The 288358-nt window shown below is 42.1% G+C and overlaps 1 protein-coding gene across 1 annotated transcript; it reads right to left on the reverse strand.

Annotated features, from left to right (window-relative positions):
* Positions 1-10427: 10427 nt before the first annotated feature.
* Positions 10428-167332, reverse strand: SCD1 (stomatal cytokinesis defective / SCD1 protein (SCD1)). The gene is made up of 31 exons (XM_087671112.1): positions 166936-167332; positions 129219-129312; positions 128160-128361; positions 68893-69034; positions 68649-68749; positions 65875-65938; positions 65657-65770; positions 65300-65520; positions 64843-64897; positions 64659-64742; positions 62655-62850; positions 61595-61724; positions 60812-60869; positions 60660-60704; positions 60433-60508; positions 60241-60314; positions 60063-60113; positions 59785-59942; positions 59661-59708; positions 57525-57582; positions 57323-57406; positions 56964-57213; positions 55635-55825; positions 25164-25228; positions 24881-25004; positions 12263-12444; positions 12074-12145; positions 11824-11984; positions 11689-11730; positions 11409-11614; positions 10428-11057 (listed from the first exon to the last, which is right to left on the reverse strand). The coding sequence occupies exons 1-31, from the start codon at positions 167116-167118 to the stop codon at positions 10962-10964; spliced, it is 3627 nt and encodes a 1208-aa protein (XP_087527238.1). The 5' UTR covers positions 167119-167332; the 3' UTR covers positions 10428-10961.
* Between the last annotated feature and the right edge of the window lie 121026 nt (positions 167333-288358).

The raw sequence follows: 288358 nt of genomic DNA on the forward strand, positions 1-288358 counted from the left end.
GTGAATGTATTTCTTGCTGCATTTGGGCAAATGCCTTTACCATTTCTTCACCAATTTGTTGAGTAGCAGTTGTTGTGGGTGTTAGAGACTAAAGTAGCCATGATGCAGTTTTGGGTTGATGCATGCTTTCCAACTTGTGTGGCACGAACATGTTGGCTTGATTCTTGGTCTCCAGTCCCAATGTACCTGGTTTAGGGAAGTCATAAGGGTTAGCAAAAAATTATTGTCTAAGCTTATCCTTATGTTTCTTATTCTTGGAGGAGGATGTATCTATATCCAAATCATCTGTTAATTCAGAATAATCAATTTTCCTTTGTTTTCCTTTTGAATCTTTTTGGAAACCAGATCTGGGATAATAACTAAAGGCTTAAGCCATAAACTTTTGCTTCTTATCTCCTGGAAAATAAGATTTATGAGCATTGACATGATGAAAGCTTGAAGAAACAATTGTGTCTTTATCTGTGACTTCTGTTACATAAGAAGCATTGTCTTCTAATATGCAGTCTTCTGATTCTTCTACAGTATGCCAAGAGTGGGGAGAACTTGATTCAGCTTTTTGAATTAGTGGTTGACTCACTTTCTTCTGAAGTACTGGATTCCTCTTGAGTTTCAGTCATATCATCATATGAGTAACAATTTGCAGAATATTCTGATGAATCATCTAATGAATTTGAATCGTAGATGTGCAGATTGACTTTAGCAGAATTGTTCTGCTATTTTTCCTTTTTCGGACATTTTTTTGCCAAATGTGAAGGACTTCCATATATGAAACATCTTAGATCTTTCTTCTTTGATTCATTTGTGTACTCTTTATTTTTGTATTGTGATTCGCCTTTTGAGTGTCTGTATGACATTCTTGAATGTTTTGAGTGTTTGTGGCCAGTGTAATCCTGTTGTTGAAAAATGATTTAAAATGGGAATAATTTCTATGATACCTGGAGGAGTGGCGATGCCAATGGTGACGATGATTGTGTTTGGATGGATTGTCACAAAAACATTTTTCACATCCAAAATCCATATTAAACTTGTAAGCTTGCTTGCAGATTGACTGAGGAAACTTTTAGTTCAATTGGGTCATTTTTTGATGGTGGCAAACCTCTTTCACTATTTGTTCAATTGTTTGAATGTTGGCGAGCATTCATTTGTGCTCTAAGAGAGCTTGTAGGAGATTTGGACCTGTGAGGATTGATAGGTGTGAATTCTTCTTCTATTACACTCTCACCATCTTCATCTGAAGATGTAATGGCATGAACCATTCTTTCATTAAAATATGCTTGATCCTTGTAATACCATGCAGGTGTTTCTACATGTGGTAGATTTGGTGGAGTTTGTTGTATACTTTCACCCAAATATCTAGAGTTGATCCTATTATGAACATGGTGGGTAAAATCTTCATTATCTTGTTCTTCTGGGTTAGTACACAATGGCATTTGGTCAAGAACTTTGTTTTCTTCTCTTAACCTTCTGATTTTCTCTAGGTCAAGATCAATGTCATTAAAAGCCATTTTGTAATCAGATTCTGTCCAATCTGGAAATATAAATTCCAAATACTCTAATAAATCAAGTGCTATTGTTCCTGGCTGAATTCGGCTTTGGAACAGTGATGGTTCCTGTGTTTCCTATGATGTATGTAACCATGAACCAGTAGGTTGACAATAAATATCTTGAATTTGTTGCAAGATATCTTCTAGGTAGTTTGTGTCTTACAGATTTTCATAGCATAATATATCATTTTCATGAAGTATGGGTGTAGGGTCTTCAGTAGACTTGGAGATACCTTCTCCTGTGGGTATGATTTCTTTCTCTTTACCTTTGAGAGATGTATGCATGCTCAATGTACCAGTGGGAAGAGAAATGTGATGTCCATCCTTTATGTAGCCTTTTCTTTGAGAATGTGGACCAATCTGTCGCATTACTTGGTGTTGGCACTATTATTGAAGAAACATTGGCTGTGGTGGCTGGTTTTGCAATAGTATTTTTTTGTATTTGCTGGCAGAGGACAAGTAATTGATCTGTGATCTACTGTAAGGATTCCATTTTCTCAATGAGTCCTATTAGTGCAAGATGTGTCCAATTAATTGCTTGTATTTTTGCTGTCCAAGAATTATAATCCTGGGGTTGCAGATAAGGGGCTGCCTTGTAATGATTTTCTTCATACTCAAAATCCTAAAGAGCATTAATTACAAAAGATGTAGCCTTTTCAATGAGCTTCTTACAGTGTTGGCAGACTCCATGAATAACTTGGTCATGTGAGCACTGTTGAGTGTGAAAATTTTAAAGTGTTCTCTTTGAGAGGGAGAAACCCTCAACTATGGTTGTATCACTGCTTTTGAAGATGATTGTTTTGGAGGAGAATTTGTGATCATCTATTTTTGTGGAAGCAATAATGTTTTTCCTTTTATATTCTGAACCTTTATAATTTTTGGAGGAAGTAATTCCTTCTTTCTGATAGAGCTAATATCAAGTTGCTATTCAGTCGACAACTCTATCTCAAACCAATTTACAAAATTAGGCAAAAACCTTTGTGTAACCTCATCAGACTTCATGATGATGATTTGGCCTTTATCATTAGAAGAGTTTACTCCTATAACTCTAGGGATGGCTAAAGACATACAACGGAAAACCATTCTATATTGGATTGCATGGTGTGCAGATGATGCTTTCATTTGCAAGCCTATTGTTTTGATATGTAACATAAGAAGTTCTGGGAGATAAGGATCATCTACTGCTATAACATAATTTGGTCTTAGTTCAAAGAAGATGGGACCATTTGACAGTGGTGATACTACAACTCCGACTATCATATCATGCATGTTTAAATGGCGTGTATCTAATACTGCTGCCATACATGATGCATTTAAACATTTTCTAAACAATGGGATGATACCTATAGCAATATATCCAAGGTGTATGTAAGGGTATTCCTTTCTATTTTGTTGCTTTTGTATTTTTGGGTAAATAAGAGATAGTAAATTTACATGCTGATCTTCTGACAGAGAGTCTCCGACAGTTAAAATACCTTGATCTTCTATAAACATGGTAGAAGCCTTGAACTTGAAAATCTCATTTTCTCCATAGATTTGAGATGCACCAATCTCTGGTAAGATCCATTTAGAACTTGGTTGAGCTTCGTCAACGACGATAATGGTGGAGTTTCCCAACGATTTGTATCTTTCTGTGAGTTAGTATCATAGCAGAGTTTTCATTCATCTACTTGAGTGAAGTGAGGTTGTCAGTGACATTACAAGGCTTAGCTCATCTTTAGGCATTGAGGCTTTGTGTTGCCGTGTTGTTGCTTCAAGCACTTCCTTCCTCTTACGTCCCGTAAATTTCTCATGGCTTCCAAGCAAGTTGGGAATGCTTTCTCCTCTGCATTTAAGCATCTCATGATCTTGTAGCTTGATTTGTCCGTGGGTTATTTCAATTCTAAGGAATTCAATAGAAGTTTGAAACATTAGGGACTTTGTAGGCTCAATCAATCCTTTCTCTAACAAAGACTTCATTTCCTCTTTACACAGTACTAAGTCTTATTCTTTCATTCCTTGATGAATAGCCTTTCATAGGTACAACATTTGGCTAGATTGGCAGAGAGATAGCAAACTTTTCTCTTTTCTCCTTATAGACCAAAGGATCTTTATGCATGAACTGTTGAAGCCTTTTTTCCATGCTTTTATCTTATCCTCATATTTCTTGATTTCCTGCTTTATCCAATATTCCCTTGCTGTTGTTTTGTCAGGGCCAGTAGTTTCAGTTATTGAATAAACTCATCTACCAATCTTGGGGAGTAGAGGTAGTTCTGCCTTCTTGTCTTGGTAAGTGATACCAAAATGATTTGACCAAAAAGTGTATGGGACAAGATGTTGGATAATATCAGTCCCGATCAAAAGATAGTACCGCATTTGTCGCATGAGCTGATTTTCGATTTGCACTTTTATTTTGCCAAAATGGAGATAAGCCTGAGTCACATGAATAAGAGTGATTTTCTTATTGTTTGATAGCTCCACTATGATTGGAGTGGTAGCTTTTATGCATTTTCTAGGGAAGAGCTCAAAAGGGGCAATGGTTAAGCTTGAGCCTGTATCAAGCAAGGCATCCGCATACAAAGAAAATTGTGGCATGTTTTTGAGAAAAATTTGGACATGCTAGACAACCTAACCTTAGTCAAACAATTACAACAATTTTTAGATTTTTTAAATTGGGTAAAGTCATCCATTCCTAATATTGCCTTATATTCAAATGAATTATATCCTTTACTAAGAAAGGATAAGTTTCACTGGCAAAAAATCCATACTTTGCCGTTCAAAACATTAAAAAACTAATTAGCAATCTTCCCCCATTAAGATTGCCATCTGGCCATCCACTCATTCTCTATACGGATGCGTCCGACTCCGGTTGGGGAGCATGTCTCTGTGAAGAAGAAAAAGAGTCTACAGCATTATACCCTTGTAGATATGCATCCGGAATTTTGCTTGAACACTCAGAAGAATCGATTTTCCTTTGTTTTCCTTTTGAATCTTTTTGGAAACCAGATCTGGGATAATAACTAAAGGCTTAAGCCATAAAATTTTGCTTCTTATCTCTTGGAAAATAAGATTTATGAGCATTGACAGAATGAAAGCTTGAAGAAATAATTGTGTCTTCATCGGTGACTTTTGTTACATCAGAAGCAATGCCTTCTGATATGCAGTCTTCTGATTCTTCTACAGTATGCCAAGAGTGGAGAGAACTTGATGCAGCTTCTAAATTAGTGGCTAACTCACTTTTTTCTGAAGTACTAGATTCCTCTTGAGTTTTAGTTATATCATCATATGAGTAACAATCTGTAGAACATTTGGATGTAGAATATTCTAATGAATCATCTAATGAATTTGAATCATAGATGTGCAGATTGACTTTCGCAGATTTTTTCTACTCTTTTTCCTTTTTCGGACATTTGTTTGCCAAATGTGAAGGACTTCCACATATGAAACATTTTAGATCTTTCTTCTTTGATTCATTTGTGTACTCTTTATTTTTGTACTGTGATTTGCCTTTTGAGTGTCTGTATGACTTTCTCGAATGTTTTCAGTGTCTACAGAGCCAGTGTAATCCTGTTTATTGAAAAATGATTTAGAATGGGAATAATTTCTCTGATACTATCTCCAAGACTATTGAAGACTCTACTACACCCATACGTCCTGAAAATGATATATTATGCTATGAAAATCTGCAGAACATAGACTACCCAGAATATATCTTACAACAGATTCAAGATATTTATTGTCAACCTAATGGTTCATGTGTTTCCTGTGATGTATGTAACCATGAACCAGTAGGTTGACAAAAAATATCTTGAATATGTTGCAAGATATCTTCTGGGTAGTCTGTGTCCTGCAGATTTTCATAGCATAATATATCATTTTCAAGAAGTATGGGTGTAGTTGGGTCTTCAGTAGACTTGGAGGTACCTTCTCCTGTGGGTATGATTTCTTTCTCTTTACCTTTGAGAGACGTATGCATGTTCAATGTACCAATTGATGGAGAAGAGAAATGTGATGTTCATCCTTTATGTAGCCTCTTGTTTGAGAATGTGGACCAGTCTGTTGCATTGCTTGGTGCTAGCACTATTGTTGAAGAAACATTGGATGTGGCTGGTTTTGCAATAGTATTTTTTTGTATTTGCTGGCAAAGGACAAGTAATTGATCTGTGATTTGTTGTAAGGATTCCATTTTCTCAATGAGTCATGTTAGTGCAAGTTGTGTCCAATTAACTACTTGTATTTCTGATGTCCAAGAATTATTTCTTCTGGTGTTTTCCTTTCAATAGACCAGATAAGGAAATGACCCAACTTTCTTAGGAACTCTAATTTTCTTGTAGAACTCATTGTGAGAAGTTTTGGATGCTGGACTGGAAGTAGTAGCATTTAGTGGAACAGTTGGAGTAGCAAAATGCTGATGTTGGTGAGCATTCATCTATGCTCTAAGAATGCTTGTAGGGGATTTGGACCTGTGAGGATTGATAGGTGTGAATTCTTCTTCTATTACACTCTCAGCATCTTCATCTAAAGATGTGATGGCATGAGCCATTCTTTCCTCAAAATATGCTTGATCCCTGTAATACCATGTAGGTGTTTGATCCAATCAATGAACCCCAATCTAGAAGTGTTAGATTATGTTTACATTGCAAATTTAAAATGAAGAAAAAGGAGCCCTACTATGATTTTGATTGTTGTACAAAACAAATTTTCTATCTATATGAGAGTTGAATAAACTTGGATTAGATAAGAATCAATTTTCCAACAAAAGATACATTTACAAATGCAAGTAGCTTTCTTAGCTACTTGGAAAGTATTAGGTTTCACTCACACCTACGCTCATAAAGGAGAGTTGATGATCCATAGTAGGACACTAGGGCACTTTTCATTCTCCGTAATGAGATGTTTTTTCCTTCGACCACATTATTCTCTATTTTGTGTGTTTATATTACACACTTTGGTCACTTACTGTACTTTACACCTTTCGAGTTTGAATGCACCTTAACAACATTAAGGTCTAAGGATTGTCCTTTGTACTTTCAGTTATGCACTTGGGAATTGCATCATGTCGTGGTATGTCTTCACTCTCACTCTCTCTATTGTCTACTCTATCTCCAGGTAAGAATTGCCATCTCCTTTCTCACATTTGGTATTAGAGCTCAAGCTTAGCAATGTTCAATTAGCCTCTCCAAGCTCATTAAACACTATATTATAGAATTTGGTAATTTACATGCACTTTGGGAACCCCCAATACCATTATGATTTGACCACATGGTCAAATCTTGTTGTTGTCTTAAAGGTGGAGTCTACCCTAAATACCATATAAGCTATCTTCCCAAATCCTACTTTCAAATATAGATCAAGTTTTAGTCACATGGTTGAATATTTATTATTATTTGAAATTGAAACCTAAAAAATTCCCAAATTCTCTAATATGGTGTTATTAGCTCTCTTGTTGTCTAGTTTTGCACCAAACTTGTTTTCCACCTACAACTGATGCCAATAGCTTTGTCACCATCTCCAGCCCCCGACTAAGGCTCGCTAGGTCTGCCAAAGCTAGCACTACAAATGCTACTTCCCTTGGTCCAATCTCGCAGTCGCCACCACCCTATAGATTCGGCAGCCACAGTGCCCAGCGCTAGCCAGCAATGTTGTCTGCTCCACATCATCTACCTGCGCCACACATGTGGTCACAGCACCACCCTTGGTCATGCAGCACCGCCTACACTACCTGGGCTGCGCTACCCCTGCTCTACCACTTAACAGCTATGTTGTCATAATCTCTGTAGGGTCTGTCCTTCTCTCTATCTCTACCTGGTCATTCAGTACCATTTTGGTCAATTTAGGCATCCTCTCAACTCAACCTCAACTCACATTTCGAAGATAACATGTACATTTAATTATTTTTATTCAATCTAAGAGCTATAATAAGGGGCTTTTGCCTGAGGAGTGCATTTTTTCTCTTAGTACTTTTGGGCACATACATTGTAAAAATTTCTTGAGATATAGTTGTAATCAAGTGTGTCATAGATTTGCTAATTACAGCTTGGTATATGTATCATTTTTGGAAATTTGTAGATTTCCAAGGTGTTCAACTTTGGTTTTTGCTTTTGTCTTTTTTAAAACAGTGACATTTATCATGGAAAATCAAGGAGAGAGTGATGTATTCACTTATGTATCCAAAGAGGATAGATTTGATGGCAATAACTATTATCTGTGGTCCTTCTTTATGAAGAATGTACTAATTGCTAAAAATCATTAGGAGTATGTTAGTGGTGAAAAAGTCTGTCTTGGTGTTGTGGCTCCTGTAACTTCTTCCCAAAGAGGACGTGGTCAAAGGCCACCAGCTCAACCACTTCCCCAAAGAACAGCTGCATAGAAGGCTTCGGACACTCGCAATGCCCAAACATTGTCACTGATTGAATTGGTAGTTCAGCGGTCCATAATCCTACATATACGATCTGCTACATCTTCACGAGTAGCATGGCGGCTCACACTCGAGGAGATATTTGTTGGAAAAAATGAGACATACATTTCTTTCTTGAAAAAGGAGCTTGACAATGTGAAGATGAATAAAGATGACGCCATGCAAGATCATCTTAACAAAATTCAAAACTTGCGTAAACAATTGATGAATATAAATAAGTATTATTATAATGTATGAATAATCTCTACTACTTTGAATTCCTTGCTACCATCTTATTTGGCCTTTCACATGGCCTTAAATCTCACCATGAGAATTTCTCCGCAACCACTTACCTTTTTTCAATTGATTAGTTTGCTCCTAGAAGAAGAGCAAGCATAAAATAACAATGGGGTGGATATTGTAGCCTTTGAATAGGCTTTTATGGCAAGGTAGAAGGACAAGGGTAGTGAGTCTAAAAATGCTCCATGGAGTTTTGAAAGTACTTCACAAAGCAACAAGAAGCAAAGGGTATCCAAGCCAAGAAGGACAAGTGCCATTATTATACAAGCCAAGTCGTGACATCGCAAAATGTAAGAAGCGTATTAAAAAGGAGGAGTCAAGGAGATCTGTTTTCGATACACCTTCTATTACTATAAAGTCTGTGTCTTTTGTTATTGACTGTGACTACCGTTTTTACACTTGTTATGGTTCTTGAAAAAATAGAGCATTCAGCTCTACAAAGAATGCTAACACTTGATTTTTTGGCAATGGTGCGATGAACCTGAGTCAACATACCACACATCATTGCTTTCTTCTGCACTTGTCATAGAATTGATCATGTACTGCACCATAAACAAATGCTCATTTCTATCATCACCATGTCTACTAGAAGATGCATAATTCCGTTGTTGCAATTTTCCATTCATGATGTCATTCTACTTTTTATAGCAGTCTTTAGCCATATGACCCATTTTACCACAGTAGTAGCATTCAACGTTGTTTGTATTTTGGCCGCTTTGCCATCCACCATGACCTCTTTGGCTCCCCACGCCTCTAGAGTTACCACGTCCTCCTCCATAGGACTGGTTTTCTTGAGTTTGTTGCATATTCTGATTTCTACCACGGCCTTCAGATCGGCCTCCTCTACCTCTGCCACAGCATTTGAGTAGAAGACAGCTTCTTTTGAAGTTCCTCCTGAAGAAAATGCACCACCATTTCTTTGCTCCTCAGAAATTAGAAGAGCAATCAACTCCTCAAAATCAGAAAATCTTTCACGGACGAAAATGGATGTTCGGAACTATGCATAATCCTTTCCTAGACCATTCAAAGTCACAGAAACTAAATCATCATCTTCCACTGGCAACCGTCCTGCAAGGATTTATTTACCTTAGTTATCACAGCTCTTGTTGACAAATATGTGCAATGTGCCAACAACTCTTCATTTGCAATATGCATTTATGTGCAAGAGAGAAAAAAATTTGTTATTCATTTCTTCTTTAGCAAAGTATGGTATACAAGTCACATTTGATTATGACAAATGTATAATCAAGGATAATGAATTTTTGACTTTGATAGACTGGCACATTATACCATGGATGTCACAAGTAAAGTTATGGCATGCTTGTATGGAACATTTTAACTATGACAATTTGATACTTATGCAACGAACTTAGATGTTAGATGATTTACCTCTTAGAGAGACCTACTAAGCATATTTGTGAGAGATACATTTTGCAAAAAATGCATTGATTCTCTTTTGCTCGGGATATTGCTTTAAGGCAATAGCAAGGTTACAGATTGTGTATTCGAATATATGTGGACCTATACAAACAAAGTCATTGGATGGATATTATTATTTCGTCAACTTCATTGAAAACTTTACTCACTTTTATTGGGTCTATTCATTGGTGAAAAAGCCAAAGGTGTATGATACATTTTTAGCTTTTGTTACACGTGGAAAATCAATCTGGCTTTAGGATTAATACTCTCCGTTCGTACTGAGGGGGGAATATATATCTTCACTCTCGCTCTCTATTGTCTACTTTGTCTCCAACTAAGAGCTACCATCTTTCTCATAGAAAGCAAAGCCATTCGCCCTCTTTATGCAAATATGACCCAGCTCAAGATATAAGGCTTTAACTTATGGTACACTACATTTAGATAAGCAAAGCATAATTGTGGCAATGGGAGTGTAGCTCAATGGTTGGTGTACAAGTAGAGGTACATGGATGGGGGTGTTCAAAGACCACTAGTAATAATATATTATCTCTTCACATTACCCAAACAAAAGAAGGCTTAGCATAATTGTAAAGATAAGAACCATGCTTTGACATTCCAAGGTGTATGAGTGAAATTCGTGTTTGCAAGTTGAAGGGATACAATGAAGATGTTAGGGGGTGCATTGCAAAGAATTGTTGCTTTGAAGAGATCGCTGGAAATGTTAAAAAACCTGCAGTAATTCAAGTGTGTAGGAAGAAATTGATGCAACTAATTCGATGCTACCTTGAGATGCGATTAATACCGTAAAATTTTAAAGGAATTGTGGAACCAAATTACAAGTGTTTGCCACTTTTATAACTACAAAATCTGTGAGTTAAAGGTTTAAAACCTTTTAGAAATTTTACAACTCATTTTCATGACAAGCCATTTGAGCAGGTTCGCTTGTGAATATCTAAGATATACTTGCAAAATTTACCAGAATTGGAAGTCTGTCCTTGATGAAGGAATACGGACCGTGTTTGGTGAAAAAAGTGGGGCCTGAATAACCGCCAATTCTATTTTCTAGAAGGGTTATTTACTGTGTTACTATACATTATAAATAGCAGGCATGGGCAAGATCATTTCCATAAAAAATGTCTATCCTTGATCACCTAATCTCTGCTCGATCTTTGCCATCCTTTTATGGTACGATATGGGCACATTTTTGAATGCAGCTGTCGAATTGCCAAGAGGGTCCATCTGTAATTCGATGCTGGCCTCTACCTTCACAGCTAGAATGCTAGAAATTCACTGTAAAGATGGCAGATCACAATGGTAACATGCTAAACAGTAATGGCAGCATCCCAGAGTCTGAGAAGTCCATTCCTAGCTCCACTGCATACTCTACCTCGCTCAGGATCTGACACTGCACACCTTACCTGCACAAAAGAAAAAAAGAGACTTATCAGAGGGAGATGTCTGATTGCAAAATGTGGAAAAACTAGAGCAATGGAGGTCTGCAGGCGCCAGTCATGTCCCATAAGTGGTGGAGGCAAAGAAGGCTCTCCACTTAGTGTCACAAATCTACTGCTGTATGAGGGGTGTTTATGATGAATATTCTATTGTATCTGAGACTATCAAATGGAAGATAATTGCCTAGATGTTTTCGCCCTTTCTGTTAGGAATACCAAAAAGGGTCAGTGGAAAGCTTTGCTCAACGTTGAGAGGCAATGTCGTTACGATAAAAGTTAAAATGCTCATAGGGTTGAAGATTTTAGCATTGGAGTTACCACAGCTGCAGTCCGCTGTGGTGTTCTATATAGTTGCCAACCGGCTGGCCTAATGCTTGTACTCTGTGCACTGGCTTGCTGCTCCGATCGCTGGAAAAGAGACATTGAATTGTCCGCAGCACCTATTGCCAGCCATCTGCCCCCAGCCCGCAATGATAAAATGGCTGCTGAGTGGATTACTACATTTTTCATGCATCTCAATGATCCTGCAAAGAGTAATTACAGATTTCAGATGGGCTAAGAGATTTGAGAAGAAGCTTGCAGAAAGATGATGAGCAACCTTCTTCTCTTTCCCATGTTCGAACCATGCCATCGGCTGAGCCTGAAAAATATATCGTATCCAACAATTAGATCCTGTTGTGAAAAAATCTGGCTCATGTGCATTTACTTGATTTATTAAAAAAGCCTCTCGCACCTGTGACTATGCCTTTATCAGCTGCACAGTATTCAACTGATGTGATTGCACCAGCATGACAAGTTAAGACCGAGTCACAAGCTCCAGTTGAAAGAGACCAGACTCTTGCGGTCCAATCATCACTACCAGTAATAATAGTGTCTCCAACCATCCTTAGACACCTGTCATTATGGTGAAGAAATCAACTAGCAGTATAGCTAGGACAAAGTTATCAACTGTTAATAGTCAGACGAAGTAGTGTAATCCTCACCTTATCCACCTTGCATGCCCTGAAAGCTTGTGCCTTTGTTTGCCAGCTCTTGTATCCCAAACATTACCAACCCTTTGAAAAAATTATCATCATAAGGGCAATGTAGTACTAAGTGCATGTCAAGATAACAACCAACTTCTCTGAAGAGAGGACCTAAGAATACAGAAAAGTCAGTCAGCATAGATTTACCCATCCATTCCACCTGCTGCCAAGACCTTTGTTTCATAGTCATAATCCATACACAGAATAGCACTTCCAGATCGGCACACAGTCGCCACACTAGCATCAGTTCGAAGATCCCACAGTTTCACCGTTCCATCATGAGAAGCAGTCAAAACACGAAGATCTGATAACATTCTTACATAACTTATCTGCAGAAATAGAAAATACGATGATTTGTCAACTTCATTATGTGTCTATAAGAAAAATGCTGAAATTACATGCTATAGATTCCTTCCACTAAAATCCAAAAAAGGTAGCAACATGAAATCCCCTATATGGAGGTAGTAGCACTCTACAAGTGATCTCCATATTCCATGGTGAACCCTCACATGTTGTAATGTCCCCGCGCACCCACATGGGAACCACCACCACCCCTTTTTAAAGCTAATTCACATTTTTAAAATCTTCCCTCCCCCCCTCCCGCGGTCGTCACTGACGTGACGGGGGGGGGGGGGGGGGGGAAAGAAGAGGAAGTGGAGGATGACGTGACGACGGGAGGGAGAAAAAGATGACGTTGGAGAGGACGATGGCATCGGTGATGATGAGGAAGGAGACGATAACTCCAATGAGGGGAAGGCCGCGGGCCTACCACCCCTCCCAACTCCATCTCGATGTGTCTGCTGCACCACCGCCATGCAAAAGGAGTGGGTGGTGGAGCCACCACCACCACCACCACTCCGCCTCCTCTCCACATCCCCCCCCCACCATCGTAAGGAAAGGGGGCAACACTACTTCTCCCCCCCCCCCGCTGCCAGACTGAGAGAGAGAGAGAGAGAGAGAGAGACGCGATGTCGCCGCCTGCGCGTTCCGCCCTGCCATTGGTCGTTTGACCTGTCGGCCCTGCCCGCCATCGCTCCTGCCCACCATCGGCCGTCAGACCTGCGGGTCTTGCTCGCCGTCGGTGCCCGTCAGTCCTGCCCGCCATCAGACCTGCCCACCATCAGACCTGCTCGTCGGACCTGTTCGCCATCAGACCCGCCCGCTGTCCGACCTGCCTGCCATCGCCTGTCAGCCGACGTTCTGCTCGCCCCAGGTGTGTGTTTACAAGAGCAAGCCTCCGAGGATCAGTTCTTGCAGGAGCCAACTTGCAGAGTGCTAATCTACAAGACGTTTTTTCCTGCCCTGCGCCCTGCCTGAGTTCGCCCCTCAGACTCGTGCCAGGTCCATTCTGCTCACGCGTATCAGTGATCCCCGCTTCTGCCTACCTGTAAATACCCTGTCGACCCTGGGTGCTTGCTGGCCGTGACCTTCCGTCCACTGGTGCCCTGTTTCGTGCGAGAGGTGCTGGGTCTGTGCTGCCCACGCATATCAATGATCCCCGCCCCTGCCTACCTGTAAATACCCTGTTTCGTGAGAGAGAGAGAGAGAGAGAGAGAGAGAGAGAGATCTCTGTCTTCCGTGAGCTCCGGGCGTTGCATCTGACCTGCACAAGTAGTGATACAATATGTCTGGTCTGGATATGGCTTTTATCGACCAAACAGTGGCAGCCCTTGGTCCGGATTCTGATACAGAGGAACCACAGGATATGGTTCCTTGTACGGAGGAGGTGCCCCCTGGTCCGGACTTCCAGCCTGCGGGAAAACGCTCCAAGCATATGTCAGAAGAGACAATGGGTCATCAGGAACGTTCTTATGCTCAGGTTGCCTTTGACTCTGTTTCCAGCCTGCGGGAAAACGCTCCAAGCATATGTCAGAAGAGACAATGGGTCATCAGGAACGTTCTTATGCTCAGGTTGCCTTTGACTCTGTGGATTCTCAGGATATTGACTGGGAGCATTTACTGGAGTTTGCCAACACTCTGCTTGGCGAGTATGTCCAACATAATCATGAAGCTTTTTCTGACTCTGGAACTGAAGATGTTCTGGAAGCCACGGTGGACTCGAAAAATGTCTTGCGCTCTTTTTCGGTATTTAATGACCATGTTATCCTCTTCTTCACTGGCAAGATTCTAGTGCTTTCCCATATTCGCCAGTGGCTGCACCATTTACTACAGGGGGAGTGTGTTGAGGAGATTTTTGTTGGGCCCCGAGGCTTCTATGAGGTGCCGTTGAAATCTGAGAAGCATCGGGCTGATCTTCTGTCTAAACTGCCATTGTTCTTTGATCACTGTTTGGTCCATATTGTGCCATGGCGCCCTATGGCAGACTTTCAGCGCCTGCTTCAGCGTGAATGCCCGATGTGGGTTGAAGTGGAAAATTGCCCGGCTGTCTATTGGCCTTTGTTAAAGGATGCCATGGCCGTTGTGGGAACTGTTTTGGTCCCCCTGAGCCTAAGGGCCATGAATCGCAACCGTTTGTGTATGTTATGGGACACTGCTAGGAAAAGGCCTGCATGGCTTCGTATTTATTGCTCTGGCATGCATCCTTTGCACTTTCGTTTGAAATGGGGAAACTTTGCAGGACACTGCTTTTCATATGGAAAATTGGGGCATTTTATGGCCGAATGCCCAGAGAAGCAACCATCTTCAGATGATGAGCATGTTGTGCTGCCTATGGAAGACATGGTGCTTGATGCTTCAGCACAGGATGCAACCCAGTCACCTAAAGTTCTGGATAAAGGTAAACAACCTGTTTCGGGTTTGGATTCCCGTGGCAATGACTGGGTAGAGGCACGTCCCAAAAAAGGTAAAAAGGTTGATGCCGGCTTGGCGGCTACTGGGACTAATGTTTCACAAGATTCCATGCGCACGTATATGCGCAGGAAAGAAATGTTGTCTTTAGAGCACGCTGCGCGTACTATGGTTCCTTCTGCTCCCCGTAATCAGTCTACGCGGAAAGTATATACTGACGGTCCAAAGGGCCCACCCGCTAAGTTGGCTTTTGATACTCGAGGGAATGTGATTACACCATGGGACCGTCGTTATCCCCATTCCATCCCCAAGACAGTGGATATTCCGTCTACCTCTAAAGCTGGCCGTTAGAACTCTTTTGCCGTGTTGGCTGATTTTTTGGATGAGGGTGTCCTTGATATTCTAGCAGAAAAGGTTAAATCGAGACAAGTGGTGCCTCGTTCCTGATTTTCTTTATGAATACACATGAAGATAGCCACGTGGAATGTGCGAGGCATTTGTTCTCGCCATAAGCAACATGCCATGTGGACTGTATTGCATGAGAATCGGTGGGATGTCTTGTGTGCGGTAGAGCACAAGAGTCACGGAGAAGCAGGAAAAGTTGTGGATTGCCATGGGTTTCGCTTGTTTTATGCAGGGACACACACCGGGCATTATTCTGGTGTGCTTATGATTGTACATGAGAAATATTAGCCGGTTCTTATTAAAAATGATGTACATGGCCGCTTTGTGGTGGTGGAAGTTTTATTTGAAGGGGAGATCTTATGGTTGCTGGGCCTATATGCTCCGAATGACCCTTTATCCTGCCGGGATCTTTGGAATACCTTGAAGACCTCCTTGTCACTTGGCAGATGGGGGTTTTTTTATGGGGGATTTTAATATGTGTGTTGATTCTTCACAGTCCACTTCAGGGCATTCGGTGATGGATGCTCCGGAAAGTCGGGTGTGGAATGCGTTTGCTCTTGCTGTACTTGAGCAAGATCTATGGTCCTGGCTACACCCTTCTTCTACAGGGTTTACTTTCCATTCGGCGTAGTATGCAACTACATGGTCGCGGTTGGACCGAATGTACATCATGCAGGATGATGATTTTCTTCCTGAGATGCTGGAAATGACAGTCTTGCAGCAATATGCCTTGTCGGGCCATTTCCCTCTCCAGCTTGAGATACTTGCACAACCCATTGCACCTTTTATGCAATTGCTGGATAGACTCCCTTTACGTTTCAACTCCTCTTATTTGAAGCATTCACTCTTTCGAGGCTATATGCAGCAATTGATTGATAGATTTTTATTGGACTTTGCCTCTGAGGGTACTGCTTTCTTTGAACGATTGCTCTCTAATGTGCAGCGGATTGCTCGGCAGTATGGGATCCACCATGCCTCTCTTTGTCGGCGGCGTTGACACGCAGTGGAGGACTTACTGGCTTTGGTTCGTTCTCTGCTGGTGGACACTCCAGATGATGAATTTCTGCTGTCACTGGCGATACGTTTGGCTGATCTTATTAAAGAGGTTCAGTTGAAATCTTATCAACAAGCCAATTTGCAAAATTTGACTGAGAATTTGCAAGATAGTGCTTGTTAAACTCATAAGTTCTTTCGCGCTCTGCATGCCTCTCCTGCTCGAGAAAATATGACTAGACTCCAGAATTCAGAGGGTCAAATGGTCACTGACCCTCAGACTATTGTTAATACGTACAGGAATTATTTTCTAGATCTTCTTGGTTCTTCTCAAACACCTTCTGACCAGGTTACGCATGCACGTTCAGTCTTCTATGATCTGGTCCGACATCAGGTTCCACTTGATATGCAAACTACTTTGGAGATAGATATTTGTAAGGAGGAGGTTATGGATGTTTTGTTGCACCTGCCTAAGGATAAAAGTCCCGGTTGGGATGGTCTCACCAATGAATTCTTTGAGAGTTCTGCTACCCAACTGGTGAAGCCATTGACGGCTATGTTTCAGCAGGTTTGGGAAACAGGGTTCGTGCCTTCCTCATGGAAAGAAGGGCTTATCAAATTGCTTCCAAAGGTTCCTTCGCCGTCAATGTTGCAACATTGGAGACCAATCTCTTTGATGGGTTCGATGTATAAAATATTTTCCAAAGTGCTGGCGAATCGGCTCCACAAACATCTTCCGGCCATTGTGCATCCTCTTCAATATGGTTTCATTAAGGGCCGCAACATTCTGCATAATATCTTAAATGTGCAAATGGCTATTGACTATGCAAGGCACTCTAGTCAGGAAGTGGTATTGATCCAATTGGATCTGGAAAAGGCTTTTGACTATTTAGACTGGTCTTTCATTGCAGAACTTATGTCTACTATGGGCTTTGGCACTCGGATGTCCCGCTTGATCTACACCATTAGTGCGGCGGCTTCTTCGCGAGTTATGCTAAATGGTGGTGTTACAGAGCCCTTTGTCCTTACACGCTCTGTGAGACAGGGTTGTCCTTTGAGTCCTCTCTTCTTTGCCCTGGAGACTCATCCGGTTCTTTCGATGTTATCTTCCATGGCAGCTTCTGCTCAGTTGGCCGGATTGTCTATTCCTTTTGATCAGCACTTCATTAGTCAATCTTTGGCTGATGACAGCTTTATGATTTTACGTGCGGACAAGGACAATATTCGCAAGGCATTAGATGTTTGAACGCTCTTTGGTCATGCTTCTGGTCTTCGTATCAATACTTTCAAATCAGCCATTCTCAATTGCACGGAGTTCGATTTACAGTCATTGGGCTAGCAGGGACAGGTTATTCCCCGTGGTTCCATTGTCAGGCATCTTGGGTACCCTTTGGGTGTTGATGTTCCGCAAAAACAACTACTACAGTGGATTTCATAGAAACTGGCAACGAAGTTTCTGTATTGGAAGTCACAAGCTTGGCTCTTCCATGTTCGCCTCAAAGTGGCTCAAACAATTATGCTGCAAATGCTCACATATTTCTTGCCATTGCTGCCTTGGACTCCTATTACTTTGAATGCTCTCACTCGGCCCATTCGTTTCATGTTATGGAAGAAGGATTCATTGCATGCAGGTATTTCGTGGATTTCGTGGTCGCATACATGTACCCCCAAACGCCTGGGTGGTGGGGCTATTTTGGATGCCGAAACTTATATGTTGGCACTTCGTTGGTCTCTTTTTCGTGCCATGTGTGTGGAGCATCACCTGTGGGCCGTTATAGCCCGTTATTTTCTTGAGGACCGCGGGCTTCTGCATGGGAATACACAAATTCGAAGCTCCTGGTGGCATGTTCTTAATGTAGACTCTCGGTTTTCGAGTCCTTTCTCATCTCTGCTTGTTCATTTGGTCGGCTCCTGGCAATTGGTTCTCCAGAAGGCGCGTTGGTATCCAGCGGAGGACCGCTTACATACTAACTCTTTTCAACTGGAATTGTTGGCAGCCTCGAGATTACTTTCATGGGAAGGCAAACATGAGCTCAGACCAAAATTTAACCGCATGGCCCGTTTGGGCTTGACTTCAGTTGCAGATGTCACCCTTGCCATTCGTAATGCCTTCATATCGTTTCGTACTGCCAGGAGGCTTTTCCGAATCCCTCGTGGATACCATGATTTATGGGAACAGCCTTTGTTAGTGCTCCAGAGCAGGAAACCCTTTCTTGCCCTTGCCATGGATCGCCCTTGGCAGGACTGGGTCCTTGCAGATCGGTTGAATTTGGCAAAGGCCTCGGCTAACCAGGTGTACCATCTTCTAATTAAAGATCATCAATGGCTGGTTACTAAAGCTAATACTGTATGGGGGTTGCGGAAATCTCGGTCATGGTGGAAGGCAACTGTGATGGAGGGCTGGGTGAACAAGACACCTTTCAAATGCAAGGTCTTTCTTTGGAGGGTAATGATTGGTGGTCTTCCTCTTGCCTCGGCCCTTTCCAAGCGTCGAATCTCTAACCGCAATTGTTTCTTCTGCACCACTACTGTGGAATCGGCCCGTCATCGATTTATCTCTTGCCCTCTCGCTAAGAAAATCTGGTCGCTTTTATCAGCGGTTTGGCGAGCTGTGGTTGGTTTCTCGATGAGCCTTTTCGATTAGGTTTTTGTACACCCAAAATACCCCACACCGGCACAGTTGCATATGAAGATCTTGTTCCATTTTCTTAGATACTGGGGATGCTGGCACAATTGGACCACTCGGAATGCCTTTCTTTTTGATTCGGCCTCTAATGTTCCGGGACACATTGCCAGGCTTAAAGGCCTCTTGCTTTGGCAGATAGATCTCATTCGGCCTTTGACTTGCTCCCTCGGGAAGACTTACTTCCTTGGAATATGGCAATTTCCTCTGTGTCTTTGCCATGACTTGTGTATTTTTGTCCGCGTTTTGTACTGACAGTTTATACACGGTGGCTTAGAGCCATCATGTGTCTTGTAATCATGTAAACTTGTACCTTTTTTTTCGTAATTAATACAATTACCTTTTACGAAAAAAAAAAGAGAAGAAAGAAGAAGAAGAAGAAGAAGAAGAAGAAGAAGAGGGAGAGAGAGAGAGGGAGAGAGAAATGAAATGAAATGATATACGAACGTCTACAAAAGGCCAAAATGACCTATGAGACCATGAGTTACAATCATATGTATGATGGTACAACTGTCTAGAAAAAATATGTATGTAGTACAAAGCAAAATAAGAAAGGAAACTATGGCTATGTGTAAAACGTAGAGCTCTATCTAGTAACAATGAGCTCCAAATGGTACAATCTCAAAGAGAGAGGTGAGAAGAAGAAGAAGAGGAAGAGGGAGAGAGAGAGAGAGAGAGAGAGAGACTTTTTGAAGGATCTCCTTTTCTTCCCCTCCTTAGAGGATGGCCACACACATTATCTCTTTTTCCCGAGCTCACCCCCTAACCCGCAAGCCGATTTTCCCCACTTGCCCCTCTTCTCGAGCAAGTGGCTGTTGAAGTCTCATGAAAGTTGCGTCTAAAAGAGAAGAAGATCAAAGATGGCGCCCAAGCGGAAAATGTCACGCACAGATGGCAATCCCTCAACGAGCAACGAAGCCTTAGGCGAGGGCATCACTGCCAATCGTGGTACCGATCATAAGTAATGTATTCCTAAATTGATGGATGCTTGTTTGATTTCCGCATGAGATACGCTAGGGCCATACTATACAGTACGAGAATAGGACACTGAAAATGATAAATTTCATCTCAAGTATTCGAAGATGGAGTTTGCCAAGTGCATGTATCAAGAGAAGTAGATTGCTTCACGTTTCTATGCGCTAAAATCCATACATAGCATAAGTAGCATATAAGATTCTAAAGTATTAAGCATCGATAAGTCTTCGACTAGTCTTTACCTAGGACAATATTGTTTAAGATTCGCACATGTGCATAATCGGTACATGCATGGGGAAAGATTATATGAAACATACATCAATGGTACATTAAATGATTTTGCATTAAAGTCTTACATCCAATCCTATGAAAGGTTCGGATAAAATAATAGCCAAGGAGTTATCTTGTGCTGCCAAACCATGAGTTGATTACAAATAATTAAGGGAATTATTTTACATTGGAAGATAGTCTTGCATCGTTACAAATTTGTCTCGCATTCCTTGCCTTGGGAGAAAGGAAGATAAGGTCAAGTTAAAAGTTCCGCATAGTATTGTGCTAGGAAAAGACTAAAAGATAAAAGTCACTTAGAGAAGAGGCATAAAAGCTCTTGCCAGATTGATTATCTCGCATTAAAATGATAGGACTTACGTCTTGTACAATATTTGAAACCTTAGCATATGCCTTAGCCGAAAGAAGAAAGTGTTAAGTAAATTTTTGATAGAATCCCTCTTTGATCCCAAGGGGGAGAGCAAATATGCGATAAAAATGTTATCACAACTTTTATTGCATTGCTTGGAAGAGATACAATTGGTTGTTGATTGATCAAACAACACCCTAAATACTTTTACATTCAATTGATTGTTGCATTGTGGTTTGGATGATTATTCCAAGTGCTTGTGATTGTTGAAAAGTTCATGGCTGGGATCTGTGACGACAAGTTGTCATGGGGATAAAGGAATGTTTTCTTGGAAGATGATATTAGGCCGATTGCCTTAATCGTGCTTGATTCTTAACTGGATTAATTAAGGAAATGATATTTTGCGTGGATGGATCATCTCCAAGGTCACACCGCACTTCAACCCGAGAAGAGCACTGCTCGATTCACGTGCCAAAGATCGAGTGGTGAAAAGGCCAAACCCCAAATTGTGTCTCACTCTTAGGCCGCGACCAGATACTTTTGCAGGCCAGAAGGGAACATATAATTTCTCCTGTATGGGTAGGAGACAAAGATTAACTTGAAGATAAGTTAGGGAACTTGTTTATCAAAAGAATTGCTTGCTCTGTATTCATATATATGTCATAAATTACGCGAACGAGCCCTGTTCCCTAAAAGGCCTAATTAAGGAAGCTAGTTTTAAATGTCACACATAAATGTGATAGGACCTAATTAGATAACTAAAGAACGCCTATTAAGGGAAGCGGGTGGGCGGAACCCCTGATGGGTTCATCCTATGGGGCAGGGTGGTCCCAGAGAATTTGGAAGCTTCTCACAAGGTTTTACCGTCGTTTGACCTTTAGATATTGTTAGGTTAGAACCCGATTCATGCCGTTTTAGGAGACCGGAATGGTACTATATCCTACGGGTAAAGAGGTTGAGCGGTGCATCCCTCTCGTTTCCCATTCTCTTTGAAGCAAGTGCGGTATGGGTTTGCTTCAGTTTGGGTATCTCTACGTAAAGTAGGATGTCTAGGACCCGACGCTAGAATGCTCTCAGGAGACCTTGACTGCTAGAGACCCAAATTTCAGGTCGATCCTAGTGGATTCGACCGTGAATGTTCCGTTGCAAGGCGGACTCGAAAACCCTAGGCGACAAACCCCGTGACCTTCCATGGGAGTGTTGGGCGGTGCCGCTTAGACTCGTCTCTCAATGGACCGCTAAAAACATGCCTGGACAGCCGATAGATGGGCACGTTACACATGTGTTGTGTCATGAGGATTTACTCAAGAAATGTGCCAACATGTATGCTTTTACGACATCCCTTTTTGATACGTTTTGTCCCTTTCAGTTGTGCATTATTGTGTCATTTTATAGGCTTTAACTTGGTGTCAGAGACTTCCTTGTGAAGGTTCATAACACTTGGTATTAGAGCCACTCTATCTCAGAGCAGTCTTGCTCGATAAGGGAGGATGCTGGTAGTAGAGCAGATCCTAACAAAACACAAAGCTAAACCCTGATGTCCCCACCAAGGTGTGAGGAATCCAAAGCTCCATAGAGGAGAGAAGGTCGCACTTACCAAGATGCCAACCAACCTTAACAACCAACAACTATGGAAGGGCACCTCATTCGAAGAGGAAGATGAGCTATGTTGGTGGCTTGAAAATGCATACAAGAAGAAAGAGCCACCAAGTGGCTTTAACAAGCAAAGAAGACCCTGAAGGACAACAAAGGATCCTAGCGGTTGAAAGATTTGAAGGCCAAGGAGAGGCCAAGACTGGAAAAATAGAAGAGACGCTAGATGAGGTCAACTATTAATTGATCCTGCTGTGGGAGAGAGCCAAGCTGTGGCAAGTGAGGCAAGCCCATGACTTAGAAGCTGTGCTGCAGACAAATCAAGTGCCCTAAGCTGGGATCAGGACACTATCCTTGGGTCTAAAGATGTACAAAAGTTGACCAATTGAGTGAAGCCAACCAAAGAAGAGAAGACAACCAAAGAGAAGCTAACCAAAGAGATGCCAACCAAGGACAAAGGAAAGAAGAGGGTGACTGGAGACGAAGAGGACAAGGAAATAGAAGAAGAAGAATACCAGCAACAAGCAGCAAATTACTATCCAGAAGACTACTGCAAAGACGCCCACTGCCTATTAGAAGAGTACCTAGGAGAATACCCGTTATGACTACCACCAAGAAGAAGAGTTCTACAACAAGGCATACATTATCAACTACTACCTAGAAGGAGACTTCTATCCAGAAGACTCCTCCATTGATGACGCACCTAAAGGAGACTACTACCAAGGAGAAGAGGCTACTATCGAGGAAAGCCCTTAGGATGGTCTTATCTGGCACACCTGAGATTATGGTGGTGACTTGGGAGCCAGCAGGTTGGCTCACAGACATAAGCCCAACATGTGGATATGAGGATTTTCATGGGAACCACTCATTTCTCATCATTAGCCAACATTTGGATCAAGATTTCTACACCAGATTACTCAGAAACATAGTGGACTTATGGGCATTGTCACAGATGGGTGATTGCTAGCATCATTGCTTGGTTCATTTGGATTGCAAAGTGTTGTTCATCCATAGACCTTTAGGATCCCTCTACTATAAAGACTCTCTCTAAGATTTGGACGGAGACCATGCATACTGTCTGTGGCACATGGGAGAGATTGTAGGGCGACACTAAGCAGATGAGAACAGATGCTTTTATGTGGACATAGGACTCTGCCACCTTTCACTTAGCACCACACAGAGTCTAGCATTATGATTGGTTGTTCATTCAACCTTTGTATTTATGATATACATAGCAGTCCCTGACAGGACCTTTTTACATGGTATTTTCCCTCGAGGATTTCTTCTGACGTGTGTATAATTTTACATGCAGACAGTCGCAATTCATCAGTTTTCTCCAGATAGTAGCCACACACACTGCACCTACACAGAGAGGGGTGACAATCCAGAGAGGTGAGGAGATTAGAGCGGCATGCCGATTGAAGGTGCAGCGATTCCAGACACAGGCTATACCAGAGAGAGAAGGGAGTGGAAGAGCTGAGGTATCAGTCTAGATGCTACCAGGACACACTCTCATTGGGGATGCATGACATACTATACCCACCAATCCTAACCAAATGGAGCTACTCATTAGTGCATCACTACTTAGTCACACAGCTAGCCATGTATTGCTCCATACACCCCACCTTGCTGTATCCCTATATTAGCACCTATTAGCTGCCAAGTGACTGGAGCATGGGCAATTTTGAATCTTACCCTCATGTGTCCAAATAAGATACCACAAGATGTCAAGTGCCAATGACCAAATGGATAAATTCTGAATGTAGAACACATAACCCACTTTCATCATGGCCCAAGTATGTTTTGTTCATAGAAAGCTATAAGCTCTGTAGCTCTTATAAAACACATGAAAAGGATGTTCAGCACACAATCACCCATGCATACTAGGCAAGCACAAGTGATTCGCTTCTTGGTCCACACCAGCAAAGGCAAGTAAAACTCCACACATGGCATCACCGCAGATTGGACCATGCCCAGACACTCACATCCCATGGCGAAGTACATTTTAGCTTTATCATGTCCATGGCCCAGTCTTACCATCCTTTCAAGACAATACTCAAAGTAATGAAGTATATTGAGGACAATCTCTCCAGTCATAAAGTAAAGTTCCAATGTGCATCTATTAATGGCAGGAATTTGGCTGTCAAAAAATTACTACAAAGGACATCCACTATGCCAAACAAATCCATGAGAAAACGAGCATCTGCATGTGTATACATGTGAAGGTGCATTTAAAAGTTTCGGCTGTGCTGGTTTGGGTATAAACTTCAAAAGATACATGCAACATGCACTGCACACATATACACACATAACAATTCAAATCGACAGGCACATGCTTCAAAGAAAATTCTCTGTGAAAGACAGGGAATCTATTACTTTGGAGACGAGCCCCAACATGTGAGTTCCTTTTACACTTATAACAAAAAGATTCAAGAACTAAAATCTAATTGTTGCTGATCTATATGTGATCCTCACAGCTTAGGGATATAGAAACATACGTAAAACTTGATCTTGACAAGAATAAATATTCTCTAGCTTTGTAAGACAAGACACTGCTGTCTGATGGATTCTGGGTCCTGTCTTGTCAGACTCTTATCATTTTTGTAACTCATGAGATGAGAAGTTTTGTGCTCTTCAGGCACTGATAAAAGCATTTGTCTAGGCAACCATTAACTGAAGGGTTTCGAAGCCCCAATTAATACATTTACAAAGGGAAAGGAGGCATGCTGACTTTATCATTGTGACCCTTCAGCTCTTCCAACTGTTGTGATGTCGCCTTGTCCCACACAAGTACACGATGGTCATCTGAGCCAGACACAATGCGGACTTTGTCTGAAGCAATGGCACGAACAGCCCTGTAGTCAAATTGGTGATTAGAAAAAACAGAAGTGGTAGTTAGAAAACAAACAGAAAGACTGATCGCAACTAAAAACTCTCCCAACAAAACAAAGCAAGTGCACATCTCCAAATCAAAGGATGTATGTTCAAAGTTCATCATCTAACGAATTGCCTACCCAGTGTGCCCTTCCAGAGTTGCTTGCAGTTCTGATCCACGATGAGATGGATCCCATATCTTCACCTGCACAAAACAGTGAAAGGATGAAAATAGACCCGAGTGACAGTTCATAGCTCCTGCATCATAAATGCACAAAGGATAAATAAAGAAAAAGAGATAAGGATGGTTGTTAGACTTTGGTAGAACTATAAATTGTGCCATAAGATATGCTCACATTTTATCCACCTGTTCACTTGCTTGCGGCAGTTTTCAACACCTCTGTGGATGCAAGCAACTACCTTACGTGAACAGCAGCATAGCTCCACCTCAAAGACTCACATTGGAGATCATACATAATCTTAAGAGGGTAATAGGGTAGACTATGAGGAGTTTCAGAGCATATGAGGAAAAGATTGGATGCCTTCTTACACATTTGGCCTTTGGAATTCTGGCATCTTCTTTCACAGAAATTGTTTTTGTGAATGTCACAACTACCATTTGTTAAGCTAAAAAGGATCCATTACACATTTAATCTTCATTAGCTCATTAAAAGAGCCCCAAAACTCAAAGATTATCAAAGTTTCTGTGTCCCATAAGCCAAAACCCTATTTTTGGGAGAATCCACAGCCATAAAAAGGAGACTGACCAAGCAGTTGTCTCCATGGTCATCTCCAGCTATGGCCCTTCAGCTTGGGACTCCTACAAATTGTGTTTTGCCCCAGCTTGCTGACCCCATCTTCATCTACAGCAGGTCAATTTTATGTTTTCAGCACTTTTCTTCATCAGCCTTTGATCCAACTAGTCGTTAGAGCACTTAGGATCCATCTCCAGTGGATGACACACATCAACACCTCCCTTAGCCTGCTCCCACTACACCCATCGGCTGTTGGACGGCTCTCCCCTTGAGCATCTTTTACACTCTTTCATTCATTCACAACATGCATTCATTCACTTCAGAGTTCTTTTTCTTCTCTAATTGTGGTTTGCATTTTGCATTTTCGCATTTTTGTGTTTGCATTTGAGTTATTTGTGTTTTAATCATGGCTGTACACTAAGTGTTTTCTTTCTTAAGCCCTAGCATATCTCTACATGGTATCAAATCCGGTGCTCTTCAAAATAGTTTACCTAAGGCTATCTTAGACTCCATTTCCTTTAGTTTTATTCAAGACTAACATTGTAGATATTTAACCGTTCCTAACTAGGCTGAAGGTTTGTTTTTCAGACCTTGCCTTGGTAAGCATTGTCCCCATCAGCATAGATGTAGTGACTAAGAGGCATCAAGATCGAGAGAGTAGGTGTTCCTTAGGCGCGGAGAGACAGAGAGAGTGGGGGAGAGCAAAGCAGAGAGTACTGCTCATCATTATACCCAAAATCGTGCACACTCTCTGCTTTGCTCTCCCCCACTCTCTCTGTCTCTCCGCGCCTAAGGAACACCGATTGTCTGGGCTCGTCATTGTAACCAAAATCATGCACACTCTCTGCTTTGCTCTCCCCCACTCTCTCTATCTCTTCGCGCCTAAGGAACACCTACTGTTTCGATCTTCGTGCCTCCCGGTCACTACAAACTGGTATCAGAGCTGCGGTGGAGGCGTTCGTACCTCTTGGAATTCGAGTAGGGTAGGCGAGCAGGTCATGAGGTCGTTTTCTGACCTGACAAGCCGTCGTGTAGCATTCAGTCGTCAGGCAGTTGACGTGTTGCCAGTCAGACACTGACGGGAGCTGTAGCCTACATCAGGCGGCATTTTGTCACAAGCGACAAGTTGTGAGCTGCAGAGGGCTCCAACATGGAGAGTGTGCGCCTAGCCCCAGCGTGGAGATTTGGGAGCTGTAGCATGGCAGTGTGGCAGCGTTAACGACAGACGCTCCACGGCTCAGAGACGCGACTGGCGGGAGCTGCACACAACAATTGCAGGCAATGAGCGAGCTGCATGATGAAATCACTGACAGGCCTCCACACGCAACGCGACAGCAAGTACCAGGCAGTGACCTGCATGGTGAGTCCGTTGACCCATCGTTCAACTTTATTTTCCCTTCAAAATTCTTTTTTTCTTGAAGTTCCCCTACCGAGGGTTCGCGCGTGGAGGCGCACTTTCAAATTTTCGTGCAATCCAAGCCTAGAAATTTAGGGCTTTTCCTAAATTTGGGGATCTTAACGCAAAACTCGACAATCTGACTCAAAAATTGCAAAGTCGGTGCACATTTGACTGGGAATTTTGGGGCTTTTTTCACATTTTAGTGAAATTCTTTCAATTTCACTAAAATTAGCGCACGCAGGACTTGCAAAATTTGCGGATTTATCCAAATTTGCTGCAAGCAAGATGCAACATTGATATCTATCTCAGAAATTGCAGGAATTTGTGACATTTTGCCTCCGACATTTGGGGCTTTTAATGTACATGCACAAATTGGGCTGAAATTTACCCAATTTCTCGACATTGATGCACATTGGACCCTGTGCAATTTGGGGCTTTTGCAGTTTGGGCAAAATTTGTGCACCATTTGGTCATTTTATGTACATGCAAGTTCAATTCCATGTAATTTGGGCATCCAACACTTGGAGATTTTGGGGGTTTTGCTGAAATTGCTCTATTTTGGCAAAATTGGCCTGTTCTATGCATGACAGAGAAAATGCAGATGTGTGGTTAATGCTTTGAGCACAAAATTTTGGGGCTTTTGACCGTGCATGTCAAATTTTATGCCCGTGGGTAAATGTACAACAGAAATTGCAGCTAAAATTTGGGATTTCTCATGTAATGTGATGCATATGCCCTTGGAACAACTGTAATCAGTTGTAGAATGCTGTCACACATGGTTTGATGCTTCTGAAAATTTAATTACAGATCTGAAATCTATGCTTCTACGTGGTCATTTCTTGCTGGTTGGTACTTATTTGTACCTCAGTCACTTGGGTGACAGTTTGGGCCTGCATTTGCTAATTTTTTGGTCACATTTGGGTTGAAAATCTTGGCTGGCAGCAGTGACAACAGTAATCTCATGCACATAAAGAAGCTTGAAGGAGCACATAACTTTGCAGTTTAGCAAAAACAGTGCTACAATATCCTGTTGCAAAAGAAGTAGGCAAAGCCGATCAAAACCAAAGGGGCAAAGCCTACCGACATGAAACAGGAAGATTGGGATGAGTTAAATGAGCTTGCATGCTCAACTATCGAGCTATCGATTTCTAATGCCTTGTTGTTTAACATTGAAGGTTTGGATTCGGCATATACTATATGGACTAGACTGGAAGAACTGTATGCATAGAAGAGTACTGCAACAAGTAAAGTGTATTGGCTGAAAAAGCTTATGGATTTGCGTATGAAAGAGGGTACAGGAATGTCTACTCACTTGAGTGAGTTTAACTCTATTTTCAGCCAGCTAGTTGCCTTGAAGTTCTTGATTGATGAAGAATTTAAGGCTATGTTCTTGCTTTGCACTCTACCAGAGAGTTGAGATACATTCAGAGCTGCTATGAGCAACTCTAATGTGATCCTTTTGTATGCTGATGTAGAGAGTGCTCTACTCAAGGAAGAAAAGAATCGGCAGAACAATGCATCTAGTAAGTCTTCCAATGCTTGGCATACTAGGGGCAAATCACAACAGAAAGACAAATATGATAGCAAGAGACGCAATAAATCACGTGGCAAAGATGTTGAATGCTATCATTGAGGCAAGAAGGGTCACTTTAAACGTGATTGCTACAAATGGAAGAAATAGAAAGGAAAAGGCAAGAAGACAGATGATAGCAAAGAAGAGAAGAAAGAGGGTCAACCCAAGAAGAGCAGTGTCAAAATTGAAGAGGTGAATGTAGTCACTCATGACAGTGAGGACAGTGGGAATAACGATGCTACACGAAAGGTATGGGTTTATTCTATTCGTAGCAAGGATGAAGTGCTTAACAAGTTCAAAAAATTCTTGGCATTGGTTGAAAATCAAACTAATAAGACACTCGAGTGTCTTTGCTTTGATAATGGTGGAGAATATGTGTCCAAGGCCTTTCAGGCATTTTGTGACAGCAAAGGGATAAAGAGGGAGCTCACTGCGCCTCATAATACACCCCAAAATGGAGTTGTAGAGCGTATGAATCGGACCATACAGGATAAGGTCCGTACGATGCTATCTCATGCTGCATTACCCCATGGTTTTTGGGCAGAGGCTGTTATGAAAGCCGTACACTTAATTAATCGGTCACCAAACACGTCTTGTGGGAGGGGGGAGTTTCCCAAGAAGTGTGGTCGGGCAAGTCACCTCATATGCTCACCTGAAAGTATTTGGCTACGAGGCTTTTATGCACGATTTTGGGTACAATGATGAGTGTACCACTTTGGGTTTTTAGAATAGATATATATGTGTAAGTACAAGTGCTAAGGGTGTGTTCACACCCGAGCACATTTAAAGGCACGAGGGCCTTTATGCCCAACAATAGACACAAGGATAGTATCTTCTCTCTCAAGATTTCTCTCTTGGTATCCATCTTTCTTTCCTTTTAGTTGAGGTGTTATAATCATTTAACATCATTTCTTGCACTACTAGTTTGTTTATTTTTCATATTAGGTAGACTCATGCTTTGGTGGTCATGCCTACAACACTTGCTCAGCATTGGAGCCATCTCCTGAGATTAAGTGACTTGTTCTTCTCAGCCAGAATCTCTAGTGCATTTAAAGCTAGTTAAGAGACCTCTCATTGAGGCTTTAGTAAATATGGGGCAACAAAAGGATAAATCCAAGGTTGTGAGCTTAGGGAACTAGGTGAAACACTATTGACTTCACTCGCTCATGCACATATTCATGCCAAATTGGAATTCAAACTACTAAGGATGAGAAGCTCTAACATGGTCAAAGAAATCACAAATTTGTTGGTGTTATCCAACGATCGTGGAAGAAATCATGAAGAAAATGACCAAGACAAAGCAAGAGAAGCATCGCTTTGGCATTCTAGTCGAGGTTTCGCGCTGCAAGGTATGGCAGTCGTCTAATGACTTTTGCTAAGCAAACAAATGCACTTTGGACTTCCATGCATAATCCAACATATCTAGCACCTACATCTCTAAGAGTGCTTATGATTGTCCACATGGTGTCAACATTTCTAAACTTGTTAAACTAGATCCCTTATGTGACAGACTTCTTTTAGAGGAAGAGCTACACACATTGCAAGTCGATTGGGACAAAGCAACATGATGACTCATATCATTAGATATATTTTATACCTTACTTATGGCCCACAACTTCTTTATGGTTGTGCTTCATTATAGTACTATTACTGACATAGTGGCTAAAAGCAGTATGCTTGAAATTCCAAATCCTAAGGCCAAAACTACTAGCATTCCTACTAACCTACACCACCAATTCAACCAAATTGATCCAGCTGAACCCTAAGATGCTCTAGAGGAGGCTACTTAGACTCACATCTAGACCAGCCCTACTAAACCTATCCCTCCTTTTGGTCTCAAGCCTTTGCTTGTTTTTCAATCACTCAACATCATGGCTATTCATTTGGCCAAGAAATTCAATTCCTCTGAAATAGAATGGCTACTCCACTTTGATGCCATATTTAGTACTTATACCAAGATGTTTGCAATGATTGATTTAGGCCTCGTCAATGATGAGACGATACAAGTTGCTTCCAAATGGATTCCACTTGGGAAGAGAGCAAACACCTCTACCACAAATGCCTCTTGGTTCAAGACAAATATGCTAAAACTCTTCCTTAGAAGTAATTGCAATCATGCTGACTAATTCCCTCTTATGCTTCTGTGACCAAACTCCAAAATCAATTAGCACTTGATGAACTCGAGTAGAATTGCAATTCTTCAAGTCCACTCTTACATAAATGGTTTTCTCATTGGCTTGAGATTGCTTGTGCTGGCAGTTGTCTTATGACCATGACTGAGCAACGTCGTATAGTCAATATGCTTCAATATGATCCAATCTACTGTGAGACTACTTCCTTGAATTTTATCATCTTGGCTCAGTATCTGGACTTGCCACAAAAGTTGAAATGCCATCCATTGCCTAATAATATTTTGACTAAAGAGGAGTTGCATATTGCCAGTCCCTTTGCAAGACCATCATTTCTTGACAATCCGATTGCTTACATTTGTGGACTAGCTACAAAACTAATTGACTTGGATGCTTTTGCTGTGTTGGAGTACAATCCAAATTTCCATGATTTTTGGATTCCAAAAAATACATTATACTGACCCTTATGCATAACTAACCTTTTCTTCCTTGTATATATTTTTATTTTGTTGCACTGATAAGAACCAAAGACCCTCTAACTTTTGAAACAATGCTATATCTTCTGTCAGAGAAAGATCAAGGTATGAGATCACAACTTTTGCTCACAGTACATAGGTGAAATGCAAAAAAAAAAGTTTTTAATAACTATTTATATCTTTTGACTTTGAATTTATTGCATGGTATTCTCAAGGTTTCACAAAGTGAATGCAAGCAAATGATAGGTAATACAACAATGCAATGCACTTCATGTTTCAAGCCAACATCATCAATAGTAGAATCTTTCTTTGAAGATTCCAAGATATAACAACATCATGGCAACCAAATCATCTAAGAGACTCTCGCAAAGGCAAAGACATCTGAGCGCCATCAATACCGACATCCCAATTTCTTCATCCATTGCATCGCTTGACTACAACATACAATGGTCATCTACTTCTTGAGGGAAAGTCATGCTTGCTTCATCAATACTACAAGTCTTCATCACCTACTACTAGTTCATTGTCACTAACTTTGTATCAATAATGAGGCAAGTGCTTTCAAGGTTCAAGGCTCAATCTTCCGTTTCCATGTGTACACCGTGGTACACAACTCCATTCTTTGAGCCAAGTCTATTATTCTCAATCAGCATTTAGATCTCTCGTACTTCCACTTTGATTTGTAAGGGTGCTATCTGACATTATATTATTCTAGAAGGAGAGTAGAAAAAAACGAAAGAAACATACAAAAGGAGAAACGCATGAAGAAAAAAAAAAAGGCAAGTAAAAAAAGGAAAGGAAAATGATACATGCACTACACCACACCTAGAGGTCCTCAAGTTAGGTGTGTCTAGTGGCTTCAATTAGCTAGCTCCATGTCTAACCCCCTAGCCCCATTTCCATTTTCCCCCCGCATTTACTTAGGGCACATCAAGTTTACGATATATCTAGGGAGTCTCAGCTTGCTTTGGTATAGACATGTCCCCCTAGGTCATTTGCAGTTTTTTCATTTCACTTCATTTATCCTAGTGCTACCCACTCAACTTCAAAGCAAGAAGGAAAAGTTACTTCATGTAAAAAGGGACTAGTTTCATCCACTCCCCCTTGTGTTGATTCTGCAAAGAACCATGTGTTTCAAGAGTTTATGGGATTAGACTTCACCTTTTGTCCATCTATGGTGTCTCTTCGATAACTTTATTTCCCCTCAACAACAATGACACTTTCTGCATCTTCACTACTACAAGATTCCTTTGTCAACCCTTACCAAGAAAAGAATCCGTGGAGCACTCTTCTAACTATGTATTAGACTATGTATGCATGTACAATTCGACTCATCTCCCAATTCCACCTACATGTGCACAAGGCACCATATTCGTAAGTAGACACACCCCTTCAAGACAACATAAGTTGGCTTACAAGACTTTCGTATAGCCGATCATTTGAAGAACTAAAAACCCATCAACATCAGTGGCCTCTACATCCTCATCCTTTCATGCTTTATTTCTCTTCTTTTTCTATGCCATTAGTGATTCTTCATGCAAACATCATCTTCTAATAGTTACCACATCTTTTTGAATGTGATCTACAACATCTGCAGGAACATCATCTTCTTCAGTACTAGTTCTTCACATCAACAGCAGACATATCACACTCATCATCCATAGTTCTTCATTAGCAACCTTTGTTTCTCTCAATCCACATCTACCTTTGATGTGAGCACCATGGGACTAGCACTCTCTAGGAGGGGGCTTATATTAAAAGTATTTTGTGAAGGCTAAAGTCAAAGAAGGTCAAATTACAGTAAAAGTGCAAGTCTCAGCTACTATCTTTTGAAAGGATTATAACTTTTTGGAGATTCATTGTATTGTTTTGGGCACTTGTATATTATTGTTGTACTCATGGACATTAGATTATCATGGATACATTATTTTGTGAGAGCCATATACATTATATTTATCACTCACAATTGTATTTGTCGTACCCACAACTATTACATGGGTTGCACACATGTATTTGTGATTAGATTAGCATAGGCTTGGTCTATTTAGACTAAGGTACAATCATGCTATAATGGTTGACTGGCCTAGACCCCACAAAGGAGGTAGGATGCCCAAAAGAGGGTGCAAACCCTAATTCACAATGGCAGAGATCCTAAAACACAAGAAGGGGTGCAAACCCTAATTCATAAGGATGCAAATCCTAAAATGCAAAGTGGGGCACAAACCCTAACCCTAAAATGGTGTGCAGTCCTAGAGAGGTGACCCAACCCTAATTTGTGCCTATATAAGGGTAGAAGGTCGCAGTTGTATCGACCCTTTTGGTACATCTATGATTCGGAAGCTCTATCAGTGCAACTATTGAAGCTTTCTATTCTCTTCTTCTATTCTATCATCTTCTCTCCATTGTTGAGAGTGAATGAGAGAGAGTGAGTGAGAGGTGTATTGAGTGAGAGACTGAGAGGAGGTGAAGCTCTTCATCGTCTGCTCATTTTAGAATTTCCAATGGACCATATTGAGCCTGCTTGAAGGTATGAGATGTCATACTCTTCTAATTTTGTGCCATACTTCTTTCAACATTACTCCGTCACTTTCATAAGAATCCGACCTTGAAAACTTCTAAAGTCAAACCTCTTTTTACAATCATCAAGGCATGGCTATGTAGCTCATCACTATGCATACATGGCTAAGGTTGTGCAAGATATAGAGCCCACTAGTTTTAAGGATGCAATGGGAAATAAGCATTGGGATAATGCAATGGATGAAGACATGGTTGCACTTAAAGCAAATAACACATGGGATTTGGTGCCTTTATCAAAAGGCAAGAAAGCTATTATTTGAAAATGGGTTAATAGGGTGGTGAAGCATAAGTTTGATGGATTAGTTGAGCACTATATGGTAAGGCTTGTTGCTAAAGGGTAAGCACAAAACCATGGTATTAATTATGAGGATACTTTTACTCCAATGGTTAAAATGGCTATTATGATGAGAGTCGTAGTAGTGTGTGGCTACATCAAACTGTTGGCTCATTCATTAGATAGACATTAAAAATGTCTTCTTGCATGGAGAGTTGCAAAAAGAAGTTTATATTGAGCAGCCACCCAATTGTGAGGATAAAAATTATCTTGATTATGTATATAGGCTTGTAAGGCCTTATATGGGTTGAAGCAAGCATGCATAGCACGGCATGACAAGATTACAAAATATCTTGTTAGCATTGGATTCCATAGATCACAAACTAATCACTCACTTTATATATATGAGAGTAATGTGGTTATTATTATGTATGTAAATAACTTGACTATGGGTGACAGTGAGATAGAGACTAACCATGTGAAGAGTCTTCTAAAAGCTGCATTTGAAATGACGGATTTGGGAGAGCTTCACTATTTTATTGGTATAGAGATAATCAAGGATCCAAAGGGTCTATGGTTGTCATAGAGATAATATGCTTTGGATATCTTAAAAATGTACGATATGGTGATTGTAAGCCAATCTTGATACCTTTAGATGTCAATACTAAGCTTATTGCACATGAAGGAAATGTGATTGTGGATGTCACTCTATATAGAAAGATTGTGGGTAGTGTTGTTTATTTGACAATCATTAGGCTAGATCTAAACTACACAGTTAGTTTGGAAAATCGATCCATGTAGCTTCCACAAACGCCACATTTGGATATAGTGCAGGACACATTGCACTATGTGAGGTCTACGATTGAGTATACCTTGTTCTATGCAGCAAGTATACCCTTAGATTTGCATGGTTATGCAGCAGGTGTACCCTTGGACTTGCATGGTTACATAGATGCAAATTGGTATGATAGTATTTCAAATAGGAGGTCCATTAGTGGGTTTATATTTTTCTTTAGGAGTGGTGCTATCACTTGGAGTAAAAAACAACCTATAGTTGCACTATAGTACTAAGGTAGAGTGTAAGGGTGCTGTAGTTACATCGTGTGAGGCAGCTTGGCTACGCAAGCCACTTGGTGATTTGGGACTATAGGTGGATAGGAAGCTTATAATCTACTATGATAACCTTAATAGCATTCAACTAGCCAAGAACCCAGTGTAATATAGACCCATTACCATTTCATTTGAGAGCAGGTTCTATTAGGTGATATTTACTTGGTTTATGCCATTACACAATATCAAGAGCCCATGTAGACAAAATTTTTGCATAGGAACGACCTTCAAGAATAATAAAATTCTTCAAAATATTCTTAGAGAATTTTGCAAAGGAATAGGAGTTTTCTAACAATTTATTGATAAAGTTCTTGGCAAATAACTCTTCATGGTTGAACTCGAGTAAAAAAGGAAAAATATGCACAAGGACAACCTTCAAGATAGCCCATGGAACGAGATTCTTTGTGTGTGAGCATGACTCTGATTACTAGTTTTATCAACACTTTGCTACATGGAGACACGGGCTTCAAGGGATCTCTCAACATGCTGAAAAAGGCAATATCAATATTCCTTATAGGAACAGTTCTTAGGAAGTAATATGGTGGCCTTACATATATTTGATGAAGATTCCTCTAGTGTCAAAGGCTTTATGGATTGACTTTATTGGAATAGCATGAGCTACCTTAGTGAGCATATCCATTATTACCTTTAATGAAGATTCTTGTAATGTCAAAGGCTTTATGGATTGACTTTACTAGAATAGCATGAGCTACCTTAGTGATCATGTCCATTATTACTAGGATAGTATCATAACCTCCTTGAACTATGGGCAAGCTAACTATGAAATTCATGCTAATGTATCTCCATTTCATCTAGGAAATATCAAGAGGATGTAGTTCACCAGGAAGTTTGATTTTCTCGGCCTTGATCGAAGTTGGGATTCCCGCACGCTTGGATTCGTGGGGTCTCCGGCCTGTACAAACCAGCCACCAGTAGGGTTCTCATAGGCGGAAGGCGAGGGGAGGAGTTTCGGCTCGGGAGATCGGTTCGACAAGGCTGCCCCCTGGCCCCATACCTATTCCTACTCTTCAAAGAGGCGATGTCTCACTTCCTCAGGTCACGTGTGAGCAGATTATGCGGCCTCCGACTTCCAATGAGAGAGGAGACTGAGTTATTAGACTCAAAGTACGCAGATGATACAGGCCTCTACATAGAGGACAATGAGTTGATGCTGGAGAGAGTGAGGCTGGCTCTTGACGTGTTCTGCTTTGCAGCGGGAGCGAAAATCAACTGGCGAAAGTCGGTTGGTTTTCTCACAGACCTGGACTCCAGCACGGAGTGGGGCGTCCACCTAGAATTTAGATGGGTGAGCAAAGGGCAGACCGTCCGATACCTAGGGTCTACCCAGTAGTTTCTTCCTATCCTTGATTCTATTCAGAGGAAACTGACCTATTGGAGCACGGTTCGCCTCTCACTAGCCGGTCGAGCCCTGGTGGTTAACCAGGTCCTCCTAGCGACGGCCTGGTACATCGCCTCGTATTGGTGCTTCTCCTCATCGTGAGTAGTACAGCTTCGCCGCCTAGTGCGGAATTTCCTTTGGTCTGGGTCTAATGGCTCCAGGGATTCCAGGGCCAAGGTGATGTGGGCGACCATCATACGACATACGTCAGAGGGAGGGTTTGGGATCATAGACCCAAAGTATCAGAGTATGGCCCTCTTGGGCAAGCTAGTTGTCTGCGGTCTCACACCAGGCAAGCAGACCTGGAAGGTCTTATTGCATGAGGGCCTTCAGGATTGTAAACCGAGGCTTGGCGGTGAGTGGAGGTCGTCCCTAAGATGGATCTTCATATCAGCCCAGATCACCTTTCCTTCGCAGCCTACTCCGCGTGTGGTAGGGCCTCCGTAAGGCCCTAATCCAAAGTCCCCCAAGTTGCCAGGAGAAAATAGACTGTCAGCCGGTGATCTGGAACTTCCAGGTCAAAGATCGGGAAGGGGCATAGATAGGTGAGCACCCCCACATCCAGTGGGCTGGGTGGGAGGCCGGCTTGGCTCGTACCATCAGGACATGGCGGGAGGTGTACAGGATGGCGGACGAGGAGGTGTTGCAGCGAGTATCAGGCTTCCAGATAGGAGTGGAGTTGAGGGGAAGAGAGATAGACGCAGCAATACCACCGAAGTGGCTTGCTCTCCCAATACGAGAGCCGATAGAGCCCGGGGAGGCATGGGCAGCTAGGTTTTCACCAGCAGGCATCCCCCTTCAAGTGCCAGGTAGAGTGGGTGGCGCCCCGTAGGGGACTTTCTTCGCCGTTCAGGAGGAGGGACATCTGGCCCTTAACAATGGCGACTGGACCCCTATGTTTTCTAGAAGGAGCTCAGGGAGTGGCGCCTTTGGATCTGGGAGGGCAGACCACTTGATGAGCTGGAGTGGGATCCAGGAGAGTGGCTATGGCTGGCCTTTGCGGTTGCCAAAAAGCCACCTAGGTTCCTAGAGTACACTGCCAGGATTGGCAGACATGCACTGATGCAGTACGATATGGACTGGGTGCCGTCACGCAGCATGCACTGGGCGGAGCACAGCATCAAGGAGCCCTTCCGACGGACCTTCTGGCGCCGCCTATGAGATAGCTGGAGGCCGAGGAGGGTGTCATACTTTTTATGGCTGGTGGCACATGGAGGTTTGGCGGTGGGAAGTTGGCTTACCCAGATGCAGAAGGAGGGAGGTTGTAAGCGCTGCACACAGCAGCCTTTGGAAACCCCAAAGCATTGCCTTTGGTCGTGTGAGAAGGCGCAGCTCGTGTGGAGAGGAGCATGCCATATCTTTCGACGTATAGCACCCAGGCTTAGATGTATCTCGTGGGGAGCTTTCTATTGGCAGGCAGTGAGCCAGGGCCGTCACCTTTTGTATGAGGTCGGGATGCAGGACATGATATTCATGATCGAGGCAGAGTTGTGCGCAATGGTCGGTCTGGAGGCTCTACCCATTCGCCAGGTATTGAAGCCCATAGCAGACCACTCGGAGGTATGAGAGATCGTAGGGAGTCTTACTGGATGTTATATATGGAAGGCGCGATGCCAGAAGGCTTTCGGCGAAGAGAGACTTTCAGCATATGCAACCTTAGCAGAGCTCTGGACCTCCATCATCCACTCCCTCCGCGGCCGATGGGATCAGGTGCAGGGCGAGTCTAAGCTCGTCAGGAGCTCCGTGGTCACTTCATGCGTACTTGGGGCGGCCAGGGTCTGTTCTTTGTGATGCACGCAGGCAGCCCCAATTGGCGATATACCCCCCCTCCCCCCAAGGCCTCTTGCCCCCATCCCCCCTAGACCGCCTTGAGAGGCTTGTATACATGATGTATTGGAGACTTTGCATCAGCTCCAGCCAGTCTGTTAAGCATGAGCACTCTGTTGTAATCAGTCTTTTGAGTAATATAATCAGCCACATTTTACTTGCAAAAAAAAAAAAGAGTCAAGCTAGTCAATTATAAAACACATAATACATATACCATAAAACAATAAACAATGAACTAAGCTGAAAGAACATGCCAAAAAAGACAACAAATTTAGAGTCTAATATCTAGGCTAAAACAAAATACAGCATGCTAAAACAACCCAAAGGGCAACTGCAAGACTACAATTACAAATATAATGTCGGCATGGCACAACAACCCAAGTGTCACACTATTATCAAGATCATATGCATGTGTCATGATAAGCAAACTAAATCAAAGAGCATCGTGATCTAAGGCTGCTCCAGCTGCTCTTGAAGTGCCCACCTCATGATCATGCGTACCATGAACTACCTCATCTCCCTCAACATCAGCATGTGTCTCCTCTTCAAGTTGCATCTCCCACTCTATGAATCGATCAAGATTATTTGTCATACTATTACATAACATCCTTAAATTATCACTAACAAATACTAGATTGTTTGCCCTCTCCACATCAAGACTGTTCCTATTCTTTGAAGCAATGTGAGCACATGTACTCAATTGCTCCAAACAAAAGGAGCTAACTAATTGACTCAAAATACGATGGCTAGCTGCTGCAACTCAAGACCATCCAAACCAGTCCTCCTACCACAAAGCTGCCCCAATCTTGTAGCAATCCTCTCGTGCATCCCCACAATCAAAAGAACCCCGCAAGGTCCTATAACATGAAAGTTGATCTCTAACTGTTTGAGGTCACTGTTGTTGTGGTTGAACCATCATTTGAGGCACTATCATCTGTGGCCACTATGGATTAGATGCATTGTATTGTGGTACTGTTTGCATCTGGGGGTAGGGGTAGGGAACTGTCCCTGGGACTGCATTTGGTGGGTATACCATTCCTAGCATGGGTGGAGGTAAGACTCCTACTCCTGAGGTCCTTAAAGCCTTCCTTTAGAAGGTCTTTTACGCCCCTTGCTTCCCCCCTTTTTCCCGTGGGGTCCCATCTGAGCTTGTAAAATGCCATTAATCCCCCTTTCCATGGCTTTAATAAGCCTTACTCTCGAAATATTTTAAAACCCCCCTCCCCGAGATTTAAAACCCTCCCCGTGGGTTTTTTTCCCCACAAAATGCTTTAGGGTCCTTTAAGCCCCTTTCATATTGCAAGCCCAAAAAAATCATTTCTTCAAGGCATCACTGCATTCTCTTAATCTACCTAGAATTAAGAAGTTAAGGCAAACCTAGTGTCGGAGTCTTTTTAAAGCATCTTCTTCGACCTTAGAGAGAACTAGTGATTCAAAACAAAGCTAACCATTTAAGCTCCTTGCTCTATGCTAGGTGCTATCTATGAAAGGTTACCAATATCCATCATGAGAAGATATGAAATACATCTCTCCATGGGAATAAGCAACCATGCCATAAATGGATCGCCTCCGTGTATCACTCCAACCATTGGTAATCAATGAAACTCCATTTTTAGCCCATAGTCTCTTTCTAGTCACTATTGCTTACTCAACAAGGCACTTCTCCTTGTCAAGCAAAGTGGTGCATAAGGTCTCTGATGATGGAGGCACATATAAAGAACCATACTCACCAATCTTCTTGCACATCAATTTAAAAATACTCTAATCTGGCTGCACAAAACTGAATGTGATTGTGATTAAAAAAACGAGCCACTGATGTATCCACCTCTTTCTTCTTCCTTGGATCCCAACCAGCATCAAGTGTGGTCTGTCTACGTGCAACATGTGGCGTTGTTGATGCCATGACCAATGCAAAGCTTGCCCTAGGTGTGGATGTAGCACTTCCTCATATTAATCCTACTCTCGACACATCTGATGGGGGTGGTCTGACAAAAGTTGCAGGGTTAACTGCAACACGTCATGATCTAGACACAAGATAAGCTTCTTGACCTGCTCCACGGTCACAAAACTCCATTTGCTTCTCCAAGGCCACATTAGGAAAAAACCGCACCTTTGAATTTGGCTCATGTAGGAGATAACCTAGAACCTAATCATGCATAAGAGGAAACAAGCAACAATTGGTATTCTATATTCTAATATTTAAGAAACTTTGAAAAATTAAAATCGATGAAAATTCAAAATAGAAATGCTTAGTTTAATAGTTCACCTTGTTTGCTCCTCTAGTTCGCTTGTACGGGCAAAGGTTGCAAGTCCATGGTCGAGATTCTCCACTACTCAATGGGTGGTCAGCATTTATCTTTTCTCCTCAACTATTGTCACGACAAGTGGAAAAGCAAGATGACGCCATTTCAATGATGAAACCTGAAATAAAAATGGCTAAACAAAAGTACTAGCCCTTGTGGGGGAAGAGACTCGAGAGAGGAGAGAAGTTGAGAACTTAGAACAGAGAAGGGAGAAGAAAAAGAGGGACAAGTAAAGAAGAGAGAAGAGAAGAGAAGAAGAATGGAGAAGAGAAGTGGGAGAAGAAGAAAGAGAGAAGAGGAGAAGAATGGAGAAAAGTGGGAGAAGCTGGTAGCTGCATGCAACAAGTGGAAACAGAGACACTACGACAACGTGGCACTATGGGCAGAGTTGGGGCAAGCAATAGGCATGAGCCAAGCAGGCCACAAGCAATGTTGGCAGGAGACAAGCATGTGATTTGGTAGGTGGTAAACTGGGGCACTCAACTCGTCACTCTACAGGTAAGTTCCCTGCCACATGGCATGGCATTCCCTATAAAGAAATACTCTGACACAGAAACACAAATAACAATCGTATGACAAAGCACAGACTAATAAAAGAACATAGTTAGGGCTAGGGAAACTCAGAGACAATAAACACAGAAAATAAGTGAAGTGATATAACTGCTAAATATACAATGCTCATGCAGCAAACACACTATGCAATGAATGAATACTGAACCTCGAACTCCTGTATCTCAAGGATCAGCGCAAGGGTAATGAGTTGGAGAGTGTGTCGTACTCTGAACGGATCCCGAATCACAGCAAGGCAGCCTCCCGATATCGAACACCAGCAAACTCAATAGTGAGAAGCTAGATCTGATACAGACAGCAGTGAGGAGAGAGAAAGACTAAAAACGCAAGCAAGACAACCTGCAAGAGAGAGAAAGACTAAAAACGCAGGTAGGACAATCTATAGGAGAGAGAAAACTGCCAAGCATAGGTTGGACAGCCTGGCGACAGCCTGCAAAAGCTGTGGAGGAGAGAGAAAACTACCAAACACAAGCTACAGATGACGTGGCAGGCAATACGGTAGCAGGTCTGTGCAAGAACAGCAGTCGCCTGGCTGGGATCAGCTCCAAACTGCAAGAAGAGAGTTGGAAATCAAGCACCAACTAATGTAGACAGCAATGGACAGCTTTAGCTGAGATGTCCTCTGTGAATGGGATGTGGGCAGCAAGCTGAAACACCTGAAATCTACAAAAACAAGATTAAGGGCTGAATGGAGGGCACCATACTTATTTATAGAAAGTTTGGGCCCTCCCAAGTGGGTTTATGTTTATGGGACACAAAAACTCTCTAGGATCACGTTTCTTTTAAATAAACAAGGTTTCTTCATTAATTAAGCAAGTTTTGGGGTTGTTTAAGTAAAGCTAATGCATTTTTAGCTCAACATCCCCTCTTAGGCCCAACAATGGTGCCACAAGAAAGATCTTTTACCCGAAGGCATCCCACTCCAAAGGAGCCAGAGCATCAGACAAAGGGTGCACGTCGGCTGCCCAATGATCTACTAAGACTACAGAGCCGATGGTTATCTTACCAAGGGAGCCCAAGTGATCACCCTAGAGAGGACAAGGCATGGGACAAAGGGTGCACATCAGCTGCCCAATGGCCTACTAAGCCCTACAAAGGCGGATGGAATCAGCTATAAACTACTCTTTTTTTCTTTTTGAATTTGGTAGGTTTAGCATTAAGTGTGGGGTTCAAATCAGTTTTTGTCCTATCGAGTATTCGTGCCCCAAACAGAAGAATGATAAAGGATGGTTAGACCCAAGACCTTCACAAAACAAGCATACTATCCCTACAATTACTGGGTGTCAGCGGTGAAGAAGAATAAGGCTAAGGTGCGGATATAGCAAATATGTGAAGCAAGCAAGACAAGTAAAGCAAGCTAAGGAAAAACTGCCTTGAAGACTGCCATGTAAATAACGCAACACACGAAGACATGCAATCCAATGTGACATCCTAGGTGCTGTGAAAAACTGATAGAGTATACTTACTGAGTAAGCTAAATCTCGCCTAGTGTGAATTAACCAAAGAAGTTTTCCTACAACAAAACGATAGGTATGTGCATCAAAGGGCTGGCCTAGGATATCCTTCGACAAGTGGACAGTAGGATCAAGAGGCGTGGCCACTGGCCATGTCTAATCCGAAGTGTACTATTCCACTAGCTGAAGTGCATACTTCTGTTGTGACACAAAAATGCATCTCCCAGAACGAACTACCTCCATCCCCAAAAAATAAGACAACAAACCAAGGTCTGTCATCTCAAAAGTAGCACTAAGCTTTGCCTTGATGTCTGCTAAGGCAGCAAAATCTGAGCCTGTGATGAGTAAGTCGTTAACATATAGCAGGATATAGCTGACCCCCTCTACAGTAGATCGAACATATAAGTTCAGGTCATAAGGGGTAGAATGGTATCCATGAGTTCGTAAGAACTCATCCATCCTATAGAACCAAGATTGTGGTGCTTGCTTCAACCCAAAAAAGGGCTTTCTGCAAGCGGAATACATTATCCCTTGGGTTCCCTGAAGGAAAGCCCAGTGGCTGCTCCACATAGACTTCCTCCTCTAAATAACCATTCAGGAAAGCACTCTTGACATCCATCTGATATATCGGCCAACCATGATGAACGGCTAGCGCGAGAAGTAGCCGGAAAGATGTCAACCACGCAGTAGGAGCAAAAGTCTCTTCATAATCAATGCCATGCTTCTGTCGAAACCCTTGCATGACAAGGAGAGCATTGTACTTATCTAAAGTCCCATCAACTTTTAGCTTAATCTTGAAAATCCACTTTGTCCCGATGACTTTCTTGTGGCTTGGACGATCCACCAATGTCCAAGTCTCATTCCGATCAATACTCTCTAGCTCCTTCTCCATGGCCTCTCGCCATTGAGGGTGCTCAAGATCCTCTTGCCATGTATCCGGCTCAGAATGCGCTATGTAATCAGCTGTAAACAGCAATGTAAATGAAGCCTAACCCAGCGAGGTAACGGGTCTCGGGGAGGGGGCTTGGAAGATGAAGAATCTACAGGAATGTCAGGAGCAAGAAGTAGACCAAGCTCAGTAGGCACGATCTCCGATGATGTGGAAGGAGGAATAGAATCTGAATCCATGCAGAAGATTGCATGATATCCTTCTCATAAAAAACAACGTCCCTCCTAACAATCACCTTGTTCTATAGGCTTTCGCTTTAGAGAAATATCCAACAAAAATAAGAAGATAGGCTCTGAGAGTGAGCTTTCCTATCTTATCATCACGCATGTGTGTCTAGGCGCAACACGCGAAGAATTTGAAGTGGGAAATGACAAGCCAAGAGCCGAAAAATGCCTCATATGGGGTCTTCTGAAAAAGAACCACAGTCGGACACCGGTTAAGAATATACACCGAAGTGTTAACAACCTCGACCCAAAAGCGCTCAAGAAGCTCTGCTGTGAATAGCATAGAGCATGCCATTTCCATGACTGTCCGATTCCTACGCTCTACGACTCCATTCTGAGAGAGGGAATTAGTAGAGATGAGCTGGTGAGAGATGCCATGCTTCAGTAGCAACTCAAAAAATTCATGGGAGATAAACTCACAACCGCTATCACTCCTTATGTAACCAACAAGACGTCCAATCTGGTTATGAACCAGCAACACCCAAGTAGAAAAATATATCAAAGCATCAGACTTATGCTTAAGGAAGTATACCCACATGTATCTAGAATGATCATCCACTATCAAAAAGAAGTACAACGTGCCATTCAAGGCGGTAGTGGATGTCAGTCCGCAAAGATCAACATGAATCAATCTAAGAGGCTCCTCAACACGATGCGTGGACTGCTGAGAGAATGGGATATGGTGTTGCTTTCCGAGCTGACAAGCTTTACAGACATCGTGAGCTAGTTTTAGGCGAGGAAGTCCCTCAACCAATTGACGGCGGGATAACTCATAAAGAGAGTCATAACCAATATGTCCTAAGCAAAAGTGCCAAAGACACTCATTGTTCATAGGCTCCGGAGATATGGCTAATGCCTAGAAGCTATGGAACAATGGAACACGGAGCCCTCGGTTGTCGGCTCGGTCAAAAAGTGTATCATGTGGTAAAGGCCACTAGGTTGTGCCTCACCGCGAGCAATAAAAGAACCAGTCTGAGAGTCAAGGATCTCAACTGTGGTAGCTGTAAAGAAAACTGCTCGCCCCAACTAGCAAAGCTGCTGAACAGATAACAATTTCACCCGAAGTTGGGGGACATGGTAAACATTGTCCAACGAAGCCAGATCCATACCCTTGTCAATGGCAAAATTAACGCTACCTTGAGCCTAAATCTTAACTGAGGAGTTGTTTCCTACGCGGACCTATCCGGCTGCAGGGACTCGAGTACAGAAAATGTTCTCTGTAGAAGTCATGATGTGTAGCTCCATTGTCAACAATCCAAACATGAGATAAAGTACTCAACTATGACAAGTGGGCCTTTTCGGTAACCTTATCGAGAAGCAACTCACAGATGTGGACAAGACTTGCATCTGTTGTCTCTATGGAGACGATGTGGACCTCTGAAGACCAGTCAAACGAGTCCTCTGGAGTTGAGAACGTTGTCGACTGAGATGGCTGAGCGGTGGTAGCATGAGTCTGACCTTTAAATTGCCCCTTGCCCTCACCCTGCCTCTCCTACTCGGGGTTACCCGACTAAGGGACGAGGGTCTGAGACTTAGATTTGGGTGTTGTGCCTTTGGCCTTTGATCGACACTCGCCGTCAAAATGACCAGCCTTTTGGCAATGTTGACAATACCTATTCTTTTTAGGTACATTCTACCACCCTTGTTTGAGTTGTGACTAGGAATTTCCTTGGGATTCCCCGAATGTATTTTGTTTTTTATTTTCAGTGGAGGTTTGATTTTCTTTGCCCTTCCCTTGTTGCCCCTTCTGAGAATAAGCAACAAGGGCCCCCTCTGAGAAAGAGTTCATATGAAATTGATCAAGCAACCGTGCGTAATGCAATAGCTGACACTCAAATCATAGAAAGTAGGCATGGTAGGCTTTGAAACTATACCTTCCACAAAATTGAAGTATTTCTTAGGGAGTTTGTTCAGAAACAATGTGACTTGATCATCACAGGACTTGGGAGTCCCCGTAGTGGAGAATTCGGCAAGAAGTCGCCAATACTCAGCCAACTTGACTTTCAAGTCAACCCGGTCAGTAATTTTAAAGTGTTGGAGCTCATGGTCAAGTTTTATACCACGGGTCCTATCCGACCCGCATAGCGATCAGTCAAGTGTAGACAATAAGCCCTACTTCAGCTCAAGAATAGCGGAGGCATTCCTAGCCTTCCATGAGCGGACAACCTCGTATGGAACAAGTGCGGGATTGGATTGGGGTTTCGACCCCTGCACAAGATCCCATAGGTTCTAAGAGTCAAGGACATGTCTCATCAAGTTTAACCAAGTGTAAAGTTTGACCCGTTAAAACGAGTCTTATTATTGAAAGAATGCTTGGCAAAAGATGAGGTGAAACCATGAGGTGTCGGGAAAGTGGAATAAGATGGAGGTGGAAGGTAAAATGGTGGTTGTGGGTGTATCTGATAGGAAGAATGTGGAGAAAAAGGTGGGTAGGCAAAAATCGGTTGGGAGTATCCAATGAGTGTTGATTGATGCAGAGGCACTAGAACATGAATGTTTCCATAAGGTGCCAATGGAGATGGAGGAACTGGGACACAAAAGCCCTATCCAAAGCTTGGCTGGGGCACAGCAAAATGACCAAGAGATCCACTAGGTAATGCTATAGAGGCAAGCTGCAGTACCTTCTAATCCACATTCAGGAGAGACTGGGGGGGATACCCAAGCTGCAATGATCCCGAAAGTGTGTGAGAAGTAAGTGGAACACCACCCGATGGAGAAAAGGATGAGGTCCTAAAGGCGGTGCCTATGTTTCCATAACCCCCTGGTGAAGTGTGATGTGCAACATGAGGTGTTTGATGGGGGAATGTAAATGGTGTGAAGGGATGTGGGGAAGCAACAAAAGAATGTGGTGGGATGGGTGGGTTTTGAATTTGTGGTGTGAAAGATGCAGACGCATTTTGTTCATTTTTACCATTTAATGATTGAAAATGAAATGATGATGATGATGATACACCATACAATGTAGAAATAGAAATACCAAATTCATTCTGATTTTGAGAAGTAAACTTAAAAGAAGAAGATTAGAAAAAGAGGTACCTGAGTTTTTCTTATAATCCCCACGATGCGTGTTAACATACAAGAATTGGTCCTCAAGAGAACCTTTTCCGTAGTCAGCTGATTGTACTCTATTTTCCTCATGATTTCTACTAGTATATTGCAAAGCAGAAGAGGTAAAAGACACAGGAATAAAAGACAAAACTAAAGTACCTTGCACCGGAGTGAACGGAAGAGAATGAAAGAATGGAACATATTCCTAATCTCTTTCTCCAACAGGGAGGCCCATCCCTAAGGGAGGTCTTGATGGCCCTGTAATATCATCAAATTTATGCACAACATCTGAAGAGAGAAATTCATGCATACCTTCATTGAGTAGCTTCTCTTGAAGGGCAATCCTTCGATCGAGCTCCTCAATCTTTTTTCATCTACAGTCCATGATCACATGATATTCTTCACTGGAAAGCTTATATAGCCTTTCTTCCGTGTTGTTAAAAGTGTCTTTCACCATGTCGGAACTTTGTGGAGCAAGCTGTTCTGCCCACTCTCGATCGGTTCTCAGCATAGGTTGCTCTAGAGACTGAATTGGTGTTGATGTGTTCAAAGTCATTTGAGCTTCTTGCAGAGCGCTTTCACATCAAAGGCCTAGGTTTCTCAAAGAGTACCAAGCTCTGATACCATGTAAAGAAATACTCTGACACAGAAACACAAATAACAATTGTACGACAAAGCACAGACTGATAAAGGAACACAGTTAGGGTTAGGGTAACTCAGAGACAATGAACACAGAAAATAACTAAAGTGATTTAACTACTGAATATACAATGCTCATACAGCAAACACACTATGCAGTGAATGAATACTGAACCTGGAACTCCTGTATCTTAAGGATCAAGGCAGGGGTAATGAGCTGGAGAGTGTATCATACTCTGAACAGATCCCAAATCGCAGCAAGGCAACCTCTGGATGTCGAACAGCAACAGTGAGAAGCTGGATGTGATGCAAACAGCAATGAGGAGAGAGAAAAACTAAAAACGCACATAACATAGCCTGCAAGAGAGAGAAAACTGTCAAACGCAGGTTGACCAACTGTAACGTGTCCACTAGTATCATCCAGGACACGTCTTAGCAGTCCATCGGAAAGGATGTCTAGAAAGCTCCGCCCGGCACTCCCATGGAATGTTACGAGGTTTGCAATCTAGGGCTTTCCGCATCTGCCACGTTGCAGAAGTATTCTGGCCGTTCACATTTAGGATCGACCGGAATTAGGGTTTTCCTGATTGGTCATTTCCTAACAGCAACTAGCGTCGGACCCAAGCGAACTACTGTACGCAGAAACGCCAGGTCCGAAGCGGATTCACGCTGCACTTGGTTCAAAGAGAATGGGAAACGAGAGGGATGCAAAGCTCAACCTCTCTGCCATAAGGCATAGTCCCATTCCGTTCCCCTAAAACAGCGTAAATCGGTTAAGACATAACTCTAGGTCAACGCATTCGTTGTTCGTGTCCTTTGACAATCATCCCGCTGTTCTTCGAGATTTGAGAAAAGTTCCCGATCAACCGGGACCACCCAACCGTAGGACGGACCCATGGCCCATCCTCCACACTTTCCTCGGTTTGTTTTAGTTATGTAATTATCTAACACATTAGTTGGACATGTAACAACCAGCTTCTTTAATTAATCCGTTAAGCACTGGTTCCTTCACGTAATCTTATCACGTGACATAGAAAAACAATATCAGACAAGTTCTTTATTAACATATCATCATATTTATCTTTGAAATACAAGGAGTTCCACCCGTAGGCTTGTCCATAATCCGCCCGAAGGCTATCCAGTAATCCACAGGGATCACTATTTCAAGTTTCCGCCCGTAGACTAGTATACGGGCCTCGAGATCCAATCCCGAGTCACGTTAGCCTCTTGTGCACGACCCGGAAGGCGAGGGATTTACGGCCAGAGCCCCCCCTGGCACCCAAGCGTCCTCCTGCTCCAAGTAGTGCTCAACGGAGAGACCTCTCGCGGCAGGTTCGGTCCAGGTTCCCGGCACGGTCAACAACCCCCTTGGTTAGGGTCACGCAGACAGTCGGGGGTAACTGAAGCTGCCTCTCCCTTCAGGCCTTCAACCTGAAGTATAGATATTCATTTAATTTGTAATTAATAAATCAAACAGTGCTCTAAAATCTCTAGCAAGCACAAACATTTCCATTGATCGATCTTGTTGTTGGCAAACTGCTAAGGAAGAAATCCTTCCTTTTGAATGCATCTAGCACTCGATCCGGGGTGCCTTGCAACTTGGCAAGATCCTTTATATTCTGGGTTAGGGCATACCCTATTAACCCAACTTGGTCAATCCTAAAGTTCATTGGATACTTTAGTTTCCGGTTTTTAACCTTCCTTACTTAGAAGGATATCAACGAATACATCCTTTTGCAAGATAACTTGCGTAAGGATCCGCCATCCTTATTGAGAGTATTTAACATTTCTTCTTGTGAATCAATCACAAGACCATATGACTTCGTACTTACTGCGCAAGTCCTGTATCGTACTATGCGATGAAACAATCCGTTTCAGTTTCTTTAAGCTAACATTTGTCAGACCTAGGGTTTCCTAGCTTTTATTATTTCCTTTAAGAAACTCAGGAACAAACCCTAGTTCTTTTATGTTTACGATTTGCTGGCCCTACAATCAAGGAATGTGGACAAGTATTTAAGGTATAAACGTTTTTTGGATTTTAAATCATTCCCAATGAATATTTCGCAGCATAGGTATTTCTAAGTTTATATTAATTTGGTTAACTTTTAGAAGGTAATATCGAGATCACCTCCGCACGATTTGTTATCTATGTGTCAATTGATTTTTCAATCCTGAACTTTATTGATTTGAGGTTAGGTAAATTCAATTAATCTTCCTTTATCCTTGCGAACAAAACTCATGCCAAATAAGCAATCTTTTCCTTGCTAAGTTATGCAGTTAGCAATGATAACTTCCTAGAGTTTAAGCTACGTAAGAAACCTTTCATGATTCGCACCTTCCATGATGACTCGTTATAAAAAGAATAGGGGTTAATAGTGCAAGATGCAATTTTATATCTTCCAGACTTACCGAAGTATACTACTTTAGTGGGTAAATAATCTTGCTCATAATTCGTTTCAATGCATAATACTTTTTGAAGGAAAACTATCTTAATGCTTTATTTATTTTGCATGTTTAATTAAACTAAATTCCTTCATCGTAAATAACTAGGAAAAAATATATATCTTATCCCTAACAATTCATCTTGCACGATTGAATTAAAACCGGTATAAAATTAACAAGGAAAAACCTGGTTTTGGGGTGAGATATCCACATGGATACCGGGAGATGACCCTCCCATAGCTACTCCTTGGACTTTCTTAGGAGGCATCGCAGTTGTAGTCCTTCGAATGTGGAAGCAGCTTTACACTCCTTTACAGAATTCCACCTCACTCCCTTGCACGTCAATACTCTTCTTCACTTTTCCGAGCAGGGGAGAAACCAAGTCGCAAGGGTATTTTGGGAAGGCAAGGAACAGTTAAGGGTTTATCCACGAGAAGGGGTAATAAGACCTTTAAGGCCTTAGTTTCTTTTGGGGAAAAAGGTTTACAAAGCCTAAAGAAAAGGCCCTATAGGGTATATACACGGGAAAAAAGGGTGTGTGGATGTGGTTCCAGAAGGCGTAAGAAGAGGCCTTGGGAAAACTTTGGACACGGGAGTGAAAAGGACTTTAGGGGTTTTAAAACCCAGGGGGGAAAAGAACGAAGGCAACACAATGGGCGAAGGGATCATAAGGGGAATGAAGAGGGCTTAGGGGGATTTAGAAACCCCGGGGGAAAAAACATTAAAAGGGAATACAAGGGGGTGAAAGGGGCTTAGCGCACGGGGGGGGAAAAAAGGGTGTGTAAAAAGGGGACACGAGGGGGGTGAAAAAGGGGTTTCAAAAAAAAGCACAAGAAGGGGGCTTATAGGTTAAACACGGGGGTGAGAGGGGGGAAATTTTAACACCAGGGGGGAACGGGGGCTAAGAAAGCCCCTTTAGAAGTTTCCCCCCCAGGAAGCTTCTGAAGCTTCCACGGGGGGGGTGAGTATCCATCTAACGGCGGCGCAGCGCGGCAGCTCGACAGCTTGTTCGGCAAAGCGACGATGAGGGGGTCCTCCTTCCTTCTTATTGCTAGGCGGCAGCGTCATTGGCGTAACCTACTCTCTCCCTCAACGTTACAGACTGGCGGACCTCCTCCTCACCTATTCCCTCCGTCCTCGATGGCAACGTCTCCCCCTATTTAAATAGGGAAGGGGAGGGGGATCCTCCCTCTCCTCGTGTTGGCATGTATGGCCGTGCCATACCCGCGAGCTCCACTGAGGAGCTTCTGGTCTGTTACTATTCCCCTCCCCTTCCAGCGCAACAAACGGCTGGGGAGGGGTAAAAAAAATTTATATTATCCTTTAAAAAAATGTTTACTCAAACGTTACATTCTCTCCCCCTTAGAGAAATCGAGATGTCCTCATCTCGAGATAAACTAGGGATACTGATGGTTGAGAGTGCCTTCATCTATCCAAGTGGCATCCTCTTCGGGATAATCTTTCCACTGGACGAGGCATTCTCTCAGGGTTCTGGATCTTAATTGTCTCTCCCTAGCATCTAAGATCCTATCAGGCCTTAGTTCAAGGACTCTTTGACTAGGCATTACAACTTGTTGATCGTCAAGTACATGGTTAGGATTAGGTACATATTTTTTCAATAGGCTGATACGGAATACATTGTGAACCTTTAGGTTCTCAGGAAGTTGCAATTTATAAGCATTGGGTCCTAGGCATTTGAGGATTTTGTACGGCCCACAATACCTTGGACTTAGCTTCTTGCAATCTCCTAAGGATAGAGAACTCTTTTTAGGGCGTACGCGAATGAAGACCATGTCTCCTTCTTCGAAGACTCTTTCTTGATGCTTCAAATCCGCGTATGCCTTCTGTCTATCCTTGGCCACTTGGATATCCTGTCTTATTAACTTTATTTGGTCATCCATCTCTTCCAACATCTGCCTTGACGCTTCAACCCTTAAGGTTGGATCTGAGAAGTTTAGGGGACTTCTGCAATCATGACCATATAATGCTTGAAAAGGGGTCATCTGAATGCTCTGCTGGTAAGAAGCATTGTAGGCAAATTCAACCAAAGGCAAGTATTGAATCCACCTCTTCGGCTCTCGACAGCAGTATGCCCTAAGCATATCTACGATGACTTGATTTACTCGCTCTGTTTGGCCATCCGTTTGGGGATGGTAGGCTCTCGTATTGGGAGACCAAGCCACTTCGAAGGTATATGACAACCATCAATACCCCCACTTGGATAAATGAGAATGTCATCAAAGAAAACGAGCACTAACTTGAACAAGGAGGTGGAGGATTTTATTCATGAGGCTCTAAAATGTGGCAAAGACATCAATCAAACCAAAAGATATCACCAAAAAATGATAAACCCCACGATCAGTCCTAAAAGCTGTTTTAATCTCATTACCCTCTCTCATACATATCTGATGGTCACCAGAGTGCAAATCAATCTTCGTGAAGAATCGTACCTCTTTCAAATAATCCAACAAGTCATCAATCCGTGGGATGGGATACCAATTCTTAACTATAATCTTGTGATTTGCTGTAAATGAGGAGATTTTTTATTCAAATCAAAGAGGACAAAGTCCGCTTCAAGATGAGCTATAGAATTCACTCCTAGATGCACTATAGAATTTACTACAGCAAGCTTTCTGTGACTGTTCCCAAGTTCCTGCAACTAAAACATTGTTTGTCCCAATTCCCACATGCACTATATAAGTGGCTCATGGACTGAGAAGCTTAAGCATCATAATAAGCAACATCTTGAGCATACTAAGCATGATCCCAAGTACATTGACATATCCATTTGCTTTGCCATCACTGCATAAGTAGGCCTTAGTGTCATACATCTTACATTGACCGCATACATGTCAAGTGCCATACATGGGTGCCTTGATCACTGGGAGTGTGTCCAATTAGGGGCTACCTCATTGGGAATAGGGTGACCATGGAGTGTACCTGCACCTGCATACAAGTATCAGGCTCAAGATCACCGAGAGGTGGGCAAAGTTCCCCCCGAACTGGGTTGTACACCCCTTCAGGGTCTTAATTGTGGTTTACCACCTCACCTAGCATCGGCCTTTTTCCTCAACCAAAGTATACATGGCAAACATTTTTAACTAAGCACCCAGCATGAGATACATTGAAAAATAAACATTGAGTCTTTTCATAAGATGCAAGGATTGAACAAGAGCTTGGGTGGGGCTTCCATTAGCAATCCAGTGACTCACTGGTTGCTGCTACTTACCCTTTTACAATGGCTTATTATCCACTTGGGATCAATTCAAGACACACATGATCAGGTAAGTATTAAAGTCAGCAAGAACCAATGAGAAAGATGGACTCTACTAAAAAGGCAACATGCATCATTAATCTCTCCAACAAAGGAACTAAGCTCAACAAGTGGATTAGAATGAGAGACTAAGATTGAATTGACATACCTCTTCAGTGTTTGAAGTAGATGGATGAAGCATGATCCCATAATGATGCCAAGCTCTCCATTAAGTTAGCCTGGTTGAGTAAAGCACTTCCATAGGTACAATCTTAAAGGATTTGTTGCTTCCTCTAATGGTGGGGGATCCCGTGCTTGTTTCTGAGCTTGCTCTTCAAGAATAGAAAGCTTCAAATGGAGCTTTCATGGCTCGAGAAATCCCAGCATGCAAGAAATCCTTGCATGTTGAGCTCTATGTCTTCAATCCGGATAAGTGAGGTCAAGAATAGTTGAAAGAGCTCTTGAGGGCTGAGATTTCAGAGGTGGGGCAGCTTGCACTGAGCTTTGATGGCTTAACAAAGCAGAGTATAGAAGTGAACTGGGGTTTGCATGAGAGGGAAGCTCAAATGTTGGGGAACAAGGGCCAAGATCTGATCAAGAAGGTAAAGGATGATTGTCTAAGCCATAGAGAAGCACCAGAGGAGGTGACAAGTGCTGGAAATGGGGCAGGAAGGCCAGGGGACAGTAGCGCAAAATGCACCACAATTTGCGGGCTGTTCCTTGGGGCAATTCTTAGACAGCAACCCTTGACAAAGGTATTTAGCTTGGGCCTGGGGAAGAAGGGTAAACTCATGTGATCTCAACTAGGAGCATTGAGGGCCGCTCTAGAGAAGAGTTGGGTTTTTCTCTGCTGAGTAGCCATGGAAGCTTGCATGAGAAGAGAGAGAGGAAGGGTCTGAGCAAAAAGTAACTCAGATTTTTACCCTCCTCTAACTCCTCAGCCTCCAACTTTGTCCTAGAACCCCTAAAAGTTGCATGAATAGGAGTGATAATCTGCTAAGTTAGCCACTTTACCTCCGGATATGTCACAAGCTCTACCCATAGCTCTTGCTTAATTCAAAAAAGCTATCACTAACTGTAATCCTACCTGCTACACTTGTACCCGCAATCTGAGTTGAAAGGGGAAAAGGACCAAAGCCTGAAGCTTTGATACCACTTGTAATGAATGAGGCTGAGAGGAGAGAGGAGAATGAGTAGAAGAGAGAGAAACAAAGAAGAGAGGGAAAGACTAGAAGAGGAGAGAAAAATACAAGAAAAGGGGAAGGAGGAGGAAGGAGGAAGCCATGGAAGCTAAAGGAGAAGGTGAAGAGTCAATTCTTGATTATGTCTAGATGCCCTAAACTAGGTCTCTTACACCTTATATACCGTAGTCAATGTGACTGGGTATCTAACCCCTAGTTCTTCCCATGTATCCCACTCGTTTTTACATATGTGAAATCAGTCAATATCATCTATCAACTTTTAATTAATTCTGTAGCATACAGACATCCTTCAATGGTTCCTTGCAGTCCATGAGGAAGAAGTTTTGAACATTGAACCCTGCAAGGTTTAATTGTAGTTACCAAGAAGTTGCTTGAACATTCCATGTACCATTGGCCAAAATCACCCATGGTCTGTGCTGTTGCATACGTAATATGGACCATTGACCAAAATCATCAATGGTATGTGCTGTTGCATCCGTAATGCCCTTCACCACATTACATTTACATGGAAGACCAAGAAATGCCAGCTATTACATGATCGGCATAAGGTTGAAACTTAGGAACCCAGTTTAGGGGATGTCCCATCTTCCTAGTTCACCAGATGAACCAAGACTTTCTTCACAACATCCAATTGAGAAACACCCCATTTTTTGAAGGAACAACACACACGATATACCGCATTCTGGTTAATGGAACTGTTAATCCACAGCATAGACCAGACATTCAGTTGACCACCTAAAGACAACATCATGTACATGATCCATTATTAATGATCTTCCCACTGGAAGCAGTGATATTTCTTCTACACGCACAGCACCCTACTGGAGAGATCCCCATACTATAGAAACAGTTAGCAAGACTGTTGACATATGTGAACAACATACAGGTACTGCTGAAAAGGAAAGCTACACATCCCCTACTTGTTCAATACAACTAAATTGATGCACCAAGGTACTCTTCTTATGGACATAAAGATATTCAGCATCTCAGAAGTATAAAAGGCCTTACTGTACAATCAGCGGACCCACTGATAAAATGCCCAGTTTCATCACTATCCTCTCCAGTATCAGCTCTACTGGTGGCATGCAATGCAGTAACTGCACCTTTGTGACCTCTGAGAGTCCTCAAAGTTGAGGCTCCCCTCCTTTGGCCACTCGTTGCATCTGGATGTTGGATATTGTGTATGCTGTCATTGGAAGCTGAAACAACAGTACAGATCATCAAGCATTGGGAATGTGGTCTATAACATCTAAGTATAAAATCATTGAGAGTACAAGGGTTGACCACTTTTGAGAAACAATGAATCAACCACACTAATTTTGAAGAATAGTGGTTCATCATTTCTCTTGCAAAATGCCAGGAATCTATCATCAGCTACAAATAATTCAAATGCAAATTTACCTGGAGCACACGCAAATAAAAATTCCCCAACTTATGGCATGTAATGTCAAAGATAAAGAAAATCTAAACAATACAGCTTCAGATCATGCATCTATATATCAATAATACAGGGTAGCCATGCCTCCTCATCTAAAAATGAAAGGCAAAGTATATATCACTAATAATACAGTGAGTGTCTCCAGCATCTACAGACGAATAGAACAGGGTCATCATACCTACATAGGATTATAAATACTGTGACTGTCCCCTAGAATGGAGTAAGCACTTCAACTACAAATTCCTAGATGCAGCATCTGAACCCTTAATGAGGTGCATGGCATTTCAAGGAAGACTTCATGAGTTGATCGCGTTCCATTCAGGTAAAAACTGTGAAATTTGACTTCACAATCAAAGTGCTCACATATATCTAGATTCCAACACCTACTCCTACAAGATCAACTTTCACCAGAACATGATCATTTCCTTGTGACCTTGTGCTTTCAGCCCTGTAGCCTTCTTGATAACAGCTGCGCTGAACAGTTCGTAATAGTGGCCCTGCAGCAGCAGAGGATTGTCCTTTTCCCATCTTTGGATGCCATGCCCATTCCCATCTTCGGATACATAGGCATGGCTAACTCTCGGGGAAACTCTTGAATTCACTGCACTCTACTTTCATTCAACTAAGTCTTCAGCATTTGCTTGTTCATTTTCAGATTTGCACCAACTATACTAAAGGTGCAGCAGCACCAGAGCTTTACTATGCTACAAATATGACAACGTAACTGAAGTCGTCTTGCTTATATATCTTGCAACATCTACTATGTTAAATGTCAAATATGAGCTTTTGTCACTGGTTCCTTACTAAGTACTTGCATTGACTGATCAAAACCTCCTATCTGACATCATTTATCAAGGACTACAAATACTCCAACATTTAAACAAGGTGTGCTTGTGTACCCAATACAGCGCTGTCTCCTGTTCCACGGCGTGTCCGACCAGTAAGAGCAGCTTTGTCTCGGCTGAACATATTTTGCACCCAGCTTCGCCCTGCACCTGTGGCCTCAACAGGTTGTGGATTCGCATCTGTGTCTGACCTAGCTGGCATTGTCATTCCAGCAGTGAATGTTGGCTGTGATCGCACAGGAGAGAGACCCCAATATCCAAGCCGAGCTTGTTGCATATATGATAGCAATCCTCTGAGCTTGATCTGGTAATCACAGAACTCACTCGCCTTTGAATCACACCAAGAGATTACAAGAGATGTTTCAAACAATCAGGTGATCTCAACCTGTTCAAAAGAAAATATTTTCCCTTACAAGTTGCTTTGATCCAAGGTTATGCTTCCTTGCAAGAGACTCTAAGATAAACCAGGCTTCGGCATCTGGCAATCTCAAGCCAGCCTGTAACAAATATGGATTTATAAGATAAACTGCTCTTTACTGGCCAGATTCACTAAAACAGCCAGCCAGAACCTTCAGCCACAAATCCAAAAAGTATGGCTAAAGATCAAGTACTTACCATATGCTGCGCAACAAAGACCAACTGTTCTGCTACCAATGTAGCAAAATTGCCTGACCTGAACAAACAAAACATTAAATAATTTAAGGGTTCGAAATTGTAAATGATGCACACCTTATTCTTTTTGGGCCATATCATTGAATATTTTGTACCAAATTTAAATGCCACATAAACAGATGTCTTGTAAAACTTCCTACAAAGATGTCTCGCAATACTTCCATGTTATATGAAAATAGAGTGATGATTACTATGAAGATGGTTTGGAACCTGGCCCCTCATCTAGAAAGCATATATGACGGATATACAAAAGGAAACACAACTCTGTAAAAAGAATGTCCAGACTTAAAGCCATACGTTGCCCTGCAATATTCTGGTGATCAAAAGATCTGCCCATTCTAAATATCGTACTAGTTCTTATCGAAGGTTTCTAGGTTACCACAAACAGCCTGGCAGCAAGAAACATCAAGTCCCATGACCTAAACCTGTCACAGGGGACTCTTTGTATTATTTGTACTTATTGAACTAACAGAAGTGTCCTGTTCAGAGAATCCAGAAGCAGTGCCCAGCAGTGGTCAAAGTTGGCTGCCCCAAAAGGAAAAGCCATATGATGTTGTACCTTCTGCAAATCTTGTGTCAGGATTTACTTTAACTCAAGTTGAAAAAAGATCAGGGCATGGAAATGTACACTTTTATATGGTAGACCCCTGAGCATGTTTCCCTAGCAGAAGTACCCTTTCCAGGAAAACCTGAAGCATTTAACTAACAGAAATGTGCTCTCAGGACATGTAACTAACAATATTGTTTCAGGACATTTACCTTGTAAACAAATGCCCTAACACAGAAACACAAATATAATTGTATGACAAAGCACAAACTCATAACAAAACATGGTTAGGATTAGGGTAACCTAGAGACAATGAACACTGTGATTTGTGAATAATGTGAAGTGAATGTCTGCTGAATATACAATGCTGAATGCAGTAAACACACTATGCAGTATATGAATATTGAACCTCCAACTCTCATGTCTCAAGGACCGAGGCAGAGAGAATGAGTCGGAGAGTGTGTCATACTCTTAACGGATCCCGAAACGCAACAAGGCAGTCTTTGAAGATGTCTAGCAACAGCAAACACAGCTCAAGTGTGGCTAGTTTAGTGATAGACAAGCACAGGAGAGAGAAAAATCTGCAAACACAGTAGTAGATGATGACATGGCAACCAGACAGAGGGTGCCAACAGCAAAACACAGATTTTGATGATGGCAACAGCTGGCATGTGCAGGGCAGCAGACTAAAACAGCAACGCAGCCTTCTAGCAGGTCGCCAGCTAATGGCGTCACCTCTAGGGCACCTTTCATGGGTAGAAGAGTGGTCGCCAGCAGAAAACACAAAGTTTGGGCCAGGTTGACAGCAGGCAACAGCAGTTTGGAGCAGCAAACTGTGAAAAAGGGCTGGTAGACATGCACCAAATGGTGGGAGATGATGATGGGCAGCTCCGGCTAAGATGCTTTCCTAGAACAGGGTGTGGATAATGAATCTATGGAACCTACAATCTACAAAAAAAAGAATAGGCTGAGTGGGAGAGCAGCTTGTCTATTTATAGAAAGTTTGTGGCCTCCCAACTTAGGGTTTACCTGTGAGACACTGAAACTCTCTAGAACCGCTTCTGTTTAAGAGAAATGGTTTAAATTCACAGATTAACTTGAGTTTTGGGGCTGTTTAATTAAGGCTAATGATTTTTTAGTCCAACGTAACTAACAGAAGTACCTTCTACAAAACCTATATCAGGATTTACTTGAAGTCAGGCTGTAATACAATCTGCAAGAATCGCTATATTCTAAGTTTTGGGGCATGGAAATGGACACTTTAGTATGGCCATGGGTAGACCTCTGAAAATGTTTCTCTAAACTAGGGGTTGAGTAACCCTCACAAAAGGAGAGTTTTCTTCAAAATCTGATGTTCTCTGTAATCCAGAAAATAGGCAGGATGTTTTGAGTTGGGAATGTGGTTCTATCATGAATGCAAACTATGGATAACTTAGACATAAGAAAATACAAGCATACCAACTGCTGAACTTTTTTTTATGAAAGTTATCTAAATGTTAATCTAAATAAGCCTTACAAAGTAGAAGCCTTACTTATCTGCAACTTTATCTAACAGACCTTCAAAGTAACGATCCCAGAACCTACAAAAGAAAGACATCTATGAGTGCCAGCATACCAGTAATAATCTTCGTAACTATGTCATGAAACAATACTGACCTTAGCTCATCCCAAATTGGAAGCACACCAAGATGACGCTCAACAAAATCTGCAACAGAGCCCATGTCCTTGCGGTGAACAATTGCTGAAAATTCAAGTGCATCTCGTACAGTTACCATATCATTTCGAGATATAGCACGGCTGACAGCTGTCTTGATCTGATAGCAACAAGCAAGAGAAGAAAAGGGCCCATTTCCTTTATTTTTTGATACAATTACCACTGTAATATTTCTTAATGGCTATATTTCACTAAAATTGTCGAATTCTTGTATGCTTACTAGCTCTTTAACAGCAATGAACTGTTCTTCAGACAAATAGCAATTCCATCCCTGAAAACGCACCAAAAGGAACCATACACCAACAAGAACAGATAAATCAAGTCATTATCACAGTGAAAAATGGACACTAAATATATTTTGGAACTAGTTAGTGATAATTGAAGTGCATAATAATTACCGATTTTATGTGTTCTCCTATGCATTCAATGAAACCACTTCCACCAATCCCTTCTGCATCCGATTCGATCAAAGCTATACAAGCACACAAAACCGGTGTTCAACTTCCAGTATACTTGGAATAAAAGAATGCAAATCTGAAAATCCCAAACCAAGACATGGTCAAGATATACATGGAAGAGGGCTTAGTTACCAAGAATTGTGCCATATTCAGAAGAAGAAAGCGGGTCGTCATATATCTTAAGCTCAAGAAGACGCTGCCACAACCCCTGTCACCAAACAATGGTTTTACCTTAAACAGTAACAATCACTGATTTTGCATTGAACTTTCAAGACCCAGTTGTTTTTATGACAGGTCTACTCTAGGTACTATTAATGTTTTGATGTACAACATAGTTACAGCTTGAACTTTATACATACCTGCAGCTTCACCTTTATGTCAAGAACCATGCGCTCTCGCTCGGCCTGCACAAATGAATAATCAGTGACCTATGTACCTAGACCACATGACATACGTTTGGCATCACTTCAACAATGTTACTTATTTGTTAAAATCTTATCAGAAGCCATACAGTTCTCTCCCGTGGAGTAAGCCCATCCGTCTTCGGTGCAGTCTCTATCAGTCCTGGACTGAAGCATTCATAAACAAAGGGACCATAAGTTTAGGCGGCCTTACAAACAAAAATATCACAGATTTAACCTTATTCACTGCAGTTTTCTGCCAAAAGCTGCTGCAATGATGGATCAGTCAAAAAAAGCGAGACTTGCAACATTCAAGAAAACCATATATAAGGTCACATTACCTAATATGCAGAATACATCAGGGCTATGTATGTAGTCCACAAATTCATCCTGCAGCAGTCCTGAACACTAGAAAGACCTATGTGTGCACGTGCACATGTGCATACGTATGTACTTGTGTGTGTGATTGACCATCATATGTGTTCAGTTTTTCCTCAGTGTTTTTGACACATGTTGCGCCTGCACTGCACATAACACCTACTATTTTGAAATAAACACTCAACTTGTTTCACCCAAAAAAAAGTACATGTGAGAGAGAGACAGTCAGTAGAAGGCTGAAGCAGATTCAATCAGTAGCAGGGTGACAAAAAATAAGAGCTTAGGACTTGCACATGAGTATTATGCATGCACATAGCTACTGTATTAACAACCATTCAGGGTATTTCTTAAGGAATCCTCATATGTCAGATATACTACTGTGATGTGGCATACAATTCCATACAGTTACCACTAAGAAGCCATTAAGGAATCATTCAAAACTGAAGACAATGCCTCTATATGTTCAAACACATAGTTAACCATAACAAGCACATACATCCTTACATCAAACAAACCTTGAATTATGCCTGACAGGACGGTCAAGAGCAGTACTGGCAGCCATAAGAATTTTCTTTCTTTCCTCATCTTCCTCTTGACTCCTTACATTGGCAGGAAATCTGTCGTATCGATACCTAGACCTTGAAGCTACAGCCAGAGTAGTAAACCGTTAATCAGATTGTGTCTCATAATTTTGCATCTCATTATCACTCCTTCAGATCCGAACTCAAGTAAGTAAAGGAATAAAGACAATTACAGGATGTTCGCGTATAAGCAAACATGCAATGGGCCACAATCATAAATTACCAGTATGATTCCATTTCATCTTACACTTTTAACACATGATATTACAAAGAGAATAACAAGCCAAACTTTCTCTTCTTGAGAAGGAAAGGGAGAGACAGAGATGCCTGAAGCATTACTGTGGCAAGAAGCAGAATAGTGCCTAGAAGTTGAATTCACAGATTGCAACATCCTTTCCAACCTTTCATAATCAGCCTCATTATCACCTCCTCGTTTTCATCTTCCTTTTTTCTCCATCATTGTCTTCTTCCTTTCTTCTCTTTAATTTTGGCTGTCATGGTGGCTGCATAGGCAGGCTGGATAAACAGGCAAGCATGACATGGTTGCCCTAATCAGTATGACAACAGGCTCAGAGAGTGGACAGCACACTTGGAGAGGCAGGTCACAGTTTTAGAAAAACAAGAAGCATATCTGAAGGAAGTAGCATGGCCCCAGCATTAAGTAGACACAACAATCTTGAGTGAAATGAAGAAAGCGTGTGAAATTAAGTAGAGTAGTCTTTTGTGCATGAACCACACATTTGTGCCACCTTTTCTTACAGACATTTCGCTTTTTCCTTTTCAAAAATTGTATACACTCCTCTCATAGCTTGCTATCATCCACCCTCGATATCAGATTCTCTTCATGTATAAACATATGTCCTTATTCCAGCCCAGACAAAACAATAGCACTAATAATGTTTTGCATGCTTTCTAAATTACTGCATGTTTTCAGAACCCTGCAATTTCTCACAAAAACATTCAAGAAGTTTACCAAACCCCAAAGGTGTCCCACCTATTTCTTGACTTGAATGGTCAGCAATAGTTAAAATCTCTGGCTCAACAGCTGGAGTAGGAAGTATGAGAGAAGGATTTTGACCCTTTGACATTGCCTGCTGCAATTTATCTACAAGGTTCTGTCCCATTCTTGTGGACCCATAGCCTGTTTCCAAAAACTCGATAAACCCCTGAGAAGCTAAAAACTGCTCCATCTGCAAGAATCAAGTTCAACATTTTAGCCTGTGGAAGATTTTACAAATTATTTTACAACTGTCAATATTCATGCATAGACCTCAAACTCTTTTAACGTTCAGTTATGGAACAAACACGGATCTGATTCTACATTTAGTTGAGACTCGTGAAACCTAGGGCGTCAAAATGGCCTTTATAATTGTGAGATTAACATACTAATCGAGTATCTAAACATTGAAGCTGGTTTCATCTGCAAGGTCATGTGCATTTACTTTACAGATTGAGCTGAAGCAATACTAGTCTCTATAGATGTATTGAGAGTTCTGTGCCAGAAGAGCACTAGCTCGAGACAGTGAGCTGCTCATTTTTCAGGAGCTAAAAGGTTCAAAAAACAAAGAAAGAAGTGTCCTTTTCAAGTACAAAAAAAACTGGTCCTCACATACTTTGTCCAGAAAACATTTTCTTTAGTCCAAACATATGTCCTTTTCAGCCTCCAGATTAGACAAGGAGATTGAGACTTCATCATCCAGTCAAAGCAATAGTGAACAAGAGAGCCTTGCTTCCCCACCACGACACCCCCCCCCCCTTTTTTTTTCCTTCCTTTCATGCTTGGTGCCATGACAATTATCCAAGCCAATGTGAGGAAAGGGAAATAGAAGAATCTTGAAGGCCCTTTTTGAGGAGCGCCACATCTCAGCTTCTTCAATCAGCAGTTCCAAGCACGTGAGATATTTATTTAGAGAAGGTCGTGATAAATGGACTTGTAAGTTTTGAACAGTTGACTATATCTGGAGCTTGCATATCAGCAATTATGTGTCAGATTTCTACTGCTTATCCTAACTGTATGAAAAGGGGACAATCTCCTAATCTTGATGCTCAATTCACCACGGCACAAGTAGCTACAAGATCTACCACTAACATCATTGGTTTTTTCCCTGCCTTGATTTTCTGAGGTTGGAGAAACAAGGTTATTAAAACTGAAGAAGTATACAGTCTACACCTAAAACTGAAGGTCTCCAGCCTATAATCCCTTCTGTTAGGATTACTGAAAATAGTGTGCTTGGAGAAACAAGGCCCCTACCAATCAACCTTGAACAAAGCAGCCAAGAGTATTCAGAGTTTCCAAGGTTGGCTTTGTAGCAGCACACATGGTCAAGATCACCTAACAAGATCTGAGAGTTGAAGCTTGCAAAGTCAGTTCACAGTTCTTATCCTTTAACAATCTGCACACATTTTCCTGTGCTGTAGAGGAGGAGCTCTGCAAAGAAGAAATTTGTAGAATTTTTACAAAATGATGAAACTTTCATATAAACAGAGACTGAACATAGATAGCACATGGGAGAACTTTATTTTACTTCTCTCTTTTTAGGGTTCAAAAACTTTATCTCATATTTTGGACAGAAAAAGCGGAGAATCAATTGCCGATGGCTTCCCAGATCTACAATTTGCACGCCTTATTGATACTCTATTGGACCTTGGTCAATCGTTACTAACATAATCAATAGCCACTTATCCAGGTAAAACTCTGTAAAGGATATGAAAGTACTACCACACCATTCACAGACCCTGATGTACTACCAACATCCAAAACTGACGGCTTGAGATTGCAGTATTAGAACACATTGGCATGGTTAAAGTGAACTTTTAAGACATTAATAGCATCATTCAAAGCGATAGCTTAACTCATATGGGAGAAAACATTGATCGACTTGCAGGCATATGCCATTTATTAGGCAGATCATTGGTATAGGGACAACTTTACGTGCATGTCTTAATTTGAATGTGCTATCCAGCTCCATGGTAATCTCAAATCAACAAAATACTGTACCATGGGGTCAGGTGGAAGCCCTGTAATCCGAGATCTTTTCTTCAGAAAGGCTTCTTTGTTGAAAACATTTGCTGCAGTATTCTCCTGCAAATTGATTTTCAAAAAGATAGCTCAGGCATTGTTCATGTGCAACACCTGTTGAACTGTTAAACTTAGTACAAATGCAACTCTAACTGAGAATTACCACAAAATCGCCGTATCCAGACAAGATCGTGGCAAAAAACTTCAGGAAAATTAACCTGTGGAATAGAATACAATCGCCGTTATAGCAGAAGCAACAGTAGCTTACAACTGGTTGTAGACAGGAAAGGATGAAGAAACATAGGTTGAATCATTCTCAAAAGACAGCTTCATCACTGAAAAAAACTACATATGCCATAAACTTTTACATCATATGTACACGACACGAAGAAAAGCCAAGTGAATAATGCACAAAAATCAACAGTATCATTGAACTGGAGCTACTAGAAAAAAAAGATAAACTGAAGCATACAGAAATATAGATTCAAAGAAGCCCACGTGAGAAAAACCTTCATGATTCTATGAGAGATTTATCTCTACACACTAATGTTTGACCACTTACAATCGCAATTCTCAAACTGCAAACCTAAGAAAATGTCATGTACTACGGCCACTCATACCTCAATTCAGTGTCATGATTTGCACTCCAGAATTTATTGCCACGGAGAGTGCGAGAATCTCGAAGTGTCCCTGCACTGTCTTGCATTCGATCCAAGTCAACAAGATTAGGATACAGAAGTTCCATCAGATCAGCCCTCAGCTGTCCCAATTCAGGCTCAGGAATAAGGGGAACTTCTTCAGAAATCATCAAGCGGTTGTGATCAAGATCCACCACCAGAACCTACATTTCAGATCACCAAACTAAAAAGATAAATCCTGAAGCATCAATCAATCAGAGTGCATACTAATACTATCCACATAAACTAGAAGACACAACACCAATTGTGCATTCAACAATGCATACTACTTTGTTTTACCGCATCTAATTTGAGAAATGAGATATCAACACTTGAATGCAGACCCATAAGATATGGAGTTGGAGCATCAAGGTAGTCTACTCCTCCATAAAAAAGGACTGGGATATAAACATGCTGCAATAATATAACATCCACTGTCAGGCAATATTGCTGAAAGGTAGTCACATGATTTAGCACATCAGATTGCAAAACAGAGTAGTAAGGATGCTGCAGAATACCTGCCATTTGATTGGATAAATCAGATGACATATGGATTCAGCAACAATAGTTAAAAGTGAGTACCTGTTATTATCAACCAGACATGAAATGCGTCAAGTACTGTCCCATAAAGTTCAGAACAACAGCCAATGAGATGCTCAAAAAATTCATATCCGTTTTACTCGCAAGCAAATACAAATAGTGTCAAGGGCTTTGGAATATCCAATCATCTTGAGATGCTAAAGAAATGAGAAAAAATATGAAGTGGAATGCCATACAAGTGTGTGCCACTCTGAATTGTATGTCTTTTCAAACTAATGAAACCCACAAATACATCATGCAAAGGAGCAAAGTACTCCTAAAGATGTCATATTGGTCTCATGATATAATGTATTGAGCTTATAAGGCAGAATGTAAATCTCGCATGAAAGGATCATATCACACCACAATAATATTGCATACTCAGAACATCCCAATGCATTTCTCACATATACAAATATGAGTTCTAACAGAAAGTTATTTGCTTGAGACTGCAGCTCATTAAAATACAAATTCCAAGCTCACCAATGTTTCCAGTGTTGATAGACTAATGCCCGGGCACTTTTGCCCTTTCTTTTCCAACCCTGCCCCCCAAAAAAGGAACTCCAGGACTATGATTTCTATACAGTCTGCTCAAACTATACAATGTCCTAGATGCACTACTAGTTGACCCAGAAGCATCATATATTTGCACTCCAAATTCCAAGCAAGACCAAATACAGAATGATCTAATGATGCCTGCGCATGATCAATCCATAATGTGCAAGTGAGATCATCATACTACTCCCTATCTAATAATGTCAGCAGTCTAATTGTGCTCAAGTATGCCACTATGTAGTTTGAAGAAACTTGTAACCTGGCACATCAAGCTTGTGTATGCATTTGCAAATCCCATGCACCCAAGGTGTAAGCATTTTAGTCTATCTTTACTTCTCTAAGAATAACATATGCGATTGCCCTATTGTCCTATCTGTTCCAATTGTGACATGCAGTTCAGCTGTCAACCAGCACGTGAATTTATTCCGAAGTAACTCTGGACATACTGGGCATTATGGACATTGCATGAGTAATAGTGCAGGACATGGGGCGGTTTTTTTATATATTTATTTTTCAAAGGCTAGAATGTGAAATTTTCAATTAAGGGCCAAAAGAGTAGTTTTAAACCTTAAACGTGAAAGTTTTAACCAAAGTTTGGGTGGGGCCTTTAAATTTAAAGTCTGGACAGCAAATTAAATTTTCAAGTTGGGTAGCAAAAATGAAACTTTGGGAAAGTCGTTCATTATTTAGTTAATGAACTATCAGTGTGGGATTTTCATTGATCTTGTTCGCCAAGATGGACTTGCCGTTTTCATTCTCTGCCCCCCTCTAGGATCAGCCCTAGAACAGATTTCACCTATGGAGAATGGAAGGACAGCATTGTGAATGGTTGAAGCAGCCACGTGAACAACTGGACCAGCATTGTGACCATCAGCAAAAGCATGTGTGACTAGCAGGACAGCATTCTGACACAGTTAACAACATCATATTGCCATTTTTGAACAGCATTTGGCTGCATGTCAACTCCTCTAGCTTAGATTTGGTCATTGGATCATCTCTAAGCTGAGATCTTCTTCTTTGTCAGTTTTCTCTTCTTCTCGGAGCATTCTGGACAGTCTTGTCATGTAAAAGGTCATCCTTTATGAGAGGCACAATTGGCAAAAGCAATAGGGAAAAGCTGGATTAATTACAGCAGCATGCACTGAAGATTTAGGGGTAAAAATAGGGGCTGATTTGTTCCTGTGGTAATAAGCATTTGCTAACCAAAACCCTGATTGGCTAAGCACCCAGATTTCACTCTGATTTGAAGAGTTCTTGCGTAAAGAGTTACACTTTATCGCCCTATGATCATCATGACAGCTTTGTCACTAGCTCGATAGTACCATGGCACTAGGAACAGCATTGTGCTGCTGATTTGGATCAGCATTTGGATGTGTCAACTTCCCATTGATTTGTCTGTTTGGATCAAGGTGCTAAAAAGTTTGATTTAGATTCTCTAGGAAAATTTTGTGTTAACATCGTTGTTCATATGAGTTGCAATAAAAAAGTTAAAACATATGGTTAGGGCCTAGTATACCACTCTCGTACACAGGTTTGACTTTCATGGCCACTAGACTTTAATGTGCATTGAATCACCCGCTTTATAGCTCTTTTGCATTCGATCTGAAACATAATAAAATTTGGTGTTTATTAAAAACAGCTAAGGAACTGACTTTTTCTTTTTTGAGATGACATGAACTTTGAAAGATGCCTCAAGGGATGTATCTACAGTTTGAACCCATGTGCGTACCCACACACTCCAACCACTTGCACTACAACCCCATTAGCAATAAATTGGCATTTGTATTAAACACAAACCCAAGTGTGAGATGTTGAGTTCTATATTTTTATAATCTTCTGTAATTATTCCCACATTTCACAACTACTTCCAGGTTTGGGTTACACTACTAGACACCCACTTCTCTACTAAGTAACTCAAAAAAGACTGGTCAACGGGTTGCACAGAAAATCCCTTCACATCTGAATCCTCATATTCCAGCATCTCTTGCACAATTTTGCATGACTAGAAGTACATTGCTCAAGTGTGGATACAATTCTACATAAAAAAGCTGCAATAATAACACATGCACATGTGCTGTAAAACACTTTCTGGCTACCAATGCAAGGCTAACTATACACTACCAAAGCTCATAAGAGAGATACAAAATAGACTGCATACTTGTTTGCACGTAGTAAGATGTGTCTTTCAAGGAGTACCGCAGTAAACAGGCTGATCAAATTATCCACATCCAAGCACTGCACAAGTGCTTGAAAAGATAGCTGCAATAAAAGGAAATTATCATATTAAGAGCACACAGAACAAGATAAATCAGTTCACTATTCATAAGAAAAACATTTAAAAGCATACAAAATACACCTTCAACAATAAAATCAAACTAACGTTCTGCAATCAGGATTCCTACATCAGCATGAGGAAGTCCATTTTTTGGTGGCACTTCTATTGGTAGCAAATAATTCTCCAATGCAAAAAGAACAACAGTTCCTCCTGGACTTGGTAAAGGCACATTTAGCACTAAATGTGCAATTAAGTCCCATAATGGTTTGCTGCATTCAGAAGGTAAAAATATAAGCGCTCTAAAATTATTATTTTTTTAAACCTCTCTCTCTCTTTTTTCTTTGTGAAGATAATTGAATTAAGCAGTAAATATTTACATCAGACCATCAGGTCAACATTCTCTCTGTATCTCTTACTTTCTATTACATCAGACCATCAGGTCAGCATACTCTGTCTCTCACATTCTCTCTTCGTCTAATATTTACATGAGGCATGCAAGCTCTCAGAACAACCAGAACAACCTATTACATGAACAGCACTAATAAATCATACAGAAGGAACAGCTGGAGTAGAGTGAACAATCGCCAACCAAGGAGCACCAATATCCGGAAAAACCAAGTCAGCTGACATCATAGAAGAGATTTGCCATAACACTAATCCACGCACATGCGCCACATGCCCATGGATGCCCGATGTTGAATCAAAAATAAAGGCATTGCGAGTACGCCATATATGCCACAAGGCTATCCATCTAAGGAAATGGAATAGGCAGGAACAATCTAAACGCAAAGAGGGCATAGAGGACATGTTTCCCATAATCCACGAACGAACTAGTGCAGAGTTACTGAGGACCACACATGGGAAATGAAATTCCAAATCTGTCGCACAATAGGGCAAGAGACAAAAAGGTGAAGCAATCTCTCATCACATGTAGCACAGAAAACACAACCACCTGCAGAGATCTTTCGGGCACGGAGCACCTCTCCTGTTGGAAGACCCCCAATGAGCAGCCTCCACATGAACACTTTACCCTGATACGGAACCTTAGACTTCCAAAGCTGGATAAATCGTTCCCACCACTTCTTTTTGCTATCCCTAAGATGCCATAACTTATTAACTTTCCCCGTGATCCATCTCTTAGCTTCCACCATCTGATGATATATCTAATTAGCTGACCTTTTCTCAAAATCATCAAGAAGCATAAACATCCAGTCACGCCATGGATCCACTCACTGTAACGCAGGCAAAGGAAAGAACCTCTGAAGACCGTCCTGTATGGACGACCAATCCTCTGTGTGTATGTGTGTGTGTGTGTGTGCGCGCGCTCAAGATATTGGAGGCACATAAGGCGGGCAAGTATGTAGTGTATAGAGATGGTAGGGTGATTATTGCAAAACGTCAATTACAATGATGGTACACGGCCTATGAGACACTTCATCTGTGTGTGTGTGTGTGTGTGTGTGTGTGTGTGAGAGAGAGAGAGAGAGTAATCTTGAGAGAAGGAGCTCGTCGATGGCGCCCGCTCGTGACCTGCCGCCGGTGCAGATTCCACGTCATCCGTTGCCTGGTTCCTCGCGCGTGCAGACGGCATAGGTCGTCGCCCGTCCGTCGGTCGTTCTGGCGGTTGGGGTCCCGGCTGTTGTCCTTCCGCCTCGTCAGCCTTCGTTTTGCGCGTCCTGCTCCTGACGCCTTGTCCACGCAGCCCTTGACGCCCTGTCCCTGACGCCCTGTCCACGGTCACCTGCCCCTGACGCCCTGTCCACGGCCGCTGCGTCCCCCGCCCTATGTTTGGACGGCCCATCGCTTGCGCCCCACACCCACCTGAGCTGCGACCTCTGCGCCTGCCTCTCGCCCCTTCGCCTTGTCAGTTAGGGTTTCGCTACTGACGGATCCCTGCCCTGCGCCCCAGCCTGTCCCGTCCTGCCGTTGAGACCGCCAGGCCTTTGTTTCGCCCTTCTGCCCCTGCACGGTGACAGGTAAAGCTCCGCCTTCATTAGCTGTCCTTGCAGAGTACACCCCTGGACAGCGCCTCTGTACAGAAAAGAGGGAGAGAGAGAGAGCGGGAGAGAGAGAGGGTCAGTCCTCCTTCGAGATCAAATCGTCATACACGATGGCTGGTTTGGATCTGGATTTCATAGACCAAACAGTGGCAGCACTTGGCCCGGATTCTGATGCTAAGGAACCTGAGGATATGGTTCCGTGCAACGAAGAGATGCCCCCTGGTCCCGACATCCAGCCTACGGGTAAACGTACCAAGCATACTTCGGAAGAGATAGGTGTTCATCAGGATCGTTCCTATGCTCAGGTTGCTTCGGATTCTGTGGACTCTCAGGATGTTGACTGGGAGCATTTGCTGGAATTTGCCAACACTTTGCTTGGCGATTATGTTCAACATAATCAGGAAGTCTTTTCTGACTCTGCACCTGACGATATTCTGGAAGCCACCGTGGACCCAAAAACTGTCCTACGCTCCTTTTCAGTGTTTTATGATCGCGCTGTGCACTGGTCGAATCCCGCTGCTTTCCCGTATTCGCCAGTGGCTGCACAGTCTGCTACAAGGGGAATGTGTTGAAGAGATTTTTGTTGGCTCCCGAGGTTTTTTTGAGGTCCTTTTGAAATCGGAGACGCACCGTGCTGCTCTCCTGTCTAAACTGCCTTTGTTTTTTGATTGCCGGTTGGTTCATGTGGTTCCATGGCGCCCAATGGCAGATTTTCAGCGTCTGCTACAACGTGAATGCCCTGTGTGGGTAGAAGTGGAAAATTGTCCGGCTGTTTATTGGCCACTATTGAAGGATGCTATGGCCGCTGTGGGCACTGTTCTGGTCCCTCCCAGTATCAGGGCTGTGAATCGCAACCGCTTGTGTATGTTATGGGACACTGCAAGAAAAAGGCCTGCTTGGTTACGCCTCAATTGCTCTGGCATGCATCCGTTACACTTTCGTTTGAAATGGGGCAATTTTGCAGGGCATTGCTTTTCCTGTGGACAGTTGGGGCATTTTATGGCCGAATGCCCGGAACAACAACACACTTCAGATGTTGGCCATGTTGCGCCGCCCATGGAAGATATGGTGTGTGATGCCCCGTCGCTGGATACTATCCACCAGCCCCAAGTTCTGGCCAAAGGTAAACAACAGGTTTCGGGTCTGGATTCCCGTGCCACTGATTGGGTTGAAGTACGTGCAAAAAAAGGCAACAGGGTTGTTGCTGGCATGGAGAATACTGTGCCTACTACCTCACAAGATTCCATACGTATATATATGCGCAGGAAGGAAATGTTGTCTTCCGAGCGCTCTGCTCCTGCTATGGTTTCCTCTGCCCCCCGTCATCAGCCCACCAGGAAAATGTATTCGGATCGTCCAAAGGGTCCCCCTACTAAGCTGGCATTTGATACCAGAGGTAACGTCATTACCCCGTGGGACCGTCGTTATCCCCGTTCCAACCCCAAGCCAGCAGATATGCCGTCTACTTCCAAATCTGGTCCTCAGAACTCTTTTGCGGTGTTGGCGGATTTCTTGGACGAGGGAGTCCTGGACATTCTCGCCGACAAAGTCAAATCGAGGCAAGCTGTGCCTCGTACCTGATTTTGTTTTAAATACACATGAAAATAGCCACGTGGAATGTGCGAGGAATTTGTTCTCGACACAAGCAACATGCCATGTGGACTGTATTGTATGAAAATCAGTGGGATGTCCTGTGCGCTGTTGAGCACAAGAGTCACGGTGAAGCCGGAAAAGTGGTGGATTGCCATGGCTTTCGATTGTTTTATGCAGGGACACAGGCCATGCATTATTCGGGTGTGCTCATGATTGTACATGACAAATATCAACCTGTTCTTATTAAAAATGATGTTCATGGCCGCTTTTTGGTGATTGAAATTTTATTCGAAGGGGAAATCTTATGGTTACTTGGCCTCTATGCTCCGAATGATTCGTTATCTCGTCAAGAGCTTTGGCAGACTTTGCAGACCTCCTTGTCACTTGGCAGATGGGGCTTCTTCATGGGGGATTTCAATATGTGTGTTGATTCTTCCCAGTCCACATCGGAGCATTCGATAATGGATGCGCCGGAAAGTCGTATGTGGCATGAGTTGGCTCTTGCTGTTCTTAAGCAAGATCTCTGGTCCTGGCTATACCCGTCTTCTACAGGGTTTACTTTCCATTCTGCCCAGTATGCAACAACATGGTCGCGATTGGACCGTATATATATCATGCAGAATGATGATTTTCTTGCCGAGATGCTCGAAATAAAAGTGTTGCAGCAATATGCCTTGTCGGACCATTTCCCTCTGCAGCTCGAGCTGCTTGCACAACCCATTGCACCTTTCAAGCAATTTCTGGAGAGACTCCCTTTGCGTTTCAACTCGTCTTACTTGAAGCATGCAATCTTTCAGGGCTATATGCAGCAATTGATTGACAGATTCTTGGACTTCTCTTCTCAGGGCCCAGCGTCATTTGAAAGATTGCTCTCTAATGTGCAGCGGGTTGCTCGGCAGTATGGGATCTATCATGCCTCTCTTTGTCGGCAGCGTCGCCAGGCAGCAGAGGACCTGCTGGTTTTGGTTCGTTCTCTGCTGGTGGACACTCCGGATGATGCATTTCTGCTCGCACTGGCCATGCAGGTGGCTGATCTTATTAAAGAATTCCAATTGAAATCATATCAGCAGGCCAAACTGCAACATCTGACGGAGACTTTGCAAGATAATGCATGTCAGACCCATAAGTTCTTTCGAGCTCTCCATGCCTCTACTGCTCGAGAGAATATGACCAGACTCGAGGATGCAGAAGGCCACCTTATCCTGGATCCGCAGACTATTGTGCATATGTGCAGGAATTATTTCCGTGACCTTCTCGGTTCCACTTCTCCACCTTCAGCCCAAATTACTCAGGCCCGTTCGGTTTTTTATGACCTGGTCCGCAATCAGCTTCCGCAGGACATGCAAGCTACTATGGAGTCAGATATTTGTGAGGCAGAGGTTATGGACGTCTTATTACACTTGCCCAAGGATAAAAGTCCAGGTTGGGATGGTCTCACCAATGAGTTCTTTGAAGCTTTTGCTACCCAACTAGCGAAACCATTGCAGGCTTTGTTTCAGCAGGTGTGGGAAACGGGGATCATGCCTTCCTCATGGAAAGAAGGCCTTATTAAACTACTTCCAAAAGTTCCTTCGCCATCTAAGTTGACACAGTGGCGCCCAATTTCTTTGATGGGTTCAATGTACAAAATCTTTTCCAAAGTAATGGCGAATCGGCTCCATAAGCATCTCCCGGCCATTGTGCACCCTCTACAGTATGGTTTCATTAAGGGCCGAAATATTCTGCACAATGTATTGAATGCTCAACTGGCAATTGATTATGCAAGGCATTCTAATCAGGAGGTAGTACTGATTCAACTGGACCTGGAAAAGGCTTTTGACTATCTGGATTGGTCTTTCGTTGCTGAACTTATGTCTGCTATGGGCTTTGGTGCTCGGATGTCTCGTCTAATATACACCATTAGCGTTGCAGCGTCTTCGCAAGTCATGCTGAACGGAGGTGTTACTGAGCCATTTGTCCTTGCCCGCTCTGTCAGACAAGGGTGCCCTTTGAGCCCTCTATTCTTTGCCCTTGCGACACATCCAGTTCTTTCGATGTTATCTCATATGGCAGCCTCTTCTCAGTTTGGCCAGACTGTCGCTTCCTACAGGACAGCACTTCATTAGCCAATCCCTGGCCGATGATACTTTTATGATTTTGCGTGCGGACAAGGATAACCTTCGAAGAGCATTGGATGTTTGGGGCCTCTTTGGTCAGGCGTCCGGCCTTCGTATCAATGCGCTCAAATCAGCCATTCTCAACTGCACGGAGTCGGATTTGCAGTCCTTGGACTGGCAGGGTCTGGTTGTTCCTCATGGCTCCATTGTCAGGCACCTTGGGTACCCTTTGGGTGTTGTTCCCCCAAAGCAGCTTCTGCAGTGGATTTCTCAGAAAATGGTGGCTAAGTTTATGTATTGGAAATCTCAAGCCTGGCCCTTCCATGTTCGCCTCAAAGTAGCCCAGACAATTATGTTGCAAATGCTCACATATTTCTTGCCATTGTTGCCCTGGACTACTACGACTCTGAATGCTCTTACTCAGTCTATTCGTTTCATGCTATGGAAGAAGGACTCATTGCATGTAGGTATTTCCTGGGGATCTCTTGGTCGCATGCGTGCACCCCCAAACGCATGGGTGGCGGAGCTATTTTAGATGCCCAAACTCACATGCAGGCACTCCGTTGGTCTCTTTTCCGCGCCATGTGCTCGGATCATCATCCATGGGTCGATATAGCCCGTTATTTCCTTGAGGGCCATGGGCTTCTGCATGGCAATACCCAAATCCGGAGTTCTTGGTGGCATGTTCTTAATGCTGATTCGCGGTTCTCCAGTTCTTCTTCGTCGCTGCTTACTCATTTGGTATGTTCCTGGAAACAGGTCCTCCAGAAGGCTCAGTGGCATCCAGCGGAGGATCGCTTAGCTACTAACTCTTTTCAATTGGAATTGCTGGCAGTCTCACGTTTACTTGTATGGGAAGGTAAACATGAGCTTAGACCACAATTCAACCGAATGGCACGTTTGGGCTTGTCTTCAGTTGCGGATGCCACCCTTGCCAGTCGCAATGTGCTTATATCTTTTCGTACAGCTAGGAGGCTTTTCAGGATCCCTCGTGGATATAGGCCTTTATGGGAACAGCTTTTGAGGGTGCTCCAGAGCAGACAACCCTTTCCTGCCCTTGCTTCGGATCATCCCTGGCAGGATTGGGACCTACAAGGCCGGCTGACTTTAAGCAAAGCTTCTGCTAACCAAGTGTATCATATTCTGATTAAAGATCATCAATGGCTAGTTACCAAAGCGAATGCTTTATGGGGATTACGTAAATCCCGGTCGTGGTGGAGGGCAACTGTGATGGAGGGCTGGTTGAACAAGACACCCTTCAAATGTAAAGTCTTTCTTTGGAGAGTGATGATTGGTGGCCTTCCGCTTGCTTCGGCTCTTTCCAAGCGACGAATCTCCAATGGCAACTGTTTCTTTTGCACCACTGCTGTGGAATCCGTCCGCCACCGATTTATTTATTGCCCCATCGCAAAGAAAGTCTGGTTATTTTTGTCGGTTGTTTGGCAAGGATTGGTTGGTTTCACCCTGCACCCCTTTGATTGGGTTTTCGGGCAGCCCAAATACCCCACTCCTGCACAGCCACATATGAAGCTCATGTATCATTTTCTTCGATATTGGGGCTGTTGGCATAACTGGACCATTCGGGATGCTTTTCTTTTTGACTCCGCCTATAATGTTCAGCGGCATATTGCGAGGCTTAAGGGCCTCTTGTATTGGCAGTTGGATCTTCTCCAGCATTCTGATTTGCTCTCTAGGGAGGACTTACGTCCCTGGCATATGGCAATTTCCTCTGCATCTTTGCCATGACGTTGTAACTTGTAGTACTTAGAACCTCTTCACATGATGGCTTAGATTGTCATCATGCATCTTGTAATCAAGTAATCTTGTACTTTTTTTCGTAATTAATACAATTACCTTTTGCTGAAGTTCAACAACATGGATAAGAAAAAAGCCTTTCTCACAAAACGTGGGGCCCTCAAGGGAGAGAAAACATACCTTGATGAAGATTTGAGACCCCCTCAACTAGAACATAGAAAAGCCAACGTGCTGAAGATATTGGAGGCACATAAGGAGGGCAAGCACGTAGTGTATAGAGATGGTAGGATGATTATTCCAAAACGTCAATTACAATGATGGTACGCGGCCTATGAGACACTTCATCTCAAGTGTCAATTATGGAATTGCAATGGAGCATGCCGTTTATGGCATACAAAAACACACCAATGCAAAGGGAGCTAATTGCTAGATATTGGCCAATACAGATGGAAAACTGTATTCGCTCACAAGCTAGAAATCCTAGTGGCACTAGCGTCTCTGGGGGTGTGTTCCTACTTTTTCAAGAGGGTCTCAGAGATGTCGTGTAAGTTTTATTGAAAGATGAAAATGCACAATACATGTGGGTTAGGATACACAAGGAGACTACCTAGCATCCTCATTCAGTAATCACTATATGCTACTTCCCCCTTGCAAACTCAAGCTATATGTCATGAGACAGGTCATCCTTTGATGCATTATATGAGGATATCATGGAATATGCTAGCTTTGGAGATATACTATTGGTAGGGGATTTTAATTCACAAATTCGAGCTAGACTAAGTGCCTCTTACATGCAAGAGGATGTCATGTTCAAAAAAGATTGATGAAGATAAGGTGGATCTACATGGGATGGCCCAAGGCAAAGAAGTATACCTATGCAACAAACTTACTACCTCTAGAAGGTGCACATACATTAGCCATTTTCAATTGTCTCTCAAGCCGGCGAGAATCACATGCCTTAACATGTTGGAACCACAAGCATGGTGCAAGTCCAATGAACTACCTAATAGAATCACCATTCTTAATATGAGACATTAGAAACTTTGAAATCTCAAGGAGACCAATTGGGACAATAGAGGATCATGCCATCTTGACCTTTACAATCTTTTACGAGCACATGAGAGATACAATACAATACCACTTTGCATAGGAGACTTTACGTGTATATATAGTGGCTCTATGTGATAGATTATAGATGCTAGATTTAAGCAAATCACTAAAATAATACACATGTGTTGCCCCCAAGCAAGCATGCCAAAGATGTAGGAAAGTGAAAGTAGGAATGTGCAGTAGATTGTGAAGCTAGACTAGAGTAAGTCTTGCAAGAATCAAAAGATATACAGAAACCTGTGACTAACCGAACAGGCATCTGTTCGGTGTGGAGGCTGCTCATGAGGAGGAGAAATTATGAGGCATGCAAGTACGCTTTGCCGCCGGTATGGACGGAGAACTTCACTCCCCTATGGTGGCCCTCGGCCAAACTATAGGGGTGATAGATGCTCCAAGTGGTACTATCGATGAATCTATCAGCCATCCTAAGAGTCGTGACTCTATACACTGGTAGAAACGGGCCGCCTGTGCCAAGGGCCACTCAATCACATCCCTCGGAGCTCTTCACTGTGGAGGAGCTCGAAAGATAATGCTCAAGTATGGGACCTCGACACCAGCCCACCAGTTAATGTCCATCATGCAACCAGGCCACTGCTGTGCAAACAGTACTAATCCTTCTTCTCCCATCCACTGGGAGATGTGGTCCGCCACTTGGCTCTTCAACTTCTCCTCTATCAGTGTAGTCGTCCACTCCCCTGAGTGAGAGGACTGAAGAAAAAAGGCGTAGTTTGGTCAATCCGGTGGTGCTAGTAGATGAACCTTGCCCCTCCTTGACCTACGAACCACAAAGATCCCCACCTCTAGAGGTAGTGGAAACTCTCCGCGCTCCGTAACTCTCAAGTAGGACCATGGGCCACTGCAGAAGAACTCCTGTGGCAACAGCTCTGCCTATCTCGGGAAAGTATGACAAGCAGCAAGGGCAGATGAGCTGGTGGCTGTATGAGAGGGGGAAGACCGCTAGTGTGAAGAGGATGTAGGCGTGCGTGGCTCATCACCTCCTGTGGGAGGAGGGGGGGTGGGTCTGGGAGGGATCACCTGAACCGGGTGCGGATCAGAGGGGGTGCTCGGCAGGGGAGGTGGTGGTGGTGGTGGTGGGGGGGGGGGGGGGGGGGGGGGGGGGTGGGGGTGGGGAGGCGGGCGGGGGTGGTGGTTGGGGGTGAGGGGGTTGTGGAGTGCTCTGCCGAGGGAGCATCACTCGCCCACCTACTCCTTGCTGACGAGGCTGGATCTAAGGAGTTGGCTGCACCCCCCCTGTCGTCTCCCTCTCTATCCTCTCTGGACTCGTGTGAAGTCGTCAGCGTCCACCTGCGGGCCTGCCGACGGAGCCGCCTTGGCTTCGAAACGCGTGCAAACTACTGTCTAATGCCCAAAGCTGTGGCAGTGCAAGCACTGCCCTAGTTGCCCAACCACAATGACCTTCTGCCTAAAGGAGTGCCCGCCTACCTAAATCTCTAGGAGCTGTGGGATATTCTTGACCTCTTTCACTGCCACCCATACCTTTGGGACTCCTACTACTATCACTACATCCGCGAAAGATGTGAGAAGCCTGCGGGCCTGCCGACGGAGCTGCCTTGGCTCCGAAACACGTGCAAACTGTTGCGGGATGCCCAAAGTCGTGGCAGCGCAGGCACTGCCCTAGTTGCCTAGCCACAATGACCTGCTGCCTAAAGGAGTGCTTGCCTACCTCAATCTCTAGGAGCTGTGGGATATTCTTGACCTCTTTCACTGCCACCCATACCTTTGGGACTCCTATTGCTGTCACTACATCCGCGGGAGACACAAGAAGGACAGTGTCGAAGAGCTGTCCAAAGTCTTCCACCAACTTGCAATACTCTATCGTCAGGCCGGAGAAAAGAAGCGTGACCAGGTGCCGAAGAAACCTGTTGTGGAGTGCAAATACCTCCACAATAAAGCCACTGTACCAAGGGACCATGTATATGACCCCCTTCGTGGACGCATATGGTGAACTGGCAAGTAACTCGCGAGCTGCGTCTGCCGAACTGAGCCAGACCATGAAAATCCCTTGGCCCATTAGAACCGCCTCCACAATCTGCATTGTGCCGATGCGCAGCATGAAGTGTAGCTAGTCCTGAAGCTGGGAAATGTTCTACTACCTGACCATAAATCGTTGTTTCTTTTAGCTCCAGCTCCTTAGCTCAGACGGCTAAGAGCTGCTCCTCAGAGAGGACGATGCGCAAGGTGTTTGACTGGGGGGCACTCGCTGAGAGTGTCGGTGTCTAACTAGAGGTTTCCATTGCACGTCCCTTCTGAGAGAACTACCAATCACATCGCGGAGCTACCTGAGGGGGGGAAAGTTGCTCCAGATAGAGGAAACAACTGGAGGGTGGGGGAAACAATGGCGGGGGGGGGGGGGGGGGGGGGGGAGGGGCAATCCGTTGGAGCGGGGCCGAAACCATTGCAGCGGGACAGGGCGAATTGTCGAGGCAAGGGGGGAAGACGGCCGACAAGACAATCGCGAGACGTCGAGGTGGGGGGGAATTAGCGTTGGGGGGGGAGAGTTGACAAACCGAGCGTTGACAATGGCGCGGTCGATCTATGGCAGGCGCGATCAGACGGAGCGGGGGGTAGCTTGCGACGTGACAGGTTGAGCTTGCTTGATGTTTGTACTAGAACATGAGCTGAGTAAATTGAAAGAGATACCTTTTAGGATGGGGACTCATCAAATCTATCCTCCGAGAAGACAAGGAGTGCCTGAGGACCGAAGTCCATTGTAGTGGCATGGTATCTTCCCAAGCACCCTAGATACCACTTTGCATAGGAGACTTTGTTGGGAATAAAGGGTCATGGTGCCTTTTACGGTGTTCAGGTGTGCACGTACCCTTACACATGTACTATATATATATATATATATATATATATATATATATATAAAATCAAAAACCTAAAGTGGGTACTTGGAGATTGTACCCACATTGAGTCTTGTGCTCTCTCTCTCTCTCTCTCTCACTCTCTACTTTGCACTCACTCTCTCTCTCATTGTGCGAATCACAACATCACGTGTCTCGTTCCTCACACACTCTGCTCACAAACTTGTATCAAAGCTTAGGTTGCTAGAGCTATGTCAAGACAATCATCAGGACTGCGTCACAACAATCCATCAGGCTGCATCAAACAGTTCGTTAGACTGCGTTAGTCTATTAGCCTACATCAGTCTGTCAGACTGTGTCAATCCGTCAGATAGCTCAGACTACAGGCGGCAATTTGAGACTGTCCAATCAAGGTAACGGGACAGATTTTTCATTATTTTTCGGAATTTCAGAGGTTTTTTGAATTAAACCTTTGGCCCACTGACAGGCATTCGCATGCATAAGCATAGTGTGAAATTTTGAGCCAAAATTTTGGGGATTTTCCCGGATTTGAGGATTTTGATTTAAAAAAACAAAACAATTTGATTCAGAATTTGCAAATTTGGTGCACATTTGCCCGGGAAATTTGGGGCTCTTCACATTTTAGTGAAATTTTGTCAATGTCACTTAAATTTATGCACACCAGACTCATGAAAATGGGGGCTTTTGCAGAATTTCATCAAATTGTGCAAGAATTGCCCGGTATATGCACTCGGGTATATGTATTGCTGCAATTTGGGTGGATTTGCCTTTGAAAATTTGGGCCTTTTGACCGCAATTGTCAAAATTCTGCCCGAGAATGCATTTGGAGCAGAATTTTGGGGATTTCACATGCAATTGGTGCATTGGCCTAAAAAAATCTGGCTGAAATTAATTGTGGTGTGCAGTAGCAGCCATTCTCTAATTCTGGAAATCAATTTCCAGATCTGAAATTTCTGCAATTTCTTGATTTTTACTGATGGTTGGTACTTGCAACATATCGTGGTCATTTGTGTGACATTTGGGCTTGCATTTCCTGAGGTTTGAGTCAATTTAGTGCTACAAATCATTGCTGGAAACAGTGACAACAACAACCTCCTGCACATCAAGAAGCTTGAGGGTGCACACAATTTTGCAATATGGCAAAAACAATGCTACAATGTCTTGGTGCAAAAGAAACAGGTGAAGCCCATCAAAGCAAAGGGAATAAGACCAGCAAGTATGGAACAAGAAGAGAGGGATGATTTGGATGAGCTTGCACGCTCTACCATAGAGCTCTCAATGTCAAACAACTTGCTCTTTAACATTGAGAAGTTGTTCCACATATGAAATATGGCAAAGACTTCAGGAATTGTATGCTCAAAAAGTGCAGCTAACAAGGTTTATTGGCTGAAAAAGTTGGACCTTTGCATGAAGGAAGGTACAACCATGTTTGTACATTTGAATGAGTTTAACTCAATTTTCATTCTACTGATTGCTTTGGATTTCCACATTGATGATGAGTTCAAGGCTACTTTCTTGCTATGCACTTTGCTTAAAAGTTGGGATACTTTCTCGACAATTTTGAGTAACTCAAATGCTCAACTGTTATATTCTTATGTGGAGAGTTCTTTGCTGATGGAAGAACTCAACAAGCAAAATAATTCAGCAAAAAAGTCTTCTAATGCATTGCACACTAAGGGAAAATTTCAGCGAAAGGGCAGTTCTGAAAATAGAGCATGCAGCAAATCTCATGGCAAAAATGTGGAGTGTCATCATTGTGGCATGAAAGGGCACTACAAACGGGACTGTTTTCAATTGAAGAAAGAGAAAGGCAAAAGCAAAAACTTTGAAGAAGACAAGGCTGAGAAAAAGGACATACAACCTGCAAAGAAAAGCAGTGTGAAGATAGAGGAGGTAAATGTAGTCACTCATGAGAATGACAATGATGGTGATGTACTCCTTGCTTCTTCTTTGAGTGCACAAGCATTGATTGCAAAGATAATGACATACACACTTCGATACTTGACTCAGGTATGTCTTTTTATGTCACATCACATCATGAATGGTTTTCTGACTACAATGGTGGTGCACGTGGCGTTGTCCACTTGGGGGATAACTATGCATATCAAATTGCAAGTATTGGCAATGTGAAATTGGAATTTCAACATGGCTCCATATTTGTTTTACATAATGTGAGACATGTACCTCAACTCAAGAAGAGCATAATAAACATAGGGCAGCTAGATGACAAAGGCTATCATACCACCTTTAGGGATAGCAAATGGAAAATTTGTGCGAACCACAGCATTACGTGTCTCGATCCTCACGCACTCCGTTGACAGTCTTTACATATATATAGTAGCTGTGTATGTGATAGATTATGGATGCTAGATTTGAGCAGATCACTAGAACAATATACACACCTTGCCCCCACGCAAGCACACTAAAGATGTAGGAAAGTGCAACAGAATTGTGAAGCTAGACTAGAGCATACCCTGCAAGAATCAATAGATATGCAAGCAAAAGGTGTGATAGCTGACAAGTCTACGATCAGTTGCCAACATCTGAATATAAAGAAGAGTCCACAATCAACTGAATCAGAGGATCTCTAGGAAAAGTGGGCTAAACTACTTCTAAAGGAGCTCAGAAATAGATGGGGACTCATCAAATCTATCCTCCAGGGAGACGAGGATCACCATTCTTAATATGAATCATTAGAAACTTTGAGATCTCAAGGAGACCAATTGGGGATAATAGTAAATCATACCATCTTGACCTTTACAATCTTTTGTGGGCACATGAGAGACATAGTACAATATCTTCCCAAGCACCCTAGGGCCTAGATACCACTTTGCATAGGAGATTTTACATATATATAGTGGCTGAGTGTGTGATAGATCATAGATGCAAGATTTGAGAAGATCGCTAGAAGAACACACACACCTTGTTCCCAAGCAAGCACGTTAAAGAGGTAGAAAAGTGAGAATAGGAATATGCAACAGAATTGTGAAGCTAGACTAGAGCATGCCCTGCAAGATGTTGGGTTTGACTCACACCTACACTCACAAAGGAGCGTTGATGATCCTCAATAGGACATTCGGGCACTTTTTACTCTCCTTGCGAGAGATCTTTTCCCCCAGATTTATTTCCTTTTATTTTATGTGCCTATGTTACATAGTTTGGGCACTTACCATGTTTTACATCTTTTGGGTGTGAAATGCACTCTTGCAACCCTAAGGTTTAAAGGTTGTACTTTATACTTGCATCTCATTCTCTTTGATTATTGCATTGGGTGTCATGCTATCACATTCACACACTCTCTTCATTGTTGACTGTACTTGTAGCTAAGCTTGAGCTTCGATCTCCATGCATTCTCTCACCTCTCATATTTGGTATCAAAGTAGCCCTCTACTCAACCCAGCTCGTGGCCACCGCCAACTGAGCCACCACACTCCATCTCCTCGGTTTTCAATCCATCTCGTCCACCAACAACACTCCGCTCCGCCACTAGGCCTGCAACGACGCGCCAGATAGGGGCCCGCGGCCTCCACCTGGCATGTGCCCACCCGTCCTCTTGGTCAACTACACAGCCAGCCTGCTCGAGTCCACCCTCCCTACGCCAGGCTCTGCTAGCTCCTTGCATGCCACCTGAGCAAGCAAGCCTCTACCTGCAAAACTTCCAACTGCATTGCCCCTGCTCTAGTCCGCCCCCCCGGCCTATCCACCACTACAAGCACCTGCTCCTACGCCAGACCTAGCAAATCCCTGCGGCTCACTACACAGCAACTCCAGCTACGCTACCCGCCTTGCTACTGATCTATTCATCTACGCAGTCCCCCCGCCTCGAGCTCGAGCTCCACTAGCGCTCGCCAAATCTGCCCCAAGTCTCGATTATCAGAGGTAAATAGGAAAAATCTTTCAATTTTTCAATTTTTTAATTCAGTGTTCATCTCGTGGAAGGGGCTTGTGCCCGGGCAGCATCTCTCTGCTTTTGCAAGTGTCTAGGACACATTTCACGCAAAGATTTTGTGAAATTTTGGGTCAAAATTTTGGGGCTTTTGTTGTCAGCTTAGAGATTGGCAAATGTATATTAGTGACAGTCTAAAATAGACTGATTTCATGCATTTTGGGACAGTAAATTTTAAGCCTTTTGCATTTTTACTACTGGCAAGCACTATTTACACCTTGGACAGCATGTACTTCAAACAGATTTTGACAGTGTGTGATTACATTTGCTAAATACAGCCAAGTGCTTGCTGTAATTTCTGGATATTCTGAGATTTTCAGGTTGGTCCAGCTTAAAGTATTGCTCTTTTGCTCCTTGATCAGTGACATTTATCATGGCCAATCAGGGAGGTGATGTATTTAAATATGTGTCCAAGGAGAATAGGTCGGATGACAACAACTATTCTCTATGGTCTTTTATGATGATACTGATTGCAAAGAATCTTTGGGATTATGTCAATGGTGAAGAAGTTAGGCTTGGAGTTGTGGCTCCTACTACACCTCCCCTAGGAGGACAAGGACAACGGGCAACTCAACCTACTCAAACTATTCAGCTTGCCCCAGCTCACTCACTTCCCCAAAGATCAGCAGCACAAAAGGCATGGCACATACGGGAAGCACAAGCTTTGTTGTTGATTGCATTGGCAGTTCAACGCTCTATTATCCCCCACATTCGGTCTGCGGCTTCTTCACGAGAAGCATGGCTGATCTTAGAGGAGATGTTTACTGGAAAGAATGAGACACGCATCTCTTTCTTGAAGAAAGAGCTTGAGACTATGCAGATGGATAAGGGTGATTCTATGCAAGATCATCTAAATAAAATTCAAGACTTGTGTAAGCAACTTATGAATGTAAATGAGTATTACTCAGATGCGTAGTTGATCTCTACTACTTTGAATTCATCGCCGCCCTCGTATTTGGCCTTTCATACGGCCTTGAACCTTACTATAAGGATTTCCCCACAGCCACTTATTTTCCTTTAGTTGGTCAGTTTGCTCTTAGAGTAAGAGCAGACAAGAAAGAACAGTGGTGTGGATGTTATAGCCTCTGAGCAAGCTTTTATGGCAAGGCAGAAGGGCAAGGGCAGCCAAGCTAAAAATGCTTCACAGAGCTCTAGGACTTTAGGTACTTCACAGGGCAGCAACAAACAGGGGGACACGCAAGCCAAAAAGGGCAAGTGCCACTATTGCAAGAAGCTAGGACACTACATCACACAATATAGAAAGCACGTAGCCAAGAAGAAGGAGTCGTGGGTGTCTATTTTTGATACACCTTCCACTACTACTGAGACCATGTCTTTTGTTGTAGACCGGGACTATTGTTTTTACACATGCAATTATAATTCTTCTTGGGCTGATAGAGCATTTACCTCTACTGAGAATGCGAGCACATGGTTTTTTGACAACGATGCTTCTAGGCATATCACATCCCGCACGGATTTGTTTTCTTCCATTATTGCAACCCCTCTTGGCAAGTCTGTACACTGCGCCAACAATGCATCATACCCTCTTAAATACATTGGCGATATTGTGTTGACAGCCATTGATGGCTCTATTCTCAGCTTGCAAGATGCCTTGTTTGTGCCACGCATAAAGAAGAACTTATTATCTATTTCTCATTTGGCAAGGTGTGGCTTGCAAGTCACCTTTGATGATGACAAATGTATGATCAAAGATAAGGAACACATGACCTTGGTTTTGACTCGCACTTTATGTCATGGGTTATATGAGTTTAATGCCATGTTTCGAACAGGTGCCCACCAAGGCATTAAAAAATGTCATACCTTTTGAGGCTTGGAATAGCCGGAAACATTCTTTTGGGCATTTTCGTAATTTCGGGTGTCTTACATATGCGCACATTCCAAGATACTCACGAAGAAGTTGGATAACAAGGCTGTTAAATGCATTTTTGTGGGGTACAACAGTGAGAGCAAAGGATATAGATTATATGATCATGTCTCCAAGAAGGTATTTGTCAGTAGGGATGTGGTTTTTTATGAAAAATCAGAATTATCCCTTACTGGTTTTGATACATATCACGCTGCCAATGATGTATTTGAAGGGCTACTGCCCATTTCTTTCAATGATACAGCTGGAGCTTCATCAAGTGAACTTAATGTTCAGCTAGCTGCTCCATTGGGTAATGCAGAAAATCAGCCTATGGCTGATCTAAACATTCAGCAAGGTGCTGAATTTGAAATTCAGCAAGAGTTTGTACACAGTCAGGAAGCTACGCAGATGCCTAGATGGTATTTAAAAACTATGAAAGATAGTAATTTAGATGCTCCTATTGCTAGTCATACTAGAAGGCAAGCTCCTATGCATGATGGTGCACATACCATGGAGTTTGTTACAGCAGTAGATACACTTGATGATGAGCTGCTTGAATGTTTTGAGAATGCATAACATAGAGTGCATTGGATGGCAGCAATGCAAGCTTAGCTTGATTCCATCATAAAGAATCAAGCATGGGATATAGTGTCAGTGTCCTTGCTTGTTGGGAAGAAAGCCATTGGTACAAAGTGGATCTATAAGCTGAAAAGGAATGAAAATGGATCCATTGATAAATATAAGGCCAGGCTTGTGGCTAAAGGCTATGCACAAAAGAAAGACATTGACTATCAAGAGACATTTGCTCCTACATCCCGCGTGACTACCATTAGGTCTATGGTTTCTTTGGCTGCCCATTATGGATGGACTGTGCACTAGCTTGATATAAAGACTGCATTTTAAATGGAAAACTTCAAGAAGAAGTGTATGTACAGCAGCCCATTGGTTTTGCAGTTGTGGGATCCGAACACTTGGTGTGCAAGCTAAAAAACGCTTTATCTGGTTTAAAGCAAGCTCCTCGAGCTTGGCATGCAAAGATTGGTGCCTTTTTACCACCCATCCAAGGGTTCATAAACAGCTCACCAGAGTCTACCCTTTACGTATGTAAAGAGGGGGGATCCTTGTTAGTCATATGTCTTTATGTTGATGATCTTCTGCTTACAGGGACACATGATGATCAGATTTCAGCATTCAAACAAAATTTGCAGCAAACTTTTGAGATGTCTGATTTGGGGCCTTTGCACTATTACTTCGGCATTCAAATCATTCATGATGGTAGAGGCATTGGATTATCACAGTCTCAATACATTGGTAGACTTCTTGAGAGGTTTGGCTTACAAGATTGCAAGCCAGTCTATACACCAATGGAACCTGGACTCAAGCTGTCCTTGCATGATAACAATGATTTGTTTGATATCCATACATATGCTCCAACAGTTGGATGTCTCATTTACATATGCAACACAAGGCCAGACATACAGTTTGCAATTTCAGCCCTAAGCAAATATATGTATCAGCCACGCATGTCACATTGGCAATCTGTCAAGCATGTTTTCGATTACTTGCAGGGGATAAAGGATGACAGCCTCTTAGCTATGGAGGTGAGGCTGAAGTATCCTTGATGTGCTCAAGTTCCTAGGTGGAGAAGAGGGTATAGTCTTGGGTAGACCATCCTTGGCCTTTAAGGGACACTCATCATTAAAATGGCCAATACTAACAATACCTATTCTTCTTGAGGACATTTTGCCAACCCGTTTTCAATCCTAGAGAGGAGTTAACCTTACTTCTCACTACCGGATTCAATCTCGAAATTATTTGCTCCACCACTTTGCTTCACCTTTTGGGAAGTCAAGGTCCCTTCTGAATATTGAGGCTTCTTATGAAATTGATGGAACAGCCAAGCCTAACATAATAGCTAACTATCAAACTCGTAGAAGGTGAGAACTACGGCTGTCAAATGACTTATTGGATAAAATTAGAATATATTTATAGTAATTTATTCGTGAACAAAGCGACTTTATCATCACCTAACTTGGGTAAGCCAATGGTGGCAAATTCAACGAGCAATCGCCAATACTCAGTCAACTTGATAGTCAAATCATCCCTCTCCGTGATCCTAAACTCTTGGAGCTTATGGTCAAGGTTAATTTATCAAGTACAATCAAGAGCTACACACCAATCAACTAGATGTGCCCAATGCTCAAATGCAAGCTCAAAGTGTTGGAGTTGAGAGTGAAATTTGGGCATAAGACCTTGCATCAACTTGACTATGGCTATGGCATTTTTGTTGTTCCTAGAGTGAACTACCTCATATGAGAACCAGCCAAGTCAAGCTGAGGTTCCTACCCTTGAACAAGCTCCCACAACCCTTAGGAATCCAAGACATGTCACATCAAATTTCACCAAGTGATAAAGTTAGACCCATAAAAACAAGCCTTATCTATAAACACATGCTTGGCTGACAAATGAATTGATGGCTTGTTAAGAAGGATAGGTGGGCTGCATACAATAGAAAGGTGAATAATTAGGTGCTACATGAGGTATCGAAGTGCTTGGCATGGTGACTCTAGATGTGTGCCCTAAAGAAGGTGACAGACTTGTGGATAGTCCACATACCAAAAAGGTATAGGATGGCCCCCTACATATTGTAATATTGGCAAACTATATGGCCACCTAAGAGATAGGAGAATAGGGTGGGGCTTGAGATGTGTGGATGGGATACCCATGCATATAGGTCCCAATGTATAATTGGGTTGGGGGATAAATATCCACCACCAGTGCACCTCCACTGCTTGGATGTGCAAAAGCAGAGGACCTAAAGGTATAGAATGTGCATAAGTTCGAAGATCCCCTCAGCATGGTGTGTGGTGCAAGTGGAATGGTAAATGAAAATGTGAAAATTTTTGTAATTTGTAAATGTACATGTGGCCCATTTGGATGTAGCAGAGAAATAAGGGTGGGATGGTTGGGAGTTGAAATTTAGGTGAAGATGTAGAAGCGAATGAAACTTCATTTTTTAGAAAATTGAAAGTTACATGTGAAAGGAGAAGAATGACTTTAAAATTGAAATGACAATGATGATGCACCAACTTTAGATTGACCATGAAAAGCAAAACTTGAAGAACTTGAAAAAGAAAAAAAAATTATCATGCACATCTCTTTGTGTGTTTACATATAGAAATCAATCCTCTTCAGGACTCATTCCATAGTCAACAAAGTGAAATTGATATTCCCAATAGCCTGTTTTAGAGACTTGCATGGACATCGAAGCACATGAAGAAGGGTCAAAAGTACAAACTTGTGTACCATGTACCGGAGAGGATATATTAGGTTGAAAGAACGAGACATACTCAGGATCTCTTTCTCCAATAGGGGGACCCATCCCTAATGGAGGTTGCAACGATCATGTGGCATCTTGAGATTTATGTGAAACACAAGCATCTCAAGGCGAGTGCAATATAGCATTGTATCTCTATAACTTGCAAAGTGAGTGTTGATTTGTACAATTTTGAATACACTTGCTAAGAATTGTGACAGTTTGACACTTTGATACTTGCATTCTAATCCTGTGTGGGGATTTTTGGTACTCAACAGAGTACATTTTATATTTCAGCATGAAGTATTTGGTTGCTGATTTTTGTGTATCACAAGCAACATGGCACGTCAAGGGCATAATGACCAAAGCAACATCCTTGGTGTTCTCACTCTAGAGGGCAAGCTAGATGGCACTAACTACCCCCTATGGAGTTTTATGGTGTGTAATCTTCTTGTGGCAAAGGATTTATGGGATTGTCACTTGTGATCTCTAGACCAAGAGGTCTTGCACCTCAACTTGTTGTGCCACTTCACAGACACCGTGTAAAAAACCCTCGAGTGCATCATCATCCAACTTTCTTATTAATCTAGAGAGTTAATGTCATATTAGTTATTAGAGTTGGTGTCCATAGTATAGATGGTTCAAACTTACGGGTTTTTTGGACAATTTTAGCATGTTTTTCATATTTTGGACATTATTTTGGACATTATTTTGCACAAGCCCTATCTTTGATTGCCTTGTCAATAAAAAGAGTTATTGTTCCGCACATTTAGTCTTGTAAGACCTCAAGAGCAGCTTGGGATGTGCTAGAATGTATGTTTGCAACCTATATTGAAGCCAAGATATCTTATCTACCTAGAGAGCTAGCTAATGCAAATATGGATGAAGATGACAGTATGACTCATCACCTCACACGCATACAAGATTAGTGTGGACAACTCTGAATTTTGATGAGGTCATTCAAGATGTAGAAATGGTGAATATCACACTGAACTCGCTTCTTGAGTCATATCTTGGATTCCACACCTCATTGATATTGTCTTTTTTTTTTCTTCTTCTTCTTCTTTTTTTGGGGGGGGACATTTGGCGGGGGCGCTTTACATTTGTGGAATCGGAAGGCCTCTTGTTATGAGAGGAACAAGCTCCAAAGAATGTTGCAATGTGTTCAAGTGATGTAACCATACTCTGGAAGTACAAAGGCAAGAAGAAAGTAAATCAAAATGTTAGAAATCAGCAAAAGACTGATGTGGGACAGCCATCGAATAAGGCTGCCCAAGACAGAAAAGTCAAAGAAAAAAGGAAAATCTCATTACTGCAAAAAGCACGGTCATTATATTGACAAACGCAAGAAGAGATTGGCCAAAGAAAGGAAGAAAGACTCCAATTTGGTTATCCATGAGACATCAACTAGCGAATCTTCTGATGGTGATGCTACAACCAACTTTGTAGAGGAGGATTATGCATTTTTAACATGTAGCTTTGATTCTTCGATGGCTGATTCAAGATTTAATGTTGTTGAAATGCAGTATACATGGTATTCTAACAATGGGGCATCTAGGCATATCATTTCCAAGAAGTCTATTTACATCTTTGCATTCAGCCTCTACAAGGAAGCGTATTGTATGTGCGAACAACAACACTTAAGATATATGTGGCATTGGCTCGGTCTTGATTACTGCTGCAGACAATTCAAATTCATGCTTCTCAAAGTTTTGTTATGCATGGTATCACAAAGGATATTTTGTCTATATTCGCTTTCAATAAGGATGCCTTCCAAGTCACCTTTTGAAGATAACAAATGCAGTGTCAGAGACAAAGAGATGGATTATGCCCTCAGAGATGCCCTATATAAGGGTCTTTTCTTGCTGGATAGGTATGACAGACGATCTCATGATGCTCTGGCAGTTAGCTACTATTAGTATTCTTTTGCCCACAATGCAGAATGTGGAGCTTTGGCATGCCCACTATGGACATATGAGTTTTGGCAATTTGATGACCCTTCAACGTTGTCAAATGATAGTTGCATAGCCTCCTGTGGAGATCCCACCTCCCCATGCATGTGAAGGATGTGTTTTGGGCAAAATGCACAGGTTTGCTTTCAAGAAGGATGGTGTTGTACATGTTGTCTGGAAAAAGAAGCTAATACACTCCGATGTTTGTGGTCCCATGAAGACGTGCAGTTGGGGGTCATCTTTATTTTGTTATAATGACTACTCAAGGTATACATGGGTGTATGGGTTGAAAGTAAAATTTGATGTGTTTATGCATTTTAAACATCTTGTTGTAAAGATTGAGGCTGAAACTCGCTTGAAGTTGTAGACACTTTGCATGGATAGAGAGGGGGAATACATATCTCATGCTTTTGAGACATTTTTACTTGAAAATGGCATCATGCATCAAGCCACTGTCAAGATGACACCTCAACAAAATGGTTTTGCTCAAAGGAAAAATCAGACACTTGTGGAAATAACCCGTTGTATACTTAAGAGCAAAGGGCTGCCACACAAGTTTTGGCTTGAGGGCCTTCAGTGTGTGAATCATGTCTTAAATCGTGCACCCACCAAAGCACTAAAGACAATCACACCATTTGAGGCTTGGCATGGAAAGAAACCCAAGGTTGCTTACTATCGAGTGTTTGGATACATTGATTATGCACATGTTCCGAAACAGCTTTGTGGCAAGCTCAATGACAAAGTAGTAAAATGTATTTAGCAAAGGCTATCATTTGCATGATCCACGCACAAAGAAAATATCTATCAATCGGGATATTTTCACTGAAAATGCAACATTTTTGCATGATCAGTTTGAGATGCCAGTCACCCATGACATAGGTGATGTATTTGAGGGTCTTTGCCACTTTCTTTGCGGTCCACACCTACTATAAATGGCCAAACAAACTTATTACAGCAACATGTTGCTGCACCACATGCTCCCGAACAACATGCACTTGATCTTGAATTACCTCATGCAGTGGAAGATGTAGTGCAGCATGAAAGGGCTGTTGTAAATGCAACTAAAACAATCCCTAGATGGCTCTTACAAACTCTCCACGAGAGTAAAATGGATACTCCCTTACCTCAACGCACTAGAAGGGCTGCCAAACATGCAGCATATCATGAAGGGAAAGCACATTTGGCTAATTTTACAGAAGTAGATGATGTTTGTAATGAGCATGTGTTCATGAGCTCACTGTTAGATGATGATGAGCCTACGTCCTTGGATGAAGCTCAACAAGATATACATTGGATGCAAACCATGCAAGAAGCAATAGACTATATTGCCACTAACTCTACATGGGATCTTGTGGATTTATCGACAAGTAAAAAGGCTGTTGGTACAAAATGGGTGTTTAAACTCAAACATAAGGCTGATGGCACTATTGACAAGTACAAGGCACAGTTGGTAGCAAAAGGCTATACATAAAAGAAGGGCATAGATTATACAGAAACCTTTGTTCCTAAGTCAAGTATGAGGACAGTGAGATGTGTCCTTGCTATGGCTGCAAATTATGGCTGAAAAGTATATCAATTGGATATAAAGTCATCACTTTTGAATGGAGATCTACATGAGGATAGTTATGTTTCACAAACTCTAGGGTTTGTGGTGAAGGGAAAAGAGCACATAGTCTACAAGCTGCATAAGGCTCTTTATGGCCTCAAACAAGCTCCTCATGCATGGTACTCTAAAATGGATGCTTATTCGGCCAGCAAAAATAGTCCAACTGTTCCCACTCTCTAGATTAAGAATTAAGGGGGGAACTTGCTGGTTATCATTCCTTAAAGGGATGATACGCAGGTCACCTGACCTAAAGAGGAAAAAATTTGCAGATTTCAAGGATAAATTGAAACATGTATTCACTATGTCAAATATGGGCTACTTACACCACTATTTGGAGATTCAATTAACCCAAATTCGGCATGGCATCATCATGTCACAATCACAATATGTGAACAAGCTTTTACATAAGTTTAATATGTAAGATTACAAACCTATGCGCACTCCTATGGCGCCAAGCCTAAAGTTGTCTATGCATAATGGTGAAGAGATACCTAATGTTGCAATTTACATCCAAGCTGTTGGCTGTCTTATTTATCTTTGCAAAACACGCTCTGACATTCAATATGCAGTACCTTTGGTGAGCAAGTTTATGTACATCCCACGAACCGTACATTGGCAAGTTGCTAAGGAGATCTTCAGATATTTTCAAGACACTCAATCCCATGCATTATAATTTCTTGGAGGGAAGTCTTGCATCTATAGCCTTACACTGATTCAAATTGAGCTAGTGATTCAAACACTAGGCAGTCTACTAGAGGACACTATTTCTTTCTCGGATGTCCATCCATTTCATGGCTAAGTAAGAAACAGCCCTACAGTGGCTACCTTGTCTTGTGAGGCTCAATACAAGGCAACCTTCATAACAACAATGGAATGTGTGTGGCTGTGTAGATTGTTGGTTGATCTACATATATCATTGGAGGGTCTTATGCCCATTCTTTCTGACACTCAAAGTACTCTTGCTATGGCATGGAATCCTCTATTTCATGCTCACACGAAACACATTGAGATGCATTACCATTATGTCAAAGAGAGATGCTATGCAAGAGAGATCAGCTTCATGTATGTTCCCACTCAAGAATATGTTGCAAACATTTTCACCAAAGTGTTACCACATGAGAAGTTTGAGGCTCTTCGAAAGTCCTTGAACTTATTACCCTTTGGTGATTGATCATCCTTGTACTTCATCACATTGACACTACAGGGAGTGTTAGAATTTGCCAATTCCAGGTAGTGCCCAATGTAATTCGTGTGGTGTGGACACTTATTAAAGTGTCAATGAAGGGTGTGTATACCTAGTGTCTTAGGATATTAAAGTAGTAACACTAGGCTCTAGAGAAAATAAAACTAACTCTAGTTAGTTGGTAAAAGGACTGTTAGGTCAACCCTAGACCTAAACATTAGCTGTAGTTCACTCTCATCTTTCAATTCAACAAGTACAATGTACTCTCTTGCTTCAACTCGCACACTGTCATTGTCTCTCGTTTCTCTCTCCTCCATAGCTGGTGCCATTTCTCACAAAATTCGCCGACTGGACAGGGAGATTTCAGAATTGGCTTATGTGTTCAATGAAACTACAATCTTTTTAATGTTACTTGACAAGTAAATGTGGTTCGTGCTGAAGTGTACATGTCTGTAGGACACTTTACACAACAGAATGAAGCAAGCCTTTACATAGATGAAAGAGAGCTTTTTATGTTGAAATTGGACGTGCTACCCAACAGGAGAATTCAGCACTAAAGTGGGCACAAAAAACAGGGATTTGTCCTAAAGAATTCGTGAGGGAAACTTGGAAAGGAAGAGGTTTATGCTTTTAGTGAAGGCTCTCAATTAGCTCATAACAAGAGTAACACTTGAGAAGAGCAGGGCTGAAAGGAAGTGTGTTCTCTGATGTGCTTTTGGGGCTGAAATACTAACAATCCACTGCTGTTATACAGAGCAAAATGAGGCTGCACTGTTGTTCATAGCTTTGATAGGGAATTTTTACTTGATTTGAGTACCATCTACTGCTCCTTGGAGGACCCAAACAGTGGCTTTTTGTGGACAGATCTGAAGCTTTCTTTTCTTACTATCATAAGCAATGAAAGGCAGGGATTTTATGCAATAAACAGGGTACAATAGGGGAAGCACTACTATTGTCCATGATTCTTCCTGATTTGGATGCTTTTTGGTCATGCTCTCAAGTATCAGATAACAAGGAATCACTAAGAGAGTGCAAGCATTGATGGAAAAGAGATCTTTGATGACTTTTGTGGTCTAATCTACAGCAGATCACTGCCGTAATACGGGGTATACAGGCTGAATACTGCAGTCCAAAGCTTTGGCTGTCACAGCTCTCTAAAACCGGCTGCCTTCTCTTACCTATAGCTATCCTAGTGAGGCATAGTATGGACAGATTTGAAGATTTCTTGTTTGATACTAAAGGTCTTGATACAAGAGTTTACTTTGGGCTGAAATAAGTGTCTTTTGAAGGCTCCAGCACAGAGCTTTTGGATTTATGTGGGCTGCTTTGTCTTGGATGAAGCCTATGTATACACTGGTTTTGTTCCTGGCAAAGGGGTCTATGTCTTGAGTTTGGACCATATGTGCAGTAGTTGAATTGATACATGCAGAGTATTATCTGAGATATTATCTCAAGCTGAGCTATCCTCTCAATGAATATGCCACAAGCTAAACATGTTTGAACCAGATGCATCTAGGCTGTATAAGATCTGAATCAAATACTCCTCTAAAACAGAATTACAATATTTCTTGTGTCCCTATTGCAAAATACATTCTTTCTTCTGAGATTTCTCATCTCTCTTCTCTACAACTATTCTCTATAGAATCTCAGTGATTTAGGCCTTTCAGTCTAACCGCCAACAATGTCACACTTTGATGTCTAGTGACGATCAACACTATACATAGTTTTGTCTCGCATGCCAATTTTGGCCTCATCTCTCTCTTTTTTTTTTCGTGAAGAAAATTGAATTAGATAGTGAATATTTACATCAGACCATCAGGTCAACATTCTCCCTATAACTCTTACTTTCTATTACAACAGACCATCAGGTCAGCATACTCTGTCTCTCTCACTCTCTATGTAACTACTATGTACATAAGGCCTGCAGGCTCTCAGAACAACCTATTACATGAACAGTACTAATACATCAGACAGAAGGAACAACTGGAATAGAGCGAACAATCGTCAGCCAGGGAGCAGCAATGTCCGGAAGAACCAGGTCCGCTAACATCATAGAGGAGATTTGTCATAACACTATTCCATGCACACGGGCCACATGCCCATGGATGCCCAATGCTGCATCAAAAATAAAGGCATTGCAAGTACGCCATATATGCCACAGGGCTGTCCATCTAAGGAAATGAAATAGGCAGGAACAATCTGAACTCAAAGAGGGCATAGAGGACATATTTCCCATAATCCAAGAACGAACCGATAGGCGGTGCTGAGTCACCGAGAACCACACACAAGAAATGAAATTCCAGATCTGTCACATCACAGGGCAAGAGACAAAGATGTGAAGCAATGTCTCATCACACGTAGTGCAGAAAACACAATGCCTAGCAGATCTCTCTCTTTTTTTTTTCGTAAAAGGTAATTGTATTAATTACGAAAAAAGGTACAAGTTTACATGATTACAAGATACACGATGGCTCGTGTGTAAAATCTCAGTACGAAACCACAAAAGAGTTACACAAGTCATGGCAAAGACGCAGAGGAAATTGCCATATGCCAGGGAAGTAAGTCCTCCCGAGGGAGCAAGTCAGAGTACCGAATGAGATCTATCCACCAATGCAAGAGACCTTTAAGCCTCGCAATGTGTCCCGGAACATTAGAGGCCGAATCAAAAAGAAAGGCATTCCGAGTGGTCCAATTGTGCCAGTATCCCCAGTATCTAAGAAAGTGGAACAAGATCTTTATATGCAACTGTGACGATGTGGGGTATTTTGGCCGTACAAAAACCTAATCGAAAGGGCTTAGCGAGAAACCAACCACAGCTCCCCAAACCGCTGACAAGAGCGACCAGATATTCTTAGCAAGAGGGCAAGAAATAAATCGATGACGGGCCGATTCCACAGTAGTGGTGCAGATCTCTCTCTCTCTCTCTCTCTCTCTCTCTCTCTCTCTCTCTCTCTCTCTCTCTCGCAACATGCCACCTACTTCCTACTTCACACACGAGCTAGCTGACATACACAATCATCATCTTTACAATGGTCTTACGCATTTTGAGCACACTACTTCTTTGGCTGCATTCACCTCCCAACCAACTTCCGTCCTACACTAAGCTGCCCTCAACAAATTTCCACAATTCACACACTAGGGGACATGTTCAGCCTCCGGTCATGCTCCAAAATAGATGGTATGATGACGAGTGCAAATAGCTCTACAAATACATCCGAACCTAGAGAGGACTAGGGCATATCATAGAAAGGGAGGCCTGTAGACAAATGAGGACCCTTACTCACTGTAAGAGACAAGCACACGAGCAAACACAGTACTAGGACTTGTACCACCTATTCATGAGCAGGGATCTAGCCATCGCATGGCATAGATTATGCAAGCCACATCAATCCATACCCATAGGGGATCCAGAGATTTGACACTCATATGTAGAGATGTTATATGATCTACCACACCACCCCCCAATCCCACACCCCATAGAATCTCGCCCTAAAACATCCATCTTCCCACATGATATGTTGAGGAAGAACATAGAGCATCTACAGCATGGATGATCAATAGATCATACAGGTAAACAAGGTGAGCACTTCACTTATGCAAGCACTGGATAAGTGAAGCCAAAAGGCTACCAAAACACAACACACAAATATGATGTGTGGGGCACAACAAGAGTGGAGAGAGAGAGAGAGAGTATATTAACGTCTCTAAAAGGCCAATGTGGCCTATGAGACCAAAGCAATACATACAATGATGGTGTGTTTCTCATCTGGAAAAAGAAAAAGATGAAAAACATGCCTATAAGACTCAAAAAAAAATGAAATAGTGTCCTATAAAAGGGAAACATGTCAGTGATCTGAAAGTGAGAGTAGAGAAAGGAAAACTCTCCATCAATGATATGTCTGTTCTCTAAGGAGGTGTATCTCTGCATGGTTGAGGCGTCTCGGCATCTTTCTCCTATGGCGCTCAATGATGGCTTTAATTTGTCTGTGGTGTGGATGTCTAGGCCTTCGTCCGGGTGGACGTGGGCGCCTAGACCGGCTAAGTGCCACTGCTCTATCCAAAGGGACACCTACAGAAGATGAGGTCCAATGATGATATACTCCTGTAGGCTGTGTGGCAGTAGTAGTGGTATCTGCCATACTCTGTCGTGTATCAGTGAAAAAGTCAGTGACTGCTCTTTGTCTATGTGAGCCGAGCTGTGGGGGCCTCCTACTCCATAGAATTGTTGCTCTGCGCCTCTAGAGCTCCAAGAGGGAGAATCCCAAGCATCTCTGATCCTCAAACTGCACGATCCGTCTCAGGGGTCGAAAACCCTCTCGAAACAAATAGTGGTATCTACCTCGTATTTCATAATATATAGTGCATCGGCAGATGTAGTGTTCCTCTATCTCTGGCTCTCTGTTGCGTAGTGGGCATATGCGTTCTTCTGTCTGTATACCCTCCCATCTGCCTGTCTCAATCCTTAGGTGGTGGGATGAGTTGCGGATCTAACCAATAACTGTGCGTAGTCCATGAGGCAGTTGTGTGTCCATGTAATTGGGTCGGGTGATGAAACCATCCTCAGATACCTGAAGGAAGTCAACTGAAACCATAGAAAACAATATGCATACATGGAGCAGCCAACTCAGCAAGGACCAAGTCAACTGAAACCATAGAAAAAATCTGTCATAACAGTAATCCTCACGTCCTGGCCACATTAACAAGGATATGTCAAGCCAAATCAAAAATAAAGGTATTACAGTTGCTCCGAATGTGCCAGAGAGCAGTCCATCTTAAAGAAGGGATGACCATGACCGAAGAGCGGATGACCATTCGCTACTATGTCACCAAGGTCCACACACAGGAAATCAAGCTCCCACAATAGGGCAAGAGATGAAAAGATAAATCGAGGTCTCGTTGCATGTAGTGCAAAAGATACATGGCCATAGTGGATCTTGAGAGCATGCAACACATCCTAGTGAGAAGACCCCCAATAAGCAACCTTTTTCTTTTTCAAAGAAAAGTAAAGATTCTATTAACACATCTTAGAACAAAGCAAAAACCAAGTACAAAGCAGCCTTGTAATGGACTTCCGTATCAAGAATTATGTAACAAGGGGAAGTCTATTACAAAGCTTGAGTGAATAGCCAACCGGGAGGTCTATAATGCCAGACCATGTGGGTATGGAAGAGGAAAAAGGTGCAAGAATCCCATGTCCTAAGAAAAGCATCTCTTCTCTTCCTCATAGTCTCTAAATGGCCCTATATTCTCTCCCATTTCCCACGAAGAGTATGCACAATCTCTATCCACATCCTAGAGAGAGTCTCTACACTAGATATGTCCAAAAACTCAATAGTCTAGCTACATCTAGCTGTCCATATGAACCAAGCACTAATGCTAGCTATGAGCTCCCATCTATGACAATGTCCCTAAGTCCATATTGTCTATGAGAAATCTAGCATGAAAGTCCTGCTCACAAGCTACCTTGATATGAGATAAACCAGACACCCCTATACATCCTCATACCCACAAGCTAGGCCTCTGTCAGTGACCCATGCAACTGTCCCCCACGTAGCAATCATAGAATCTATAGTGCCATGAAACACCACCCTAAGGGCTCTCCTCCAAACCTCTTGAGTGTGTAGGCAATCCCATATGCAATGCCTCTGAGTCTCCTCATGCTCCCCACATCTAGCACAAGGAATAGGGTCTCTACAATAGCCAAGCCATGTGCCAACTCCTAAACTCCTGTGTGCTAGTAACCAAAGAGAGTGAAATCTTTCTCAGTCTAACTGTGTTCTTTTATCAGTCTATGCTTTGTCGTACGGTTTCTGTTTATGTTTCTGTGTTAGGGTATTTCTTAACATAGTATCAGAGCTTGGTACTCTCTGAGAAACCTAGGTCGTTGATCTGAAAGCTCTTCACAAGAAGCAAGAACAACAGTAGGTTCAAATGACTTCGAACACAACAACACCGATTTAGTCTTCAAAACCAACTATGCCGAGAACCAAGTGAGAGTGGGCCAATCAGCTTGCTCCACAAAGTTCCAACATGGTGGATGATACTTCTAATTACGTGGAAGAACAGCTAGGCAAGCTGACCTCTGAAGAATATAAACAGATCATAGGTTATAGACGAAAGAAGATTAAGGAGCTCGATCGAAGGATTGCCCTTCAAGAAAATCTCCTAAATGAAGGTATGCATGAATTTCTCTCTTCAGATTTTGCGCGTAAGTCTGATAATGTTCCAGGGCCATCAAGACCTCCGTCAAGGATGGGGCCCCCTGTTGGAAAACAAGACCCGAAGTATGTTCATTTATTTTATCAACTTCCATCCACTCTGATGCAAGGTACGTTAGATTCATCTTTTGTGCCTTCTTCTTTTACTTCTGCTTTGCAATATTATGGTAAAGATCACGTGGAAGAAAGAGTACAGTCTGTTGACTACGGAAAAGGTCCTCTTGAGAACCAATTCTTGTATGTTAGCACACATCGTGGGGATTATAAGAAAAAGCCAGGTACCTCTTCTTCTAACCTTCCTTCCTTTTCAGTCTACTTCACAAAATCAAAATGAATTTGGTGTTCCTTTTTCTTCATTGCATGGTACATCATCATCTTCACATTTTCATTTCCAATCATTAAATGATAAAAATGAACAAAATGCATCTGCACCTCATACACCTCATTTTCAAAACCCACCCATCCCACCACATTAATCTCTACTTCTCCACTTCCATTCATACCATTCACTTCTCCATTTCAGACACCTTATGTCGCACCGCACATCACACCGAGGGGTTATGGAAACATAGGCGCATCCATTAGGACCTCATCCTTACCTCTGCCAGGTGGTGTTCCACCTACTTCACACACACTTTCGGGATCATTGCAGCCTGGGTATCCCCGCCCAGTCTCTCCCGAGTGTGGATCAATTGACTCCACAGTTTGCCTCCATGGCTTTCCCTAGTGGACCTTCTGATCATACTGTTGTGCCCCAACCTCACTTTGGACAGGGCTTCCATATCCGAGTGCCTTCACATACACCGGCACCTTATGGAAACATTCATGTTCCAGTGCCTCCGCCTCAATCGGCACTCATTGGACACTCACAACCTACTTCTGCCTACCTATCTTTTCCCCCTCCTCCTTATCAAACACATCCACCTCCACCATCTTACCCTACACAATCTTATCCCCCACATTCATCTTACCCTACCTACTCGACACCTCATGGTTCTAGCTCTCGTCTTCTGCCAAGCATGCATTTAATGACAAGACTCGTTTTAAGGGGTCAAACTTTACTACTTGGTCAAACTTGATGAGACATGTACTTGACTCCAAGAACCTATGGGATCTTGTGCAGGGGTTGGAACCCCAACATGATCCCGCACTTATTCCATACAAGGTTGTCCGCTCATGAAAGGCTAGGAATGCCTCCGCTATTGTCGAGCTGATGCAGAGCTTAATGCCTGAGTTTCATTCTCAACTTCAGCATTTTGACTTAGCGTCAAAGCGATGGGCACACTTGACTAACCGCTATGCAGCTCGGGATAGGAACCGTCGTATTAATCTTGACCATGAGCTTCAGTTATTTAAAATCACTAATTGGGATGACTTGAAAGTTAAGTTGGCTGAGTTTCAATGTCTCCTCGCTGGATTCTCCACCACGGGGACTCCTAAGTCCTCTGACAATCAGGTCACATTGTTCCTAAACAAACTCCCTAGGAAATACTTCAATTTTGTGGAAGGCATAATTTCAAAACCTACCATACCTACATTCTATGAATTTGAGAGTCAATTGTTGCATTACGCACGGTTGTTCGATCAGTTTCATATGAATTCCTCTTCAGAGGGGGATCTTGTTGCTCATTCTTAGAAAGGGCAACAAGGGAAGGAAAAACCAAGCCAAACCTCCACTCAAACTCAAAATCAAAATCAAAATCAATCTGGGAAATCACAAGGAACATCCCAATCTCTCAAACCTAGGTGGTAAAATGTACCTAAAAAAAATAGGTATTGTCAACATTGTCAAAAGGCTGGCCATTTTGACGAAGAGTGTCGATCAAAGGCAAGAGGCACAGCACCAAAACCTAAGTCTCAGACCCCCGCCCCTCAGTCGGGCAACTCCTTGCAGGGGAGGCAGGGTGATGGCAAGGGGCAATTTAAAGGTCAGACTCACATTGCTACCGCACAGCCATCTCAATCGACAACGTTCTCAACTCTAAAGGGCTTGTCTGACTGGTCTGCAAAGGCCCACATCGTCTCCATAGAGACATCATATGCGAGTCTCATCCATATTTGTGAGTTGCCTCCCGACGAGGTTACCACAAAGACCCACTCAATACATGCAAGCACTTCAGCTCCTGTTTGGATTGCGGACAGTGGAGCTACACATCACATGACTCCTATCGAGGACATCTTCCGTACCCGAGCCCCTACAGCCGGACGGGTCCGCGTAGGAAACAACTCCTTGGTCAAGATTCAGGCACAAGGTTGCATCAGTTTTGCCACTGACAAGGGTTCGGATCTGGCTACGCTCGACAATGTATATCATGTCCCTCAGCTTGGAGTGAACTTGTTATCTGTTCAACAACTTTGCCGGTTTGGGCCAACGGGTTTCTTTACAGCGACCACAGTGGAGATGCTTGACTCTCTAACTAGTTTAGTGATTGCTGCAGTGAGGCATAGCCTAATGGCCTATACCACATGACACACTTTCTAACCGAGCCGACAACCGAGAGCTTCGTGTTCCATAGCTTCCAGGCCTTAGCCATCTCTCGGGAGCCTACGAACAATGAGCGTCTTTGGCATTTTTGCTTAGGGCATCTTGGTTATGACTCACTTTATGAGTTATCATGCCGTGAGCTGGTTGAGGGCCTTCCACGCCTGAAGCTCGCTCGAGATGTCTGTAAAGCTTGTCAACTCCAGAAGCAGCACCGTACCCCATTTCCTCAGCAATCCTCTCATAGAGCTGAGGCGCCTCTTAGATTAATTCATGTTGATCTTTGTGGGCCGACATCCACTGCTGCCTTGAATGGCGCATTGTACTTCTTTTTTATAGTGGATGATTATTCTAGATACTTGTGGGTGTACTTCCTCAAGCATTAATCCAATGCTTTCACATATTTTTCTGCTTGGGTGCTGATGGTTCATAACCAGACTGGTCGTTGTGTCGGTTACATGAGGAGTGATAGCGGTGGTGAGTTTATCTCCACGAGTTCTCCGAGTTTCTACAGCAGCATGGCATTTCTCGCCAGCTCACCTCTACCAACTCCCCTTCTCAGAATGGAGTTGTAGAGCGTAGGAACCGGACAATCATGGAAATGGCACGCTCTATGCTGTTCTCAGCAGAGCTTCCTGAGCGCCTTTGGGTCGAGGCTGTTAACACTTCGGTATACATCCTTAACCGGTGCCCGACTGCGGTTCTTCCTCAGAAGACCTTGTATGAGGCATTCTTTGGCTCTTGGCCTGTTATTTCCTACTTCAGAGTCTTCGGGTGTCGTGCGTACACACACACACCTCACAACAAGATAGGAAAGCTCACTCCCCGAGCTGATCTTCTTATTTTTGTGGGATATTCCTCTGAGGCGAAAGCCTATCGTTTGTTCGATCCTCGAACAAACAAGGTGATTGTTAGGCGGAATGTCGTCTTTGACGAGAGGGATATTGTGCAATCTTTTGCACCGGATTCCAATCCGATTTCTTCTTCCATATCATCGGAGATCATGCCTACTGAGCCTAGTCTACTTCCCGCTCCTGACCTTCTCACAGATTCTTCAGTTCCTAGGCCCCCTTTGCGAGACCCGTTACCTCGCTGGTACCAGCAGACCTTGCGGGATTTGGGGATCCTACCACCAGATTCCACTACGAAGGGACCTAGAAGATCTGCCCAGCTTGCTCCTCAGGAATCATTTGCATCATTGTTTACAGCTGATTATATAGCGCATTCTGAGCCGAATATATGGCAGGAGGCTCTTCAACACCCTCAATGGCAAGCGGCCATGGAGAAGGAGCTCGAGAGTATTGACCGAAATGCGACTTTCTTGTGGCTCGAGTATTCATCCGAGCCACAAGAAGGTCATCGGGACAAAGTGGATTTTTAGGACTAAGCTAAAAGCTGATGGGACTTTAGATAAGTACAAGGCTTGCCTTGTAGTGCAAGGGTTTCGACAAAAGCATGGCATTGATTATGAAGAGACCTTTGCCGCTACTCCTCAGTTGACTTCCTTTCGGTTGCTACTCGCGCTAGCCGCTCACCACGGTTGGCCGATACATCAAATGGATGTCAAGAGTGCCTTCCTAAATGGTTTTCTCCAGGAGGAGATCTATGTGGAGTAGCCACCAAGCTTTCCTTTTGGCAACCCAAGAAATAAGGCATTCCGCTTGCATAAAGCTCTTTATGGACTGAAGCAAGCGCCGCGGTCTTGGTTCCATAGGATGGATGAGTTCTTACAAACTCATGGATACCATTCTACCCCTTATGACCCGAACTTATATGTTCGATCTACTGCAGAGGGGGTTAGCTATATCTTGCTATACGTTGATGACTTACTCATCACAGGTTCAAATTCTGCTGCCATAGCAAAAATTAAGACTAAGCTTCAAGCTACATTTGAAATGACAGACCTTGGTTTGTTGTCCTATTTTTTGGGAATGGAGGTAGTTCATTCTAGGGGGTGTATTTTTGTCACAGCAGAAGTAGTGTTGAGCTAACATATGCATTACTCGCTGATTAGCCTCTTAAACAGCCCCAAAACACACTAAAAATGCTCTTTTAGAGTAAAACCCTAAAACAGGGAGCGGTTCGAGAGAGTTTAGTGGAAACCCTAAAACGGGGAGCAGTTCGAGAATGTTTAGTGGAAACCCTAATCTTTGGGGCACCCTTCCACATCTATAAATAGACAAGCTGCCCCATTCAGCTATCATCCTTGTTTTGCAGGTTACACCAGCCCACATACCCTCTGCTGCTGTTGGCACCTAGTTTCCAGCCTGCAGCATGCCTCCATCTGCTGTCCAGCCATCATCAACTGCAGCCACATCATCTTCAGCCTGTCCATTGCTGTAGGCGACAGCTCTCAGCTGCTGGCGACTGCTCCAAACTGTCCCAAACTGCTATTCAGCCTGCTGTCCATCATCTCCAAGGTCAGTCAGCCTGTGTTTTCAGCATTGCAGGCCCTGACACTCTCAGAAACTGTTTCAGCCTGCAGTTTACAGCAGACTGTGCACAATTTCCAGCCCTCGATCAGTGGTACACTGCTGCATTTACCAGTTTCCAGCCTCCAGACTGCTGTGTTTTGGTGACCAGCCTGCTGCCATTCACTATTCAGCACTCCTACACTCCGACTCGTGGTCACAAACTTGGGATCCGTCTTCGGTGGATGTCACACTCTAACATTGCTCTGCCCTTGAGCACACTGTACACTTTGTGTCTTTGTGTTTCTGTCGTGGTCGTACACTCTGTGTGTCCTCAGCGCAAACCCTAGCACTCTTCTTAACATGGTATCAAAGCCAGTGCTCTTGTAAAGAGTATCCTGCGGATATTGTTGAGAGCTAGTCTTTGTGCAAGGCACACAATACGACTCGTAACCGAATCAAAATGTCCCAGACACCTTCTCCAGTTCCTATGATGTCTTATGAACCTTCTCCATCATTGGAGGCCCTGAGACGGCATTATGGACTCGGTGAGGAGGACGACACTCCACCTTCACCAAATTTCACTAACATGACAGAGGAGGGCTTTGAGGAGTACTATCACAACAAGTACGGTGATGTTTACACCAGTCCTACCAATTTTGCTACCACATCTGGACCGGTTGGTGAGGCTGGCTACCTCTCCGATCATGGAGGACATACGGCATTCGAAACGTCTCGCGATCCATCTTCATCATCTCAGCTAGGTCCAATGTCAAGTTTGTACAATTCTTTTGTGTTGCATGAATCAAAACCCTCGCTTGTTTCTTCTTTTGAGGTACAGGATCCGGATGGCTTTGCATATGTGAACTTCAATAGAGGGGACTCACGAAGCAGACGGAATTCAAGTACATCTACAGCTTCTCTTTCATTTGAGCATATCACACACACTTCTCACTTCCCTCCCATCCCACCCTCTTCTATATCACACCTTGATCATCTCTCATCATCTTTCCAAAATCTTGGATTACACTCCACATCTGCTTCACACACCCTAGGGGTTGGATCTTCCATCTCCGCTCCTAGCACCTTTTCCTCCTCCACCCCATTCTCTAACTCTTTGCACCATGGTACTTCGTTAGGGGGAATGCCACCCTTTAACACAGTGCCTCTCACCTTTCAGCAAATGAGTACACCCATAACTCCTAGGTCGACTGTGATGGGCATCCCCCTCACTATCCCCAGCTTCACATATCCCATGACCACTCATACGCAGGGGTTTCCATCCTCAGCTTATGGTGCGCCTTCACATTCTCCTTGGGTTACACCTACGCAGGGATTCCCATCTTCTGCTCCCAGTGTTCCCATCCCACCTCCTTGGGTTCCTCATGTGGCTACCATGCCCATGCCTAGTCAGCCCATCCCTACCTATGGATCCACCTTGCACACTACCCGCATGCCTCGTGGGCACTCTGGGGCCCATTTCCAAGTATACTTCACTCCCCCATCCTACCCCCACTACACTTTTTCACACTATCCATCTCCGAGCACTACCACTCCTGTTGCAACTGCCAAGAATGCCTTCACGGATAAGACACGTTTTAACGGGTCAAATTTCACTACTTGGTCGAATTTCATGCTACAAGAGCTTGAGTCTCAGGGTCTTTGGGACCTCGTCATTGGTCTAGAGCCTATGCCGAACCCTCGACTAGCTCACCCTGACTACATTCGTCCATGGAGAGTCTGCAATGCTACAGCCAATGTTGAGCTGATGCAGGAATTGCTTCCTGAGTTTCACTCTCAATTGCAGCACTTCCCGCTCGCGTCAAAGCGTTGGAGTCACCTTCTCGACCTCTATGCGGCTCGTGATCGTACTCGGCGCATCAATCTCGACTTTGAGCTTCAAGAGCTCTCTCTTAAGGAAGGAGATGATCTAAAAGTCAAGTTGGCTGGCTATAGGCGGTTACTTGCCGAGTTCGCCACTACTGTCTCTCCAAAGTCAGATGATGATCAGGTTACATTCTTCTTGAATAAGTTGCCCGCAAAATACTTCGATTTCATTCAACACATCATCTCCCAACCTTGATTGCCAACCTTCTACAAGTTTGAGTGCCAGTCCTTGCGCTATGCAAGCCTGCATAATCAAGTCCACAAGAAATCCTCATCACAGCCTTATTCAGAGCAGAGGGGGTTGGTTGCCTCTTCTTCGGGAGGGAAAACCACCAGTGGCAAGAACTCGCTAGATGCGAAGGCAAGCCAATCAAAGGGTGACTCCTCTTCCTCAGATGGAACCAAAGAATCAAGACCTCTCTGGCAGCAACTCCCTAAGCGAAACCAGTTTTGCGCACACTGCCAGAGAGCAGGCCATGTAAACGAGGAGTGTCGCTCCAAGGCCCAAGGTCTTCCACCTAAAAAGCCTCAGCAGACCGCTACGACTTCACAGTCCAGTGGAACTACGCCTTCCGCTACTGCCCCATCTACTCCTCCAGCCCCCACAGCGACTGCTGGACATGTGGCACCCGGACATCCTCAACAGCCATCCTTCTCTACTCCTGAAGGATTGGTTGATTAGTCTGTAGGTTCAAATCCTGTTGCACTTCATACCTCTATCTCACCTTCCTCCTCACCTCATCAAGTGTTCCCTTGGCAGAGCCCTGCTACTGGACGTACGCGATGGTGGCCACCTTCTTAGACTAGCATGTCTCTAGGTCCTTTCGGATACCCTAGGTCAGTCTAGCATTCATTTTTCGCACTCTTAGAGTCGGGTCGATAGGATTTTTGTCTCTACATTTTGAGACTTCCGCTGCATTTACTCACACACACATACACATTTGCATCTTTGCACTTATTCCTTCAATTAGCTTTTCATTTTAGTTTTGTTTTGTTTTTGGGAGCATCTCACTACTGACCTCTGTGATTGCAGACTTCTCCTTTGCAGGTTTTGTTTTCAGTGTAGGGCAACATGTAGGCTTGCCCAGTCCTACCTGGGCTAGAGACTTGGGATGTGCGCCGTTCCTTCATGGTTTCATCATCCTTGGAGTTTCGCTCTTCTACCAGCATGGAGGCTTCCCCTCCCAAGACAAATCGTGCAGCATCTCTCTTGATGCTATCATGGCAGTGACTTCTACCTAGCTCTTCCAGCTGGGATGCTTCCTCCTCTTCATTCCTTATGGTTCTCAGCACCACACGAAGACCGACATCAGGCTCCTCTTCCTTCTTCGGCATCTACATCCAGGTTGAGAGGGGGTTTCTACCCTTCTTGGTATTCTACAGGCTTCAGCACTTTGTCTTAGACATCGACTTCTCCCCCCTCTTGTACCTTACCCTTTGCATTTCATGATTTCATCATCTTTGTACTAGGGCGCTTGGGCAAGTAAACAAGTCCCCATGAGGGATACTGTCCAAGTGGCACCTGGTGCATGAGCATTCTTCAGTATGTAGCATACTTTGCATCTCATTGTGCAAAGCACCACTTAAGCGGATCCTAAGCTCTTTCCACCGGCGGCTGTTGTTACCACACCACCATCCTTCTTCATCACATGGATACCTCATCACCTACTTTTCCTCGTCATTAACACCCTGAGTGGATGGGTTAGCTTGTACTGTTTTGTGATGTGTTGGGTGTACCTTCCCTACTCCCGTCTTCTGGGTCACTATTCCTCAATCGGCCACATCTCATAAAATTTACCACACTTATTCAACAAAAAAAAAACACACACACAAGTTCCATGTAGTTCCATCCGCCTTTGTAGGGCTTGGTAGGCCACCGGGCAACCGACGTGCACCCTTTGTCCGATGCCCTGTCCTCTCTGGGGTGACTACTTGGATTCCCTTGGTAAGATAACCATCGCCTCTGTAGCCTTGGTAGGCCACTGGGCAGCCGACATGCACCCTTTGTCCGATACCTTGGCTGCTTTGGGGTGGGACGCCTTGGGGTACATCAACATCACAATGGCCGGGCTAACCTTTCGGCTTAATTTTGGGCTTGAGAGGGGGTGTTGAGCTAAAATATGCATTACTTGCTGATTAGCCTCTTAAGCAGCCCCAAAACACACTAAAAATACTCTTTTAGAGTAAATTCCTAAAATGGGGAGTTGTTCGAGAGAGTTCAGTGGAAACCCTAAAACAGGGAGCGGTTCGAGAGTGTTTAGTGGAAACCCTAATTTTTGGGGCGCCCTTCCACATCTATAAATAGACAGGCTGCCCCCATTCAGCTATCATCCTTGTTTTGCAGGTTACACCAGCCCACATACCCTCTGCTGCTGTTGGCACCCAGTTTCCAGCCTGCAGCCCACCTCCATCTACTGTCCAGCCATCATCGATTGCAGCCACATCATCTTCAGCCTGTCCATTGCTGTAGGCGACAACTCTCAGCTGCTGGCGACTGCTCCAAACTGTCCTAGACTGCTGTTCAGCTGTTGTCCATCATCTCCGGGGTCAGCCAGCCTATGTTTTCAGCATTGCAGGCCCTGACACTCTCAGACACTGTTTCAACCTGCTATTTACAGCAGACTGTGCATAGTTTCCAGCCCCCGATCGGTGGTACACTGCTGCGTTTACCAATTTCCAGCCTCCAGGCTGCTGTGTTTTGGTGACCAGCCTGCTGCCATTCACTATTCAGCACTCCTACACTCCGACTGGTGGTCACAGACTTGGGATCCGTCTTCGGTGGGACGTCACACTCAGACATTGCTCTGCCCTTGAGCACACTGTACACTCTGTGTCTTTGTGTTCCTGTCGTGGTCGTACACTCTATGTGTCCTCAATGCAAACCCTAGCAGTCTTCTTAATAGTACACACTTCAGCTCGTGGACCAATACACTACAGATCAGACACGGCCAGTGAGACCACGCCTCTTGATCCTACTGTCCACTTGTCGAAGGATACCCTAGGACAGCCCTTGGATGACCATACCTATTGCTCTGTTGTAGGAAAACTTCTTTGGTTAATTCACACTAGGCCAGATTTAGCTTACTCAGTTAGTATACTCAGTCAGTATTTCACAGCACCTAGGATGTCACGTTGGACTGCATGTCGTTATTTGCGGTGTACTTTTTCTTATGGCCTCACATATGGTTCTGGTTTATGTTTGCAGGGATACACTGAATTCTGATTGGGCAGGAGATCCTGACACCCGACGTTCCCATGGCGGCTACCTCTTTACTTTGGGCACGGCTCCCATTTCTTGGTCTAGCCGTAAGCAAGAGACAGTGGCGGCTTCCACGGCTGAGGCTCAGTACCAAGCTCTCTTTGATGGCAACACCAAGGCCATCTATCTAAGGAGTCTACAGGCGGCACTTCATTTACCATGTGACTCTCCCACAGTTATCTACTGCGATAACCAGAGTGCCATTGCCCTTGCGGACAATCCAATCATCACACCACGGACACGGCATGTGGGAGTCTACTTTCACTGATCCAGAGAGTAGATTGAGCTAGGCACTATTCACCTAGAGTTTGTGCCTTCATCAGATAATTTTGCAGACATTTTGACCAAAGCGGTCAACCGGCCAATTCTTCAGTACCTGCTACCCTCGGCTTGGGTACACCATCCCCTACTTCTTCAGCTTGACGGGGAGAGGGTGCTTCTCTCTTGCTTTGCCTTCCAGTTTGAGAGGGGGCGGCTTTTACTCTTGATAGTGACAGTGATAATGCTTACATTTTTAGACATTACATTCATTTATTCTTTTCTATTGTATTATGGACATTTGCAACTTCATCCGCACTGTCAAGTTGACATGATTGCAAAAGGGCACTTGGACAAGTGAACAATTCCCCTACGAGAGCACTGTCCAAATAGCACCCTTCCATAGCATAGTGCATGAGCATGTCATCTTGCATCTCCCTTTGCATTGACCCATGCATTGGTATTTTGTTCATGTAAACATGCATCTGTGCACATTTATCCCTCTTCGGTCTTTTGGAGTGGTCAACTCTAGGATCCACCATATTCGTGGCATAACACATGGCAGTTCTCCTAAAAGACAGTTTCCCTACCCTTGCTTGCTTGCTTGCTTTGCTTGTTTTGCTAAGCCCACCATCATCTTTTTTGCCTCTACATATATTCACCACATGATTGGCACACACACACACTTTTATCATCCTTAGGCACTTATCCTAGTTAGTGTGAGGGATTGGCTTGCTAGTTTTGTGACTAACTTGGGTTTAAAACTCTCTTCATCCTTTCCTATCTATCACTTAATCCGCCTGTCACGAGGACGTGAAAATTTGATGCTTTGCTTATGTTTAATTAACATTTGATTAAGGGATTAATCAAATGTGCAATTAAAATATGCACATGTATTGCACATGTGAGGTGCAAGCTACTTTCTCACAGTTGAAGACCGAAGGACCCTGTGAAAAAGATGGGTGTCAAAGGCAAAAGTTGTAACAAGTTACACTTGTTAGATTCTAGGCGAATTTTGGTGTCAGTTTTCCCCTAGGACCATTAATTGAGTATCAGTGGTGACACTAGGGACTAGGCATTAATTAATGGATTAATGCTTGTCCAAGGGTCAATTAATGCATGGGATCACTTTGGGTTTCAAATGGCCTAGCCAATTAATTTTTGGATGGGCAAGGTCAATTTTTTGGGCATGGATTAAGGGCTGAATTAAAAATTAATTAAATGGCTGAAAATTGCTGAAAATGGATTAAGAAAGCTGCCACTTGGCAAAACTTTCCCATGCAAGTGGGGAAAAGGCTAAATGGGGCTGAAGGGAGAGGGAAATCTCGTTTTTTCATTTTGGAGCTCTTGGAAAGAGGTGTTGGACTGTTGCTGCCAGCTTTTGGGGCCAATTCCCAGTCATTGGAGATCATTTTGGTGATGGAGATTGCATATTCTTGACCTTGGGAAGCTGACAATTGCTGCTGATGCACTTTCTCCTGAATATCACAGTCTCTGATGCTCCTATTGTTGTTGGTGCATCTGTTTGGGGCTGGTACAGCAGGGCAGCAGCTGATTTTAATCAGTTCTTCGCGACAAATCTCAAAATTTTCTCTCTACAACATTCTCTCATCTCCTTCAGCCTATACTCAGCCATTCTCAGCAATTCTCAGCCATTCGGAGAAGATCTCAGCCATTTTTGGTGGGCTGATCTGTAAATTCTGCAGTAAACCCTAATTCACAGCAGAAATTAGGGTTTAGCACCCACCTTGGGGTCCGTGCCAGAGATTGAAGGCTCAAGGGACTGAAATCAGCAGCTGATAATTAAAGATTATCAAGGGATTTCAGGAGCCAGCCCATCCCGAATTGATTTGGGGCAGCATTTGGCCAGCCAAGGGTCAAATTAGAAAAGAAGTCCTGGGTGAAACAAGGAGCAAATGACCTAAAAGGCTCGCTGGACATTTATGACAGCAAGAGCAACTGGTTAGCAGGAGGAGATTGAAGAATCTCAAGTTGTACTCCTTCCAATTGAATGAAAGCTAAAGAAATACCGCAAGGGACGCCAATTTTTGGGCCAACAGGGTGTCTACTGTCCAAGAATGTTATGGTAAAGTGTGTATTTCATTTTATGTAACCAGCCTTCCTTCTTGGAATGGGTGGTGATAACCTGATTTAAGAGTTAATTACAGCAATAAAAAAATGCACATGAGGGTGGCAAGAAGGTTCCACCTATTTTGCACACTAAGAATAAGATCTTTGAGGCTGATCGCTTTGTGGAAAGCTTGGATGCAGCCTATGCAAAGATAGAGTATGCACTTCAGAGATCACAGGACAAGCAAAAGCGGGCAGCTGATCGCCATAGACGTGCTTTGCAGTTTGCAGAGGGTGATTATGTATTGCTACATTTCTAAAAGGCAAGGCTGAAAAAGATGAAGGGAAGAGAGAGGTTGTATCCGAAGTTAAGAATGAGATACTATGGGCCCTTTCAAGTGTTAAAAAAGGTCAACGATGTTGCATATCGGCTGAAATTACCTCCACATTGGCGGATACACAATGCCTTTCATGTCAATTTGTTGAGACCTTTTCGTGGTGATGTGCCAGAAGATGTATCTGCTGAAATTCAACCAGAGGTTGAGGAACTAGATGAGATTTTGGTACCCGAGCAGATTTTGGCACATAAGGAAAGGAAGGTCGGAGGTAAAGTTTCCAGAAGATATTTGGTGAAGTTTCAAAATTATTCACCAATGGATGCAAAATGGATGGAAGAGGATGACTTGACAGACCATCCTCAGTTGTTGTAACTTTATCTCGATGCCTTTCAGTTATAGCCGACTTTGGATCGGGCTTACTCAGGTTCAGCAGAGTGGGCGTCCAGAGCATTGCCTGATGCTCAAGGGGGAGGTAGCGCTTCCACTCCACCGGTTTTGGACAGCTCTCGTATGTAGTGGATCTCGGATGTATTCAGCATGCATCCAAGGTACTATGCTGACAGTATGTCTGCCATGAGGTCACTACTCGGTGTACTAGTCACTGTGAGATACATGTATATGAGTATGGTTGTCACCGCGGCTCTGAGACTATACTTATGCATGAGTTTTTGGACCAGTTTGGCATGAGTTTTTGGACAATTTTGGCATGAGTTTTTGCCTCAGTTTTGAGATCAATTTCTGATTAGTGTCAGCTCAGTTTTTGATTAGTTTGAGAACCGTTTATGACCACTTTGGGATCAATTTTGCATCAGTTTCTGATCAGTTTTTTTTTACCATTAGCTTGTGATCAGTTTGGAGCCACATTTGCAGCCATTTGTGATCAATTCTCATATCAGTCCATGATTAGTTTATGATCAAGTCATGCTCAGTTTTTAATAGTTTACAGCTGATTCCATGGACAGCCGCATGTAAATGAATGTCATTGACAATTCAGCCATAGTTTCGACTCGGTTTATGCTTTACTATGGTTGTGTAGTCAGCACTGTTGAGAAACAAGAGTTTGGGATGCATCCAATGAGTTTCTGGCAACAGTTCTAGACTATTGTTGAGCTTTATGCTATGTTTATGCTGGCTGGAAATTTTCAGCAAATGGTGGGCATATGAGATAGTTAGTCAGCAGTGGCCAATGTTGTGTTGACCATGATGCCTTGTGAAAATTCCAGTGCAGTATTGTTTGCTTTGACACATTACAGTGCAATCGAAGACGATTGCAAGGATTTCAAGGGGGTGGTCAGTCACGAGGATGTGAAAATTTGATACTTTGCTTATGTTTATTTGACATTTCATTAAATGATTAATCAAATGTGCAATTAAAAGATGCACATGTGTTGCACATGTGAGGTGCAAGCTACTTTCTCATAGTTGAAGACCGAAGGACCCTGTGAAAAAGATAGATGTCAAAGGAAAAAGTTGTAACAAGTTACACTTGTTAGATTCTAGGTGAATTTTGGTGTCAGTTTGCCCCTAGGACCATTAATTGAGTATCAGTGGTGACACTAGGGACTAGGCATTAATTAATGGATTAATGCTTGTCCAAGGGTCAATTAATGCATGGGACCACTTTGGGTTGCAAATGGCCTAGCCAATTAATTTTTGGATAGGCAATGTCAATTTTTTGGGCATGGATTAAGGGCTGAACTAATTTTCAGAATTAATTAATTCTGAAAATTTATTAAATGGCTGAAAATTGCTGAAAATGGATTAAGAAAGCTGCCACTTGGCAAAACTTTCCCATGCAAGTGGGGAAAAGGCTGAATAGGGCTGAAGGGAGAGGGAAATCTCGTTTTTTCATTTTGGAGCTCTTGGAAAGAGGTGTTGGACTGTTGCTACCAGCTTTTGGGGCCAATTCCCAGCCATTGGAGACCATTTTGGTGATGGAGATTGCATATTCTTGACCTTGGGAAGCTGACAATTGCTGCTGATGCACTTTCTCCTGAATATCACAGTCTCTGATGCTCCTATTGTTGTTGTTGCATCTGTTTGGGGCTGGTACAGCAGGGCAGCAGCTGATTTTGATCAGTTCTTCGCGACAAATCTCAAAATTTTCTCTCTCTACAGCATTCTCTCATCTCCTTCAGCCTATGCTCAGCCATTCTCAGCAATTCTCAGCCATTCGGAGATCTCAGCCATTTTTGGTGGGCTGATCTATAATTTCGGCAGTAAACCCTAATTCACAGCATAAATTAGGGTTTAGCAGCCACCTTGGGATCCGTGCCAGAGATTGAAGGCTCAAGGAACTGAAATCAGTAGCCGATAATTGAAGATTATCAAGGGATTTCAGAAGCAAGCCCATCCCGAATTGATTTGGGGCAGCATTTGGCCAGCCAAGGGTCAAATTGGAGAAGAAGTCCTGGGTGAAACAAGGGGCAAATGACCTAAAAGGCTTGCTGGACATTTATGACAGCAAGAGCAATTGGTTAGCAGGAGGAGATTGAAGAATCTCAAGTTGTACTCCTTCCAATTGAATGAAAGCTAAAGAAATACCGCAAGGGGCGCCAATTTTGGGGCCAACAGGGTGTCTACTGTCCAAGAATGTTATGGTAAAGTGTATATTTCATTTTATGTGCATTTATTTATTGTTGTAATTAACTCTTAAATCAGGTTATCACCACCCATTCCAGGAAGGAAGGCTAGTTACACGGCCGCTTCCCCTATATTCCTTATGTATTTTCAAAACACTTTTCCAACCAAAAAAAAAAACAAAAAAACAAAAAAAAAACAAAACCAAAACACAACCAACACAGTCCATTGTTGTATCCATCCACCTTGGTAGGCCTTGGTAGGCCCTTGGGCAGCCAACATCCACCCTTGGTGCGATGCCCTGGCCTCTCTGGGGTGATCACTTGGGCTCCCTTGGTAAGATAGCCATCGCCTCTGTAGACTTGGTAGGCCACTGGGCAGCCGACACACACCCTTTTTCCGATGCCCTGGCTACTTTGGGATGGGACGCCTTGGGGTAAATCAAAATTTAGACTGGCCTACTTTTCTAGCCCTATTTTGGGCTTGAGAGGGGGTGTTATGCTAAGATATGCGCTTAGTCACTTAAACAACCCCAAAACATGCTTATTTTAGGCTCATTTTAGCCAAAACCCTAAAATGGGGAGCGGATTGAGAGAGTTAAGTGGGAGAGGATCTAGAACCCTAATTTTCTATAAATTGGCAGCCAGCCCTCCACTCTTCTCTCAATCTCGTTTTTGCAGATTTCAGGTGTTTCAGCTTGCTGCCCACACCCCATTCGCGGAGGACATCTCAGCCGAAGCTATCCATTGCTGTCTCCATCAGTTGGCACCTCATTTCCAACCCTCTTCACACAGTTTGGAGCTGATTTCAGTCAAGCAACTGCTGTTCCTGTGCAAACCTACTGCCGTACAGCCTGCCATGTCATCACAGTCCTGCTGCCTACATTTTCAGCCTTTCTCTCTTCTGTAGGCTGTCATGCCTGCGTTTTTAGTCTTTCTCTCTCTTGCAGGCTTGTCCTGCCTGCGTTTTTTGTCTTTCTCTCATCTACTGCCTACATTTTTAGTCTTTCTCTCTCCTCACTGCTGTCTGCATCAGATCCAGCTTCTCACTGCTACGTTTGCTGGTGTTCGACATCCAAAGGCTGCCTTCCTACAATTTGGGATCCGTTCGGAGTACGACACACTCTCCAACTCATTACCCCTGCCCTGATCCTTGAGATGCAGGAGTTCGAGGTTCAGTATTCATTCACTGCATAGTGTGTTTGCTGCATGAGCATCGTATTATTTAGTAGTTATATCACTTCATTTATTCACTGTGTTCATTGTCTCTGAGTTCCCCTAACCCTAACTGTGTTCTTTTATCAATCTGTGCTTTGTCGTACGGTTTCTGTTTATGTTTCTGTGTTAGGGTATTTCTTAACACTTCTTAGTCCAGGGAAGCAATGGCAAAAAGAATGATATCATACTGATCATAATACTTTGAGAAACTTTCAATCTGACATGCAAAGACCAGCCTTGAGATTTCCAATACATGAACCTATCATGAATCCGGAAGGCCATCCAATCCAATAAGGCCCGGGGTGCTACCTCCACACTAATAGGATATCCCCAAGTGTCTGGTGATATTTACCTTTGAGATCATAATTCCATGCCAGCCCAGGGCTTACAAATCAGTCTTCGTACAAGATAGAAGTGTAGATTTCTGAGTATTCATATGAAGACCAGATGCCAAAGCAAAAAGATTCCACGTCACCAGTGCCCGATTAGCATTAGTGCGATCAGCCTTAAGGAACATGAAAGAATCATCTGCCAAAGATTGACCCACAAGTTGAGTACCACTGGGAAGAGACAAGCCAACTATCTCGCCTTGATCAGCCAACTTATCCAGCAAGGAGAGCATCGGGTGAGTGACCAAAACAAACAACAAAGGGCTGAGAGGGTAGCCTTGCCTAAGAGACCGAGATAAGGCAATTTCTTCTGTGATCCCTGCATTAAGAGCAATACGAGCCACAACTCCCTGACCAATAGTGTCAATAAGAGAAACCATGCAAGGGCCAAATCCCATTGTAGACAAAATTGCCGCAAAAAAGACCAGCTAACATGATCAAATACCTTCTCAATATGGAGAAGCATAAATACTTGTTGTCCTGAAGCTTTAGCATAGTCAATTCCCAGTTGAACATTCAAGATGTTATGCATTATATTGCGGCCTTTAATGAAACCATATTGGCGTGGATGAACCAGGTGCGGAAAAACTTTCTGCAATCTATTGGCAATGATTTTGGAGAAAATTTTATATAACGAACCCATAACGGAAATAGGTCTCTCTCTTTTTTTTTTCCGTGAAGATAATTGAATTAAGTAGTAAATATTTACATCAAACCATCAAGTCAGCATTCTCTCTATGTATCTCTTACTTTCTGTTACATCAGACCATCAGGTCATCCGAGAAACTCTGTGTGTGTGTGTGTGTGTGTGTGTGTGTGTTTACATTCTGTTACATCAGACCATCAGGTCCTCAAAGAAAGTGACGAAAGACTATTAGGACTATGGCACAGAGAAATAGCTCTGTGTGTGTGTGTGTGTGTGTGTGTGTGTGTGTGTGTGTGTGGAGACATACTGGAGCATGTGAGGGAATATGTCTATTTGGGAGTTGAGAGGGATATTAAAGGCACGTCTAGCACGTGGATACGTAGCACTAGGGGCACTCGAGAGTCAATGTGCTCACATATGGTTCCAGGAGCCCCGCACCCAACTCTGGTTGTTTGACACCCTAGTCACACCAACATTACTATATGGAGCAGAGGTATGGGGTTGCAGCTTGTACCACAGGCATCTTAGCCCACTCACTGATCAGATTGGAGTAGAAAGGGATTATTATGATGTTTGGGATAGCATGGAAAGGCCATTGATCATGATGATAGCATGCGTGATTAGGAGTAAGCCCTTACCCCAAACCCCATTGTCAGAGCAGAGCTAGGGGCAACACCTATAGTTACGGAGGCACTCTTCAGGGCAATGACCTTTTGGCACAGACTATGGAAACTTCCACACCATAGATACTCTAGATTGGCACTAACCTCATCTAGACAACTAGCAGCAGGAGGCGAGAAGAACTGTTGGTTTTCACATATGGCTATTTGGATGAGCCTACATGGTTTGGATATTGACCGTCTTCCACCTTTGCATTATAGCCTTGACTGCCCTACACTTTCTCTCAACCGATCAGAGTTGAACCAGGTGATCAGAGCTTATATCTTGAGGATTGAGATAACAAGGACATAGATCCATCCACCACTCCCTCTAGGATCGAGGATGGAGTTCTATAGGAGTGATTTCTTGTCTCTCTCTGATGATGGTTTCACTATTCGACCAGCATATATGGACACCTATCTCTCCCATAGAATACGGGTTGCTATCGGACAAATTCACACCTCCTCACATAGGCTTCAGATGGAGATAGGCAGATGGATAAATACCCTAGCAAAGGATAGGACTTGCCATCTTTGTGGTCGAGAGCCTGAGACAAAGGAGCACTACATATGCAGATGCACAGTATACTATGATATACGAGGACAATACCACTGCCTCTTCCGTGATGGATTTGGACCCCTTCGTCGTGCCATGGAGTACGAGGACTAGGTCTTTTCCTCCTAGAGCTCCAAAGGCGCCGAACTCCACTACTATGAGACAAGAGACCAACTCACCCAGAGGGACACACACAGAGAGCAAGTGACAAACTTCTTCTACAGAGCCGACCCTACCGACACTACCAGCCTAGCAGAGACAGAGCCACCCCACCAGACACCTTACAGGCCACACCGTGGAGTCACATTGGATAGAGCCATTTCCCTTTCGTTGAGCACGACGACCCCATCTACCAGGACCACGTCTGAGGAGGCCACACCACAGTCAGATTAGAGTCATTATCACGAGACACCGAAGACTCACCACGCATATCAGTGAAGCAGCTAGGGACCGCATCATAGCTGAGATCATGTGCAGATCTTGAGATCAGCTACAGCCCATAGTCTCCACCACACTTTTGTACATGGTTCTATCAGATCTGGTTCTCCTTTCCTTTCCTTTTCTTTTCTAACGATGGAACAACACTACACATGGTTCAACCCTAGTATAGTCCCATCATATAGTTATTTTCAGTATTGTTTCATAGGCCACCCACTTATTTGTAATGTTATCTTTACCTTACTGATGAGATGACATTAGACATGGATGTACTCTAGATTTTGTCTCATAGGCCACATTGGCCTTATGTAGACATTAATATATCTTTCTTCTTTCTTTCTTTTCTTTTCTTTTTTCATAAAAGGTAATTGTATTAATTATGAAAAAGTTTACATGATTACAAGATACACGATGGCTCTACCCCATCGTGTGTACACACTCTTTACAAGAACCAGACGGCCAAAGAGTTACAAAATCTGGCAAAGACGCGGAGGAAATTGCCATATGCCAGGGGCGTAAGTCCTCCCGAGAGAGGATGTCAGAGTGTCAGAGAAGATCTATTTGCCAATACAAGAAACCTTTAAGCCTAGCAATATGCCGCTGAACTTCTTTCTTTCTTCTCTCTCTCTCTCTCTCTCTCTCTCTCTCTCTCTCTCTCTCTCTCTCTCTCTCTCTCTCTCTCTCTCTCTCTCTCTTTTTTCGTAAATCTCTCTCTCTCTCTCTCTCTCTTTTTTTTTTCGTAAATCTCTTTTTTTTTTCGTAAAAGGTAATTGTATTAATTACGAAGAAAGTACAAGATTACATGATTACACGAGTACAAGAGGCACGAGGGCCATAGGCCAACGTGCGGGAAATCCCCGGACTAGGGTACTAAAAAGTTACACCAATCATGGCAAGGACCCAGAGGCAATTGCCAAATGCCAGGAATACAAATCCTCCCGAGGGAGCAAGTCAGAGTGCCTGATGAGATCTAGCTGCCAATGCAAGAGCCCTTTAAGCCTTGCAATATGTCGCGGTACATTAGAAGCCGAATCAAAGAGAAAAGCATTTCGGGTGGTCCAAATGTGCCAGCATCCCCAGTATCTGAAAAAATGGAATAAGATCTTCATATGTAACGGTGGTGGTGTGGGATACTTCGGGCGCACAAAAATCCAATCGAAGGGAGTCAGTGAAGACCCCACCACCGCGTGCCAGATTCGTGACAAGAGTGACCAGATATTCTTGGCGAGCGGGCAAGAAAGAAAACGATGTCGGGCCGATTCCGCCGAAGTGGTGCAGAAGAAGCAAGTGCCATTCGAGATTCGACGCTTGGAAAGGGCCGAGGCAAGAGGAAGACCACCAATCATTACCCGCCACAGAAAGACCTTGCATTTGAAAGGTGTCTTGTTCTGCCATCCCTCCATCAGCGTTGCCTGCCACCATGACAGTGATTTCCGCAGGCCCCAAACAGCATTAACTTTCACGCCCAACCATTGGTGATCTTTAATGAGAAGATGATATACCTGATTAGTAGAGGCATTTTCCAGACTCAACCGGCCTGCAAGGTCCCAGTCCTGCCAAGGGCGATCCATAGCCAGGGCAGGAAAGGGTTGCCTACCCTGAAGTTCCGAGGAAAGCTTCCCCCACAAATCACGGTATCCGCGCGGGATCCTGAAAAGTCTCCTAGCAGTCCGAAATGATGCAAGGACATTGCGAGTGGCAAGGGTAGCATCCGCAATCGAAGTCACACCCAAACGGGCCATGCGGTTAAATCTTGGTCTGAGCTGATGTTTATCTTCCCATGAAAGCAATGTGGATACCGCCAACAATTCCAGCTGAAAAGAATTTGTCTGCACGCGGTCCCCTACAGGATGCCAACGGGCCTTTTGGAGCACCACTTTCCAAGAGCCGACCAAATGCACTAACAAAGAGGAAGAGGGACTGGAGAAACGAGCGTCAGCATTAAGGACATGCCACCATGAGGCTCGAAGCTGTGTGTTACCCTGGCGGAGGCCGCTGTCCTCAAGAAAATAACGGGCTATGATGGTCCACGGGTGATGATCCACACACATGGCACGAAACAGAGACCAACGAAGAGCCAGCATATGAGTTTCTGCATCCAAAATAGCTCCACCACCCATGCGCTTAGGGGTACATGCATGTGACCATGAAATCCAGGAAATGCCTGCCTGCAGTGAATCTTTCTTCCATAGCATGAAACGAATGGGATGAGTAAGAGCCTTCAAAGTACTGGGCGTCCATGGCAGTAATGGCAGGAAATACGTCAGCATTGGTAGCATAATTGTCTGAGCCACCTTGAGGCGGACATGGAACGGCCAGGCTTGCGACTTCCAATACATAAACTTCACGGCCAGTTTGTGTGAAATCCACTCCAGCAGGGCCTTTGGCCGTACATCCACCCCCAATGGGTATCCAAGATGCCTGACAATCGCGCCACGAGAAACCACCTGGCCCTGCCAGCCTAATGACTCTAAATCAGGCTCCGTGCAACTGAGAATGGCTGACTTGAAGGCATTGATGCGAAGACCAGAAGCTTGACCAAAGAGCGTCCAAACATCTAATGCCTTGCGAATGTTATCCCTGTCCGCCTGCAAAATCATAAAGGAGTCATCAGCCAAGGATTGGCTAATGAAGTGCTGCCCCAAAGGAAGAGATAACCCTGCCAGCTGGGCAGAAGCCGCCATGGAGGATAACATTGAAAGGACCGGGTGAGTCGCCAAGGCAAAGAAGAGAGGACTCAAAGGGCAGCCTTGTCTGAGCGAGCGTGCAAGGAGAAATGGCTCTGTGACCCCACCATTAAGCATAACTCTTGAAGAAGCCTCAGTACTAATGGTGTAGATCAATCGGGACATGCGGATCCCAAAGCCCATAGCAGACATAAGCTCTGCAAGGAAGGACCAGTCCACACAGTCAAACGCCTTTTCCAGGTCCAGTTGAATCAAGACCACTTGCTGATTGGAGTGCCTCGCATAATCAATAGCCATTTGCACATTCAAGATATTGTGCAAAATGTTGCGTCCCTTAATGAAACCATATTGGAGGGGGTGCACAAGAGCTGGAAGGTGCTTGTGAAGCCGATTTGACAGCACTTTGGAAAAGATTTTATACATCACGCCCATCAACGAAATTGGTCTCCAGTGTTGCAGCTTTGACGGCGAAGGGACCTTGGGGATCATTTTGATGAGGCCTTCTTTCCATGAAGAAGGCATGACCCCTGTTTCCCAAACCTGCTGGAACATGACCACCAAAGGCTTTACCAACTGCGTGGCTGAGTGCTCAAAAAATTCATTAGTGAGACCATCCCAACCAGGACTTTTATCCTTAGGCAGGTGCAACAACACATCCATAACCTCCTCTTCGCAAATATCTGCCTCCAAAGAGGCTTGCATATCAAGCGGAACCTGCTGGTGGACCAGCTGATAGAAGACCGAGCGGGCATGCGTAACCTGGCTAGACGGCAAGGATGAAGAACCAAAAAGATCCATAAAATAATTTCTGCACATATTGATAATGGTCTGCGGATCAGTGACCATGCGACCTTCCGAGTCTTGAAGTCGAGTCATATTTTCGCGAGCCGGAGAAGCATGCAAGGCGCGAAAGAACTTATGAGACTGGCAGGCATTATCTTGCAATGTGTCAGTCAAGTTATGCAGCTTGGCCTGCTGATAAGATTTCAAGCTAAAGACTTGAATAAGATGGGCCAAACGCCGCTCCAGTGACAGCAGAAAATCATCATCTGGGGAATCCAGGAGCAAGGAACGGACCAAGGCCAATAAGTCCTCTGCTGCAAGTCGACGGCGGCGACAAAGAGAGGCAGTGTGAATCCCATACTGCCGAGCAACCCGCTGCACATTAGAGAGCAGGCGTGCAAACGAAGCCAAGCCCTCAGAGGCGAAGTCCAATAAGAACCTCTCAATCAGTTGCTGCATATAGTCCTGAAAAATTGGATGCTTCAAATAAGAGGAGTTGAAGCGTAAAGGGAGCTTATCCAGGAACTGCATAAAAGGTGCAACAGATTGTGCCCGCATCTCAAGCTGGAGGGGAAAATGATCCGACAACGCATATTGCTGCAAGACCTTCATCTCCAGCATCTCGGGAAGAAAATCATCCCCCTGCATGATATACATTCTGTCCAATCGCGACCAAGTGGTTGCATATTGCACAGAATGAAAAGTAAAACCTGAAACAGAAGGGTGAAGCCACGACCAAAGATCTTGCTTAAGTATGTGCAAAGCAAAGGAGTTCCACACCCGGCTTTCTGGCGTATCCATTACCGAATGCCCTGAGGTGGACTGCGAAGAGTCAACACACATATTGAAATCTCCCATCAAAAACCCTCTGCGGCCAAGTGCCATGGAGCCCTGCAAAGTCAACCATAGATCCCGTCGGGATGTGGGATCATTGGGAGCATAAAGTCCCAGCAGCCATAAAATCTCACCTTCAAATAGGACTTCGATTACCAGAAAGCGGCCGTGCACATCATTTTTAACAAGAACAGGCTGGTATTTCTCATGAACAATCATCAGCACGCCCGAATAATGCTTAGCATGTGTCCCTGCATAAAACAGACGAAATCCACGACAATCCACAACCTTTCCTGCCTCACCATGACTTTTGTGCTCCACTGCACATAATACATCCCACTGATTTTCATGCAAGACAGACCACATGGTATGCTGCTTATGGCGAGAGCAAATGCCTCGCACGTTCCACGTGGCAATCTTCATATATTTTCAAACAAAGGAAGTCAGGAACGAGGCGCCTGTTGCCTCGATTGCATCTTTTCCGCGAGGGCATCCAGGACACCCTCATCCAGAAAATCCGCCAATACTGCAAATGAATTCGGGCGACCTGCTTTAGAGGTAGAAGGGAAATCCACTACCTTGGGAGCAGGGCGGGGATAACGCCTATCCCAAGGAGTAATCACATTGCCTTTCGCATCAAACGCCAGCTTAGCAGGTGGGCCCTTGGGGCCCTCGGAATAGACTTTCCTTGAAGACGGATTGCGGGGGGCTGACGGGGCCATGGTACGCACAACCTGCTGTGGGGTGACCATGTCTTTCCTGCGCGTGTACGTGCGCACGGAATCCGGGGAAACATGAGGCCCAAGATCTGCCAGGCCTGCGTCCAACTTTTTACCTTTTTTTTGTCGTGCCTCAATCCAATCAGAGCTAGGAGAATCCGAAGCTCGGACCTGCTGTTTACCTTTTTCCATGACAGTAGGGGGCTGAAGGGTCTCCTGTGTCTGGGCATCAAGCACCATGTCATCCTTGGGCTGCACAACCTGCGCCTCCTCAGAAGACAGTTGCCGTTCCGGGCATTCAGCTACAAAATGCCCTAATTTACCACATGAAAAGCAGTGTCCGGCAAAATTGCCCCATTTCAGGCGAAAATGCAAAGGATGCATGCCAGCGCAATTGAGGCGAAGCCACGCAGGCCTTTTCCTGGCCGTATCCCATAACATGCATAGACGGTTTCGGTTCATAGCCCTGAGGCTGGGGGGAACCAGCACTGTGCCCACAACCGCCATTGCGTCTTTCAACAATGGCCAATATACCGCTGGACAATTTTCCACTTCCACCCACACCGGGCATTCGCGTTGAAGCAGACGCTGGAAGTCAGCCATAGGACGCCATGGTACCACATGGACCAAGCGGCGGTCAAAGAATAGTGGCAACTTGGACAGTAGCTCAGCTCGATGCGATTCAGATTTCAACAGCACCTCATAAAAGCCGCGAGGGCCAAGGAAGATCTCCTCAACATACTCCCCTTGCAATAAGTGGTGCATCCACTGGCGAATATGTGAGAGCACTGGGATCCTGCCGGTGAAAAAAAGTATAACGGCACGGTCATAGAAGACCGAGAAGGACCGCAAGACTGATTTTGGGTCCACTGTCGCTTCCAGCACATCATCCGCAGCCGCAGCAGAGAAAGTTTCATTATTATGCTGGACATAATCGCCAAGCAGAGTATTGGCAAAGTCCAGCAAATGCTCCCAGTCTATTTCCTGCGAATCCACAGGTTCGGAGGCAACCTGCGCATAGGAACGGTCCTGAGGACCCATTGGCTCGTCTGAAGTGTGCTTAGAGCGTTTGCCTGCCGGCGGCAGTTCAGAACCCGGAGGCGGCTCCTCCGTGCATGGCACCATATCCTCCGGCTCCTCGGTATCGGAATCAGGGCCAAGGGCTGCCACCGTCCGGTCGAGAAAATCCATATCCAGGCCAGCCATTCCGCTGTCTTCTCTCTTTCACTCGCTCCCTCACTGCAGCAGCAGGATGCACTGTCTACAGTCTCTGCTCTTCAATAATCTGCTGCCTCCTCGGCACAGGTCTGTCCTTGTAAAATGTCTATCTGCCTGTCCCTTCCTCTCTCTCTCTCTCTCGCTCTCGCTCTCTGTCTCTCTCTCTTGCTCGCTCCGCAAGTCCCGCAGACCGGCACAATCAGGGAACCACCTGGCTGCAGCAACAGGACTGCAACGGGGCCCCTGTGCAGAACAGGACAGACGCGCGCCGGTGAACCCCTGACGAATAGGGCGTGTGAAGGCAGGCGAGCAGCTGTGAAGTGCGGGTGTCGTCGGCGGGTGGGTCTTCAGGCAGGTCGTCAGGCGGCGCGCAGGTCGTCAGGTCGTCAGGCGGCGCGCAGGTCGTCAGGCGGCGCGCAGGGCGTCAGGTTGTCAGGCGGCGCGCAGGTCGTCAGGCATCAGGCGGCGCGTCAGGCGGCGCGCAGGCAGGTCTGCTCTCTCTCTCTCTCTCTCTCTCTCTCTCTCTCTCTCTCTCTCTCTCTCTCTCTCTCTCTCTCTCTCTCTCTCTCGCGCTCTCGTTCCTTCTGCACGCTGGGCCGAACAGGACTCGCGCAGCCCTGAGGGAAGGTCTCAGGTTGCTGCGCACAGGGCAAGGAAGCGCGCCCGCTGTACAGGGCAAGTCGCCAGGGCCAGGCCTCGATGTTCAGCCGTCGCTCACCAGACGTCGATGTTCCGCCATCTCTTCTCTCTCTCTCTCTCAAAATGCTCTCTCTCTCTTTCGTAAATCTCTCTCTCTCTCTCTCTCTCTCTCTCTCTCTCTCTCTCTCTGATTTAACATTTTCATATTCAAAAGAGTCTCATAGATCGAGTGACTACTTCATGGAAATCGTGCCTACAAAAACGTGCTTGAAGCACTTGGTTTGAGATGCACTCAGACAGTCTCCAACACTTCACTCTGGCAGACTACAAGTTGAGCAAAGGAAAGGGTAGGAATCCTTCCGTCAAGACTCAAAAGCAAGAAGGCGTTGATGCCTTATTCACTGAATCCACCAAATTTCTCCTCGTGTATCCTCTCTCTCTCGCTCTCTCTCAGAATGATTTTTTTGGTTTGTGGATACATCTTGCATACTGTTTCAGTAAATGTGGAGGCCCAAGAACAGGTTTCTTAAGGCAAGCCATGGCTTTGACACCACATACAAGAAGTGGTACATGCAAAAGAAGCCATGGCTTTGTAGGTACTTCATGGAAATCGTACCTACAAAAACGTGCTTGAAGCACTTGGTTTGAGATGCACTCAGACAGTCTCCAACACTTCACTCTGGCAGACTACAAGTTGAGCAAAGGAAAGGGTAGGAATCCTTCCGTCAAGACTCAAAAGCAAGAAGGCGTTGATGCCTTATTCACTGAATCCACCAAATTTCTCCTCGTGTATCCTCTCTCTCTCGCTCTCTCTCAGAATGATTTTTTTGGTTTGTGGATACATCTTGCATACTGTTTCAGTAAATGTGGAGGCCCAAGAACAGGTTTCTTAAGGCAAGCCATGGCTTTGACACCACATACAAGAAGTGGTACATGCAAAAGAAGACTGGCCAGAATAACCAGTCCACTGTTGCAAAGCTCAAGGACAAAGATAAGAACAAAGACAACTCCATGAATACTGAGGGGACTCTTTTAAGTAGGCAGCCACCCATGAAGAGAGACAGAAGCCACAGGAAGAAAACACCTCATACAGTCCCTCTCTCCCTCCACTCTATTCCCAGTTAGGTTTGGAATGTTTTAAGTTTTCAAAACCTTTCTTTAGTTGCATTAGCTCTACAGAAGACCATGCACATTCCCCAGATTTTGTAAAGTATCAAAATTTTGAACCCTTCTTTACCTGCATCATGGTGTTGTAGAAAGCCTTGGTGTTCCCATAATTGATCAGGCATAATATGCTTTTGTAAAGGCACCCTTGGCCAAAAACACTCATGCTGCTAACCTAAGTTTGATAGCACCACCATGTGCACTTGTACAGAGGGATTGCTATTGGGACACCTTTTGAAATGCCCTTGAACCCCAGGCATACTTTTACAAATGCTGCACAGCATGGTTATTACATACATGGTGCATCCCATGACTTGGAATGTCTGAAACCTTTTTACCAAGATACAGCATCAAACAGTGCTTCATTTCCAACATAAATATGTTGACTTATTTTTCTCGCTGGTTTAAATGCAAGGACCAATTTGGACTTACAAAGTAACTCTCTAAATCAAAAATATCCTCCTATCATTTACTTTAAAAATGCATTATGACCTCTGAGGTAATTTGTTTCCACATATAAGACTGGCCAAACTAGTCCTTGTCAAACTGTGATATCCAATTGTTTCAGCTTGTCCTAAAATTGTCAAAATGCCACACTTCATCTACATTCGTCATTCAATTACATCCATTCAAAATAAGCATCTCACACTAAAGAAACTTTCTCTCTACCTGCAGCCGGATTTCGAAAAGCAAATGTGATGCAGTTCCTCCAATGTTTCCCTGAAGACTCCAAAACAAGGAGAATGTGATACAATGCAAATACACTTATCTACATAGGAATTTGGAGCGATTCTATAAGCTTGAGCAACATCATCATCAACTGGATCCCGAAAAGCAACACAGCTGACATAAATTTTAGATCCATCACCATCTGTGCCAATCAACAACCACAATATTAATGCTGGTTTCCACTGCATTAGAAAAAGATGGAGCAACGCACATCTGACAATATGCTTGCCCACAGAGTACCTGATGACTTCAACTGGATCCACTATAGATAATCAAGGTTGCAAGCAGCTTTTGAGTTTGCATTCACGTGAAACATTAAATGCACTAGTAATATCATCTGCTGTTATACAGTTCACGGACTTGCCATCCATTCAGCATATCCCCAGCTTGAAGCTGCTACCTAACCAAAAATAACACTCTAGCTTCTCCTGCTTCTACATTCTTGAGGGAACTAATTGGATGACAAAAGATGCAAAGGCTGCTAAATTAGAATCTGGTTACACCATTTAGTTGTAAGACTGCATCAAAAACCACAAAGCACTCAGAACAAGTGTCTGCTAGTATCTGCCTTTCTAGCTTTCTGGTTCGGTTCATTCACTGTTAAAAAAGCTGTAGCATGGGTGACCGAACTATTGAGATGAAGGCTGTTCTATTTTACCGAGCTCACTCTTGAGAATCAAGCTGCTATAAGTTAACAAGATTTTCCAAGGCACCATAAGGTAGAAATTTAGTCGATACTTGCAGGTCTTGAGGCTGCCTAATATAAAAATAATCTGTATGCCTCTGCATAGCATGTTTGACATTCATACTATGCATGGGCTGCAAGGTAGTGTTAATTGAAATATAATTGCACATACTAAAGAAAAGATAGAAACTAATCGACTTACCTCTCTGGTTCTTTTCTAATAAGATTTATAATCTGGGAGACCTCATCAGTATGAAATACTTTGTTAATTTGAGTGCTCAAGAGCAGACACTTTACTTTTAAGGCATTTTTACCTGTCAGGACAATTGGGTAGCTACGCGGCTGGCTCATATCATCCCCAATAGAAGGTCCTGATGAGTAGAACTCCACTCCAGCTGGTAGCACACACTGTGCACAGCAACACCAATCTTATTAGAAAACATGGTAGTATAACCTTGCCTGCCGGACAAATCAGGCAAAACCGACCAAGTTATAGCTGCGTGAAATAACCTTAGCTGCTTGACAGTACATTGTAGTACAACACAACCATAGCATGCTCTCAATATAAAGCAACCCCTTGGCCACTGGAATTATTATAATGGGAAAAACACCATACCAAAAATGCCAAAACAAATACTTGACAAAGCCACCTCTCTCAATTTCTTGCTCAATAATCTTCCTCTTACTCAACTGACCTGCAAGTTGTAACCCTCCTACCATTAAGCCCCTATAAGAACACCCTATCTTGAAAGGTATCTTAGAAGTGCAGGCATTCATCTTCCACCATCTTGCCCATTGTTTAACCTTCCAAACACAATTAGCCTTCTCCATAACCCAATAGTTATCCCACATCAGCTTATGACAAACAGCACCAAACTTATATAATGGTCGGCCTCAACATTTCAAATATATCAATTGATCTCTTCTTCAACTAGACATCCAGATCCAACACATCCACTCAAAAGGGATAACCCAAATGTCTAATAATCTTGCCCTGCCATCAAAAATCATACGAGTCTTTCTCCAGAACTAATGTAAACTAACTGTTAAGTATTATTAGCAGTTCCAATGCTGGCCCAAACAAACCCAAGCAACCATTGCTCTTTCCATATTATTTTTCTCAGTTCTAAAAAACATGAAAGAGATGCATACTAATGACTGAACAGTCATCTTTCCCCCACCCAGAAGAGTCAGAACAAAATGACTCCATTAGAGGCAAGCTTATCCAAAAGACTTGTCAACTATAGCAAAAAAGGAGCTGATAGGACAGGCTTAAAGAATGACTAGGAGCAAGTTCTTTCAACCATTCTTTTTTTCATATGTGTATGTTTGAAACACCAAACATTTGCAAATGCATGGTATGAAAAACGTATGAAAAACATAAGATACTTTGCCCTGGCAAAGAAATAAGTGACAATTGCCTTTTCCCCCCCACAATTTGGCACTTTTTTGTTCATTTTTGTCGTTGCCTTGTCTCCAAACACCGATGCACACTCTTTGGAGCCTATGGACTGTTGTTGACTGCACAAACCAGCCCATAACCAGCTGTTGACTAGTAATGTCATGTTTCAGTCTCTTTTTCTCATGTTCAGCTTGTTTGTTAAAAGTAAACACAAACAAGCTCTCTTTCATCAAGAAAGGCTGATTCACCTACTCGCCTTTCATATGTGATCCATGGACAATTCTTTTTTTCCTTCTCTCTTGCTCTTTCATATGGATTTCGAGAAAGTTTCTTCTGTTCTCCTACAGGTTGTGGGGATGGGTAGGAAAACAAGCCAAGAATGGGATTTTGTCACTGTTCTCCAAAAGCTTCTGAGAGGCATGTGTACAATGAAATGCAAGTATTGAATGTATACATGGGATGTTGGTCCTTCGCGCATAAGAATGCATCTTTTGAGACAAGGGTATGCTGTAGGAGATTTTCAAGCTTTACCACCAAATGTCAAAGCAGGAAATTACACATGCAGAAGCGCTAAGGTGGCTGATTTGAGTGAGACACGAGAAGCTTCTAATTGGTCCAGATGTCACAGGTGCTTCGTTCTTACTCTGTTTTCCTCAAATCAGGTTCAATCAAAACTTGAAAGTAAGGATGTATGGCTAGATGACGGCAATGATTCTGTTTAAGCTGCTTTATCATATCTAGTTTTTTTTTTTTTTTTTTGATTATTTTGTTAATGTTGTTGGTTCGGAAACTCTTTAAAAGAAAGCAACATTTGTATAGGTCTTGCAAAGAAAATCCAAATAAAAAGTTTGCAGATTGCAGCATACCTCAAGACATCAGGTTTTACTGGCACTGTATGTATGAAATCTGTTGACACCAGTGATCAGTACAAATTAGGAAGTACATCTTTGGCATTCTCAAAGATGTGATCTTGGACATAGAGCCTGGTCAAATGTAGCCCCAAATTCAATTGGGATGGTTGGCTTCTTAAAATCTCAAGCAATTCCTCCAATTCCAGCTGTTGATTCCAAATACTGAGACTTCAATTTCTTGGCATGGGACCCAAGGTGGCTGCTAGACCCTAATTTCTGCTGTAATTTAGGGTCAGCAGCAAATGCTCTGCTGTCCAACTTCTATGGCTGAAATCTGTTGTAAGAGGCTCAGAACTGCTGAGGGATTGCTTGTAGAAGAGAGAGAAAGCTGCAGAGAGAGGAATTTCTCATTTCTATCGCGAAAAAAGGGTTAGAACCAGCTGCTGCCTGCTGTGAAACAGCATTAAATGCTGTCACCCAGCAGCCTAGTGGCCTCAGATGGATATCACCCAGCCCCAATGGAATCTCCAATTGTTGCTCTCCATGCTGGAGTTGGTGCCTGCAGTAGGAGCCTTCTTGGCTGGCTGGAAATGGCCAAAACCTACTAGTACCACCTTGGACAACGTCTCTCCTTCTCTCTCCACCTCCATAACCCAGTAAAATGGCTAGAATGGCCCTCCATCAGCCTTTAATAGCCTTTCCCTCACTTGCATAGGCAAGTTTTGCCAAGTAGCAACCTTCTAATTAGAATTTTCAGCCACTTAATTAATTTTCAGACTTAATAACTCTAAAAATTAATTTCAATCCTTATCTCTGCCTAGAAAATATAATATGCCTATCCACAATTAAAATTGCCTAGGCCATTTCGACCCCCACATAGTCATGTGCATTATTTGACCCTTGAACTGACATTAATGAATTAATTAATGCCTCGTTCCTAGTGTCACCACTGACACTTATTGGTCAAATAAATGCCTTGGGTCCAAATTGACACCAAGTTCCACCTAGTACCTATCAAGTACAACTTATTACAGCCTTTGCCTTTGGCACCCACTAACTTCTCAGGATCCTTGACCCATCATTGTGAAATAACTAACTTGCACCTCACATTTGCACATTTAAGTAAGAACTCAATCGAATGCTAAGCAAAGCATTCAACATTTCATGTTCTCATGACAATCAACAATATCTAAACTAGTAGAAGGCTCCATGATCTGTTGGATTGGAGGATCTCAAGGGAAAGTGGGCTCAACTGCTTCTAGTTATGCACTCGATGTGAAGGGCAACAAAGAAATAGATAGGGACATAGCAAGTCTATCCTCAAGGGGGACAAGAAGTGCATGAGGACCAAAGACCAAAGTCCAAAATAGTGACACTAGTTGACCAATCAAATAACTCCTCTGGAGAAGTGGAGGCAGATGATCATGCCACCGTGTAAGCAATGGATCTATCCTACCAAGGTGGAGGATGACGCCTTCTCAACTATGGAGGTGGAGCTGAAGGGCCCTCGCCTGATATGCTCGAGTTCCTAGATGGGGAAGAGGTCTAGTCTTGGGCAAATGCCCTTAGGCCTTGAGCGACACTTGTCATCAAATGGCTGGTCTTTTGGAAATGCTGAGAGTACCTATTCTTTTTGGGGACATTTTGCCAACCCAGCTTCAATCCTAGAGGGGAGTTACTTTGTTCGTTACCATCCAACTCAAATTTGGTATTGTTTTTACCACCACCTTGCTTCACGTTCTAGGAAGTTATGGCCTCCTCTAAATATTGAAGTTTCTTATGAAATTGATTGAACAACCGAGCGTAGCACAATAGCTGAGCTTCAAAATCATAAAAGATGGGTAACTAGAGCAGTGAGATAACAATTTGAATGAAAGTGAAATATCTCTATAGCAATTTATTCATGAACAAAGTGAGTTGATGGTCAAGGCTAATATGTCAAGTACAATTGCAAGCCACATAGCAGTCAATTACATCTACCCAACACTCAAAGGCAATGTCAAAGTGTTGGAGTTGAGAGTGGAATTCCAGCATTAGATCCTACATTAACTCGACAATGGCTATGGCATTTCTACTCTTCCAAGAGCAAACTACCTCACATGAGAACCAAAAGGGGTCACGCTCGAATTCCTACCCCTAAAAAAGTTCCCACAAGCCTTGGGAATCCATGACATGCCACATGAAATTTGACCAAGTAGTAAAGTTAGACCCGTAAAACAAGTCTTATCCGTAAACGCATTCTTGCCTAATGCAAATAGATGGATGGCTTGATAAGGAGGGGCATAGGTGGGTGGCATATGATAGAAAGGGGGTAACTAGGTGCTACATGAGGCATCAAATGCACAACCTGCAGCTCATCAGCCTAGGCACTGCCTGCCCAAGCTCCTCCAGCTCGTCCGCCTGTGCCACCAGTCATCACAGGCCTGCCAATGCCGCCTGCTTCAACTCCTACGCCGCTTGCGACTGGTCTGCGCCACCACCTGCTGCACTTGCAGGTCCGCCCCCAGCTGCCAGCGCAGCGCCATGGCCGCCTGCGTCCTTGCACTACCACCTGCTCCCTCTGCAGTGCAACCTGCTCTAGCTCCAGCTGGTAGCTGTGCCATTAGCACCAAGCCCGCCAACGTCTCCTGCTGCAGCCCCCCTTCTTCACAAGCTCAAATCCTGCTTCCGGTGGTCCTTTCATCAACTCAGCATAAGAGGTTCTATAATTTTAAAAAGACACATTTTTTTAATTCAAAATTTTGAATTTCAGCAAGAGGCTTCTTTTTGCCCAAGTAGTTACGTGTCTTGGACACACTTTTGGCAGGAATTTCTTGGGAAGCAAGCCAAGAAATTTGGGGCTTTTAGTTTAGTGCAGGCACTAGCACATGTACTACAGGTTCAGTCTGAAATAGACTGAAACGTGCATGTTGGACAACAAGAATTTGGGGCTTTTACATTGATTGTGTTGTTGAGCATTGTTTGCGCATTGGACAACGTGTACATTGGACAGTTTTTGACAAAGTGTGACACAGATTTGTAAATTATAGTGTGGTACATACTGTAATTTCTAGAAATTTCCAGGTTGTTCCAACTTCAGCTCTTGCTCTTGTGCTCTTTGAAATAATGGCATTTGCTATGGCCAATCACGGGGACAGAGTGATGTATTCAAATATGTATCCAAGGAGGATAGATTGGATGGAAATAATTATTTTCTATAGTCTTTCATGATGAAGAATGTGTTGATTGCAAAAAATCTTTGCGATTATGTTAGTGGTGAAGAAGTTCGTCCTAGAGTTGTGGCTCCTACAACACATCCTCCAGGAGGACGTGGTCAAAGGCCCGATCTAGCTCAGCCACTTTCCCAAAGATCAGCAGTACAAAATGCTTAGGACACACGGATGCTCAAGCATTGTTAGTGATTGCATTGGTAATTTAGCAGTCTATAATCCCGCACATACAGTCTGCAACTTCTTCACGTGAAGCATGGCTTACACTTGAGTAGATGTTTGCTAGAAAAAATGAGACCCCCATCTCTTTCATGAAGAAAGAGCCTGAGAATGTGAAGATGGATGGAGGTGATTCCATGCAGGATCATCTTAACAAAATTCAAGAGTTACGTGAGCAGTTAATGAATGTAGATGAGTATTAAGATATTTGCTAGAAAAAATGAGACCCCCATCTCTTTCATGAAGAAAGAGCCTGAGAATGTGAAGATGGATGGAGGTGATTCCATGCAGGATCATCTTAACAAAATTCAAGAGTTACGTGAGCAGTTAATGAATGTAGATGAGTATTATTCGGATGCACAATAGATCTCTACTATGAATTCTTTGCTACCCTCTTATTTGGCCTTTCATACGGCCTTAAATCTGACTATTAGAATATCTCCGCAACCACTTACTTTTCTTCAGTTCGTAAGTTTGCTCCTAGAAGAAGAGCAAACAAGAAAGAATTGTGGGGTGGATGTAATAGCCTCTAAACAGGCTTTTATGGCAAGGCAGAAGAGCAAGGGCAGCCTATCTATAAATGCTTTGTAGAGTTTTGGATGTTCACGTACTTCACAAAGCAACAAGGGGGCATGCAACCCAAGAAGGGCAAGTGCCACTATTGTAAGAAGCCAGATCATTACATCACGGAATGTTAAAAGTGCATTGCCAAGGACAAGGAGTCAGGGATGTCTGTTTCTGATGCACCTTCTACTGCTACAGAGTTAGCATCTTTGTTGTAGACCGGAACTACTGTTTTCACACTTGCAGTTATGACTCTTCTTGGGTTAACAGAGCATTTAGCAGGATGCTAGCACTTGGTTCTTTGACAATGGCGCTTCTAAGCACATTACATCCCGCAGGGATTTGTTTTCCTCTATTATTGCAGCTCCTGTTGGCAAATCTATGTAGTGTGCCAATAAAGCATCTTATCCTGTTAGAGATGTTGGGCAGATTGTCTTGAAAGCCATTGATGGCTCTACTCTCTATTCATGCGATGCGTTATATGTGCTAGGCATAAAGAAGAATTTATTGTCAATTTCTTCTTTGGAAAAGTGTGGTATGCAGGTCACACTTGATGATGACAAATGTATGGTCAAGGATAAAGAATTGTTCACAGGCTTATTTGTTAGATGCTGATTTCAGCCACATTTTCCAGAAATTACAGCAAGGACATGTAGAATAAAACTATCCATATCAGCTTAAGAATGGTCTCTTATGGTTTCAGGGCAAGATTGCCATCCCATACACTTCTCCATTCAAGCAAAAGATCATGCAAGAGATGCATTCTTCACCTACAGCTGGTCACTTGGGTATATTTAAAACTTATGACAAAATTACTAAAAGCTTTCACTCATTGAATTGTTCACAGGCTTATTTGTTAGATGCTGATTTCAGCCACATTTTCCAGAAATTACAGCAAGGGCATGTAGAATAAAACTATCCATATCAGCTTAAGAATGGTCTCTTATGGTTTCAGGGCAGGATTGCCATCCCATACACTTCTCCATTCAAGCAAAAGATCATGCAAGAGATGCATTCTTCACCTACAGCTGGTCACTTGGGTATATTTAAAACTTATGACAAAATTGCTAAAAGCTTTCACTCATTTTTGGCTTTTGTTGCACTTGCTGAAAATCAATATGGCTGTAGGATTAAGATTCTCCATTCAGACTGAGGGGGGGAATACATGTCTTCTTTGTTGAATAATGTTTTGAAGCAAAAAGGCATTGTCCATCAATATACTATTGCACATATATTGGGTTTCACTCACGCCTACGCTCACAAAGGAGTGTCAATGATCATTAGGACACTGGGGCACTTTTTACTCTTAGTACAAGAGGTTTTTTCCCCCAGACTTTGTCTTCTTTCGTATGTGCTTATGTCACACACTTACGGGCACTTATTGTATTCGGGTGTAAACACCCCCCTACAACCCTAAGGTTTAAGGGATGTACTTTGTACTTTCAGCTTACACTCTTTCAGTCTATTGTATTGGGTGTCGTGCTTCCCTCTCCACACTATCTACTGCACTCTCAGCTGAGCTTCGATCCTCTCACCCTCTCACATTTGGTATTAGAGCAGAGTACAACTCAATCTGCTCTCTGTGTTCATCAACTCAGACTGCACTTCCTTTGCTCAGTAACCAGCAGCCTGTCTCAGAGATGGCCTCCCACTCAAGGTGTATCGGTCAGCTTGAACAGCCAGCGACCTGCAGCCTATACCAACGCCAGCGCCAGCTCACCTGGCAGCGCCACCGGCCAGCCATGCCCACCTCTGATGCACCTGGGAAATCACCCGCAAACAGGCTACCTTTGCCCTCACTTCCCTGCCTGCGACGCCACTGCCCTAGTTGTGTTGCCCCTGGTCAGCGCCTACCACGCCCGTCTTTGACGCCGCTTGTGGCAACGCTCACCACACTTGCTTCTAGTGTGTGCCACTCCCCCAGCCTGCGCCCTGTGCCAGCGCCACCTGGTTGCATATCCGTAGTCCGCCAGTCGTCAACCACTCCACCCCCAGCCTGCGCCCTATGCTAGCGCCACCTGGCTGCATATCCACAGTCCGCCAGTCGTCAGTCACTCCACCACCAGAACTGCTGCGCCTCTGCTCGCAGGTCCTATACGCCTCAGCAACACCTCGCCATTGTGGCCCAGTAAACCTGCAGTTTGAGCCTGCCTAACAACCAAATCAGGGTAAAAGTACTTTTTTTTTAAATCAATTTTTTATTTCAAGTATTATTCGCAGGAAAGCATTGTGCCTGGGCAACATATCTCTGCGTTTGTAAGTGTCTAGGACACATTTCACATAGAGATTTTGTGAAATTTTGGGGCTTTTGGGTTTTGTGAAGACATTGGTACATGTAGAGCAATTTCAGTCTGAAATAGACTGTTTTTGAGCATTTTGGGACAAGAAATTTTGGGCTTTTTGCTTCTACAGTGTTGCTAAGCATTTATCACACCTTGGACTGCGTGCATTACAGACAGTTTTGACAAAGTGTACCCCAGTGTACTAATTGCAGCAAGCTATGTGCTGTAATTTCTAGAAATTTTGGAGATTTCCAAGTTATTCCAGTTTGGACATTGCTCTTTTGCCTTCTCTTGGTATTGACTATCATGGCAAATCAGGGAGGAGATGTATCTACCTATGTATCCAAGGAGGACAGATTGGATGGTAACAACTACTCGCTTTGGTCCTTCATGATAAAGAATGTGCTTGTTGCAAAAATCTTCGGGACTACATCAGTGGAGAAGAAGTTAGGCCCGGAGTTGTGGCTCCTGCTACTCCTCTAGGAGGACGTGGACAATGGGCACCTCAGCTTGCTCGGTCTGTTCCACTTCAGCCACTTCCCCAAAGATCAACAGCTCAAAAAGCATGGGATACACGGGATGCACAAGCTTTGTCGCTGATTGCATTGGTAGTTCAACAAGCTTGGCTAACCTTGGAGCAAATGTTTGCTCGTAAGAATGAGACTCGCATCTCTTTCTTAAATAAAGAGCTTGAAACATTGAAAATGGATGAGAGTTATTCTATGCAGGATTACTTGAATAAAATTCAAGACTTGCGTGAGCAACTTATGAATGTCGATGAGTACTATTCACACGCACAGTTGATATCTACTACATTGAACTCATTACCTCCTTCGTACTTGGCTTTTCATACGGCCCTAAACCTCACTATGAGGATTGCCCCACAACCTATTTCATTTCTTCAGTTAGTCAGTTTGCTTCTAGAGGAGGAGTAAACAAGAAGAAATAGTGGTGTGGATGTCATAGCCTCTGAGTACGCTTTTATGGCTAGACAGAAGGGCAAAGGTAGCCAAGTAAAGAATGCTCTGCAGAGCTCTCGAACTTCAAGCACTTCACAAGGTAATAAAAAACAATGCGGCACGCAAGCCAGGAAGAGCAATTATTGCAAGAAGCCAGGCCACTACATCATTGAGTGTAGAAAGCACATCGCCAAGGAGAAGAAAAAGGAGTCAGGGATGTCTATTTTTTATGCTCCTTCCATTGCTACTGAGTCAGCGTCCTTTGTTGTAAACAGGGACTATTGCTTTTACACATGCAGTTATGACTCTTCTTGGGCTGATAGAGCATTTAGCTCTATTGAGGATGCAAGCACTTGGTTTTTTTTACAGTGGTGCTTCTAGGCACATCACATCTCGCAGAGATTTATTTGCTTGTGTTGGTGCAACTCCAGTTGGCAAGTCTGTACAGTGTACCAACAATGTATCATATCCTGTTCGAGGTATTGGGGAGATTGTGCTCACAGCCATTGATGGCTCTCTTCTCCACTTACAGGATTCTTTGTTTGTGCTTGGAATAAAGAAAAATCTACTCTCTATTTCTTCTTTGGCACGTTGTGGATTGTAGGTCACCTTTGATGATTGTGACAGATGCATGGTGAGAGACAAGGAACACGACTTTGGCCTTGACTGGCACTTTATGTCATGGGTTATATGAGTCGGATGCTCTTTCAGTTGATCAGTTAGTGTACTTGGCATCCACTCTTACTCTTGCTATGATACAGGTAGAGTTATGGCATGCTCGGATAGGACATGTGAACTATGGTAGCTTGATGCTCTTACAGCGTACATAGATGCTAGATGGATTACCTCTTTTGGAGAGACCTCCTAAGCACTTGTGCGAAGGATGTATTGTGGGAAAAATATATCCATTTTTGTTTCCCCATGATGTTGCTTTTAGAGCCACAGTCAGGTTACAGTTAGTACATTCAAATGTATGTGGGCCTATGTAGACAAAGTCATTGGGTGGATGTTACTATTTTGTGACTTTTATTGATGACTTTACTCGATTCTATTAGGTCTACTCTTTGGTGAAAAAGTCAAAAGTGTATGATGCATTCTTAGCTTTTGTAGCACTTATTGAGAATCAATATGGCTGTAAAATAAAGACTCTCCATTCCGACCAAGGGAGGGAATATATGTCCTCTATGCTAAATTCTCTTTTGAAGCAGAAGGGCATTGTTCATCAATTCACTACTACTTATACTCCACAATAGAATGGGTTTGCAAAGAGGAAAAATCGGTCACTCATGGAAATGGTCAAATATATGCTGAAAGCAAAGAGCTTGCCACACAGTTTTTGGATGGAAGTCGTTATGTGTGCTTGCCATGTTTTGAACAGATGTCATACCAAAGCATTAAAGAAAATTACACCTTTTGAGACTTGGAAAAGCCGAAAACCTTCTGTTGGGCACTTTTGTACCTTTGGGTGTCTTACATATGCACACATTCCTCGGGTACTCAGAAAAAAGTTGGACAAGGCAGGTTGTCAAATGCATTTTTGTGGGATATAGTAGTGAGAGCAAAGGCTATAGACTCTATGATCCTATCTCTAAAAAGGTGTTTATCAGTAGGGATGTCCTATTTGATGAAAAATCAGAATTGTCCCTTGCTTGTTTTGACACATATTAGGCTGCCCGTGATGCATTTGAAGGGCTTCTACCCATTTCATTTGGTGATTCAGCTGGAGTTTCAGCAAGTGAACTTAATGTTCAGCCAGCTGGTCCATTGGAAAATGCAGAAAATCAGCCATTGGCTGATCTGAATATTCAGCAAAGTGCTGAAACTGAAATTCAGCAAGAGCTTGTGCACAATCAGGAGGCAAGACAAACACCTAGATAGTATTTACAGACTATGAAAGATAGTCATCTGGATGCACCCATGGCTGGTTGTACTAGAAGGCAAGCTCGTATGCATGATACTGCACATACCATGGAGTTTGTTATGGCAGCAAGTATAGTTGATGATGAGAAGCTTGAATGTTTTGAGGAAGCACAACAAAGTGTGCATTGGATGGCAGCAATGCAAGCTAAATTTGATTCTATCATTAAGAATCAAACATGGGATTTAGTTTGGAACAAAATGGGTCTACAAGCTGAAACGGAATGCAGATGGGTCCATTGACAAATATAAGGCAAGGCTTGTAGCCAAAGGCTATGCACAGAAGAAAGGCATTGACTATGAGGAGACATTTGCTCCTACCTTCCGAATGACTACTATCAGGTCTATGGTTGCTTTGGCTACCCATTTTGGATGGACTGCCCATCAGTTAGATATTAAAACTGCATTTTTACATGGGGAACTTCATGAGGAAGTATATGTACAACAGCCCATTGGTTTTGCAATTGAGGGATCCGAACACTTGGTTTGCAAGCTGAAAAAGGCTTTATATGGCTTGAAACAAGCTCCTAGAGCTTGGTATGCAAAGATTGATGCCTTTTTACTCGGCCAAGGGCTTATAAACAGCTCATTTGAGTCTACCCTTTACGTATGTAAAGAGGGGGATTCCATGCTCATCATTTGTCAATATGTTGATGATCTTTTGCTTATAGGGACACATGCTGATCAAATTTCAGCATTTAAACAAAATTTGCAGCAAACTTTTGAAATGTCAGACTTAGGGTCTTTGCATTATTACTTGGGTATTCAGTTCATACATGATGCTAGAGGTATCGGTTTATCACAATCAAGATACATTGGTAAACTTCTTGAGAAGTTTGGCTTACAGGATTGCAAGCTAGTCTGTAGACCAATGGAACCTGGACTAAAGCTATCATTACATGATGGCAGTGATTTGTTTGATACACACACATATGCTCCAACAGTTGGATGCCTTATTTACCTATGCAACACTAGGCCAGACATACAGTTTACAGTTTCAGCCCTGAGTAGATATATGCATCTACCACGCATGTCACATTGGCAAGCTGTTAAGCGTGTCTTTCGTTACTTGCAGGGTACTAGATCTCTTGGATTACTTTATGCCAAGGGGGGACCACTGCAATTACATGCTTACAGTGATTCTAATTGGGCTAGTGATTATGATTCACGTCACTCCAGGGGGGTTTGTTGGGTTTCACTCACGCCTACGTTCACAAAGGAGTGTCGGTGATCAATAGGATACTAGGGCACTTTTTACTCTTAGTGCAAGAGGTTTTTTCCCCCAGACTTATTGTCTTATTTCGTATGTGTTTATGTCACACACTTACAGGCACTTATCGCATTTGGGTGTGAACACCCCCTACAACCCTAAGGTTTAAGGATTATACTTTGTACTTTCAGCTTACACTCTTTCAATCTATTGCATTGGGTGTCGTGCTTCACTCTCCACACTGTCTACTGCACTCTCAGCTGAGCTTCGATCCTCTCACCCTCTCACATATACTCCATAGCATAATGGGGTTACATAAAGGAAGAATCGGTCACTCATGGAGATGGCGAAATGTATGCTGAAAGCTAAGAGTTTGTCGAATGGCTTTTGGATGGAAGCAGTTATGATACAATGGAGTTTGTTATGGCAACACACATACTTGATTATGAGGAGCCTGAATGTTTTGAGGATGCACAACGAAGTGTGAATTGGATGGCAGCAATGCAAGCTGAATTTGATTCTATCATAAAGAATCAAACATGGATTCTAGTGACATTGCCTCTTGGGAAGAAAGCCATTGGTACAAAGTGGGTCTATAAGCTGAAAAGAAACGCAGGTGGATCCATCGATAAGTATAAAGCTAGGCTTATGGCCAAAGGCCATGCGCAAAAGAAAGGCATTGACTATGAGGAGACATTTGCTCCTACATCCCGTATGACTACCATTCGATCTATGGTTGCTTTGGCTGCCCATCATGGTTGAACTATGCATCAACTTGATATTAAGGCAAGCTGAAAAAGGCTTTGTATGGTTTGAAGCAATCTCCACGAGCTTGGTAGCAAAAATTGATGCCTTTTTACTCAGCCAAGGGTTCATTAACAGCTCATCACTGTCTACTCTTTACGTATGCAAAGAGGGGAGATCCTTGCTAGTCATGTATCTATATGTAATGTCAGAAGTGGTGCAGCAATGGAAGCATAAACATAAGCTTTAATAAACTGCTGAAACACAAGACAAAAGAGAAAGGGAAAGAAATAACACAATACAGATAAGAACTCAGATGTATGCTTAGGAAATGGAATCGATATATTAGACACGAGACTGTCGCATACAACAGTGAGTCACTGGCTGTGTGGGCACCAGCACCGGCTCCTCTCTGCATGGGACCTCCAGGCGGTGAACTGAACTAACTGAGGAGGAGCCCAGGATATGCCTAAAATAACTACATAAAGTGCCCAACCATAATACATTCTCAGACTCACACATGAGCTGACATACTTTGCTAACACCCTCTCTCAGATCATGAGTGATCTAATACAATACAATGATACAATGAGGATGAATCAGAAACCATACAACATAGAACCACCAAGTAAAACCATGGATACCCAAGCAGTGGGTGATCAAGCCACCACCAAGATGCCTCAGAGAGAACCTAATGTCAATGTAGATCGTACCAGCTCCTAAAGATAGAGAAGATCATAGCAGCTCTCGATGTCTGTCAACAATGCCACCGATGTAGCACGCATGACCATCCTGTCACCAATGCCGCAGCGCATAAATGGCCATGGATTCTCTTTCTTTGGCTAGACCGCCAAAGTGTCCCCCCATGTGAACTCCAGGTGAAAGCCACCCGCTCTCTGTCAAATACCCAGCCCATCATGAACCTAGATGTCAATCCTAGCTCCAAGATTTGAACCTGCCAGACTTCAGTCAATGCATCATGGATGTCCCTCTCTAGATCCTGTGCATCTGTATAGAGATACAGATAAGGCACAGCTGCCCCATCTCACCACCCTCTCACACTCCCTCTGGCATTGGAGAGTCGTGAGGGATGACCTCAGCACCACCCCTAGAAAACACCTAAGGAAGGGGCCACCAAGCCCTTCCCACAATCCAAAGAAGAGGAGCCCTTCCACGCCTTAGACTTCACCTTGGCCAAAGGATCTGAGTCGAAATCTGAGGTAGATGATAATGTTGAGAAACCCTTTACCCTTCACCTACAGTTTGCGTTTTTGCATTTCTACGTTTTGTGTTTAGGGTTTGCAACCCCAAAAAGGGGCGCCATCCTAGACTGACTATGCCTATTTATAGGCCACTCTCTCATTCATTCCTCATGGCTGATTCATTCAGTCCGTCACCTCTTCTCTCCAACCTCTCCACTACCCTCACACCCCTTTAGGAGGACATTGCGGTTCGTGGTTCGTGGCTGTCATCATCATCTTTCTTGTGCTACGGCACCCTTATTCCCTTGTATCACATTCACTCCATGATTCAAATCTTCATCATTCCATTCATCAGAGTTTCGTCTCTCTTCTCTTCTCCATGTTTGCCAAGTTCACTCTGTGTGCCTCCCCGCAAACCCTACTATCTCACTGGTACGTCATCTTTTAACATGGTATCAGAGTTAGATCTACTCAAACAGCGGAAAATATCCTCCACTCCAGTGAAGGAAAAGACAGGTGGCGGGTTCGGCATCCACTTCTCTTCTTCTTCCACTGCATCAAGATCCCATTTTTGCAGATTTCAGGTGTTTCAGCTTGCTGCCCACACCCTGTTCACGGAGGACATCTTAGCCGAAGCTGTCCATTGCTGTCTCCATCAGTTACCGCCTGATTTCCAGCCCTCTTCACGTAGTTTGAAGCTGATTCCAGCCAGGCGACTGTTGTTCCTGTGCAGACCTGCTGCCATATAGCCTGCCAAATCATCACAGTCTTGCTGCCTGCGTTTTTAGTCTTTCTCTCTCTTGCAAGCTCTCATGCCTGCGTTTTTAGTCTTTCTCTCACATGCTGCCTGCGTTTTTAGTCTTTCTCTCTCCTACAAGCTGTCCTGCCTGCGTTTTTAGTCTTTCTCTCTCCTCACTTGCCTTTTGCTACTGGTTGCGACCTCTTACTGCTGGTCGCATCCTCCTCCCACTAGCAACTCACTTCCAACCCTTCCACTGCCTTCCCACCCCTTGAGGCAGACATTGCGGTTCGTGCTTCACACTGCCCTCACACCCCTTCAGGAGGACATTGCGGTTCGTGGTTCATGGTGGCTTACCTCTTCCTTCTTCAGCAAGGCACACTGGTATCCATGGCTTCTTTACCAACAGATGACCAAACTACTGGGTGCTCCTACTGTGGCACCACCGGACACACCATCGATACTTGCCAACTTCGACCTTTGCTCCCCACCCCTCCAGGGTACATGCGTCTTCCACCAGGCACTCCTTGTGCCACCTCTCCTTTTTGGGCCACAAAAATCGTTTTGCATTGGCTATCAAAGTACTATGCTCAAGGCAATAAGACGCATCCGATGCGCACTAAGTCCTTTCGAGCACATGGAGGATCAATTGGCGCTATGACCTCCTGGAGATCGTCACAATGCCAGTGACAGTCTTCTCCCACTTATTTTCAGGTACAGTGGCTTCCATGACCTACAGCTCTGCAGTCCGCTCCACCGAGAGACAGTGATTGTTTGATACCATCTCCTCGTCAATCCGCTCCTTCGAGAGACTGGTTGCTCAACTCCTTCCTCTTCTTCGGCTACCCAGTCTGCTCCACTGAGAGACAGCGACTGTTGCCCACCTCTTACTCATTCTGAGCCCCACTCTTCCCCACCCTCGACTACTCAAGTTCGAGAGGCTACCTCTGGGAGCTCTTCAGCATTCCAAATACCTTCTTGGGCACGACCGGCGGCACTTCCTTCATCATCAGACATTTCAAAGTCTGTGATCCATGAGTTTTTGGATTCCCTATCTACTTCAGAGGGGGATGTTATTTCTTTGCCCTCAGAAGGGGCATCTACTTCTTTGACTTCAGCGGGGGCCCCTCCACATCCCACATGTTGGGAATAAAGGCCTTGTGCCTTTTAAATGTGCTCGGGTGTGAATGCACCCTTAGCACTTGTACTTACACATATATATCTATCTAAAAACCTAAAGGTACACACTCGTCATTGTACCTAAAAACGTGTTCACTCTCTACTCTACTCTCTCTCTCACTCTCTCTGGCTCTCACTACGCATAGGACACTCTGTCTCGATCTTCGTGCCTAATCAGCCCCTACAAACTGGTATCAGAGCGTAAGGTGCTGCAGAAGATCATCAGGCTGAGGCAGAAGACCAGCGTGGTGACGAGACAGCTCAAAGGCGAATAAGAGAGTCACAGGCGACAGGGCTAGGCTCCAGCGAGGAGAGTATGGTGGACTGGCGACCAGCTGATGGGCGTCTCCAGCAGGCGTGACGTGCAGGCAACCAAGCGACAACCACGCCACAGCAGGCAGCCAACAGATAGGTCCCGCAAACAACGCGTATAGCAATCAGCGGGCAGCATTCATTGGGACAGGTCGTGCGTGGCAGGACAGTTGAACGGGGTCAACGGACCCCGTCACACTTTTTTTTTAATCGTTTTTTTTTTAAGAAAAACAAAAAATTCAACTTCTACCCCTTTCTTGACGGGGTTTCACGCGCCAGGCACAAAAGGCCACATTTGTGCAATTTGGCCCAAGAATTTGGGGCTTCTTCAAATTGAGTACTATTCATGCAAAATTGAGGCATCTGCGTCGGAATTGCATACATTGTGCGCATTTGAATTGGGGATTTTGCCAAAATTGTTAAAATTTTGCTCATCTGAGTAAAATTTCTCAACATTGGACCCATAAAATTTGGGGCTTTTCCCAGATTTGGGGAGTGTGATGCAGAACAAGAAAATTTGTCTCAAAAATTGCAGAAATTTGTGAAATCTTGCCTCCGACATTTGGAGCTTTTAATGTACATGCACAAATTGGGCTGAAATTTACCCAATTTCTCGACATTGAGGCACATTGGACCCCGTGCAATTTGCTACTTTTGCAATTTGGGCAAAATTTGTGCAGCATTTCGTCATTTTATGTACATGCAGGTTGAATTCCGCGCAATTTGGACATCAACACTTAGTAAAATTTGGGATTTTTGTTGAAATTGCTCTATTTTGGCATAACTGGCTTGTCCTATGCACGACAAAGGAAATGCAGATGTGTGTTTGCTGCTTTGAGCACAAAATTTTGGGGCTTTTGACCGTTTGTGTCAAATTTTATGCCCGTGGGTACATATACAACAAAAATTGCAGCTGAAATTTTGGGATTCCTCATGTAATGTGATGCACATGCCCTTGGAACAGCTGTAATCAATTGGATAATGCTGCAGCACATGGTTTGGTGCTTCTGAAAATTTAATTACAGATCTGAAATCTGTGCTTCTGTGTGGTCATTTATTGCTAATTGGTACTTGTTTGTACCTTGGTCACTTGGGTGACAATTTGGGCCTGCATTTGCTGGTTTTTTCTTGTCACATTTGGGCTGAAAATCATGGCTGACAGCAATGACAACAGTAATCTGATGCACATCAAGAAGCTTGAAGGCGCACACAATTTTGCAGTTTGGCAAAAGCACTGCTACAATATCCTGTTGCAAAAGAAGCAAGCAAAGCCAATCAAAACCAAAGGGGCAAAGCCCGCGGATATGGATCAGGACGATTGGGATGAGTTAAATGAGCTTGCACGCTCAACCATAGAGCTATTGATTTCTAATGCCTTGCTCTTCAACATTGAAGGTTTGGATTCTGCATATGCTATATGACTAGACTGGAAGAGCTGTATGCACAAAAGAGTGCTGCAAGCAAAGTGTATTGGCTGAAAAAGCTTATGGATTTGCGTATGAAAGAGGGTACAGCAATGTCTACTCACTTGAGTGAGTTTAACTCCATTTTCAGCCAGCTGGTTGCCTTGAAGTTCATGATTGATGAGGAATTTAAGGCTACTTTCTTGCTTTACACTCTACCAGAGAGTTGGGATACATTCAAGACTGCTATGAGCAATTCTAATGTAATCCTTTTGTATGCTAATGTAGAGAGCGCTTTACTTATGGAAGAGATGAATCGGCAAAACAATGCATCCAGTAAGTCTTCCAATGCTTTGCATACTAGGGGTAGATCACAGCAAAAGGGCAAATATGATGGCAAGAGACGCAGTAAATCACGTGGCAAAGATATTGAATGTCATCATTGTGGCAAGAAGGGTCACTTTAAACGTGACTGCTACAAATGGAAGAAAGAGAAAGGAAAAGGCAAGAAGACAGATGATAGCAAGGAAGAGAAGAAGGACAGTCAGCCTAAGAAGAGCAGTGTAAAAATTGAAGAGGTGAGTGTAGTCACTCATGACAGTGACAATGGGAGTGATGTACTCTTTGTCTCTTCACACTTTGGTGCACATGCTTTACTTGCAGATATAGATGATGACATGCATACCTGGATTCTTGATTCAGGTGCTTCCTTTCATGTCACCCCTCATCGTGAGTGGTTTTCCGCCTATACAGGGGGTCGACATGGTGTTGTCCATCTTGGGGACAACTATACATGTGAAATTGCAGGTTTTGGCAGTGTGCAATTACAATTTCAAAATGACTCTGTCTTTACACTTTAGCATGTATGGCATGTACCTCAGCTCAAGAAGAGCTTGATTAGCATAGGGTAGCTAGATGATGATGGTTTTCATACCACCTTTGGTGATGGAAAATGGAAGATCTGTAAGGAATCTAGGGTTATTGCTAGACGTTGCAAGAGTGATACTTTGTATCCACTTCATGTATCTAGTGTGTGTGACCATGTTGTTGTCGTGACCGAGCAGCCAAGCCTTTCTTTGTGGCATGGCCATTTAGGACACATGAGTCAAATAGGAATGAAAGTGCTTTCTTATTTGGGTTACTTGCCTTGTCTTTGTTATGCTGATTTTGAGCATTGTGATCATTGTATTTATGGCAAACATACACAGACGTATCACAAAGAGTCTCTTTCTTTGAAATCTTCTCCTCTAGAGTTAGTACATTCGGATGTATGTTAAATGCCAGGATTATCGTTAGGGGGAAAGAAATATTTTGTCACCTTTGTCGATGATACCACACGGAAGGTATGGGTTTATCCCATTCGTAGCAAGGATAAAGTGCTTGATAAGTTTAAAAAATTCTTGGCATTGGCTGAAAATCAGACAGATAAGACACTTAAGTGTCTTCGCTCTGACAATGGTGGGGAATATGTGTCCAAGGCCTTTCAGGAATTTTGTGACAGCAAAGGGATAAAGAGGGAGCTCATTGCCCCTCATAATTTGCCCCAAAATGGAGTTGCAGAGCATATGAATCGGACCATACAGGATAAGGTCCGTACGATGTTGTCTCATGCTGTATTACCCCATGGTTTTTGGGCAGAGGCTGTTATGACAGCCGTTCACTTAATTAATCGGTCACCAAACAAGTCTTTGGGGGAGGAGTTTCCCAAGAAGCGTGGTCGGGCAAGCCACCTTCATATGCTCAGCTGAAAGCGTTTAGCTGCAAGGATTTTCTGCACATTCGTAAAGAAATACGCAACAAACTTAAGCCAAAGTCATATAAATGCATTTTCCTAGGATATGGTGACGAGGGTGAAATGGGGTATAGATTGTGGGATCCCGAGAAAAGGAAAGTAGTACGTAACAATGACATTATTTTCCGTGAAGGTCGCATGCACAAACAGCCCAAAAAGACTAAGGAGTTCCGTAGGGATGTATTTTGGGAAGAAATACCTTTTGGACAGAAAAATGTGCCCGCTGTACAACAGCAAATACCTGCTGTAAATGAACCTGTAAATGCAGGAAATGATGCTGGAAATGATCAACCAGCTATTGCCCATGAAAATGAGCCCTTAAATGTGCAGGAACAGCCAGGACAGCAAGCTGTTAATGCTGATTTGCAGGCTGAAATGCCAGAACAGCACGCTGAAAATGGAAATTTGCAGGAACAGCCAGCAAACAATGACCATTGGGTTAGGAGATCGTCTAGGGCTAATAGACAACCTGACAGGTTTGTTCTTGGTGCAATTAATGTGGCTGATTATGTCACGTTGACAGACTGTGGTGAACCGTCTTGCTTCAAGGAAGCAATGGACAGACAGGACAGCAAGTAATGGTATAAAGCCATGCTGTCAGAGATGGAATCTCTTGAAAAAAAATGGTACTTGGGACTTGATGTAGTTGCCTAAAGGGCAGAAAACTCTTCCATGCAAATGGGTTTACAAGATGAAGGTCACTTCTCATTCCTCACCAAAGTACAAAGCAAGATTGGTTGCAAAGGGGTACAAGCAGGAGCATGGAATTGGCTTTGATGAGATTTTCTCTCGTGTAGTCAAGATGACTACATTGAGTACCATTTTGGGCTTGGTTGCAATTGAAGATATGGAGCTCATACAAATGGATATAGTCTCGCTGGTACATCATCTTTTGACAAATGACTCGTCGGGGGAGCCCACATCCCGCTTCGTCTTCCTTTTTCTTCTTGGAAGCTGCTAACTCTTTGCAATCCTTCGGTAAATGGCCCTTCTTGCCACAATGGTAACACTAGGCCTTCGACTTCTTCGTCTTCGAACCCCTCTCTGAAGCTGTAAGAGCCTCACCTGAACCTCCATAATGTGATGGAAGCTGACCCTCTAGTCGCAAAGTCACCTCATACTCAAGCAACATCAAGGGCATATGAAAAAAAAAACACCAGTCGTAGATGTCCGCGCCCATAAAGCATTCGCCACTCCATCAAACTCCTAAGGAAGCTTGTAGAGAACCGTACCAACAAGATGTGCCTCTGATAGGGCAGACTACATAGTGCGAAGCTTGTCTTGGATTTGGGTAATTTGAAGTAGAAATGATTGGATCGTATCTTTAGTTTCAAACTTCAGTTGCTGGAGCTGGCTATAGAGAATAATGGCCCTCATGGTGGAAGGAGCCTCATACATCAACTACAACTTCAACCATACGTCTGATGTTGTCCTAGAGGAGGTGACCGCCAGTAGGACTTCTTTGGAAATACACCAAAGTAAGGCCGCATAAGCATGGGTATCATCCGAATCCCATGTAAGCACTGCTTTCTCATGGTTGTCTTCATCAAAATCAATTGGAACTAGAGAAGGCTGTTGAGGACGTGCAACAGCTCCGCCAACCACGTACCATAACCGCCTCTGGATAAACCAAGCCTTCATCACCGCACTCCACATGTAATAATCAGGTCCATGGAGCTTGTCATCAGTGGGAGCCATCTGTAGAGGATTTAGAAGAGAAGTAGAGAAGAGAAGGTATTTGGAGAGGGAACACAGCCAAAACACGAGCACAGACTGCAAAAAAACAAGAGTTCACATACAATATAACCCAAAATCTAACCAAAAGAAGAAAAAAACGGCTGCAAAAAGTCAAAAAAAAGTCAAAAACAGCAAAACGGCTTGAAGGTACAATCGCCCAGCCAGGAAGAATTCAAGAACACCAAAACGTAGACTGAGTACTGCCACAAATAGGCTGATAACTGTCACAGCAGCCTAAAAACTGAAAACGCAGGCAGCAAAGGGGCTGTAGACAACTAGCGATGGCAAATCTGCAAAAACCGGTTAGTGTGAGACGTGCATGAAGGGGAAGTCATGGTCATCTTTAAAGGGGGAAGGTGGTCCATGTTAATATTGTATCTTGTGAGCCAATGCTCAACCTGTGCATACCATGAAGTTTCATATCCTACATGAGCTAGCTTCCTAGAGGCCTAAAAGGCTCTCCTTGATGGTCTATCTAGATGCATGTCACGTACCTGTATGTATGAAGCTGAAGGTTTGAAAGAGAGGCTCCATCATTAAGGGGGGTTTAGTAAATTTAACTCCAATGATCTCGTGTGGTACTCATGGTTTACTACAGACCATCTAGAGGCTAGATCCTATGCCGCGATGATGAGAGGGTGGTTTAGTCCTTATTTAGAGCAATCTATAGCCCTGGAGCCAGTGTTGGGCCCATTTTTGGTCCCAACATAAGGACCTAGCCTCTCATACTACATATAAGCTCGAAACTTAAGAATTTAATCAAGATCCACTCAAGAGAAGATAGAGTTGCAAAAGGTGGCATACCTTGCCAAGATGGTGCCCACTGCATTGTTTAGGGTGCATATATCCTATCAAGGTAATTGAAGTTTATGGTTCCACAGTGACGATAAAAGCCACCAATACATGCAAAGATTACACCTCTATGTGATCATAAGACCAAATTAATTCACAAGGAGCAACCCTAAGGGTATACAAGGAAATGAAGGAGGGAAGCACAAATCCTGAAATCTGATACCATGTCAGAAGTGGTGCAGCAATGGAAGCATAAACATAAGCTGTAATAAACTACTGAAACACAAGACAAAAGAGAAAGGGAAAGAAAGAACACAATACAGATGAGAACTTAGATGTATGCTCGGGAAATGGAATCCATATATCAAACACGAGACTATCGCATACAATAGTGAGTCACTGACTGCGTGGGCACACGCACCATCTGCTCTCTCCACGGGACCTCCAAGTCGTGAACTAAACTGACTGAGGAGGAGAAGCCCATAATATATATAGGCATCAATAATGCCATAAAATATGTCAAGTCAGCCAACATTTAATGCTGGCCAACTGGCAACAATAAATGCCCCAATAGCATAAAATGCTACACACTAAAAATGCCTAAAATAACTACATAAAGTGCCCAGCCATAATACATGCTTAGACTCACACATGCACTGACATACTCTGCTAACATGTAGATGATCTTTTGCTCACAGGGACACGTGGTAATCAAATTTCAGCATTTAAGAAACATTTGCAACAAACTTTTGAAATGTCAGACTAAGGGCCTTTGGGACAAGATCTCTATCACTTGTACATACAGTATACATGGCTATCACCTAGGCAACCCCTTCCCTCGAAGATGTCTTACTACAGAGACCGCTTCATGAAGACTACCATGGATGGCTTCATTGAGAGACCTGGATACCTAGATGTATAGATGCCATAGCGGGTAGCCATTGGCCAACTTAGGGTATCCTGTCACCAGCTCAAGATCAAGACTCGAAGAACAACCCACATCCCAAGAGCTGAGCAAATCTACAGATTATGCTAGGAGGAGGTAGAGAGAGAGAAGCACTACATCTGCAGATACAGAGCCTATAGCACAGCCTGAGCTAGATACCCCACGCTACTTGGAGGAGACACCTCGCTCAAACTGGTTATGCTAGATACCCCACGCTATTTGGAGGAGACACCTCGCTCCAACTAGTTATGAAATCCCCACACCAACACCACTTGGGTCAATTTCTAGTGAAGATTTAGAGGCTCCACACATCACTACTACAAGCTGGCGCTACACAAACAGGGGGCCGTCAGCCATAGCTTACTAATTTCTTCCAGACAATGACCACACATATGGCACCTAAATAGAGAGGGGTGATAGTCCAGATAGCCAAGGAGATCAAAGTAACATGCCACCCATGGATAGAAGGGTACCAAACACACATGTTACATCAAAGAGAGATGTGTCAAAGTGTAGCGATGTGGAAGGGTAGGACAAAGACTGAGAGAGAGTGAACACAAAGAGGAGAGAGAGAGAAAAGGAGTGTAAACGCAGAAAATCTGCAGTGTAGTATGCTGTATAAGAGTGCAGAAATATACACAGGGGCAGAGGAAATATCTGCGTGTGTCTCTGACTTGATGACCTCGATCTCCGTCAGCCCGAGCACAGTCTGTCTCAGCCAATAGATCTCAAGACCAGAATATGAATGAATGAATAGAAGTGTGCACCACGGGCTGGCTATTTATAGCCAGGAAAAGAGCAATCACCAACAGCAGGTCGACTGCATTAAATGTATCCAATTGCACCTCAAAAAGTGCAAAATCTGTCCGACTGCCCATAAAAAGTGGTGCCTATACCTGCTGTGCCACGTGGCACCTGTACGCTGCCTGCGCAAACAGTAAACTGTCCGACTGCTGACATGTCCTCTGCCGTACGACTATCCAGGAAACGACTGTCTAACACCCCCTCTCAGATCCTGGATGGGTCAAAAGACTGAGGGATCTGGAATGCTGCCGAAGAAGAGCCTGGGAAAGTGCCTTCATAAACAAATCTGCAAGATTGTCCTCCGTCTTGCAGTACTCCACATCAATGGTCCCATCCAGAAGCTTCTCCCAAATGAATTGATACTGGATCTCAATGTGCTTCGTCTGGGCATGGAATACAAGATTCCGCACCAAGGCAATGCAACTCTCATTGTCACACCAAAGAAGAGTAGGACAAGTCTGGGGACATCAAAGCTCCTCCAACAACCTCTGAAGCCACAACCTCACATGTGGTGGAGGACGCAACCCGATACTCCGCCTCAGTAGAAGAAAGGGATATCGTGGGCTGCTTCTTGCTACTCCAAGAGATAACACCTGGACCCAAGGTAAAACAGTAGCCTGTAGTAGACCGCCGGTGGTCCACATCGCCAGCCCAATCTGAGTCACTCCAACCTGCAAGAACAAGAGCAGAAGCATCTGTACCTGCTGGATAAGAAATCCCGAAGTCAAAGGTCCCCCTCAAATACCGAAGAATCCTTAAGGCAGCCTGCCAATGCACCTGTTTGGGTTCACTCATGAGCCCCGCTAAAAGACCCACAGCAAAAAAAAATGTCAACACGAGTGTTGAGAAGCCAAATCAAGGACCCAATCAACTGACGGTAGTGGGAAGCATCCGTCACGGGAGAATCTGAGTGTGAAGTGGCCTTCCACTTCAAATCCATAGGAGTAGTAATGGTCCAACAAGTCTCCATCTCAAAAGTCACCAAGAGCTCCTGAATGTACCTCTGCTGAGAGATGAAAATCCCCCTTTGAGACTGATAAATCTCATAACCCAAGAAGAAATGAAAAAGCCCCAAATCCGTCATCTCGAACGTCTGATGTAAAGCTATCTTGGTCTCTCGAATCTTCTATGCATGATCCCTTGTCAGAATCAAATCATCAACACACAACACAAACAACACACGACCAACCTTGGAAGTGTACACATAAAGTTGCAGATCAAACTGCAAAGCCTCCTTCACTGAAGTGGGCTCACGATCCTACATAACATAAGTCATCAAACAATAGTTAGAGCAAACAAGCTCCGTAGAATGTGTCTGGTTCCTCCGTGACCTCCGCGGTCCATCTTGCAGTGCCCACTCCTCAGGGACCCCCTCGATCCCTGAATCTCGGAGTGTGTCACGAGCCCAACGAGGAGGACCTCTCCCTGTCGCTCTCCATCTGTTGAAGACTCGGGTACATCCACCGGCGAAAGCTCCTCGGGGGTGGGCAGGGGAAGGTAAGATTCTGAATCAGAAGAAGAATCTCCATCAAGAGGCTCTGGCTCCAAATGAACTGTCTCAAGAGCCCAACTCAACCCTGGATCTCCAAGGACGGGATGCTCCTCACCCCCCTTTGTGGCCGGAACTTCCACGAACCGCACATGTCGGCTCGTGTAGACATCCCGCTTGACACGATCAAACAAACAATAACCTTGGGACTGGGAGCTATAGCCAACAAAAACCTTTCGTCGAGAAGCCGCCTCGAACTTATCACGTTGCGTCTTCGGAATGTGCACATAAGCGTCACACCCAAAGATCCTGAAATAAGAGACATCAGGCTTAGTCCCGAAGTAAGCCTCAAAAGGTGTCATCCTGTCTATGGCCGAAGTGGGAGATCGATTGAGGATGTGAACTGCGGTAGCCACTGCCTCCGCCCACAGAAACTGAGATGTCTGTCGGTGCTCCATCATGGCGTGTGCCATCTCGATCAGACTTCGGTTCTTCCGCTCCAAAATGCCATTCTCTTGGGGAGTGTTGGTGTTAGCAAACTCCTGGTGAATGCCCCGATCTGCACAAAAACAAGTAAACTCATTAGACATGAATTCACCTCCCTTGTCTGAATGCAAGGTCTTTAGTTGCGGCCAGAACAGTTCTCCTCAAAGAGAAGCCAATCCTTGAAGTGAGAGAAAGTCTTCGACTTCAAAGTCAAGAAATAGGCCCAAGTCATCCTGTTGTAGTCATCTACGATCAACATGAAGTACAAGCTCCCCTTCAAGAACTCGGTTCTCTTCGGGCCACAAAGATCCGTAGATACAAGCTCCATGGGTGAAGTAGACTACCTAGAAGCTTTATTGGGAATCGCATCCTGATGCAGTTTCCCATGAATGCAAGCGACACATGGTTGATGGCTCACCACTATGTCCGGCAAGCCTCGAACAAATGACCCTCTCGACGCCTTCCGAAGGTACTCGTAGTTACAGGTGGCCAAACCGAGCATGCCATAGCTTGGACTGTGTCTGAGAAGTAAGAAGAAGAGAAGTAAGAGCTGAAGAAGACTTCAATTTGTAGACGCCATTCTCCTCATACCCTGCAGAGAGAACCTTCCTCGATTCACGATCAAGGACTCGAACAGTATCACCGTCAAACTCCACCAAGAGGCCAAGAGCACAAATCTTATGGACCAAAAGTAAATGATACCCCAAACCTGGCACATGCAACACCTCCGAGGTGTGGGTACCACCACGTCCATCTCAAATAAGCTGCATCTCACCCCGCGCAACAATAGACACAGAAGAGCTGTCTCCAATGAAAATCTGCCCACGCGAAGGTCGCAAGTGGGCAACACCAGCGGAAGGAGTTCTGTGCTGTGAAGCACCACTGTCCACAATTCACTCTTGGGCCTGGGGAGCTGTCATCGCAACATCAGAAGTCGTCGATGTAGGGTCCTCAATGACCGATCAGCCCAAGAAGAATCATAACTGCATGTATAAAAACAATAGTCCCTGTCAACAACAAAGGACACTGACTCAGTAGCAATGGAAGGTGCAATAGTAACATACATCCGTGACTCCTCCTTGGCTATGCACTTTCTACACTCTATGATGTAATGGCATTGCTTCTTGCAATAGTGGCACTTACCCTTCTTGGCTTGCATACCCCCTTGTTTCTTATTGCCCTGTGAAGTGCCTAAAGTCCCAAAGCTCTACGGAGCATTCTTTGCTTGGCTACCCTTCTTCTGTCATGCCATAAAAGCCTGCTCAGAGGCTATAACATCCACACCATTGTTCTTTCATCTCTGCTCCTCTAAGAGCAAACTAATGAACTGAAAGTAAGTGACTGTGGGGCAATCATCATGGTGAGATTCAAGGCCGAATGAAAGGCCAAGTACGAGGGCGGCAATGAATTCAAGGCAGTAGATATCAACTCTGCATCTGAGTAATACTCATCACATTCATAAGCGACTCACGCAAGTCCTGAATTTTATCTAGGTGATCCTACATAGAATCACCCTCATCCATCTTCACTATCTCAAGCTCTTCCTTCAAGAAAGAGATGCGGATCTCATTCTTTCTAGCAAACATCTGCTCCAAGGTTAGCCAAGCTTCTCATAAAGAAGGTGGTTGTAGAAAAGCAACTGACGAGGGTGCAGCCACCGCTCCAAAATCCTTTGTGTCCTTCTTCTTGGTGTCCTTCTTGTCTTTGTCGGGGCAATCATTCTTCCAATGACCGGTCTTGCCACAAATATGGCAAGTCAATTTCTTCTCCTTGTCCTTCTAGGTTTTGTTGTTCTCCTTCTTCTTTTGGTCCTTCCCCTGCTTCTGAGAGACTTGACCAACCAATGCCTCCGATTTGGAAGCATTTTGTCCCTTCAATTGTTCTTCTTGGTCCAAGACCATAGGAACCAACTCTTCCCACCGAAGAGTCGACTCCCGCCCTGATGCAATAAGAGGGAAATAAAAGGTACCGAATCATGGCGGCAACTAGGATAGTAAAGTGATCGCCATGTCTTTGGAAGAAATAGGCTTCCCCGCATTTTGAACCTGCATCTGAAGCTGTCGAAGCTTATTAATGTGTTCCCAAAGCGAAGAAGACTTATTCACGGACAAAGTCTGCATCTGCACCTCCAAAGAAACCCTCTTCATCAGTGTCATTCGGTTGTACATCTGATCGAGCTCCAGCCATATCTCTCGAGCTACCGTCAAGTGCTCGATGTGAGCTATCACGGCTGTAGTGCAAGACAAAAACAGAAAAGATCGAATCCTGGCATTCAGTTTGTCCCAATGAGACTGGGCCTTGGTCAACTCCGCACGAGCATTGGAAGAGAGTTTAGACTCATCCCTCACCAAGGGCCTGTTAATCTCCTCCATCACAAGTTCCGCCAAATCATAAGACTCCAAAATGGCCAACATCATCACCCACCAGATGTGGTAATTGTCACCATCAAGCTTCTGACCCGATGGAAGAGCCGGTAGGACAGGCACCTTCCTGTCCATGATCGCCTAGAACTCCAAATCAGTCTCTGTAGACATGTTCAACTGCAATGCCTGCACAAACACAAAGTTAGCCCCCTCTGACTGTGTAAACACAGCCTTTTAGGGCTGGTTCCTCCACTACCCAAACCTTCTTCGCTCGCCGAAGGTGATGAAAAGGTAAAATCTGCAATGGCAGGCCTCAAACGCAGCCTTCCTCCCCTTCGAACAAGCAATAGCCTGCAGCAAATTCACTGATTAGACTCCTTTCCCGCACACCCACACTCGCTTCAGCCTTGATCCGATGCGCAACCCTCCCGCTCGCCCTCGAATCCTGGAAACGCAACCTTGTGTCACGCTGAAATCCCCTCTTCAGATAGGTTTAGCCCTCAGTCAGTCCATCTTCACCGCTCTGATACCATGTCAGAGTGCAGCGATGCGGAAGCATAGGACAAAGACTAAGAGAGAGTGAACACAGAGAGAAGAGAGAGAGAAAAGGAGAGTGTAAACGCAGAAAATCTGCAGTGTAGTATGCTGTATAAGAGTGCAGAAATATACACGGGGGCAGAGGAAATATCTGCATGTCTCTGACTTGATGACCTCGATCTCCATCAGCCCAAGAACAGTTTGTCTCAGCCAACAGATCTCAAGACCAGAATATGAATGAATGAATAGAAGTGTGCACCAGGGGCTAGCTATTTATAGCCAGGAAAAGAGCAATCACCAGCAGCAGGTTGGCTCCATTAAAGGCAGTCGACTGCACCTCAAAAAGTGCAAAATCTGTCCAACTGCCCATAAAAAGTGGCGCATGTACCTGCTGTGCCATGTGGCACCTGTACACTGCCTGCGCAGACAGTAAACTGTCCGACTACTGACATGTTCTCTACCATACGACTGTCCAGGAAATGACTGTCTAACAAGATGAGGGCAATCCGCTAACAACATGAGCAACAACTGACAAAGTTCAGGGCCCAATCCAAATGCTACCCTCATACTATTTCATCCAAGATGTATACCATACTCTACCTACTGATCCTAATTGGATGAAACTAGATATACGAGTATCATTCATCTACACAACTAGACATATACTATCTCATCCTCCCATCGTATCCCTATATGAGCATTATTTTGTCTTATACACCACCTTGGCTTCTTTTACAATATATCATTGTCCATCTCCCAACATGTCACATTTTGATGTCCAGCAATGATCAACATTGCACATGATTTTGTCTCATATGTCGAATTTGGCCTTAGAAGACGATAAGACATCTTTCTTTCTTTCTCTCTCCGTTTTCCTTTCTTTCTTTCAATCCGGTCATACACTTTTGCATTCATTGCACTCTAACATCTTCATCATCATTTGCACCAAAGTTTCAAAATTCACCCATCCCACGCACTTCTTACGCTACAGCATTGTTATCATTCACGCCATTCACATTTCCATTTCAGATACTGCATGTCAATGCACACATTGTACTAGGGTGTTTCTCAAACATAGACACGGCCTTTAAGACCTCTACACCTTTAGTTCCAGGGGGTGCTCGTGCAACTTTGGGGGAGACTCAACCTCCACCTTACACACCTTTGTATTAGCCAGTGTCATTTCTTGGACAGTCGGCGAGTCAGACAGCAGAGCAGTACGGATGCCACATCAGCAGAGTACGGCAGCAGGCAGGATGCCACATCAGCAGGGCTGTGCAGTCGGCCAGTTTTTTTGCAGTCGGCTGCATTAAATGCAGCTGACCTGGTGCTGGGAATTCCTATTTTTTCGGCTATTTATAGTCGGTTTTGTGGACACTCCAACATTCATTATTTTCAGATTCTGATCTTGAGATCTATTGGCTGAGACGGACTGTGCTCGAGCTGACGGAGATCGAGATCATCAAGTCAGAGACATACGCAGATATTTCCTCTACCCCCTTTTGTATTTCTGCACTCTTATACAGCATACTACACCGCAGATTTTCTGCGTTTACACTGTCTCCTTTTCTCTCTCTCTCTCTTCTCTCTGTGTTCACTCTCTCAGTCTTTGTCCTACGCTTCCGCATCGCTGCACTCTGACATGGTATCAAAGCGGTGAAGATGGACTGACTGAGGGCTGAACCTATCTAAAGAGGAGATTTCAGCACGACACAAGGCTGTGTTTCCAGGATTCGAGGGCGAGCGGGAGGGCTGCACATCGGATCAAGGCTGAAGCGAGCGTGGGTGTGCGGGAAAGGAGTCTAATCAGTGAATTTGCTGCGGGCTATTGCTGTTCGAAGGGGAGGAAGGCTACATTTGAGGCCTTCCATTGCAGATTTTACCTTTTCATTGCCTCCGGCGGGTGAAGAAGGTTTGGGCAGCAAAGGAACCAGCCCTAGAAGACTGTGTTTTCATAGTCAAAGGGGGCTGATTTTGCGTTTGTGCAGGTATTGCAGGTTAACATGTCTACAGAGACTGATTTGGAGTTCCAGGCGATCATGGACAGGAACGTGCCTGTCCTACCAGCTCTTCCATCGGATCAAAAGCTTGATGGTGAAAATTACCGCATCTGGCAAGTGATGATGTTGGCCATTCTAGAGTCTTATGATTTGGCGGAACTGGTGATGGAGGAGATTAACAGGCCCTCGGTGAGGGATGAGTCCAAACTCTCTTCCAATGCTCGTGTGGAGTTGACCAAGGCCCAGTCTCATTGGGACATATTGAATGCCAGGATTCGATCTTTTCTATTTCTATCTTGCACCACAGTCGTGATAGCTCACATCAAGCACTTGACGGTGGCTCGAGAGATATGGCTAGAGCTCGACCAGATGTACAACCAGATGACCCTGATGAAGAGGGTTTCTTTGGAGGTGCAAATGTGGACTTTGTCCGTGAATAAGTCTTCTTCGCTTCGGGAACACATCAACAAGCTTTGGCAGCTTCAAATGTAGGTTCAAAATGCAGGGAAGCCTATTTCCTCCGAAGGCATGGCGATCACTTTACTATTCCAGTTGCTGCCACGATTTGGTACTTTTTATTCCGCTCTTATTGCATCAGGGCAGGAGTCGACTCTTCGATGGGAAGAGTTGGTTCCTATGGTCTTGGACCAGAAGGAAAAATTGTGAAGGGACAAAATGCTTCCAAAACGGAGGCATTGGTTGGCCAAGCCTCTCAAAAGAAGAGGAAGGACCAAAAGAAGAACAACAACAACAACAAATCCAAGTAGGACAAGGAGAAGGAATCGACTTGCCATATTTGTGGAAAGACCGGTCACTGGAAGAAGGATTGCCCCAACAAATACAAGAGGGATACCAAGAAGAAGGACACGAAGGATTCTAGAGCGGTGGCTACACCCTCATCAGCTGCTTTTATACACTTAGCAGTCATTGAGGACTCTACATCGAAGACTTTTGATGCTGCCATGACAGCTCCCCAGGCTCGAGAGTGGATTGTGAACAATGGTGCCTCACGGCACATGACTCCTTCCATTGGTGTTGCCCATTTGCGACCTTTGCGTGGGCAGATTCTCATTCGAGATAGCTCTTCTGTGTCTATTGCTGCGCAGGGTGAGATGCGGCTTATTCCAGATGGACATGGTGGTACCCACACCTCTGAGGTGTTGCATGTGCCGGGTCTGGGGTATCATTTACTTTCGGTCCATAAGATTTGTGCTCTTGGCCTCTTGGTGGAGTTTGACAGTGATACTGTTTGAGTCCTTGATCGTGGATCGAGAAAGGTTCTCTCTGTAGGATATGAGGAGAATGGCGTCTACAAATTGAAGTCTTCTTCAACTCTTACTTCTCTTCTTCTTACCTCTCAGACACAGTCCAAGCTATAGCATGCTCGGTTTGGCCACTTGAACTACGAGTACCTTCAGAAGGCATCGAGAGAGTCATTTATCCGAGGCTTGCCGGACATAGTGGTGAGCCATCAACCATGTGTCACTTGCATTCATGGGAAACTGTATCGGGATGCGATTCCCAATAAAGCTTCTAGGCAGTCTACTTCACCCATGGAGCTTGTATCTACAGATCTTTGTGGCCCGATGAGGACCAAGTCCCTGAAGGAGAGCTTGTACTTCATGTTGATCGTAGATGACTACAAAAGGATGACTTGGGCCTATTTCTCGACTTTGAAGTCGGAGACTTTCTCTCACTTCAAGGATTGGCTTCTCTTTGAGGAGAACTGTTCTGGCCGGCGACTGAAGACCTTGCATTCAGACAAGGGAGGTCAATTTATGTCTAATGAGTTTGCTCGTTTTTGTGCAGATCGGGGCATTCATCAGGAGTTTGCTAACACCAACACTCCCCAAGAAAATGGAATTTTGGAGTAGAAGAACCGAAGTGTGATCGAGATGGCACGCACCATGATGGAGCACTGACAGACACCTCAGTTTCTGTGGGCGGAGGCAGTGGCTACCGCAATTCACATCCTCAATCGATCTCCCACTTCGGCCGTAGACAGGATGACACCTTTGGAGGCTTACTTCGGGACTAAGCCTGATGTCTCTTATTTCAGGATCTTTGGGTGTGATGCTTATGTGCACATTCCGAAGACGCAACGTGATAGGTTCGAGGCGGCTTCTCGACGATAGGTTTTTGTTGGCTATAGCTCCCAATCCCAAGGTTATCGTTTGTTTGATCTTGTCAAGCGGGATGTCTACACGAGCCAACATGTGCGGTTCGTGGAAGTTCCGGCCACAAAGGGGGGTGAGAAGCACCCCGTCCTTGGAGATCCAGGGGAAAGTTGGGCTCCCGAGACAGTTCCTTTGGAGCCAGAGCCTCTTGATGGAGATTCTTCTTCTAATTCAGAGTCTTCTCTTCCACCGGCCACCCCCAAGGAGCTTCCGCCGGTGGATGTTCCCGAGTCTTTAGCAGATGGAGAGCGACGGGGAGAGGTTCGTCCTCCTCCTCGTTGGGCCCATGACACACTCCGAGATGCAGGGATCGAGGGGGTCCTTGAGGAGTGGGAACCACAGGATGGACTGCGGAGGTCACAGAGGAATTAGGCCCATTCTTCGGAGCTTGTCTGCTCCAACTATTGTTTGCTGACCCATATTATGCAGGATCGAGAGCCCACTTCAATGAAGGAGGCTTTGCAATCTGCTCATTGGCGGAAGGCCATGGAAGACGAGTTGGAGGCTATTGAGAGGAATGGCACTTGGTCTCTTGTGCCTCATCCCTCTCACAAGAAGGTGATTGGTGTCAAGTGGGCCTTCAAGACCAAGTACCTTAGCGATGGTTCTTTGGACAAGCACAAGGCTCGCCTTGTTGTTAAAGGTTTTGCTCAGTGCCCAGGCATTGATTTCCATGATACTTTTGCCCCCATTGCTCATATGGCGACTATTCGAGTTGTTCTTGCCTTGGCTGGCCATAGGAGATGGCATGTTTATCAGTTGGATGTGAAGTCGGCCTTTCTTAATGATAACTTGCAGGAGGAGATCTATGTTGAGCAGCCTCCTGGCTTTGGATCCTCTGATGGGAAAGTTTATAGGTTGAAGAAGGCCTTGTATGGCCTCAAGCAGGCTCCGCATGCATGGAACGAGAAGATTGACTCGTTTCTTCAGAGTCGAAGTTGGGATATCGGCGCTCCAAGGCCGATCCGCAGCTTTATGTGCACACTTCCGTGGGTGGTCGTGTGTTGTTTGTGTTATATGTTGATGATTTGATTTTGACAAGGGATAATGCACAAAAGGTCCGAGAGACCAAGATAGCTTTATATCAAGCATTCGAGATGACGGATTTGGGGCTTCTTCATTTCTTCTTGGGTCACGAGATTTATCAGTCTTAGAGGGGGATTTTCATCTCTCAGTAAAGGTACATTCAGGAGCTCTTGGTGACTTTTGAGATGGAGACTTGTCAGCCCATTACTACTCCTATGGATCCGAATTGGAAGGCCACTTCACACTCTGATTCTCCCGTGATGGATGCTTCATGCTACCATTAGTTGATTGGATCCTTGATTTGGCTTCTCAACACTCGTGTTGATCTTTGTTTTGCTGTGGGTCTTTTGGCAGGGTTCATGACAGAACCCAAACAGGTGCATTGGCAGGCTGCCCTAAGGATTCTTCGGTATTTGGGGGGGACTTCTGACTTAGGGATTTCTTATCCCGCAGGTACAGATACTTCAGATCTGGTTCTTGCAAGTTGGAGTGACTCGAATTGGGCTGGCGATGTGGACCACCGACGGTCTACTACAGGCTACCGTTTTACCTTGGATACAGGTGTTATCTCTTGGAGTAGCAAGAAGCAGTCCATGATAGCCCTTTCTTCTACTAAGGCGGAGTATCGCGCTACGTCTTCCACCACATGTGAGGTTGTGTGGCTTCAGAGATTGTTGGAGGAGCTTGGTTGCCCCCAGACTCGTCCTACCCTTCTGCAGTGCGACAATGAGAGTTGCATTGCCTTGGTACAGAATCCTGTATTCCATGCCCGGATGAAGCACATTGAGATCCAATATCACTTCATTCGCGAGAAGCTTTTGGATGGGACCCTTGATGTGGAGTATTGCAAGACGGAGGATAATCTTGCAGATTTGTTCATGAAGGCGCTTCCCCAAGCTCTTCTTCGGCAGCATTCCAGATCCCTCAATCTTTTGATCCGTCCAGGATCTGAGAGGGGGTGTTAGCCAGTGTCATTTCCTGGACAGTCGACCAGTCGGACAGCAGAGCAGTACGGATGCCACGTCAGCAAAGTATGACAGTAGGTAAAATGCCATGTCAGCAGGGCTGTGTAGTCGGATGACCTGATGCTGGGAATTTCTATTTTTTCGGCTATTTATAGTCGGTTTTGTGGACACTCCAGCATTCATTATTTTCAGATTCTGATCTTGAGATCTGTTGGCTGAGACAGACTGTGCTCGGGCTTACAGAGATCAAGGTCATCAAGTCAGAGACATACGCAAATATTTCCTATGCTCCCTTGTGTATTTCTGCACTCTTATACAGCATACTACACCGCAGATTTTCTGCATTTACAATGTCTCCTTTTCTCTCTCTCTCTCTTCTCTCTGTATTCACACTCTCTCAGTCTTTGTCCTACGCTTCCGCATCGCTGCACTCTGACACTTTGGGCTACTCACAATATGGGATTCCTACCCCTACTTACCTAGGTGTCGACTAGTTAATAACACAATTTGCCTCCATGGCAATTCCTAGTGGACCATCTAGTTGTGCTACTATGCCTCAGCCAATAGTTGCATAGAGTTTGAGTCTCTATGCCTACCCTACAAGTACCGATGGATCCCTCTCTAACTTTTTGTGCCTACCCACCCTATCCCCCTCCCTATAATTACTACCCTCCTTACACTCAAACACCTCATAATTCTTCTTGCTATCAACCAAGCATGCTTTCACTAGCAAGACTCGTTTAGACGGGTCTAACTATACCACTTAGTCAAATCTAATGAGACATATGCTTGACTCTTAGAACTTGTGGAACCTTGTCTAAGGGTTGGAACCACAACCACACCTACGCCTTGTTACACTAGGGGTTGTTTGCTCATGGAAAGCTAGAAATGCCTTCGCTATTATTGAGCTCATGCAAGGTCTATTACCTAAATTCCACTCGTAGTTACAATACTTTGACCTAGCTTCACAACTATGGAAATACTTGACTAACCACTATACGGCTCGAGATAGATCATGTTGCTAATTATCAGTGACTTCTCACCGAATTCTCCACTACAAGGGCTCCTAAGTCCCTTGATAACCAAGTTACACTATTCCTAAATAAACTCCCTAGAAAATACTTCTATTTTATGCAACAGGTAATCTCACAACCCACCATGCTTACATTCTTTTAATTTGAGTATCAGGTAGAGAGTATGCTCAGGTGTTCAACCAGTTTCATAGTGTTTCCTTTGTAGAGAGGGCTCTTGTTGTCTCTTCTTAGAAGAGGCAACAAGGACAAGGCAAGAAACAGAAGTCCCCATGGCGACTCAAGGTCCCCTTCCTAGTCAGATCCGTCCTGGAAATATTGATGATAGGCCAGTAAATGTAGTCTCATTGCCAGTTTTTAAGGGAGAGTACAATGAAGGCCCTGATCTTCATGTAGCAGAGTTCATGGTAGCATGTGTGGCTAACAATCCCAGAACCCCTGAGCATTGGTTAGCAATATTCCCGGGCACTTTCAAGGGTGCGGCGTTTCAGTGATATGAGAGACAAGTAGCAGGAACTTTTGGCACATGGGACGATCTGAAGTTGGCCTTCCTCACTAAATTCAAGCGTGAAGGTTTTGAAGAGCGGATACGAGAGGAGTTCATGAACCTAAGTCAGTCCTCTGGAGAAAGAGTAGAAGCTTATGTCTCGCAAATGGAATCCATCCTGAAGAGATGGACTAACCATCATTTGGATGAAGGAATCCAAAAAAAGACAGTGGGCTGCAAAACCCAGGCGTGTAAGACTGCTGTTCTTGAAATAGAAAGCAGCACTAAAGACCTGGTTCTGATGCAAAAACAGCCTTTTTAAGGCCTTGGATGATGTCTCCCAACAATACACAGCATGAAAAGATGCTCCCCTTCAGGCACATTGAGCTCCCACCTTGGCAAATGATACCATGTAAGAGCACACAGCAGAAAAGAGCATGAACATTGAGGGAGAAGAGAAGATAGAGATAAGATGAATGCAATATAATTGAAGGAACAAATCAGACTGCAAATGGAGTACACGGCTGTCATCTGTCAACCTTAGCCCTAAGGTAATCTCAATTTATCGACTAATTTCTTTTATCAGCTCTCACACAAACCCAAAACATTTTCTAGATAAAACTATGCAAATACGAAACTTAAGAGTTTTTGGTAGGATAATTGACTCAAAAACTTCTATAAAATGGGATCATGGGCTAGAACATTCTTTCATTGCTTATTCTCACCAATTCTCATCACCAGCCCTCACCATCATCATTGTCTGTTACCATTACGTGACAGCATATTCGTGTCCCATTCTATTGAATTGTCACCTCTCACTGCAGAGTATCTACTTACATAATCGTGTTTAATTTCTGACAAAGTTGAACACCTAGCTGCTAAATTTTTCGCATTCATTAAACTCTCAACTAATGTTCATGCCTCAGCTGCCCAAAGATTCAACATGCTTGCACCTACTTTGATCTGATTCTGCTTCCACTGCCCAGAGATGGACAACCATTCCAACACTATAGAAATTACTCCAATTTCAAGTCCAAAGCCATTATTTTGTGTTCTAGTATTGGTGTTGTGAATGCACTACTCCGATACCATGGATATGGTTCCAATTTGCATAGTTGAATCAGGAAGTGTTTGTGCAAAGTGTGTTCTTCAGCTTCTCTGCAACATACTGGATGAATGAAGTAATCAGGAAGCACATGAGCATTACCAGGGGAAGCTGGGGCGGCAATGGTGCCACTCCAGAGGCCACGGGGGGAGGGAACTGATCCAGCAGGGATGGCATGTAGGCGACTTCAGATCCTTGGAAGCCGTGCTTTCCGTGCATGGTCTTTATCTCTGGACCTAAACCACATACGACGAAATACTCCAGAATCCGACATGACGCGCTCATGGCTGATCTTGTTGGCAGGCGAGGGGGAGCAGATGCAGAAGGCGGCTTCTGGCGAGTTTGTGATCTTAGCGAGATGGAGCAACGGATGGGTTGCTTCCATGCATCTAGCTTCTCATTTGGCTGTCACTTGTTATATACCTGTGTCAGCGGATCCATGCATCCGCCTGCCTTCGTGCCCGATGAGAGGAATTCAGTACCTTTCGTGAAAGTGAAGTCGAAGTGATGAACGTCCAACATTTTACCATTATTTATTATTTATATGTTTATTTATTTTATTCATGTATATATGCGTGTGTATATACACCCACATATATACGTGTGTGTGTGTAAATACATATGTATACACGTATATGTGTGTGTGTGTGTGTGTGTGTGTGTGTGTGTGTGTGTTACCGTGAAGTATTAGTGTTACTTGCGGTGATCAAAAGGGAACAAATCCTCACAATATACAACTTGTTTAACCGGCAAGGAGTGTTTGACATTGTATAAAGCAAAGCAATACATCATGTACAACCACAAGACAAAGAGTAAGAAACCGTGAGGTACAATGACAACTTAACAATGGTTACGAAAGGAACTTGATATATAAAACAACATGGAGGGGTTGTGTATGTTACCTGCATCCATACAAAAGAAGAAGGCTAGAACCTTGCAACTAATGCATATTGTAAGTGTTGGGGATACAGCCCAGTTATCATCCCTTTTACCACACCCAATTAAATGCCTTGTTTCTCATACTTGTCACTAGTACAACCTTATTTACCATATTTGCATCTTCTAGGGTTTTTCAGAAATGTGTGTGCCATACAAGAGTTACTATAGGTCATTTAAACTAGACCAATATGGGAGTTCTATCCAATATGTTGTTAGGACCCTAAAGTTGCCAATAATCAAGGATTAGGTTTGAAATATAGCTCTAAGTGTAATTCAAGAAATTGTTGAATGTGCATTTCTCATATTAGAAACATAGCCATGCTCTGAGCCAATCAACTTAGTATGCATAAAGCATCACCAAACAATAGTAACTAGAATTGTCGTAAGTATTCTATGATATGGGGAGGGACCTATGGCAACATAGTTAAAGCTCCCCCAATGCATTAATACCGTAGGCATGAGGCAAATGTAATGCATGATAATCAACCATAATCAAGGTAAGATATGAGTGAGGCATACAAAGAAATCCACAAGCTGATCCAAATAAAATGTTGGTTGCCAACATGGGGTTTTTAAGGACCATCAACTAATGAAGCAAAGAATTACACATTAGAAGCAAGATTGATCATAAACAAAGAGATTTTCGGGAGAAAAAGGGCACCAAGGGATTGGTTATTTAATTAAAGCTCCGTAGAGATAGCATGAATCTCTTGCACCAAGTTATAGCTTGCATATGGTTAAAGATTAGTATGCTAAGCATATTCCAGATACGTGGAGATAACCTTAAGCCCCTTAACATGAGCATGTAAACAATGGAAAGAAGAAATATATAATCAAAGCTATACATATAAAACAAAGAGAAGTTTAGCTCTACCATACCCATGAAGTAGCAGGCACATCAACTCATCATGAGCATCAAATGGCCATGTTAACCAGTGCCATATTGTTCTTTGTTTAAGGAGAAGCTAGAAGCATTTGGTATAATCATCTCTTCCATGTTGAGATAGCATTGTAGCTGGAGGGATGGACATCATTTTGAATGCATTATTCAGCATTACAAATGCTTATAGAATGTGAAGTAGTAGGCCAACAACATAGTAATTTATGTAGAGGGAGAAAGGCTACAAACGATAGTAATATTTATATTTACCATCATGATCTTCTCCATGCTTTACGATCATGATCTTTACCTCGTGTGTGTGTGTGTGTGTGTGTGTGTGTGTGTGTGTGTGTGTGTGTGTGTGTGTGTGTGTGTGGGTGTGTGTGCGTGTGCGCGCGCACGCGTGCGCTCGCACATGTACGTGTATATTTATGTACATATGTATGTACACGTGCGTGTGTGTGTGTGTGTGTGTGTGTGTGTGTGTGTGTGTGTGTGTGTGTGTGTGTGTGTGTGTGTGTGTGTGTGTGTGTGTGTGTGTGTGTGTGTGTGTGGGTGTGTGTGTGCGTGCGTGTGCGTGTGCGCGCGCGCACGCGTGCGCTCGCACATGTACGTGTATATTTATGTACATATGTATGTACACGTGTGTGTGTGTGTGTGTGTGTGTGTGTGTGTGTGTGTGTGTGTGTGTGTGTGCATGTGCGTGTGCGCGCGCACGCGTGCGCTCACACATGTACTTGTATATTTATGTACATATGTATGTACACGTGTGTGTGTGTGTGTGTGTGTGTGTGTGTGTGTGTGTGTGTGTGTGTGTGTGTGTGTGTGTGTGTGTGTGTGTGTGTGTGTGTGTGTGTGTGTGTGTGTGTGTGTGTGTGTGTGTGTGTGTGTGTGTGTGTGTGTGTGTGTGTGTGTGTGTGTGTGTGTGTGTGTGTGTGTGTGTGTGTGTGTGTGTGTGTGTGTGTGTGTGCACGCACGCACATGTACGTGTATATTTATGTACATATGTATGTACACACACACACACACACGTATGTTTGTATGTTATACATGTGAATGCATATCTATATGCATGCACACACCTATACAATATAATACATACTAACATACATGTGTGTGTGCGTGTGTGTGTGTGTGTGTGTGGGGGGGGGGGGGGGGGGGCAATGGATCCCTTATAATTCCCCTTTGCCAACCCTCTCATAAGAGAATAGTTATTCACTATTTATGAATATTTGGAATTCTTCCTACTGTCCTACTTTGTTTAGTTGCTAGCATGTTGAGCCTTGTGAGGTCAAGGGGAGTGGAAGTGATGGGCTAAGTATCGATGAGATGACAAGGCAACATAGCCGCGCTCACCAAGGTTACAACCATGATGGTTCTGAGAAGTGGCAATAATGAACAGATCGATTGTGTACTACACTATTTGTTGATTGTTGTGACTTTGTGTACGAAGTAGATCATAAAAACCACTCCTATGCCATTACAAGTAGTTAGTATGTGGAGTTGAGATCCATACTAGTCATGAAGTGTTATATCTCCTGATTTGTGTAGCATCGTGGCATGAAAAGAAGTGTAGTAGCAACCTATGACAAACCAACAAATTACTATGCATGATACTTTAAATGTATTCATTGTAAACTAATTTACTGAATCAAGACACTACAATGTCTCTAGCTCCCATATAGCCTATCTTTCCATGTCCTATGTATAGAGATCCCTAAATGCATGAAAGTTATAGGTTTTCATCTGCCTTCATAGTATGGACATAAAATCGTACGACACCACAAGCTAAATGCATAAATGATATGTGACGTATTCAATACTATACAACTACACTTGTTTTTGAAAATTTAGAATCTCTCTCTATTATTTGACCAATTGACACAATATTATTTGTTATGCTAGTAGGGATATACATGAAATCACCCAAACAATTTGCCTCTAATCATTATTTTATTCTATAGGTACATGAGAAATAGCAACAATTATATACATACATTACAGACTGTTCGTGATACCTCTAAAGAGAGGTTTCACATGAGTGAATGCTTTCTTCCATGACCATTATAGATACACACATGCTTATAATGAAAAGTTAGCGACATTGTAGCACAACCAAACATTATGGCATGTCCATACAAAATATCAAATGCACCATACCCCCTTGAATGACACCAAGAAGACAATCATCATCGAGATGTTGCATACATTACAGACTGTTCGTGATACCTCTAAAGAAAGGTTTCACATGAGTGAATGCTTTCTTCCATGACCATTACAGATACACACATGCTTATAATGAAAAGTTAGCGACATTGTAGCACAACCAAACATTTTGACATGTCCATACAAAATATCAAATGCACCATACCCCCTTGAATGACACCAACAAGACAATCATTATCGAGATGTTGCATGTAGTCATCTCATTCTAAGATGTTTGCAAGTGTTGTCTTTGAAATGGTTGCTAGGACATTTGTGTTGAGAGTGGAAAAATACTGAATTTTTGACTGATTTTTGTTGTTTTTGAGGTCTGAATGATTGATTTTTGATGGATTTAGAGTGATGTATGGTTGTTAATGGAAGTGTTTCAGAGTGTTTTGGATAATATTGATTATGTTTTGGAAGTTCATGATGATTCTCAGTGGAGATATGAAGCTCTATGATGTTCTGTTGAGGTTCTGATTGGTTCTGTATACCTTCTGTATAGCTTCTGTTTTGTTCTGATTTTCTTCTGTATGAAGCATGGATTGATGATTGATGAAGATTAAGATATTTTGGAAGCCTATTGAATAGTTTTTGATAGTTTGGAATGGTTTGAGTATGAGTTATGAGGTTCCGATGACCTTCTGTAACCCTCTATAGACCTTCTGTAGAACCTCTGTCTCTGTACTGTAACTATAGTGTAGCTGCTCTGGTGTTGTACTGCAACTGTTATGAAGACCTTCTGTAAGTGTTCTATAGAATGTATGTGTGACTTTGGGAAAGTTTTCTAACTTTTGGAAAAGATGAATCTAAGTTCAAAAGAGCTAAAACAAGTGGAAGAAGTAGCTGCTGAAGAGTGAAGAGAAGACTAAGTGATAGTGACAGTAGTGAGTTGTGAAAAGACACTGTAGTGGCTCTAGTGACTCTTCATATCAGACACACCTCTTGGGAGGTGCATCCACGACCTAAGAAGGATTATTGAGAGTATTGTAGTGAGGACATGATGTACCATTGATAGAGAGAGAGAGAGAAAGAGATTCAGAGATAGTCAATTCTATCAAAACAGTGTAATTGTATATGAGAGATTGAGAGAGAGAACTATGAAGACATTGAAGATGAATATTATGTGATTGATTTCCATTCAAAGATGGTGTATTCCTTTGTGTTCTTTGTTTTATTGAAGAATTTTGTGAAGATGTTGAAGATTATGGTTGATTTTATCAAATCCGTGGGAGAAATCTACTATGATGCTGCGTGAAAATTTGATGTTTTCTTTTGTTTCTTGCAAGAGAATTCCCTTTTCCTTGGTGTTCCTCTTGGGGCTCCAATTTGCAGTAGAGGATTGTTCAAGTTTCATCTCCATTTGAATATATATTTAACATTGTATGATTTGGCAATTATATGTCCCACGTAGAAGAAGGGAAAAATGTATTGAAGTTCGAGATTGGCAAGCACATATCAACGAGTTATGCAAATAAGCACATAGTCGCTTGATCAAGACCTCAATACTATAATGTCAATACAAAATTGAAGTTGTGAGAGATAAGAAGTGTTGCCAATATAATATTACAAGGAAATAACAAAATCATCATGCTCTTTGTAAAATTTCATGCTATGCAATATTAGTGGTGGCACGTGAGTCTACACTCTCGTCTACTAATAGAACTTTGATAGACTCGAGATACTTTACTTGAGAGACTCAAATATACAATTAGCCATGAGAGTAGACTTATGTCCTAAGGTACATACCCCAACATACATCATTGAGACTTGTTGATAGTCTTAGGAAAAGCAAATTGAAAGGGGAACTACCTTCTTTTGATAAGTGTTGGTAGATATGTTGACTCGGGAATAAAAGTAATTCTAGGATTGAAAACAATATCACCAATGTTTGTTCCGACACTAATAGCATAGGCCCATAACAAGATTAAGGTTTCTCAAGAGTATGACAAGAGCAATTTTTTCTAAGCACTAGGTAAGGTGGGGAAAAACCACCTCTAAAATCAATAGGGCTAAGTACTCAATTGAGCAAAGAAAGGAACTAGCATCACTCTTAGTTATAGAATTATCATTGTAGTATATACGAGTCTTTCAAGCATTTTGTGCAAGGTGATAATATTCATGGCATCAACATCTTTGTCCTACAAGGTAAAAATAGTATGATCACTTGAAAAAGATGCATACTCACACACAAAAAGGATATCCATATAAACATGCAAAGTTACCATTATGTAAAATCAGGTGCCATGGAATGGCCACACATACCATCTACAGATTTTTTAGTATTTCCATGAGAGAGAAGCCAATCAAAGAAACATTGATTCTCAATATTAACACCCTATATCATTACTCACATATTTTGAGTCAACTGCAAAACATGCATATGATTCCAAAGAGGAGAATGACAAAGTGTTGCATCGATTGTCTCTTCATAGCCATCCTTTGGAATAACATGTAAAATTTGTCAAAAATCACCATTGAAATATAACATCTTTTCCCAAAATGGCATATTCCATCCCATAGTATCTCTAAAGTCCTATCTAGTGCCTCAAAATGTATCATTAGTATCTCATCCCAAATGATAAGGTAAGCAAAATTTAGCAACTTTGCAAGTTGTCCGTGCACAGGAATGTCATAAGATAATGTACTCTTAAGCTCCAATGGGATCTTGAACCTTGAGCATGCAATTTGTCCCTTCAATAATAATGATGAAGTAATCCTAGAGGGTGCATATGCTAGCATAACTTTTCCTTCCCTTACAATCTAGCCAATATATGATTCTATAAATATGTTATGTTTTACCCACCTTGACCATCTAAAAAGAACATAAACTTTCATAAGGAGATAACAACATCAAGCACATCCAAATATTCCCTCCAGTGACACTCATTTAAATTGAACTCTATTGAAGAGGCCATGTCTATGTGAGGTATTCCCTCAAACTAGTTCAAGCTTCATCCATCCTAAAATGTCTTCTAGATAGATTAATCCTTGATTGTAGGCTATTCCTCCATCCTAAATCCCTGATTATAAGTTATTTCTCCATTAGTAAGAATATGACCATGAGAAGAAGTCAAGTCACAGAGAATATCATATGTTGAGTCCACTTTAAATCTTTCCAATAATCAACCTAGACTCATTAGTCATAGAAAACCAACAAGTTACTAAACACACATAATTGTGTACCTCTTTACACCATCACAACTTCCTCCATGCACATGTATCACTTATGATCACTCTCTAGCAAACCCTTTGCCATGCAAGGCACTTTGAAAGATATGTATAAAACCACGTCTATCGTACATAGATCTTCAAAAAGTTTTCTATTTGTTACACATTGGAGGAGCATATTTTTAAAAAAAAACTCACATAAGAAGGTGGAACAAAATAAATACATTTTTCACTTTATTCAGTTGTTTCTTGTAGCATTCCAAATACCTATTGGATAGAAAAGTCCTAATATAGCAATCCATTTTTCTTAGGGTGCACTCAATTGTAAACAAACCCACTTTGTTAGGATTGTTTGTGGAAGTTCTCATTGACAACTAGTTGTCTAATATCATAATTGTTTCGAAACACAATTGGTAATCATAAATTCTTCAACACACCTTAGAAGTAGAAACATATCGACAATCAAGATGCATTTGAATCTCATCAATAGTGCCAACACTTTGCTAACCATTTGGTGCATTATATGAATTACTTACAATTAATAAGAACCTAACTATTATGCAATCATCCCCTTTGTAAATATATTTCTAAATATATTTTATTACAAATATGGTGAAGCAAAACTCTACATTGATGTGCTCTTTGTATTTCTAAGAAAGGTAAGAATTGTAAGGCACAACCTAACAGTTTTTTAAGTATGCACCTTTTACCATTTCTCGTGTAAATAGGGAAGCCATATTCATATTTCACAATTGTATGTGCAAGCTCCATGGATAATTCTCATACATTTGCCATCCACCATGCATATACTATTCGCTCCAAGACGGCCACACTAATCATGTCGATTACATGCAACAATAGTCTCAAATAATTTGAGGAAGTTATATTTCTTTGAAAGCTTTGCATAAACCATGCATTGCATCTTTGTGTTTAAATTTTTAGTGCAAGATTAATGGTGCATATGAGTGTGGCAAGCCACATTTTTGAAACACCACTACGCTTACATATGCTACCACTTTACCATATGAAATTCTCTTTACAAGTGAATTCATGAAATCCTCATGTTTTTGGAAGAAAATCCTATTGGTTCAATTTGGCCTATCATGCACCATTTGTTAAACATCAATGCATCCTTAATATCTACCATCTTAGATTGCACAAAATTGTAATAAAAAGATAAAGTTACCCTTGCTATAAACAATTTTCATGGCATCTTGATACATTTGGTATATGTATCGAGGGCCCCCAATAAAGGACAATAGAAGAAATGTGCTTACTAACAAATCTTTTGAAGATAGCACATTGACCATGATTTATGGTGGTCATATCAGCAAGCCTTGAATAAACTTTTCCATACAAATTGAATGAAGTGTGAACTATAGCAAAAACCTCCCATCTCACAACTAGCACACAATTGTGTTTTGCCTGAGCCTAAATATGAAATGTTCACAGGACCATTTGCTATACTCTAGCTAGCTCAATAGTAGTCAAGCCAATAATCTGTTGATTAGGTCTAAAACTTTAGCAATGGATCTAAATAGAACCCTTTTTTTTTTGCAAATCAAACTATTTAACCATTCATGTCATGACCTATTGTCCAAATAAATAAAGACAACATAAAACTAATCTACATTAGATAGAAATGGTCTATCATTTTGAAGACTTTGAACAACAAGGTAATATATTTTCTAGATAAACAAATATTATATAAATGATTAAACCTCATAAATAGTTAACATAGTGCTACACTTGTAGGACACATGCTTTGTTAGGTGCATAGTCTAGAGGGATGCCTTCTTCACTATAGAGAAGGGGAGTTTCATGTACTATACATCTTTTCCATTAGGAAACAAGGTTGCACTATCATGTGCAAGAGCATTGCAAACCAACAACACCCCCTCCCTCTCTTCTTTTTGCTTGAAACAGTGTTTGCCGATAACTTGATTTCACTTGCTCGTAGATGCTTATTCTATCTATAATTATAGTCAAAGTTGTGTGTTTCTTTTATGCATAGAAATAGATAACTACAAATCTACATGTCTCTATGATAACTAATTAAACACAATATCATATTGTTGTAGAGAGACATGTGTATCAATTTGCAAAGAAGACTAGCATCGATTAAGAGCAAGCATTAGATATGCACAAGACTTGCTGACAATAACGATCAATTGTTGGGTCAAAAGCAAAAACTCCTAGAAAGGACATTAACCTCTCAAATCTACAAAAACCACACATCATTGAGAAAGTATTATACATCTACAAAAAAATGAAGAAGCATGCATATGCTTTTCTTTTTTAATGCAAAAGGTACAATAACCACTAAAAAGTAAGTAAATAGTTACAATGTTAAATAATGCATTAGGACTTGATCCTAGTTACATGCTCTAAGCTTTTTACAAAAGATCTTAAAAACCTAGAGGGATCCCTTCAATTTGTTTATCATGGCGCCTAGCTAGGATTTCCTCTTTACAAATGCCCTACTAAGTCTAGGGTTGAAGATAGCTTGATACCTAAGCTTCCAAATGTAACTTAATGTAGTAGCTAACACCATATTAAGTAGCATAGAAATTACTCCATCATCATTCGTACCCTGATCACCAAAAAGCATAGCCCACTTGGAAATAGCATCGCCTAGATTGGATTCTGATAGCCACTTTCACTATAAGGGTATGTTAGTGACGTCTTCTTTTGGCGTCGCTAAAAGCGTTGATATACCTGTCACTATATAGCAACTAGTATACTAACACATATATTGATGCTTATAATGACTCATATACTAACATATATTGTGATGCTTTTAGCCATGCATTACTATGGAGAACAAAAGTATTGAAACCAATCCACAATGTGGCACTTTGCAACGAGCAGTGTTGAGAGAAAAAAAGTAGAGAGAGAGAGAGAGAGAGAGAGAGAGAGAGAGAGAGAGAGAGAGAGAGAGAGAGAGAGAGAGAGAGAGAGAGAGAGAGAGAGAGAGAGAGAGAGAGAGAGAGAGAGAGAGAAAGAGAGCATGTGTGTGTGTGAGCCATCAGGAAAGAAGGAGGCTAAAGGAGGAGGAAGACTGCAAAGGAGATGTGCTTCTTCGATTGTTGAAGTAAGCCCTTGCCTTTTTAAAATTCATTTTCCTTTATACATTTTGCGAGAGAGAGAGAGAGAGAGAGAGAGAGAGAGAGAGAGAGAGAGAGAGAGAGAGAGAGAGAGAGAGAGAGAGAGAGAGAGAGAGAGAGAGAGAGAGAGAGAGAGAGAGAGAGAGAGAGAGAGAGAGAGAGAGAGAGAGAGAGAGAGAGAGAGAGAGAGGAAAGGAGATGGAGATGGAGAGAGAAAGAGGGTTATAAAAATAATGAAAGAGGGAGAGGGAGAGGTGAGCCATTTCCTTTCTTTGTTGCATTGTGCGAGAGAGTGAGGGAAAGAGAGAGACGGGGGAGGAGAGGCAAATGGAAAGGGAGAGAGCGAGGGAAAATTATTTATATTTTGTTAATAAAATATTGAAAAAAGAGGGAGGAAAAGTAAAGATGAAGAGGGGAAAGAGAGTAGAGATGAAAGATAGGAAAAGAGAGAGTGTAACATACCCATAATTTCAAGAATGATGTAACAAAATAATGCTTAATTCATCCTTATTTATTGTCTATTTTTGCTAAGAATAGATTAGACTAAGTTGATTAATGCTTTTTGAGACAAAAATGAGCTTTAATAAATTAATTATACATTTTAAATTAATATAAAATATTTTAGATTATTTGAGTTTTAATTTAGAATTTTTATTGAATTAAAAATATTTTTAAAAAATTTATTGAAAATAAAAAACCCTGTATTATTATATTTAAAATTATTTTTAATTTTAAAATTTTTATAATAATGATTGATAATTATTTGAATTTATAGTCATTTTTTGAATTTTTTAAATAATATTATTTTCCTTGAAATAATCATGGTTTTATCTTGAATTTTTTACACATTTTTACAAAATTTGTTACTAAAAAACAACTCCAAAATTAAAAGAAAATATGCATACCCACAAAGGAAAAGAAGAAAAATAAAAAGATAATAATAATAATAATAATAATAATAATGGGAGGCTTCTATTAAAGTAAAAGATAAACCCCTATTTTCCCTTTCCTTAAAATTCATAAAATTAAAGGATATTTTTTAAAATTAATAATTTAATTTAAAAGTATTTTTAAATAACAAAACAAAAGAAACTTCTTTAGTAATAAAATAGAAATAGTTTGCTCTTACCTAAACCTCATAAAAAGACGAATCTCTCTCTCTCTCTCTCTCTCTCTCTCTCTCTCTCTCTCTCTCAAAAAGAAAAAAGGAGAGTAGATTCTTAAGAATAAGAAAGGGAGCAATAACCACGAGTTAGAGGTGAGAAAACTCTGTACGAGTTAGAGGCTATTCTTTCTCTACAGTCAAAGTATACTATTTTATTTTATTATTGATTAATAGTTAAAATAATATCAAAATTTCTAAAAAAATTATGTTAAAATAAAAAATGTTTTTATTTTACATTTAAAAACTTAAATTTTCATTAAATTTATTTTGTAAAAACTCTTTAAAATTTATTAAAACATTTTTATCTCTTACAAATTAAAAATATAAGTAAAATAATATTAAAAATTATATAAAAGTATAATAAAAATAAAATGAAATAAATACATAGAATTAATAATTAAAATTAATTAGTATACCTAAAATTATTAGTTTTATGATGTTTTAAGTAAGAAAATTGGTTAACAATTCTTAAAATTATTGTAAATTCGTGAAAAAAGCTTATTCAATATTCAAGATGATGATTAAATTTTAAAATTTTCTTGTAGATTAAAAAGGTTAAACTCCATAAAGCATGTTTTCTCACTAAAGGTAATTTATGTTATCAATTGCTTATATGAAATAGGTTGAAGACTCAAAAAACTAACAAATTATTATTTCTATTGCAAAAAAGAAGTTGTTCTTGATATTTCATCAAGGCGCACTTACATGCGTGAAAACAAAAACATGCTCATACTTGGTTTACTTTCATGAATGAAAAAATAGGAAATAAGGTGTGTTCACACTTATAAAATCAAAATATGCTCATTAGAGTGCGTTCACATGAAATAAAATACTTGATTTATTTTTGTGAGAGCAATAAATAGAAAATAAGATATGTTCATATGCACAAAAATAAAAATACGCTCATTAGAGTGCATTCACATGCAATGAAATACTTGGTTTATTTCTGTGTGAAAGTGAAAAATAGAAAGTAAGGTGCGTTTATACACACAAAAGTAAAATATGTGCAAACACATGAGATGAATTTCATGATTGAGAAATCATGGAAAAAAATATATTTGTTGATTCCTTTGGAATTGTTTTGAAAGGATTGATTAGTAGAAAAATCAGCAATTGATTGTGGTTACCTTTAACCATGATAGAATTATGCTAATTATGTCCATGGCTTGAGCAATTGGACAAGACTGAGACGTGATGCCATTCTTGGGTTGCCTCAGTTGCTCTTTGCTGAGAGTATTTGTACATTGTCTAATGTGGCTGACCACTCCTAGGTAGGTTTCTATCTTTCATATAGGAAGGTTCATCCTTATGGTGGGTGAGAACTAGTGGGGTTCTTGTTTGAGTTTGTAGTCTTTGTCCTAGACTTAACATAGGGCTAGAAACCTATATGAGTCCAACATGGTTTAGCATTGGATGGCCCAGGATGAACATGAAGCTTGCTTTTGTTTCAAAGTGATTGTATGTATGATAATAAAAATCAAGAATAATTGCTTTCAAATGGATTGCTTATTGTTTGTATTAAGGGTGTGCCAATGAACCAAGTGCAAATACTAATTAAGGAAGTTGTTTTTATATGTTATAATAGCATGGTAGCATGCCATGTTTAGAACACTAAAATACGCCTTGACACCATGGAAAGTGGGTTGACAATTTCCTAACAGAATCACCCTATAGTTGGGTGGACTCAATTGGATGATGGCTTTCCCCAAAGCAAGATAATGAGTGACAAGTGTGACCTTCCTTTGAGTTAGTCTTAGAATCAATTAAGCATTGTTTTAGGGGCCTGGTAGGAGACTATGCCTTATGGGTAGAAGGGTTGATTCTTAGCTCTCCTTCATTTCTCACTCTCATCAAATCAAATGCGGTGCTTACCTACCTCAATCTTGGATGGTCTGTGAAATGTGTTCATTTTAAGTTCGATGTTAGATTGCTACTAAAGGCCGTTGCTGTGTCTTTAGAAACCTATAGGTCAATCCTCATGGGATGAGATTGGATGCTTCACATGTAAGATAGACCTAGGGAATGACTAGTCATCTAAGTCCACACACTTAAAGTTAGCACATATGGTGGTGATTATGATTGATTCTTAGACAACTACTAAAACTACTCTCCTTGAGTTAAATTAGGGTTGGGGTACATTTCAAAGAGAGTAGCCAAGAGGTTTAGCATTGTGCTTATGAGAGAGAGAGAGAGAGAGAGAGAGAGAGAGAGAGAGAGAGAGAGAGAGAGAGAGAGAGAGAGAGAGAGAGTATATATATATATATATATATATATATATATATATATATATATATATATATATATATATATATATCATAGGGAAAGAGGGAGAAGGGTAGAGAGGTTTAGGAAAAAATAAAAGAATCTTAGAAAAAAGAGAGGGGAAAGAGAGTAGAGATGAAGATAGGGAAAGAGTGAGAGAAAGAGAGTGAGAGAGGTGGAGAGGAAGAGAAAAGAGTAAAAAATATTGGAAAATAGAGAGAGAAGGGGGGAGATAGAGAGGGGGAAAGAGAGAGAGATAGGATAATTGCTTAATATTCCTTATTCTTATAAGGGTAGAAGCAATTGATAGTTATCTAGATGAATAATGTTATTGACAATGGACATGCATAGTGGTTTGCATTGGACTTACAAGGGTGTTGAGTCTCTAACTAGTCAATTGCTAGTGTAATATCCTAGATACACTACACTCTTTTTCTACTAGAGTATAAAGTGAATCTCTATGGGTTTAAATTGAGAGTATAATGTGACATGATCATCTAAATGATGCATTGCTCGTACTATAGTAAAAATGACCAATGATGATGACTGCAATGTTGGAGATTGAGAGACATATCTCAATCAATGTGTCCCATGTCCTTGCACTTAGTACAAGTTTGTAATTCGCCAAAAATGTAGTAGTCCATACACCATGTGTGACACTTTGGCAAGTTTCAAACAAAAATAATTGATCAAGCAATCTTGGATTACATAAGTTAGTGGAGAGCAAAGTGTACTAGTTGTGCTAGTTAAGCTTTAATTGAAATATTCTTCAATAATATTGTTCATCTATAAAAATCTTCATAGGGGAATTCAGGTACATCGCAAGCAATGGATGTTCTATGCTTGATAAAAAGAGTTTGTGGGCATACCATACAAGGAGCACTTGAGCAAATGAATCCTCTAGAAGGTGTTTTATCTAGTGTGCCCTCCATTGGAGAAGAGATTAGGGACCAAGTGGACCTCCCTCATATATTGGAGCATGAGATGGAAGTGATGATTGAGATACTACTACCCATGGATATTGAGTCATTTGATCCATTGAAAGATGAGACATCCATGTTATTATATGATGGGTGATGGTCCTCAAGTATCCTGCTTAAAGATGCTTCTTGTGCTTGTGAGTATATAAGCAATGTACGGATGGAGCGGCGTAAGTGTGATCGAGCTATTTAGGTACATAGTATGCTCATTTTTTAATTGTATTAAAAATATTCAAATTTCTTCAATGTTTATTGAAATGTCACATATTGCCATCCAAAAACACAATGCTAGAGTCTCATATGATGATGCAAGATGCTTCTTGCACTTGTAAGTATATAAGCAATGTACGGATTGAGTGATGTAAGTGTAATTGAGCTATTCAGGTACATAGTACACTCATTTTTGAATTGTATAAAAAATATTCAAATTTCTTCAATGTTTTTGGGATTTTTCTAAATATTGAAATGTCACATATTGCCATCCAAAAACACAATGCTAGAGTCTTGTGTGATGATGCAAGACGAGTGTTGTAGAAGCTATGTATGGATTACAATAGTATGCATGCATATGTTAATGATCGTGTGCTCTTTCAAGGATAATATGAGTTCATGGCTACATGTCCGAAGTGTGGTATTTATACGTATCAATAAGATCTACAGGGTTAAATGGTTCCTTGGAAGGTTCTTAGACATTTTCCACTCATATCACGTGTCCATCACATGTTTCAGAGGTCAATTTGGCAAGCTTTACAACATAGCATGCACATAATAAATCCATGGACTGTATCCAACGTACATTAGCAAACTCGTAGGCATGGTATCACATTGATTACATATCCAAACTTTGCAAGAGAGGCAACAAATCTTTGGTTTAGTCTTGCAATGGATGGTATAAATCCATTTTGCAATTAACTCGTAGGCATGGTATCACATTGATTACATATCTAGACTTTGCAAGAGAGGCAACAAATATTTGGCTTAGTCTTGCAATGGATGGTATAAATCCATTTTGCAATCAACCTCTTGCAGTGTATGATCAGTAGTCTTTGTTAACTACACTATTTTGCCACGGATTTCTACCAAGAAAGGATACCTAATCCTTATCTTTCTTGTGCCTAGACGCCATAAAGTCAAGGATATGGATTTCTATCTTCGTCAATTGGTTGATGAGTTTAAGATATTGTGGGAGGAGGGAATTATAGTGGAAGAATAAGCAAGCATTCTGGGAGGTGGTCCACTAATATAAGGGCCATTCTTATATTGACCATGCATGACTTTCTAGGTTTTGGGGAGTGTATAGGTAAATGAGTTTCCATTCTCATTAATTTCTCTAATATCGCATTTTTATGTTCATGTTCACTAGATACAAATATTGTGGTAGGGCTGAACATCTCAAGTTAATAGCATGTCCCGTGTGTGGATCAAAATTTTGGACTCTTGAAGGTTGGGGACAATGAAGAATATAGTTTATCAGGGGCATACAACATTCTTATCGAAGAGCCATGATTTGAGATAAGGATTCATTAGACAACCTCCTATAAGGATGAATGCCTAAAGCTAGTATGAGTGAAAGATCATCCATGATGAGTTGTTTGCAAGAGGAATGCGATGATTCTCAATTTTCTATCAGTGCCATATTGGACCCATTTTTAGATCAATCATCTTTTGGATCCCATGTACATTTTCAAGAATGTTGACAACTTGTTGTCGGACCATATCACAGGAAAGAGATAGAATTTGAGGGCAATGATGGAATTGAAAGAGATAGGTAAGATGGATGTATATTGGCCATAAACAAGCTTTGATGGTTTTTGCAAGTACCTCATGCTCCTTAGGTCCTATCCACTAAAGAGGAGTGTATAGTGAAGTAAATCATAGGGTCTATGTGCGTGCCGATGTGTGTTATGTGCTCTCTTAGGTGCATGATTTTTGATGGTGGCTAGCTAATAACACTCAAATTCCATGATTGATATAATATATGCTAGGTTTGTATGGGCCAAGATATTCATCGACCTGATTAAGTGTTGCTTGTATTTTCTATTTGCATCAATCTACAATACATAATGTGTTAAATGTGTGACAATTCATACTATGATCACGATTGTGAGTTGTCTCACTTCAAAGATACATTCAACCATTTATAAGTTATCAAATTTAGTGCATGGATCTTGCAGAAGGAGATAAGGATATCCTCAATTGAATCTACAAGGCAAGGAGTAGTAGAAGTAGTTTGTCTCTTTGAGAAGTGCTTACCCATAAGCATGCTCATGATACAAACCCACCTCTTAGTACATCTTGTGGATGAAGTGGAGGTTGCAAGACTAGTACACGCTAATGGATGCTCTTTTTGGAAGGCTTCATGAAAACCCTAAAAGGATGTGTGTGATAGAAAGCTCATATAGAGCGTAGCATGGCTAAAGGCTAGCTAATGTCAAAGGCATTGTCACATATTTCTGAATGGATTATGATGGTGGATATATAAAATTGTGTATAGAGAGAAGGTAAAATCAATAGAGGTAAGTGAAGATTAGAGATAGAGAAGCAATTTATACTACTTTATAATTGAAAGAAATACTAGGTCTAACACTAGTCCTACATGGTAATCATATAGTGATTCCAAACCTCTACATGACCTAGGATCAGATCCCCACTCTCTCCACACAAGCCAAAGGCGTTTCTATTTTTTAATGAAAGCTAGCTCTTTAGATGAAAGAGAAGCACATAGAGAAGGGTATCTATGTATATATCCCCATTAGACAAAGAGATTCTTTTTTAGAAGGAAAAGGGAGTAAGTTCAACTGTTTATGTGAGAGAGCAGTTAATGCTCTCATCTTTTTGTGTTTTTGGCATGCCCTTCAACCCCTAATTCTTATCTCTATTTTTCATCATAGCCTTGCCCACTTCGTTTGCTATTGCATCATACTATGGAAAGTCTAGATCTCCATTTCTCTCTCCACTAGAGTGTAGTTTCAAGTTCCAATTCTATTTTGCTGCAAGGTTGCAAGCTCAAGATTTTTTTCCCTCTATATGTTTCTTGCAGATCCTATCCACTCTATAAGCATTGAAGAAGCACATCGATGCCCATGTTTAGTGCAAGCCTAATGCTAAATAGCTTTAGAACCTAATCATTGACAAAATTATTGGCATGTTTAATGTCTCTCTCTCACAACATGAAGGCCAAGGGTTGTAATGATCATGTGATGGAAAGCATGGAGTTGCTTTGGCCCACCCAACCTTCCCTTTCTCCTCCATTCATCTTCATGCTATCACTCTTCCTCATGTCATTCTTAGTAGGAATGCCATGTTGGCCTCAGACTATTACCTTTGTAAGTGAAAGTTTCAAGACAGTAGTTTATTCCATTTGGAATACTTAAACTTAGTGAACAATTATAACTATAGTGGCATTTTGAAGGGTTCTACTCAATGATATGTCTAGCAATCTTTCTCATTGATCAATAGCATATAATGATACTCTCACTCAGTCAAAATAATGAGTAAGGTGGGGATCACTATTTTATGTTTTTGTTGATTAAATGGAAGATTTTCATGTTTTCATACTATAGATTGATGTGATTTTCATTTCATTCTTCCCAAATGTGTGGATAGGGATGTAATTTCATTTTATTTTCATCGCTTTAGGTCCTTAAGTGTACAAATAGATGGTAGGCTATGTAGAACCAAGGTTATTTCCTTATTTTGATTACTCTTGGACACACCCATACAAGGTGGGCTTTGTCACTGGATAGCCTATCTATCTAATAGCCCTATGTCATTCATGAATATAAACTATGTACTATTCCTAATGGAAAATCCCTTAAGGACCTATGATACCCTAGCTTAATTTTCCCTAAATACTTATATGCACAATCTCAATGCTTCAAGGTCTAGTCACAACTTGGAATGGTTGATGATGGTTTTGATGCTTGTAGTTTATTGTGCATACGTTCTTATTTTCACCTTGAACCCCTACAAACTTGTATGAGTCTATACCTTCCTATGTTGAACCACTATTCATATTCACATTCACGCAATACGTAACCCTAGCTATGTTACCTTAGGGTTTTTAGTCCCATACTTAGCCCATCAAACCCTAGGATGAAGTTTAGGGCTCCCTATTAATACCCCCTTTGCCCTAGTTCAATCCCTCTTTTTTAGTTGTTCTATAACCTGCCACACTAGCCTACTCTAGTCACTGCTCCAAACCATGTGGCTTGAAGTCTACGAAGCTTGGTCCTCCCTTGTTGCCTATTGCTCTTGGTTTGGCTTATGATGGCACCTCGTCCATGTGTCATCTTTTGGTGTGGTTATGGGTCCACAGAAGCACTCCAACTTCTTGTAGCTTTGCACCAAGGTTTGAGAGGACTATTTGGTATGTATTTCCTGACAAAGGTAGTTTATTAGTAGCTCCTAACTTGGCTATTGGTGGCTCCCAGCATTAGTGTTGTCTCTAGAAAGGAGTTTTAGGTTGTGCAAGTAGGCCACGGGGTCCATAGCAATTGTTAGTATGATTTAATGCTAGTATTTTTATCCTTGCTTCATATGCCAGTTTGAAATCCTTCTTTTACCTTGATTCCCTCATAAGCACCGTTGTATTGTAGGTATGCATATTACCTATTCTTTGCATAAAATTTGATTCCTTGGTCCACTTGCATTAGCTTTGGTTGTTCTAAGCCTATATGAGGATCTCATATGATTCTAAAGCACTTGCTAGTATGTCTCACACCTTTACTATTTTTATGACAACACAAAGATTCAATAGTAATTTTAGTCACTCCCACTATTGCTCGCCCTAATTATACCTCACCCCTCTTCTACTAGATTAGTTTCTTCTAGTCGCTTATGTCATGATCACCTACCATGGATTATCCCTGTTGCATGTGGTGTTTTTATGGCCCTTGTTTGTTGCATTTTATAGAGCAATGCCATCTCATGTATGTAATTGGATCTATTATATTATTAGAAATTATCAATGGTAACTAATCTTTTTATAAAACTCCCTTTGCATGTGGAGTATTTAAGGCCCTCATTTGTTGCAATTTGCGTAGCAATGCTATCTAATATGGTAAATAAGGCCCTCCTCTACTACAATTTACATATCAATGCCATCTATCTAATAGCCCTCTATCATTTGGGAGTTTAAACTATGTACGATTTCTAATGGAAAATCCCTTAAGGCCCTATGATACCCTAACTTAATTTTCCCCAAATACTTATATGCACAATCTCAATGCTTCAAGGACCAGTCACAACTTGGAATGGTTGATGACGATTTTGATGCTTGTAGTCCAATATGCATATGTTCTTATTTGCCCCATTGAACCCCTATAAACTTATATGGGCGTATACCTTCCTATGTGAACCATTGTTATGTCCATAATCACCCAATACTTAACCCTAGCTATGAGTTATGCCATCTCAAATATGTAATGGATCTATTATACTATTAGAAATTTTCAACGGTAAATATTTTTATATAACCCCCTTTGCATGTGGAGTGTTTAAGGCCCTTGTCTACTACAATTTACATAGCAATGCCATCTAGGATATTCCTTGATATGTAATTTGATTTGTTATATTGTTAGAAATTGGCAAAGGTAAACATGCTTTCTATATTTCTTGGTAAAGAGATAATTTTTATTCTAGCTGAAGTATGTTATCTTCACCACATATGGCTATGATAGTCTACTTGGGAGGGCCTATAGGTAGCTATAGCCTACTCTCCTTTGACTAGATGCCACTTGCCAAGTAAAATTCTAATTTGCTTGTATACTTGTGGATAGTAAAGTGGTCACTTACTTGTGGTTTTATCAACTCACCATGCACTCTTGGCCCTTGATGGGTTCATCATATTAATAAGTTGTATGTAGTCTGGACTTAGAGCTTACCATGAATTCAAATTTTAATAACACCCTTTTTTTTGTTGTGATGATTGGGTAATTATCTTTTCATTTAGCTTTGTTAACAAATATGCATATATGAAATCTATGTGCTCATGCATCTACTGTTGATCTTGTAGCAATCATTTATGTTGATAATCAGATTTTCTCTTTGTGATATGCTACCCTCTTAACCTTGAGGGTCCGTAACCTTGCTGTGTATATTTTGATTAAATGGATTAAAGTAACATATGTAGTTCTTTAACTACTGTTATTTGCAACAATAGCCTTTAATTTTGCCTTTACAGGTTGCAAATTCCTCTCAAACGTTTTTAAATTTGGGGTCCCTTCATTGTATAACATGCTAAGTTTTCATTCATTTGGTACTAATGGAAGCACATAGTAGCAACCTACTTTCCTGCCCTTGTAGTTTCAAGACCCCAACTACTTTCTAATGAGGATTCTTAAAATTTTAAACATAATGTTGTTTTCTAGCTAATTTTTTTAATGCTAATAAAAAATTCATTCTTTATTGCTATTTGTGTATTGGATTTTACTTTTGGATTTTGTACTTAGTACTCCTTGCCCACCCTTGCTTAGGAAAAGACAACCATCTTGGAGGTCATAATTGATGCCCTACTAATGGAACAATGTAATTCACAAGTTGGTTTTGCAAGTCTTGAGCTCTTTCCACATTGCTAATTTAAATGGGAACATCCATGGAAGGAATCTAAAGATTGGTGTAGTTTATTGTGCATGTAGTGGCATGCATGGCTCTTTGCATCCAAGTATCCATGTAAGTAAAATATAAGCATTGCAAATGTTGAGAAACCTTTTGGGCTAACTTTGTAGAGAGGGCCATGATTGTAAACATAGCATAGCTAAAAGGTAAACTCCTTGATAGGCACATCATGGTATGAGTTTGGGTTTTGATTCCCCTTTAGTTTCTCTCATGCATAGAGAGAGAGAGAGAGAGAGAGAGAGAGAGAGAGAGAGAGAGAGAGAGAGAGAGAGAGAGAGAGAGAGAGAGAGAGAGAGAGAGAGAGAGAGAGAGAGAGAGAGAGAGAGAGAGAGAGAGAGAGAGAGAGAGAGAGAGAGAGAGAGAGAGAGAGAGAGAGAGAGAGAGAGAGAGAGAGAGAGAGAGAGAGAGATGCTCATTTTCTAATAGAAGCAAAAATTATCTCCAAAAGTTTCAATAGAAAGCAATACACTTTCCATTAGGCAAAGGGAATAGCCTAATAGAGTAAAACCTCTATTCTTTTTTGGGAATATTATTGTCATCTTGGTTTTCAAAGTCCTCTAAATTCACTTTACACACAAATGATTTGAGGCCCTAGTGCAAGGAGAAAAAAACTCTGTAGCAATACATGATGGTCATGATTTTTTTTTGATATATAACATGATGGTATGCACATTATATTACATGTAATTGGATTTGACTTCCTTGACTTCCTAACATGAATAATTCATTTTGAGGTTTCAGGCTCTTAATCTCCAATTCCTTATAACAGATTTCTTACTACTTTTTGTAATACATAACCTTCATGGTAGTGGACACATCCTTTTGTGTGTAGGCAAGGTTGATTTTCATCAAGGCTTTAATGTAAATAATAGTTTTGAATGATTGTGATGTCCTCTTAATATCCTGTTGCTTATTGCTTTACAAACCAACATGCCCAATGTTGGTGCATATGACACATAAAAAGATTTAAATACACTCATGATAGATGGGGTGATGCACTGGTTACATGCAATTTAATAATGTTTTTGACAATTATTATATATATCACACTTAGTTTTAGCAAGGAGAGAAAAAGAGAGAAAGCATGTTATGCAGGCCACATATTGTATTTTAGGGTCATTAACTTGGTCAATTGTGATATTTTATAGTCGAGGTGGCATGACCAACTTGTCAACTAAGTCCACAATTGTGCTTCATTGGCCAGCTTGCTAGAGAGAGTTATGTTGAAAATTAAAAAAAAAAGAATTATTAACTTTAGGTTTAATAAGTTAATGGATTTGATGAGTTATTGCACAAGAGCTAATCGTGGATAATTCGACATGATAAACTCATTTGGTTCAATCTTTTTGGATTCATAAAATGCCCTTACTTTATCTTTTGTAGCTTCTTTATCGATCACAATGCTTTCATTTGTTGAAGTTAGGTGGTGTTATAATAGGATTTAGTTATGTTACATAAAGGGATAAGTTTATCCTAGGTTAGATGGGATTATCTTTGGTAGACATATTTTTTGACTAACACCTATCTATACATACATAACGCGCATGCGTGCGCACATGTGTGTGTGCATGCGTGTGTGCATGTGTGTGTATTAATAGGTGCATATACATCTATTTGCACACATATGTCTATCCTTAGAAAAGTACAAATGTGTGGTCAAGATGTGTGTAGTAAATATAGGGTGACGTATTTACATGCACCTTTATCCCCAACAACCTTCCACTTAAAGGCAAATGTGTCAAGTAGTAGATAAGGCCATGAATTTTTGCACCCTAGACATTGAAGGAACAATGCCTCCAACAAAAGTAAAGGCATACGACCTTCTTTTATCTACATGTTTTGCATAGTTAGAGTCAATGTAACCCATGATTGTAGTATCCTAGATACCATAGAAAATGCTCATATCTATAGTGCCTTTCAGGTATCTCATGATATCCTTCATAGCATCCCAATGTTGCAAGCTAAGTGTAGCCATATAGCATGCTACAACTCCCATTTTAAAAGCTATGTCAGGGCAAGTGGCTATTATAGCATACATCAAACCACCCATTGTGGATACATAAGACATCTTCTGTCTCAGCCTTCTACTCATCTGATTGGGGCTAATCTACCTGATTGATCTTCACATGTGAAGGTGAAGGACAACAAATATGCTTAACATCTTGCATATGAAAGTGCTCAAGAACCTTTTGTATGTACTCCTTTTATAATAAGTGTTTACCGCAGCACATAGGAGCGGGAAATGAAAAAAAGGAAATAGCAAAAGGCGCAGGACAAAAGGAAGAAAAAGGCGCCTTAATCGGTAACTAGACCCTGAAAAAATTAAAAGCATGTGCACGACCCTCAGGAAGTCTTAGAGTCACCCAAGGAAAGTAAAAGAGTAATAAACACACCATTAAGTGTGAAAGCGCTCCCGAATCCTTGTAAAAGAGCGCCAGGCTCACTCCTGTGCAAATTGTATGCATTAGTTGGGAATAGGATAGATTAGAACGGTGGGAAATGAGAAATGGGCCTAGGCTAATGGCCGGCCATGTAAAAAAGGGGATGACCGCCCATGAAAAGTAGGGCATGTATATAAAGTTCAAAAAGTGAATGAGAAGATCATTCTTGTGTGTGGCCAAAGCTTCTTCTTCTTCTTCTTTTGTTTCTTGCCTTCTTGCTTGTGCTTGAGAGAGAGATTGAGAGAGTGTGAGGGAGTGATTATGTGAGAGTGAGGGATCTTGGAGAAGAAGCTCTCCATCTTCTCTCTTCATCTTCCCCTCCTCTCTTCTCTTCTCTTGTCTCGCGCGTGGCTATGGAGGATGAAGCTCATGGGAGAGGGATTGAGGTTGCTTGAGCTTGTCTCAAGGATTGTGGAGCTACCGGTGTGCAAGAAAGAGGAGGGTACTCGATCGAGCATCAAGGTAAGCTCACTACACCTGTAAGGTAGGCATTGCGCGTCGGCTATGTGAGAGGTAGCCATGGCCGCTCGGTTCGAAACACTTGAGCAATAAGTGGTCCGTAGGTCTCGGGGTAGAGCTTGTAGCTCATATCTATAGTGCCTTTCAGGTATCTCATGATATCCTTCATAGCATCCCAATGTTGCAAGCTAAGTGTAGCCATATAGCATGCTACAACTCCCATTTTAAAAGCTATGTCAGGGCAAGTGGCTATTATAGCATACATCAAATCACCCACTGTGGATACATAAGACATCCCTGAGAGCAATCACACATGATACGCATCACAAGAATGTATGAGACTTGCCTCATGTCCTTCATCTCAAAGCTTTTCTTCAATTGAGTTTTCAAAGCATCCAACTTATCATGATCTCCCCTAGCAATCGCTATATCATCCACATAAAGTACAAAGATAATAAGATTGCCTTCATAAGACTTTTTTATATAGAAACATAGATTTACATCATTGCAAGAGTAAGACTACAATTGCATAAATGCATCAAATTCATGATATCATTCCCTGGGTGCCTGCTTAAGATCATAAAGACTCTTTCTTGAGTTGCATACTAGATGTTCCCTACCCTTTTCTTGAAAGCCCTTAGTGGAGGGGAGCTACGGAGCTCTACACCGAGATCTACGGACCTCTTATTGATCAAGCATTTCAAGCCAAGCAGCCATGGCTACCTCTCACATAGCCGATGCGCAATGCCTACCTTACGGGTGTAGTGAGCTTACCTTGATGCTCGATCGAGTCTCCTCTCTCTTGCACTCCGGTAGTTCCACGATCCTTGTGGCAAGCTCAGGAAACCTCAAGCCCCCTCCGTCAAGCTCCATCCTCCATAGCCGTGCAAGAGAAGAGAAGAAGAGAAGATGAAGAGAGAAGATGGGGAGCTTCTTCTCCACGATCCCTCACTCTCACACACTCACTCCCTCACTCCCTCACTCAAGCACAAGCAAGAAGGCAAGAAACAAGAGAGGAAGAAGAAGAAGCTTTGGCCACACACAAGAATGAGCTTCTCATTCACTTTTGAACTTTATATAGATGCCCTAATTTTTAGGCGGTCATCCCCACATGACCCTACTTCCCATAGAAATAATATGTAAGAGAAGCCTTACGACCATGGGACTTACTACGATATTGCCCACAAGACTAAGACCTCTGTTAGTCTCTACCACAACAGTCATTATCGCTCTTACCATCATGTCTACCCTTAACACAATCAATGCATCATATTTACCCCTAACATAGGCAACCCCTACCGATGTTTTTGATTTGGTTGAGTTGCTCTTCTGACAATGTTCTCACCATAAAAGAGTACGTGTATTACCTAGGGGTGTCTATCTCATTATGCCATATTTTTTGTGCTTGCGCAAGTGCACTTGGGAGATGAGTTGAGAACCCCAAGCAATCTTGGAGTGTTGCCTCAAACTTGAGGACCTAGTTAGAGGGGGGAAGGGCAATGCAAAACTTAGGGAGACAAGTCTACCAAATTTGGCAGGACGTCGTGCCCTTGATGTTCCTTGAGTTAGGTGCTATGACTGCGTATGGTCCTTGGTATTTTTTCTTTTTTTCTTAAAAAAAACTTCTCTTAAAATTTTCCTCTTTTTTTTTGAAATTTTCAAGGCATTATGTACAACTACATGAGAAGGACTCATTTGGGCCCTCTGTGATCCTTGGGTGGTGTTGAGGTAGTGGCTGCAACACTCTTTCTAGGTATGCTTTGCTCATCATATAAGTCTTCATAACGTATCTTGTTGCCATGGGTGTTGTTGGGAGAAAAGGGTGGCTACAATTGGTGAATTGGCTGGCATTCATGCTTTCTAGTAGCTCAAAACAATATGCAAGGTAGTAATGTAGAATGAAGGAGTAATTTCACCATGGCATATTTGTCTATTCTTGTACTCACATCGAAGAACAATAGGTGGAGGCCCTCCTCTTCTGCCGCCTTCTTTTGATTGAGAAATTGAAGAAGCAATCTTATATAATTGCACGTTGTAATGAAAGCGAGATCTAGGCAGAAAGAGAAATCTTCTACTCAAGCACTTGGACTATATCATCTACCCAATATGGTGTCAAGTCAAATCCAAACATATCTCTCTTGCTAGACAAGTTAAACAAATGTGCATTTGGCAATTGATTGGACGCCCTATCCAGTGGCTTCTCCAGTGGGTATGCAAGACATATGATCAACCATGTAATGATGCTTTCCTTTTCGTACAACCACAGAGAAGTCAAATTCCAAAAGTAGAAGTAGCCATCGAGCAATTTATCCTATAGCGCAAGGTTTGTTAATGACATACAACAAGGCTTGATGGTCAACAAAGAAGGTAAAAGGCATACCCAAAAGATAATGTTTAAATTTCTTTACAGCAAACAGCATGGCTAAACCCTCTCTCTTTGTCATTGAGTAGTTCATTTGCACCTATGTGCTCCAACCATGTAGGATCGCAATCCATGTGCATGAATCCTCTCTCGATTCTAAAATTGTTCTTCATTTGAGGTTTGGAGTCTGCCTGTATTTTCTCGATTACATGTCCCTCAGGGTCGTATTCTATCATATAGATCTCTCCTTCACTCTCATCTCACTGAAGAAGTAGAAGTCCTCATATTTTTCATTAGAACTATCCTCATCCTACTACTTGTCATCTCCTAAGTCTTGATATGGTGTTTCCTTTTCATCGGTGACAAAGGCCCAATTGTACATTAAGTTCAAGTCGTGCACCTTAGTCCACCACCACTTGGGTTCATCCAAGAGATCCTTGAGTGGCTTGAGATTGGTTGTTGGGTTACTAGCTAGCTTGTTCGTCAAAAATCTCAAAGGAGTTCTCACTTGTTGTTCAATATATGGAATATGACACGGTTGGGGTGTCTATGCAAGCTCCTAGCCATCATGCAGTCTCATACTAAGGGCATGTCACTAGGCTTACCAATTGCCTTAGCAGCTTGCTCACTCCTCATTATCCGAGGATGGCAAATCGATCATGGCTAGCACGTGCATCCAATCTCACTCGTCCTCAGGACAAGGGATATACTTGGTGAGCGGCCTGTACAATTTTCCAACTTATGCATCACCCTTCAGCATGGCTGAGATGGCTTCTACGTCAACTGGCATAGTCTTCCAAGTATCCATCTCTACCCTTCTGTTCAATGCCTAGGAAGATCTGACTATTAGGATGTTGTAGTCCACTCCTTTCATGACTATGAAATCTACGGAGAACTGGACTCCCATGATCTTCAATGGCCAATTCTTTAGTACTCCGAATGGCTTTACTTTCATTCCACCTGCGAGTGTGACATTAAATCTAGCATTCTCGATAGGCGAGTTACCCCAAGCATGGAGCACTATATGGCTAAGCACACTAACTCTTGCCCCCGTGTCTACGATTCCCTTTCTCGTGGTATCACCTAGAGCTAGGACTGATAAGACCGCATACATTTCAGTGCCTTTCTAGAAAGCATTAACATGCAAGGAGTTGGGCACTGAGTGCAGCGTCTGATTTGGTATCTGCATTACTATGTCATGCTCGTGTAAGTCAACTGCAGCCTGCTCTATTGATCCTTCTACCCACTGCTTCAGTTCTTGCCATAGCATTGGATGCTACCTAAGCAGATCTCCTAAGCTTAGAGTCACTAGGGTGGTCACTAGTAATGTAAGAAGATTGCTAGCTACTTACTTTTCTCCTAGTCCTGTGGTCCTTGGCCAATGGCCTTGACTGGTTTGTTGGCCCATAGTATTTAAATTCCATCCAAGCAGCGCTACTTGTGGTGTAGTTGCATCTCTTAATTTTGGTCGTGGGCGTGAATCTGGTGTGCTTACACTTAAGAGATCATTGATCTCATCCTCCAAGATGGGCTTAGCATCCTTTAGTGTTCCTGGGTTGCTTTCACCCACTCCTTCACTTTTTCTGTGGCCTCTAGTTGGCGCTTTGGGTTGGGATACTCCCTACCTTAGCACTCCCCTTCTTAGCAATCTTTGGAGCAGATTTTTCTACCTCTAGGTCTATGACCTTCTTTCCAACAGGAAATGTTGTAGCACTCTTGGTTTTAAGTGTGACCTTTGCATCGGTCTTCTTTTTTCTTTGTCTACGGATCTTCTTTCAATCGAGGCTACGTCTAAGTTGCTAAGCCCTAGCAGTGATATGCCGGCCTACTTTGTCTGCACTCAGATTATGACATGCAATGGGATGGGGGTGGCCTTGCCGTCAAGTTTTTTGACATTAAACAATCCCAATGGGACTAATCGCATGATTGTCGAGCTACTGGATGGCTTTTGTCTAGGGCAATCGACAAAGAGATGTGTGATTCCACACTCAGTACATCTAAAATCAGCCTTGTCTCAATTGGCTTGTTCCCTTTCAGGGCAGTGTGAAGAGATGTGTCCTGGATGACCGCAAGTCTTAGCTCTTGGGTCTGCCATCCTAAGCCTCTTCCTCTACCTCTACCTAGCAACATCACTAGTATTGATCGATAATCCATGAGGATTGGATTTTCCTCTTTGTCATACGAGATGTAAGGGTTCACATAGGGCTCGTCATCATTTGGCTCCTCCATATAGTGGACTAGAATGTCACTCGATGGTTATGAAAGGTCCAGAGGTGGATGAGGTATGCCTGTGGAATTTATCTCCATCCTAGGAATTGCTGGTTTAGCGTCATTAGGTGCCAAGAGAGCCAATGGGGCTCCCCTCCCAAAGAAATTTGGCATCCTATTCCCTAGGGAAGGCTAGTTGTAAGGGTTGTGAGTATGGGCGTCTCCTCGGCAGTCTGCAATGCATGGCATCGTGGTCGAACCCAATGCAATTGGCACATGGTCATGACCTAGGGTCCTAACACTTAGTTGGCACGTCATTTCAGTCACAATACATGCATTGGACGTGTGGGCGTGTAGGTCTCATCATCATCTCTTGTAGCCTTGCTAACTCCATCTTCATTTCTGCTAGCTCTTGGCTTTGGTCAATATTGTTTCTCTTGTCTTGGCTACTTGGAACTGATTGTTCACTAGATGTGGTTGCCCTTTCTAAGGTTCTAGAGCTAGCCTCATCTTGGTTTGAGCTCCTGGAGCTCCTCTCCTTGAGCTAGCCATCCACTCTTATGGCCTCTTCAAAGACCCTAGTTAGCGCGTCTCACTGCAAGCTTGAGTTACTAGCCAAGGCCTTATAGAGTTCCTCACTTTGTATTCCATTAATAAAGACCGTGGACACCGCTCTTTCCGTGGATCATTCATTTGTCGAGATTCTCTTAAAGAGACTCCTCACATCGATCACATAATCCCTAATATCTTCCTATCTCTTTGTTTCACGTTCATGAGTCGTATGATCAAATTATTCGAGTACCCAACCTCTAAGAATCTCTTAATGAAAAGGTGTGGGAGCTCTCGCTCAACCGCCAAGACCCACGGACTGCTTATTGTTTCAAGCATTCCAAGCCGAGCACTAATGGCTACCTCTCACATAGCCAACACGCCATCCATCCATATAGGTGAAGTGAGCTTACCTCCATGCCCAATCGAGTTACCTCCTCTCCCAATCACTCCGATAGCTCCACGATCCAAGTACAAGCTTCAAGCAAGCTCCATTTTCAAGCTCCACGCTTCAAGCTCCATTGCCGTGAGCAAGACAAGAGAAGAGAAGAGAAAAGAAGAAGAGAGGAGAAGATGGAGAGCTTCTTCTCCCTGGTCCCCACCCTCACACACTCACTCCCGCATACTCTCACACTCCCTCTCAAGCACAAGCTCAAGCAAGAATGAAGAAGAAGAAGAAGAAGAAGAAGAAGAAGAAGAAGAAGAAGAAGAAGAACCACTTTTAGCCGCACACAAGAATAAGCTTCTCATTCACTTTTCAACTTTATATACAAAACCCTAAATCCCTTTTGGGCGATCATCCCCTTATCTCCTTTTTCACATGGCCAGTCGTGGCCTATGCCCTTTTTCCCATTGTCCTCCTATCTTCCTAGCTTCCTTCCTCTCGCTCATCTACCTTTACAATTTGCATGGGTGAGAGCCCGACGCTCTTTAAAAATAAATCCTAGTGTGCCTTACGCTCTTTTACACGAGTATTAACTTGCGCTTCTCTTGTGCGCCTTTCTCCTTGATTTAGGACTTTTCTGCACTTCTTGCGTTTCCAGATTCTTCTTGGTGCGCCTTCACCTTCCGTTTCGCTTTTGCCTTGGCCTTGTCTTCTGCTTCAGATTTTCCGGATTTTTCACCTTTGTTCATTTGAGGGTTAACAAGAGGTTATTGAGATGGTTGAAATTGTTACATTCTCTACAGCATCTAAGCTGGTGTACCAAGTCCTTCCCTCATCATTTAAGCATACTTTGAAGGCTTGCGAGCTCTGGGTGAGATTGGTGAGGTCGTTGGCCTCATAGACTAGCTTAAACTGCTCTACGAAGCTATAGGGAGAATCGTCATCGTTCAACTAGTACTTGTCTAATGGCTTATCAACAACATGGATTTTTTACAGGCTCTTGGAGCCCTAGTTGACTCCTAATCCTACGAGCAATGAGTTTGCCGGTGCTAATGTACTCTCCTCTATTAATATGTTATATAATAGTCGCTTCATGAGAAGCTCCCTCAGTGTAAGGTCTCCTTCTAGCTCTCTCTCTCTCTCTCTCTCTCTCTCTCTAATGATGTCAGTCCCTAGTGATGTGTTTGTTTGATCAAGTCGAGATTCACGTCCCTAATGATGTCAGTCCTTGATGCGTCTAACTCATGTGTTGTGTCTTTTTGCTTGGTCCTACCCTTGGGGTTCTCGATCACTCAACTAAGTTTAAGGGTCTTCTCCTACTGGTGTGGGTTCATTTGAATTGTTAAGTTTGCATGTGTTCCTTGTTATTTACAAACAGTCCTCAATTAACGTTCACTCTGTGTGTGTGCGTGCTCTTTTCCGTACATGATGCAAAATCACACTTTCAGCTTTTCTTCAAGTGCACTTCAAGTGTAGAAAAGCAATGTGGGGTGCAATGCAAAATGGTAAATGCAGCTTCAACACTCCCATCTACGTTCTCAGCCTAATAGGGCTTTAAGCTCTGTCATGCTAGCCACTCTCACTGGTCTCTAGGGTATTTGTTGTGTCATTCCATTCAGTCAAGGGTCTAATTGAGGGTCTATGGCTCAGTTTGATGCTCTTAGCAGGGTGGACAGCTAGCAAGTTAGTTAGCATCATTGCTAGATCTACAATTTGCTTATTCTCTCATTTCTTGCGCCAGAAAGGTGTTCTGTTCATCTCTATCACTCTAAGGGGTCGTTGGCTATAGTCTAGGTCAGTCAGGGTCAGAAAGTGTCAATTCAAGCAAAATCTAAATTCGATGGGTTGGTTTGAATTGTAGGGTCCGAGTGTCAGATTTGGCCCATCCGAGGCCAAGTGGACCAAGTGACAATTGGGCTGAATCAGCTAGACCGAATGGCTGAAAATGCATGGGCCAAATGCCATGTGGCAAGGTGGGCCAAGTGTCTAAACGTTCGATTTCAAGTGGTGCTGAATATGGTGGTCCGAGTGGGTGTGGCCAAGTGGGCCAAATATTAGTAGGCCAAGGACCGATTTTGGGGTTCGGCCCAAAGTGGCCATCCAAGTCTGTGACTCAGATAGGTCGAGTGCGATGGCGCGTGGCAACAACAAAGACGATTTTCAATTCATTTGCGTGATCTATAGCACACTAGGTGGCAAGCACTTCCAAAATAGATCAATGGACAAAGGTTAAGGTCTGTATATACCTGACGTGCTTGAAAAAATCTCGTAGAGACTAATCAATTAGTCGCAAGGAATGGGTCTCTCCAAGCTCTCTCTCTCTCTCTCTCTCTCTCTCTCTCTCTCTCTCTCTCTCTCAATGCTACTATTGCAAATGAGCTTGTCCCTTCATCTCTTGGGTTTTAAACCCTTGCCCAACTGACCTCTCCAATCACTCCCCTTGCGACATTAACACATCTAAGCGCTCTTTTTTTCTATTTTTCCTCATTTTGTGCCCTATTTGGGCATGTTTTACAACAACAATCCTAAACCTTTTTGCTTCGACTTCTCGATCCTATCCTAGTCTAAATGCAACAAAAATAAGAACCCAAATACTGAAATGATTCCTCCTACTTATCATCAAAAAACGAAAATACTTACTTGTTATAAAGATTAAAATCCCAAAATATCCTACCTATCTCAAGCTCCGGTTCAAGGATGAAATCCTTACTTCATTGCTCAATTTAAGGCATGCAAGTGCTCAAGCTTGAATCTGTTGGTCCCAACAATGGAACTAAAATGTAAAGGGAGCTCAACCGCCAAGACCCACGGATCGCTTATTTCTTCAAGCATTTCAAGGGAGCACAAATGGCTATCTCTCACCTAGCCGACGTGCCTTCGATCCTACCAGGGTGTAGTGAGCTTACCTTGATGCCCGAATGAGTAGCCTCCTCCCTCAAGCAAGCCAGTAGCTCCACGATTCATGATGTGAGCTAAAGCATCCTCAAGCCTCCACCTCCAAGCTCCATCCTCCATAGCCACGTGCGAGACAAGAGAAGAGAAGGGAAGAGAAGAAGAAAAGAGGAGATGATGGAGAGCTTCTTCTCCAAGATCCATCACCCTCACACACTCACTCCCTCACACTCTCACACTCCCTCTGTCAAGCAGACACAAGCAAGCAAGAAGGAGAGAAGAATTCAAGAATAAGAGTCCACTTTAGCCACACATCAAAAAATGAGCTTCTCATTCACTTTTGAGTTTATATACAAAACCCTTATCCCTTTGGGCACCCATCCCTTTTACATGACCGGTCATTGTGGTAAGAGCCCATTTTTCCTATTCCCTCTAGTTGCCCTTTCTCTTTACCTATGCACGTCTACCCTTTACAATTTGCACAAGAGGGAGCCTGGCACTCTTTTACAAAATTTTTAGGGGTGCCTTGCATTTAAAAATGTGCTTTTGCCTTTGACTTAGCTTTTGAGGCTACCCTTGCGCCTTTGGCCATTTCCCTTCCCACTTCTTCCTTTGTGTTCGCATTTGGAGTTTTCTTGGACTTCTTTTTCTCCATCTTGAACTAGGTTTAACCCAAAGCTTTTTTAATCCACTCCAGTTTAGCCTTAACATTAATATTTTTTACTTTTTTACAAACTAATTTAATCATTAGTCTAACTAAAATAACTGATATATTAACCAATTAACCTCCTAACTCCCTTACTAAATTAACTAACCCATACTAACCATATTCCATCACCTAAAAAAGATGAACATCAACTCTACTCCATAACCACCACTCACCTAAAAGGTGATCATCACATCCACTCCATCACCTCTGCTAACCCAAAAGGTGATCATCACGTAAACTTTAACATCTCCATTGATTCAAAAGTTAATCCATCCCATTAACTCCATTAATCCCAAAAGGTAATCCAATTGACCTTTACTAATCCATAGATCACCTCTATTGCTTGACAAACCACCTTAATTGAGCTAAAACAACATAATTTGTGCTTAACCAATCCAATCCAAGTGGTCACCTCAGTTGGATTCCTTATTCACATCAAGAGTAACTTTTCATCAATTTTTTGCAATTGGGTACAAAACTTGCATAGTGTAGACCACTCCTAGGTGTAATGGTTGACATTATCTAGTCTAGACACCCTCAAAGCAACTCACTTTTAGCCTCCAACTAGTTTGAAAAATTCAAAATGTACACAAGGGTACACCCAAGTCAATCAACTATTGCATTCCAATATTGCATTATGACTTGAACCTAGAGTAATTGTCTAATTTTTGTAGCCTATTTATTTAAGGAACTAAAATTGCATCTTTCATACAACTAGACTCGTATTTTAATTGATACTTGTCAAAAAGAGTAGAAAATGTTAGGATACTAGCCAAAGGAACCTTGACCTTGAGGTTAGTCATTACGACCAAAGACCATTTCACTTGACTTTTAGGACTCAAAAACCACTTATCATAGAGTTAGAGGACTAAAACATCTTACTCAAGGAAAATATTGAGACCATACATATCAAGGAGCCACTTTCCCTAAAAGAGATCGATCCTAAAAATTTGACCTATACCCACAAATAGGGGGAATCTAGTTTCTCACCTTATCCCTTAACCAAAACTACACCCAAAGGACGCACAATCTCCAAGACCATACCAAGAATCAACTGAGTCAATTGAATACCCATTGAGCTTTGAAATATTTTAAAAATTCATAGTAGGAGTGCTATATAATACTCTTTACAAACACAAAGTGGTGACCTAAGATTGTTGACTTAAACTTTGGATTAAGAGTAATTAAGAGGATTAAGCACCAAAAAAATAGTTGGGGAAAGGAAATGAAGTTGAGCAAAAATGTTAAAAGGAGGAGCCAAGAAATAAGGCCAAAGATCTAAAAACCAAACCAAGAATACTGAGAAATAAATAACAAAAAAACAAATAACTAAGATTTACCACTGCTCTTAAAAGAGCCAAATACATTTGCAAGTGAGCCTTAGTGATATCAAACCATTGAAAGAAACTTTAGAAGAAAACCCTAATGCCAAGAAACAAAAGAAATCGTGCGATCATGCGAAATGTTTCACCAAATTCAAAACAAAGGATAGAATAGTGGTGTTGCTGGGAGCTAAATAGTAAGGGCATGCTAGTAAACCAATAGAAGGTCCAACGAAAGTCAAAGAAGTCGACTTAGTTAAGGTGAGAAACCCTAACCAATGTTCATTGTTGATGACCTAATTGAGGATGAGGAGACTAACCTCATAACCCTTTTACGAGATTTCAAGGATGTGTTTGCCTAATCACTTGAGGAGCTCAAGGGAGTAGACCCCAACATCATTACTCGCATAATATTCCCATGGTCACAGATGTGGTCCTAGACAAATAGCAGCCATATGCTATGAATTCGAAGCATGCACACATTGTCAAAGAAGACATTGACAAATTATTAAATGTTGGATTCATTTACAAAATAGAGCGCACAGACTAGGTGTCACCAATTGTGATAGTGCTAAAGAAATATGAAAAAATTCGAGTATGTATGAATTACAAGAAAGTAAATGCAACAATAAAGAGAGACAACTATCCATTTCCATACACTGAGTGCATGCTAGAGAGAGTCGTAGAAAAGTAAGCTTATAGCTTCCTCAATGGATTCTCGGGCTATAATCAAGTTCAAGTCCATTCTGATGACATGCATAAAATGGCATTTGTTAGTGAATGGGTTGTATTTGTGTATATAGTGATGCCATTTGGATTGATGAGTACTCTTGCCACTTTTGAATGCCTAATGTGCAAAATATTCAAAGACATGCTCTCCAAATGGTTGGAAGTGTTCATACCAACTAGGCTAAACATCTTGAAAAACTTTGAGCAGTCTTCGAATACTGTAGGCAATAGGGTCTCTCCATGAACCCCCTTAAAGTGCCAATTTTGGGTAAAACATAGATGCATCTTAGGGCATGTGGTTTTAAAGAATGGCATTGCTACTGAAATTTCCAAAGTCCAAGTCATTATTGATCTACCACCACTGACAAACTACAAGGGAGTTTGATGCTTCCTTGACCACACAGGATATTATCAATATTGTGTTGAACTATGCACTCATTGCATAGCCACTTTACAAATAGTTGATTGTATTCGAGTGGACTGAGGAATGCCAACATGCTTATGAAGAACTGGAAAAGGCTTTTACTACTGCACCAATCCTACAAGCCCCAAACTGGAGCGTAACCTTCCACTTTCACATTGATGCTTTGAAATTCTCCGTGGGAGTAGATTTGTGCCAAGCTAGAGAACATTATTTGGATTATCTTGTGAGTTTTGCCAACCACCAACTCATGGATATGAAAATGAATTATTCCACCACAAAGAGAAAAGGATTAGCTATGGTGTTTTTTGTGAAAAAGTTTTGATACCATTTACTAGCGACCCCTTTTACTTTCTTTGTGGACCATCAAGATCTGTTGTATCTTGTGAACAATCCATACACTATAAGGTGCATAGATAGATGGTTATTGCTTCTCATTGAATTTGACTTCTTAGTGGTTGTGTGAAAGGGAGAACATAATTACATGATTGATTATCTTTCTTGCATTCTTAACAGGGAGAACACTGAAGAGGGCATCCTGGATAACCTACCAAACACTCATTTGTTTGGGATTTTGAAAGATGAAGACCTTTTTAAGATTGATATCACTCCTTATTGGGCAGATGATGTTGTTAAGATATTAGAAAAATGAATATCAAATAGATTGATAGAAAAACCCAGACTATGTTACTTCATGATCAAAGCATAGCCATATTAGTTGATTACATGATAATTATATCGCTCAAGCTAGGTTGGGTTGCTAAGACACTATGTTTGCAAACATGAGATGCATGAAGGCTTAATAGAAGCACACGCCGGAATTGCAGGAGGCCATTTTGATGGAGACTCCATTGCTCAGAAAATATTGCAATCCTAGTTGTGATGGCCTACCTTGTTTTGCGATGCTGCAAGGTTTGTAAAGCATTATGATGAGTACCAATGCACTAAAATTCCAATTTTAAAAAAATAGAATGAAGCTTGACCTAGTAATAGTAAGGCAACCTTTTGAAAAATGGGGATTTGATTTTGTCAGATATATAAGCCCTACAACGCAATACTCTTAGGCAAGATATATCATTGTTACCACAAATTATCTGACCAAATGGGCAGAAGCTAGAGCTACCACAAAGAATGGCACAAGGACCACAACCAAATTCTTATGGGAATAGATGATCTCTCAATTCAACTATCCAATTGAGATAGTAATTGACCAAGGCACCCACTTCATTAATGACATGATCATTGTCCATCTTTATGATTATTCACAAAAAATCTTCCCCCTATTATTCCCAAGACAATGTCTAGGCAAAGTCCACAAACAAAACATTGATCAATGTCATGACCAAAATTGTCTCAGCTTCTCAGAGTGATTGGGACAATAAACTCATGGCTGCTCTATGGGCATATTGGATAGCCTATAAAACAGTAATAGCCAAATACCCTTTAGATTGACATACAACATAGGCATGATCATGCCTATAGAATTCTTTGTTCCATGTCTAAGAATAGTTGTCCAAGAAATATGGGACGGATAAGCAACATAGACTAACCACTTTCTTGAGTTAGAGCAACTTTCTAAAATATGATTACTAGCTATTCATTGCTCATTTGTGAAATAGTGTGATTGAAGGCCTATTTTGAAAAACATGTCAAGCAATGAGATTTTGACAAGGGCATGTACTCCATTAAGGGGCACAAGCAAAAAATGAAATTAAGAGGTCTAGGTTCGTTCCGTGTGCATGCCATTAGCAAAATTAGTAATGTTGAACTCAAGATGCTTAGTAGCGAAGGGATAAGCTTTTTTAATGGCAATTGAATCAAAAATATTATCCCCCAACACACCCTCTACATGAAGTCCCCATGGCACCACCATCGATTGCTATATAAGCAATTAACATCACTGACCTAGACCCTAAGGTTGAATGCCCCATACTTATAGCTTATTTGAGTATCACCCTAACTGCAAAGACATCTCGCCACATCACTGCTCTGATTGAAAAAGGTGCTGATTATGATGACCAGCTAGGAATTGGACAACTATTACTCATGCCTACAACGATAAAAGTAAATCCATATGGGGAATCTTCTTATTAAGGAAATGTCAAATCACCTTAATCATCGAGACTAAAATTCTATCTGCCATCTTCTTTGTGTTGCCTAATGCCAAAGGAATTGGTAAGGAGATACTATTGGAATGCCGGTTAAATGCCTCACTAAGTATGTAGTCACTCTCGAGCTATAAAATATCCATTTGGAGCTACCCAATCCAAGATTATCTCAACTTTCAGCAAGGATACTAATGCCTCAATGGAGAAGGAAGTACCACTGATGCTCCCCATAAACCCCAAATTACCCCTTTAAAAAAGCAATGATGCTCTCCTCAATGAGTTGCCCAAATCTTAGGTAGCCCATGATAGGCTGGCTAGTCTGATATATCCTTCCAATAGGAACCATCAACACTGGGTACTGAAACTTAATAAGTAAAGTCAAGGTGCCCACTCACACACTCGTCCTCAGCATGGACCAACCCCTAACCAACTATGGTGGCAATGCAAATGATATGCCCCAAATCCAAGTTAGCAGGTTCCTAAAGCCTTGCTCAAATCACAAGGCTACTATGCTAGCAATAAGCTCATCTAGTTGCTAAAGATCACACACAAAACTACCCTAATATCCCCATACATAAAATCTTGGGATGCCAAGCCTCCACGACCCAACAAACAACTACCATGACTACCCTTATCCAATCACAGTCCTCAAGTTGAGCCTATAAAGAGTGTAGCCTCTAAACCCTAGCAACTAACTTGCAAACAATCATGATTTAATGAGTTGCTAGAACCCCATCAAATGATTGACTGACCTCACCCATGCGAAAACATCGAAGACTGTCCATATTATACCCCAATCTCATTCACCAAACCAAAACTACTCAATGGATGGAAGACCTCTACCTATGCCTAAAAGGACCCTTAATTCAATGCCTACACCAAGCAAAGCCAAGTGTTAGCATTGCTCAATCAAATCAACCACAAAAAACCAAATGCTCCACTCGGACTTAGACTGTCTTTTGAGACACAACCCCTCTTGGAACTAGCTGTCAACATGGCTACAGATACTCGCAATGACATCATCAAATGTATTCAATAGCTTGATAACACTTTTACTCTATTTGCTCATAGCTACGAATGGCTTGATACAGGCCTCCTTAATGAAAATACTACAAATGATGTGAAACCTCTACCATGCTCATGGAAAGAATATGAGCTCATCTTTGCTAAGGCTACTTCAATCACCAAGAAGCTTATTGCAACTCAAGTTTCATGAGAGTGGGCCTTAAAAGGAAGGTTAATCACCTCCTTCAAATGAAGCTAGCAATGGTTTACTCTATGAGTGTAACAGAAAAGAGAGGGATGTAAAATCATGATGAACACAGAGCAATTGCATGCCATTAAAATGCCAAAGTATGATTCTACCTATGTTGCCCTCACATCCTTCCAAATACTTACTCTCACCCATAAACGCATGCTAGAAGATAATGTGATGTTACATCCGTACATTGATTGAGTCCTTAGCGAGGAAGATCTTCATATTGCTAGTCGGGGGGGTTGATTCAAGAAACCTCCTTTTTTTACAGATGTTCTAACCTATTTTACCCATATCAATATCCGTCCCCACAATATATGGACCATTATGGTGCCATGGAATACAATCTCCACTTTTATGACTGGTGGTTGCAAACTTAGTTGTTATGACTCTTTGTGCAATCCTAGAAGTATTGCCATCATGTGGAAGGAGGAGGAATTTGAATAAATTTATTTTGTGAAATTGAACACTTTTTGAATATTTTTGAATCATTTCTTAACTTTTTTTATGTGCAAAATTTTCATTTAGTGAGAGTGAAGCCTTAATGCAAAGATTTTAGATTTCTTTTGTGTTTATGCAAGTTCTTAAGCTTTTTTTTTCCTAATAAGTTGTACATATAGATTTCGTTCTTCATAAATTCAGTACTTGAAAACTCACCACACAATGTTGTTAAACCTTGACTATGGCATGACAAGGAGACAAAGCTACATGTGAAAGGATGTCTAAGTCCCAAACACTATTCTCCAAAGTTGAACATGGTGACTACAAGCTCAATACAGAAGTTAAAGGATATCACCACTTGTGATACAAATATATTCGCAACCTAAAAGAAGTGTTTGCCAAAAATCCATATGCTACAGAATTAATAGACCAATGTGAATTGCACGAGTACATGGAGAATTTTGAAGGGGAGATAAATTATGAGCAATGCGCAGAATTTCTCATGACCTATGATCTTGATAGGCATGGTGGATTAATTACAATGGACAACAACCATGGGTATCACAAAAAGGTTGAGATTATCTTAAACCAATGGTGGTGGACAAAGCTTTGGGCCTACCAAATAAGCAAGAGAAGTGACCAAAGACAGACGTCTATGCAATGCTAGGGATAGGCAAGCTAAAGGTTTTCACCAATGATGCATCAGCTTGGAGGACATCCTAGATCCCTCCATTCAGATTCAAGCTAAGTTGATACATGCCCTATTCTTTGGAAATAGGTACAACTCCTTGATGAGTAGAATCCATGTCGCAATGCTAGAAAGTGTGGTTTCTTGGGCAATGGATAATAAAAAACATCAATGCCTACATTGTAAAGACCATCCATGATACATCAAAGGCATTAAGCTCCGATGCACAAGAGTCTGAGAAATCAAGGCCCATGTCAGTAGCAAGTAGAGAGGTAAAAAGGAAGAAGGCAACCACCAATGCCATTCTCGTGGGATTTCATGGGATACTAATAGCCATTATACAAGAAGTCACGAAACAATCACATCAAGGAGAAAAACTATCAATGCAAGAATCACAAGGCATAGTAAGGCAACAGATGTCATCCACCTACACAAACTCTAGAGTAGGGACCCTCAAAGGAGCAAGAGGAAGAGGAAATTAGGAGATTGTAGCAAGAGGAGGTAGAGGAGACTACGAGAAGACTTGTTGTCACATGGTAGAAGCTCTAAACTAGAAAAGTACCTAGTAAAAGTGCTACAATTGAAGCCCCCATGACAAGCTCAACTGGAGAACAGGAAGCAACTTAGCTTGAGCCCATAATAGTTGACATTCAAGATCAAGCCATGGCACCAGAGTGACCACTTGAGTTGAGGAGCAAGAGGTTCCAAGATCCATAGTATAGGATGCTAGAAACCTAGCAACAACAATAGAAGCCACAATCCATATCCATCAAAAGGAAACAAGGAGAAAATTTGTCATCAATGTGTCAATTAAATGAGAGAAGGGCATGATGAAGGAGGAGAAGGAACTAGCGAAAGAAGCCTCCAAGAGAGAGGAAGAGGAACAGAGGCTAAAACAATAGGAGGAGAAGGAGCAGCTTAGAAAGCTAAAGTAGGAAGACATAGTCGTAACGATTAGAACATCAGTGGAGCAACCCTCAAGAGTTGAAGAGATGGCCTAACAAACCTCAACCTCAGAGGGTCTTCAGAGACACACAAGACCTACAACTAGGCAACTAATTATCCTAAGCAAAGGTAAGACTCCACTAGGAACACCTTCCCCTTCACTTGTAGCCGCAACACCACCCATCCTAGCTCCCATAGTGGAAATTTGGTTAGAAGTAGATTGGAGAGCATGGTCTATCAACTTGCTACATAGGTCCATGCTCTATAATAGGTGAGATTAAAAGAAGCCATGGCCATTGGTATCAAACAACTAGCATTTGCGAATGTGGAATCTAGTCAAAAGACACCTAAAATGCTGAGAGTGGAAGGGTCCTCAACTTCTCACCCATCACCCCAACCCTAGGACCAACACCAAGTTTTGAAGAGCTATTAAAGGAGCTAGAAGAGAAAAGGAATCTAGATAAGGAGTGAAAGTCAGCCTTGGAAGCTTGAGAAAAGGAAAAAAGAACCCATGCCATTTATCGATAACAGAAAACAAGGGATACTTTCAATCAAAAGAAAAAACTAATTGTAGTGAGGTGAAGTGGAAAGAGAAAATTGTGTGCAACTCGAAGGCCAATATGCTCAAGTAATGAAGGATAAAGCTAAGTTAGAGGCAAAATTGGAGGAGATAAAGCATGTCTAGGGGGCAACGTATAAGGGAGATGGATGAGACAAAGTGAGCCAAAGAGGAGGCCCAACAAAAGCCCCAACAACTAGTGGAGTTGGAAAATGAGATAGAAAAATCCATACATAACTATGCCCAACTCCCAAAGCAATTAGTCCATGAAGTGCGACAAAGAAGCATCCTTGCCCAAACTTAGGAAGAATAACAACCCATGTTGGAAATCCTTGCTAAATGGCAAAACCAAGAGCTAGAGATAGCAAAGAAAAAGGTGAGTCAATATGAAGAAAAGAATGTGGATGTGTTGTAGAACATGGTCACTCATTTAGCACAACTAGAGTGTGAAAGAAGCTTGGCAGTAGAAAGAGCTAAGGCAATTCAAGTAGTGATGTAGGTTTAGCAACAAGGCTTCATTAATACATTACTTGAGATGTGGCAACCATATGAGGATAACATGATGGACAACCTCAAGAAGAATTGCAACTCACAAGGAAGCACTCAAACACAGTCTAGAGGTGACAATTTCCTAGCAAAGAGTATAGCATGATGAAGGAAGAATAAGTGCAAAGGCTCCAAGAAATGGGGCTAAAGATGATTGGAATAGCTAGCATTGAAGAACCTACCCAAAACTTAGAAGCACCACCATCATCACCTCTTGCACTTGAAGCAAACTAGGAAAAGGAAGAGTGTTAGCAATCAACATCCCCTCCATTTGAAACCACCACAAAAATAGAAAGAGAACTCACCCCTCTAGCCTTGTATAAAAGAAGAGAATGGAAGAAAAGAAGTAGAAGGAAGCTCACTGCCACTATTCAACCAATTCTAGATTTACCATTCCCACAGAGAGGAGAATACTTATCAATTAGCTAGGATAGAGAACTCATCACTTGGGAACAATGGGAGGCTCAAGAATGGCCTATGCAATTTACCTTTAACTTTTTGTATGGGTGCAATTCATGTGTCGTTAAGGTTAAGAAAAATATGGCCGGAGCAAAAGATTTAGGAACCTCAATTGTGGTAATGTGAATTAGAAGATTATTGGCATGATAAGGCATTTGAGGTGTCGCAAACTATAAAAGGTTACAAGTCTCAACCTTCTTGGAAAAGAAACATATTGGATGGCAACATGGAAGCATGGGTGGCCTTCTACAGCCCACTACTAACTAAAAGAGGAAATCCATTTACGTGCCTTATCCTAAGGAACATGGAGTTGACTATGACAACTCTTCACGGCATGGGAGGCACAATTTTCCTTTGATATACAATGCTAATGTAGAAAGGACGGAAAACATCCTCAAGTTTTGTGAGAAGGACTTAAATCCCTTTGGGTTTTCCTACCTCACCTTGGATCGTCACTTTTTTCCCCTTTAGGTTTTGAAAAGTCACATGGCCTTTTCTGTACTAAATATGTGCGTCATTGGGGATTAGCCGATCCATACCCAATAGACATTCATAGGCCCCTAAATTCATGATCCTAAATTCCATTTCAGAGAGATTGCTTCCTATGCTAAATGTCACTTTGCAAGTTTGCTGAGTAAACAGGATTGCTTTTCCATTGGCAAGTTCCACAAGCAACCTAGATGTAGGTATTGTGTCTATACATAAGTTCTTGGCACACTTTGGTGACATGAATGAGTGTGTGCTTCCACAGTCAATCAGAATTTTAAAGGACTTACCCTAATATTTTGATAGTATTTGAATCACCGAAAACTAACGATTTGGACCTTTCTTATGGAGGGTGGCGTGAACTGATGCCCTCTCCATATCAGTTTCCATAGTTGGGCTTCCCTCTTCTTCAAGATCTTTAAGAATTATATCAGATGCTTTTCCTTTTGCAATTGAAGCTTGGTTCTAACCTCTGTACTATCCTTGGCGAGAAATTTGGCCAAGCTTTGGGCACTGTCTTTTAAAGTGGCTTGGCTCATTATAGTGGAAACACCTAGGTACTCTTGATTTACTTCTTGTAGGTATGAAGTTCTTGACTGCATTTTTTTGGCCCTCTTTCCTTGACCAGATAGATGTTGACCTTGGGCTCGCTTAACATAGCCCCGTGAAGTCCCTTTGTTTTGAATCCAGAGGATATTATACCTTGGCTTTGACTGAACCTCCTGAATAAGAGGTGCTGCGCAAATCAAAGCATCTTGCAGATCAATTGGGCACATAGATTCAAGGCGTGTGTTCAGAGAAGCATTCAATTTGTGACAAAACTTAGACACTTGCTGAGCAGTTGTCATGGAAGGCACATATTTAAGCAATGAGATAAACTTTGAGTAATACGCCTCCAGGCTCATTCATAGCTGCTTAAGTTAAAGAACTCATTCATTTCTAGTGTGTGATAAGTTGATGAAAAATATTGACCACGCCCAACTTTTTTAGCTTTTCCCAAGTAATAACCGTCTCAGCAAGTCCCTAGTCTTTACATCATTGTTTCCACCATAGGTGTGCCTCACCAGTCAATTTCAACTTGGCGATCATAGCTTGATTAGCAGGGGTAGTTTTCACGATAGTAAAGTAGTCCTCCATGGTCTCAATCCATATCTCTACCTCGGTTTCAATGTCTTTGCCCTTGCCATCGAATTCCGATGGCTTAACCTGCTTAAGGAGATACTTCTTCTCTTGAATTTCAGTTGGACTAGTGATAGTTGTATTACCCTGGGTTATCATAAGTTTCATGATTTAGTTTTCAGCTTCATTTTCACATTAATATACCTTACTAGTTTTGTAAAACAATGATGGGCCAAAGAGCACAATATTTTTACAAAATATAGCCGTTGTTATCTTTTATTATTAGTAGCCATATGCTATGATTTTTACAAGGGATATTTACAAATGGCAGATGTTTACAAGTAGATATACATCAACATCGATAGGATAGGCTGGATGCTATGTACAATTTCCAAAACAAGATATCATTATATTTTTCTTTTTCAAGGATGGATATCAGTTACATTCATGTAGAAGAAAGTAGGCCAATTGTTGTCTATGTCCAGAAACCTATACTGTGGAAATGGTAGATCTGGAAAACCATGAATACGGTAATCTCGATTCTTGCGATGTCCTTGGATTATAATCATGTTGGCTAGGATTACCTTAAGTACCTTGTCATAGACATAATGGTCTAGACATATCTGCCGACCACTAGTAATCATAAGTGGATTCCTTTTGGATGGACAAAGGATAAAGGCCTCAATTACTTTCAAATTTTCCACCCATTCAAGGCATTTTAGATTAGTCTGCATGTTGGAGAATTGATCGGCCTCGATGTAACAATAACACTCATCCCAAAACCATCTTCTTTCGTGATTCACAAGGGATGGATCGTATAGGCGATTGAGTATCCTCATCATTTCTCTTCTCCACTCGTCATCCGTAGAGTTCCGCGTAGTTGTGTACATTGTCCAAAAAATAAGGAACTGGTTCCAAGCTTTATTATTTTGCCAAAGTTTATCCCTTAACAATTAACATGCTGATTATTACTTAGAACAATTGGTCTTAAAAACCATATATATTTTTAATTTCAATTATGCTTTGATACCACCTGTCACATGCCTGCCTAACAATTCCTTGGTAACATGTTTTAGTGGTCCATCAAGGAACTATCCTAGACGGCTTTGCCCGAACTTGCGAGAATGCACGGGGTCTATCATCTAGGTTTCTTAGAGCTCACCCTGTAATGGAAGGTACCGATCATCCCCACGAGGATCAACTTGCAAACTCAAGATCCTAATTTGAGAATTGAGGTCTCGATACATCAGCTAGCTCCATCAGAGGTGTCCCACAAGGGCTTCTCATCCGACTGGAGAGATCGTAGTTAACCTTGGTTCATGGAGTGCAATGCTTTTTTCTAGTAACTAGTTAGGATTCAGGGAACCTTAACGAAATTCTGGCACAACCATCGCACCTTTCCCCAAAGATAACTATTAATCAAGGTTTTAAACCCTAGGTAAGTCAAGGTTTGGCTCTACCTAATTTTTCCTAATTAATGTTTGGTTCAATCTCTTGAGAAAAGCTCCGAACTTACCGAGACCACCCATCCATAGGACGGATCCATCAAGGATCTTGCCTATCCGCTTCCCATAAATGGTTTTCTTTAGTTTTCTAATTACCTATCACTTTAAGTTATGGCATATGAAAGCAACTCCGTTAATTAACCCATTATCACAGGTTCCTTCACGTAATTTTTAGGGCACAACACAAAGATAAAGAAAACAATCTTTTGGTAAAACATATTTCACAAAGTTATTGAGAACGATTTTCCCCTTTTGCCTATGCATAAGATAAAACTCAGTTCATCAAAAAAATCCCTTTTGTCTACGTAGAAGAAAAGAAACCCTTCAAGATTTCCGTCCCTTCACTAGTGTTGAGGACTCCAGGATCCCATCCTAGTTTGTGTGAGGGGCCAGCAATTTCTAAGAGCGATCGTGAGATTTATGGCTAGAGTCTCCTTGGCACTCTGGCTTCCTCCTGCCTAACATATTCCTCACCGAGCGACCTCTTGCTGTTAGGGGTGATCCAAAGCTCCTTGCGGTGGTACAAAACAATCCCCCTTGGAGCAGGGTTTTGCGTCTAGCAGTGGGAGAGGTATAGCACGATCTTTTCTCTTATTATCCTGATTATATATTTACAATCAGATCTAACTACTGCAAGCACAATTAATATTTCTTGTGCAACCATCAATGAATGCACAAATAAAAAAGAAACAACAGCAAGCCTTTTTAGCATAGGAAGCAACCCCACCCAAATCTAGGGTTTCTCTTTTAAGGTCCCACCTTATTCTTAGGGTTTCACTTCCTACTTGTAACTCTTTTTCGGGATCCGCAAGTTATTTCGTGAATCTGAAGTTTATTTTATCCTTATAAAAAATTTAGTATTTTTTCCCTAAAAGATAATATGAGCATTTATACCTATGACATGCAATTCATGCGTTGTCCTGCCCTAATCCGCACTTAGCAAGATTTCAAATACTTTTTCAAGCCTATTTAGACTTTAGAATTTGTATCAACAAATTCTTATCAATGTCCAATGAGTCCTACAGACTTTTGATATTTATTTAATTTCTTGATAATGGATAGTTTCAAGGTTGTCAAGTATTTCATAGTTATTTTTGCTTCAACATTCTCGATATTCTAAGTTAGGTTTTCCCGCTGATTCATATGTGGGTCAACTCATGATATTGACACTCTTGCTAATATAATCACTATTATTAATATTACATGTATTTTTAGCAAGAAAATAATTTTTGTTTTATTTTACCTATATTCTATGGTTTAATCGACAGTGTCCGACCATTTGTCGAACTTTCAATGTTATCTAGAAAGAAGAATTTTCATTTTGCTAAGTCCTAAGTGCAATGTTGATTGTTTTTCTGAAAACTTTATCCTAGGCAATGCAAAAATCATAAGCACAAATTTTCTTTCATCTTTTAGACATCAAATTATATTTCTATGCACCTAATTTATGCGCATCTAGTATATATTTTCCTAGACAAATTTTCAGTTGATTTAATGCATCGATTATTTCATGATATTATCTAAATGATTTTTTATACATTATTATAAAACTCATATGAATGTGTTTATCATTAGCAAAATGAAATAGAGATAGTCAAACCATAATTATGATATTTTCTTAATGATAAGCATATAATCCTTTTCTAAGTGAAAGAGTCTTTTTATAAAATAATTAATTATCATATTACTTAGGTTATTTTCCTAAGCGGCAATTCATATGCATTTTCTTTAGAATGCTCTTATAATCGTTTAAAGCCAAATATAGCAATAAGCTTATAAAACATTAATTTTTTCCAAACCGACAAGATGTTATCTCTATCAGGTTTGTAGTAATAGGGGTTTCGCTAATTCCTACCGCGTCATTTTCTCTATCGGCCACGTTTCTTGCTTCCCTTGCTTCAAATGGGCTTTTTGAATTTCTGTGACTACGCGGAGCCATGTATATAAGGCGAAATTGACGTGGTAGTTTAGGGGGAGTTGGTAGTCGTTCAAAAAACAATTTATAGCATGTTGCTTAGCAGTTTGGTCATATGGGACGAAGGCGTAACAAGGGGTAGAGAAAATGAAAATGAGGTAGAAGGGGGGGTGTATTTTTCTCTTTCAAGCTCAAAGCTTCAATGGATAAGAGAAGTAGAGAAAAATTTCAATCATTAGGAGGTCTTCCTTCTTGCTTTCTTTGTGAAGGAGAGGGGGTGTATTTATAGGCATGTGAGGGGGAGCATGCAGTCGACTCATTCTTTTGGCTACTTGTAAAGAGCCAAGTGAGCTTTATTAAAAATCCATTTTGATTGTCTACCTATTGGATGGTGGCATGGGAATGATTATTTTATGCTTTTTCTCCTCCAAGGATAAAAAATTCATGAGTTTTGGTCTATTTTTAAAAAAATATTTTTTAAATTCAAAACGACTTCATATATGGTGGTTTTTGGCCAAGTTAACTCATGACTTATCTAGTTTATAAAGTCATGCCATACTCTTTGATACTTAACTTACTCAATATCATGCACATTCTTGCAGGTTCTTCATCTACCAATTAAGGCTTTTGCGATTTGTCTTGCGGCTATGAAATCAATGTGATCTTTGACGCATTAAATGGAATTGGGAATGTAAATCAAATATAATGCGAGAAAAATTATGATCAAGCCGTTGTAATATTATTTAAGAGGCGTCTTTGCTTTTTGTTGGTTGGGAAACATTGAGGCGTCTTCTCATGTCGGATTGTAGAATTGATTTAATGCAAGACTCAATAATAAGAAAATTACATGCAGTTACTTATGTGATAGCTCAATGAGTAATTTTTTAAAATACCTCAAGCTCGAATTTGTTTCTTGATATGAAGTGCTGTGGCGGAAATATTATAGTAAACCATGAGTTCAATATCCTAGCTACCATAGCAAAGTCACAAATCTGTGGTGCCCTTAAGGTAGCTCATGATACCCTTCATGACATCTCAATGTTGCTTGTATGCTCCAACTCCCATTGCAAATCCTATTTCAGTTCTAGTGGTTATTCTAACATACATCAAGTTGTCCACTATGGGATGCGTACAAGATCTTCACAATCTGGATGCTCTTATGATATGATTGGGGACAATTTGCCTAACTCATCTTGATATGAGAAGATAAAGGGATGTTAACTCACTTACCACCCTACATATGGAATCACTCAAGTACTTTGTGAATGTACTCCTTTTGTGAGAAATAGAGGATTCCCTTTGAATGATTGAATGGAACACAGTGAAGAGAGACAAAATTCTAGATCATCAACCTTTGCTTCTCATTTTTCTTCTATGTAACCTTTATATTATATGCCTTCATGTATGTGCAACATTCAAGACATAAATTCCTACCATTGTGTATGGTGTAATTAGTTGACCACAACACTATCGATAGCACTCAAGTTACAAACTCACATAAATGCAGCAAATAGAGTTTCCTTTTAATGAAGAGAGCTAATGAATGTATTGTCTAGAGCTCTTTAATGACCATGTAGAAAAACCATCAGATATTTCAAGCATTTGAAGCTTCAAGGTTGTTCTTAAGTAATGAATACACAAGCCTTGGGGATTATTTTACCAACATTGGACAACCGGAGGCTCTATCAAGCATATGAAGATTGATCAAGTCATCATCAACCATGTCAAAGATACTCTTCTTCAATTCTTAATCTCTCTCATTAATCCAATTGCTGAGCTTAATCCATTTGATTGAGAGATTAAAGAGTTGAATAATATCCATCAAATTTCAGCAGCCAACCTTTGCTTGAATCAATCCATTCATGAATGCAATGCTTGCTTTATGCATTCTAGTTCCAATCAGTGAATTAGAGGCTTCAATCTGAAATTTCCAGCATAACAATTGAATCCCATTGATTGAATCTATTGATTGATGAACTTGTTTACTCTAATCCATTGATTGACTGAATTTCTTTTACCCAAGCTGAAATATTGTAAAAAGGGTAAGTATTAGCAATCAGTGAGTCACTGAATTGCATTGGTAAGACCCTTCTCCTATCCAAACTTTCAAAATTCCATTCAATTGCATCTCATGAAAGGCTGAATGAATATTTCAGAAATGTATATCATGCTGATTGATTAGATTACTAGCTACTGCCATGTTGATATACCCACCGAGGAAAAAGGTGGATGTCGGGGAGATAGTGGGACAAAAGAGAGATGACCCTCCCTCACTATCGAAGATCCCGAAGGGGTGTAACCAATCGACCCGGGGGGAACTTTGCCTACCTCCCGGTGATTCGGAGCCCGTGTAGGGAGCCTGTCATGCCATTTTATCCCTCACACATGTACAACGAGTGGAGAATTGAAGATTGAAGATTTTTCAAAGGCTCAAGTACCTACAGGTCCAAAACATGGTAAAACAGGGAATTTACAGGGCACTTACAGGGTATTTACAGGTGGTTACAGGTACACCCTTCATTACTGAAGTACAGGTGCAGGTACTACAGGGTACCCACAGGTCCTATACACCCTTTTACAGGGTTTGGTAACCATTTGGGGTTACTATCTTGCACATATTGTAAGAAGCTGGGAATAAGGATTTAGTGTAAAAATTATTGATATCATGCCATGTCACACTGACATTGGTATAAAAGGAGAGGACATGTAATTTTTCATATCTTTTTGACACATTAATACAATTACAGTCTTTCTCTCCCTCTAGGAGAGAGAAAGAGGAGAGAGAAGACTGCAGAAGAGAGAGGAAAAGAGTGACGAGGAGAGAGAAAGACTAGATTTAGAGAGAGAAAGACATGAAAGAGGGAGAAGCCATAGAAGCTGTGAGCAAGATGGGAGAGAAAGACTGTAATTGTATTAATGTGTCAAAAAAATGTGAAAAATTACATGTCCTCTCCTTTTATACCAATGTCAGTTGTGACATGGCATAATATCAATGTTATTTACACTAAATCCTTATTCCCAGCTTCTTACAATCCATCCCTTCCTAAAAGTTTTTGCCCTAAAAAACAAACTTGGAAATAACTAGAAAAAGATGGATAGAACAGAGTACTACTCTGTTTTTACAGCTTTACAAATGGAAAATGAATGAAGTATAACCAACTACATGAACTGAAATTGAAGAACGGAAGTAAGCCTCAGCTATATACATGATTTGGAGTACTTCAAAAGCATATGGAGCCATAAAGTCTTCAACAAATAATCTCAAAACAAAGTAGACAACTTGCTGTGTAAACAGACCCTGCTGGACCAAATCTGCCATAACTTCTAGTAGAAGTGTCCAAATGAGACGTACCTTATATCAAAACGAAGCTCTTGAAGAGTACTTTAAGCCCATATAGATAGCTCAATTCTGAAAATTAGGCACGATAAAAACTATTCTAAAACAGCGTGATGTCTTGAACTTGTCTGCATCATTACTAGCTCCATAAGCAATAGGCTTCAGCCACCCACCAATGTATCCTTCAAGAAAGGAAACTCATCCAATATAGAATCAGGTCTCCAAGAAGCTTGTTCAGGTGGTAAACCTCTCCATTTGATCAAATATTCCACAATAGAACGTGATCGAAGCTTCTTCTCACGCTGACCTATAACAGCCTTTGGGATGTACTGAATAAGACCGTCTTCATCAATAGGTGGCAGCTCATCAACTATATCCAACCCCACTGGATCACCATAAAAGGGCTTGAGCTGACTAACATGGAAGACATTATGAATCTTTGTAGAAGAGGGAAGCTCTAGTCTGTATGCTAAATCTCCAATTCGCTTAAGGATCTGGTAAGGGCCATAAAACCTGTGGGCAAGCTTATTACTAGATCCATCTTTTAATGTAGAGTACTTGGAATTGGGCACCTTCAATAAAACCAACTCTCCTTCTTGGAACTCTAAAGGCCTCCTCTTCTCATGAGCATACATCTTCATTTGATTTTGAGCCTTCCTTAGATTCACCTTACATTGCTGAAGAAGGGTCTGCATTCTTTCCAACTCTTCCTTCCCATGAGAATTGATCTTTTCATTATAGATGACTGTGGGTAAGGGCACCTTGTAACCATACAAAGCCTCAAAGGGTGAAACTCCTATGCTCGCATGAGTAGAATTGTTATAAGCAAACTCAGCCAAGTGTAACCAAGAATCCCATGAGGTTTGGACATCATAGCAAAAATGGCGAAGATAAGTCTCCAACCGTTTATTAACTCTTTCTGTCTGTCCCATCAGTTTGAGGATGATAGGCCGTAGATGGAGCCAATTTAGTGCCCATAGATGTAAATACCGCCTGCCAAAAGTTACTCGTAAACTTTGAGTCCCTTTCATGGACAATCACATGCGGTAATCCATGTAGTCTAAAAATCTGCTCCATAAACTGATTGGCCACTTGAGAAGCAGTAAACTGAATCTTGGTTGGAATAAAATGGGCTGCCTTGGTAAGTCTGTCTACCACCACATAAATACTATTCCATCCCTTCTTGGTAGTAGGTAAGCCAGTAATGAAATCCATTGTAATATGAGTCCATTTACCAGTAGGAATAGGCAATGGCTGTAACAAACCTCTTGGCTTATGGGTGCTGTCCTTATTCTGCTGACAAGGCATACACTTCATAACAAAGTCCTTGACATCTTTTCCACAGTCCTTTCCAATAAGAGCTTTTACTGATCCTGTCATAGGTCTTGAAAACTCCTAAATGTCTAGCTAGAGGCCAAGAATGTAGCTCCTCCATAATTTTCCGCTTAAAAGAAGAAGTAGAAGGAATTACAATCTTGCCTTTCAACCAAAGAAGGCCATTTTTAAGCTGGTAATGCGAGTTTTCTTCCATAAGACCTTGCTGTAATTTCTAAAAAATATGGCTGAATTCCTCATCTAGAAGATAAGCCTCTTGTAATTCTTCAATCCAATCATTATGCAATTCTGTCATCGCGGAAACTTTACAGGCCCACATATGAGAAAGAGAATCAGCCACTATGTTATCCTTGCCCCTTGTATGAGTGATGTCAAAATCATAATTCTGTAATGTAGCTACCCAACGACGTTGCTTTGGAGTAATATTGGACTGAGTAAGGAAATACTTAAGAACCATGTGATCACTATGTACTCTGAATCGGCTGCCATATAAGTAATGGTGCCACTTCTTGATTGCATGCAAGATAGCCAACATCTCCTGGTCATAAACATTCATGGCCATTTCTTTATCTGTAAGCTTATGACTCTCAAATGCAATTACTTCATGCTCCTGAAGCAAAACAGCCCCTATGCCACGGCCACTAGCATCACACTGTATAGTAAATTCTTTGGAAAAGTCCGGGCATACTAAGATAGGAGCAGAGGTAAGGAGTTCCTTTAACTGGTTTAAGCTACTATTTGTAAGAGCATCCCAAAAGAAAGCCTCCTCCTTCAACTTATCAGTCATCAAAGGAGCTGCAATTGCCGCATAATGCTTAATAAATCGGTGAAAGAATGAAGATAAACCAAGGAATCCTCTAAGAGAGGTAGTACTAGTAGGCGTTGGCCAATCTTTTATACATTGCACCTTTTTGGGATCAGCTTGTATTCCCAAGTATTCCACTTCAATCTGCATGAAAGAACACTTCTTCTCCTTAGCAAAAAGCCTATGATATCTCAATACATCAAAAACCCTCCTCATATGTGCCAAGTGATCCTGTAAAGTCTTGCTATAGATCAAAATGTCGTCAAAGAACACCAAGACAAACTGAAAGAGGAAAGGTTGTAAAATCTTATTCATCAGGCTTTGGAAGGTAATTGGAGCGTTTGTAAGCCCAAATGGCATCACTAAGAAATGATAGAGCCCACGATCAGTCTTGAAAGCAGTCTTGACTTCATCACCCTCTCGTATGCGAATCTGATGATACCTTGACCTCAAGTCAATCTTTGTAAAAAATCGAGCCCCCTTAAGCTCATCAAGCAAATTATCAATCCTGGGTATAGGATACCTATTCTTCACTGTGATCTTATTAAGATCCCTATAGTCAATGCACATTCTGAAAGATCCATCTTTCTTTTTGACTAACAGGAGTGGGGATGCATAAGGTGAATAACTTGGTTCAATGAATCCCATCTCAAGAAGTTCCTTGATTTTCTTGGCTACTTCCTCTCGTTCACACTTTGATAATCTGTAAGGTGGCTTATTGACTATCTTTGAGTTGGACTCTAAGTCAATGGGTCGATCTACTGCTATCTTAGGAGGCAATGAAGTAGGTACCTCAAACAGATCTCTATACTCCTCAAGAAGAGCTGTCAAGGCTGGATGGTTTGCTGAATTATTGGGCTGATCCTGTGTTTCTTTATTCAGACGCAAAACAAATATTTATGACCGCCTCTTGTACTCTCTTTTGAGTTGTTGAATGGTAATAAGCTGAAAATCTGATTTATTAGAAATTCCCTGTAAATGGATAAGCTGTCCATTGGACATAAACTCCATATACAACTGTGAGAAATCCATAGTGATCCTGCCTAGTGTCATTAACCAATCACAACCGAGTACAATATCTATAGGCCCCATTTCCAGAGTGATCAGGTTTACCTTGGCTTCAAAATTTTCAGCCAATTGTAAAGAAACCTATGGGCATATCTGTGTACTGATTTCCTCTTCACCATTAGCCACCTGAACTCTAATGGGCTGCTGTAAATCTGTGGGAACACATTTATTAAGCATTATGCGGCAATTGCAACTCCTTTGACTGATAGGTTGAAGAAGGAGGCTTTCTTTTGGGATGCTCTTACAGATAGCAGCTTCAACCAGTTAAAGGAACTCCTTACCTCTGCTCCTGTCTTAGTATGCCTAGACTTTTCCAAAGAATTTACTATACAGTGTGATGCTAGTGGCCGTGGCATTGGGCTATTTTGCTTCAGGAGCATGGAGTAATTGCATTTGAGAGCTGTAAGCTTACAGATAAAAAAATGTCCATGAATGTTTATGACCAGGAGATGTTGGCTATCTTGCATGTAATCAAGAAGTGGCACCGTTACTTATATGGCAGCCGATTCAGAGTACATAGTGATCACAAAGTATTTCCTTACTCAGTCCAATATTACTCCAAAGCAACGTCGTTGGGTCGCTACATTACATTTGACATGACTCATACAAGGGACAAAGATAACATAGTGGCTGATTCTCTTTCTCGTATGTGGGCCTGCAAAGTTTTAGCTATGATAGAATTGCATAATGACTGGATTGAAGAATTACATGAGGCTTATCTTCTAGATGAGAAATTCAACCAAATTTTTCAGAAATTACAGCAAGGTCTTATGGAAGAAAACTCGCATTACCAGCTTAAAAATGGCCTTATTTGGTTGAAAGGCAAGATTGTAATTCCTTTGATTTCTTCTTTTAAGCGGAAAATTATGGAGGAGCTACATTCTTCGCCTCTAACTGGACATTTAGGAGTTTTCAAGACCTATGACAGGATCAATAAAAGCTTTTATTGGAAAGGACTGTGGAAAGATGTCAAGGACTTTGTTATGAAGTGTATGCCTTGTCAACAGAATAAGGACATCACCCATAAGTCAGGAGGTTTGTTACAACCATTGCCTATTCCTATTGGTAAATGGACTCATATTACTATGGATTTCATTACTGGCTTACCTACTACCAAGAAGGGATGGAATAGTATTTATGTGGTGGTAGACATACTCACCAAGGCAGCCCATCTTATTCCAACCAAGATTCAGTTTAGTGCTTCTCAAGTGGCCAGTCAGTTTATGGAGCAGATTTTTAGACTACATGGATTACCGCAGGTGATTGTCTATGATAGGGACTCAAAGTTTATGAGTAACTTTTGGCAGGCGGTATTTACATCTATGGGCACTAAATTGGCTCCATCTACGGCTTATCATCCTCAAACTGATGGACAGACATAAAGAGTTAATAAATGGTTGGAGACTTATCTTCGCCATTTTTGCTATGATGTCCAAACCTCATGGGATTCTTGGTTACACTTGGCTGAGTTTGCTTATGACAATTCTACTCATGCGAGCATAGGAGTTTCAACCTTTGAGGCTTTGTATGGTTACAAGGTGCCCCTACCCACAGTCACCTATAATGAAAAGATCAATCCTCATGGGAAGGAAGAGTTGGAAAGAATGCAGACCCTTCTTCAGCAATGTAAGGTGAATCTAAGGAAGGCTCAAGATCAAATGAAGATGTATGCTGATGAGAAGAGGAGGCCTTTAGAGTTCCAAGAAGGAGAGTTGGTTTTATTGAAGGTGCCCAAGTCCAAGTACTCTACATTAAAAGATGGATCTAGTAATAAGCTTGCCCATAGGTTTTATGGCCCTTACCGGATCCTTAAGCAAATTGGAGATTTGGCATACAGACTAGAGCTTCCCTCTTCTACAAAGATTCATAATGTCTTCCATGTTAGTAAGCTCAAGCCCTTTTATGGTGATCCAATGGATATAGTTGATGAGCTGCCACCTATTGATGAAGACGGTCTTATTCAGTACATCCCAGAGGCCGTTATAGGTTAGCATGAGAAGAAGTTTCGATCAAGTTCTATTGTGGAATATTTGAGCAAATGGAGAGGTTTACCACCTCAAGAAGCTTCTTGGAGACCTGATTCTATATTGGATGAGTTTCCTTTCTTGAAGGATACATTGGTGGCTGAAGCCTATTGCTTATGGAGCTAGTAATGATGCAAACAGGTTCAGGACAGCATGCTGTTTTAGAAACAGTTTTTATCGTGCCTAATTTTTAGAATTGAGCTATCTACATGGGCTTAAAGTACTCTTTAAGAGCTTCGTTTTGATATATGGTACGTCTCATTTGGGCACTTCTACTAGAAGTTATAGCAGATTTGGTCCAGCAGGATCTGTTTACACAGCAAGCTGTCTACTTTGTGTTGAGATTATTTGTTGAAGACTTTATGGCTCCATATGCTTTTGAAGTACTCCAAATCATGTATATAGCTGAGGCTTACTTCCGTTCTTCAATTTCAGTTCATGTAGTTGGTCATAGTTCATTCATTTCCCATTTGTAAAGTTGTAAAAACATAGTACTCTGTTCTATCCATCTTTTTCTAGTTATTTCCAGGTTTGTTTTTGAGGGCAACAAATTTTAGGAAGGGATGGATTATAAGAAGCTGGGAATAAGGATTTAGTGTAAATAACATTGATATTATGCTATGTCACACTGGCATTGGTATAAAAAGAGAGGACATGTAAATTTTCACATCTTTTTGACACATTAATACAATTACAGTCTTTCTCTCCCATCTTGATCACAGCTTCTATGGCTTCTCCCTCTTTCCTGTCTTTCTCTCTCTAAATCTAGTCTTTCTCTCTCCTCATCACTCTTCTTCTCTCTCTTCTTGCAGTCTTTCTCTCTTTTCTGCAGTCTTCTCTCTCCTCTTCTCTCTCCCTAGTTCTTTCTCTGACAAGTGCTCTCGATTGTAAGAAGCTGGGAATAAGGATATAGTATAAATAACATTGATATTATGCCATGTCACACTGACATTGGTATAAAAGCAGAGGACATGTAATTTTTCACATCTTTTTGACACATTAATACAATTACATTCTTTCTCTCCCATCTTGCTCACAGCTTCTATGGCTTCTCCCTCTTTCCTGCCTTTCTCTCTCTAAATCTAGTCTTTCTCTCTCCTTGTCACTCTTCTTCTCTCTCTTCTTATAGTCTTTCTCTCTCTTCTGTAGTCTTCTCTCTCCTCTTTCTCTCTCCCTAGTTCTCTGTCTCACAAGTGGTATCAGAGCATTGGTCTTTGATCCATTCTTTTCTTCTATTTTTAGTCCTATTTTCCTCTATCAAAATCAATTTCAGACAAAAATTGTACAAGACAGTGACTAGTGGAGTGCTGCAGATCATCTATAGTTAGTAAGAGACTACATCTGGAGATATCCAAGGTCAGATATGGCGGAGGATGGCTTAAATGACAGGTTGTCATCAAATTTCATGCAAAATTGGAGGTAATTAGGGTAAAGAAGAGTTAATCGGTCTTAGTTTGGGAACAAACTGTGGTTACTTTGAAAAGAGGGAGTTTTCTTTCCCCTTTCCTAGAGTTTCCTGCAGGTTTCATGGAAGTTCAGCATCAAGATCTGCTCATTCCTCTCAGACCCCCGATCTTCTTGGCCAAGAATCTCCTGAAATAGATCCCTCACTTCATGACCTTCAGAATGAGCACAAGATTGCTTCATCTTGGCTCAGCTATGGAGCCAGGAACAGCCTTGAAAATTGCGGCGCAATTTTTGGGCTGATTCCAGCTTGCTCTCTGCATTGGATGCTTCTTCCTCAGGCCTTGGCACTCTCCTTGATCCTTTGCAAGCATAAACCATCAGTGAAATGGAGACATTCAGTCCCATTCAAGGTTCTTTAGCTTCTTCCTAAACCCTAGGTGAATAGTCCATGGCAGTCGTGAAAGCTTTAGCCGGAGCTTCCATTTTTCAACAATTTCTTGAAGATTCTTCATCCTTTTAGCCCGTGGGATCATCTAAGAAAGGATTCTTCAACAAATTGCAAGGATTAAGCACGAAATGGTTAAAGATTGAAGCTCAAGAGCTTCCATGGAGCAAACATTTGGGGGAAATGGGTTTAATGCTTCAATTTCAAGCATTTGAAGCTTCAAGATTGTTCCTAAGTACTGAATACACAAGGCCTTGGGGATTATTTTACCAACATTGGACAACCGGAGGCTCTATCAAGCATATGATGATTGATCAAGTCATCATCAACCATGTCAAAGGTACTCTTCTTCAATTCTTAATCTCTCTCATTAATCCAACTACTGAGCTTAATCCATTTGATTGAGAGATTAAAGAATTGAATAATATTCATCAAATTTCAGCCAAACTTTGCTTGAATCAATCCATTCATTAATGCAATGCTTGCTTTATGCATACTTGTTCCAATCAGTGAATTAGAGGCTTCAGTCTGAAATTTCCAGCATAACAATTGAATCCCATTGATTTATGAACTTGTTTACTCTAATCCATTGATTGGCTGAATTTCTTTTACCCAAGCTGAAATATTGTAAAAGGGTAAGTACTAGCAATCAGTGAGTCACTAAATTGCATTGGTAAGACCCTTCTCCTATCCAAACTTTCAAGATTCCATTCAATTGCATCTCATGAAAGGCTGAATGAATATTTCAGAATTGCATATCATGCTGATTGATTAGATTACTAGCCACTGCCATGTTGATATACCCACTGAAGAAAAAGGTGTATGCTGGGGGAGATAGTGGGACAAAAGAGAGGTGACCCTCCCTCACTATTGAAGATCCCGAAGAAGGGGTGTAACCAACCCTTCTCCTATCCAAACTTTCAAGATTCCATTCAATTGCATTGGCAAGACCCTTCTCCTATCCAAACTTTCAAGATTCCATTAAATTGCATCTCATGAAAGGCTGAATGAATATTTCAGAATTGCATCTCATGCTGATTGATTAGATTACTAGCCACTGCCATGTTGATATATCCACTGAAGAAAAAGGTGTATGCTGGGGGAGATAGTGGGACAAAAGAGAGGTTCCCTTACTATTGAAGATCCCGAAGAAGGGGTGCAACCAACCGACCCGGGGGGAATGTTGCCCACCTCCTGGTCATTCGGAGCCCGTGTAGGGAGCCTGTCATGCCGTTTTATCCCTCACACAGGTACAACGAGTGAAGAATTGAAGATTGAAGATTTTTCAAAGGCTGAAGTATCTACAGGTCCAAAACAGGGTAAAGCAGGGAATTTACAGGGCACTTACATGGTATTTACATGTGGTTACAGGTATACTCTTCATTACTGAAGTGGAACACTTGGAACATATTGTTAGTGAAAAAGGAATACAAGCTGATCCTAAGAAGGTGCAATGTGTAAAAGATTGGCCAACGCCCACTACTACTACCTCTCTTAGAGGATTTCTTGGCCTATCTTCATTCTATCTCGCCGATTTATTAAGCATCATGCAGCAATTGCAGCTCCTTTGATTGATAGGTTGAAGAAGGAGGCTTTCTTTTGGGATGCTCTTACAAATAGCAGCTTCAACTAGTTAAAGGAACTCCTTACCTCTGCTCCTATCTTAGTATACTCGGACTTTTCCAAAGAATTTACTGTATAGTGTGATGCTAGTGGCCGTGGCATTGGGGATGTTTTGCTTCAGGAGCATGGAGTAATTGCATTTGAGAGTCGTAAGCTTACAGATAAGAAAATGGCCATGAATGTTTATGACCAGGAGATGTTGGCTATCTTGCATGCAATCAAGAAATGGCACCATTACTTATATGGTAGCCGATTCAGAGTACATAGTGATCACAGGGTACTTAAGTATTTCCTTACTCAGTCCAATCTTACTCCAAAGCAACGTCGTTGGGTAGCTACATTACAGAATTATGATTTTGACATCACTCATACAAGGGGCAAAGATAACATAGTGGCCGATTCTCTTTCTCGTATGTGGGCCTACAAAGTTTCAACTATGACAGAATTGCATAATGACTGGATTGAAGAATTACAAGAGGCTTATCTTCTAGATGAGGAATTTAGCCAAATTTTTTAGAAATTACAGCAAGGTCTTATGGAAGAAAACTTGCATTACCAGCTTAAAAATGGCCTTATTTGGTTGAAAGGCAAGATTGTAATTCCTTCTACTCCTTCTTTTAAGCAGAAAATTATGGAGGAGCTACATTCTTCGCCTCTAGCTGGACATTTAGGAGTTTTCAAGACCTATGACAGGATCAGTAAAAGCTTTTATTGGAAAGGACTGTGGAAAGATGTCAAGGACTTTGTTATGAAGTGTATGCCTTGTCAGCAGAATAAGGACATCAGCCATAAGTCAGGAGGTTTGTTACAGCCATTGCCTATTCCTACTGGTAAATGGACTCATATTACTATGGATTTCATTACTGGCTTACCTACTACCAAGAAGGGATGGAAGAGTATTTATGTGGTGGTAGACAGACTCACCAAGGCAGCCCATTTTATTCCAACCAAGATTCAGTTTAGTGCTTCTCAAGTGGCCAGTCAGTTTATGGAGCAGATTTTTAGACTACATGGATTACCGCAGGTGATTGTCCATGATAGGGACTCAAAGTTTATGAGTAGCTTTTGGCAGGCGGTATTTACATCTATGGGCACTAAATTGGCTCCATCTACGGCTTATCATCCTCAAACTGATGGACAGACAGAAAGAGTTAATAAATGGTTGGAGACTTATCTTCGCCATTTTTGCTATGATGTCCAAACCTCATGGAATTCTTGGTTACACTTGGCTGAGTTTTCTTATAACAATTCTACTCATGCGAGCATATGGAGCTAGTAATGATGTAGACAGGTTCAAGACAGCACATTGTTTTAGAACAATTTTTATCGTGCCTAATTTTCAGAATTGAGCTATCTACATGGGCTTAAAGTACTCTTCAAGAGCTTCGTTTTGATATATGGTACGTCTCATTTGGACACTTCTACTAGAAGTTATGGCAGATTTGGTCCAGCAGGGTCTGTTTACACAGCAAGGTGTCTAATTTGTTTTGAGATTATTTGTTGAAGACTTTATGGCTCCATATGCTTTTGAAGTACTCCAAATCATGTATATAGCTGAGGCTTACTTCCATTCTTCAATTTCAGTTCATGTAGTTGGTCATACTTCATTCATTTTCCATTTGTAAAGCTGTAAAAACAGAGTAATAATCTGTTCTATCCATCTTTTTCTAGTTATTTCCAGGTTTGTTTTTGAGGGCAAAAACTTTTAGGAAGGGATGGATTGTAAGAAGCTGGGAATAAGGATTTAGTGTAAATAACATTGATATTATGCCATGTCACACTGACATTGGTATAAAAGGAAAGGACATGTAAATTTTCACATCTTTTTGACACATTAATACTGTTCCATTAGTTTGCAGATGGTATGCTGTACTAGGAGTCTCCCATCTTGATCACAGCTTCTATGGCTTCTCCCTCTTTCATGTATTTTTCTCTCTAAATCTAGTCTTTCTCTCTTCTTGTCACTCTTCTTCTCTCTCTTCCTGCAGTCTTTCTCTCTCCTCTTTCTCTCTCCCTAGTTCTCTCTCTGATAGGACCCATAAACATCTGAATGAACAAGAGTCAAAGGCTCACGTGTGTGTATAGTGCCAGACTCTTTATGCATGTTATAAGTCTATCTGCCATATAAACAATGGTAACATGCATCAACACATAACAAGTCTAGGGGTAGAAGATACTACGAATGCGTTTAGACTTTCAATCCTTTTAGGGATATATATCCAAGACGATGATGCCAAACAAATACATGTGAAGGTTGGTCATAACCAAAATAGGATCAATACTACCAAATACAAGTAAGAGATAATGATTGCCAATCTTGGCACCTCTAACCAAAATGAGATTGCCACAAGTGATTTTTCATGTAGAATCACCAAAAGAAACATGTTAGCTAGCATCATCTAACTGTCCTATAGAGACATAGCATACATCATGCAACACAAATGAAGTACCAATAGCAAATTGCAAATGGACATCACCAAGGCCAAACATCATCTAACTGTCCTATAGAGACGTAGCATACATCATGCAACACAAATGAAGTACCAATAGCAAATTGCAAAGAAACATGTTAGCTAGCATCATCTAACTGTCCTATAGAGACGTAGCATACATCATGCAACACAAATGAAGTACCAATAGCAAATTGCAAATGGACATCACCAAGGCCAAACAATGTCACAAACATGATCATCTCCTAGTCTCATAGAACCTATCATAGGACGATAGGTATAGAACCAAGCACAATGTGAGGTCATATGAAAGAAAGCCCCCGAATGAAACAACTAAGATTGGGAGAAAGAAGATTAAATATTAGTCAACTAGACATCAAGTGAAGAAGCAACTAGAATGTACTCATCAAAATTGTACTTCAATGCATTAATCTCCTCAATCTTGATAGTAGCCTTTGTGATGCTATGATCATTGTAAGTCTTAGCATTATCCCACACTTTTTCCTTGCCTTTATCTCACCTATCCTAGTGCATTTTATGGCATTGCAGCCAAATATGACCCTACTATATGCAATAATGATACGCAGGCGATGACTTAGGGCCATGGGATTTTTTGTGAACCTGCCCATGAGATCAAGTCTTTGACCTACCCCACCATGTATCTTTGCCACAACAATAATTACCATATCTATCATCACTATAGCCTCTAACAATGAGGGCATGAGAGGCATGTGTTACAATAGTTCTCTTTTTATTTACTTTCTCAATAAGCGCACCCTTTATTTCTTTGAGCTTAAAACCATTTGAAAGAGCATTAATACTCATGGTACTGCAAAAATTATCCCAAGACTCAAGGAGAGTGATAAGCAAGAACATAGCCTTGGCATTCTCCTCAAAGATAAATCCCTTGTGAAGTAAGCTGGCTAGAAATGGAATGAAACTCATTTAAACTAGAAGGAGAAGGTATAGTAGTGTCCTCCTTCATATGAATATCCATGAGCTTCTTAAGTCAATATAATTGTGAAGTACGACTTTGCTGATCATAAAGATTAGATACTTTCTCTCGTAACTCCCAAGAACCACCCTCATGCTCAATGACTAACGTAAGCCTGGTTTGACAAAGACAAGATAATAGTGGACTTGCATAACTCATCAAGATTAGCCCAAGCTGCTACATCATACTCTTTGGGCTTTATCCCTTTAGACTTCAATTGTGTGATTTGCTTCTTTTGAAACACAGCTTACCATATCTTGATCTTCCAATAGTTGAAGTTGTTGCCATCCAACTTGTCTATGTTGAATATGGCACTATCCTTAGAAGCACTTGAAGCAGATACCATTATGATTGCAAACCAAAGAGTGAATGGATAGTTAAAATAACAATAAATCAATCCCAAAATCAATACAAAATTGAATGCAAGAGGTAGGATGTAATATAATGTATGGCTATCCACAAAATAAATGCAATAAACTGCTCAAACCAAGTGTCTACTCTCAACAAAATGACTCAAAATTGAGTTTCAACATTGATATCCATAAAACTAAAATAAAAGAGTATGCTATAGTAGGCAAAAGAACAAAAATATAAAGAGTATATTGCAGTAGGTAAAAGCCCAAAAATACAAAATTCCCACTGGCAGGGAAGTCCAAGTAGTAATAGGGCTAAAAATGCAACTAGTAGTGTATAAGAATGAGCATGAACCTCTAGGTACCAAGAACTATTAGAGAATTAATGGATGTCAAGTACATAGATGCATGCCAACCAGTAGCGTCACCATCTATATAAAATAATTGTGTGTAAGAGATCTCTCAAGCAACAATGAGATCCAACAAGTTGCAATCAAACTCACTACATATGAACAGTGAAGCTCATGTACATAAACATAGCATGTATCTAGTAGTGACAATGTGTCTGACACATCGGTAAGTATCGAGTATCAAATCAAATCTAAATCAACAAACAATTATCAATCTTTGCAATCACAGAATATGCATAAACCAATGAGCGTGTAAGAGTCTTCCACTACCTCAAGAGTCTAAGCTCTACAAATAAAACACCAAAGTACTCCCACTGGAAGCAAATCAGAATAGCCAGTGTCCAAACCAAGCTCAAAGTGTATGTAATCAAGCTCAAGATCAAAGCTCAAAGCTCAAAGAGAGCATACCCCTTACATGTAATCAACAACAAGCATCCACATAACCAATAGACATCCCCAGAGAGCTTGTAGGTATCAAATACATGGGGGAAATTTTTTGATGAGCTTTCTTATGCAAGGTTTTTTAGCATATCTTTATTTTAGGTGAGATTTTGCCCCATTGTTTAGATCGATGAGATCATGGTTTATAATACATTATAACATCATGAACACAAGCGAGTGTGTCCCAAAAAATGTCACACATAACCATGCAAGTTTTCCCTCCAATCAGTCCCATATACTTTGTACTTGAGTGGAGTCCTTCATATTATACATAATGCTTAGTTGGTGCTATGATTAGCAATTGTGAATTGTTTAGTCAATGATGTTGACACTTCTTGTTGCATCAGCACTATCTAGTGTGGACTTCCTCTATCCTTACTACCATTTCCTCCACCATTATCTACAAACATGTGCTACTTGCTCCCACATTATCAAAAGAAATATTATGACGGAAACCTTTTTGTTTCTAGTGTCTAGTTTCATGAAAAGCATTGGGTTATGAGAAAAAATTCCAATTCTATGTATAGATTTCCTCATGTTGCATTGTAAAGTCTCATTGGTTCCTCAAACATGGGAGTGGGCTACCACTATTTCACTATACACCATCATGTGACTTGTGGCATGCTCGGGGTATTCTTGACAGCAAGCCATTGTAGAGTTGCTTCTAGGATTAGGCCATCACTAAGATGTTTGTCTTTAAGGATAGATGGGTGTTTGATGATATATGTGAATTCTCTCTCTCTCTCTCTCTCCCCCCTCGGGAGTGGCTCTTTCAACAGCCTTGTAACAATGAGAAGTTACACCCTCTCCAAAAGCCCCAAGCCTAACTTAGACCCCTAAAAGCAAGGTATGTGATACTAAATAAGTAACAAGATAGAAGGGAAAATAATAGGTGAGCAATAGGGCACTTTTTGCTAGTGTGGAAATTTAAAGGAGCCATGGTGGTGAAAGCTCCCTCCCCTCCAACCCCCCTCTCAGTCTCTTGTCTCTCTCTCAAAGTCATCAAACCTCAAAAACTAGTAAATGACACAAAGAATCATTCCTAGATTAAGTCACAAAAAGAACTTCTTATTTCACAACAAGGGTAACTCTTCTTGCCTCTATTGTTACGGGGGATGAGCTTGGAAGATGTGTGTGTGTGTGCGTGCGCGCGCGTGCTTGTGCATGTGCATGTGTGTGTGTGTGTGTGCACGTGCACGTGTGCGTGCGCAGGCACATGTGCATGCATGCGTGCGTGTCCCTCTTGCTCTCTCTCCTTGGGTTATGAGAGCAAATCCCAACTGTATGTAAATATTTCCTCCTCTTGTATCGCAAAGTCTCCTTGTTCCTTTGCAAGTTCATTGGTTCGTCAAACATAGAAGTTCCCACTTTGACTTCAATATGCACCATCATGCAACTTGTGTTAGGCTTGGGACATTCCTAACAACGTCACTGCAAAATTGCTTCTATGATTAGGCCATCATTGAGATGTTTGTTGTTAATGATAGATGGGTGTTCGAGGATATATGTGTATTGTCTCTGACATATGATTTTTGACACCGAGAAGTGCTTAAAAATAGCCAAAAATTTTGAATTTTAGGGGAAAAATAGACTTCGTCAAAGGTGACAGCTGCAATCAGTACGATTTTAAGCGGCAAGGCCCAAAAAGTGCTTAAAAGAGCCACTAAACGGTGGTTGGTGAATTTTCATAAATTTTTGGCATGTCAAGCGAGACCCTCGGAGATGCTCGGCAGTGGGGGACTTCAAGACGAATTGCCATAATTTTTTAGTCTTCAAATTGGACACCAGACGAAGAAGAGGGAGTGCTCAGGGAGGCCAAGACCCAAGAGGCAAGTGGAAATGGACTTTAAAAGTCCCAAAGGGTGTGACTTTTGGGGGCTCCCTTTGGAGGCCCCTAACCAAATCAATTTCGTTGGGGCGGGGTTCGTTTTTTTCACGCTAATCAGGGAGAAGGTGCCATATTCCACGCTTGATGATGGAGGGGCTAAAGGTGTTGCAAACAACCCCCCCAATCGATTACATGGCTGATCTACACTCTCTTTTTGCTCTTCATCGCCAGTCCCCAATCCTCGAATGGTTGCCCGGTTGTGGAGATGTAGTTTCAGTATTTCTCTCTCCTCCCTCTCTCTCCCCTTAAGAGGCAGTTCATGCCCATGAAGAGGATTGAAGATCCATGGAAGACCGATTGTCCGAGATCACTCCCGGGCTGGTGGAGGGCTAAAGTTTGCTGTTCAGAGGTGGGCTGAGCATTGAATGAGGACTGATCTACAGTCATGCATTAGATTTTAAAACCTGCAAAGAAGGAAAAAATCGGTAATTCTATTTTACAAGGGAAAATTACGTGTTTTTGATATTTGATTGAGTCAATGCTGTTCTTATGGAGTGAAAATTGGTAGGAATGGTGTTCACTATTTATTCTATGTTTTCATGATGAAAAAATCAGAAAACATAAAGTTAAAATGCTGGAAATAATTTGTAGAAACCCGTAAAACACGGTTTTTATGAGGAAATGGGGGTTTTTTTGTGTTTTCGGGTGGGATAAACCAATACACATGGGATAAAATGCTGATAAAATCTATATTTCTATTGTTCTAAGAATCAAGAGCCACAACTCTGAAAATATATCAATTTTTAATCGGAAAATAGAGAAAAATAAGAAAAAATAAGAGGAAAAATAAAAATGTGCCTTAAAAAAATACGAAAAAATATAATAAGTGGTTGTGGATGTATGGTGGGGCCAAGCATGAGGTTTGGACTCAATTTGCCCTATTTTTTTGTTATAGTGTGTGATTTATTGCTATTTATACACTAAATCATGACAAAATAATCTCTATACACCTATGCAACGAAGCAAAACTTAAACGATGAGGGGGAGTAGGATTTTGTGCAATAGTTTGAGAGTTGAAATAATACAAATTCTGATTGGTTTTTCTATGCATAGCATTTAGGAAATGGTTTATTTGGAAATTAGGGATCTAGTAGCATAAGGTTCGCCTTGGTGCTAGATTCTTGCAATGAAGCATATACGCGTATTAGTTGAAATTCATGGAAAGATTGTTTGCGTACTAGTACATAGACTGATTTCGAAACATAATTGTTTGTGCACGATGAGATATCAACTATTTCATTAATCATACATATGGTATCAACTCCTGGAAATGCATAGCAATTGTTTGAATTATACTTGACCCACGCTTGAGAGGGTGAGACTCCCCTTGCCGTAGGTTAGTTATTCGTTTCTTGGGAAAAATTATTGGTAAGAAACATGGTATCTCCTAGATCTCGCTGACAAAGAGAGGAATATTGTGCGAATGTGTTTATATGTAAAAGCAATGCATCGATGGGCTGATTCCCAAGGTGTAGGAGAGCTACAATGGGGTCACGACAATCAACCGGTGGTGGGGTGCCTCCTTTGTGTGTGATACGTGGCGCTTATTGCCAATATGTGTGGGATACCGCCTTTGAGGGGTTTTGGAGAAGGTACCATTGGACTCTTATCCAGTTTCAAATGCAATATTAGAAGTATCTAGTGTGCATTTAGTTATTATAGGCGCTCCTGGACCGCAAGGCTGGGTGGTGGTGAAGGTGTCTGTTGCATGCATAGGTCTGGCTAGTGCTATAGCTAGTGCCAGCCCATTCTTGGTCCTATCAGTGGTGCATTTGCCGGGAGCCACCTCAAAGTGGTGGTTTACGAATCTAGGGTCTCTTGGGACCTAATTGTTAGTTGATGTCCTTTTAAAAGATCCGTTAAGTCGAACTCCAAAAACATGAGAGAGCCAAGAGAGGGCTAGAAGCATGGCCAAAATCAATAGGCGTTATTCTCCTAAAAGGAGTAGTCCTAAACCTATTCAACGGCGGTGTCTTAGAAACCTTAGCTTGAATCAAAGTCTGTCAGGAGGTGGAAGTTCTAGTACTTCCCCCCTCCCAATTAATATGCCCACTTCAAGTGGTGTGACAGCTTTGCCTGTCCCAATTTCATTAGCAAATCTGATCATTGCCATGGTGCAACCTATCACAATCCCTGTGGGAACTGCAAATTTGTTAGCCTTAGGTTTCCCCCTACCCATTTTTAATGGGTTAGTGGAAGAGGATGTGGAGCTTCATATAAGGGAGTTTCGAAAGCTAATGTTTAATTGCCACATCCAAGAGGAAGGGCATTTAATGATGTTCTTCAATATGACCTTGAAGGGAATGACAGCTATATAGTATCATGGCCTTGAGGTCGGAACCATAACCACCGTGGATTTATTTTATGACTCCTTGTGAAGGGAGTTCGCCCCCAAGAGAGGTGGCCAATACTAGGATGCGCGTGTTGAATTTGACACGCCAAGAACCGCAGGAAGATGTACGAGTGTATGCCAAGAAGATCAAAGAGGTTTTCCATAAATTGGATGCCTCTATCCCTATTCCACCCGTTGTGCCTAGCTACAATAGTTCTTGCATGGCCTTGATTTTAATATCTAGGTGCAGCTGAGTAGTGTCACCTTGACGAATATAGACACTGCCATTAGACGAGCGTAAGAAATAGAGTCCCGTCTGCAAAGTGGCCTATGCTTCTCGAATCAATCCCACTATGGGCCTAGCATCGGGAAATAATTTGCAATTGATCAATGGCAGTGGAAGCCAAGGGATGGGAATGGCCAACCCTAACGGGAGAGGGAACGTGGTGCCGAATGTGCCTTTATTGCAAGCTCTGCCTAGTGTGACTATGCCTATGGCTAGTTAGATGCCAAGTGTGGGAAGCCAAGCAGCGAATCCTAACGTCGTTCCTGTGGGTCAGCAACCAACGCAACCAATGCCTAATCAAATTGTGCGGCCAAGGGACCAACGAGTAGATGATCAGGGCTATGAGTCGAGTTCGTCAAATGTCCTTAGCGAAGTCAAGGACATGATGAAGCACTACACAAATATGATCTCTGAATAATATCGGCAAATAGCCATTGATATTAATTTCTTAAGGAAACAATAGAATTTGATAGGGAGTTGACGCCTCGAAGAGGGTGTATCATCTAGATTTAGCTGCAAATGGTGTGGTGGGCAACATTATCCACGTAATTGCCCAAATGTCAAGTGCAACATTTGCAGGAAGTCCGACCATTTAATTTCCACCTGTTGGAGCAAGATCAGTTCCCTCTAGCAAGGCAGTCGGCAACTAGGGCATGTTAATCATTGTGCGTAAGGAAACAATTTTCAGTAGGATGATGGGCCAAAACAAATACTCCAAAGGGGTAAGGCTACTATCGAGGAATTGCCAAGTGGTAGTGGGGTGAGCCTCATCACGGCTATGTAGGTTAATGGCCCTGAAGCTTCTAGCCTATGTGTCGTAACAAGAGGCTAAAAACATAGAGAAGGTGACAAAGATAATGTAAAACCTGTCGATGGAAACCCTAGGTAGGATGATAAAGGAACACAAGTTCTAAATCCTGACAAGGAAGGGGGACCTGTGAAGCCCGTAGAGAGTAAAGCTGATGCCAAGAGAGATAAAGAGGTATCGAGAAAGAAGGTGAAAGTTGAAAAAGAGGCAATAAAGTCGGTGCAGCATCCTAAAGAGTGGATGGTTTGGCACGAGAAGCAAGCTTTAGCGAATTATCAAGAATTTGATTTATCTAGCTCCGTTTGCGGTGTTAAACCAGACGTGAATCTCTTGCAGCTATTAAAGCTATTGCTAAGAGTACGCAAAGAATTTAGAAACATCCTGCATACGGGTTATATCGTAGAACCCTTGGGAATAGCACGGGTAGGGGATGACTGGTTTGAACATGCCAAAAAGCACTGCCCAAGGGTTGCAGCATATGTTGATGGGATTCTAGTGGATAGTGCTATCGTCGACACAGGATCCTCGGTTAATATTATGAGTTCTGAATTGATGGAGAGGTTGGATCTTGCAATTCATAAAGATGCCTCCACAATCCTTAGAATGGCTGACGATAGTCTGAGCCAGCCGGAGGGCTCCATTACTAAAGTCCACGTGACAGTTGCCAATGTAGAACGCTTGTTGGACTTTAGGGTAATCCGATTTGCAGGACGTCCGAGTTACCAAGTATTGCTTAGTCGACCTTGGATTTTACAAGCAGATTGTCAAGTAGATATACCCGCTGGTAGATTGATATTTGGCAGAGGTGCTAGACGTGTGGTTGTCGATGCATATCTTGAATCACCTCAAAGTGAGCGAGCTCCTCTGTCTTCTACAGAGTTAGAGACAATGGAAGATGTGTTTGCATGTGAGACGTTGTCGACTGATGAATCCAAAGAGGGATCGACCCCCACAGAAGACTTCTATCAAGTAATGCTGAATGAGCCATTAGAAGCTCAAGATAGAATAAGGAACGCAGATGTTATCAAACTAGACCTTGGTACGCTAGATGATGAATGGCCAATAAAGCTAGGGTCTATGCTTCGTGCAGAGGAACGGGAGGATTATGTCACTCTAGTCCAAGAGTTTCGCGATATTTTTGCTTCGAGTTATAATAAACTTAGCGGCATTCCTCCCAGCCTCGCTGTCCATACAATTTTGTTGAAGAAAAGAAGCCGTCCTGTGCAACAAAAAGTCAGGTGTATGCCATTTGAGTTGCAGGATTGGTTGTTCGAGGAGTTACAAAAATTATGGAAAGTGGGTTTGATCTTCCCTGTGCAGCACAATGAATGGTGTTCACCAGTTGTGATCAGGAAGAAGAAAAATAATCAAATCCGGCTGTGTGTGGACTTTCGAGAGTTGAATAAGCAAACAATTAAGGATTATTACCCACTGCCCTTTATCAACCAGATTCTAGATCAATTGGCGGGTAGGGAGATATATTCATTCATGGACTATTTTGCAAGCTATAATCATATGGCAATTGCAGAAGAGGATAAGCTTAGAACGAAATTGCAGAAGAGGATAAGCTCAGAACGACATTCATAACAGTCTTCAGGACCTTTGCATATCATGTGATGGCATTTCGTCTATGCAATGTGCCTGGTTCTTGGCAAAGAATTGCCGATAAGACCTTTGGTGACATTTCCCCTTGAGGAGCTGAAGGTATTTATTGACGATTTAAGGGTAGCCATCGTGAGAGAAAGGCAGTTGATTATTTTACGAAAATGTTTTGAGCGATGCAGACAATTTTGCATAGCTCTCAATCAGAGGAAGTGCATTTTTGGCATACCTTATGGGCCATGTAGTTAACTCGGTAGGGATTGCGACGGATCCTGAAAAAATCAAAGCTATAGTTGCCATGAGTCTGCCACGGACCCCCAAAGAAGTCCACAGCTTTCTGTCATCAGTTGGATATTATCGGGGGTTCATAAACGCATTGGCAGAAAGAACGTTGCCATTGACAAATATGTTATCCTTTAACTGTTTGTTTATGTGTAGTGACCCTTGTAAGGTGGCTTTCGAAGATGTCAAGCAGGAACTTGTAAGAGCACCTGTGCTGAAAGCACCAAAGAGGGGAAAATTTTTTAATATCTTTTCACTAGCTACTATGCATAGCATTGGTTGCTGTTTAGCGCAGATGTGGGAAGAGAAGTGGTATCATCTGATTGCTTTTGCTAGTTGGAAGCTGGGTGTATTCGAAGTTAATTATACTTATACAGAAACGTTGTGTCTTGCGATGGTCTTCACGACTAAAAAGTTCAGATACTACATCCTTTATGAGAAGGTTGTCCTTTATACGAAGGCAGAAGGGCTACGACTGCTGATGAATAAGCTACAACTGCTCGACCCTTTGGCAAAGTGGTTAATCACTTTGCAGGAGTTTGACTATGAGGTTAAGAGCAAGCCACCTAGGTTGTAGGGTATCGTAGAGTGCCTTGTGGACTTTGGGGAGCCAAAGGAAGCTTTGGTTGAAGGTAGTGACTAGGACTCATTGTTCAAGATTGACACGGCATCTACTCCCTCCTGGTATGCGGCGATAATGCATTATTTGTCGACGGGAGAGACTGGAGCTATTCTATCGAAGGTAGAAAAGAAAAAGATTAAGCAACAAGGTTTAAAATTCACAATAATTGCAATCACGTTGTATCGACAAGGGGTAGACAATATCTATCGTCGATGCGTAATGACTGACGAGGTCCCTTTCATCTTAGAAGAATGCCATGACTCTGCTTGCGGAGGTCATTTTGTTGGGTGGTTAATTACGCAAAAAGCCTTGAGGGCGGGCCATTTTCCAAGATGCATTCGAGTACGTTAAAAGATGCGACATTTGTCAATGGCATGATAGTCGAGAGAATAGGAAGCGACCACTCACTCCTATTATCGCAATCCTTCCGTTCGAGAAGTGGGGCATTGACTTTGTGGGCCCTATTACTCCATTGTCCGCTGTATAGAAAATGTATATTATCGTAGCAACTGATTATTTTACTAACTGGTTGGAAGCACGTGCAACATGGAAATACGGTGCAAAGGAAATCGCCAGTTTTCTATTGGAGCAAATAGTGTGTCGATTTGGTCCGCCAAAAGAAATAGTATCGGACCAAGGGATGCATTTTCTGAACAAGGTGATTAAAAGCTTGACGGAAGCGTGGAAAATCAAGCATAATAAAACAATCCCCTATAACCCACAAGTAAATGGACAAGTTGAAAGTACCAATAAGCAGCTTGTGGGTATCAAGTTATATGTGGCAGTATGGGCGTATAATACGATGTTCAAACAAGCTATTAGTCACACCCCATTCAAGCTAGTATATGGAGAGGAATATGTCCTACATCTAGAGATCAAGTTACCGACGATAAGATTCACAATTAATCATTCTTTGGGTGATGGGGATGCCCTCTTAGAGTGCTTTACGACTCTGGCATACCTTGATGAGATTAGATTACAGAGCTTGCTACATCAGGAGGTGACCAAGCGTCGGATGAAGCAGCTCCATGACTTAAAAGCAAAGAAATATACTTTAAAGAAAGGACAGCTAGTGTTGTACTATGATGTGCGAAGAGAATTATTTCCAGGAAAGTGGGAGCCCAAATGGAACGGTCCTTATAGGATTGTCAGGATCGGGAAGAATAAATCCACAGCATTATTGGCAAATCTGGAGGGTGTGGAGTTTAAGAATAAGGTTAATCTTAATAAGATTAAACCTTATTATTTTTGACTACGCTAATGACATAAGTGCCTTGCAAGTCTATGCACGATTGATCAGACATTTGCAAGGAAACAACGATAGAGGTTGATGGGTCGACTGATCCCTTATTTGGAGCACCCATATCTAGAGTAGCGATATCATCAGGGAAAGCTCATTTGGTGGAGTAAAGGCTATAAAGTGACTGAGCAAGACGACGGGACATTCGTTTGGGAGATTAAGGTCTTATGTCATCACTATTTGCAGATTTTGACAAGCGTCCCTGTAGTCTTTAGTGATGAAGGTGGGATGGAGCCGTCAATCCATCCTCTCAATATGTTGAATTTTGACTATCATAATTACGAATAGGGGAGTTCTGGATGGATGCTGTGTAAACCCATTGTGGACGTACACATTGTATTCTGATGGGGCATCCAGGGGCCCTAATAGAAAAGGGAGTGTTGGAGTAGTTATCTGAGATCCCTGACGTAGAGTTACAATGAAATTAGCTGCTTATCTCGGGGTAGGATTCACTAACAACATGGCAGAGTATAAAGCCTTGATTATGGGACTGTATATTGCCAAGAAAGGTGGTATTCGGCAATTGTTAGTAAAAGGGGATTCCCATCAGATCTTAAATCAACTCAATGGAACATATACAGTCCGGAATCCTATCCTTCGTATGTATCATCGAACTGCTATAACCCTACTTGATGAATTTGTGAGCGTCTCTCTTCAGCTGATTCCACGTTATTGGAATCAGTTTGCAGATTCATTAGCGAATTTTGCTTATAAAGAGGACCTCTTCTTCAACTGTGGTCCTAGTCCGGATATTGCTCTTGATAATGAAACCAGACCTGGTTGCTTGTGGGGAATGTTATCAGACCACACGTGATATGGCAGGAGATGGTTGATATGGGTAATGAGAAGAGTAGCCGAGACCCATCTGCCACTATTATCCCCCTTGGATGAGCTTGATGACATGTTAGATGACATGTTATATGTACGCCTCTTGCTATATATGCAGGAGGTATGGGTCACAACTTGATGCATTTAATTTAGGGTTGAGAGCCCTATTTTCCACCTTGGACTAGAGCGTATTTTCGTATATTTGCCTTCTTCCAAGGAGGGATCTATATGAGCTGGTTCGATTGATTTCTTTAGGCCAAGAGGGCCAGTTGTTTTAAGGGTTTAATGTTTGATTTCTTTAGGCCAAGACGGCCAGTTATATTGCAGTACAAATGTGCTATTCCTTTAGGCCAAGAGGGCCCTATGTCTATTTGGTGCAGATATGTTTAATGGGTTTTTGTTTTAGTGATTGCATCATACAGGTTGACAAAGTCACTGGAGGGAGACTTTGCTGTGGAGGAGCTTCTTGTGGCCATTCCAGGTGGTTTCGTCCCCTTTCCAAGGTTTTTTTTCCCACAAGCAATTAATGGTACATATGCTTGTGAGGGTGACTTTCTCTTGTTTGTTGGGGATCAGCAATCAAGGCATGAAGTCCTAGGTTTAGGTTTGGTATGTCTGTGGGAGGTTTGAGTAGTCATTGCCTCCTGCAAAGGCATTGTCAGGCACTAAAAGACCTGTTTTAGATGGGGGTTCTAGTGACCTTGTTCTACTGACTTGCTAGGCGGTTGTTCTAGGAGGTGTTGTTAGTGTGAGGCAGTTAGAGAAGCTAGCTCAAAATACCCAAAGAAGAAAAATCCTAAATATCTAAAAGGAAATATATGAATATACGAAGGTGTGTAAAAAGGGGTTCTAACCCCTACGATAATAAAAAAGAGAAGAAAGAAAAATCTTTGAGCAGTTGTTTATCGCCTTGCGAAGGCCTGGTAGCCCTAGGGCCGATGCCTTGTCTTCGTAGGGGTGGCAACTAGCTGAAAAGCAAAGAATAAAAGAAGGTTGAAGCGAAAATAAAAGTGAGTGTTAGAAAAGGATCACGTGTCGCCTTGCGAGGGCTTAGTAGGTTCTTGGGTACCGAGACAGGACCTGAGGCCGATGCCCTATTCTCCTTGGGTCACTACGCTCAGCTCCCTGCTTTTTACATGTGTGAGTATGGAAAATAAGAGGTTACTGGACCAATGTGCTAGATAATATTTTTTGATCAGGCTATAGGATTCCTCACCTAGTAGGAGCTCCTAGTTGAGTTGTCCTTAGTCGGGTAGGAAGTTTAGACCACCACTGAGGATGACCTCTTTGATAGTTCTTTTTAGCTTGGCTATGTTGAAGCAGTTGGTTAGTGACTAGCTTCTGGCTTTTTATCAGATTATGCTAGGCCTACTCCTTGTGGCTTTCATGCCTTAGTTTTGTCTGGGGGATAGGGTGGAAGCTATGATATGTTTTGTTGCCTATATTTTGTATTAGCTTGATGCTCTTTCTGATTGTGTTTATGTGCAAATCTGTTGGTGGGATTCGAGGGGTGGAGTCGCCTTATCCCGTGGTTGCCAATGAAAAATGATTTATGACACCAAGAAGTGCTGAAAAATAGCCAAAAATGCCAAATTTTAGGGGAAAAATAGACTTTGTCAAAGGTGGGAGCTGCAATCAGTATGATTTTAAGCGACAAGGCCCAAAAAGTGCTTAAAAGAGCCATTAAACAGCGGTCGGTGAATTTTTATAATTTTTTGGCATATCAAGAGAGACCTTGGGAGATGCCTGGCAGTAGGGGACTTCAACACGAACTACCAAAAATTTTCAGACTTCAAATTGGACACCAGATGAGGAAGAGGGAGTGCGCGGGAAGCCAAGACCCAAGAGGCAAGTGGAAATGAACTTTAAAAGTCCCAAAGGGTGTGCATTTTGGGCCTAACCAAATCAAATTCGTGGGGGGGTTCCGTTTTTTTTCACGCTAATCAAGGAGAAGGCGCCATATTCCACGGTTGATGATGGAGGGGCTAGAGGTGCTGCAAACAACCCCCCCAATCGATTACATGGTTGATCTACACTCTCTTTTTGCTCTTCATCACCAGTCTCTGATCCTTGAATGGCTGCCCAATTGTGGAGATGCAGTTTCAATCTTTCTCTCTCCTCCCTTTCTCTCCCCTTAAGATGCAGTTCATGCCCATGAAGAGGATTGAAGATCCATTGAAGACCGCTTGTCCAGCATGGTACCGAATCACTCTCAGATTGGTGGAGGGCTAGAGTTTGCTGTTTGGAGGTCGGCTGAGCATTGAATGAGGGTTGATCTGTAGTCCCGCATCAAATTTAAAAACCTGCAAAGAAGGAAAATGGCCTTGAGGTCGGAACCGTAACCACCGTGGATTTATTTTATGAAGCCTTCCGAAGAAGGGAGTTCGCTCCTGAGAGAGGTGGCCAATATTGGCTGCGCATGTTGAATTTGACACGCTAGGAACCGCAAGAAGATATACGAGCCTATGCCAAGAAGATCAAAGAGGTTTTTCGTAAATTGGATGCCTCTATCCCTATTCTACCCGCTGCCCAGTTACAATAGTTCTTGCATGGTCTTGATTTTAATATCTAGGTGCAGTTGAGTAGTGTCACCTTGACGGATATAGACATTGCCATTAGACGAGCATAAGAAATAGAGTCCCATCTGCAACAAGTGGACTATGCTTCTCGAATCAATCCCAACATGGGTCTAGCATCGAGTAAGAATTTGCAATTGATCAAAGGCAGTGAAAGCCAAGGGATGGGGATAGCCAACCCTAACGGGAGAGGGAACGTGGTGGCAAATGTGTCTTTATTGCTAGCTCCACCTAGTGTGACTATGCCTATGGCTAGTCAGATGCCAAGTGTGGGAAGCCAAGCAACAAACCCTAATGTCATTCCTGTGGGTGAGCAACCAATGCAACCAATGCCTAATCAAATTGTGTGGCCAAGGGATCAACGAGTAGATGATCAGGGCTATGAGTCGAGTTCATCAAACGTCCTTAGCAAAGTCAAGGACATGATGAAGCACTACACGGATATGATCTCTGAACAATATCGGCAAATAGCCATTGATATTAATTTCTTAAAGAAATAATAGAATCTGATAGGGAGTTGGCGCCTCGAAGAGGGTGCACCCTCTAGATTCAACTGCAAATGTTGTGGTGGGCAACATTATCCACATAATTACCCAAATGTCAAGTGCAACATTTGTGGGAAGTCTGACCATTTAGAAGCCACCTGTTGGAGCAAGATTAGTTCCCTCCAGCAAGGCAGTCGGCAACCAGGGCCTGTTAATCATCGTGCACAAGGAAACAATTTTCAGTAGGATGATGGGCCGAAACAAATACTCCAAAGGAGTAAGGCTACTGTCGAGGAACTGGGAAGTGGTAGTAGGGTGAGCCTCATCGAGGCTGTGAAGGTTAATGGCACTGAAGCTTCTAGCCTACGTGCTATAACAAGAGGCCGAAAACATAGAGAAGTCGATAAAGATAATGTAAAACCTGTCGATGAAAACCCTAGGTAGGATGATAAAGGAACGCAAGTTCTAAATCGTGACAAGGAAGGGGGACCTGTGAAACCCATAGAGAGTAAAGCTGACACCAAGAGAGATAAAGAGGTATTGAGAAAGAAGGTGAGAGTTAAAAAAGAGGTAATAAGCTGGTGTAGCATCGTAAAGAGCGGATGGTTTGGCGCAAAAAGCGAGCTTTAGCGAATTATCACGAATTTGATTTAGCTAGCTCCCTTTGCAATGTTAAACCAAACATGAATCTCTTGTAGCTAATAAAGCTGTCGCTAAGAGGACGCAAAGAATTTAGAAACATCTTGCATACGGGTTATATCGTAGAACCCTTGGGAATAGCGCGGGTAGGGGATGACTGGTTTGAGCATGCCAAAAATCATTGCCCAAGGGTTGCAGCCTATGTTGATGGGATTCTAGTGGATAGTGCTATCATCGACACAAGATCCTCAGTTAATATTATGAGTTCTGAATTGATGGAGAGGTTGGGTCTTGCGATTCAGAAAGATGCCTCCACAATCCTTAGAATGGTTGACGATAGTCTGAGACAGCCGGAGGGTTGCATTACTAAAGTCTACGTGACAATTTCCAACGTAGAATGCCTGTTGAACTTTAGAGTAATCCGATTTGCAAGATGTCCGAGTTACCAAGTATTGCTTGGTCGACCTTGGAATTTACAAGCAGATTGTCAAGTAGATATACCCGTTGGTAGATTGATATTTGGCAGAGGTGCTAGATGTGCGGTAGTCGATGCATATCTCCTGAATCACCTCAAAGTGAGTGAGCTCCCCTGTCTTCTACAGAGTTAGAGACAATGGAAGATGTGTCTACAAGTGAGACGTTGTCGACAGACGAATGCAAAGAGGGATTGACCACAAAAGACGTCTATCAAGTAATGCTGAACAAGCCATTAGAAGTTCAAGATAGAATAAGGGACGCAGATGTTATTGAACTAGACCTTGGTACGCTAGATGATGAGCGACATATTTTCGCTTGGAGTTACAATGAACTTAGGGGCATTCCTCCTGGCCTCGCTGTCCATACAATTCCGTTGAAGGAAAGACGTCGTCCTGTGCAATAGAAAGTCAGGCGTATGCCATTTGAGTTGCAGGATGGGCTATTCGAGGAGTTACAGAAATTACGGAAAGCGGGTTTGATCTTCCCTGTGCAGCACACTGAATGGTGTTCACCAGTTGTGATCAGGAAGAAGAAAAATAATCAAATCTGGCTGTGTGTGGACTTTCGAGAGTTGAATAAGTAAACAGTTAAGGATTATTATGCCCACTGCCCTTTATCGACTAGATTCTGGATCAATTGGCGGGTAGGGAATTTTGAAAAATTTGCAAGTCGAAAGATGGGGCAATAAAAAGGAAAATGTCCAAGGGATAGTGATTGAAAGGGCTATCAGATCAGAATGCAACTTCGATGCAGGAAAGGTGCATTTTCATGGAAAAAATAGAAAAAACGAGTACAAAAATACACATAAAAATTAATATCATGAAATCGGTGGGCCAAAACACGATGGAGAAAAAAGAAACAAAATGTACAAGGAGCAGGAGTGGCTTTTAGAAAATGGCTATGGACTGCTAGTAGATGGCATTTTGGATAACGAGTTTCTATCCCTTTCCGCATTATATATCAATAGATAAGGCTATCTAATCAGAGTTGGATTCCAAGGAGATTAGGGCAAGTTCACATGAAAAAAGAGCCAAAATCATGCACGAGAATACCTGAAAACACAAAAAAATTAATAATGGACAAATCATGCATTAGAATGACAAGTAGTAAAAACAAAAAAAGGTAAAAGGGAAGGTGTAGGTAAGATTTGTCATATCAAATCACTAGTTTGAAGTGAAAAAGGTGCATTCACGTGAAAAAATATCCATTTTATAGAAAATTCTTCAAAAATTAATAACTCATGAACCGTGGCTCAAAACAAGGGGCCATAAAAAGAAAAAGTAGCTAAGCCAAAGGGACAAATAGGGCTAGAGGATTAAAGTGTAATTTTGATGAATGAAGGGTATGCTCGTATGGAAAAACAACAAAACAAAGGATAAAGATAATTTGACAAGGAACAACCCAAGGGGGGGGGGGGGTGAATATAGGATGGGTGGGTGGGGAACCCATCATGGAAAAATTAAGACATGGTATGCTTAAAGGTTCAAATATGGATATTTCTATTGAGGGTATACAAAATAGACACACAGGGATGCGTCCCCACACTTGAGACCTTAATAGATCGAGTTGACTAATTAACATGGGCGTAATACTTGACCGCAAATTGGACTTTAATGTCCCCACACTTAAAACATGATATACACTTGTAAACAAAAGGGGTAGGGTTAGAAAAACTTAGCTAGATTTGTAGATGGTCGAGGTGAACCATCATTGACACATGAAGGGTTGTAGTCATCGGTAGGAGGTACCATGGCTCATCACCACATCACATGCATCCAGCATGGTAGGAACCATGCAGTAGCACCCAGGGAGGTAGCATTATTGATGAAACTCTGATTAAGTTGTCGATGATGAAGTATACCGCACTCAATCTCGATAATCACTAATGTTGGAATGATAGATTAGTCACTCACCCCATGACTCACATCACTCGATAATCATTGAAATCCATATCTTACACTCTGTTTAGAAATCAACAAGAGGAATGGCTCAGAGGGAGTATGCCAACGTGCATACTTTGCATACTTTGATGGTGCATCAGTGCATCCCAATCTAGCTAGCATATGTACAAGAAGGAAGGTTGGGAGTCTTATCGTGCAGTGCACCAAATAAAGTGAGGTGTGTATTGATGATGGTGGAGGCCTGTCCCCTATGTACATAGGAAAATGAGAATGTACTTGACTCCAATTATCATAATGTTCCTCAATCCACACTTCTTAGTTAATGAAAGGGAAATCAATCACACCCAACCCCTCCTTTGTCTCATGCTTTGTTGTTGAATACAAGAGGGCAACCCGTTTCCTTATACATATGGATTGAATCCTACCTACCACTTGTGCGAAGATTGTATACCTTGTGCACAATTGATGGTGCAATAATGCATTCTACCCTGTGCTGACATATGTGCAAGAAGGAAGGACAAAGAGCCTTATAGTGTCGTGCACATGAATAATTTGTGCTTTGTGCATTGAGAGGCCCATTCTATGCATGGTGCAATACTCCATTCACACATCTCACCTCTCTATTGGATTTAAAGGGCAAGGACTAGTCACTCACCCCACCCTCTATCTCATGCTCATTTGATATGCTTCTTTTTTTTCACAACTGGAGATACTAGGAGGATACTATTGAGTAACCAAGAGGTTGGCTATATCTACATACCATGGGGTTACAGTTTTGACTAGAAGAAGGGAAGCATCATTAGGAAGGTCAAGGTCATCCTACTCTTCTTCATCGCTCAGAGGGATTCATGTGACAGATGATCAGTCTAGGACATGGGATCAACCAAGCTTAATGATTACCTCAAAGTCAACTCCTAAAATAGAAGGAGCCATCTCATCATTCTTCCCTTCACATCTTCTTTGTTCATCAGGAAGGACAAGGCCTCATGGCCCACAAAGAATTTAAAATGCATTGACTGTAGATAGTGTCAGAACTTCTCCAAGGCAAACACCATTGCCAAGCACTCAAGCTCTGTCACTGTATAGTTCCTTTCTCAATCAGTTACTTTTCAACTTACATAATAGATAGGTTGGTCTAGGAGCCCTTTTGGCATAAGACTACTCCTAATCCTTCTACATACGCATTAGTGTGCACATGGAACTCCTTCGTCCAATAAGGAGGCTGCAGGATGGATGCTTCAATCAAACACTGCTTCAGGGTGTTGAACGCTTCATCAACATTAGTACTCCATGTAAACTCTACATCTTTCCTCAGGAGCTTATGAAAGGGGGTTTTCTTTTTTGCAAAGTGTGCAATGAACTGTTTGTGGAATAACCCACATGGCCAAGGAATCCCCTCAACTATTTGAGGTTGGTTGGCATTGTTAAAGCTGCAATCTTTATCAATCTTTGCAGGATTTGTTGCTATCCCCTTGTGCAGAGACAACTTGGCCTAGAAGAACTCTTGAAGAAAATCTGAAGATGCATTTGACAAGGTTGAGAGAGATCCCATACTCTTGACATATGTCAAAGCACTGCTCCAAGTGTTCCCAATACTCACAAATGAGGCTATAGATACAGAAGTCATCTAGGTACACCTCAATGAAATCATGTGTGGATGGTTTTGGAATGCGGCCATCATCACTCATTGGAAGGTAGTAGAAGCATTACAGAGCCCAAATGACATCACTCTTTAAGCATAGGTTCCCCTTTCTGTTATAAAGGTTGTTTTGGATTGATCTTCTTCTGCAATTTGGACTTGGTTGTATCCACTAAATCCATCCAAGAGGGAATGAAGCTCATGGCCAACCACCGTGTCCAATAGTTGATATGTGAAAGGGATAAGAAAATGATCCTTCTTAGCCTTGGGATTCAACTTTCAAAAGTCCACACATATTTACAGCTTTCCATTCTTCTTGGGTACTACCACAATGGGTGAAACCCATTCACTATTGGCCGCTAGATAGATAAACTCAGCTTCAAGAAGCTTCAACAATTCGGATTTTATGAGGGAAGAGTAATTTGGATTCATGTGCCTTTGTCTTTACCTCACAAGCTTGGCATCAAGCTCTAGGTCGATGTGATGCTAACATACTATGGGATCAATCCCCTTCAGATCTTTGTAGGACCATGCAAACACATCAAAGTTCTCTTTTAGAAGGTCATGCAGGACCGACAAATCTTCTTCTAGAAGATTAATGCCCACCTTTAGGTGACGTTCCATACCATCAGTATCGGCGAACATTATTTGCTTCTCACCTTTCACTTTGTAGATGAAGGTCCCACGGAAACTGCTTTTGGGATATAGATCCGACTCCTTGAAGGAAGTGCTACCCTCTTTTGATGCTCCACTAGAAGTGACTTTCTCTTTCAGTGGAGACTGAATTTGCTCCTTGGGATACTGAAAGGGTATCATTGTTGTTTTAGATTTGGTGGGAGGGACATTTATCTCTTGACTCGAGGACTCGTCTTTTGAGGGATGCCTCTAGGAACTCACACAATAGGAAACCTTTGCAGGTTTGTTTGGGCTATAGGATATGTGGTTGTTGGCAAGGTGCATTGTCATCATCCCCTATCGGGAGGATGGATTAGGGCAACAAGAGCCACTGCCAAGGGAAGGCTTATTCTTCTTAATCCATTTCTTATAAAGGTTTTGCATATGATGTGACTCATTAGCCAGTCCAAAGGGTACTAGAATCATTCTATCTAATGGTATGGGGTCTTCAACTTCTATAGCCTCTGAAACTTCTTCCTCATCTGTGCCTTCTATGGGTAGGATAAATTTCTCCAGCTTGCTCTCATAGTCTGCTTCTGCACTGCCATCTTCATCCTCTTGAGACTCTGGTTTTGCCTTTACAGGGGCCGTGTAAGAGAAGAATAGATTCTCTATTGTGTCCTCTGTCAAGAATAGATTCTCTGTTGTGTCCTCTGTCTCTATCTCTATCTTTGTCTCTATCTCAGGCTGTAACCCTGCTTCTATCTCTATCTCTATCTTTGCCTCTAATTTTATCTTTGTCTCAAGATCTGACCCCACTTCTATCTCTATCTCTATCTCTACTATGGCCATGTAACAGGGAGAATAGTACATCTATGCCTCTATCTCGCTGAAGTGATTTTTGAAGTCATTCTTGGTTTAGGCAGGAGGTATTCACCCATTAACAAAGACTTTTCTTCTTTAGCGAGTTAGCTTACAGTGCCCACTATCAGGGATTGTGCCTGTGTTTTCTTGGGAAATATATGTTTGACGACTTCTTTGTCTCCTGATGATGTGCCATCTGTTATTTCATTGGAAGATTCTGTTAAGACGTCAATGGAAGTGGATCCATTACCTTTTTGCAATCCATACAACTTCAACACCACTTTGTTGGGTCCTCTACCTAGGGTTAGGGTTCCTTTGAACCAATCTGTTTGTTAGGGTCCCTTTGAACCAATCTGTTCGTGCTCTTGCTTCAAAAAGCCATGGTCTTCCCAGCAACAGAGGGTATGAGGTCCTATAGAAATTTGGTTTTACTACCGGATAGGTTAGCCAATAATCTCTTATGACAAGGGTTGTCTTTACATATGGGAGAATTCCTAAGGGCTTAATTCTACTTTGGTTTGCCAATCGGATAAGCCACTCTGTAGGCTGCATACCTTGCAGGCCTAAATCCTTCATTGTCACATTCGTCATTATATTCATTGATGAACCTCCATTAATCAATGCATCTGCAATAAAGCAACCTTCAATCCATATGCCAATCTCTAGGGTACTGAGATCTAAGAAGGCATTAGCCACATCTAGTTCTTTCACAGGCTCTAGGGCTTTGTTGGACTTAGGGACATTGGTAGAAGCTACCCTTAGGCCTCTTCTTCTTGTCAGTATGCTGTTGAATTTCATTCGAAAACTAGGAGACAACATTAGCAATTGTCAAAATGTTAGGTTTGGTCTAAAGGTATCTAGGTCTTTAACCAAATCATAATGTTTGATAGGATCTATTGGCTTCTCCAATCAGCTAAGGGAATGAGGCAACCCCCACTTTTATCTTTCGTCTTTCCTCTAAGAGCGACAACATCTGCACTTCTTCTAGTTCTGGAGATACTTTCACATCCTCCATATCTTGGACTTCTGGTCTTGTCTTTGTAATTGTCTCTATATCCTCTTGTACTCTTGGATGACTTTTTACTACACTGTTCCATTCTGTATTGTTCTGTTTCTCCTTGCAAAGGTTGAACTTCACTGTTTTGGTAGAGGGAATGTTCTCTTTCAGAAATGCGGATTCTCTTTTCTTTGGCACGTGTTATTGTGGCAACTTCCAATTTCACCAAGTTAGAGGTAGGTTCTTGGGTCTTCTATGTGATGAATATCACTGGTAGCTTTCACAGGAGCTGTGGAGACTAGGACAATCTTTTGTAGTGTGGCCTTCTCCTTTACATTGACTACGTAAGGGTTTGTAGTTTATAGACCTTCTAGGGTTTGGGGAATTTGGTGAGATGTGTCCCTTTTCTCTCCGCATCTATAACACTCCGTCTCTAATCTCTGGCCACTGCCAGACTGTTGTCCTCTGTAACTATGAGAGGGAAACATCCTTGGGCCTAAATTAGGACCGAACTCTCTAGGCTCTAGTTTGACATCTTGGATGGCCATCTTGGATTCCAACAAGTTGAATCTTGCTTCTTCATCTTTCTTCCTTTTTTCATGCATCTTCTTTAGAGAGTAGATATCCTTTGTATGGTTCTTCCTTAAATAGTACGAAGAACAGAAAGCTCCAGGGATGGTTGATTTTTGAGTATATTCAATGGCTAAACGTCCCGCTTGATGGCACTTTCTACACCATGTATTAGATCGCATCACATCTCTTCCAACTCCTGTAGGACTGGATATGTTGGTGGTATTCACCTTCAACGTCTATAGATGTTTTGTAATCACATCCATCAGCTCCCTCTTGATGCTTGCAACTGAATTGGACAGGTAGTCCTTCAAATTTTTTCCTCATGGAGTACTTTTAGTAGGGTTTTGGGAAGCCTTTGTAATCACTGCATAAACTAGTTGGGTTGATCTAGAGGATCCTTTATTCTGATTCTGATTTAGTGCTCCTCTTGAGACTGGGGATTGTCGGTTCCAATTGGTAGGGTTCCACTGTTGTTGTTGAGTTGCCATTGGGGGAACTATTTGAGGCCACTATTGTTGTGGTTGAACCATCATTTGAGGTATTGCTATCTGCAGCGGCCACTGTGTATTTGGTGCACTGTACTGTGGTATTATTTGCATTTGAGGGTAGGGATAGGGAACTCTCCTTGATATACCATTCATGGCATGGAAGGAGGTAAGACTCCTCTTTCGGAGGTCATTGATAGCCTTGCTTCAACTTCATCATACAGTCTTGCACCTTCCATTGTAGCATGCATGTTGACTCGTCTTCTCAATTATGCAAACTTGCAAACTTCTGGTTGTAGGTCTCTAAGAAAAACTCCCTTTTGGATGCCTTCATCCAAGTGATGGTTAGCCCATCTCTTTAGTATGGATTCTAGTCTAGAGACATATACTTCCACATGTACTAGAGGACTAATGAACTCCTCTTGTATATCTGTTCTTCAAAACCTTCCGCATGAATTTAGTGAGGAAGGCCAACTTCAGGTCACTCCATGTGCCAAAATTTCATGCCGCTTGTCTCTCGTACCACTAAAACATCTCGCCTTTGAAAGTGGCAAGGAATATCACCAACCAATGCTCAGAATTTTTGGCATTATTGGCTACACACATTATCATGAACTCAGCTACATGAAAATCAAGGACTTCATTGTACTCTCCCTTAAAGATAGGCAACATGACTACATTTGCTGACCTATCTCATCAATATTTTAGGATGGATTGGACTAGGAAGGGGACCTTGATTCACCATGGGGACTTTTGTAAAGAGTGCTACTAGGGCGTCAAAGGAAGCTTCTGTTGCTAGCTCATTCTCAACTTTGATTTTTACCTTCTCTCTTCACATGTACCTCTGGACTCATTCTAGTGCTTGCCTCTTGATCATGTCATTCATCAGGAAATCAGGTCCATCTAGTTTGTCTATACTCAATAGAGCAGAATTAGAGGGGTTTCAATCTCTGGAGGACTCTCTTGCTAACATTTCTTTTGCTTCCTTCTTTTCAACGTCTCTGAATTCAACTTTCATTCCATTATAGAGGGGAAGATATTCAGTTCTTAAGGTATCAAAAATCATTCTTTTGAGCATCGTTGTGGCACCATTGTCGTAGTAATGCTAGCTTCTGATGGTTTCAATAGTGCATATTTGAAGAATACTATGTCTACTAGCTTCCAGTAGTGGGTTTCTAATTGGACAAACAGAAGGTTGTTAGTGCACCAAGCATCCCACTTATCTTGTTGTTGAGCATCCATAAATAGATTCCAACTCTTTTTTTTTTCTTGTTCTCGTGAACTTCAACTGGCCACAACCCCTAAAGCTTCTTCATAGTTTCCCACTTGATGATGTCTAGAAGCCCTTTAATGAAATCAAAATCTCCCATGGGTGGTCATTCTCTTTATTTTCGCTCTTCAGTTTCCTCCCAAACAATTTGCCATCAAGATACACATCTCTGTTGCTTCAACATGGAGAGAACATAATCCACCACATAGAGCCTGCATCAAGATGGTAATATGTTTTCGCCATTGTAGAATAAATTTCTCGTAGAAAGTGGCTTTGGAAATGAGAATTTCCAATTCTTTGAAAGGTGAGAAGGATCGAAGCTTGCACGCGAGAGCTATGGCGGGAGAGCAAGAGCAAGAAAGAGAGAGACAAGAAATGGGAACTCCAACAGTCACAATGTGTGACCGGGCCTTCCTTTATTCAGACTGTCACTAAAAGAATAAAGAATAAAGTGACGATGACGGGCGCCCGCCACCTGCAGTGTGTAGTGGCAGTGACTGTCAGTGTAGTAATACACGGGCGGCTAGGCGGAGGTGCCTTTACCCCTAACAACCTCCCACTTAAAGGAGAATCTACCCTAGTGAGGAGTGAAAAGAAAAAGAAAAAAGACAGTACAACATGTACACATGTACAACAGGATGATGAAAGACGTCATCTCATCCCATGCCCATCAACCTCCTGAGGAAGGCAAAGCGCTCTGTAGAGAGGCTTTTCGTGAGTAGATCTGCAGGATTCTGGCTAGTCGAGATCTTAACAAGATCAACAGACTTGTCCTCAATGACCCCATGTATGAAGTGATACCTCACCTCAATGTGTTTCATCTTCGCATGGAAGACTGGATTCTTGGCTAACTGAATAGCACTCATAGAATCCAAATGTAGTGTAGGGATAGCATCAATACCAAGGTCAGCAACCAAACGACCCAACCAAATGGCCTCCTTGCAAGCCTCAGTGGCTGCAACATACTCGGCCTCTGTGTAGTAGAAAGGGTTGCGCATTTTTGCACCCTGGACATCCAAGAAACAGCACCTCTAGCATATGTGAATACATAGCAAGAAGTGGACTTCCTACTATCTGCATGTCCTGCATAATCAGAGTCAGTGCACCCCACGACTCCTGTATCCTGGCTGCCATAACATATGCACATATCTGCAGTGCCCTTCAGGTACCTCATGATACCCTAAAGGCAATATCTGGATGAGTGGCTATCATGGCATACATAAGACTACCCAGTGCGGATGCATAGGGAATCTTGGCCATCTCGGCCCTTTGCTCATCTGTCTGTGGACAATCAACCCGTGATACCTTCACATAAGAAGGCAATGGACAATCGATAGGCTTTACGCCCTGCATATGTGGAAGCGCTCAAGGACTTTATGAATGTACTCCCTTTGTGACAAGTAGAGGAGTCCCTGATGCCTGTCGCGTCTAATGCACATACCAAGTATGTGAGCGGCTTGTCCCAGATCTTTCATCTCAAATCTCTTCTTGAGCTGAGCCTTAAGAGCATCTAGCTCATCATGAGTTTTCCCTGCTATCAGCATATCATCCACATAAAGGACCAAAATCAATAAAGAACCATCATGGGCTTTCTTCGTGTAAAGATACGGTTCCATAGCACTCCTCCTGTAGCCCTGTGACTGCATAAAGGCATCAAACTTATGATACCACTCGCTAGATGCCTGTTTCAAGCCATAAAAACTTTTCTTCAGTTTGCATAGAGCATCTGCTGTAGCTGTAGGCTGTCCAACTGGCTATGTGGGAGCTCTCGGATCCTCCTAAAATATGACTCTGCGGATCTCAACAACTCTCTCAAGATGCCTATGCATCTTGTCTTCATGGAAAACTACATCATGACTGCGGATGACTTTTCACGTTTGCGGATCCCAGAGACGGTAACCCATCTCGCCTGCATCCCCATAACCAAGAAAAATGCATTTGACACTCCTAGGATCCAGCTTACTTCTCTTGTCCTTGGGCACATGGCAAAATGCCTCATATCCAAAGACATGGAGATGCGGATAAGAGGGAGGTTTGCCAGTCCATACCTCCTTGGCAACCAGGAAATCCAAACCACTAGAAGGTGATCTATTTATGATACGCATAGTTGTACTAACTGCCTCAGTCCAAAAGCTCTGTGGTAGGCCTGCGTGGCTAAGCATGCTATGTACACGCTCCTGGATGGTTTTATTCATCCGCTCAGCCAAACCATTTTGGGGGGGTGTAGGGGGCGGTCAACTGACGCTTAATACCCCTCTCATCACATAACTGCTCAAAAGCACGTGAGACATACTCACCCCCATTATCTATCCTTAGGCATTTTAGCCTATACCCAGACTAGTTCTCAACCAATGCAAGCCATCTCTAAAACACAGCCAAGACATCGGATTTCAGCTTAAGGGGATAAGCCCAAACTTTCCGTGAAAAATCATCTATGAAAGTAACAAAATACTTGGCACCACCCATAGACTAACAAGGCATGGGCCCATAGACATCCGAATGTACCAATGCCAAGGACTCACTCATGCGTGGCCTGCTAGACTTTTTATGCATAGACCTAGTTTGCCTACCATAAAGACAATGCTCACATGAATCAAAACATGCATAATCAAGGGGCGGTAAGTACTGCAAACCAGAAAGCATTTTCATTTCCTTCAAAGACATATTGCCCAAACAGGCATGCCAAAGAGATACATGTGGGATAGAACCCACAGACAAAACATGATCAAGGGAAGAAGCTGATACAATCAGGGGATAGAGGCTGCCAGCCTTAGCACCTCTCACAATCACAAGTCTGCCACGAGTGATCTTCCATGCAGAGTCTCCAAAACATACATGATATCCTACGTCATCAAGCTGTCCAGCTGACATGAGACTGCGTGTCAAAGCATGGACATGACACACATCGTGTATAATAAAACTGTTGCCATAAGGAAACTGCAGCCTAACATCACCAATGCCCATAATATCAAGAGACCTATCATCACCCAAACACATAGAACCTGAAACAGTACGGTATGAATGAAACCACTCTCGGCAAGGTGTCACATGAAAGGACGCACCTGAGTCCAAGAGCCAACACTGTGCATACATAGAGTGTATCTCTGTCATCTGCAAAGCACTAGATGAAGTTGCAAGGATATAATCATCATCAACATCCTCGGGCTGCATAACATTGATCTCTTCAATTTTAACACTAGACTTTGCAGGCACTATGCTGCGATCAGAAGACTTATCCTGCACTTTGTTTTTCCCCTTATCTTTTCGCCTTTCATTGCGTAGTTCATGGCATCGTGGTCTAATATGGCCCTTTTTCCCACAATGGTGACAAGTAACATCTGCATTCCTGCCACGGGATTTGCTACGTGACTTCCCACGAGACTTGGACCGAGATTTCTGAGAATCCCGTCCCCGGCCACTGCCACTGCCATTGCCATGCTTTCCATATCCATCATTCTTGCCTCTAACTATCATAGCATGCGACACACGAGAGGCATCCAAATTCTTACGGTTAACCTCTTCCTGCAGAAGAGCACTCTCAACATCATATAATTTCAAGGTAGCAGTAGAGGCACATAATGCAGTGCGGAATACATCCCATGACTCATTAAGAGCACCAAGCAAGAAAAGAGGAGTGACATCCTCTGCAAAAGTGATGTCTTGCGAAGTCAAGTTCTTGAGTATAGCATGGAACTGGCTCAAGTGAGCAGACATGGTCACATTCTCCTTCATGCGCAGATCCATAAGCTACTTCAGCCAATACATCTGACTCGCTGGACTTTTCTTGTCATAGAGATTCTTGATTTTATCCCACAACTGCCATGCACTCTATTCTTCCTCAAATACATTGTAATGAACCTATTCTGTGAGAGATAATACAAGAGTGAACTTGCATAACTCATCAAGCTCAAACCATTCCTCATCTGGCATAGTTACAGGCGGCTGAACCTCAATGGTTTGATCTGCGATTTTTACACCAATACCTACCAAATCTGGCTCTTCCAATAAGAGTAATTCGTACCATCAAGCTTAGTGATGTTGAAAATAGCATGATCAGTGGATGAACTCGCCATAATGCAGGCTGGAAGACTGTAGACAGTTCAAAACTGCTTGTTGTTTACTGCAAAAAATGACAAAAAAATCACAAAAGTCGAGAGAAAATGGCAAGAAAAGTGTAACCAAAGCTACTGCCCACCAAGTACTAGTGAAAGTACATCATTTCAGAATATTTTAGCATGAAAAATCCATGTCAATCCAGAGTTATATGCTTGCTGTAATAAATGACAGCAGGGTATTGTGAGAGTCAACTACTGACCAAATCACTGCACCAAGTCAATAAATGATAGCCAAGGCATGACCAGCCATAAACGGGCATAAATCAGCACCAAATAGTCATCAAGACCCTGAGCAAACACCCAAACATGTCACCAAAGCATTTATCAGTGTGAGTAGACATACCCCCTGTACAATAGGGCAAAGTATACATAACACTGGCAAGACTTGACACCAGTAGGTGTATACTCACAAGAGTGCAAAGCCTAAGCTCAAGTCAAAAGCAACTCCAAGACATTAGTGCATGAACCATGCAACATCCAAGTGTAAGAGATCCCAAAGTCTCAAGTATCTGCAAAATGCTCAAATAGCATAAACTTCCTGCTCAATGTTGGTCAAGCATACAAGATGCTTCCACTGGCACAAAAGGCCGATAAATGAGCTCAATAGCTCAATCAAACCAAGTTAAAATGCCAAAGACAGGTGACCAAGACAATGCCTCAATAGCATCCCAAGAGCATGACGGCTACAAAGCAACTGTAGGTAGCATCCATGAGTAAGACATACATCCCAATAAACTCTGACAAGCCAAGTAGCATCCAAGAAAACTCCAGATAATCCAAAATGCATCCAAGATAGAAATTCAATGAGCACTCAAGCTCAACATATGCATGGGGTAATCAACCAAGACATGAGCATCAAGCAGTAGGCAACGGGTATGCATAGACCCAAAGAGCATCACTGTCAAAGCACATACCACTGTCAAGCATGAACCATATCAATGAGTGCGTAATGTCAAAGCTCTTTCAAAAGCATCTGGAATGGAATCCAAGCTCTCGAAGTCGTACCCCGAAGATCAATACTTCATTGCATATATCCAAGACATAACTCGGAATCAATAGGCATAACTCAAAGCAATCAAATGAGCTTCATCCCACTGTTATTATAGCCAAGAATGACTGTCAAAACTAAGAAATTTCAGTATGCAAATCAGTCCAAAAATGATGGCATAACATATGCAATCCATCCCTAAGTCGATCGGCATCCAATAGGCATCAAACCGGTTGACTATGTATGCCTAGACAAGCATAGGATTTACTGTCAATGTAGCATCAGCATAACATGATTGTGAACTGCTGTAAACAGTCCCAAACAATGTTTGAATCAGCCCCAAATCAATGTCCAATGCTCAAGCCTTCAAGACCAAGCCATAGACCATGTCAAGAGTGCATTATGAAGCCCAAACATCATGCCAATGACCACTAGGAAGTAGGGGGCTGCTTTGGTGCTGTACACAAGCTACAAGAAGATGGCGCAAACTGTCCAAATCTGTAGGGGAGGCATGCTGCTCACATGGCTGAAGTTTGAGGTGTTGGGGGGCAAGAGACAATGGTGGCCCATAATGAGCCCCAACAAGCCTTGTTCAATGGCAAGTGAGATATGAAGCAAGGGAGCTTCAATGGTGGCTGTCCCAATATTTTTTTATAGCCTGTGAGACCTGAGAACTGAAGTAAACCCTAAAGAAAATGATCAAATACATTTGCTTGAATACCCTAAGGGTGCTTCAATAGGCTGGGAAGAAGCTCGGAAAGCCAGGGAGTGACGGGAGCTTGGGAAGGTCGGATATGGCTGCCGGGAAGGAGACCCAATGTGAGTGGGGAGTTGATGGGAAGCTGAGAATGCCACAAACCAAGCTCAAGAGTCGGGAAGCCGAGCTCTGATACCAGTTGAAAGGTGAGAAGGATCGAAGCTTGCATGCGAGAGCTATGGTGGGAGAGCAAGAGCAAGAAAGAGAGAGACAAGAAATAGGAACTCCAACAGTCACAATGTGTGACCGGGCCTTCCTTTATTCAAACTGTCACTAAAAGAATAAAGAATAAAGTGATGGTGACGGGCACCCACCACCTACAGTGTGCAGTGGCGGTGACATTCTTCAGTGGTAGAAGGAACTTTACCACCTGCAGTGTGCAGTGTGCAGTGGCCTTTACCCCCAACATTCTTCAGTGGTAGAAGGAACTTTGCAAGCATCCATTGAGTTTTTCTCATCTCGACAATGCCATTTCCTTCATTTTGAGCCCCTATTGATGCCTATTGATGGCAGTGTTCCTTGTTTGTGCACCAAAAACATGGAGCCCTAAGAGGAGCACCAAGAAAACAAGGAATCTACTACAAGAAAATCTATTTTGTGTCATCAACAAGCATTCATTTCATACTTTATGTGACCACAACAAAAAAAAACACACCAAAAACAAGAAATCTTTGTGCAACTTTATCTAACAATTCTCCCATGGCTTCAACTTGAACAAAATTGATTATTCTCATCATATTCTTCATATAATTCATCAAGATACCACAAAAACACAAGAGAATACACTACTTTGAATGGAAATCATCACATAGCATTCTTCTTCAACATCTTCATAGTCTTCATAGTCTCTCTCTCCATCTCTTACTCATAGATACATTGTTTTACATAGATTTGGCTCACACACACACACACACACACACACACACAATCTCTCTCTCTCTCAATGGTAAAATGGAATAATCAAGAAAAATCATCCATAACCCTTCTTTGGTCGTGGATACCCCTCCCAAGAGGTAGGTCTACTATGAAAGGTCACCAGAGCCACTACAATATCCTTTTGCAGCCCAACAGTGTCACAATCACTTCAGTCTTCACTTGAGTCTTTAATAGCTACTTTTTTCCACTTCTTTGAGCTATTTTGAACTTTTATTCATCTCTTTCCAAGGTTAGAAACTTTCCCAAGCTACACATTCATCCCACATAACACTTACAGAGACATATTAAATAGAAATAGAACAAAAACAAAGGCTCTACATACGGTCAACAATACCTTACAGAAGGTCATTATAAAGACTTTAGCTCAACTAAAACCATAAAAAATCATTCAATAAGCTTCCAAACACTCTCAAAATTCATCAATCATCATTCCATCCTCTCATATAGAAAGAAAACATAGCAAAATAGAAGCTCAGCAAAACCAAATAGAACTAATCAGACACTATCAGAATATTAATAGAACATTGTATCTCCAATGAAAAACATCATGAGATTCTCAAACCTAATCAACATTATCCAAAAAAATTTCCAAACGCTTCCAAAACAACTAATCATTATATAAAATCCATGAAAAATGAACAATCCAGTCCACAAAAATAACAAAAATTTGCCAAAAAATCAAGTCATTTCACTCCTCACAACACCCCCCTCTCTCAACAGACCTTAGAAACTAGCAAATGGAATAAATAATCGTTACTAGGTTGAGTCATGAAAATAGCTGATAGTAAGGGGTAACTCTTGTGTCCTTTATTTTCATGGGGGATGATCTTGCATAAGGAATCTTTCTGTGTGTGTGTGTGTGTGTGTGTCTCCCTTCCTCCTTGGGTTATGAGAGAAAATTCCAATCCAATTGTATGTATAAATTTCCTCCTCTTGCATGGCAAAGTCTCCTTGTTCCTTTACAAGTTCAGTGACTCCTCAAACATGGGAGTAGGCTTGGGCCATTCTTGACAAAAAGTCATTGTAAAATTGCTTCTAGAAGTAAGCCATCATTGAGATGTTTGATGTTGAGGATAGATGGGTGTTCGAGGATATATGTGTATTGTCCCCCCCCCCACCCCCCCCCCCTCTCTCTCTCTCTCTCTCTCTCTCTCTCTCTCTCTCTCTCTCTCTCTCTCTCTCTCTCTCTCTCTCTCTCTCTCTCTCTCTCTCTCTCTCTCTCTCTCTCTCTCTCTCTCTCTCCCCATTGCTTTCTATTCTTAGGGAGTGGCTCTTTTAACACCCTTGTAATAGTGAAAAGCTCCAAAGACCCCTAAAGCATGGTCTGTGATACTAACTAAGTATATGTCGTTTTTTGCTAGGGTGGAAATTTGAAAGATTCATGGTGGTGAAAGCTCCTGTGTGTGTGTGTGTGTGTGTGTGTGTGTGTGTGTGTGTGTGTGTGTGTGTGTGTGTGTGTGTGTGTGTGTGTGTGTGTGTGTGTGTGTGTGTGTGTGTGTGTGTGTGTGTGTGTGTGTGTGTGTGTGTGTGTGTGTGTGTGTGTGTGTGTGTGTGTGTGTGTGTGTGTGTGTGTGTGTGTGTGTGTGTGTGTGTGTGTGTGTGTGTGTGTGTGTGTGTGTGTGTGTGTTAGCAAAGGAAATTGAAGGAGAGGAGAACATAATAGTCAATCTTATGAAAAAGATGGCCTTCAGAGAATGCTTCCTATTGTTTTCTTTATCTCCACTTGGAGGATGGCTACATGGCAAGTTCTTGTGGGATTCACATCTTGCCACATCTATGTATATGGCCGAGGATTAGGGTCTCTAAAAAACATCATTATCTTATTATTCACCAACAAACAACCACAATCTCCTCCACCAACTCTACTTGGTTGAAAGAGAATGTCCACCAACACAACTCTATTCAATATCCTTGGAGAGTTCTAGGAACTATAGCAAGACAACTATATAAGCTCTTTGTACATTCCCTTCCTCCCCCCCCCTCTCTCTCTCTCTCTCTCTCTCTCTCTCTCATCACCTAATCTCACCCATCATATAGCTAGCTCTACCAACTACCTATGGTTTGCATTAATGCATACCACATAGTAGTTGGAAGATTTGGCTAGGCAAGGGCAACTCTAGCAATTGCTATATGGTCATAGCAGCTAGGCAAAGCTAGCCAAGTAAAAGGAAGACCTACCAAATGTCATATGATGTATGTTAATGCATAGACAATATGGTAGATTTGGTAGAACTACTTTTGCTTAACTAGTTATATGAGCTCTAAAAATTGTAATAATGGGGGTGCCAAGGCAAAAAGTACTATGTGGCTACCCTTGCAAGTGATCCTTAACCAAAATATGCATAGTGGCCACTCACACAATCAAGACTTCTGTACTCACATTAAACATATTGATGCTCTCATTGATCATGATGTTGTTGTACAAGATTATAGACCCACATCCACATTTTTGGGTATAGGCTAGGTATTAATAGCCTCAATTTTGCAGAAAGGTAGTGTGTAAATTTTATCCACTCCCTTTTTTGCCTTGGACCCACTGTTGAGATAGCAAGCTCAACACGTGCAAATCTGCACATCTCCTTTCTAAAATTTAGCAAAATGCTTAGACCTATTCAATACTTTTTTAAGATGATTTTCCCTATGGAATAAGTATTTTGAGTAGAGAAATTTTGACGTGCAAGATTTTTTAAAAAAGGTGCAACATTACATGTGAATACCTTGTTAGAAGGGCCACACTAGTTCTCCAACTACATACAATGGTTTTTATAGAAAACCATTCCTTAAAGCGGTCTCTTTCCTCCCATAGTGGTTTTCCTTCTATGGAAGAATCATCGCTTGCAAGTCCTACCAATGTATTTCCATAACTCTTTTTGCCCTCAAAGTCACTTTTCACATCCAAGAAGCTTGTGAATCTTGCCATCTCATATGCTTCTCCAATGGACACGTAGGCTCCCAACCTACCAACTCCCATGCTTTTGCCATTGTCCCTAATCTAAAACTACCAGTAGTTACAATAGATGCTTCCATCCTTCAATCATGTTCTTTCCTGCACTGGTCATCTTCCACAAAAGCTAGAAGCTTAAGCTAAATAATTTTAAAGCTTTTACTTTTTTTTTTCATAACAACTCCTCTCCTTGCTACATTTTGCCAAATGGCTATCGGCTTGCTTGATTCAGACCATCTAGAGTTGTGTTTGGCTATCCTAATGCTATCACCAATTTTCATGTCATCAATATAATTTTTATTTGTTGATTTTTCATCAATGCTATACTCATTTTCCTCATTGATCCAGCAATTATAGGATACGTTTGTTGCTATCAAACACATTTAGAGGTTGTCTACTATGTTTCTATATCCATAAAGTACGATACACTCTTTTACTCATAGTATTTGCTCCCGTCCTTGAGATACGGGAGTCTGGGACTCAATTTTCACCATGCATAGTGTGTCTGCTACATTAAGCATTGTATTCGTTCATTCATTATTTAGCTAATTATCTTCTGTGTTCACTATCTCAGTGTTAACCCTAACCCTAATTGCATCTCTTTATCAATTTCTGCATTTGTCATACAATTGTGCTTACATCCCATAGATGAGCATTTCTTTGCATGGTATTAGGGCTAGATACTGATCACTAAAGAAACCTAGGCACTTGAGTAGAAAGATCTACCTTTGAAAACACAAACTATAGAGGGAAGATGGCATTGAACACTTCCACACCTAGTTAGTCACCTTTGGTATTAGGGCTGAGAATTGAGTAGTAGTGGTATCCACTACTAACTCTACAAGGTTTTGACACAGTCATAGATCCTTCTAACTACATTGAAGATGCACATTTAAAATGAGAAGTTGCACACAATTGATCATGGCTTACAGAGCCAAGAAGAGTGAAGAGCTTTGAAGAATAGCCTTTCGATAAAAGCTAATCAAAGAAGGTATACTTGATTCTTTCTTATCACATGTTGCACATAAATTTGATAGTGTCGTAGGGCCATTGAGACCTCCATTAGTGATTGGCCCCCTCTTAAAGAAACAGATTCGGAGTATGTTCTTTACTCTCAAACTATTCCTACCATTCTAGTGCAAGGTACACCGAGTTTCTACTTTTGTTCTTTCTTCTTCTTTTACCTCACCGTCTTCGCAACATTATAGTAAAGATCAAGATGAAGCTAGAGTGCCATAAGTTGATCATGGTAAGAGTGCTATTGAAGATCCTTTCTTGTATGTTAATACATGATAGCATGACTATAAAAAATAGATTGCTAACTCTTATTCTTCCTTTCTTTCCTTGAACTTTACTTCTCAAAGTGAGAATGAGTGTGGTATTCATTCTTCTGTGCATTCCACATCATCATCATTGTTTCGATTTCCATTTTTAAATCAAAATCAATTTAATGCATCTTCATCATCATTCACACCACAATTTCAAAATTCATACATCCCACCCAATTCTTTCGTTGCATCACCATTACCATTCATCTTTCCATTTCAGACCCTACCTATCATTTCACACACCACATTGAGGGCTTCCTCAAACCTAGGCACAACCTTTAGGACCTCTACACCTTCAATTCTAGGTGGCGTTTATGCATCTTTGCGGAAGGCTTAGCCTTCATTGTATGTAACCCTGAGCTATTCATTGCATGGGGTCCCTACTTTTGCTTATCCATGTATCAACCAGTTGATATCATAATTTGTCTTCATGGCAATTCCTAGTGGGCCATGTAGTTATGATACTATGCCTCAATTGGCAGTTGTATAGAGTTGGAGAGACCCCATGCCTACTCCATAAGTAGATGTGGGTTCCTATTTGACCTTTTCTACCAACCCATCCTATCCTGCTCCCTATTTTTACTACCCTCCTTACACTCAAATACATCATAGTTCTTTGTCCTCATTAGCCAAGCATGCCTTCACTAACAAGACTCATTTTAAGAGATCTAACTACACTTGGTCAAATTTGATGAGACATGTCCTTGTCTCACACACCTTGTGGGACCTTGTCTAGGAGCTTAAACTCATGCCTTTTTTGAAGGTTGTTTGCTCATGGAAGGCTAGAAATACCTCTCCTACTATTTTCAAGCTAATGCAAGGTCTATTACTTGAATTCCACTCACAACTACATCTTTTTGACCTAACAATAGAGCAATGGGAGTACTTGACTAACGGTTATGTAGCTTTTGATAGTTCTTGATGGCCAAGTCGCATTGTTTTAAACAAGTTGCCTAGAAAATACTTCCATTTTGTGTGACAAGTGATCTCACAACCCACTATGCCTATCTTCTACAAATTTGAGGGTCAGTTGTTGTGTTACGCTCAAATGTTCAATTAGTTTCATAATGCTTCCTCTATAAAGATGGCTCTTGTTGTCCCTTCGTAGAAGGGCAGCCAAGGACAATGCAAGAAAATTCAAAATCAAAATCAAAGCCAAATCCAAAATCAAAATCAAAACCAAAACCACAGAAGTGAAACATAAGGAAACCCCAAGTCATTCTTAAACCTTGGGTGATAGATAATACCAAAGAAAAATCGATAATCCAATATCATTATAGGGCTAACCATTTTGATAACAAGTGTCGATCAAAGGAAAGAGGTCTGCAACCAAAACAAAAGACTCAAACCTAGCCCCTTGGTTGGGTAACCCCAATAGGGGAAGCAGGGTGGTGGCAACCAAAGTTAGGGATAATGGTGGTGAGCTCAGGTCCACACTACCATTAGTCAACCATCATGGTCAATATTGTCTTCAACTCCACAAGGCATGTGTGATCAGTTTGTTGAACATGAGGCTTATCTTATATTTATGGAGACATTAGAGGTTTTGAGCTTAGTCTGCTTTCATGTAACGTGTCCGCTCATCCGCTTGTGAGACACGTCTTAGCAGCCCATCGGGAAGAGAGTCTAGAAAGCTCCGCTTGGCAATCGCAAGGAATGTCATAGGGTTTGCGATCTAGGACTTCCCGAGTCTGCGCTGAGCGGAAGTGTCCGGCCGTTCCCACTTAGAATCGACCTGAAGTCAGGGTTCCTTTCCTATCAGCAAGGTCCCTAGGAAGTAGCTAGCGTCGAGCTCTAGATGAACCACTTTGCGTAGGAACAACAGAGTCAAAGCGGATTCATGCTGCACTTGGTTCATGGAGAATGGAAAACGAGAGGGATGCGAAGCTCAACCTCTCTGCCACAAGGCATAGTCCCATTCCTTTTCCCTAAACCAACATAAATCGGGATTCTTACTCTATTGATGCTAGGTCTTCATAGTCTCATTATCTCATCTTTTGAGAAAAGTTCCCGGCTAACCGGGACCACCCTTCCGTAGGACGGATCCAAGTCACGTCCACCGCACTTTCCTCAGTTTGCTTAGTTTTCTAATTACCTACCACATTACGTTTGACATGCAAAAGCAGCTTCCTTACTTAATCAATTTAATCACTGGTTCCTTCACGTAACTTAGGCACTGACACAAAAACAATGTCAATCAAATTTCTTTTTCTCAAATATCTGTTCTTTATTTATCATAAACTCAGAGTACATCAAGTATCATGCCGAAGGCTATCCTAGCAATCTACAAGATTGCTACTCCAAGTTCTGCCCGTAGACTAGTATGCGGGCCCTCGAGATCCCATCTCGAGTCATGTCAGCCTCTTATGTGGGATTTGGAGGCAAGGAATTTACAGCTAGAGCCTCCCCTGGCACCCAAGCGTCCTCCCGCTCCAAGCACCACCCACGAAGAGACCTCTGGCGGCGGGTTAGGTCCATAGACCCGGTGTGGGTAACAACCCCGTTGGATAGGGCCAGGTAGACAGTCAGAGGTAACTGTTCCTGCCTCTCCCTCCAGGCTTTTAACCTGAAGCATTAAGTGTTTTTCCTTGAATTAGTTCCTTGAGAAAAGGAGTACAAATAATGTACCTAAGTGTACAATCACGAACATTTCGGAGGCCGTTTGCACGACCAACTGCTAAGGCGTGATTCCTTTTTCCCGGATGTTCCCAACATCCGATCCTGGACCTTTTTCCCGGATGCTACCAGCATCCGATCTTGGATCGTTCATGACTTGGCGAGATCCCAATAATCTCAAACAAGATCATGCAAGTAAATGTTCTTGGTAAGTTAACTTATTTTGACTTGCTCTTCCCCTTGGGTTTTACCTTATGATATCTTAACCCTAACTTAAGCATTAACTAGTCAACCAAGGCAACGAACATGCCTTATTCGCAACCCAACCAAGGGTCTTTTATTCTTCCCATTCTTTACTCATCTCCCTCTAGCCAAGTTCAGTTAACACTCTTGGCAACACAAGACTTTTCATCTAGGCCTTTAGGATACAGTCTAGATGCATGCGTCCCTTCCATTTCTCTTAGTGCGGTACTATGCAGAATTTTCCCATCAAACTTACCCATCATGCATATGGTGCGTTTAATATATTGGTACATCCTAATTGACCTTTAACTCTCTTCATACCTGGCAACGGATACTTATTCCTAATGCACCGGATCTCAAGTGACTTGCGTATATGAAAGTCTAGGTTTCTATCCAGCGGTACAATTGCATCCTATGAACGGAAACTAACATTTCATGTGTTTATTTTAATCATGATTGCGAAGCATGAATTCTAGATGGCTATTCATGCACTGAACTGGATTAAAAACTATTATTTTATGTGAAATAATGTGAAAACCTTATCATTCTATGTGTGTAAAAGCTATCATTCCATGCACATAAACTTATGCGAACTGCATGCTCTACCGTTTCATGCATGCAACCTATCACTTGGAGTAAACAAAAAATCCTAAGGCTCGTTCTTGTTCCATGCATGTAGCTACCCATTTCTTCTTCTTGAAATAATATAGAATATGCTTAACCAAAATTAATTATAAAGCCTAGGATATCAAAAGAACCTAGGTTTGATTCGTGATCGTACGGGCATTTGTTGTGTTGGTCACTCCACTCGCCTCTCCCGCATTACCGGTACCATTGGTAGCTCTGGCACTTACACTTCTTGCAACTCTCTTTTTGGGAGCCATTTACCACACGAAATTTGGATAATCCTGACCTTAACAGGCCTTCAAGATGACAGGCTTGGGAAAGGAAAGGTCGAGAGAAGGTGACCTTCGCCGATGGGGGGGTGGCCACAAAAAAAAAAGGCTTCTCGAATGCGGCTCCTCAACACGGCCCTCAACACCTTCTCTACACACCAACTCTCTCTCTCTCTCTCTCTCTCTCTCTCTCTCTCTCTCTCTCTCTCTCTCCCCCCTTCTCCTTCTCCTCTTCTCCTTCTCTCTCTCTTCCTCTTCTTCTTCTTTTCTTCTCTTCTTCTCCTTCTCTCTCTCTCTCCCTCTTCTTCTTCTTCTCTTCTCTTCTTTTCCTCCTCTCTCTCCCTCTCCTTCTTCTCCCTCTTTTTCTTCTCTTCTTCTCCTTCTCTCTCTCTCCCTCTTCTTCTTCTTTTCTTCTCTTCTTCTCCTCCTCTCTCTCCCTCTCCTTCTTCTCCTTCTTTTTCTTCTCTTCTTCTCCTCTCTCTCTTCTTCTTCTTCTTCTTCCCTTCTTCTCCCTCTTCTTCTTCTCCTCTCTCTCCCTCTCCTTGTTCTCCTTATTTTTCTTCTCTTCTTCTCCTCTCTCTCTCCCTCTCCTTCTTCTCCTTATTTTTCTTCTCTTCTTCTCCTCTCTCTCTCCCTCTCCTTCTTCTTCTTCTTCTCCTTCTCCTTCCTCTCTCTCTCCTTCGCTGAGCAAAGGGGGGGGGGGATTTCTCTAATCACGGTCAGGGGAGGGGTTCAGACGATGGCCACAAGGGGGGTTTCACCTGATGTCGAGGAGGGGGGGAGGTCTCTGTCGAAAGTCCAAGAGGGCGCAGCTGTTGCCGCAATCGGGGGGGGAAGGTGATGAACACAAGGGGAGGGAGGATCTGTCATTTACGCAAGGAGGAGGGGGCTACACTGTCCCAAGGAGGGGGGAAGGCTCCCCTTTATAGGAGGGGGAGGAGGGTGGTATGGCCACCACCCCTCCCACCTGGGAGGCTGCATGCCCCCTATCACTTCACTTCACTCCCTCTCTCTCTCTCTCCCCGACGTACTGTCGACGACGAGGAGAGAGAGAGGGATAAAAATTTTTGCATTAAAATTAAAATTTTTGTTAAGGGGGGGTATATTACATCCTCTCCCCCTTAGAGGAATCGAGAGGTCCAGTATCTTCATCTATCCAGGTGGCGTCTTCTTCGAGATAATCTTTCCACTAGATGAGGTATTCTCTCAAGGTCCTTGATCTCAAATGCCTCTCCCTGACATCTAGGACTCTATCAGGCCGTAGCTCAAGGACTCCTTGGCTAGGCATTACAATTTGCTGGTCATCAAGTACATGATTCGGATTAGGTAGATACTTTTTCAATAGGCTAACGTGGAATACATCATGAATCTTTAGGGTTGCAGGCAGCTGTAGTCTATAAGCATTAGGCCTTAGGCACTTAGTGATCTTATAAGGTCCACAATACCTCGGACTTAGCTTCTTGTACTCTCCCAAGTATAGTGAACTCTTTTTAGGGCATATGCGGATGAAGACCATATCACCTTCGACGGAGGATCTGTCCTGCCGTTTCAAGTCAGCGTAAGCCTTCTGTCTATCCTTGGTAGCTTGAATGTCTTGTCTTATTGATTTGATTTAATCATCCATGTCTTCCAGCATCTGCCTTGAAGCTTCTACCCTCAAAGTTGGATCCGAGAAGCTCAAAGGGGTATGACAATCGTGCCCATATAATGCTTGAAAAGGGGTCATCTGAATACTCTGTTGGTAAGAAGCATTGTAGGCAAACTCAACCAGTGGTAAGTATTGAATCCACTTTTTGGGTTCGCGACAGTAGTATGCCCTAAGCATATCTTCAATGACTTGATTGACTCATTATGTTTGACCATCAGTTTGGGGATGGTAAGCTGTACTGAAACAGAGTTGAGTTCCAATAGCCTTAAAGATAGCCCTCTAGAAGTGTGATGTGAGGAGAGAGTCACTACCACTAAGGATTCTTTTGGGTAACCCATGCAGTTTGAATATTTCCTTGATGAATAATCTTGCGATGTCTGAAGCTCTATAGTTCGTCTTGATAGGGATGAGATGTGTGACCTTGGTGAGCATATCTACTACAACCACAATAGAGTTGTATCCTCTCTGAACTTGGGTTAGGCCAACAATGAAGTCCATACTAATGAACTCCCATTTCATTTGTGGGATGTCAAGTGGTTGCAATTTCCCAGGCATTTTGACATGTTCTGCCTTAATGCGTTGACAAGACAAACATTCTGTGACATATTTGAGAACGTCACCCTTGAGCCTTTCCCAATAATAGCTCTTTCTGACCGCATGAAGGGTCTTGGCATAACCAAGATGTCCTAAGAAAAGGGAGTCATGGGTTTCCCACAATATCTTCTGCTTGAGAGTTTGGACTACAGGGATACATAATCTTGTCCTAAAGTAGACAAGTCCACTACTGACAAAGAATTCTTGATACTTCATCTTTAGCTTTGGGTCTTGATCCTTGATGGGGATCTCCCTTAGCATTTTTTGATAGACTGGGTCATGATATGCCTCATCTTTTGCTAGCTCAAGAATCGGGTTGTTTGGCATTGATACCTTTGTGGCTAGAGACCTTGTCGTTGATGGATCTTGCAAAATAAGAGTTTAAAAATGCCTTGCGACTGAGTGCATGGCAACTACATTCTCTTTTCTAGGCCTACATTTGATTTCAAAATCATATTCTTCCAGCACTTTGATCCATCGACGTTGCCTCATATTGAGCTCATTCTGGGTGAAAATCCATTTAAGACTCTTGTGGTCCATCACTAAGGAAAATTTGTTACCTAGCAAGTAATGCCTCCAAAGTTTGAGAACATGGATGACAGCCAACAGCTCCAAATCGTGGGTAGAATAATTCCTTTCGTGGCTCTTCAATTTTCTTGAAGAATATGCTACGGGATGACCTTCTTGCATAAGTACACATCCTAAAGCAAGTGTGCTAGCATCAGTTACCACTTCAAACTCCTTTACTAAGATCAGGAAGTTTCAGGATGGGTGTTGATACTAAGCTTTGCTTTAGTTTGTCAAAGCTGGTCTGTTCGGCAAGTGACCATACAATTGCTACTTGCTTCTTTAGTAGATCAATCGAGGTGCTGCAATCAAAGCATAATATTTGATGAAAATCCTGTACCATCCTGTCAACCTAAGAAAACTACGTATTTCTTTGATAGAAGTTGGTGTTGGCCATTCCAGAACGTCTTTGACCTTAGCTGGATCTACTGAAATTCCTTTCGCTAATACAATGAATCCCAGATATTCAATCTGTCGCTTGAAAAATGCGCACTTCTTCTTCTTGGCATAAAGCTTGTGTGCTCTCATTGTTTCAAGAACAATGCAAAGCTGGGATTCATGATCCTTTTCCTATTTTGAGTAGACTAGGGTATTGTCAAAGAAGACGAGTACAAAGTCATCAAGATAGGGCCTAAAGATATCCTGCATTAACCTGTTGAAGGTAACAGGAGCATTTGTTAGCCCGAATGACATCACTAGGAATTCGAAGTGTCCATACCTTGTACTGAATGCAGTCTTTGAGATATCTTCTTCCTTGATCCTTATATGATAATATCCAGATCTAAGTTCTATCTTAGAGAAGATCTTCGCTCCTTGAAGGCGGTCAAGTAATTCATCTATTCTTGGAATGGGGTATTTATTTTTGATGGTTGATTGATTCAACCCTCTATAATCAATGCATAGACGAAGCGTTCCATCTTTCTTCTTTTGGAATAGCACTGGAGCTCCCCATGGTGAATTGCTGGGACGGATGTAGCCTTGGTCTAACAGTTGCTTGAGTTGCTCTTTCAGTTCGATAGCTTCCGGAATGGACATCTTATACAGCCTCTTTGCGACTGGTGCAGCTCCTGGCACAAGTTTGATTTCGTGGTCGACTTCCCTTTGAGGAGGAAGTTCTATTAGATCTTTAGGAAATACGTCTGCGTATTCCTTTAACCATGAAGGTTCTTCCCCAGGTTCCTGATTCTGATCTAGCTTATTCAGTTTAATCAGATAGACAAGTAGGCCCTTTTGAACACCTTTTATTATTCGTGTTGCTTTTGCCAATTGTAATTTTGGCTTACCGGCCTCACCTTGAGTCGTGACTAGTTCCCCTTCAGAATTTCAGAAGGAGACTTGGCCCTTTCCACACCAGTGGATGTGGGCATCATTGGGTATTAGCCAATCCATTCTGAGTAAACATTCGTGGACACCTAAGTTCATTACCCTGAATCTCACCGAAGTTGGCTTCCCACCCAGTAGGAATTTCACCTTAGCAGTTTGCCTAGTGCAAGTGATCTCACGATTGTTTGCTAATTCCACAAGTAAAGTAGATGCATCTATTGTGGCTATCCCTAATATTTTTGCACAGATTGGTGAAATGAAGGAATGTGTACTGCCACAATCAATCAGGGTTTTGAAGCTTTTACCTTGATAATCTGATGGAGTTTGAATCACCGAGAATTGGCGATTCGTACCCTTCTTGTGAAGAGCGGCGTGAACCGTTGCCCTCTCAATGTCAGCATCCATGGATGGATCTTCTTCATCATCCAGCTCCTTGTTGGAAACACTAGAGGTTCTCCCTCTGGCCATAACGGTGATTCCTTGGCCATGAGCGGCTCTATTTTGACCTTGGAATTGCCCTTGGCGATGTCCTCTACTAAGCTTGGGACACTCCCTCTTGAAGTGTCCAGGCTCGTTGCAATGGAAGTAACGTGGGTTGCGATCATTACTTTGTGTAGAAACAAAGTTGTTGACATCATTGGCCCTAGCTTTCTTTCTTTGGCCCTGATTCTGACCCTGTGCTCTCTTAGTCTGAGCCTTAGACATACCCTTATTTTGATCTTTATAAGGCCAAATCTTGTTGTTCCTTGGTTTGGTCTGCATCTCCTGTATTATTGGAGCAGCTCGAATGAGTACGTCTTGTATGTCCGTTGGGCGCATTGATTCCAATCGGGTGTTTATGGGTGGATTCAACCCAGCACAGAATTTTGACACCTGTTGTGTCATATCCATTGGAGGCGCGTACTTTAGGAGTGAAAAGAACTTTGAATAATATGCTTCCAGGGATAATCCTAGCTGCTTCAAGTCGTAGAATTCATTCATCTTTTGTGTGCGGTAAGCAGGTGGCAGATACCTCCCTCGCACAGCTTCCTTAAGCTTATCCTAAGTGACTGTCCCCTTCGAGATCGCTTGGTCTCTGCACCACTGTTTCCACCAAAGTCTTGCTTCGCCTGTAAGCTTAAGTTTGGCGAGCATGGCTTGGCTAGCAGGTGCAGTTCCTGCTGCCTCAAAATAGTCCTCCATGGACTCAATCTAGATCTCGGCGTCGACTTGAACAGTCCTTTTCTTGCCATCAAACTCAGGTGGCTTAATTTGTTTGAGAAGGAACTTCTTCTCTTGAACCATAGCTGGACTTAGTGCAGGAGTCGGACTTGAAACCTGCACTTGGGGTTGTGTTTGGACAATAAGATTCTTTATGTTAGCATCTTATCAAACGTTCCCCATATTATGTTAATACGACTAGCACAGTTTTTAGCCAAGTGATTTAATCACTTAATACCTTAGCTAACATTCACGATCAAGATAGACAATTGTAAAAAGTCTTATTTATTCATGAGGGCATAACCCTTTGAGTACATTTATTTTGGATAAGTAGGACAAGCTGATTGATACATCAGTTTGGGGAAAATAGGATTGTGCTACAATCGGCTATAGGGACGGGATAATAATATGGAGTGGGGTCATGGATTTTCAGGAAACGGTAAGTCATAGAATGCTTGGGGTATCCCTTCCTTTGATACTCGTTCTTCTCATAGCACCCTAACACTTTGATCCTGTCGGTAGAGATCACGTGGGTCACTTCTTCATAGACATACTTGTTCTGTTTGACTTGTCGATCGTTAACATGCAAAGTTGTGTTTACGTGAGCTTCGACAAAGATGAACAGCTTCACGATCTTTAAATCCTCCATCCACTCGATTCTCTTTAAGTTGGCCTGAAGGTACGCGAGTCGCTGGGCTGCTATGTACTATATTCGTAAGTCTCCCGTCCATATCCGTTCCGTATACAGGGGCGAAGGATTATAGATGTGGTCTAGAATATTCATCATGCCTAGACTCTGACGATAATCGGAAGCATGCATTGCAGTCATGAACATGACCTAGAACGCCAAGAACTTGCTCCATGCTTCGTGACTCTACAACCCAACATCCATAAGTGAGTAAAGAAATGTTTTCAATAGAAAACACTGCTCTATTCTACTCACCTTCCCTTGTTTATCCCCTTACTCCCTTTATTTTCCTCTATTAAGTTTCCTTGTAATCCTTTAGATCCCATTGGTTCACTCTGATACCAACTGTAACGTGTCCGCTCGTCTGCTTGTGGGACACGTCTTAGCAGTCCATCGGGAAGAGGGTCTAGAAAGCCCCGCTTGGCACTCTCAAGGAATGTCACAGGGTTTGAAATCTAGGACTTCCCGAGTCTGGCCCGAGTGAAAGTGTTCGGCCGTTCCCACTTAGGATCGACCTGAAGTTAGGGTTCCTTTCCTATTAGCAAGGTCCCTAGGAAGTAGCTAGCGTCGAGCTCCAGATGAACCACTTTGCATAGGAACAATAGAGTCAAAGCGGATTCATGCTGCACTTGGTTCATGGAGAATGGGAAACGAGAGGGATGCGAAGCTCAACCTCTCTGCCATAAGGCATAGTCCCATTCCTTTCCCCTAAAACAGCATAAATCGAGATTCTAACTCTACTGATGCTAGGTCTTCATAGTTTCGTTATCTCATCTTTTGAGAAAAGTTCCCAGCTAACCAAGACCACCCTTCTGTAGGACAGACCCAAGTCATGTCCACCGCATTTTCCTCAATTTGCTTAGTTTTCTAATTACCTACCACATTACGTTTGACATGCAAAAGCAACTTCCTTAATAATTTAATCACTAGTTCCTTCACGTAACTTAGGCACTGACACAAAAACAATGTCAATCAAGCTCATTTTTCTCAAATATCTGTTCTTTATTTATCATAATCCCGGAGTACATCAAGTATCATGCCGAAGGCTATCCCAGCAATCTACAGGATTGTTGCTCCAAGTTCCGCCCGTAAACTAGTACTACACGGGCCCTCGAGATCCTATCTCGAGTCACATCGGCCTCTTGTGCGGGATTCGAGGCAAGGAATTTATAGCCAGAGCCTCCCTTGGCACCCAAGCGTCCTCCCGCTCCAAGCAGCACCCACGAAGAGACCTCTCACGGTGGGTTAGATCCATATACCCGGCGCGGCTAACAATCCCCTTGGATAGGGCCAGGCAGACAATCGGAGGTAACTGTTTCTGCCTCTCCCTCCAGGCTTTTAACCTGAAGCATTAAGTGTTTTTCCTTGAATTAGTTTCTTGAGCAAAGGAGTACAAATAATGTACCTAAGTGTACACTCACGAACATTTCGGAGGCCGTTTGCATGACCAACTGCTAAGGTGTGATTCCTTTTTCCCAGATGCTACCAGCATCCGATCCTGGATCGTTCATGACTTGGTGAGATCCCAATAATCTCAAACAAGATCATGCAAGCAAATATTCTTGGTAAGTTAACTTATTTTGACTTGCTCTTCCCCTTGGGTTTTTACCTTATGGTACCTTAATCCTAACTCAAGCATTAACTAGTCAACCAAGGCAACGGACATGCCTTATTCGCAACCCAACCAAGGGTCTTTTAATCTTCCCGTTCTTTACTCATCTCCATCTAGCCAAGTTCAGTTAACACTCCTAGCAACGCAAGACTTTTCATCTAGGCCTTCAGGATACAGTCTAGATGCATGTGTCCCTTCCATTTCTCTTAGTGCGGTACTATGCAGAATTTTCCCATCGAACTTACCCATCATGCACATGGTGCGTTTAATATATTGGTACATCCTAATTGACCTTTAACTCTCTTCATACCTGGCAATAAATACTTATTCCTAATGCACCAGATCTCAAGTGACTTGCGTATATGAAAGTCTAGGTTTCTATCTAGCGGTACAATTGCATCCTATGAATGGAAACTAACATTTCATGTGTTTATTTTAATCATGATTGCGAAGCATGAATTCTAGATGGCTATTCATGCACTGAATTGGATTAAAAACTATTATTTTATGTGAAATAATGTGAAAACCTTATCATTCTATGTGTGTAAAAGCTATCATTCCATGTACATAAACTTATGCGAACTCCATGCTCTATCGTTTCATGCATGCAACCTATCACTTGGAGTAAACAAAAAATTCTAAGGCTCGTTCTTGTTCCATGCATGTAACTACCCCTTTATTTCTTCTTCTTGAAATAATACAGAATATGCTTAACCAAACTTATGCGAACTCCATCTCTATCGTTTCATACATGCAACCTATCACTTGGAGTAAACAAAAAATCCTAAGGCTCGTTCTTGTTCCATGCATGTAACTACCCCTTTATTTCTTCTTCTTGAAATAATACAGAATATGCTTAACCAAAATTAATTATAAAGCCTAGGATATCAAAAGAACCTGGGTTTGATTCGTGATCGTAGGGGCATTTGTTGTGTTGGTCGCTCCGCTCACCTCTCTCGCATTACCGGTACCATTGGTAGCTCTGGCACTTACACTTCCCGCAATTCTCTTTTTGGGAGCCATTTACCACGCAGAATTTGGATAGTCCTGACCTTAACGGGCCTTCAAGATGACAGGCTTGGGAAAGGAAAGGTCGAGAGAAGGTGACCTTCGCCGATGAGGGGGGGTGGCCACAAAAAAAAAAGGCTTCTCGAATGCGGCTCCTCAACATGGCCCTCAACACCTTCTCTACACACCAACTCTCTCTCTCTCTCTCTCTCTCTCTCTCTCTCTCTCTCTCTCTCTCTCTCTCTCTCTCTCTTCTTCTCCTTCTCCTCTTCTCCTTCTCTCTCTCTTCCTCTTCTTCTTCTTTTCTTCTCTTCTTCTCCTTCTCTCTCTCTCCCTCTTCTTCTTCTTCTCTTCTCTTCTTCTCCTCCTCTCTCTCCCTCTCCTTCTTCTCCTTTTTCTTCTCTTCTTCTCCTTCTCTCTCTCTCTCTCCCTCTTCTTCTTCTTTTCTTCTCTTCTTCTCCTCTTGTCTCTCCCTCTCCTTCTTCTCCTTCTTTTTCTTCTCTTCTTCTCCTCTCTGTCTTCCTCTTCTTCCTCTTCCATTCTTCTCCCTCTTCTTCTTCTCCTTCTTTTTCTTCTCTTCTTCTCCTCTCTCTCCCTCTCCTTCTTCTCCTTCTTTTTCTTCTCTTCTCCTCGCTCTCTTCCTCTTCTTCTCCTCTCTCTCCCCCTCTCCTTCTTCTTCTTCTTCTTCTTCTCCTTCCTCTCTCTCTCCTTCGCTGAGCACAGGCGGGTTTCTCTAATCACGGTTAGGGGGGGTTTCAGATGATGGCCACAGGGGGGGTTTTACCTGACGTCGAAGAAGGGGGAGGGAGGTCTCTGTCGAAAGCCCAGGAGGGTGCAGCTTCTGCTGTCGCAACGGAGGGGGGGGAAGGTGATGAGCATGAGGGGGGAGGATCTGCCATTTATGTAGTGAGGAGGGGGCTACGTTGTCCCGAGGAGGGGGGGAAGGCTCCCCTTTATATGAGGGGGAGGAGGGTGGTATGGCCGCCACCCCTCCCACCTGGGGGGCTGCATGCCCCCCTATCACTTCACTTCACTTCCTCTCTCTCTCTCCCCAACGTACTGTCAGCGGGGAGAGAGAGGGATAAAAAAATTTGCAGTAAAATTAAAATTTTTGTTAGGGGGGTATATTACATCTCATAAGTTGCTGCCTGATCTAGGGATCGCAAAGGACTAGTCTATGAGACCAAGCACATCTTCTCCTGTTTGAATTGTGGATAGTGGGGTCACCCATCAAGTGATCCCCATCTAGGGGATATTTATCTTTTGAGCCCTACAACTAAGGTTGCAGAGGCCCACTCTACATGACTGAGCATGTCTTCTCATGTTGGGATTGCTAGATAGTGGAGCCATCCATCACATGAACTCCATCTAGGAGATATTTATCCCCCAAGACCCTACAACTTAGAATGTTTGTTGTGGAAACAAATCCTCTATTAAGATCCATGGTCTAGGTCAAATCAAGTTTGTTGCCAAAGGAAAGCTAGGATCTTTCTTCACTTGATGATGTATACTATATCCCCCACTTGGGGTGAAAATATTGTCCATTCAATAGCTTTTCCGATTAGGGCAAGCAATTTTCTTTATGGTGACCATAGTTGAGGTCGTAGTCTCTCAAACTAGTTAAGTAACTACTTGTTGTGAGGCATAACCTAGTGGCCTTTACATCATGATCCAGTTTTGTTCCTAGCTAACAGTTGAGGACTCTGAGTTCAACCACTTCCAAGATTTAGCCACCACACGGAAGCCTACAAACAATGAGCATCTTTGGCACCGTTGCTTCGAACACCTTTGGTATGACTCACTCTATGAGCTATCACACCATCATATGGTTGAGGGTTTCCATGCTTAAAACTGTCTAAGGATGTCTATCCAACTTGTTGGCTCATAGACATTGCGAATCTTATCCCATAACTCCTATGCGGTCTACCTGTCTCAAAGACAACATTATAGTATACCTAGACCTACTTAGAGAGTGATAAAATGATTGTAGATTTACATAACTCATCTAGTTCATCCCAATCCTTTGCATCAAAGTGTTCAAGATTTACACCCTCATGTCCCAATGGCTTAATTTACAATTTTTACACTAGAACTTGCTAGATTTGTGCCTTCTAATAGCTATAATTTGTGCCATCCAACTTCTCAATGTTAAAGATAGCACTATCATTCAACCCACTAGCCATAATGCAAGAGATGAAATCACGATTTTAGAAAAATAGGTTGCTATAAATGATAGCAAAATAGTTCCAAAAGCATAGCCAAATCAAGGGTTGGGAAAGAGAAATGCCAGAAGGATGAGTCATCCACTAACTGTAATCAAGTAACTATCAAATCCAAGTAACTATCCTCAGATAGAATGCATAAAACTAAAATGATAGGTTGATGTAATAAAGTGTAGTAGTATGCCAACAACCAACTAAGAGCAACCAAGAAAGAAAGGCAATGAATAATTGGCATTGAAAGTTGTCACAAGTATAGTGTGTCAATAACCATACATGTGGCAGGTATAAGCATTATGCATATAGGAGATCTTAGCTAAAGAAAAGAGAATTGCCAAATGTATAGCCCATTAAGCAAAGCTCAATATATAGCCCACAAACATATAAATATCACTGACAACGCATTGATAGACATAAGTTCTAGGTCATCCAAATTAAGTGATCAAATCAGCCCACAGCAGGGTAATTGCATTCAATACATATTAATAGAGCATGTACATGAAGTAAGTGTATCATGGCCTCAGTGAAAGTAAGTTCAAGATCAACTACACCAAAGCTCTATGTAACATTCAAAGTACTGCAGGTAACTTGCATTGGAACAAAATTGAATGCCAAATGAGCAATGCAAGCTCAAAACATCAAGTACATGACATTTGAGTATCCAAGATACATGAAGCATAGGCTAGGAGCATAAACCCAAGAGATTCTTCAAGCTTATAATAGGCCATTGAAGTAAGCAAGGCATATAACTAGAGCCAAGATCAATGTAAGGGAGCCCAAATCTCAACTTGAAAGTATGCCATAGCATATCGAGAAGTATACATAACAATCGAAGTAGTGGTACATCCACTAAGTATCTTGTAAAGCATCAATGAGTATTAGACACATAAGCTTTTTACTGATAAATGCTTGCTGCCTTATTATTATATCACTTAAATGATAGTGAAATTTGAGCTATTTCAAGCTCAAATTAGTCCCAAAAGCATAACCATACCATCCAAACACCAAAATAACATCCTTGAAGTATCAAACATGCATTGTAGAATTTATTGTTTGCTATCCAAACTAGAATTGTTATGTTCTATGTGAGAAAAAGAATAGAAAACTACACAAAATCAACTTTGCAAGTGCTCACATTTGTAGCTCTCATCACGCTCTTTGTTTCTAGCTATAGAATGCCTAAATATGATATCATATGCAAAAGTTATGTCCAAAATATGACAATGATGTCAAGTTGTCCATGACTTCTACATCATGCTCTATATCCACTCAAAATGAACAAAATGACTTCTCCTTAACTCAATAAGCACTTAACAAGGCTTAGCTAAGCCTTGGAAAGCTCCTCAGCAAGCATGGAGCAAGTTGGAACAAGTCGAAAGAAGGGAAGACTCAATGCATATCTCGAGGGGAAGAAACAATGGCTATCATGAAACCTTTAGTTGACGCTTTGAATTAGGGCTAAAGCAAAGGGTGGAGAAGCTCCTCAAATGGTTTTCTCTGATACCAATTGAAAGGTAGAGTCCGAGTAGAAGCACACAAGCATAAGCAATATCAAATCAAGAGCTATGGCAAACAGAGCAAGAGAGCGAGAAAGAGAGACACCATATGTGGGAACTCCAACAATGACAATGTGTGATTGGCCTTTGCTTATTTAAATGTTACTAAAAGAATAAAGAATGAAGTGACAGTGTTGGGTTTCTCCCACCCATACTGTACAGGTGTGCGGGTATTGTTAGTGTAATGGATACACTTGTGGTTAGGCACAAGTGCCTTTACCCCCAACAGTCTATGTAACTTGTTAGCTCAGGAAATAGCAACACATTCCATTCCCTTAGTAGACCATGCATACTAAGGTGCCTCTTAGATTGATTCATGTTGGCCGACATCTACTACTACCCTTAATGGCATGTTATACTTCTGTTTTAACATGGATGATTTATCTAGATACATGTGTGTATATGTCTAAAGCATAACTATGATATATTCATCTACTTCTCATCATGGGTGCTGTTTGTACATAATCAGTCTGGCCATCAAGTAGGATGTTTGAGGAGTGATTTTGGTAGTCATTTTATCTCCCACAAGTCCATTGAGTTTCTACAGAAGCATGGCATATCTGGTCAACTCACCTCTACCAACCCCCCCTTCTTAGAATGGAGTCATAGAGCATAGGAATTGGACTATAATGAACATGGCATGCCTTATGCTATTTGCAATAGAGCTTTGTAAGTGCCTTTGGGTCAAGGCTATTAACGCTTTGGTATACCTCCTCAGCAGGGTACCCTCAACTATAGTGGTTACTTAGTGGACTCCCATCAAGGCATTAGACACTGACTGTCACACAAGTGAATTAGGTTTCAAGATTGAGACTTGAACTCATAAACACAATCTTGTGTGTGGACAATGACACAGACACTTTACTAGAAGGAAAAGAGTACTATCATTGCATTAAGAAAAGGAAGCAAGTACAATGCTTTATAGGAAAGTAGGAAACTGCAGTAGGCACCACTGTGCATATGGGATAGGTAAGCCTGCATGTCCTTGACCCTAAAGCTCCATACAAAGAGGCTGTTAGTGAGTGTGATTGCTGAATCTCAACACCCCTCCTCAATCACAACTAGAAAGGCACAAAGTGTGTAGAGGCTGTAATGAGAACCACCTGCAAAGTGTGGGCACACCACAAACATGGTAGACACCAGAGGCTATCACAGAAAAGGCTAAGTGTGGGCACCAAAAACATGATGGACATCCAGCGGCTGTAACAGGGGCCTCACAAAGTGTACAGGAACTGTAGTGCCAAGTTACATGAGGAGTTTACAAAGCTTATGGCAAGAGGCATTAGGGCTAGGAAATACAAGGCTTTTAAAACAGTCTATCAGAGTAATGAGAGTAGAAGGACTGATGAGGCTTGTCCTTCCGTTCCTGGTGGTCTTCATCTTCATCTTCATCTTCATCTTCATCTTCATCTTCATCTTTTGGTCCATGGTCTTCTTCTTCTTTCACAGCTGCAAGATAGGCCTTTTGGAACCTCTTCCTAGCATGACAGAACTTCTCAGTGTGTCCGGTCCTTTTGCAAAAGTCACAAAAGAGCGGTTCCTTTTTACCTTTGTATCTATTGTTTACATATAACATTTGTTCATCCTTTGAAGTGCTAGGCTCTTCTTTACTTTTAAGTTTCTTTTCTTCCTCTAGCAGAGAGGATTTAATATCAACAAGTTGAGGATCAGGCATATTGGTTAGAGTGGTTGATACATTTTTCATGGCAAAAGGCAAACTTTTTAACAAGACACCAATGCAAACATCTTCATCCATTTTTAGCTTTATCCCTGCAAGTTGAGTAAGCAGGCTTTCCATGTAGTTCTGATGGGATGCCAGGGATGTATGAGGCTTCATATCAAGTCGAAAAAATTCAATCAATAGACCATACTTAGACGACTTTGACAGTGCACCAAATAAGGTATCCACTTAGTCCCAAGTGTCATGGGACGTGTCACAGGCATCCACATGATGGATGTAGCTGTCATCCAATTCCAGCTTAATGATGGCTTGTGCCTTGTCATCATTCTTCTGCCAAGTAACTGCAAGGTCTGCATCTCGAGGTTTCTTTTATTTTCCATTGGTGATGGCCCAAAGTCCCTTCTTCATCAGGATGAGCTTGATGCAGGTTTGCCAGGTGTGAAACCCGACTCCCTTGAACCGAGCATTTGGAGAGTCTTTTCCCATGTTGGATGACTGGAGCAGCACCAAATCAACTCCAAGATTCTCAGATGTTACAAGTGAAGGAGCAGATTACAATGTGTCAAGAGACACAAGTAATGGTAGTGTGAAAACACATTATGTAGAGACTTGATGTTGAGCTTGAATTTTCCTTGCTCGGGGTCATTGATCCTTCTTCAATCTTCTCAGGTCCTTCCCCTCCTTGATTTGGTGCTGGGACAGTAGATCAAAGTGGCAATGGGTTGTTCCAGGTGGCAGGAGAGAGAAAATGATGAGATTTTTGAGCTTTGATGAAACTGGCTATGGCTGACAGTTTAGGGTTTCAGATAAGGGCCTGGTTTTTTTGCAAATTGTAGGAGCTATGGTTGATCATTTCCAAAACTTTTTTTATGAAACTGTAGCTCTTTTCAAGGCCTATCAAAGCCCTATGATCTTCATCATCATCGCGGCGTGTGCAGGCGGAATTCGACGTACGAACAACAGACGGCGCAGTCTGGACAACGAGCTTGTATTCATGCAATGCTGGAGTACACAATGAGCAATGCTGAACTTTGTTGTGGTACAGAGGAGCGCCAGGGCAAAGGAGAAGTTCTCCAGAAGAAAGTACTCAAAGATATGCTCTGGTTTGAGAGATCCAGAAGCTCCAAGGAGGCATGGTGCAGATTTGGCTATGGCAGACAAGAAGCTCAAGTAAGGGTAAAGTTGAAAATGAAGTCCTAAGCTGACAGTGAGCTGGGTAGAGATGATCAGAGGTGAGATGAGACTAGAGAGGCAGTGCCATGCTCAGCTGAGCTTTGATACCATGTGAGAATACATGGATCTAGAGCATGGCTATGGTGGTTCAAAGATGGGAAGAGGACTCATGTAGACATAGACTTAGACACTGACTGTCACACAAGTGAATTAGGTTTCAAGATTGAGACTTGAACTCATAAACACAATCTTGTGTGTGGACAATGACACAGACACTTTACTAGAAGGAAAAGAGTACTATCATTGCATTAAGAAAAGGAAGCAAGTACAATGCTTTATAGGAAAGTAGGAAATTGCAGTAGGCACCACTGTGCATATGGGATAGGTAAGCCTGCATATCCTTGACCCTGAAGCTCCATACAAAGAGGCTGTTAGTGAGTGTGATTGCTGAATCTCAACATCTCCTTTATAATGAAAGCAAGAAGAAAGACCTCTTGATGATGGAAAAATATCTCTACTTATCTTATCCATTGCAGCTCGAGCCTTGAAAGAGGAAAATACCCCCCTTTCTATCTCATTTTCATTTTCTCTACCCCCTGTTATGCCTTTGTTCCATACGACAATACTGTTAAGCGAAACGCTAGCGAATTTTTTTTGGATGACCACCAACTCTCCCAAACTACCATGTTAATTTCGCATGATGGCTCAGCAAGGTCATAGAAATTCAAAAAGCCCATTTGAAGCAAGGGAAGCAAGGAATGCGGCCGATGGAGAAAATGACATGGTAAGAATTGACAAAACCCCCATTACAGCAAACCTGAGAGAGGTAGCATCTTATTGGTTTGGATTATAAACACATTCTAATGAAAACCCATATGAATTGTGGCTTAAGAAAATAACCTAAGTAATATAATAATTAGCTATTCAATAAAAAGACTCTTTCACTTGGAAAAGGATTATATGTCTATCATTAAGAAAATATCTTAATTATAGTTTATTTCGTGATATTTATTATTATTTCATTAATGACGCATGTGATCAAAATAATTAAAAAATGGTAGACATTATTAACAAAGGAAATATTTTTTAATATTTTTCTAAAAGTGACTATCTCTATTTTATTTTGCTAATGATAAATAGATGCATATGAATTTTGTAATGATTTATGGAAAATAATTTAGATAATATCATGAAATATTCAATTCATTAAATCAATGGAAATTTGTATAGGAAAATATATACTAGATGTGCATAAATTAGGTGCATAGTAATATAAATCTATGGCTGAAAGATTTAAAAAAAATTACACTTATGATTTTTGCATTGCCTAGAATAAAGTTTTCATAAAAATAATTAGCATTGTACTTAGGACTTAGCTAAATGAAAATTCTTCTTTCTAGATAACGTTGAAAGTTTGGATATCGTTGATTAAACCATAGAATATGAGTAGAGTAAAATAAAAATTATTTTCTTACTGAAAACACATAAAATGTTAATTTTAATGATTATATTAGTGAGAGCATCAATATCATGAGTTGACCCACGTACAAGTCAGTGAGAAAACCTAACCTAAAATATTGAGAGTGTTGAAATGAAAAAAATTATGAAATACTCAACAACCTTGAAACTATGAGTATCAAGAAATTAAATAAATATTGAAAGTTTGTAGGACTTGTTGGACATTGATAAGAATTTGTCGATACAAATTCTAGAGTCTAAATAGACTTAGAAAAGCATTTGAAATCCTGCTAAGTGCGGGTTATGGCAATGTAGCGCATGAATTGTGTGCCATAAACATAAATGCCCATATTATCTTTTAGGGTGGAAATACCAACTTTTTCACAAGGATAAAATAGACTTCTCATAATTAATCAGACTCATGAAATAACTTACGGATCTCGAAAAAGAGTTGCAAGTAGGAAGCGAAACCCTAAGAATAAGGTGGGACCTTAAAAGAGAAACCCTAGATTTGGGTGGGGCTGTTTCCCATGCTAAAAACACTTGCTATTGTTTCTTTTTTATTTGTGCATGCATTGATGGTTGCACATGAAAGATTGATTGTGCTTCTAATAGTTAGATTTGATTGTAAATATAATCAGGATAATAAGAGGAAAGATCGCGCTATGCCTCCCCCATGGCTAGATGCATAACCCGGCTCCAAGGGGGATTGTTTTGTACCGCTGCACATAGCTTTGGAGGACTGGCCCTGACTGTGAGAGGTCGCTCAATGAGGAATCCGTTAGGTAGGAGGAGGTAGGAGTGCCATGGGGGCTCTGGCCATAAATCTCTCAATCGCTCCTAGAAACTGCCTGACCCTCACATAAATCAGGATGGGATTTTGGAGTCCCCAGTACTAGTGAAGGGACATAAATCTTGAAGGGTTTCTTTTCTTCTACAAAGACAGAATAGATTTTCTAGTGAATGGAGGTTTATCTTTTGGGTAGATAGAATGAAAAAATAATTGTAAATAACTTTGTGAAATAATAAATAAATATGTCTTGCCAAAAGACTATTTTCTCTATCTTTGTATTGTGCCATAAAATTATGCAAAGGAACCTGTGATAACGGGTTAATTAACGAAGCTGCTTTTATATGCCATAACTTAATGTGATAGGTGATTAGAAAACCAAAGAAAACCATTTGTGAGAAGTAGGTGGGCGAGGTCCCTAAACGGATCCGTCCTACGGATGGGTGGTCCCGTTAAGCTGGGAGCTTCTCTCAAGAGATTGAACGAAACATTAATTAGGAAAAATTAGGTAGAGCAGAATTCAAGAGAAGAAGTATCTCCTTAAGCAAGTTAAGCAACCAGAATTCGATGGCAAGGGTAAAGACATTGAAGCTGAGGCAAATATTTGGATTGAGACCATGGAGGACTACTTTACTACTGCAGGAACTACCCCTACTAATCATGCTATGATTACTAAGTTAAAATTGATCGGTGAGGCACACCTATGGTGGAAAAAGTGGTTTAAAGACCAAGGACTTGCTGAGACAGCTATTACTTGGGAAAAACTGAAAGAAGCTGTACGTGGTCAATATTTACCAACAGCTTATTGCACACTAAAAATGAATGAGTTCTTTAACTTAAGACAACCAGGAATGAGCTTGGAGGCATATTACTCAAAGTTTATCTCACTGCTTAAATATGCGCCTTCCATGACTATTGCTCAATAGGTGTCTAATGTTAAGCTGGGCACTATCCAGCTAGAGTTTGTGCCTAGATCAGATAATTTTGTAGACATATTGACCACCCTATTGGGAGGATCCAAACTTTCTATAAATAGGCATGCTATCCTCCATCCAAGCTCAATCTCATTTTTTCAATTTGCAAGTGTTGAAGCTTTGTTGTGTCCACACCTCATTCGTAAAGCATATCTCAACTACATTTGTCCATCATCAATGTCTACCATTTGGCACCCCCTATCCAACCCTCCCTTACTATTAGCTATTGTTTTCTACCTTCTTCAAGTTTTTGTCTAGCCATGCAACTAATATTTTGCTTCATTCTTATTATTGCCTATTGTCTATCTCGATCATGACTACTGTATCTGCAACTATACAACACCTAACAACCTGCATCTGCAACTGCTGCTACCTATAACTATGATGACTCCTCTCCATGCTATATTTTTCCTAGATAGCTACTACTGCCTGACTTGATTTGAACCGTTTGGAGTTGTGTTTTACTGTCTTGACGCTATCACTAGCTATCACATCATCAATAATCTATCCCATTCTACATCTTCTATTGCCTATCTATCATTAATCTAGCCATCACATGTTGTGTTTTTTATTGCCAAACACATTCAGAGATTACTATGTTGGGATTTATTAGAGTATGCCACACTTTTTTGCTCATACTCTTTGCCCCAATCCTTAGGACACGGGAGTTCAGTGATTAGTTTTCACCTTGCATAGTTGTTTTTTGCATTCAACATTGTAGCTTTTCATTCATTATTCAATTTCACTATCTTTTGTATTCATTATTTCTATGTTAAACCTAATCCTAATTATGTTTCTTTATCAATTTGTATGTTTGTCATACAATTATATTCATATTCTATAGACAAGCATTTCTTTACATTGGGTTTGTTCTTGGTGATAGGAATTAAATGGATGAACAATATACAAGGAACTATAAAATGAGGGACTTCAAAAGGAGTTGATCTTAGTGGATAAACAATATACAAGGAACTATGACTCATTGCATCATATGCTACAAAAATAGGTGATCATAGTGATAACTAGGACCATTCATGTATTCAAGCTCAAATTTAGAACATGATTGCTAGAACTTAGATATCTTTCAAGACTCAAGTCAATATGAAAAGAAATGCTACAGATTTTGAAGGAACAAAACTTATGGCTTGGTTTTGAAAAGAGGAGACTAAAACATTGAAAAGCATCCAAAGAACAATTATTCTAATTGATAATATCTCCTA

This window comes from Lygodium microphyllum, chromosome 29 (genome assembly GCF_053477565.2).
Source record: "Lygodium microphyllum isolate KBCC chromosome 29, Lygodium_microphyllum_v1.1.10, whole genome shotgun sequence".
NCBI lineage: Eukaryota > Viridiplantae > Streptophyta > Polypodiopsida > Schizaeales > Lygodiaceae > Lygodium > Lygodium microphyllum.

Bases quoted from the DNA above. Each gene is read 5' to 3' on its own strand.
- SCD1 (XM_087671112.1), bottom strand. From the start codon at position 167,118: ATGAGCGCGTCATGTCGGATTCTGGAGTATTTCGTCGTATGTGGTTTA. The intron at 60,705-60,811 runs GTATGGCTTCTG...TCATTTGTGCAG, and splicing joins TTACTCCACGGGAGAGAACT to GCCGAGCGAGAGCGCATGGT. The intron at 59,943-60,062 runs GTAAGCATACAA...TGTTGCTATCAG, and splicing joins TCATTGCTGTTAAAGAGCTA to ATCAAGACAGCTGTCAGCCG.